Source organism: Gallinula chloropus (genome assembly GCF_964237585.1).
Source record: "Gallinula chloropus genome assembly, chromosome: 4".
Taxonomy (NCBI): domain Eukaryota; kingdom Metazoa; phylum Chordata; class Aves; order Gruiformes; family Rallidae; genus Gallinula; species Gallinula chloropus.
This window is the reverse complement of record NC_140088.1, coordinates 71,288,914-71,577,271: the sequence shown is the minus strand read 5'-3', so window position 1 is coordinate 71,577,271 and position 288,358 is coordinate 71,288,914. Positions and strand designations below refer to the sequence as shown.

The window sequence follows — 288,358 nt, the reverse complement described above, 5'->3', positions numbered from 1 at the left end:
AAAAGTAGGCAGCAAGGACTACAAACAATATGTAATCCACACCATGAACATTTGTACCCAGTGTCCTTACAGGTTTCCACCATTTTGTCTGACTGCTCATCTTTCTGAAACATTTTTTGTGAACCAGCCACATTCCAATGGAAGATTCCCTCTCCTGTTCCTTGTGAAGACTTGAGCTGCAGATGACAATGACAACATTTCAGTTCACCTGGAATTTTGATAGTGCATGTTTACCATTTTATCAAGCTTGAGGAAAATGCATTTAAGACTACATTTAAAAGCCGTGTAGATGAAGTGCTTAAAGACATGATCTAGAGGTGGACTAGGCAGGTTTAGGCTGTGATTGTACTCAATGATCTTAAGGGTCTCGTCCAACCCAGGTGATTCTATGATCTTTTGGTGTTTATTTTGGTAATAGTCACCCCCCAAAAAGTGTGTTTCAGGTCAGCTGACATTTGTGACAGAACAGTATTTGCTTCAAAGAAAAAAAAAAAGGCACGGGCTTTGCATCACCACACAGGACTTAAATGAATGACTTCTAAAAAATATCTTCTTGTTTTGTATGGAACATCTGAACTTCAACAAGTAAAGTCCAGTTTGAGTCTTGCACCTAGTTCACACTGAGGCAGTTACGTTTTTCTGGAATTATTCCACCTTTCAGTCTTTTTCAATTAGGAGTTCAGTATCAGAACATGGAGAAATAAAAACTGTCTGGATATTTGTGGTTCATATAATTAAAATCCATGTTAATTTATTAATTCCTTATTTTAAAAGTTACTCCACCTAGATTAGATCACAGATGGTGTCTCTGTCTTAAACTGAGTGTGCATTTTGTAAGCAAAACATCTAATACTGCGGCTAAGGCAGGATTATATTGGAGACACAGTTAATTTAAGCTCAAAAGCTTCTAAGAGTTGAAAGTGTTCACTTGTAACTGTTATGAATTCAGCACATGTTATAAATTATGTGCATATAATGTAAAAAACATTAATTCTGTGCAATATCTTTTTTCAATTAAGAGATTAATTGGCCAACATGTTAAAAATTTAAGATTAGGATAGGTGAGGCTGCCCTCAGGTTAAAAATAAAAAAAATATTTAAAGGAATCTACCAATTATTACCGTGGTAAAACAAATAACTGTACTGGGAGAGATAGGGGGTGTCTGTTGCTTGTTGCATCAAAGTAATTTATAAGCTACACTTGCACTGGATTTTTTTAATTTGTTTTTACAAACACATACATTTTTACATTCTTGATGTAGTAGCTAAAAATCTCAAGTTTGGATGGAAAGCCACAATATTTCCTTCATGGAAGGGCTGGACAGCAACTGGGTATTTTGTCTTTTTACTATCCTGATATTTTAACACTCTTTTACTATCCCGTGTGGACAATAAAGCATTCAAAGCCCATATAAAAGGGCAATGAATTTATAAAGGCCTCAATTCTGCACCCATTTCTTACTGGAAAAAAAGTTCAAATAATTAGCTAAGAATATTGGCTCTATCAGTGTTAAATGTTTTTAGTTCCCAGACAGAACAATCAAAAAACCCAACAAATAAACCCTGTGCAAACAAAAAAATCAAAATAAAAAGCCCCAAAAACTTACAAAACAAGCAACAACAACAACAACAAAAAAAACCAAAAAACCCCACCATCAAATACACACAACAGAAACCCCACACAAGATTATACTAGAGACCCCTTCCCCACCATTAAAAAGACATTGAGGTCCTTGAGCAAGTGCAGAGAAGGGCAGCCAGGCTGGTGAAGGGGCTGGAGGGCAAATCAAATGAGGAACAGCTGAGGGAGCTGGGGATGTTTAGCCTGGAGAAGAGGAGGCTGAGGGGAGACCTTATCACCACCTACAACTACCTGAAGGGAGGTTGTAGAGAGGTGAGCGATGGTCTCTTCAGCCAGGTGACAGAAGATAGAACAAGGGGAAATGGCATGAAGCTGTGCCAGGGCAGGTTTAGATTGGATATCAGAAAAAAATTTTTTACTGAAAGAGTTGTCAGGGCCTGGAACAGGCTGCCCAGGGAGGTGGTTGAGTCACCTTCCCTGGATGTGTTCAAAAAAAGGTTAGATGAGGTATTTAGGGATATGTTTTAGCATAGGATGGGAATGGTTGGACTTGATCTTCAAAGGTGTCTTCCAACCTTGTGATTCTGTGACTCTGTAACTGACCCAAGCAGCTTCTCTGCAGCTACCAGGGTTTAGCAAAGACCATTAAGCAACTATGTTTCCTGGGGAAAAAAAAAAAAAAAAAAAAAAAAAACCACACACACAAAAACAAAACAAAAAAAACCACAAACAAGCAAGAAGAACTGAACAGTGATAAGTATTACTTTGTGATTCAGACTAAGATAAATTGAATTACAAGTCTGGAAAAATAAATAACAAGGAGCTGTAAATAAAGTCCTAAATGTTTTGCATCAAGATATACACAAAGGGGTTATAAGGCATTGCCACGTATGCACTCAGTGCACATCCAATGTATGCTTGAATAAAGTCTTGTCACAGTGATATCCAAGGTGTTAAAAATAGTAGACTTATAGACCATTCAGCCAAACAAGCAACTAGGATAAAGACTTTTCATCTAGTGACCAAATGAAACCCAAGACATCTCCTTTTTCATAGTCCAACCCTCCAAAACATCAAAGTAGCTTGTTCATAATTTCTGGCTGTTTTCAAGTGCTTGTAAATTAGTGTTTTCCCCAACTCCTTGTGTTACTGTTTACTTTATGGAAACCAGAAAATGCTGAAATATTCACACTATGGCTCAGACTCTTAAGATCTGGAGCCCTGCAAAACAACTAAAACTAATACCTTTTTCTGTGGTCTGAATCTCCCCATGAATGCACACTCCTAACAACCATCAGCATTGAAACACCATCCTGTAGCTGAGATCAGGTCTTCAAGTCTTTATAAGGATTTGAACTTTGAAACAGCCAAATGCCCTTTCACACTAAGGAAATCACGACAAAAATAATCACTCACAACATTTACAGGAAAGAAAACAAACTGAAGTTAGTTCTCTACAGGACTAAAAGAAGCAGCAAAACTCTAAAGACAAAGCTCAAGTCTAATAATTCTCACTCCAAGCCACTAGGTCTCAGTTACTTTATTTAGATGCCTCAAGGAAAGGTCAAAGTATGGACTGCCTTTCGATTTAATATAATCTAGAAAAGAGCTGAAGCAAATGTTAGCCTTAGCGCAAACAGCATAACCAACTGATGAATGAACACTGAGGTTTTTGGACCCACATTTAATTGAAGACACAAAAAATCTCTTTCAATGGACTTTGAGTGAAATCCTTAGGGAGAAATCCTGGTTCTGCTGGAGCGAGAAGGAGCTTTGAGTTCCTTAAGCAATGAAGACAACAGTTAAGCAATGAAGCAAACAGTCCAAAGTTTACCGCAGAAAATATTCAGGGCTTCTCACCTCCAAGTTCAGTTTCACATTGAAATTCTACTGAGGATAACTACAGTAGTCTGCCAATTTCAATCTGCAAAAAGGCAAGTGGAGCCAGCCAGACTCCTTCTGTGCAATCTACTGGAGACAGCATTGGAAACCTTGTGCCTCATTTCACATCCTCTGAAGTGGCAGACCACCACATCTGACTCACAGTCACAGCACAGGCATCACTCCAGTCACATTGATGGAGGTGCTCAGACTACTATGGTAAATACCACAAAGAAACCTTATGAACAGTAATGAGAAAAAAAACAACCCAATTCCACGCTTCACATAAACAGGAGACACTGTCCTGCTCCCAGGGAAGCCAATGATAAAAGACTTACTGACGTCAAAGGGGGAACATTCAAGCCTCAATTTAGCTTAAATTTGAGAAGTGTTAAAGCAGTAGTCTTCCCCTTTATCCTCTCTATAAAAATTGAACAACTCCATCCTCACTAAATCATTCTTGTGTTTGTCAGCTTCCTGCCTCTCCCTGCATAGTGGAATCCAAGCAGCCAAGCTGTTTATAGATACACACAGACTTCTGCATGATTTTAATTTTATTTGACTCTAGAGAAGAGTAAGGCTTGCCAGAGGTGGTTTCTGACCCCACAGGATTCACTCATTTTCTTCATTCCCCTCATATTTGCAAAAGCAGTGGTAACACATTTAGACTGTAAGCCTCCCGTGGGTGTGGCAGAAGATACAGTCCATAAATATTTGTGAGAGTTCCTATAAGCACTCTTTACAGATTTAAGAACTTCAAATCAAGACTTTCTAAGACTCTACGATACCTGTAGATACAGGCAGGGATATCATAAGGTCCTCAACAAGTATTAAAGGATCTGGATACACAATCCCACCCTAGATTTCAGAAGTAATTATCTTTATCAATGATCTGGATGAGGGGATCAAGTAAGTTTGCAGTTGGGTGAGAATGTTGCAAGTAGAAAAGATCTGCAGAGCTGGACTGAAGGGCTAAATTCAGATATATCCAATTCATCAAGGCTCAGTGCTGGGTCCTGCCCTTGCGTCACAACCAACCTACAGGCTTGGGGCAGGGTGGCTGGAAAGCTGCCTGACAGAAAAGGACCTGGAAGTGTTGGTTGACAGCCGGCTGAACATGAGCCAGCAGTGTACCCAGGTGGCCAAGAATACCCTGGCTTACATCAGAAATAGTGTGGTCAGCAGGATTGGGGAAGCAATCCTCACCCCAGTACTGGGCACTGATGAGGTCACACCTCAAGTGCTGTGTTCAGTTTTGGGCCCCTCACTACAAGAAGGACATTGGTGTGCTGGAGCGTGTCCAGAGAAGGGCAGCAAAGCTCGGGGACAGTCTAGAGCACAAGCCTGATGAGGAGCGGCTGAGGGAGCTGGGGTTGTTTAGCCTGGAGAAAAGGAGGCTGAGCAGAGACCTTATGGCTCTCTACAACCCCCTGAAAGGAGGTTTCAGTCAGGTAGGTGTTGGTCTCTTCTCCCAAGTAACAAGCAAGAGGACAAAAACTATGGGAAATTCTTTGGGTAGAACTACAGAACTCCGTAAATCCTGCTAGAATGTATTTTCATCAATACCTATTAATTGGACTGAAAATGTGGATTAGAGATCTTTGCTCCCACTGACTTTTGGTGAAGCACAGGTGGGCTCTTAGAGGTTTGTATCAGTGGTGCCTAAAGGCCCAAAAAGGATGATTTGGAATGGAGTGATGCTACTGAGGTACTGAACACTGGCATCAGAGTTAAGCATGACTGCTCACTTCCAACATTCAAGTTCAGTTCAACAATCATAGCTTCAAAAACTTGTTTCCCAAATGCCTCAGTCCCACATGCATTCACCTAGAGATTTCCAACCTCTCAGCAAGGCTCCACTGAGCGTTTTACTTCCTTTGATTTATGAGTCTCTCCAACAGAAGAGAGTTGAGGCAAAGCCTGAACATCTTGGAGAAAGTCAGAGGGATATCATAAATATGTTTGACTTTGTTTCAGTATGTGGCATTTGCTGCTTGTTGAGTGAGTGACAGTCTCAAGGACTACAGTAACTGGAAAAGGAAAAAAGGAGCAAGACTACTATGCACATAATGACCAAATGTCCTTTCTTCTTTCTCTCACATATGAACCTTTGAGAACAATCAAAGAAAAAGATAAGTTTAATGCATTAAAGGGAATTGAGTCTCTCTACCCAGTTTGTCTTTGTTGTATAGTTATCTTTCTGCTCAGAGTGATGTGTCTCTTTCAGTAGTCGCTTATTGAAAAGTTCAGTATTGCTTGAGCTTATTAGGGACCAAGTTGTCTAAAATATATGACTTCCTGAATAGCTTCACATAGTTATTTGACAGCATTTTTGCCTCACAGAGATGTTACAGGGATGGGCTCTTCCCCCCCTTCTCCAAATATTTCCTTTATTGTGATCTGAACTTCAGAGAAAGATCCAGGAGAGTAGCTGTGCATCATTCAGGCCCCACGCTGGCTCTCCTCAGGGGTGGGAGCAGGCACTCCAAAGCTATCCTGCATGGCAAGTGGGGTCTGTCCTAATTACTAACAGGCTGACATAGCAGTCACCAAGCTACACGGGGATCTGAAGATGATTAAGTCTCCCCTGACATCACTCTAAAAGATGGTTACTTACCCTCCTCCAGCCTTTTATAGAAGAAAGGCCACAGCTAACATCATTGCTTCTGCAGTAAGGCCAAAAAATTAGAGGAGAAAGTGATGCCCAACCACAGAAGCTTCATGGTATAAACTTTATTCATGAATATAAAGCATTCCTAAAGTACAATTAACAGCTGCTGCTCCTGAAATCACCAACATAAGATGATTTACATAGCACCATTTCAAAGCCTTATCTTCAAGAAAGTGGGGCAGATAAGCACATCATCTGTTGTCTTGGTGAAGTACATAGCTTTGGATGCTTTTAGCTTATTCTCTATTAAAATAAGATGTGCTATGTAAAATAACACTGAATTCAATTGATGCTTTGGGCAAGCTGGCTTGGTTTACCAAGGTTCCCTATGCAGACGATATTGCAGAGAAAGAACAAGCAGGAAGTCTCCAAGTACTTTAGTATTCTCACATATATTAGTATGGCTTTGTTCATAGTTCAATGAAATAGACCTGTCTGATATGGGCAAACCATCAGCGAGATGTCCAGAAGACACCTGTTCAGCAGAGAAAACTAGCAAAAGCTGAGCACAGGGAAGGCTTTGGCACACCGAATAAATTCTGTACAGTCACATCAAAGAATATTCAACAAGCAACACAAAGGAAGTCAGCAGAAACTCCAGTAACCTAAAGAGTGGGAGACCACAATATAAGCTATTGGCATTTACGGAAATTGCAAGCATAAATCAAGTACAGAAAATAGCACTTTAAAAAGAATTTTCTTTACTTATTAATAAACCGTAGTTCTATAATCTAGACCATATACTGGCACAGGCAGAAACCTATCAGTTTTCACCTTCCCATTCAGAACAATTTACGGTGCCCTGAACATGATACTAAGATAAGCGTTTAGCAAGTGGAGCATTTTCTTCAAAGAAATTAATACCCATAGATAAGTCTTAATAAAAATAGTTAAGCAGAAGGCAACTCAGAAAGGTTTTTCAGAGGTCCATAACATTGTCAGTGAATTGCTGGTTCTCAAAGTTTACTGAACATTTTCCAGCAATGTACTTAGCATGTGACCTTTCTGTGGCTCCACAGTTTCCCCAACTGTTTTCATAGCTCATAAAACATTTAGGAAGTGTTTATAAAAACTGCTTGAGGAAACCGTGCCACAAAGAACTTGAGCTTCACGTCTCAGCAGTCCAGCTTTGATTTAGTTCTCTTCGATGGGATTTCATTTTGCAAATGCCCCACTAACATCTGCATGCAGGTCCTCTTGGGATAGCACTGAGACATAGTCCAGTTTTATGTATATTACTTGGCCAAGTTCCTCCAGCATGTGATGGTTGACTTGCCTCCCTCATGAAATCACACATGCAAACGTTCCCCACACATACACTTACCGATGGCCACTTTCAGTGATCTGACCGCATTGGGAAGAAATATTATGTCATAAACACCATTGCAACATCTGGGACAGATCCTTTTGGAAACCAAGACATGAACCGACAAACCCAGAGAGTACTTGTGCATCAAAAGTCCATGACTGACGGAGCTTGACCTACTGCCCTCCAAGCTTGCCCTGGCTTTTTTGTGCACGCCTAAGCCGCCTCTTTGGAAACACACAGCCAGAGAAGTGTCACAGATGAGCTCTCATTATATAGGTCTCTGGAGAATGTTTGGAGAGTGCAACAATGAAACATGATCATGCAAGAACAATGAGATTTAAAACCAACATTTTACTATGCTTAATTAACTAAAACCAACATTCACAAAGTTCTGGTGGAACTCTAGTCTTCAGTCAGTCTCATGACTTCCTGAGTCTTTGTTATTAATTAGAAATTATCAGTAGCTTGCAAATATGCTCAGGATAAGGAGCCTTGCCCCAAAGAAAGACCTTCCACTGATTTTGTATTCTGTAACTTTCAAGTTACACATCACTAAGACATTCCACAAAACAAACTAAGAAGCTGTTCAGTTAAAATGTATTTTACTTATAGATTAAGACGGCAATTCTACTGATAAACAATAAATGCTGTAGTACACACATTTTAAATGTAGCCACCTTTAACCTCTTGCGAGTACAAAGGGAACATCACCCAGAAAACTGATGGCCTTGTGCACTTGGCTAAAAAGTCATATGTTTCACTAAGATAATCTTCTAAAAGATACTTAAATAAAAGACACTTAAAGCCTATTTATTTACCTAACTCCATGCACCTAAACTAGTTATAAAGCTTATGAAAAAACACTAATATTACACAATAAAGTGCCACCCATATAAACGTGGCAAAGATTTTATTCTATTTTAATAGCAGTGATTCAGTATCCTTCTTAGCAGTAAGAGAAGCACTATTTGTAATAAAAATAAATTACAGCATACGCATAAAACTTTTAGCACATACTTTTGACAATAGAACTTTTCCAGTTTAAGGCTGTTTTATGACACTAAAAAAAAATAATGTTATTCAATCCCAGGAATCACCTATGTGATTTTTGAGTGTCTAGTCAAGCGTGCACATTCTCACCCCTGTTAATTAATTATCCACTCCTAAGCAGTAAATAAGAAGCAGTCATTACCCTCGAGGAAAAAGCATGACATACATATCAGGTGTTAGACATAAAAAACAGCTTTAACTGGTTACTTGGTTCCCAGGCTTAGCTCGGCAATTAAAATGAAGCAGTCGGTGAAAAACAGCTACCCCTTCCCTAGCTCCGAGAACCACAGGGTTCTAAGATTGCCAGGCAACATAACGCATCTTTCTTTAAACTTCAAGTTACCATTAAGCTTGAGCCATTTGGGTTTTGACTCTATCTTGACAGCTGCAGAAGTGACAGGGGAAAAGCAAGTGCCCCTTCTACACAATCTTGATGTCATTTCAGAGTAGCAACCAACCTGTGCTCATGACGTTGAGAAGAAATCATAGCATGCCCCTGCAAATCTCTTTTTAAAGTCAGTTCCACTAAGTTTTTCAGAAACTGGTTATTAGCTACCTTTTATCAACAAAGGCCTCTCTGTAGTGCACACACACCACATTACTTCATCTCCTTTACCTCATTTTTCTTCCCCGCAGAAAAAATAAAGCCAGCAATAGTGTTCTCTCTCTCACTCCCCCTCCATCTTAACTGGATGACCCAACCCAAGCATTTCTTATCATCTTGATGGCTAAACAGAGACATAAAAAGCACAAGAAGCACTGCAGACCTGAGAAACAAGGTCAAATGAAAGAGGTCTGGATTGCAGCAAAGTGTGACTTTTATTACTTACGATAGTTGGAAACTTCATTCTCTAAGCAATTAGCCAGGTACTGTGCTACAGGTGGTTACAGTCTATGTATTTGAGTACATCCCACAAATAACTTTAGATCAAGGGCTATGGCTCTTGTACTTGAAAGGATAGCCAGCACACCTGTAACAGCTGCAACACTCAGGTCATATGTTCTAAAAAATCAGGTTTTGTGTGTGCTTTGCAGCTGATAAGGTTAATCATAAAAGCATAACTGAGAAGGCTTATTTTGCAAGCACAGAGGACAGCAAAAAAATATCATTTACAATGATGAAAGAAGGCTTCAGGATGTTATCAAATGCTTATGGAAACCATGGAAAGAATATAAGAGCTGACACATTAATATGTAAAAATGCACATAGCTCATGCTCCCCATGCCTTAAATCCCTACTTCACAACAACCCAGTCTCAAGAGTCTTATTTCCTAGTGGATGAAAACCAGGCAAGAATCACATCTGCCTTGTTCATTGGAATAGACTGGAAAGGCCCAATATTTTCCAATAATTGGAAGCTTCAGACACAATTCCACTGGAGCAGAAGTTAACCTAGAAACTTAAAGACAAAAAAAAAAAGCTAAACCCCCAAACACCCCCTCTCCCCAGTGTTCCATAACTTTAAACAGGTACGGACAAACCATTCAACAGACTCCTGTGTTTATAGTAACAGTACAAACAGCACGAGCAATGTTTCCTATTAAAAAGGACAGTCTCATTGGAGGTGGTTACCCCGTCAGCTCAGGATTCATTGCACAGCTATTTCCTTTATTGCTGCCCTCTTTCCAGAGGATGGTGTAGTGGAGGTGTGCACATGCCCATGCTCTGTGCTCACCACTTGTCTTGAGAATGAATGTATTTTTTGCTATTTCAAAAGTCATGTAATTAGATCATAGGTGAAAACAATATAGTACTAAAGAGGACATTTACCAAAGTTGCATAACATGATTCTTCATTTCCACTAATTAAGAAAACATATACTGACATCACTAGCCTTATCCACCTCTGTGCTTGGCTATCACTGAAGCAGGCTGAACATTAATTCTACATTATCATAACATCACTGTGAACTATAAAGCTAGAATATAGAAATAAACATCTTCAAAGACCTTCCATTCATAGAGTCACAGAATAGTTTGGGTTGGAAGGGACCTCAAAGACCCTTCCAACCCCCTGTGGGCAGGGACACCTTCCACTAGACCAGGCTGCCCAAAGACCTATTCAGCCTGGCCTTGAACACCGCCAGGTAGGGTGCAGCCACAGCTCCTCTGGGCACGCTGTGCCACTGCCTCACCACCCTCACAGTGCAGAATTTCTTCCTTGTATCTAATCTAAATCTACCCTCCTTTAGCTTAAATGTTCAGTATGCAAACATACTTGCTTGCAGTAGTTTTTCTAGATACTTGAAATTTATCTTTGTGCTTCCTCAAAATACACATGGCTTCATCAAAACATAAGCCAACTTAAAACTACTGGAAGAAAGATACACGAAGTATAAAGTTTAAATTTATTGTGCTCAAGGCAAGTATTTCCCTTTTTGCTGAGTTAAATTGCAGTCCTTCAGTCATTGTCAAGCAGGAGTGAAAGACGCAGTAGCAAATGACACTAGATCTGGAGAACAATCCACAAGAGGAGATGTTTTGGGAAGGCTTTTTGATCTAAGACATGACCCCTTTATGGTAATGCTTCATGCTTCTCTGAAAGTTCCTCACAACACTAGGTTAGACTGCAGGTATTTTCTTAGTTATTATTTTTTTGCTTGTATGAGAAAACTCCAGTCTACTTAAGAAAAACCCTCCTTTAGTGATCTTCACAACACATTTGCTTTATTACTCTGCAGTTAATGTTGTAAAAATGCACTCACACACTTACAAAATTAATCCAGTGTCATGCTGTAGCTACACTAATGAGCTGTAGATGAATAGCCTTCTTTTAGAGTAAAACAGATGGAAGAGTATTTAGTCAAAGCAAAAGTAGATTATAAGTAAAAGCTCCTAAATGGATTTTCTTTTCCAGGAGATTAAAATCGTATGGTTAAAGAAAGATTAAATAATTAATACTTGGCCAGAACCAGGGCTGTCTATGGTACCACTCACCAATCAACATTACAGAATCACAAGGTTAGAAGAGACCTTTGAAGATCATCAAGTTCAACCATTCCCATCCTATGCTAAACCATATCCCTAAGTACCTCATCAACTCTTTTTTTGAACACATTCGGGGAAGGTGACTCAACTACCTCCCTGGGCAGCCTGTTCCAGGCCCTGACAACTCTTTCAGTAATTTTTTTTTCTAATATCCAATCTAAACCTGCCCTGGCACAGCTTCATGCCATTTCCCCTTGTTCTATCTTCTGTCACCTGGCTGAAGAGACCATTGCCCACCTCTCTACAACCTCCCTTCAGGTAGTTGTAGGTGGTGATAAGGTCTCCCCTCAGCCTCCTCTTCTCCAGGCTAAACATCCCCAGCTCCCTCAGCTGTTCCTCATATGATTTGCCCTCCAGATCTCCAGAGCAAGTTGGATGACCATGAACTCTGCTCACAAGAGCACATCTAGTCCTGCAATCCTTCCACTCCACCTGCATCACCCCTTCACAACTCCTCCAGACCTCATAAAATTTCCTCCATATAGAACCATCTAAGTTATTTGCTTGTGATGTGCCCAATCTGTAAGCCTATGGCAGTGATTGCAAGAGAGGTGGTTGGTGTCTTAACAAGACCCGAACCAAAACACCTTCCCACCACCTGAGCTGACAAGAGGACTAATATTGCCCTTCTGAGCATAATTCAAAGAATATTTTTTTAACATGACATTTCTCATCTGTGATGCACTTCTACCCTTAACTTGAGAATTGTCTTACAATTTTCTATCCCATAAAAGTATGGCATTTCAATCGATGTAGAAAAGGGTTACGTCTTTAACTGGATGGCAGCCCACTACTTAAAAGGTACCTTGCTGGGTTGACGCAGTTATGTTTCTGCCAGCCTTGGAGCACACATAGCCTGGTCTCATGTGGTTTTACTTGTGCATTTGTTTCCCCCTTTATTGCAGATTCCACACCTGAATATGTAATCTTCAATGGTGTTGTGCGTGCTTGGCCAGAACTAAAAAATTTTATGCTCCAGCCTTGCTTTTCCCTATACGTAGATGAATATGAAGGATTTACACACGCAGAGTATTTCTGACCTCCTGCTGTGAGTGGTATTTCAGCAGGACGTCCTTTTTGGCTGGAGTAGGGGAGAAAGGAAAGTGGGAATTCCCACCTTTTTGCAATAAGTCTAGGGCCTCAAAAATTTAGGTAAGGTGGTCAAACAACCACCAGAAGCATCCCATGCCTAATACTTTTGTAAGGCTAGATCATTTTATCTCAAGCACTTCTTGTTAGGGCTTCCAAGCTTTTCATTGTATAATACTATCATAAAAGGATATCCTGTTGTTTTTTTTTTTTAGAATGACCACACGTTTGTTTCCTAGGCTTAAAAATTACCTACATGTACTTAAGAGAAACAACCTAAAATGTTGGTGAAACTAGATGTGCTCTGCATACCATCAAATCTAATACATGGTCTAGTATCTCATTGTCTGTTTTCACCAGAACACATTTTTTCCCAAATTATTATTGGTCCAATTTTTTTTTAACAAATATAAAGTTAATCATAAGAAAAGTCTGATTCCTGTTGAAGATAACCAAAAGTATCAAAAGAGTTCAAACCTGACTTCAGTGAATACTCAGTAATTATACTAACAAAGCAAAATGCCACTCATTTATCCTCTCTCTACATTCCTCTGACCTACTAAAATTCCTGATCTTTTTATGACAAAATTGTGTAATCAAAGAAACAGTATTAAACCAATTTCAGTATTGTCAGTCCTAATTATCAGTTATTTTTTTTTCTGAGGGAATATAGGCCAAGACAACACTACTTACACTTACTTGTTTCTCTATCACTCTATGTAGAAACTCTAAAAGCAAAACTTGACAGGATTTTGTGACCTAACTGTAACACAAAGAAAATTTAAAGTCATCTTTTATGATACTTCTGACCATAGAGGAGAAATGCTGAAGTGATTTATCATGGCTTGACCAAAAGTAATTGACTCAAATCAAAAGCAAAAAAGGCTAGAACAAGTTACAAGAGCTTTGAGAGAAGCTTCTCCCCAGTACAACGAAAAGTTTACTGATAAATTCCTCCTTTGTCCCAAATAATAGAACAGTGCTACGCCCACAGTGATTTACAGCATGAGCTTCAGTGTGAATACGGACAAGAAGTCCCAGTCCTGCAGTTACTAGTAAGCCTTCAAAAACATGATCCCACAGAGCAAACTTGTTCAGGTACAGCCAGAAATTTGAGTGGTACACAACAGCCAATGCTTTGAACACCTGATCTCAGCATATTTATGCATTCCAAACGTAGCAAGTTATTGCTTCCTGGCTGATCGCTAATACATCTGTACGTTTGCATTATGCCTGGGGGCAGTTATAGGTCTCCAGCAGCATTTTAATAAGATATTTTATATGTATTTTCTGAATTCTATTAAGAAATTTACCACTCAAGATGCTCCCAGGAAATTACAGTGGGGGGATTAAAAAAAAACAACCCATCAAACCGCAAAGCTCAAACCAAACCAAAATCTCCCACAGGTGCACTCCAGTCTCCAAACATCACTTTAGCATTAAGGTTCAATTTGATTGTCACACTCAGGAAGGTTGAAACCTGCACCCAGGATAAAGCTGCACACTGACGACAATTTGGTCACCTTAACGAGTTTTCTGGAAGAATAAAAGCCACAATTAGAGTTTGGCTGTTGCTCAAAATGGCATAGTTCATTATTTTCTAGGACCAGACATACTATATAGCATCAGTATACTCACTAGTGCTCCACTGCTTCTGAATATTAGAGTCCTACTAGCCCAAAAGGTTCCCATAGGTTACAGCCAGGAGATCCTCACTTGCGAGGAAGAATTGTTCTTCTGTGTTAACATGTGCTCACAGTGTCTATACTGACACAAGCACATGATTTCCTCCATGAAAGGAAGAAAGCTAATAACCCCAAGGACTTACTAAGTTATGATTATTCTTTTATATTTTAATATCTCTAACAGCCCCCACTCTACTACAAGAGATAAGAAACCCATTTATTTCCAAAGAAATGACAGTCCACCAAATGGTTAAAAACAAAAAGTCGTGCAAAAAAGGCTGTCACATCTGTCAGTGTTGATATTCAGGTACTGCTTACCACCTTGAGATAACTGTCTTTGGAGTCAAAAACTGCCTATATTTCATATGAACCAATAGCAGGTTTTCAGTTGGAGGAAAATGCAAACCAGACATTTCTGAAACATTCTGGAAGACCACAGATGGCTCTTCACTTCTATCTGTACCCTGAGCTCACCTACAGTATGCCAGACACGCGGACACATTCAACTTATTACAGATGTCAAGCCTGTCTCCAGAGTTATAACCTCACCTGCGTAACAGTAGATAAGCAACTGGACATCCACAAACTGAACACAACCTTCTCGCCTAAAGACATGCTGGTTTCCATGTGCATACAAGACTTACCAGAGAAGCAGGGAGGTAATACAGAACTGGTGTCTGGGGTTTTTCATTCCAGGTTCCCCCTACCTTTCTCAACAGAAACTTGGTGGCTGGAGTAAGGAATTAATTTGAGGCTTCAGCGCAAACCTTGTTTATTGACCAAACTGCTAAATGTCTTCTTCATCTACGAAGAGCCATTCAGTTGCAGTGACACATATAGAAGTACACTGTATAGTTAAGTAAATGTGACTTCCCTGATGAGGAGCAGTGCTCTTATCAGGGAGACACAGCAGTGTTTCTAAATATACCATTAGTGTACATTTCAGAGCTAGGACAACCTGTAAGTCACATACTAATGAAGAAAACAGCGTGATTGTTACTGGGGAGGGGTTTCAAGTCCTTAAACTCTGAATTGAGTTTTTCCTCTTTAGAAAAAAAAAATATTAAGGAAGATAAAAGCCAACAACAGAGTTTCAAGTTATTGAAGAGAGAGTTATGAACATAAAGAAAGAGGCTATAAGTGATTCTAGGAATCAATCTGATAAGACTGTAGTATTTTGAATACAACACAAAAACCCCTCTAAATGAGAATTTGTTAACTCATTTCTTTCAGGATCATGTTGAGCACAAAAGACTTCTGAATAGCTCCCAATTATTGAACACCAGCCTTTAAGATAAGCAATTTTTAGCCCTTTCCTTTGCACATAGGCTACAAAGAACCCAACCCACAACTTTCATTTCTTCTCTACGTAGCTCACCTTTCCTCTAGTCCTCACCCTTTTTCAGGTCTTCTGTTATAGCATTTTGTTCATGAAAGAATGAAAGTAAAAACTAAGTGGGTAACTGGACAGTTTGATGGGTAAGATATTTTGATTTCAGTTACACAGTGTGGTTTCAGGCCCATCCAAGGGTCTGAAGCAAAGGAGACCTGATGGTTTAGCCTAAGTCCTGTGGTGGAGATATACTCTATCGCCAAAGCAAAATACATGGTCCCACAGAATCAGAAATGTATCTACTGCCTCCCTGCAAAGAAATGAATGTTGAGATGAATGGAAATTAAATTATCTTGTTCCCTCAGAGACAGTCATCTTCCTAGGTCAGAGGTGTGCAAAGAACAAATGAGAGTTCACATTTCAGGGCTTATACCATAGCTGTGATTACACAGAAAATATCTCTCATTTTCTCCCTGTCCCTCCCACTACCACCTTAGATTTTTTCAAAAAATTCCTCATAATAGAACTATTAGAATGGGGGGGGGGGGGGGGGGAGGTGGAATATGCAGATTTAAGCAAAGCATTAGTTGTGGAAATGTGCTGAAATTGAAAATTGTGTGGTTTTGTATAAAGGAAGAGAATAGTGTCGCATAACTTCACTGAAACAGATGGTTTGCTTTGATTCTCAAAAAACCATAAACAAACACTAGAAAAATCATTATGAATTTTTAAAGAAATTGTTACTGGGAACTGGAAAAGAAAAGACATGACAAAAGAAAACAGGTTGTCAGATTTATAATTGCAAGCCAGCTGAGAAAAAAATACTTTTAAAACCAAGCTTATGTTTCACAAATATTTACAGTAGATGAAAACCCTGAGGACATTTAAGAAAAAAAGTAGAAAGACAGCACAGTTACATCATTAAGGCCACCGTGAAAATTTCTGGACTTCAACGACCTAGCAAGCCCTACATAGGCCCCTTTCAGTGATTTAATCAGAATTCATGCTCGCTATTAACATAGATGAGTTCTGCCACACATGTAATCTGTAAGCACACATATAAACCAACAAAGGTAGCCCCAAACATTTTAATGCTCATGATATTTGAAGTAGCTGATTTTTTTCCAAGGCTGTGAACAAATTATCTTCCAGATGACCAGCAATTTGTCTTAGAAATTTATTCTGTTTCATAAGCATTCAGAAGCAGGAAAGGTTCCAAGATGTATCACGTTACTGCTTTAAGTTACACATTTCAATTCACTGAAATTGCAGAATTAAATATGATGGTGTAGGATAACATTAATCCATTAATTAATATTGATTTTTTTCATATTAATCAAAAGACAGCTAAACACAGTGAAAAATATCTGCTGAGTAGTATTAACTCACGAAGGGATAGTAACAGAATCACTTTTGCTTGTTTATACATACCCTCCAACCCTCAACCAGCCTACAGTATAACTAAATGTTTTTATCAATAGAGATATGGCCAAGTTCATTAAATCATGTGTTTTGCTCACTTGACCAAGGCAGGTTTATCCAGATAAAATAAGACACCAATAATAAAACGGCATAAAGTAATTTAATTCCTCATCTTTCACAAAACTTTATAAAAGTCATGTATTTAACCCATTCAGATGTATTTTGTATAGCTGCAGCACTGAGACCCATTTCCTTTCCTCCTTATTGCTTCAAATCTTGCCGCCAGTTTTAAAACTACAGGAGTCCAAGGGCCCTGGAGTAACCTTCACTGAACTTGCTAATAGTAAGCAATATTGCTTGCACTGTGAAGAACTAACACCACGCTCTCCAGATCTGTTCTGTGAATTCATATTTCCATCCCATTCTTCAGGAGGTAAGTTTTGTTTATTCTTATCCAAGATAATGTCCTGAAACTTTGTTACAGGTCAGTCAATATTTGGCTGTAGAGTTAGGAATATGTAAGCACATTTTCACAGGAATGAGTATTAAAGACTTCCAAATAAACAGGAAAACAACAATGTGAGTATGTTAAAAGAAACACATTTTAAAAAGCTTGTTTCTCTGGATCCTGGAAGTATATTTGATAGCAGCCGTTAAATGGCATTTGGTGTTACTTTCACTTTTCCTAAGGAGTGCTGGGGTGAGAAGACGGCTGTGCCACTCATAACACTGAGCTTAGTTGCATGATGAGCTGCAGTAGGTTTCTGATCATATATGCAAACTAGAGCCTGTCTGACAACATCTGTCTTGTCTTTGGGGTCTTCTAGGGAGAGCAGCTGATGACAGCTCAGACAAACATATGCCATTTCACTATGGACACGCCCCTTTGTGACATACGCTTCTGCTGCCAGGAAACTAGCAACAACAACAATGCTCCATCCAACTGGAGCTTTCCTACTGAAACTAAATACGTAAACTGGGTCCTCCCTCCCCAGCTAACCCCCAAACATGTCCAGAAATTACCTAGATCATCCACTGCTGCAGCAGTATAGCTGTTGGCCATCATGATAGGTGGAGTTTATCCATTTTATCCTGAGTTTACTCTCTGGCATGGGATTGCTGATCCCGTGAGACTGGTTTTATGTTCAAAGCATTCTGAAAGCTTTGTTTCCTTTGTGGCACATTCTGTATCCATCAACATCAAGCCACAATTCCATTTTTTTTCTTTTTAATTATGCCTATGCTGCTCTGCTCTGGCTTTGTTCATTGCAGAGCTTTGATAAATTAGCTTTCTGCCCTCATCCTTCTGAGGACACAGAGAGAAGTACCATCCAGTTCCAAATTAAATGATGAAAATAAGGAAATGGTTTGGTTTTTATATTGGAAATTGATGAAGTGTGTTGATGGGGGAGAAAAAAAAAAAGAGAAAATAAATTCCAGAATTAACCAGACTGGACCAGCAGCTCTGATTTCCTGGAGCCACTGGGTCATCCAGTGCCAGACACATTTCCAACCATAAAACAACTTCTCACTTGATTTTTGCATGTGTGCAGCTTTCCAGTTTATAAAACATCTCTTACTCTGGTAGATTTTTTGGGGAGTACACCTTGTTTCCTCTGTTTAAGAACTGCATAACTGCTGCATAAGGGCCACAAGACTACTAGGAGAAAAAAACCCACCTCAATCCTAAGAGGACAAGCCTTTGGCTGCTCAGTTATAAATGCAACAAGGTCTCTCTAATGGTGCCAGCACCTTCTTTCAGAGGGAAACTGTGGCATACTGGTTACAACTAGTAAAAATACTGTGGCATGGATTGATTAGAGGATAGGAAAGCAAGCATAAAGAAATTTATTTCAAATTGCTTTACATAATCAGGTAAGATTTCTGGCTTAGGCAGGCATAACGCTATGACAAAACATATTTAAGCAGCAGTAGCCGCTCTTCAGACCCTGTCCTCTCTCAGGGAGGCAGTAGTTCCCACCTAAACTCCAGGCCCAAAGGTCAGCTGTAGGACAGCTCACTTCAAGACCATGCACAATAGCCCACTCCAGCTCTCTGCTCACCAGAAGTGGCATTTGTGAAGCAGTGGTTTGCTGTGCTCCAAACATCATGGGCTGCGACAGCCACATTCACAGTGCGGTTGCCCAGTACCATGGCTAAGACACAGCACATTTCTTTCACTTCTGTTGATTCCCTTTTTGTCTGTTTTCTATCAAACAAAACATCTTTCACTTTTTAGTAATAAATTACACTGAAAAGTATCCAGTGGTACCTAGGGGGATAACCAGTTGTAGTTAAGTTCATTTAATTTCTTTGTTCTCATGAAAACTTGTGAGTTTCAGGCATGAATAAGCAAACAAGAGAGACTTGATTCAGAACCAGAATCTCTGTGTTCCCACCATCTGTTTTCCTCTGTTGTCCTCCTGTTACTCTCTCTGTAACTGATTTTTCTGAAGCTCCCAGCAGCAGGATGGCACAACTTTTTTTTTTTTTTTTTTAATTTGCTAACTGCAAGTCATCAGTGGAAGAAATGCAGCTTTCCTCTGTATTCTAGATTGCCAAGCACTTTTACCAGCTGGCTTCAGACTCGGATATCTATTGCAAACAGGGAAGTAACATCTTAAAACTCTGAAATACATATATTAAAAATAAACCTCATTGGACATGTTCTGCACTGAAATAAACATCGTGCAGTGTCCCAGGAATAAATACACTCACCTGTAGATGTGCAGAGCTTGAAATATGTCGCAGTTTGTTTTGAAATAACTAAGAGGAAGATGCAGATTTCTGGGGTGACCCAGAAACTGTTCCATCTACAAGTGTCACCCCTGCCTGACCAGGTCACACAGTCCTTCTGTGAGTGCATACTTCATTAGCTTATTAGACGTGCCTACCAGATGCCTAAAACAGTTATGTAAGCATCTGCGCACGCAACCAAAAGGATCTTCTTTTTTCAGAGCCAAGTCCTCCCCCTGTACTAATGCGAAGGTCTTCAATTTACTATTTTTAGAGGCAGTGTAGAACTTTGATTAAATTTTTTACTTTTTTTGAAAAGCAGATAAGTATATGAAAAATCCAGATATTTTGAGCTATGCCATTTCACCAATTTTGACTTTACTATATTGGAGAACTTAAGTGATGAACTGTCCCTTACAGAAATGCCATTTGTATCTCTCCAGAGTATAAAATCAGCTAACCAGTCAGTGCACCTAATCCCAGAAACATGTGAAGACATACATAAAGTCAGGGTTTTCAGATGTCTTTTTTGGTGTCTGTGCCTTCTTTTTATGCGGTTACCTCAGGAAAAGGTCTGGATTTACCCTATGCCTAAGAAAAGAGAGTGGAAAGAGTTGAAGTGAGAAGCATTCCAAAATAAAAATAGTTGCAAAGTGTGGTGACTTGTGTAACTTGCCTTCTGCTTCACTGGCGTGCAACCCCGGCACATCTGATATTCAGCTGGGTTCCCTACCACCCCACACAAGATAGTGGGATTATATCAAACGCTGTGCGGCTCATCACAGCAGAAAGGGAGATGTGCCATCTTTCATTTGACCAACGTGAATAATCATGTCACTAAAACCTTTCTTAGGAATCATAGTCTTCTTGAAAGAAAAAACATGTTTTGAAAGACAGCCTACTACAGAAGTCATAGAATCTTTTGTCTTTGCGTAGTATGGAACATTTTCTGAGATAACCATCATGGTGTGACAGTCCTCAGGACTGCCTGGTTATTGGCCTTCAAGTAATAACATACACAGGTCCCAGATACTTTGCATTTGGCAGCTGGAATAAGGCATCTTGAAGTATCAAGGAAACTGAAGTCCAGATACAGTGACTAGTGATTAGTTTTTGTGCTGTCAGTGTGCCAAATTGCGTTCATTTTACTCACAGGAGCCATCCAGCTGAGGTCAATGTGATGACTCAGATGAGCAGAGCACACAGGACTTGGCACAACGCAATGCAGAAGTACAGATGTGGAAACTACAGCCAGAGACAAACGATGAGATCCGCAAAGCAAGAAAGGTTTTGAAGTTGTTTCTGCTGACCTGTTCATGCACTGAGATCCAACCAGACAATCACAACTCCCTTACGGTAGAGTTTACTGCTAGTATGTTATTTATGGTTTCAATAACTTTTATCTCAAGAACAACAGGACCCACTGACACATTTCTGAGTGCCTACTGCAAGCTAGATCCAACTATTTAGGCCTTGAATAGAGAATGTAATTGAAGATTCACAGTTCACACAAGAGCTTCTTAAGATATCAGCATTTTCCTACACTCAGAGTACAAGAAAATAATTTTCCCAGGACATTACATAGAATCTCAGTTCTGTTACTCAATAACCTTCCAATGTTATTCCTGGTACGTTCCTTCCATACTATAAATTGTATCTTAGACTTTTATTTTTTTAACTTTTACTTACTTAAGAAATAAAATTGTGGAAACATTGAGCAGCTGTGTTATTTTCCAGTACATTTTTTTCAAATTCATGAATCTGTTCTCTTTGAGTTGATACTCTCAGGTGGTTCAGTTTCATCTGTAGCATAAAGGACCTGGAATAACTGTGCGTGAAAAAAATCTGAGCAACTACAATCTTATGAATTTGCATTCCATTTGGAATAACTCACAGACAGCAGGTTGGAAACTCCACTGGTTTTGACTTGTGGAGTGTTCCTGTGATTTTTCTCTCTCTGAGGGCATATTTGACTCTCCCCAAAGAGACCAGGAGTTCCATCCTATAACTTCAGATGCATCACTGGATCCAAAGGTCACCTGCACTAAAGCTTGCTACATCTGCTACCCCCACAAGCATGCACTTTGCTTAAGTACTCATTCCAGGGTACTCCTTGATTGTGTTTTTTCCAGAACATCCCTTCCAGGGATGTCCAAAACACAGAAAGGGAAAACATTACAAGCTACTGCTTAGTGGAGTGCATTATCTGTCTGAGAAAAAGAATGGAAGAGAAAGAGGAAGGAAAGAGAGAAAAAGAATTGGGCAGAGGCCCATTCCTGATTTCTACACTAACCAAATTCTGGATATAAAATACAGAAAAAGAACGTGGGAATAGAGCAGAGGAGATAGAGTAAGGCATTTTTGGCACAAGGGTGTCCTGTTTTCACCTGGGATAGGATTAATTCTCTTACTAGCAACTGCTATAGTGCTGTGTTTTGGACTTAGGATGATAATCATGTTGATAACACTAATGTGTTCAGTTGTTGCCAAGTGGTCAAGGGCTTTAAAGCTTCTCCTACTGTCCTGCTAACAAGAAGGCAGGTGTGACCAAGAAGCTGAAGATCACCATCAGGGTAGCTGACCCAAACTGGCCAAAGGGATATTCCATATCATATGCCATGATGCTCGGTATATAACTTGGGGAGTCACCTGGGAGACGGTATAGCCAAGAAACTGGCTGTTCCTCGTGATGACTCACAGCACAGAGTTCCTTGTTTTGTAAGTTCTTTTATCAACATATTCTCTTCCTTTTCTATCCTATTAAAAAGTCTTTATCTCAACTTATGAGTTCACCTTTTTCCTTTAGATTGTCCCCATCCTCGGGGGTGGGGGGGTGGGGGGGGAGCGGGGCGGAGGGGAAGCGGGCGACACGGACACACACTACCCGGACATGACAGGCAGAGGGAGCAAGCAAACAGCTGTGTGGTTGTCATTGCTGCCTGCCAGGTTAAAACCACGTCTAGGAGAAAGCCTGTTAACTAGATGAGAAGAGTCTGTTGTAAATTAGAGAGACCACATCTCATCAACATATTCGGATTTACCACAGGAGTGATATTTTATTCTGTGTAGGGTTGCTGCTACATTTCATCCCGACAGACATAATATTGTCCTTCCTTTAGCAGAGGTGGGATTATCAGCATCAAGATAACAAAACAAAGGTTTGGTAAATGTGTTAGAATTTCCTTAAAACTAAGTTACCTCAGGGTAAGTTCCAGGCCTTTTTCCCTGTAGTTCTAGACCATTTGGGGAAAGAGATTGGGTGCATTGCTGACTGCACACGCATCCTGGAATTTGTTGGTTTGCTCTGTGCAGTCATAGCCGGTTTATACCATTACTCACACCACAGTGATGGGTTTGTTATCCAAGGCACTGACACTTAAATGTTTTACTGTAAACCAGTAAATGCTTGTTCAACGAAGTGGAAGGAATAATGTTTTCAGCAATCCAGGATACACGTGCAATATGAATACATGCTTTTGAGTATGTTTCTATTCTCATTTCCTCTTGCCCCTCCTTTCGCCTTTCAACTCTCAATGGCTGCTTTCCCCCAGCTTCAGCAGAAACAAAACCAGGTTCCCAGCGTCCCTGCTCCGCTCTTCAAACAGACCAGTTCTCAGTCTGTGGATGTTCCATGTAAAGGAACAGTCAGCTTCTACACAGTTCTCTCACATGTACATGCACATATATCTCCATCTTGCTCTTTTAACTCAAAATTAGCAGCACTATAGATGGACATGAACCTCTTGAGACTGCTGCTGGCATGCCAGACCCAGCTTGTCCTTCCCAGGCTATCAGTGGACAGTTTGTCACTGTGTCAAGGCTGTTCGTCAGCTAAACTGAAGTGCCCTGGAGTTTCCCATTAGCACCAAGCAATGCTGATAATTCTTTCACATCATATCTTACAATAGTGCAGTCCTGTCCCTAGACCACTGGGGTTGCATTCATACGTGGCACAGGCCACCTGCTTCAACATATAACAAGGGGCTACTTTGTGTGCTATTCAAAGTTAGAGACAAGAATTCACACACTGAGCATGGGTGGAAGCATTTAAAATTGACCACGTTGAATGTAGATCACAGGTTTCCCACCTTGCTCAGCTTAACATTAGGTTCAGATATATAAAATCAAAGGAAAACACAGTTACATGACATTCCTAAAGAGAGAATAAAATTCTCCCTGTACACCACAGAAATATCTATGCATGTACAAAACACTCTATTTTAAGTAGATAGTAATCCAAAATAATTTTCAATAGCAAAGCAGAGACTCCCTTCTCTACCCATACACATGCATGGAGAAATTCAGCATGTCAACGAAGAAAAAAAATGGTAGAAGTTGCTTGAATTTGGCCACATTAAAAGTATCTGAGAAAACGTTTTGCATGTATGCAGCATTATCAAGACTGAGCTATCAACATTCCCCATTAATTTACGTTACTTGAAGTTGACTACTACAGACTATTTGCAGAATGCATTTGCATGACCTGGGTAACTCCAAGAAAACCTAATAAGCCCACTCGCTATTGAATTCAAGAGAATTTCTCAGAGGCATGGTGAAGGAGTTCTGCACATGCCAAATTATTTGGGGCTTTGCATCAGTGAGTGTAGGCTGATTACAGGGTAATAGAACATTACAACTCTAGCATCAAACATCTTGCTTGTTTGATGGTTCAGCTCTTTTTTTGCAGCTGTAAAATAACCAAAGCACATCCTACTAGATTTGTTACAGGCCTCCCACTTGCCATGAGAAGTCTGAGGAGCAACCTTGAGCTAATTCCAAAGAACACGCTCATAACCTAGCCCTAAGCAAAACAGAGCGATTCTTCACACTGCAATCAATCCTTGTTTAGTTTTGTAGTCAAAGTACAACAGTGTCTGCCTTCTGTCAGCTGCAGAAAGCCACATGTGACTTTGGGCACTGGAAAGCAGGCAAGTTGTGTTTCCATAAGAAGTTACACCAAGTACAGGACAGACATCACAGCTAAAAAGACAGGTTTGTTGCTCAGTGTTAATCAGGGCAGAAAGTGGCATTCAGTTACACCAAAGGTTTGAAGACTTGATTTAAGCCAGTCATCATAAAACCATCTGAAGGACTGACAACTGCAGTAACAGCTCTTCTAATCAAGTGCTAATGACAAATATATTTTGAATATATGCAAGAATCTACCAAGAGCAACCATATGCTTATATACTGTTCTGTTTCAGGCTTAACTGTGACCCTGGGGCTCCTAAATCTTTCCTTTTATGTATCTATGAAAGATAACAGCAAACATTTCTGTTACAACAGCAACATTACTAGCCATTCGATGACATCTGCAGAGCTGGCAAACAGTTCATACAGAAGTAAAATATTTTAGAGGGTCTGCAGCATCAAAGTCCTGCCAGTGACCACGCTAACATAAGTGGTCCCCTGCGAGCACTCAGGTAATCCTGCTTAGCATTGCTGTTGCCTCCTTTCATCCAGAAAAGTGCACGTTTGGTAACTGACCTCATTAGCTCATGCAAGCTAATTCAAAAGTAGTTTAGGGAGAGCTTTTCCAGCCAAGTTCAAATCAACTCTATATCTTGACATAATTAGCTCACACAGACAAGTCTCCCACCTTCATGCAGTTTCAGTGACATCATTTCCAATAACCATGCAAGTCTATATGGGCACAATACCTCCTTACGTGATACTGCCCTTCCCAGTGCAGTCATACATGTAACACATTTTTCTGATCCCAAATGTGACCAGGCTTGCTGCTTTTTATATGCATGTAAAAAATCATCACTGCTTCTTCCATGAACTGTTAGTTAGGTTTTTTCCAGGCATCTATGTTCTCTAAGATAATTTATAAGAAAAAAGCATTGCAAATTGTGCCTTTCATATTTATTGGGCTGTTCTAATTATCACAAATATTTTTGTCACTATTTCAGACACTCTGTATACCTTGCATAACAGCTACGTGCTTTTGCTGACATCAGCATAAATCATCTTTCTTGGTGTGAAATGAATGCTATTAGAAATGGAAAGCAACAATAATAAATTCAATGGAAAAAATGCAAAAATTCTTCGTGACCTTCCTGGCAAACTGCTGTAATGGCCCAAAAACTGCAGATGTTTTTCCACTAAGTTTTTACAATGTTTATTTTGAAATGTTTGGGGTTTTTTTTAAAAAAAAATTATGTTGTTTTCCTGTTGTAATTTCTGTAAAGCAGATGTGACTTCTTGTGCTTACAGGCCTTAAGCTGATTTTGATGGCTCAGCCTTCATGCTATTCATGCAGCACAGAAAGGCCTCTTGCAGCAGAAAAGTATCTGCTGTGTAAAGAACAAAGAATCACCTGGGAAGAAAGGACTTGTCCTCACCATGTCAATAATGGGATTTGGCCCTTGGATTTAGGAAAGGCGTCCATCTACTGCTTAATACCACGTGTCTCATTCTCATCAACTGGAAGAATATGATGGGCCACATCAACCAGCCCCACACATCTCTATTTTGAGGAGACTAAGGCCACACACACACACACACACACACACACACACACACACACACACACTAGTGTTCCAGCAAAACTGGGTCTACGAACAGCAGGAACACGGATTCCATCCTTGGAAGCACTTAAGAGCTAATGCTTTCCCCTAAAATTAAAAAGTCCACAGAAGAGTTATGAACTGGACCAGACAAATTAACCTCTTACATGGCAAAATTACAGTCAATGCCAAACTACAGCTTTTCCCCCTCAGAGCAGGATGAGAAAAGCTATTGTCTGAATGTCCAGCTGGTAAGAGTGATCAATGATCTTAACTGCCTTGTCTGCCTGCCAGATAAGCTGCAAACGGTTTCAGTGAGGCGCTGAACAAACTCTGGTAATTTTTTTTCCATTCTGCTTTCCCAGGTTTCACGGATGTCTACAAAACAGGCATGTGGGTCTAAGACCAAGAGGGTCTTAGGCAGTGCTATGAGAATAATAAAGTACTCAATTTTTCTCCCTTCTTCATGGCCCTGCTCCCCTCCTCTTCATCAGGGCCTTCTCACAGTTGCACCCTCCAGAATATCTCTCCTGGGACAGAGAAGTCTACTTGTGGCTGCTGTTCAAAACCATTTTTGATGAGAAGGGGTCTTATTCTAGAGTTACCCACCGAGGTTCTAGCTACTATCTAAAAAGAAAATGAAAAACATTTACCCACATCTTCCTGCCACCTCACTGGCCTCATGTGTGTCCCTTCAGATTGCACAACAGCACCATGCAAACCCAGCCTCAATGAGACCCTTACTCATTTCAAGGGTATTCAATAGCTACACGCTGTTGACTTACTCAAGTGCTGGAAAATTCCTCATTTATCTGCAGTCAAGCGCGGAACGCTCTTTGTCTTCTCAAGAACCTGGATCCCTGGACAAATACTGCTCAAGTATTTCTCTCCCGATTTTCAATAATGTCAGACCTTTTTGGAAAGTCACCTTCCACGCTTAATGATTCTCTCCAAGCCAATACACCCACAGAAAGTTTGCATTCAGAAGTCCCAAGGGGGAAACCCGTGCTGTCTGCTACGCATTTATGTATTCAAATTACTATGCAGATAGATGGGAGAAAAAAAGGTAAACGCTTCAGAGATTGGGAGTAAATGCTGTGAGATCTTTTAAGTGAAAGACAACAGCCATTTAGTGCCAGTCAGATGAAACACTTATTAATCATTCCCAACATACTGGGAATCTTGAAACAGATGTTCATTGCAGGCCAGATCATGTGGTTCAGATGTCCCTCTAACAGTCATCTGCCTAGGCCTCTTAAGAGACAACATGATGTTTTATAGCATTACCTCAGAGAACTGGGGAAAGTGGAGTGAACATTGCACATACTAAACACAGTTCCAGAAACAGAACAACATACCTGATGTAGGCAAATTGAAATATCTGAATCTGTATTAGGCCCTCAGGCTTTCATCACTACAGCATCCTATCACAACTAAGATAATGACTAGTGCAGAAACATTAAGAAAGGGAAATTCAGAGCTGCCTGAATCATCAGATACACATAAATTTTCAAATATATTTGACAGGTTAGATGCTGCCCATAAATCCCTAGTAATCAAGGGCCATACAGCTAAGACCTACAGCAAACTGCTGTCATAAGCAGTCTGTAGGAACTGAAAAAGTATGTTAACCTAGGGTGGCAGGTTATACACCAGAATGAATGCTTATTTGACTTTTTCAGTATAAAACTAGTTTTCCTCCTCTTACACATGCTCATAAGGAAGTTGCACAACATGGAATGGTGAGATCAGCCTTCTGCTGCAGACATGGCTGAACACTACACATCAAATCCACTACTCAACAAAATACTCCTACTGGTGTTCAGCTACTAACTCAAATCTTTGTCAGTATTTTATTTCCTCTGCACCTTAAATCAAACAGAAAGAAGCCAGCAAACAATGTAGTCCCATAAGGTATAAATAAGGCAGCTCTATAATCAAACTGAGCCCTTTACCTCCCTGAAGATTGTTCTTTCCAAGCTGTTCAAATAGTGAATATAATTGCGCCCTGTATTCGATCTTTTGCCAAAGTTAAACTAACCAAGCATTGTAATATAATATAGTTCCTTAAACCAGCTAAACTTTCATGTTGTTTCTCTCTCTGCCACATGTAGAAGGACCACCCAAACAGAATACCAGGTAAAGGTTTATGTCCCTGCTTAGCGAAAAGGAAGGTTCTAGAGAAGATACTATAGATGATGGTAGTTCAGTGGTTTAGCAACACACACAAAGGAGTTGGGAGATTTGTGTGTTCATCCTGATTTTAGCCTCTGACAGCTGTAAGAGAAGCAGTCAGTACATATTTTGTAAAATGGAAGGCAACTCTGTTGAAATATATCTGTTGCTTAAGATTTTCTGAGCCAGAAAAGAAGCACAACCCTTTACTAAAAACCACTAGATTTTACTTTCAGAAACTGTCCGGGGTTTTTTTACCCCTCCTTATCTTTATACATAAGAAAACTACTTCCAAATAATCACAGAAACTTCATTTGTCCAAAGTGTAATATTGTATAAATGTAATGCTATTTGAAGAGTAATATTTACATTTAAAAAGTTAAATTTTTACATTTGTAAAATGTAACATCATTTAAACATGAACATGTTTAAAGTTTGAAAAGGAAACATTCCACTCGCAAAATCTGACCCTAGTAAGTACCCTTCCATTTCATATCACTGAATAAAGTTTCAAATCAAAAGATGTTATTTGAACCTGCAAATACCATCCATTTAAAAATATAAAACAACCCACAAGATTTTTTCCTTTCCTGATAAACATTTAACTGTGAGACATGTAAAAGTAAGAAAACACTAAATAATCTGTTCAAATAATAAAAAAAAAAGTTACATTCATAGATACCTTTTTGGAAAGTGTTTTAAGACCATGTGGGGAACAGCTGATGAATTTAACAGGATATTTTTTTAATATGGGTCATATTAAGGACTAAGGGTCTCTTAAAAAAATGTCAGCCCCCACTAAGCTTACAATATGGTATTTCCTGGCTGTTTCAGTTCAGATCTGTATCAGAGTCCAATTTCCCTGCATTTTCCACGCTGAAGTCTTTCCCAGCCATTGTCTGGAATAGGAGGTAAGACAAAATGTGAAATGGGTTTTCCTTGTGGAGTGTAAAAGACACCACCACTATTCATCTTTAGGAGGGGAGAGATGTTATTTACTGTTGATAGACAAAAGTGAATGAGAACCTCCCAACTTCTGATCCTAATGTTGTAGCAACACCATCTTACACCAGGTCACTCGCATTGCTAGCTCCAAAAGGTGGCCATGTACCACACCTTCAGTGGAGGTTCATATCCCAATCCAGAGAAGTACTTTATATTATTATGTGGTCTGATAAACTGGGACTTGAACTTACCTGCTTTACATTCAGGATCTGAAACTCGGACAAAAATCATATACTAAGAGGGCAAAAAAACCCTCTCAAGCAGCAAAAAATCACCTGTAGAAGATGGGGGTGATGGAGTCTCTGCTCTTGGCTCTAAGAAGGCCTGTACACTTCACACTCCTGTGCTGTTCATGTCAGCAGATCATGCATTTGAAAAGCCTGTAAAGTGGTATGACAAAATTGAGAGAGAAGTGAGGAGAATTCAGGTGCAGGTGCATACACTCAAATGGCTTATCACATTGGTACTACCAGGTAAGCCTCAAAAAGATCCTACAAATTCTTATGACTACAGCCTTCTTGATGGAAAAGTAAAGATGAAAAATAAGATACGTTTATCAGAACACACCTCAAGCTATCTACAAGCCTGAATACCTCCACAGTGGAGAAGACATACTACTACAATAAGGAGCTTTACCACTAGGACAGATGGTGAAGGGATACTGGACTGAGTTAAAGACAGGGAAGGATTATCCTACACTTTGTGGGCTTTTAAGTCACTAAAAGCACTTTATAAATTCCTCTGGCACCAGGAGCTACATAAGGAAAACATAAGTTGCTCTTTAAAAAACCTTATGTTCATATAGCTTTCAAGGAAAGCTCAAACTCAGTGCTTATAATACGTTTTCAATAAAGGAAGAGATAAAAAGAGGAAAGGAGATTTTTTGTATGCAACAGCCCATACAGCAATCCCCTCTAACAGCTCACTTGAAGCCAGCTGTACCCTCTGAAAGGATTTACTATATTTACACAGACTATTTTTCACATGCCACGTAACCAAGTTGCAGGTAATGTCACTGTGGTAGCAATTTCACATCAGTGTATTTTTAAAAGCCCAGCAAACCAGAGAGAGACCCACACTTAATGTTTGTCCACATACTTTGTAGTACTGAACTCAATCATATGCAACAAAGAACCTGGTTTGGACACTGTTTTCTATATATCCTTCTCAGTTGACTGCACAACCTTGACTATCACATGCCATCAGAAAGCCAATATACTCATTTCTAAAGAGTTTATAAAGAAAATAACCAAATAAAAATAAACTTATTCTTTTGGTTTCTACAGGACAGTTCTAATCTGACATTTGGTTTGCCTGGTTTTCGTCATACAAGAAAACCTCAGCTGCCACCACTTGCTGCAAGTAACAAAGAGAGGCTGCGTTTTGCTTTGTTTAAACACAGTTACACCAAACTGCTTTAAGCCACTGTAGAATTTAACGGCATTTGTTCTCTCTGTGCCTCTTGGAAACACATTAATGCCATAATTAGGGTTGGCAAATCATTTGCTACTCATTAGCTAAGAGAAACAGAAGCAAATTTGAATTGTATTTAAATTGACTACTTGCTGTGTATTGAAGGTAAGCCAGCTATTCTCACCAGTGGGAGACAACCAAAGTCTACAGATGCAAACAAACAAGCATAGAGAGGCTTATGAACAAATATATGGTCATTGACACAAAGATACCTCAAAGAACATTGCTGACAGGCACTACTATCCTTCAAACCCTGGAAGAATCAAACACAGTGCCTACAATGCTATTCTTTAGTCTTAAAATCCATCTCCAACATTGACCCCAATTAAGACCTGTGTGTATAGATATGACCAAGTTTAAAATTTAAGAAAATCAGTACCATCAGTATGAAAGCCCAAAATACTCTTAAATGAGAATTGAAGGTGACCTCAGACAATATGGCTGTTCAAAACAATGGAAAAGTATATATAAACAGCAGTAACTAAGTAGCAGTGCTGGACAAATAAGTCACAATTGTTTTAATATAAACGTATTTTACCTACTTAAAGAGCTATTTGACTTTTGCTTAGAAAAGAGCTATTTGTGGTATAAAGAGCTTGTGATTAAATTAACTACTAAACTGGAACATCTTGACTAAATACTCAGAAAAAAAAATTAAAATGCAACTAGGTCATCCTTCACTCCTACAGATTTCACAAGCTGTCATTGAAACAACACATAATCAGGAATGCTCCATTTCAGAAAAAGAGATTCCAAGATGGAGGACATTCTAGCATTTAACGAACTGGCCAAGACTTGCAAAAATATGGGTTTGATTTTTTGCTCTCACAAAGGTTTCCAGTGCATCTTGGTTAACATAACCAAAGGGATTCCAAAAATCTAAAACTCAAACTTGGTAACAAATTTAGAATCAAATTTTCACCAAAGAGTAGTTGCTTAACTTGAAACCATCTAAGTCCACACAGTTCATGAAATAAGAAACTCTGGTTTGGAGTACAACAGCATCTTAGCCTTACTACTAATGAACCACTCTTTTTTAGTGAGGTCCCCAAGGGACACCCTCAGGGAGGCTGGCCAGCAGGCTTCAGCTGCAGACTTCCCTTACCCACTTCAAATAGTGTGCAGGAACCAGACCTGCTCAACTTCCATACAACAGGGATAGTATGGACAGAGACAACCCTTGCTGTAGACATGCAATGAAAGGGAACAGGAGCTATGTTTAGATTACAGATACCACACCAGCTTTTTCACGCTGCTTTCTTTGACCAAGCAGAAATGGTCCAGGTGAGATGCTTTGGCACTGCATCCACAGGGCCATGCTACACCAATAGAAAATATCCCCATTTGGGAACATATATAGGTCTGAAAAAGAATGGAGTGGCAGGTCTCATGCAGCAAGTGTTTAAAAACTTTTCTAAGTCATGGTCCAAAGGGAGAACAAGCCCAAGGGGTTGCAGCATATTTTAGGAAAGGAAAAATTGATCAGCTGTATGAAAATGTCATGACATTGTGGCACACCTGTACTCAAGGTCTTTAGTGAATAACACCACCACACAGTAAAATGTGTTTTCTATTGTGATACATGAGACCAACACTTAGATTAATTTTACTTGACGTTTTCCACTTCATATCATTACTTTTTCATCAAAATGGAAAAAAGTAATAAGATAGATTCCCCCGAGAAACATTTTTCCAGTGTGAAGAATTTGTATCAGGGATTCCAGCCAATGTACAAATTTAGTATAAAACAATCAAATGCAACATTACCTGTAGCTTTCTACCCTCCCCACCTTCAGTGTGAAGGTAGACCTGGTTTTCCTTTTTCTTCTCCTCTGCCCTATTGCAGGTACTAATGTGACCCACTGGCTTATTTGGGTTTCCTTCATCTATTCTTCAAATCTTGTGGAGGTTTTGACTGCAGCTGACATGAAGAGAGAGCATAAATCCCTATCCCTGCCATATTTCAGTTTTACACAGTTGAAACAAGAATAAACAAGAAGCTGCAGATTATAATGAAAAAACCAAAGATTCTTGTCTTCAATTTCTATCTCTAATTTTCAGACTCCCTAATTTTATTGTAGTGTCTCCCTGCTTCATTGCCAGATGAGCTGTTGGAGACTCTGTAGGACAACAGTAGCAAACTGATTTTACTTTAATGGAAATGGCCCTTTCTAATCTACCCCTCCTACCAGACAACCATACAAGGAAGAACCAGTTTTACTAGGCTATTTTGAAGGTGCTAACTTGATGTGTAATAATAGTTGAGGACTCTAAACATTGTACACTTTGGCAAGGTAGTTTGAAAGCACTCCAAAGACCTGCCATTCAGACACAGCTTTAGCACTGCAGAAGAAAAAAAATTCATCGAGGAAGAAACTGCAACCATAACCAGACACATTCAGGAGTGGCTGTGTGTCCTGTGTTCATTTTACAGTTGGTATGGGACACAGACACAACAGGTGACCCAGTCTAACAAAAGAGGGTATTCCATACCATAGGATGTCACGTTCAGTATAAAAGCAGGTTATTTGGGAGTGGTGAGGCAGTTCCACTATGTGAGGCTCAGGAACACTCCAGCTTTGTCCAAGGTGTATACTCCAAGTTGTGCAATGTTTTTTGGTGAGAAAATACATTGTGTATCACCAGTTTTGCATATTCTGTTATAAATACTGATGTTATCTCCCTCTCCCATCCCTTTACCTCCCCATTCTTTTCCCCACCCTGCTGAGGGGAGGTGGGAGCATGGGATGTGCAAGCGAGCAGCCTCATGGTGCTCAGCTGCTGGCTGGGCCTAAACTACACCACTAGGGATGCTACAGGTACAGTCCTTCCTCAGCAGTTCATCCAGAGAGATGAAAGAACTTATATAAAACTGATAAAATTTTCAACTCAATGCTTTGACATGTCAACTGAAGCACAGCCACTTGCACGTTCAATTCTTGCTGGTTTTAATCTAAGAAGCCTTGTTCCTTAAAACAAGTTGGTTTAATTTTTCCTTATAAAATAGGGACACATCCTTGTGCTAAACATCAGTAGCACATCTGAAAATAACATCATATATTTAGAATACATATTGAGAAAAGTACTTACAACTATTACAGGAATTGGAAACTGTCCTACTTTTACACACGCTACCATTTTGAATATCTCCCCCTTACTCTGATATTATTCACAAATGAAGACAGGATACCAGGCTAAAGAGATCTATTTCTAAGTCGGGTGGCCATTTCTAAGCACTTCTGTGTGACAACGTTTGACAGCGGAAAAGGCATTTGGTCTTAGCTTTGTACATACACAAACCATTAAGATTTTTACTTGCACTTTATACATACTAATCAGCCACAAACAGTCCCACACAAGCCATGATGAAGAACAGAATACTCACGCTTTTAAAACAAAAGCTTCTCCTTTGAGCTATCAGCAACTCAAGGACATACCAGGAAGTGGTTATTTAAAGAGTTTTCTGATCTCCACAAGAAGTTCGCTGCTAAATGAAAAAGAATGTACAAGCACAAAAGCAACAGTGCTCTGTGTTATGGTTGCTGAGGAAGAACAGATTTTCCCATCCTTTCCTTTTCAGTGAAGCATCGTCTACACTATGAGCAGTCCAGGAACATTTCTAGCACTGACATTTTAATAATCCTTTCCCACAAATTATTCCCTTACCTAATTAACCTTATTGTTGCAACACTATTTATGCTGGTCTAATTTCACTTCTAATTCAGGGAAATTTTTCTGCCTGTCAAGAGCACTCACTACTTTGTAGCACTATTTGAAATTCAGCCCCAACAATACCAAGAGGGTTCCTAAAATAGTCCATGAGCTGTTGCAAGTTAACGCCAGAATGAAATCAGATATTTGCCTTTGCTCTTGCAAGCTACTCTTGCAGCTACTCTTTTTGATCTCTGCTGAGTAGAGCCCAAAAGCTATATTTTTATTTACTTTGTGTAATGTCTAGCTATAGAGAGATGGGCTTGATGTATGCATCTGTGCTAATCTTACCCCTGAATTCACAGAGGACCAGACCATGTGTGTTCATTCATTTGCATGCTACTTTTATGAATTGCTAACGAACAGATTAGCTCACAGGAAACAATGCTGCATAAAGTAAGAAAGTAAATACACACTTAAGTGAAAATGAATGAAAAAAATCTGATGATTTAAAGCACAATATCCACAGTTGCAGAGAACATGTACAGAGACCAGTTCTTTTTTGAAAGAGATGCTGGATTGGGTTCTGCTGTCGTGAGCGTAGGCCAGCAGGTACCTAGCACAGGAGAATTCTTGCGGTTGTGCACCCCCACAGGGAACAAAAGTTATTCCCTTTTAAGTGAATTACATCAGAAGGGTGGGTAGTTTATTTTGGTTGGGTGGTTTTTTTAACCTGTGAAGTTGTTCTGAAGCAGAGGACTTGGAAAGCAACCTGAATTAGCTATGTAGCAATTCATATTTCATTCAGTCTGTGTTTCAAATAAATTTACATGAACAAAGCTTTAGTGCAGTACATTTTTACAGTGTTGCTAAAATTGGGAAATACTGTATGATGAACAAATACAATGTAAGCAAAGAAACATCTGATGAGGAATCCGTGATTTATGATCAGTAGGTATGACACTAATCACAATGTTTAAAACAACACAGGCAACCACAAAAACCCTCAGAAAGTGTGGGTTTTTGAAAGATGTAACATCTGGTATAACTTTTGGAGTCACAACACTTTTCCCCCCAACCTCTAGAATACTATGTAGAACAAATAAAACTAAAAAATGTAAAAGTTGGGGCAAATATTTATAAAAGCTGCGGCAAACATTTGTTTTTAGAAAAAAAAAGTAACACTACATGAAGAGATGAGTTCAGCTATTCATTGTTGTTAGATGTTACGTATGGACAACTCTTATTTCTTCAAATAATTTTTTTTTTAATTTTTGCTAAAGATACGTTTTGGTAAAATGAAAATATCTATCACTACATCGTTACATTACTGAATTAAAATAAGCTGCAGGATGTCAAGTTTCTGTTCACTTATTTGCAAAACTACCTTTTAAAACTAACGAGGAATTCCTTTTAAGGTCTTCACTTGAACCCTTGATGCCTTTTTGTTTCTCAAAAAAATTAAGAAAGGGGGATTAGGGGTAGAAGCTGGAGGCAAAACTAATAGTGATGCAGTAACACGTTTTCTCCCAGCTAGGAATGCTGCCTGGTGAATCTTTCAACAATATAGAAATCTTGGCAGAAGTCCTTCCTATCCCCTGAAAGAGTCATCTGGATTACATCCTCTCTAGCAGTGGGATTAAACCACTTGTAAAGAAAGAGATCCCTTTTCATTAGGGTTTATTATTTATTTAAAGAAAACAACTTTAAAACTAACCCCATAAAAGAAGAACATTTGTGTGGGTTTCTCAAGGCCCAGACTGAACTTTACAAGTTCTTTAGAAAGAGTAACTGGTTTGGTTTATATTTCCAATGTGTTGCAAGAGCCCTACTTATCCATGGGTCGGGTCTGATCATGCTGTTCCTGCAGGGTGAAATTACTATAGGGTGACAGCACTGAATTTTGCAAGTAGGAGGATGGAAATAGGGGACCAAACAACTACAGACAGAAATTGGTGGTCTCCCAGAAAGTTCATCAGTTGAATGCACTGCAAAAGGATCTTAGCTGCAATCAATACTTTCCCAGCACAAGAATTCTGAAGAAAGATGCTAAACCAAGTATGTAAATCACTACACTGTAGATTTCTTCAACACCAATCCATTAATAATATCAAGGGAAAGGACTTTTTCCCACCTCTGAAACTCTAACTGAAAAGCAAAGATTTTGGCTACAGTTTAAGCACGCCTTCGAGTAGGCTTTGAGATGTCCATAATCATGGAAGACAGAAGTTTATTGCTCCTGCTCTGGTCTTAATGTTGGCTATCACAGGGCCTGTGGGAGATCTTCTGACAGCAGACAGGTTTGAAAGCAGCTGCAATTACAGTCACTCTGAGGCTGCCAAATACTGCATGTGGGGTGAGACAATGCCCCATTCAAATTTTCGCATGTTTTCTCCCACCAGAGGTTTTACATTTTGATAAAGAAAGAGCACAGGATTAAGACATCAGACCATATAAGCATGGGGGTAGGGAGCACATCAAGAAAGAAAAACAACCCAAGGTTTTTTCCATCAGCAGCATAGTGTGAACCAAGGGCACACAAACTAAAGAGAGATATGAAGTGGTAACAAGGCATTTCAGGTATGCAAAATGGACCAGTTAGGGTGATGGCTGGGAACACAACAGTAATACAGAGATTCAAATTTGCAAAGTATTTTAACTCTGAGTTTTACAGCAAACTGAACCTCTCCATAAAAAATATCCACACTTTCCAAACTGACTGTTCACATCACTGCTTTCTCTGGTAGATACATCATTGCTCACCCTCTCTGCCAGCATGTCATTCACAGCTAGTAGTGCTTTGAAAGTAGTATACTATCTTACACCAGGATTGTCCACTCAGCAACTTCCATAGACCTGACACACATCACTTGCAATGGAGCCATTGGGGCACTCTGAAATCAGCTCAGCCCTTTGTCCTCCACAGAGACATTTGTAAACTACATTTGGCACAGTTCTCTGACTACATGCAAACCATCTTTCCCATCACTCCAGACTCTATCCCAACACTAGATTAATTCATAACACAACTGTTTCATGAATCTCTTCTGTTATTATTTTACAGTCATCACATATCTGCATGTCAGATAATTCAACACCTTTTTTTTTTTTTTATGAGTTCCTCATGGACTTTACTCCAAAATTATTTCCTCTTGTTTGAGTACATTCTGTTTACTCATATTAGCGGTCACTGAAACATTTTACATCATTGCCAATGAGTTAACAGAGGATGTTCAAACAGAAGGGCAGTTGCTCGATTTGCTGCTTATTTATCAAGACCGCATTTTGTTTTTGTCAAAGGATGTTGAGTCAGTTTGGAAATCCCAAAGTAGCACTGCACATGCAAAATGTTGCAAGAACAACAAATTTGTCCTCATTGTTTAGTATTATTTTAATTCACCTTAAAGTTTTAGAAAGGAATTTACAGTAAATTGTGAAAAACTATCTGCAAGAAAGAACACTATCAAAACAAGGAATTAATCTAAAGACTCTATCCTGAAAATCAGATGGACCCAGATTTAGATGTACCCTAAGTCCATATCAGATACATTAAATCCTTTGACTATTAGATATTAGTTACCCAGCAGTCTCTTGTCAAAGCAATTGTATTGTAAGTCCTGTAGAGGTATGGGCAAAAGCAGAGAGGAGGAAGACATGGCTCACTCGGTTCCAGCAAAGGCTGTCTTAGATGACAAGTTCTCTTATTACAGGTAACCACAAACTTTTATCATAATTTTTTCAACAAACTTGTGAAATGCAGAGGAAATAAATTCTACATTCCACATGGACATCAAGCTTGCCTGCTTGACAATGTAACATGAGAAAAGAGGAAAAAGAGCTATCGGGCCATATAATTGCCTTATCTCCTTCATGAAAAAGACCTCAGCACTCTGCTCACCATACACAATTCACTAAACTTAAAACTTGAGGACTTCATGTGAAGAATTAATTGTGATATTTTTTAGAAGCAGTAAAAAGGAGCTGTGTTTTTGTTGGAATAGTACAGCTACTATTCTCCACCCAAACAGAGATCACTTCTTGTATTTGTCACAGAGGACAAAACTAGATTTTCAATTGGCAAGCCAGTGGTCTCAAGTTATGGGTTTAGAAAGGAAGAGGGCCTCTTTCCTCAAACAGGAAAAATTCTTCTTTGGCCAAGGCCTGACCTCTGCTTTCTCACATATCAGACTCCAGCCTTTGTACATCTGACTACATTTTTACCTTTACATTATTCTACCCTACCTTTGCTATAAATTTAGGAGTACACATAAAATGGCCTAGTCCACAAGAAAGCTCTTTGCTTATCTTGACATCTCTCAGCATCTCTTCCCGCTATCAGTATAGAATGAAGGATCATAATGAATCTTTCCCTTAAAGCAAGGGGGCTGGAAGCTACATTCAACATTTTATGTACTCGTCTCAAATTATCATATGCTGTTTCTTAAACAACAAACATAGCATGTGACCAGCTAAAAGAGCTGTATTATAAATTCAAACATAATTTGAATAAAGAAAACAAAATTAAAGTTTAGGTGTGCTACCTAAATGTCTTTAACCATCTTAATATGGAACAACAATGAACATGGATAGTCTTTAATTTTTTACTATGTTTGACAACATCCTTCATTCTTCTACCTTAGCCATGAATGCTTTTGACAACAGATACTTGGATGAGAAGCTGGAAATCAAACTATAAGTAACGCTGTAAGAGGTAACAGATGGCATCTTAATCTTTCAGCAAAAGAGGATTCCAGCTTTACAGTGCAAGAGCAGACCTACCTCTGACATCACATCTCATTCTTTGTGCTGGTCACTGTATTGTACTGTTTCAGGACAATGCATTCCCTCCTGAAGCCAAATTGTCTACAGATTAAACAGAACAGTAGCCTATAAAGTAAAGCCAATGGAGATGTTGATCCTATATCTTTCAATATAATAGGAGCATCTACTTAAGTCATCGGGACAGACTTTACTTTTTGTCTATTATTAAAAGGTGACACTCTACTTGACCATTAGGTCACAAACACCCATAAGTAAGACACACATAAGTAACAAAGTGAAAAAGAAGCTACAGGAATCCCAGATCAGATTTCTAACATTGCCCAATATAGTCTTATTTTCTACGGGCCAAGTTAAGATGCATTCAGAAAGAGTGGTCATCCACCTTATAATGCAAATAAAAATTCTGCTTGTCAAATTATTGCCTTTCTTCTTCTTCCAAAGTTGCTCCCAGAATTTGTCCTGTTGCACAAAATGAGCAAGCAGATTCTGTAACAACTGCCACCAGTAGATAGTCAAGGAGCTGCTCCTTGCCATCTTAGAAATGCCAGTTTTCTTGTGTTTGCAAGCATTGTTGGTTTTTTGGGTTTTTTGAAGTAGTTAACACACCAACATTATTGTCACTGAAGGAATCAGGTCTAAGTACAAATGAAAAACAAATTCTCCATGGTGTGCCAGGATTGTTATTAAAATAGCTGAATCTTAGAAGCCCTCAACTGAACTCAGAGGAGGAAACAGTGACGCTTTTGTCTGCGCTCCCCTCTTCAGGCAAGTTGCAAAGAAATCTTTCCAAGCACTTTCATGACTAGCCCAGCTTTGCCAGTGACAACAAATAGTCTCTGATGCACAATGTCCACAGACATTAGTTGGTTAAATAATGAATTCAAAGTTCATTACTACTGCCCACTCGTGTTCAACTTCATTAGCAAAACACTGGTTGAGGCACCCATCACAGCAAGGTATGCCTGAAAGAAACTCTTGAAGTAGAAGTAAATCACTTGTTTAACATTTGTTTCATCACAATTTCACTTTTTTCATATAGCAAGATACATTACAGCTGGCTACTCTTCTCCCTGTAATAGTTAGGGTGTCTAACAATCTCTGTTGATTGCATGTTTGTCTAGCAAGGTCTCCAGTTAGTCTTAGATCTAATTACAAATTGCAGATACAGGGTTCATACATGAAAGTAATAAATTTCCCAAGCCTGGCAAGTAAGGCATGTTATTTCAGAAGGCACAGGAACACCTGGGCAGGTGTACACATGCTACACTGAAAAGCAACATAACCCTTATTTATTCTTAGCTACAATCTGAGAGTTAAAGTGCTGTAATTCTTTCTAGATAGCACAGGGACTTAATGCTTTCTTCATAAATAAAGCACAAGTAAATTCATAACTACAGAGCCACAATCAGCACTTTCATAACAACTTTGCTTGAACTTTGCAGTTACTCCTGACATCTTTATTTCACTTTTCTCTTGATATGCAATACATACTTCTGTTTCAGGCTGTCACACTGTGTTGGCTCTCTGAGTCTTGTATATAGTGTATACTGCCAGCTATGAAGTCATGCTAAGATTGTGAAATACATCAAAGCAAGGATATTCAAAGTTTCTTCAGGCATTCTCATTTCATTTCCTCCTTCTCTGCCTTCGCTGCAGTTTATGCTGCACTAAATTCAGACACGAGCCTGAAATTCTGGTAATCCATCAAAAGATTCAGATGCAGACTTTAACGACTTCTTTCAGAAGTACTGTTAGTGGGTGAGCCTCAAAGGCATTGCTGAAAACACCCAGTACATCCACGAAACCTCAAGTCTTTGTGACAGCCTTTCTGGACTGGCATCTTGCTGCTTCTTCTCCCAAGTAATACTAAATATTTCACGATTTTTGAAATTAAAATACAGTTTAGTGGTGGGTTTGTTCTATTGTTTTGGGGGTTTGTTTAAGTCAGTTGAAACTCCGAATGGCTACATCTCCTTTAATTAACATTCTCATGAAACTTGGATGTGCGTAGATACGCCAATGTAGTTAACAGTAAATTTCAGAACTGGTAACACCTTAACATTTAGGTGACTGTTACAACTTTTTTCACTTACAGGTCAAATACTGAACAGCCCAAGAAAGAGCTGTGGTTAAAGCTGTCCACCCACCACTTAGATTCTGCATTATTTTTTAAACCCATCTTGTTATCCATATAAAATAAAAATGTTATTCCCAGTGATGACAATTTTCGACAATTAATATTTCAGCTGACATCAAATTGTATTCAATTGCATTACAAGTCAGCTTGTCTTAGCATCAGAGGAAGATGAGATGTCCCAGAGATTTCCTATTTACTGAAGAGTTCATCTGCCTGCTCCTGCTTGACTGGTTTGCCAAAACAGCACTTTTCATTGTCTCTATTTCTACAGTAACTCCAAACATCCCTCCTCCACAGCCTGCTAGCCTCTTCTTCTAGAAGATATTCAATAACAGCTTGGATACACAGATTTTGAAGTATTTTCTTTCTTTCTAATGGAGCATATCTATTCCTTGAACACACAAATCCTTGACAACAGCACACCTGTGGCCAGGACAGAGCCTGTGTGGATTAACAGGGTGAATCAGCACTGAAGCTTTGACTGTTCTGATTTTGACCTCACTAATGGCACAAGCAAGGCTTCTGTCCAGCACACATGCAATGACATTAAGGGTTTGCTAGACCAAGAACATAGTGAAAGCTCAGGAATTATTCCTGTCATATAGCAGCACAACACTCCTCTTTTAGATAGATTGAGCATCCACTCACTGTTCCACTGCAGCTCATAACGTTTCCACACAAGGCAATGGCACTAGGAGACCTCATCCATTTGTTTTTTTTTTGAGGTTTTCAGGTGAAGGAAACATTAAAATACTAAGCCATATCCGTATGGATGCTGTGGGATGGGAAACTGATGCCTATTTCAACTTCACTGTAAAATATACAGTCTAAATGACCCCTACCTCTATGGGATGCTGCTTTCTACCACTTGCAACTTCCCTGGTCAGTTTGCTCCAACAAAAACATTGGCCCATCAGCTGATACTGCTTTCACTCATTGCTGAGCCAACAAACATTGGTAAAAGCCATCTCAATGACTTCATATAATTAAAATGCCACTGCAAAGCAATTTCAATTCTGATAGAGATCCAATTTATTGTGTTCACTAAGCAGCCATCAATGTACACCAGAGTTAACAGAAAAAAATCAGACAAATGTCCCGCAGAAATGCTGGCCAAGAGCACAATGGAATCACACTAAAAACGCTCTCACAAGACTCTTCGTTGCTTTAAAAATATATATGCAGTTACTTGAGATATTACAGGTTAGCAGCCATACTGGCAAGGCAATTTTATACTGCATCTGGCATAGTTTAAAGGCTCATTTTATGTTTAAAATTCAGTGAGTCAAAAGAGTGTAGCAGTGGCCAGACTTAATAGACCTAATTGCTTATCAAATTTAAGAATGACAAGCCTATTACTTTTATTTTTTTTTTTACACTTAAATTTTTCAGGAGCTCACCTTTCAGATGCATGGAAGTCACTGGCAGTGGGGTTTGGCTGGTTTAATGATTCCACAAATATGATACAAAAGAAAAAAAAAGAGATAACCATGCATATTATTTTTTTTTTCCACAATATTATTGTCTTCTCTGCCTTTCTGTTCCCCAAGGAACCAGGGGGTCAGAAGCGTTTCCAGGGCTCTGCACACAGCTCATACATACAGCCAACACCAAACTGTCTTCAGGGTTCATTGTTGGTTTCTACAACCCACTTAACTGGGTGATTCTCATCATTGTTCTTCTGGATAGTCAAAATGACCAGACAATATTATGCCTCTTGCTCATAGCAGTATCAGCTTTATAACGTTTGGTCTCACATTATATTTAGGACACTGAGGGAGTGCTACTCCCTTTCCCAACTACATGGTCCCCTGTTCATTAGTGAATCCAGAATTTACAACCACCATATCTCTCCCTTGTTCAGCAACTGACTGCATTGATTCTCTGTAGCAAGAGGGGACAGATTTTTCGTTTGCTTTCCAAGATTAACATTGTACCTCACCTATATTTAGGACATTTCTCAACACAAGCAAAGAAATTTATTATATCATGCATTGATTTGCACTCTTTATTTTCTATAAAAAGCCAACATTTTGTTTCAATTATGCAATTGAAACAAAGGCATGAGTATGTCAGAAGAGCGTGGGGGGCGATTTTGGATTCTTTTACTTTCTTCTCCCCTCCCACCTACTTTTTTAAAAAACTAGATAGATTTGTTCTGAATTTCCCTGCATATATTTCTACATTAAAGAAATCTATTAGAATTTGATACTCTAAGGGACAGAAGGTCATAAGGAAAGTGCTGTTGTACAGTCCACTGGAATGCAGAAAAATCTTTGCAGAGTTGGGACAAATGTTTAATCTCATTTTTTCTGACTACTGAAGTCATGTTAACTTTTCTCATTGTTTTTTCCCCCCTCTGTAAACACCAATCTATTTATTTGCAAAGCCATACAACAACTTAAAACAAGATCAAAAGGAAAAGAAAGACAATCCAGTTAACATAAGATTTTGACGTGTTTTTCCAGCATTCTTTAATCCAATTTAGAGAGCCACTGAAGTTCTTTGAACTATTCATGGAGCAGGGAACTGCATGAACCAAGCAACTGTAAGTACTTACATGAACCAAGCATTAGCAAACAGCTCGCAAGCTATTTCTGATTTGAGCTACTCTGCTACTGTGTACCCAAGCAGCAGGTAAATACAGCAGCAGCCATTACATTCCCTACCTTTTTAAAGGCTGTAAAAGTTACCCTAGGTGTCAATGTGTTGCAACTTGCATTTACTTCTGTAAGTGCCAGACAGACAAAACTAGGATCTAACAGCACATTCTTTGTGGAGGTTCACAAGCAATATATTCTCTACTGATAAAGGCGCCCTTCAGCTTGTACCCTAACCATGAATTATCCATATAGACATCTTGTTAATAGAGATTCAGAAGACATTTTTGGTTTTACTGTGAAGAAGCCTCCAATACAAGCAAAAATAATCTTCTATTTTGTATTTAACCCTTCAGGTAAACCAACCCTTTTTCCACAAGTGCCAACAATAGGATTATTTAATGTCTCACCAAGTCAAAAGGATCTAGAGCAAAACTTGGATTTGGAAACAAAAAGAAAAGAAGACAGACAGGTTTTGGAGGTTAGTACTAGATCCATACACAGAGCTGACCAGCAGTCAAGAAATGCTTCTTATAAATACACTTCAGTAAGTGCTCAAGAACCTGGAAATTACAGGCTCTATGATTTTTATCATGCCCACACCTTCTCTGAAGCCTTGAAAGGATCCAGTTATGTGATGCTTTTTATTTTTCAATTGAAAAAGTCCTCAACAGTGTCAGTTTTGGATATGCATCATGTCTATTGTCAGAGATATTTTTTTTTTAAGCTGCCTGTCAAATTACTCTGAAACCAGTAGCTTCAGTAGCACAAACTGAGGACTGAAGCTCATCGGTTGTCGCCAATGCTACAAGAAAAGGGGAGTGCCCAGCAGAAAAGAATGCATTTTTGCAACTTTGATTCTCATTTCAAAGAAATTTAATGTAATCAATTCACAGGCAGAAGGTTCCCATAAAAATCTATGAGCTCCTACCTCAACTGTAAGCCTACTTGTTTGCAGTCACAGTCAACAATCAAAATGAAGAATGCAGAACATAACGGGAGGGGGTGGGAGGGGCAGAATCTGTAACAAAGCAAGCCTGAATAAGACGTAAGTTGGTCATCTCAGAAATCCTTACATACAAAACCAAATAGTATCATAGTCTACTTGAAACTTCTAGAAACTAAATTTTCAAAAATATATTAACATATTTCTGGTTTAATAACTGGAGAGGAAGAAAAGAATGCATAGATCACACACTGAGAGAAGTTGAAAAAATTGCTTCACCGCTTGCAAGATGACAAATCTTGGAAGCCCAGTCACAGGCATGCACAAATAGTGAACTCACTTCCAAAACCAGAGTGAAAATGTGGAATTTATTCATAAAAACATCCCCAAAGCCACACAAACATGCAGAAATTCTTTTTTGTCCTACAGTTTGAATTCAGGTTCATGTATTAAGAGGACTTTCCCCACTCCCATTTGTTCTTTATTCCTTGCAGAATGACAAAGGGCTTGTCAGAATTGGACAGCCAAATTGATCCATGGTAATTGTGAACTCAGTCACACTAAGACAGTTGCTTAAACTTAAATCTCAAGAGAAAGGTGAAGGGAAACACAGTCACATTAGTATAAACATGCTTTCAGAACACAGATGTTTTCCTAACAAGGTGCAAGGGGCTTGTCATCGCTGAGAACCAGAGAGAACAGTCCTTGGTCTGCTCTACTGGCATCATAGCCAAAGCCTCCATATGCCTGCTCTGGCTAGGGGCTACAAGCAGTTGCATAATGCACCAGTGGTCCCAGCACAAGAGGAGGCCTGTGCTATTAGCAGTGTGAGGTCATGGGGTGAAAGGAAGCAGAACTATCAGTATCTCAGGCACATGTGGGACCCAGCAAGCTTTTGAGGACTGAGTTTAGATGGTACAGGGTAAACAAGGGGAATACCAAAAGATGGAACAGTTGTTGATAGCAACCCTAAAAGGTAGCTGAAATAATGGAAAGGCCTATTAAATATGGTTGTTACATAAAAAAAGTTTCTTTCACCCACTGCCAAAAAAGCCTTATGGGGTTCCACTTAGAAGAACAAGGTCTCCAAAGAGGCAAATTGCCCAACAACCCTCTGACCAAACAACAGGATTTTGCCCAGTCAATTCTTCCTGAAGCCATACTGCAATTGACTTTATTAAATCCTTCTCTGCAGTTATGCACAAAAAGCCAATAAGCTTCCTGGTTCTTTAGGCTGAATTTCCTTCAACATGTACTTGAATATTCATAGGGATCTCATAAATGCATGATGCTGGATTAGAAATATATATTACATTTTTTTAGTCTTATTTCGATCTGTACCAACAAAACCACACAAATGAAGAAACCATAAGCATCTCAGAGAAAGGTATTTAAATCCCACATTTCATGGTATTAACAGCATTAGACAATTCGCTTACTCCCATCCTTCAGCATCAAGAGATTATCAAGCAAGTTGTATTAGAATTTGCACTAAAGATAGCCCTGAAAGACAGGAAGAGAAAATAGCACAGTTTTTGCATAATTCAAAAAGTGAGTAGAAGAAGAAAAAGACGAAATTATCACATTTTCACAATCACAGCATCATCGGATGCACATAATCCCCAGACCTTAAATTATTTGTTAATTGCATTTCTACTTCACTGGATGATGATCATATGCTAGTGTTGCTACAGGGTACAAGTGTGTAGTTCATATAGCATTCTATATATGTATTATATATTCATAGTATAGCATTATATATATTAGCATATAGAATAACTAGTATTTCACTATTAGCCTGTTTTGAGCCTAAGTCTGTATGCAGATTAATCAAGCTGTTATTTATTTACCATTCAGTAAAAGCACGTCTCCTTTCCTGATCATTTTTGGTGAGTCATGCCATATTCAAATAAAAGCCCATAGTAAATATATAGAGAATCCCAGAGTGCAGCATCTCCCAAAATAAGAATCATCTGCTTCCACAAACTACTGTGTCCCAGAAGGTTTCACACCCAAGATCTAGCTTCATGGCCCTATTTCACTTTAAGATCAGACAAGATCTCTATACTATCATTAAGTATATTTCTGTAGAATAGCATCTATCACACTCACTGGCCAAATCAGGCGGTCTTAACAAAATCCATGCCAGCATATTTGAAAGATTACATGTATGATTCATTCATTTAATGCAATTACTATGATGTTTTTATTGGAAAACTCTTGCATTCCTCAGATTCTCAGAGCTATTCCTTACAAAGAGACCGACAAGCATGGAACATTATTTCTTGTGTTTCACATCACCAAAATAAGTACAATCAACCCAGTGAGATTTTCAAGACATTTATCAAGAGTCAATCCAGGGCCATACAAGTCATCTGGTAAAAAGCAATAGTCACTGTGTTTATCATACATTTAATGGAGAAAAAAAAAAAGACAATGTTGTTCCCCCTGTAGTAATGCTTTCTCTAAAACCTACCAGCTGAGCCGAGGAGAAAGTCACTTTATTAAACCGCTGATTTATATTGTCCAAGCATACACACTTGGCTAAAACATTCTATTCAACCACCATTCACCACCAACTCAGTTATAAGTGATATAGGTCTATCTATTGCCAGGGTTGCTGCAGAAACAGTATCTCCACCCCAGTGAGGGGAAAGGCAGATTGAGGGAGGAAGGGGGGAAATGACACTCAGATATTTAATAGCAGTCCAAAAATTTGTTGAGTGTGATTAGTACATTCCAGGTAATAGATTAAAATGACTTCATACTTCAGGCATTTCAGAATGTTTAAAGGATTACAATAGGTAAGTATTACTTTAAGGAAGCACCACATGGGATCACTTATTATGAAGTCAGACCTCAAATTAAACACATGGAAAAGAGAAATGCCTTGGTAATTTACTCTACGCCTACCTCTAAAACTCCCTGTTTCATCTTCTGAGCTGCCTGCTCAGTTCTGTGTCAAATTGTCTCCTAATGTACTCTTAAGTTCTGCCTGTCTCTTGTTACTGCACAGGCGTGTGCCAGGCAGCAAGCCAGCTGGAGACATACATCTTGATGGCTAACCGACACCGGCTGATTCTCTGCCTCCTAGTGTGATCCACTGAGGCAGCAGAACCACACTTCACATCCATACCCTAACCAGGAGCACACCTGCCTTGCACCAGCATCAGGCACTGGTCTTCAAGCTGGTGGAATTTCATCTAGAACGAAGACTGTTTCAGCAGTAGGGCTAATTCATTCCAACCCAAAGTTTTCCATACAAACTTCTCTGCTTCTTTTAAACTTGGTGAAATTCCTTCTTCTTGGTGAGGAGGAGCAAAAAAAAAAAAAAAAAAAAAACAACCTACTTCTGGGACTGAAGTATTTTTTATAATTACATAATAGTAAACAAAATTAATTTCAGAGTTAAAAAAATACTGTACTGAAGATATTAAGTATAAACGGGAAGTGACTTAAGACTGGCATAACAGATAAGGAGAAACTCTGAAAAGCACTAACCTCCAACACACACCTGTACAAGTTATTTTTTTGGGTTTTAGTTCTATCACCTCCATCCCCCAGACACCCATGACAGACTGAGATGATTAACTGTAGCAGTAGACAGGAACTACCTTTCTCTAAACAACTCTGCCACAGCACCACCAGCTTTCTCCTCCCTACACACCAGCAGATACAAGGCACAGCGCAGAGCTGCATATCCTTGTGACCACAGAGCCCCCTCCATTCAGTACCTCCGGGACTGTATTTATCTCTGGGTTACTAAAACTGAAGACGATCCTTTTAACTGTATTGGAAGGGTCATCTGACAGCCCACATACTAAAATGCATGTACGACTTCAAGCCACACAGCACCTACAACTCACTTCAGAGAAGTACAGAACTTGACTAATAAATCACCACTTCTCATGCAAACCCAAACCTGTTTCTCTGCCAGGTCTCAGTTTGATATTATGGCAATCAGGCTTTTTAGACAGACTAGCCTTTCCAGAAAGCATCAAGCTCCCTGCTTCTTGTGCCTTTCCTCTCCTCTAGCTTTCCCCCAGAAGGCTGCTTGCATGCACATCAGATCCAGATCCAAAAGAATTTCACCTCTCCATAGCAGCTGAACTGAAAACCAAGTTGATAATTGCTTCCCCAGAAAGCTTACAACTGAGGAGAGATCTCTAGAAACTTCATCAACAATAGCAAGAGAGTGGATTAATTTTCTAGCTAGATGTGCACAGAAATAACTTAATCAAAGTGGTCCCAAGCCTAGATGAGGCCTGACTTTGCTAATCAGATTTAGAGCCTTGGGCACTCCTGAAAAATGCAGCAAGCTCTCTAAGTCTCAGCAAATCCAACAGCGGAGCAAAAGGGCACAGACATATTAAGATAAACAGAGACAAACAAGTACCAGGAAATACCAAGATAGGCACAGGGATACAGAGCTGCCCAGATCCTTCTGTGCACTGATAAGCAGAGAACAGGACTGCGTCTGCATATCCTCCACTTAACCTATGAAGCACCCCTACTTCACTATCCCAACCCACCTCCTCTTTTTCCCCCACCCATTCAGAAAACTTCTTTCTGTACCTTAATAACTATTAACCTCCACACTCACTTCAGCAGCCACTCAATTCCATTGTTCAATCCAGAAAGCCAGAAGCGGAGAGACCAACATCTCTTTTGGTCTTGCAGCAGAAGAGGATTAATATAACTAACTGCAAATCAACAGCTGCTCCATCACCCCCAAGGAGAAGGAGAAAAAACCCCAAAACCCCACACAAAACACACCCACTCTCAAATAAGGGAGCAAAGCCTTCCCATGGCATACCCACTGCACTCTGTTTCAATGCCATCACCTGTGTAGCACAGGTGGCAGGAATCAGAACCTAATCACCATTTAGCCACAGCTTTACTGCCTCAGAAAGCTAACAGCATCTATCAACAATGTTTTACAGCTGTAATAAATGTCTCTCTGCATGTCTCAAAACAAACCACAGTTTCCTTCTACTGTTTTAGTTGCAAGAGTAACGAAACTTTTATTTTTTAAAGGAGGGGAGGTGGAACTTCCCTCCCTGAGCTCTAAAACTCTCCAAAGTTTCCTTGAGTCCTCTTGGTGTATGATCTAAAGGAAAAGATTACAAAAAGGCTATATTTTTCTTTGTGGGAAATAGGTTCTCTTCACTGTCAAATCTTTTATTGTCTCTCCAAAGTTTGGTCTTAATAATTAGCCCAAGTGAACAAAGTTTATTTGCCCTCTTCTTCCCACATTCATAATTCTTACCCAACTTATTCTGCACCACTTTCCTTATCCTTTTCCATTTTTTCTGATATGGAAAACTATGGTAAATTAAGAAATGACATTTTATTAAAATGCATGTTTTGTTGTCTGGGCACTTCTCCTTGCTTACTGGTACAGAGGTGTGTACACTGTGTTAAGCCTGATGGATTTTTTGCTGGAAATTGTCTCCTGGAGTGACGGAGAAAGGGCAACTTTAAGGTGGTTAGGAACAGTCAGTCTTTTACAGCTCCAAGAGAAATGAGTACAGTCTATAAGGAGTCAGCAGAGGTATTTCTATTGGCAATCAGGAATGCCATTAATAACATTTTGAAAAGTATGAGTAGAATCCCATCTTCATTACCTCAGTAATCCCAGAAGGAGAAGCCAAGAAACTTGTATGTTTAAAATTTCAGTTACATAATTTCCTTCATGTTTCACAAGAGATAATTCTGCTTGCCTTTTTATGTGTACTATGAGAGCCAAAGGTTTCCTATGTATTGCATTCCAAGTTTGTTCTCTATTTTATACCTTCATTATAACCTTAGTATATAACTTATGTAGTTATATGTGCTTGTACACCACGGTCCATTGCACTGAACTATGTATTCTCACTTTTAAGACTACCATATGAAAAAAAAGGTCATGGACTGGTGTGGTGGTTTGACCCCAGCTGGAGTCCAGACACAGCCACCAAAGTTGCTCTATCACTCCCCTTTTCAGCTGGACAGGGGAGAAAATATGTATTTAGAGGCTTAGAAGTGGAGATAAGGACAGGGAGAGATTATTCCACAATTCATGTCATGGGCAAAACAGACACACACAGAATAAAGGAAAGAAAATCTCTAATTTATTACACTGCACTGCACACCCAGAGACACCAGAGTTGGAAAATGAGAAACACAACCAGATCTTAAAGCACCTCCCCCCACCACTCCCTTCTTAGCAGACTTCACTTTAGACATGATTTCACTCCCTGCTTACCCCCTGTTGTGGCACAGGGAAGGACAGGGGCTGGGGGGTTTTGGTCAGTTCCTCACAAGCTGTTTTCCTTCTTAGCTGGTGGGGGGAGGGGGGGTGGCATTCCTCACACCCTTCCCCTGCTCCAGCGTGGGGTCCCACCCATGGGACACAGTCCTTCACAAACATCTCCAATGTGAGTCCTTTTCCATGGGACTTCAGCTCTTCACCAGCTGCCCCAGTGTGGGTCACTTCTATGGGGTGCATAGAATGTCTCTCAGTCTCAGGCCCAGACTGCTCCAGCCTGGTCCCCCACGGAGTCACAAGCCCCACCCCACCACCCTGCCCAGCAAACCTGCCCCTGCGCAGGTCTTTCTCTCTCATCTCTATGTCTGTCTCTCTCCACAGGCAGAAGAGGCTTGCTCCAACATGGGTCACAGCATCTCCTGCATGTCTCCACCTGCTCCAGTGTGGGATCTCTGCTCCCCATCCTCTTCCATGGGCTGTGGGGCGACACCCACTCCACCACAGAATTCTCCATGGGCTGCAGGGGAAACTTTCTGGCACCTGGAGCACCATCTCCCCTCCATCTTCACTGACCTTGGTGTCTGCACAGTTTCTTACATCTTCTCACTCCTTTCTCTGGTGGCAAAAAGCAGCTGCTTGTGTTTTTTTCTTCTTAAATGTGATTCACAGAGGCGCTACAACCATCGCTGATTGGCTTGGCCTTGGTCAACAACGACTGCGGCCTTGAGCCGGCTGGTGTTTACTCTGTCAGTCCTAGGGGAAGCTTCTAGTTGCTTCTTGCAGAAGTCACCCCTGCAGCCCACTGCCCTCCACCAGAACCCAGCCACACAAAACTACAACAGGTTTTAAAATAAATTGTACAGTGAGCTGCAGACACAGACACATGATACACAGCTTGAATAGCAGTTATCCTATGCTTTGTTAGCAAAACTTATCTTCAGTTGCAGCTCTGCTCCTTCAAACAAACAAGAAGTTTCTAAAGTTACCTCTTAACATCTATTTCTCTTTTGCTATCATGTGCTTATCTCATGAATATATAGCTTGTATGGTTGTACATGCATTCTGCTGTTTGTACCGTTTTTTGAAAATAAGTTTTTGATACATGATCTAGTAGAAAACACAGTGAAATGTACCTGTGGTTAGGCTGAAAAACGAAAGTATTCAGAATGGCGTCATTTTTATGGAGAGCACCATGGAAGGAGATAAAGCCCCTCAAGGCCACTCCTCTCCATTGACTGAACTCCCCTTGCAGTGTTAGTCCTTATCTAAAAGGAATAGGTCTACATCTGAAATATAGCCACCTGCAGAGGGAACAAGGGCAGCAGCTAGAATAGAGCAGTTTCTGATAGGAAAAAAGTGTTGCAGCAGACCTTTCTGTATTAGTGGTTTGTACATGTTAAAGTTCAGCAAAGTAGTTGATTTCATGTAGACAACTTTCAATTGTACTTGATAAAATCATTACATAGACTTTAATTAGCATACACAAGTATTTTGTCCTTCATCATCTTTATCATCGAGGGGGAATGGTTTTAAACTAGAACAGGGTAGGTTTAGATTAGACACTAGGAAGTTCTTCGCTATGAGGGTGGTGAGACATTGGAACAGGTTGCCCAGAGCGGTGGTGGAAGCCCCATCCCTGGAGACATTCAAGGTCAGGCTTGATGAAGCTCTGAGCAACCTCATCTAGTTAAAGGTGTCCCTGCTTAGTGCAGGGGGGTTGGACTAGATGATCTTGAAAGGTCCCTTCCAACCTAATGCATTCTGTGATTCTATGATACTGGCTCACACTTTTCCGCTTTACCTCATTTTCTCTATTGATTTCTACTATCACTGTTTTGCTCAACCAACACCTCACTTGCCAACAGAGCACGGCATCTGTTTGCTTCTCCTGTGTATCCTTTTGTTCTACACGCCGATCCCTATAAACTACAGCCATGTTCCTTCAACAAGTAATCTGTTGCTCACCATCGCTTGGTTTTAAATTCTGAAATTTTACCTTTTACTTCAGCAGACCGGAGAGAGATGAGTTTTGTCATGCCTGTACGACTTTCTTTTTTTCCAAATTTGCCTCACTCTTGAGGAATTCCTTTTAATCTGGGAGCAGAAACAGAAACTTGTTCAATTACAAGAAATTTCTCTACCATCAAATTAAATGCAAGTCTTCTACTACCACGAATATAAGTATTTACATTCTTTTAAAACCACCACTTTATAAAGAGGTATGTCCATCCCATTAGTGGTTTCCAGTAGTCCTTGAATTATGGTTTGACCTAATGCATTTTCTTGACTTTTTTTAAACACTGCACCAGAACAGGATGTTCTACTAGAACTGGCAGTGAAACCTGTGATCATTAAAAATCCAGTACTACATTTTGCAATGTTTCTGATGAATCACTAGATAAATATTTGGCCTGAGCATGATTTCTGCAAGCTTGAGTTGACATTTCTCACCTTATTTTCTTGTCCCTTGATGCTTTGATCTTTTGTAAAAGGAAGAATGGACCATAAAAACACTTAGATATTCTGGCTTCATAGAACATGTTTTTTCCATTTTGACAGTTTTTAATAAGGTTTCTGATTTCTTGAAGAACTGTAAAAAGAGAAACTGTGATTTCCAAAAAAAAAAAAAAAAAAGAAAAAGATATCCAAAAGAGTTATAAAAGAGATTTGAGGATATTCCAGTTAAAGTTCACCAAAACAAGTATCTCAAGATGTGTTATGAAATGGCTCTATAAAGAATAGCTATAATTGTACACTGAGAGCAAATGCTTTTTATGCTGTCATAAAATTACGCTCAGTAAAAAAGAACTACAATGAATGCAGAAAAAATTTGCTGAGGGTGGGGAGGGAAGATATGAAATACATTAAAGAGATAAAATAAGATAAACCCAGAAATTAATTTTGAAGTTAAAAAAAATGTAGACAGTTAAAGCTGAAAGGGAAAGCACTGAGCTGCTTACAAATCATAGAACGAATAGCTTTCTGCTAATAGCATTTTTATTCTTATGTTTCTCATGCCAAAATTGTCACTAGTTTTTACTGCTGACTAAGCTATCAAGGACTATATAGCCACATCACAACTACCTAATCCATTTTGCACTGGGAAGAAAAAAGAAAAACACCAAGATGAGAAAGATAAATATCCATGGTACACATAAGAAATTTACATCTATTTTTTTAACTCCCCCCAACTTCCCTGTAGATATTCCAAGTTTTCTGATTGTCAAGGTAATAGTTTTGATAAGGACCAGCAAGGCAGTGAAGAAAACATAGTTTAAGGTTTCCTCAGTTACTTCTTTTCTTACCAAGATACTTTAAAAGGCACATTTCCACACCAACATCTTACAGACTACGCACACATTTGTTCCACTTCTCTGTAATGTAATTTGGTTTAGTCAAGTAGTCGTTATAGTCTCAGAAAAAGTCCATACCCAACACTTGCACGTAGTTCTAGTTTTCATTTTCCCAGTTTACCTTTGTCAGGAATTTTTTAGTTTATTAATGAATTAGTTCGGCCTCCATGCCTGAGTGTCCTGCTTTTAATACATACCTTTATAACAAAGAATCTTCAGAGAGAAGACTCAGATGTGCACACTGACCCACATTTTTTAAAAAAGCAGCAACTTTTCTCTTGGTATCTACACATAACTAAAATGTCGTGCCTCTTAAAAACTGTATAGATGCAATCCCAAAAAGAAAGCCATCAGGATAACTGTTCATATCAAGCAACTGCTGCCCCCCATCCTGGCAGGTAAGAATTCATTTGATAGTTGGAACTCTTTGCCAAGCAACACAGCAAGGCCAGCACCTTTCCCCATGGTATAGCCAAGACGAAGTTTCTGTGATGTGAACAATTTCCTTTGGGTCTCAAGGTGCAACATCAGAAGTTATTCCAACAAAGATTGAATGATCATTTATAGCAAAGAGTTAGTTGACTTCATAAATTTCACTGGTCCTAATGAGATACAAGGTAGGGATTAGAGAGGTCAGTATAAGACAGCAGCAACTTAGATTTGCAGTGAGAAAAGCAGCAGTATTCACCAAACCACAGAGATCTCGTGACGTGAACACCAACACTTTTTTTTGAACGTTGACGGTAACTCTCAGATAAATAAAATAGGAACATGGGAGAATCCCTTACCTTGGGACTACCAACCAAAATTAAACCCCTGACTGGAAGCAGTGGAATGAGAACTTAATAAGAAAGAGGAAAAATGTTCTTTCATCAGCTCGAAAAAGCTGTGAAATGTATCCATCTTGTCTGCTATTCTTGGTTACAGAATACCAACACTTCTTGGTCTTTTGTAGACGGAATATATGACCTAAGAGAAATGAGTATCAGGGTGAGAGGGGGAGGCAGTTAAAGATGATGCCTTTTTATCAGTGACAAAATATTTGTCTCCCCTTTCTTGAGAAGTTTAGCAAAGTGAAGCTTTTTATCCTTTCTATAAATATTTTTCTCTCTCAATTCAAACTATTAAAAATAATAAGAGGAATATAATACAACTTTAAATGAGAGTTTATATATCACATGCTTTATGACAGCTGCTTTTATTTCACTTTAGATTAACAAAGCCTTTATGTTGAGGCATTGGAGCTGACCTTACAAAGCAGCAATACCATTAGCCCTGAAGCACATGTTTCCCATTTAGTGTTTCTGAGGTAACGTTCTTTGTGAAAGTGAGAGAAATGAGAATGCAAACTTGCAGTAAAAATAAAAGTCTGGTGTCCTCCTTTTGAACAGAATTAAAGTCAGTTTGGACATTTGAAAATATGAAGTGAGAGACCATGGCCTTACAAAGAGTTTCTCAATGTGATCCCAAGAGTTAGAATGCTCAGCTTTCCTTTAGTATGCCATAGCTCACTGTCACTTCCTCTCAAGAGGCTGAACATATTTTGCCATCTCAATTTGAAGTGAAAGGTCTCGCTTACATCAATGTTATTTCAGTTTTAACCAGCATTACTCAAATGATTTATAAGTATACCCAAAAAAGAGCACTGTTACAGCAAATGAACCCAACAGTTATTCTGGGGTACAGCAGAAAGGAATTTGATCTACCATATTTGCAAGAGTCATGAGTTACTATAATGCACAGAAATCAAACTAATCTTAATGCCCTTTTACTGTTGTCATGTTCGGCTTAATACAAGAGCCACATACTTGCTTTTTTCTCAGTTAAGTTTAACAGTGCCTATACACAAGTCCTCCATCCTGCTCTTGTTCAACACCTCCATGCATTAAAGCCTATCCTGAAGTTACTGTTACAGTCACAAGTTCATGCTAGAAACTTTCTACACTCTTTGCAGCTGGTGAATCTGAAAAGCTGCAGACTAGAGAGAAACTACAAGGTCCAAGGTGAACTGACAAACACAGGAAAGAGCTGGACAGGGGCACAGTTTGGAAGCCAGTGGATGCTCTTTGTATTTGGGACCTTGCTAAAGAAAAGAAAAACTGACTGCAGAAGAAAAGGACAAAAACTGTATGATTTGGAGAAGTTGACAAATTCAGTGCTAAAATTCCCATCTATGCCAGTGGAAGTTGGATCAAGTTTCCTGTAAACATATGGCTGTTCACTCAAAGCAAGTGTCCCTTTGAAACACATTTCTGCAAAACTCTCCAACAGTAATGATGATGCAGGATTTGCTGGAGCTGCAGACAAGTTCCAAAGCCTGCCCCTGCACTGTTATCTGGGACAAGCTTAGAAGAAAGACATGAGACTATTTTCCTTTTTTTCTTTCCTAAAGGAGGAGATAAAAGGTTTGTTACATCCATATTTCAGTACTTCAATTCATAATTCTAACTCAAAACTCTAACATTTGTCCCTTCATAATGACTCAAATGAGAATTACTGAATGCTGAGCACTTCTGATGCTATTCAGGGGACAAGACCACACTACTTGGAGCATCCTTTTGTGACACTCTGGTCCTGTGGCAAAAAGCAGCTGAAACTGCTGTGGTTTAGGACCAATGCCAATTTTCAGAGACCCATCACCAGCTGCACAACCCCTTTTTCTAGACTTGCAGATAGTCTGAATTTATATTCCTGTTGTCAGATGCACATAGGGGTTTCCTAATGCCTCACCCCCCCTAAAAATAGTATGATTATTTTAACTTACAGCATGTAAGCTGTACAGTCTTCCTATTTGTTTCACAACTCTGTTTTCTCACACTTATATCTTCTTCAGACTCAGGTTTAACTCCACCATCAATAAAGCAACCAAGGAACAAACTCCAGTCCTTCTCTTGCACCACCCTGTGTACCCGTGTCTTTCGCTTCACGGCTCTGCTCTGGTTTGCGGTGCCTTTTCCTCAACGCTTTGTCCTTGTCTGCTGCACCTGCAGCACTCCCTCATATAAAAGGACGAGATATGCCTGCTCTCTTCCCTTTCAGATTGGGCAGGATCCCTCCTCCCCCCCCCCCCCCCCCCCCCCCGCCCTCCCCCCAGCTTTTTTCTTTCATTCATTTTGCTTTACATTGTGCAAACCCAGCACTGGGGAAGAAGGAATAAGAAAAGCATGCCTCTGTGACAGTTTTGCCAACAGAGAGCTGGCATTCCTTAGCGATATTCCGTGTAAGAAATTACCCTCTGCTGCCTGTAAAATGCACTGGTTTCCTCTAATATATTTAATTTCTTACTTCAAACTGTTGGTTTGCTGCACTTCACTGTTAACATAACTACAGTTAAGCAACTCCAATGTCTACATTTGTGTTTCAGTAAGGTTGGTCATGTTCAGATCCAAGAAAGCCAAAAGGTAAAACACTACGGGTAAAAGTCACCCATGTACAAGACTAAACTACCCAATATATCTTATCCAAATTACGGTTTGAATTACCACATCATCCTTGCACTAAGGTACACATAGGCTATTTTCACCACATCACAGTCCAAACTGCAGTTTTTCTACCAACTTTTTGTCCATGATTAAATACAAACTGCAGGCAAATCCCCTCTTCCCTTTCCTTTTCTTGTCTTTCTTTAACAGCTGGCCATGTTATCATTAAATGGCATGAAACAGGCCAATATTTAGATTTCTGTTGAGTTTTCTGTAGTTGAATTGGTCGGGTTTTTTTCAGTCTCTTTGAAGTCTAAAAACTTTTCTGCTTTTTGTATTCAAATGCTAAAAAAAAAAGCTGTGATTCTTTTGGTGTGCTATGAATAAGCACAGGCATGTTGGGACAGGAACGCATACATGCTACTACAATTAAAAACCCTAATTTGTTAGCAATTCCGTAATATTCCCCAAATGCAGAATTTCTAAACAGTGTGAAGTCATCTGCATAACTCCTCTCCTCTTTTCAATTGCCAGGGTCCACAAACTGAGCCTTCAGCAACAGTGATTACCATGGGAAGTGAGACAGTGTGCCAGATTTTGTGGGCTAATATTGAACAACGCAGCGCCAGTCAGTACGGTACAGTGCATGTGTCATACAGCCACTCGATCTCCCACCTACTAAAGCACAATCCTTTTTTCTTTTGTAAACTGCTTCCACTCTTCCAGAAGACAACCTGTGTTATATCCAAATAGCTTAAGTGATGGTGTCAAAGACACACCAAATCGCTACACACAGGCTTACTGCTTTCTTCCTAATTAAAAGGGAGGTTCTACTCTACCATGTGTTTAAGGTAACCTATTTAACACACATTTCATAGGACTTCACTACAGGCCTACAGAGCACCCTTGAGAAGCACCAAACTTCAGCTCTTGCATTTTGTCACTAGTTCATCTTTCCTATGGAAGCAGATCGTTTAGCCACTGAATCCTAATTGCATACATGCTAAAGAAAGAGTACTTTCTTGAATCAGGATGGGTTTATCCTTTTGCTAGAATAAAACTGGTTTTGAAAATTCTAAACTCCCCAACTTGCCAGGAACTAACACCCAAAAATTATCATGGGAAGGAATTTAAGATGCAGCTCTCTGACAGATGTTAAAACCAGCACATCTTCTGCACAAATGCAGTAAATTTATATATAATCATCCAGTTATTCAAATTTGAAACAGGAAAAACAAAAACATGTTTTCTCTTTACACCAAGATAATAAATTAAGACATGAAAACTGGGTCTTGTGAGGTTACGGAAATGTTGACAGCCGAAAGCTTTTGTTCCCACATTACAGTTCCCCCCCCCCCCCTTTTTTTTAAACAAATCTGTATTTTGAGACAAATACCATTTCTAAAGAAAGAGTCATGGCTGTAGACTGAAAAAATTATTACTCATTTGTTCTTCACATCCCATCAATGATTTTGTTCTGACTCTAAAAAAAGGGTTTATGTCACCTTAGCTGATGACAATAGGCCAGCACTCTTTGAGCTATAAGGAAGCTGATGTAAAAAACAAACTCAGCTACATAAGTTTATTTTTTCTGATTCAAAACTAAATTTCACTTGAAGCCCTGAATTATTTCTGCTGGTTCACTTAGCTGGAAGAAAGCAAACTTTAACTTACTGGGAGTCACCATTTGGTCTCTGTAATAGGGCTGTCTCCTGCACACCCCCATTCTGAGAAAAGTCCAATTGAACACTGCATGACAATAATTTATAGCTGCATTTCCATCAGTAGCATTGCACTTGCATTGTGCTACAGGTGGAACACTCTCATCTCTCCCAGAGTTTTTCACATGATACCACATTTTAAACATGTCTCATGGTTTAGTGCACTGAATTGTGCACTACAATCAGGGAATAAAGTATTTGGATTAAAACCACAGTTGACTACATGAAGGAGAGACAATACTTTGACTTTATCAGAGTCCAAGAACTCAATAGTAGATTAGTGAGGTCACAGTCATCAGCTTTGCTGCTGACCCATTATGCCTCTCCTGCCCACATTTGCATCAGAACTGGAAGCACTGGCAAGAAACATTTTCCCATATGATGGATGTCTTCCTTTGGGCCACAGTCTGCTGTCAACTGAGGAATTTGATGGGTGAAAGTTGCACCCAGCTCTTCCTGACTGGAAAGACAGTCACACGGAGAAGAAAACAAGCAAAGCCCAGAGAGGGAGTGAGGCAGGTGGAAGGAGGAGGTCTCATCAAGACTATGAGGACCTGAAGGAGCAGAGTGTATTCATTGAATGTGTAGTAGCAAAGTGGGTTGCAGACCTCAATAAAAAAAAATACTAATGTAACATGACTTCTGAAAAATTTCTTCTGGTTCCTATATTTGTGTTTATGTATCATCAATACCCTTAACATTTTCAGCCTTTTAAGTTTTGGTGACTTAGTTAAGGTGTATAACATCAGAAGGAACTGGGTTCACATTTTTTGTGTACTATATGGTGTGCTTGACCTGGGGCTGCTTTATCTGAAGATACTTGACAGAAGGCTTCTAGCCCTGAAAGATCCTAGAAACATACAATTTATAGAAGTACCTCATTCCTGAGCTCAGCACATTATGGATGCCACAACGCACAGAGCACTGAAGAAAGGAAGCATTCCCATTTCTTAAATCCTTTCCACTGTGAGAGGCAGGCAGGGATTTTCACCCATTTTGACCCCTCACACAGAAAGGACACTGATTAAAAAAGTTCCAACTTCACAGTATTTTACGACAGCTGATATTGGAAAGTTACAAGCACTAGGGCTAATTACCAAGTCTGGGGCTCACAGTCCCAAACCACACACCAGCTTTGTAACCATATACTTTGCACACTTTCCTTATACAAACTGTTCAGAATTTTAATAAGCCATCTACAGCGATCCCGCTTTTCTAAACAACTGCATTGCCAAAGCAAGCCACACTGGCTTGTAAGACATCTTTTACAGGGTAATTCTGATATTACATGTTCAGTGGCTCAACAGCATGAAATATATTGGAAGATGTCCTCTGATTCAGCTTGTTTGGAATGCTTTAAAATACAAAAAGCATCTGTTCAGGATTGATGTCTACAAGATACATGATTATCACAACCATGACAGTGGACTATTTCTAATTAGTATTCCAGTTCCCTAAACTTGTATTTTTAAGAAATGCTCTTTGCAACTGAGCACGTTGCCTCTAAAAAGTAGATATACAAAGAGGAGGCAAGAAATATTCATAACCCGAATTAAATATGAAAAATATAAAGTTGCTAGTTATTGGGTATTTTAAGAGATGAACTCAACATGTATTGTATCCATAGATACACAAACACCCTGCAAAACCTGGAAAATAAGAAAGTGAAGGAACCAAGTGCTAAATCTGTTCTGAATACACACAAATACCCATGTTATTGAGTAGAAAGGTGTAATTTTTATACACCCTTGAATTGAAACTTTGTATGCTTTGTCTTACTGACATTCTATGAAACATCTCTTAAAAATTAGAGTGGATAAGAGTAGCAGTGTGATCAGTCCAAGACTGTGTATCAGTGCAACTTCTGTGGTTATTAGTGTTATAATGGTTACACCCTTTCCAGGCATCACAGGAAGTTTTTGGGAAGTCTCAAGTCATTTGGGTCCCTACGGAGCACTTAACAAAAATGCTTTTTTTTTCTTTTTGTTTTTTAAATGCAATCAAGTGCTGTTACTGCCATACAGAAACACATTTCCTTCAGCTAAATCAGTCCCACCACACATCTTCAAAAGTAGCGAACACTCCCCCTAATATTTAGATGAAGAAACTGAGAAATTGTGCAGCTTCTCAGAATGAGGGAATGAGTGTTACAGAAACAGCAGACAAACCTGGGTTTCCTGAGTTTACAGAATATGTTCTCCATTCACAAGACTTTTGCCCCAGAGGAAAAGTGGTTTTACATACATGGATGAATTTTGATGCTAATCTCAAGGTGAATGAGCATGGTAGCCTGACTCATGTTGTCACAACTGAAGTTGTATGGGGCCAGTCAGAGAGTACATCCAGCTAAGCATGTGTAAGGGAAAAAGTATTCTTCCTTAAGTCATACTTTCTGATTACTGTTTCCCAAATATTTGCCTTTGAAATTAGCAGTTTGTAAGTCCATTGTTTAGTTATTTATTTATATATCTATAGTCTTACTTGCATTTCAGCTTTATTTCTTTTGATATTTTTTCATGTTTCACGTGAAATAGTGATCAGACACAAATATATCACCACAAATATTGTGGCACAGTCCTATGGCCAAAAGTGTTCAGTAGTGTCTACTGTCCAAGCTTTATACATATCCTGGACACATGGATGAACACAACACAGTTTAAATAACTACTCAAGAGACAGCATAGCTCAATATGGTCTATTAAAAACTTTCCTTGTATAGTAAAAAAATGATATGGTGTTGGAGGAAAATCATTACTAAAATTTGAGGCAGGGGTTAGTATGAGAAACTGGCAGCCTGTGACAGTGTGACACACCCTACCCTACAATGCATCCCTCAGCATTTTGAAAAAACATGTCACATCAAACCCTACTAACCGCAAACAAGAAGACACTGTGCTCCTGTGGCTTGTTACAGTCCTGTTTTCTCAGCACACTGAGAAAAACATCATTCTGGCCAACTGAAGAGACACAATACTTCCACAGAAGACTTAATAGGTGAGCATGACAAAGGTAATGGCTTCTAATTTGGAGTTTTCTATTATCTGCAGACGATGAAGGATACGGACATCTTGTGGGTCTTGGTGATTCAGTGGAAGAGTAGAGAACAAAGAAAAGTCTGGCTGACGTTCTCACCATGCTGACAGTTACGCTCAACCTCCTTTTACATGCAAGGCAGGTCCCTGACCTGCTTTTCTGCTAGTGGTATTTGCCCTGAACCTGGAATCTGCTGTAAGAAGTACAGTGGGAACCTGAGGAGCTGGTTCCACAATTGTCCCAAAGCTGGTGCAATTGCAGCATAAATCTGCCAGCTATATTCCCACCTACTTTCTCCTCAGCAATCCCAACGTAGCAGCTGCTGTACCATACAACACAGCCACCTATAGTGCAGTGAGAAACATGACCTTGTAGATTGCTAGTAATTGATTACTTTTGTTCAAAACCACTAAATAATAGATTAAACAAAGAAAAAATAATAATGTTTGAAAGAAACATTTATTTAGTATCCTTTAGTATCAGCACAGAAGTTTTTGTTGTGAATGCCACAGGAAAGGAGTAGAGCACCCTGTCTCTCCCAGCAGTGAAGTGCCTGGTGTTTCTTAGAAATTCAAAGCCGCACTGACTACACGCACTGCATACCTTCCTGGGTTTCTCACGTTTGGGAAGGCTGAGACCACCTCTGTGTGTGGCAATCCATAAAATGGCCTCACTGGGTTTTCTGAGTAAGAGAAACTCATCAAAGCACATCTTAAATTACTTATTATGGCATCATCTTGGGCTAAAATGAGAGCCCACATCAGGAAAGAAGCTGTAAGGGATGGGAAGGCGTGGGAACCGAAAGATGACACATGGTAAGAGATGCCATGTGCCTGAAGAGAAACTATGCTATTTCAGTTTACAAAATTGAGCCTGCTTGGTATACCCAAACAAGCATCATGAAGAGCTTGTTTAGGGTGTGTGCAAACTGGCTGGGTGATCACAGGGACTACAGTAGACCAGCAGCTGATACAGTGATGTAGCTAAGATGCTGTGAAACTCTAGTTAACTGTGTTGATACATACGAACCCAATGGTTACCCGTAAATTATTTTAGCCTTGTTTTTTCAACAGCAACTAAACAAGCTGAATACCTCTGCACCACACTTTTTATTAGATTAGGAGACTTACTTACTTAGATTCTTGACAATTCCTTGCTAGACTTGTTTGGTATTTCTATGTGAAAAGTACTTCACCAGTTACAGGGAGCCTTCCTGCCTGCCAATCTGTGATAGGCCCAGTTTCGATTTTCTCTTTCCCATTTCAAAAATAGTTACTTAAAAGCAAAGAAAACCCCAAATAAACATAGCTTTCCCACTGGCAGTGAGCAGTGCTAAAAAGCATCCAAGAAAACGGAGCTGTACATTGTACTTGTTCTTGGCAAATTCATACTCTGACAGTAGATTTTTAAGATCTCATATCCAAAACCTTATAATAAATATCACCACCTCAACTTAAAAGCTAGTGAAAACAAAAGGCCTTGGTAAGAAAAGGAATTATTAAGGGAGAGTAAATAACAGTTCCAGTTTCCTAACTGCTACCTTTTCACTACTGCTGTGCAAATTCATTAAGGTGATACTCTGTGTGCACTTTTACACCTAGAGGAAAAATTGCTTCTTGTGACAAAAGAGAGACAAATGCTTTTTTACATTTCAGGAGATGCTTGAAGACTCCTGTAGTTACTCTGTATTTTCTAATGCTGTAGCTCATTTCTGACCTGGCATTTTATTTCAGCCTAGGACACCAGAGCAAGAGAACCCCAGCTGAGTTTTAAGGTACCTGTGGAGCAGGCTGATGCTGCCACCTTGGGGAGGACTCTTTCCATGTGCTTTGAGGAGCCTAAGCAAGTGTCTCATAAATCAGTTTGATTTTTTTTCCTTGTCATATCCTCCCAGGAAGACAACTTCTTAAAATCCTCTGCCTGGGCTGTTGTAAGACCTTCCAGATGTGTCCCAACTCGGACTGTATTACATTCATAATAATGCTGGAAAGAAATGCCATTTTGTGGGGATGTTTGCGTAGACGAGTTTTAAATATCATTTAAGCAGTGCCTCATTTACGCTATTCTCAATTTTACAGCCATCTTCCCAGCATAAAAGCCCAGTTCTGCATCCAGCTGGGCAAGCTGTACTTAGCTAGAATCCCAGAAGTAGAGGAATGCTGTATGCTTTCTTGGTAGTCTAAACTGTCCGTGCACAGTTTAAGTTATCTCCTTGGCATGCTACTGGCTCAGTTGGATGTGACTGCTAGGACAAATACTGCCTCAGATGTGAGGAGAGGCTCTACTGTGCACAGGACCAGTCTGATGAAAAGTACAGAGCTAGACTGGCAATTTAAACAAAGTCAGGACTTTCCAGCAACATCAAAGGAAGCATCTGGATTTTATCTTCCCAATATCAATAGTTTTATGAGACTGAACTACCCTTTTGCCTTGCAAGTGAGTCATCCCCCATCTAGCAAATGAAGGGACCTCGCTATACCCTTGATATATAAATATGCTGTGAGACATAGAGGCTGTGCACAGCATTGAGCTGCGAGGCCTTTCACTGCGGAAGCCATCAGTAGTTGCCTCAGCTACACACACAATACAGGAAAAGATTTAATGTCTCACCAGAATAGGCAGAGCTGAGAGCAGGGAGCAGGCCGAAAGCAACTGACTTGTCTGTGTGCTTTCTTAAAAACACACAGCAACAAAGATACTACACAGACTTGTACAGCCAGTTAACACAAATGAAGAACACCTTCATGATGAATTATGTGAATTTATACAAGGAGGCTGTGAAGGTATCATTAGCTCCTACCTTCTGCTTGTGGCACCACAGAGACAACAGGCTTCCAGGGGACCCAAGGTCTCATTCCGCTGCTGTGACAGGCAGGAACAGACCCAGTACTACCGTAAACCAGCATTTACCAGCTCCCATGTAAAGCTATGTTTTGAGTGACAGTGTCCCCAGCAAGACTGCACCTTCTTAATTTCCTCCCGACAGCCTACACACCAGATTCTTCTCCTCACTGTAATGATGCACGTCCTAATACTGCTGGAGGAAATACACACCGCCACCCAGCTGGGATTTAGTCAGAGAGGTGGCTTATCTCAACCTTTCCTTGTGAACAGACATGGGCTTCCTCCATTCTTTTATTCTATTACTCGAACCTGTCATTAAAGCACAAAATTGTATTTATTTTCCATTAAGGTCTAGGAGTTCAAATCAGTTACTTTCACACTTGTGGGAAATTGTCTAAAAGGCAAGGGATAGGTCCTTTCCGAACAACCTTTTTACCCCTAGTTCTAATGAATGGCAAAGAATAATACTTCCAGGAGAAAGGTATCCAGCTATCAAGCCAACAGTTAATACACAACTGGCAACAGTGCAAGTTTTCTTCCTGATTCACAAATAATTTCTGTATTTTAATCCACTTAGTCATTATTTTAATCCATCTTTGTTAGGCAATCAGCTTTACATGTGGTTTACACTGTGCTTCAAAAACACTGGAATTCATTGCAATAATAAGTGAAAGTGCATATGCTCTTCACATGCATATATCCACACACATCCAAGCATATGCAACACAAAATAAGCCCAGTACCTCTGTTATCGCTCTCACATTTAACTGCTGGTATTACTCAAGTAACTTTCAAAAATATCAGCTTCATACAACAACTAGAGATCGCAAAAAAATTGTATCTACAGCTAAATTGCAAAAATTCAGCAGTGCCAATTACTGATCAAACATATCCAATTGAATGAGGATGTATCAGTAGTTGATTAACCAGGGTAATGTGTACGTAGCAGTCTCAGCATGGTACGTCGCTGCTGCTAGTTTCAAAGTTCACATAACAACTTGTTTTTACACTGCAGAAATGGTTTATGAACGAAATCTGAATGAAAAGGGATTTTAAGGGAAAACAAGGTAAGTGACATAATATGAAATTAAGATAAGTAATTAAGCATAGACTGCTTACAGGGGAAAAAAAACCCTAACAAATCCTTTATCATGATTTTTAAAAGGAATGCAGAAATGCATGTCCACCATGCCATATTGTGCTACAGAAAAAGAACACAAAGCACATTTAGACTGATAACTGATGACTGATCGTGTCTTTTAAAAAGGTATTCTTAAAAAAAAAGGAAATTAATAATTGAAAAAGCCACATAAACCTCACTGTGAATTCGGTGAAGAAAATCATCACGTACAGTATTCAATGTTGCTTGTAACAAAATTCATATGTTAATAGCTCTTGCATACATGGCTTTGTACTGAAGTTATTTCAAAAGACTGATCTAGGCATGAATTTAATATGAGGGAGAAAGCTTGAACTGCACGTGCAACAGTCTAACTAAATTATCACAGGAAATCCCATTCTAAAGTTATCCACGATCTCTCTGTGAGTACCTAAAGACAGTATCTTAAGTCTTTCTTAAGTTCAGATGTCACTGATAACTTAAAATCAGCTACTTATTTGCCCATATGGCTCTATCTGAAGCACCTCTGATTTTTATTTAATCAGCCAGTATTCCTCTTAGATGATTAAAATGCACCAAAACCCTTTCAGATACTGGATTACAGAAAAGTACAAAGAGAACGAGAGGGCTTATTTATGAACAATTATAGTAACCAGAAACGATACTCACCCATCTCCCCTCTCCATCCACTAGTCTAGGCTTTTCTCTTCCACTGTGCTCCATGTCTAAAAGTTTGTGCAGTATATATTTCCAGTCTCAATTTCATACAGTTAAACCTGTAGCATTTCTTTATTTCAGTAGGACACACTCAATATCCATATCAGAAAGCTCTTCTGTATTACTGTCTATTTCAACTTCAGTGGTTGCTGGTGAAAGATACATTCTCAGCTGTTCCCTGCTGTGAAAAATTTCTCCTTTAAAAGCTACTTCTCCCTAAACATTTTTCCTACAACCAGGAAAATATTTACTCCCTGAAACATGGTGACTGCACATCTTTGTCACTCACCATTCTCTTCTTCCTCTCCTAGCTTTTCATAACCTACTCCCCCTGCACTTCAAAGCTCTTTTCCCTTGTTGTTTCCCAACTCCTTCCTTCTCTGTTTCTTCTCCTTAGCCTTGCTTTGCTTGTACCTAAAACTGTTCTCACATCTGATTCTTTCCCAGGTCTTCAGCTTCTGCCAGTGTAGAATAACCGTTTAGGTTGTTCTTGTACCTGTGCCACCTTCCATCAGGTCTTGTTATTTCTAAGCAGCAGACTGGAAAGAAAGAACAGCAAAGAACCATCTTTGGAGCAGAAAGAGGTGTAAGTGCTGTACTGGATGACTGCCTGCACCACACAATCAAAAAAACATTTCAGGCAGGGGTGGACATTCAAGATAGGGAATTTTGCAATTTTTGCTGGATTTATGTTATCTGAAATAGCTCTTGTTATCTGTTCTTCATTTAAGTGACAGGGTTGTGGTTGAAAGCATAGACAATGGCAGACTGCAGTGAGATGACCATCAACCTTGTTGTCCTTGGAAGAAGTCAGACTGGCAAAAGCGCTGCTGGGAACAGCCTGCTGGGCAGCTCAGACTTTGAGAGTCGTCGTTCCCCGAGCTCTGTGACTACACGCTGCAGCCTCGGCCGCAGCTGCCGCATTTCACGGATTATACGCAGAAACGGCTGTGAGGTAGCTCTCCGCGTTCGAGTACTGGACACGCCAAGCTACCCTCACACTGCTCTGAGCAAAGAGCAGGTGAAAGACACAGTGAGATCAGCCCTGGCTCACCACTTTGGGGAGGGAGGCCTGCATCTAGCTCTCTTGGTCCTGAGGGCTGACCTGCCTCTGTGTCCGGATGAAAGCGATCACACAACTCAGTTCGTGCAGGTAACAATAAATAGAAGTCTCTACCTTAACAGCAACTCCTTTGTCTTCGGGTGACAATAACTGTGGAAGAATTGACTAGAAGTGAAATAAGAGAAGTGCAGCTGAAAACCCAGGCCAGCAGCTGAAACACCATTCACAAGTCCAACACCACAGCTACACTTAGCGCACTAAACCTGCGGAGAGCTAAGAATGCTCTCTTCTGTACAGTGGATCAGCACAAAGGAATTTAAGAACCAAATTTACCTACCAAAGCAAGCTTTTATCTCAGAAATTAGTTAATGCTTTATCATAATGGATCTAGCTTGAAGAGAAAGGTTAGCTAAAGCTAAAGTCATGTTACCTTGCTCACCTGCACTGTTTAAAACCAGAAGCAGAGAGCAAAATGTTCAGAGTCATGCAGAAAATCTAACTGGCCTAGGACAAGGATGCTCAGCACTGTCACTACTGCTGTATCTGTTCAAGAGAAAGTAATTAGAATGTTACCACAAAATTTACTCTAGCCAAGGGAAATTTCTAGCATAACAACTGACTTGAAGCAAATAATCAGAAGCTCCCAGAGAAAAGAAATATTTTGGAATTAGTTAAGCTACGTGGGGAGAGACACTAAAAAGGAATGGCTTTCTTCTCAGTTGGAGGTATCTCATTGCCACGCACATGTATCTCTGGAGAAGAAAAAAAAATGGAAAACAACAAATAATAAATGAGATACCACTCAGTTTATCTGTCTAATCAAGTCTTATCACCTGATGTAACTAATGTTAATTAAGTATATAATACATATGTAGATAAAAATATACTAATATGTGTAGACAGAAAAATAGCTGTGAAACTGCATTAGATTTGCTCTCCCGGTTTTTTCTCATTACACTCCACTGGTAGGCTACTCCTCACTTTTCCAGTACTTTGAGAATGGTCTCCAATTTCAACACATTCTTACTCATTATTAAGTTACCTGTATCTGTTTTCAGTGTTATTGTCTTTCCTCACAAATTCCTCTACTTCATGATATTTAAGAGAAAGCAGTATTTACTCAAAATATTTTTCTCTAAGCCAATGAAAAAGTCATCACACTCCTAGTTTGAGGTTGTTTTGGATCAAGTCCATGTGGGCATTAAATGCATAAAAGATGCCACCATGCCTTTTCTCTTTAAAAAGAAGCTTTAAAAACCCTGCAGGAAAGGAAATAATCATGTTTTAAAGTAACGAGAAAGCAACACTTCTGTTTAATGATCACAACTGGCTCCCAGCCTATGTAACGTTTGGCTTTTTAGTTACTTTCCCCTGAGAAGACCAGATGCTGTGATTTCATCAGACACAAATAATGCAGGATAGCTACCTGGGTGCTGGGAATATGAACAGTAACAGCTATATTTAAGTATGTCATTCCAAAAAGACACTAGCATGAAGACTACCTTTAGCGAGTGGGAGCTTTCACAATGACTCTCTGCAAATTAGGGATGGCATATTAAATGAAGAAGGGAAGAAGTAAACTACTGGCATATAAATCTCACTGGTATTCTTTTTCAGTAACATAGCCTAATGAATTGTGTGAGCAGCAGGGCACTATCCTCTCTCTCCAAAACTGATAACCTTAGTTTATGTCAAAACTTTGTATAGGTGCAATTTTTTTTTCCCCTCTCTAGTTTTTTAAACAGAGTAAACACTACCAATACATCAGGTTTTCCTAACTCCATGCTTACCTTGGAATTAGAAAGATAGCCTTTAAAGCAGTTTTAGAGAGCAGGTTTTGGTATTTAGGTAACTCTGGATCATAGACTTATTGCCAAAGTAGGTTTCTCATCATACACAAGGCCTGATTATTAATGCATTAAAGTTGTAACTTCATCTGTAAACAAAAAGCCCAATCTCTTACTAATACTATTTATTTTCTGTACTCTGCAGCTTGTTTTCTCCATTCTCCTTCATCAGATGAACCACAGCAGTTAAAGACAAACTCTAGTCCATCACTTCGGTTGATATATTTCATTTGTGTTTTTCCTGAACTACTGAAAACAGTTCAGTTTTATTGTTCACACCTGAAACTGCAGTTGGCTTTACCTAGAAATTAATCACTTTTTTCCCCACACACAGGGTGATTCTGTCTTTTTTTAAAAGATTTCAAAGAACTGTAAGTGTAGAAATGCCTATGTGGAAACTACTGATGTAAACTAATGCACAATACAGCTGAACAACCATTTTTCCTTATTTACATCGACGTTTTTTAACTGGAGAAATTCTATTAGCATCTGTAGTAAGAGAACAGAGAATTGCTAGTACCACACAACCACATCATTTCCACTGAAGGTGGATGTCAAGTGTCTTGGTAAGGTAAAAAACCCCATAAATTTCAGCAACTCAGATAACATGAACTGGCTTACCACCAGGAAAAGAACGTATCACTGGTCTGTTAACGCACAAAAATGAGGTGGGAGTGGGGAAAAGGAACAAGAAAAGATAACTAAGATTTTTTTTTTCATCACAGGAACTTCTGGGTCCCACATGGAAGAATTTCACTGCAGTTCTACTTACTCACGCAGACAAGACAGAAGAGGCTGGATTCAGTGAGGAAGAATATTTGCAGAGTGCCTCAAGTACCTTGTTGTCACTTTTGAGCTCAGTAGAGCATAAATACATTTTTCTAGACAACCAGAAAAGCATAATTAAAGAGGAAAGAGCTATTGTCTTAAGAAAGCTCTTGAATTTTGTCAGACAAAATAATTATCAAGTGCTTCAACTTAAACACAGAAAGGAATAAGGAATAAAATTAGCTTTCAGGTGCTCATTTGTTTATTTTCTATGGTAGGTAACATTTCATAGAAAGAAAAGAGTAGAAGCCATCAACTGGAAAATTCCACATCCATACAAATGCCTCCAAACACAGTTGGAACTAGTGCTTTAGATTACCATGCTACTTGACTTTCAAGTATCTCACACTACTGCATTCAGAATCCCAGCTTCCACCACAAAAATCGCAAGAAGCTTGTTCTCTAAGCCACGTTCTTAATATGTATGCAGTCACAAATGAGATTTTATGCTGCACCAGATTGTATATTGAAAGTCATACAGAAGACAGATCTGGAAGGGAGGAAAAAAAAATAAAGGTGAAAGGCACAGGAGTTCAGACTGAAAGAGCATCTTTGCTCCCTTTTAGCTTTCCAGTATTTAAAACTAAGATTTATATACTGTAAAATGTTTCCTTACCTTGATTCAGGATTAGTTAGAATTGAGATTTCGAACCTCAAGAATTTTATTTAATGTAACATTACTGGATATGAAGTTTACATGGCAGATAATATAGCTCCCATGTGCTTAATGCTATTTGGCACACTTAAAAGAACTAATTTATTGTTTATTCCCAGATGCACAAAAATTTAACAGTTTATAGGCACATACAAAACTAATTCAGAAAAGAAATCTGTTCAACTCTTGCGCCTGTTCCTTTTAATTTTATCATTATCATTTTGTTTTCCCTCCCAATTTACTGAATGTAGTTCAAAGCCTGCTTGAGAGAGGCTTAGTTTTTTTTATTCCAGTTGTTAAATAAGCACTTACTGTTGCAGTTGTTAAAGTAACCAGTTAATTAAATATTATATGCCAAAATATCTGAAGTACCTCTAAATAGTCACTTAAAAAGCTTATTGTAAACTGAACTAAAATATTTTCAGACTATTAAAAGACAGGAATTTATAGTAGCAATTTGAGGCTATTGCCATAGCAACCACAACTATTTGTACTAAATTATTATGAAATAATTCTATATGTAAAAAATGAAGAAGCTATTTCTGTTAGAAGCAAAGTATCTTTTGTATAACATATCACTGCATAAAGAAACATTAAAAAACTGTTTCATCATACATGTTTTGGCTTTTTTTAAATATTTAACTAGCTCTGCCAATCTATTTGCTATTCATTCTTCTTTAGTACTATCATCTATCATTTGGAAAGAAATCTAAGTGGACTAGAAAAAGAACTATTTTAGCAATGATCTCATTGACAACCGCTTAACTGTGGGACATGGAGGCATGTCCATTTGTACATCTTAGGGCATAAAGGGTTATAGTTTAATCTTCTCATTACAGTTGTCAGCAGACTACTGAGATAACAGAGCCAAGAACAAAGGTGCAGAGGCTTATAATGTACCTGAAAAGTGCTTGGGAGAAAAAAAAACGTCTAAAAGGTGACTAGAAGAGTGAAGACAATTTATGGTCTTTGCTGACCAACTCCTACTCCTATTACTTCACTGACCAACTGCTCCTAAAGAGCAGTTAGTACATAAGGAACGTGGCAGACATTTCCTTATCGAGATGCATTTGCTCCACAGGTTCTCCAAATCCTTTAGGTGTCTGGAAAATAGGACTGTAATCCTAGCAGGAATTGGCAATGAAATCTTGAGCTCTGAATGGCTAATGACTGTTGACAACACCGCACCTCAAGGACAGTATGCATTGTGAATGAGTGAACTGTGAACATTTTGCAGGTATAACACATTCTGTATCTCTGAAACAGGAGTCAAACAAAACAAAAAAGGTACCAGCCATGCATTTCAGAGGAGTATGCTTTCGTGTTTTTTATTGTGCTTCCATTACTTTCCATTTCAACATCTGAAAAAAGCTTCTAACAACCATTTATTTAATTCCACTGTTTGCCATGGTCTCTGCCCTGCAGACTCCTTTCCCTTTCACTTCAAACGGAACTCCTTTGTACGTAGCAACACACTGGTCATTGGTTTGAAGATCAGGTTGAATTTGCTCCCAAATCTTCTTCTTGGGATTAAGTTCCTTCTCAGGATCTCCTGTTTTAAAACAAAGAATAACCTAATAGCACACAACACAGAAGGCAGAGCAAGAGCTCTATGTATGTACACATCTGTGATAGCCCCCATCACTGCACACACTTCTGAAGGGGAAAAAAACCCACTACCTGTGACTCTCAAAATGAAAACTTTAATCAGAATCAGGGATTGTCTAGGAAATGTCTTCAAGGCCCCTCTCAAAATCCTGATCTTTCAGGGGGAAAAGGTTGTAACAGACCACAAATGCGGTCAAAAGGAAGAAATCAAACCACTGCTAGTTGTTGGTTTACAAATTTAAGAGACCAAAAAGATTCCTAAGAATTTACTAAATACAGACCACAGAAACACAGTACTTGCCAAGACACAGGTTTGTCAGCATCTTAAGTTTAGGAACTAATGAATTTTTATACGCAATTAATATTAAATGAATTTGGCAGGTGTCCTTATAGTTAAGAAATACTGAGCTCAGACAAGAATAGTCCAGAATTAGGACACTGACACATAATTTTAGCCCCAAGTTTCTGTTCTATTTTTTATACTTGTTGACAAGCTCTGGTGCTTTCAGTAACAGCAGCATTAGAGGTCAACTTTTTTTTCAACAGTTACAGACTTGGTCTATAGGTCTCAGTTCCCCATTTTCTGTGTGTACACCATGATAAAGCTACTTATGCCCCACAGGTATTGACAATCTAACTACATGAGCAAATCTGGCTATTGAAGCACCTGTAATGACCACAAAAATGCATGTTTCTACTACTAATATTTTGAAATACTGTTAAAAATTACATAAAACACTGAAACATATTCAGTCACATTTTTTCTTATTTTTAAATCGGCATGAAATATGAAGTACAGGAACAAACCACCTTCAATAAGCCATAAACATACTGAATAAACTGCTCCTTGTTGACATAATCTAGATAAAGCAGGACAACCAACTCACTGTACAATTATTTTCTGTTCAAAAGTCAAGTAAATTTAATCTCTTAATTCTAACACAATGGAGATTATCTTAAAGAAAAAAGATTTCATTAAAGAAGTTATTTAATCATAGCTCTCTTGACCTTTTGTGTGGAATAGGCAGGACAAAAAAATCCCCCAAAATACTAATTTCACATACGTTACGAGAATATTTAAGTGTTGAGAGGGATCCCATACTATTTCATTGTTGATTCTCTCTCTCTGTATGCATGTATGTATATTTACTTGCTTGGAGTGCCATATTGACACCATTCTGCTCAAACTATTAAAATCTTAAGTTCCAGAAAAAACAAGAATCACAAAACAAATCCTAGTAAACAGATCCTCCCAGAGGAGCCAGGAGTTCCTATAGAAAAACAAGTAGTTCTCTAAGTGAGCACAATATCAAGTATTCTAATCTTCTATTATTCAGTGTCCCCAAAGGTTCAGGAAGAAAAACTATAAGGCTACAGGGCTTTAAAGATACATGTTTCTAGTAGCTGGTTCAAATTCATGACTGCAGTGAGTGTAAGAAGTAGACCAGGCCAGATTTCTCTGTTAGGTGGGCCAGCTTTGCCAGAAAAAAGATTCAGTAATGCAGTACAGTTATTTCACAATCACAGTGTACTTCATATTTAAAAGAAAAACTATTAATAGCATTAATAAACATTTAGAGCTGTGTATTTTCACAAAAATAAAAATCCTGCTCAGTGCTCAAGTTCAGAGACAGACTCCATTTAGACCAAAGTGAATGCATACGAATAAAATCATTAAACAGAATGTTAAACAATCCATTGTGTATTTCCTTCCCCCTCCTCAAATATAAAAAGCAAGTGAATTTTTTTAGTAAGAAAAAAGCCTGACTTATTATAAAAAACACACTTTGGATGTTAGTAAGTTTCTTCAGAATCTGCATCAAGCTCCCTTGGGATCTGTGGTAAACTCAGATTAGATTAGCATAGGCACTGATTTTAAATACTACCAGAACTTTAGGCTGTGCATTTTCCTATGTATTTTCCTCACTGCATTCCTCCTTCCCAGAAAATATTTTTAGAAGGGTTTCTATAAATAAAATAAATATAAACTTGTAATGGTTTAAGGAGCTTCTCACTCTCTTTATACAAAAAGAGGCAAATAAGTGGCCCCAAATTTTGTGAAAGATGTCAGAGTCTAGCAGTTTAAATATTATAAAAAGACTATCTTCATAATAAGCATAAAACCCTCCACTCTTTAAAACAGCTCGGTAACTATTTAAAGAGTGTACTTCAGTGCAAGAAGAGGCAAAAAGATGCTGTGATGAGCGTGACCTTATGAAAAGATAATACCACTTAGTCCTGTAGACTATAACTATGTAGCTGAAGGAAAGCATCCATACACCAAGGCTTTGAATAAAGCAACCTATTAAATACAGACCAAACACTGTACTCCAGTTTTAGCACCTTTTTTCTTTAAAGAGACAGTTATTAACTAAATTGCCAGGGATTCTTAGACCAGAATGATTATTTAATTATGTAACTTAAATAACAGATTTGTGATTCTAGTGGCATTTTCCCATTGAAGAATTTCATGAAAGTGTGACTAGTACTACTATTGGAAAGAAGATTTCAGTTAGCTGTGAAAACTCCAAGAACTATTGTTGTCTTACAGGTATTACCATGTAGGATGGTATAGCATTTACAGACACACAATGGAATAAATTTTCTATGGCTTATAAATCTGCTCCATTGAAGGTAGATACAAATTTGGTAAAGTTTTGTTGGGCCTTTTTTGTATTAAGATCTTGATAATTCATGTATTGGGAGTACTGAACAGTGTTAAAGTTCCCCTCAGGGCAATGTTATCAAACAAACAAGAAATAAACACTCCTCTGAACCATATTCCTTATCATAACTCTCCTCTAGGACACTCAAGATAGTTATAGGAAAATCTCAAGTGTCTGCAGAAAAGTCTAGTTGGTTTCAATAAAGATACCACTTACTTAGACTAAAATGAACATGGAAAAATAGACAGTTTCTCATGATTACTTTGTATGGTGGAAAGAGTAGGCTTAAAAATAACTTTATCCAGAGCTGCATGATAGGCAGCTGTGCATGTTTTACAGTTGCTTTACTTCTGCTGCTGCTTCTGCTGCTTCATAGGCTTTCATATTTCAAGCTAAAATAAGACCCAGCTGTCCTTTCTATTTTAGTTTCAAGGACTCATGCTGAATCTTTACACTTCAAAATTACTGTCTAAGAAGGTTTTGATCAGAATATCAATGGCTATAGTTAAGCACTGAAATTCAACTACATCTGAACGTAGCAAAGATTCTACCCGTCTGATAATGTGAAGATGCAGATTGGCTTTAGGGAGACAGCAGCTAAGAAGAACATGAGATTTTATCACCAAAAAAAAAAAAAAGGTGAGAAGATGATAGAGACATGCAACCCCATTAAAAATTGAGAAAGTCTTTCAGTCTCCCAGTATGCTTACCCCCATAAAGGATAAAAGAAAAAACCAAACAGCTATTTAAAAAGGAGAAAAAGAAAAAAACAGAGAAAGGAATTGAGGGGTGGGAAGGAGGAAACCAAACCAAAAGTTGGACAAGGTGGTGATGACAACCTTAGTCTCTAGCTAAGAGAAAAAACCCACAAACAAACAAAAAACTAAAGCAACCCAAAACCTACCAATGAACAGTATGAACATCTTTGTGACAAAAGCAGTATGCAAAAGCAAAGTTATAGAAGCAACTATCAGAATTTTTTTTTAAGTACCCATGCATCAAATGTGATTTTATGATCATGAAGTGAGTAGGAACAAGCAAGGAAAAAAAGCAAGTCTTAAAACCCCATAAAGTAAGTTTTATGTTACTAGGAGATACCACACTTCTTTGCACTATTAAGCATTAAGTACATTTTCAAAAGTTAATGATCAACTTCAATCCTATACCTATTGATTTTTCTGAGCAACTACTTAAGAAGCAACTGCCATGTTTCAGACTACAATCTATAGCTCTGGATATACAAGTTTTTCAACAGGGTTGTAAATGTCTTTGTTTGGCACTTATCAGCGCTCCCTGTCTTTGGCTGCCTGTCAGAAGGAAACCGATATAAAAGGGCACAAAACTCTGTATCACACACAGGCTGCAGGTCATAACTTTAGAACTAGTAAAGCTTCAGCTTATCTTATCTTTTAAGACTCCAAATGAACAGAATATCTGTATACTTTAAGACCTAGGAACAACTTTAGAACAAATCAGTTTCTATAACTGATTTGCTCTAGGAAAAGCTTTTTGCAACTGCAAAACAATCCTGGAGTCAAATAGCTTTAATTATTTTGATAAAACTTACCTAATTAGTCATGTGCAAGAATAGATAGATATGCTGGCTAACAAGAGAACAGCACTACTACCAGCTTTCACATTACTTTCAAATGCCAAAGATACTTGAGAGAGAAGTTTGGAGTAAGGTTATGCCTCAGACAAAAACAAACAAAAAAGACCCTCCAGCCTTTCAAAACAGCCACAAGCCCAGGCTGACTTGTTCATCGTTTTTCAGGGCCCATGCCCCAGAAGGGTTTACTCTTAAGCTCGATGCTCTCTTGCACATTCATTTCCACAGTAACAGCAAGCAATACAAGTGTATCCTTGCATGTAACAGAGCTCACAAATCCAACATTTTATCTATCTTGACTCACAGATTTGGTAACTACTAGAAGTTATGAATGAGTATTCCTGCAATTTAGTCAATGCTATTGCTGAAGCCTTTCAGATTTCAGTATAGCTTACCAATTCTGCATCTCCAATAACAAGCTTGGTATATTTTTTATTACAGAAAACTAAAATTTATAATAATTCTGCAAGACTGATTTCCTTCTTAAACATGGTGTTATTTTAAAATGTTTTCAAAACAGAGCATTAAGTCACAGCAGAGAGCGCTATCTTTGTGTTTCAAAAATACCTAGGTAGACCACTGCATCATATACCAATGGAAAAATATTTTTAGATCATCATAGTTTCAACAATTAAAAGTATACAAAGTTCTATATACATACTTATGTGTATAGATTTATGAAAGGTATTTCATTCAAGCACATTTAATCATAGAGCTTGCCAGGAGTTTCAGAAAGAAACACTGCTCTACAGCTAGAAATTGTCAGAGGTGCAATAGCTTTAAAAAATTGTGTTCCTATGTAGAAAACAGAAAGTAACCCTATTTTCTCCATGTGAAAGCCAACTTTTCAGCAACAAATTCATCCTGAAGATGAATACTCTGATGATCAACACACAAGCATTTCCCAATATGGGAAATGCTGGGAGTTAGACCACTTTTTTTTCCTTAAGATAAAGTGATACAGTGATCCTGACCAGAAGACCACTGCTCATCTGTATCTCAGTGATCCACCTAACAGTAAACCTAAGTAGTTCTGGGTTTCTACTACTCAAGTTTGTAGGGCAAAGGATAAACATAGCCAGCTGACTGTAACAGAGGAGTCTGCAAGGTGCTCCCACCTGGCACCAGCAACTGAGCCCCCTGGGTTGATTGAATGATACTGGATAGATTGACCTTCAATATAAGGAGAATAAAAAGTATTTGCCGGCTGTGGATTTTAGTGGAGTGTGGCTACAGCAGTTTGAGCTGTTTTGCTAAAGCAGCTACAAAATTTAAACATAACAGAGGGATGGCCTTGAAGATAAAGAAAGTGAAGATAGGGAAGCAATAAATAGTAAGACCAACAACCAATTAAGAGACAGAGTATATCTAGTGTTCAGCTAAAAGGGGTTTCTAACTAGTTTGTGCAGGAGTGTGTTTTTGAGAGCAGGAATGCGTTTTTGAGACTGTAGAAAACTGTAAAGCACATATGCTGAAGGAAAAGGTAAAAAGTTCACTGAGAGGAAGACGTCCAGCCTTCATCCCTGAAGACCACCATAAGACCCCCGAGTGTCACTGAGCATGCTTTAGCTAGGAGTTAGCGTAAATTGCTTCTTGGAAATAATTTGCATAACCCTTCTTCTTAGAAATATGCAGCGTTAATCTGTACAAATATGAGAAATTTTGTTGTAAACGGTGCACACTTTAGGAGTGATCCCCTGTGTGCCCAGTGCTGCAATAAAGAATACCTGCTTAATAGTTACCAAGGCTGTTGAGCTTTGCTTCTGGCTTTGAGGCTTCAGCATGTCCTCACCTTTATGCAACAGTGCAGCATCAAGTCCTCACATGAACTTCCCTGCTGTTTGACATTCAAAATTAGTAAGAAAATACAACAATAGCTTGAATGCCACTTCTCTTTGGGGAATCTCTTCCATAGACAGGGAATGCTCAGCATGCTGCATGCACATGGATCAAAAGGCTGTCTGATGCTGCATCAACTCGGGCTTCCCATTACCTATGCGATGTTAGATTATTTATACTGTTCCCACTTTTCAGTGCCAGTTCTAACAAACGGCATTTTAAATGCTACTTTACACAGTTTATTTATAGAGTGTATTTCTTTGTGAGATCACGATGCAACAGCACTTCCTGATGAAAAAACACCTAAAAACATGATAGAGAGAAAATAACAATGCTAAAAATGCCAGCAACTGGAGAAACTAAATCCAACCATATCTCTTCCTGCCTATGAGGACAATGAACTGCTATTTGGGTAGAAGGGAAGCATTCACCAACACACTGCATCTGTTATGCTCGAGTTCCCAATATGCAGGGTCAGGAAGCAATTATTATTATCACTGATTAGGAGGTAAAGGAAGTGGGAAAATGGATGGGGAAAAAATGTGTCTTCTGAGAAAGTTTAGATTATTTTATTTGTATTCTGAAAAATATATGTGGATTTATTGATTTAATTAAGTGGGAAGAAGTCCAATGTCTTTGGAGACACAAAAAGCATGGTGTTTTCAATACTGTAGGTTCCTCTCATATTCTTCTCCTCCAATACTCTCCAGCTCCTATAACTCCACACACAAAAAAAAGCCTATCTCAAGTTATGACACTAGTTAAGGGGAAGAGCTGGAAACAGGAGCTTATTTCTTACACTGAGACACTGGGAAAGATACTTTACAATTACTTACTGTAACTTACAAGGCACAAATACGCTTGTCCATACATTTCAAAAGCAGATGTACTTATTGAGACTTATAGAGTGGGTGATTTTATATCTAAGTACTTTGCAACTTTTTCAAGTTATAGTTATTTACCTGTATTTTCCAATTTTTGGCAGGTATTTCCAATCCTTTATCTACATAATCTTAGCACGCCAATAATAAAAAAGTTTGAATATAACTAACTCAGAAAATGTCAACCAAAAATATAACCAACTTTAAAATACTATTTTATCTGTTTCAACCCTGAGGTCATTTTGACATACCTATTTTCTCCAATTTCCCAAACTCCTACTTACCAGGAAAACCTTCAAAAGTGATTCTATCTCCAGGTACTGCCCCAGGAGGGGGAGCCAGAATTTCCACTTTTTCTGGGGAGCTGGCACACATCACCATTGCTTGAGATACTACCCCTCTCATCTTTGCAGGCTTCAAGTTACAGAGTAGTATAGCCATCCGATTCTGCATCTTGGGGGAGAGAAAACAGAAGGATGTGAATACTTAAAGTCTACATTCTTTTGGGGGTTTTATTTCATTCTAATAAAACAATTACAATGAAGAGACTTTAACATGAACAAAAGAAGCAAACAGCAACAAATGCCCAATTGTAATGCCTGCATACCAGTAACAAATGGCACTTAAACCACTTCAGAGTAGGCCACAGAATGATGGAGTAAATGCTGAATTGTGATGCGCTTATCATGGAAAGACAAAACATGCAATTCAGAAAATCAAAAAGCTGGTGATGCAGTTGTCCCACATTCCATCTTTACTCATTCTAGATGACCACTTCGTCCCACTTTGCATAGAGCAGTGTTAACTAATTTCCATTTAACAGCAACAGCAAAAACACTACAAATTACACTCGCTCACAGATAAATATTTCCAACTGTGTACTATCAGGATACAAGCGTTTAACATAATGAGCTTACTTCAATCTTCAATTTACCTTAATATAAAATCAAAGCATTTGGGTGGGGTTTTTTTATAACCACTAAAAATGACTGTGTATACTGCACACTGAAATTTGTTAAAGCAAAACTGTAAAACTAGATTTCTTCCTTTCTTGTTTTAGTTTAATAAAAGTTACAAGAGTAAGCCAGAGAAAGGATACTCTGTTATGGGACACCAACACACTCTAGCCCAGAAAACAAACCACACTTTGAAACTGAATAAAAACTAAAGCTAGAAGTTTCTTCGTAGACAGACAGAAAGTAAGGAAGCCTTAATTCCCATACTCCTCATGCACAATAAATTATCTAGCACTGAATAACAGTGAGCAGATGGATGGATATACAGAAGAAAAATATTTCTGCACATTGATTGTTTTAAAACCAGAGTGTTGCAATGTCAACAGCAACAAAAACCCCTCCTCAATTTATTACGTTTGCCTGGATCTTAAGTTTTCCTTAAATTTATCTTAATCAAACATAATGTACAAATTACGAGCTTGGTTACACAGATATTTCTATTTGTTTCATGTCTGAAAAGAAACACAGTAGCATTTCATACAGGCTTGAAGCAAAATGGTACAAAAGCAGAGGAAAAAAATTAGTTTGTTTTAAGAAAGGTCTTGTATTACACAGCAGGTGTTAATATGTTTGCAGTCATGTTGTAGTCAGTGTTCCTTATGATTTATAGAAATATGTTTTCCCTGACAACTACACAAGAAAAATTATTAGATCAAGATCATGTATAAAGAATATAATTTCCAGTCTAAGAAATATAAATTCCAGGACCATTTGCTAATTCCTGGACGGACAATACTAACTCTTAACCAATAACAGGAAAAGAGATGAAGCCATATAAGTAGAAAAAAAATGTTTCTGCTATAGAAATGAAATTATACAGTTCATAACAGATCTAGCTGTAATGCATCTTCTCACAAAAGAAGGTTGTAGGACGGTGTTCCTGGAGGTTGATGGCTGCCATGAGGATCATGAGGATCTCTTAGGCTAAAGGGGACTTCAGGAGGTTGAAAAGGTGACACTTGAGAATTGTCCTAATCTCAAGAATGATTGCTCGAGACAGGTATTGATGCTAAGACTACACAGAGTTCCACTTCAAAAAGCCATGTGCAGTGCCAGAAAAGCTGTCAATTCCTGTAACATTTGAAAAAGTTCTCCAGTTGCTGATGAAAGCCATCAGCATTGGTATGGTCCACCTCATATATCACCACCTTCAATATCCCTGTTACTGACATATCTATCTATACATAATACTTGAGGGTGCAGCTTCTGACTTGGGTTCACCATCAGTGGAGCACAAAATCAATAAACCACACACACAAAGTGGGCATGCAAGATGTTTTCACACTCATAAATAACTTGCACTGCATACTGAAGATACACATTGTGTGCTTCCTAACTAAAGTAAAATCAGATGATACAAATACTACAGCCTCAAACACTGCTAAACAGCCACATCAAACACTGCAATCATAATGGCTTAACTTTTGGTGAATTAGGTCTACAGCAATTGAGCCAATATATAAGTTTTTATTTATTTAAATATACAGCAGTAGTCCCATACCAGGCTTTCACATTTCCCAAGACTTTAAAAATAACAAAGATGGAAGCTTGTCCCTAAGAATTTGCTATCTAATAAGAAACCTGCCAAAAGCAAAACCAGGCAGACAAATTAACTGTTCCCAAAGAACATGCAAGAATGCTTCCTAAGTCTCTGTAAATGAGTACTTTAGGCTACGTTTTCCAGAGAGAAAACAGGTTAAAGAGAACAGACTATTTCTGCTGCTGCATTCTATAACTTTATGGTTGTAAGTGTATTTAGAAAGGCTTTTAAGATGTTTTTCCTACACGCATTCTTGAGCGTGGACTGCTAAAAAACGAGTAATTTGAGATTTTGCCCGCTGCAAATCCAGTAACTAACAGAATAGTTTCTGTATTCAGTCATTTTATATTTTAGTTGAATAACTTTATGTATCATAAAACTGTGATTGTTGTTTTTAATTGCCTACTACATTTGCAGTCTTACCACAGGGACAGGGTGTGAATAGGGATTGAAAAGGCATTGGAAAAAATATAGCTTTTCCACACTAAGATCAATTCCTTCCCAACTGCAGTTGCTCTACACAACGTTGCTTTAATTGCCAAGCTTGCATTTGAATTTAGAAGTACCCTTTTGTCAATTCCTCCCTTCCACTAACTCCTTAGAAGAGGTGTGAAAGGAAAATGTAATCTTGAAGTCTTATGTTGTTCCCAGGACATACACAAACCATGCATATCAAACACAGATGTTTCTCAACTAAAAGAAGTATAGAGCCAGACTCTATTCCCAAGTAAAAATATTCATTTTGTATTCCACTGTTGTTTAAGCTGCTCACTGCCAGCTAAGGTAAATTTACATGGTCTTTGCTTTACTGCATGTCAAACACTTCAACTAAATAGAGTTGGAAGGCAAAGCTTTCAAAAGTTTGGATGATAGGAAAAAAGTTAATACATGTTCTCTACTACCTACTAGGAAACTCCAAAGGGAGAGTAACACCTGTTTGGTTTAGGAGTCCACTGTGTGCCAATAGCATCACAGAAGTCAGAATGAGATCCCAGGATAGAAGCACTGCAAACAGAAAGGAACTGTTCTGGAGCAAGGGTACTTGTCTGTTTTCTGGTGAAAGTTGTTAGGCACTACTCCGATTTTATTTTTGTTTTCGTAACTGCAACAATCTTTTAGCAGAATGAAAGCGCACCCAATAAGCGGATGAAGGTCTTAAGAAAGTGTAGGAAAAAAGTTATCAGTTAAAAATTCTGTAAATACCTTATCCAGAGGAACATATTTCACTAAACCGCTGACAACAGTCCTTGGGCTTGCCTCACCAACATCAACTTGCTCAACATACAGGCTGTCTGCATCCGGATGCTTTTCCGCAGTAATAATGCAGCCAACACGAAGATCCAGACGAGAAACATCTACAGGTTTTGCATCACTACTTCCAGCAGCTGTCTGCTGTTTCTTCTCCTTTTCACCTATTAAAGAGAGTTTAGCTCATGAACTAAAACATTTTAAAAGCATAAATAATGTCTATGACTATTGCCAGGGAAAAGCTAGTTTACAATCTCAGAAATAAGTAAATCCAGCATAAAACACAAGTGAAGAGTAAAGAGCTGCACCGCCATTACTAGCTGCCAGTGGCAAATCATCATGTGATTGACAATTTACATTGTTACAAATAATTACCGCTTTAAGAAATATGTATTTTCTTGCTTGTAAATTGAAGTCATCCTGAACTTCAAGTGTAGCAAACATGTGACATACACACTCTACTCATGGTTTGCAGAGGCTTTATCCCACGGTGATACAAGAGTTTATCATCACTCATAGATTCTGTATTGTATAAAGCAGCACTGAAGCAACACTCCCCATACTCAGCTGCCTATTTAGATATTCCTTTCAAGATAAGTAATATACATCCAATTTATATAGAAGACATCCAATTTGTATATAAGACTGTCCTGCTTAAAAGACAGTCAAGATTTGTTTAACAACTACAATCTCCAGTGGATTACGGCATGTCCAAGAAGTGCTTAGCCAGAATAATATTTTGTTATTATTTTACCCAAGAGTGCTTACATAAGTAAACTAAACTGCCTTCTTTAGGGAAGAAAAAAAAGGAAAAGTGGACATAGTACAGAATTTGATTAATTTATCATTGCTTTAGAACAGGGCTGAAATAATTCATTTAATAATAGAAAAGCAGTATTATTTAACATAAGTAATCACTCTTCAAAAATATTTCAAGTGTATATATGATGAATAAAAAGCTTTAGTGTTTATGAATAACTAGATTACAATTCAGATTAATAAAACCAATCATATATGTAATAACTGAAAAGAAATTGGAAAAAAATACTGTTAAAACAGTTAATATTTAATACCTAAGAATCTCAAACATCTGCCATCTTTATTCTTGGTATCATTTCTTGCTGTTCTCCACTTCATACCACTTCTCTACACTAGTTTGGAGCCAAAAACATCAGCTTCTAGCACCTTCTTTTTTTTACTTTAGAGAAATGAACTCTGTCCCGAAATGCAGAAAATAGAACACAGCAAAGCACATCTGTACACAGCACATATACAGATGCACAGAAAACATCAATTTCAATGCAGCCGGCTAAAGAGAGAACTGTACTCCTCTGGCTGAGTCAACCCAGAATCAATACCCAAAGAAGGCCCACAGATGAGGTTTGCAGGATTATAAGAGTAACTAGAGAAGAAACAGATGAGATCGGGTTGCTTTCTGTCCCCTATTTGAGACACTCCACAATTTGGTTAATTTCAAATTTTATATACTGGTTACTTCGATTGTTAAATACTGTATCTACAAGAGATGTTGTATTTCACAGAAATAGCCTGTTCAGGGTTTCTATTTAATATTCATGCTATATTTCACCTTTTTCTAAATACAGTCACTGGCATGAAAAAGTCAAATAGATTCCAAATGTATGTTGCTTACACAAGATTAGGGGAAATAGAATAAGTTGGGTTTTTTTTCCTTACCAACTGAATACTTGTTCTGTAATCGGTGCATACCTGAAGAAAACAGCCAATTGCCTGATATGACATATTACAGCTCTGTGGAATATTGATATGTCAAAGGTTACAGTACTTCAAAAAAAAAATTAAGTCTTTTACAAGCCTGACCACAGCTCACTAGTCACTGAGATACAGTGCCTATCAGGATAAAATCCAAACTCTGAAAAACTGTAAAAAACAATAGCAAATTAATAACAATTTATATAAGAGAATGATTGTAAAACGTAAGTTTACATTATAAAAGATTGACACCTGTACTTTTGTGCAAGCATGATAGATGTTTTTTCTTCTGTTACAAGTTAGTTAAATAGAAGTCACCACAGACAGTTAAAGAAAAACAGGAGGAAAAGTGTTAGGAAGCCTACATACCCTACCCCTGTATTTGCTCCCTATTGCAAAACCCTATCACACTCTCTGCCTATGTCCTTTACTCAGTTCTTCCTCTGAACCACACAATTTCACCCATGTTAATGTGGACTTAACTGATCAGTTCTGATAGAACTTCACTGCCTGTGAGAACTTTCCAGAAAAAAACCCATAACAAAACCCAAAAAAACAGCATACTTAGAGGATGCAGATAAGAGTGCTGAACTGCAGTTCCTTTCATATTATGCTACGCTATTATTGCTTGCAAGGTACTTCACAGCGCTGCCTCTGCCTTTTGCTTGTGCTGTTTCCCTAGGAGGGGGAGAAGGGGGGAAAGAAATAAAATCTAACCAAGCCTCAGAACAGAAAGCCATCTAGTCTGCCAAAAATGTTTCTAAACTTCATGTCCCTTTCTTCCTTCCTCACAACTTTTTTTTCTCCTTTGTTTGCACACATTTTGGGTTTGCCTTTTTCTGCTGTAAGGTTTTTGGGGCTTGGGTTTTGTTTGATTAAATAAGGGAGTTCAGTCACATTAAGAGAAATTTGTCATGCATCCCATTTAAGTAAGAATCTGTAGGTCACTTAACGACCTTCATTAGTTTCAAGTACATCCAAGGCTTAAGAACTAGCACATGAAACTTCCTACTGTGGCTGTATTAACTGGTTTTTTTCTGTGCCCAAAATTATGTAAATCACTTGCATGAAACGAGTCACACGGCTACAAAAACTGAAGTACCTTTTTTTTCTACTTTTTCTTTCTTTTTCTTTTCTTCATCTTCACCTTTAATGTGATCTTTGGAAACAGGAGATGATGTCACTGCTGTAGGTTGCGGAACATTATCTGAAAACGACGCTGTAGAAACAGTTGTACTGGGAGGAACTGCGATCTGTTTTACTGAAATTGAAACAATAGAAGTTATTACTCACAGTTTTGGTACCCTTTCTATGACATTTCAAGTTTCCAACACAAACGAAAATAGAGAGAGACCTGAAAATTTTGCTTAAAATACCTAAACCACAATTGCTGAGTAGCAAACCGGAACTCGACCTAGATATGAATATTCAGATCAGTTAAGAACAATGCCTTTGACGACACTTTTTTCAGATGTGAAAAAGTACTATATACAAGAAAAAACATAAGCAAACATGACCTCTTTTTTCAGTCTGTGTCAACATCTATTTATCTTTGCTCCTAAATGCTTATTTCCAATTTATGTTGGTCTAGTTTCATTTCTAGCCATTAGGGTCTTGTCATAATTTGCTACAAAACATCATTTCTATATTATAGTCAGATCATTCCTCAACTCATTTTTCTGAGCCTAAGAAATTCACATTCCAAGAAATTACCTACAGCCCTGAAGTGATCTGTCAATTCCTCACTTCCCTTTACTAAATTCTCCACATTACCTTAATGGTCCTTTTTAAACTGCTGAAACACAGTTCTGGACATCATCTCACTAGCAATCTTACCAGATGAAAGCGTAAGAGAAAGCGTAAGAATCACCTCCCTACTAACTTTATAAAAAATGATTTTTTAAATCATCTGAATCAGAGATTTGTTAAACCAACAACCACTTGCTTGCTGTTCTGCTTGCTAGTTGTGGAAAGATCTTTTGGTTCTTAGATTTTGGAAAAAATATCTCGAGTGATTTTTTTTATGTTCTGTGTCCATTTAATCTCTGTGCTCAACTACTTAAGACTGCCAAAGCTAACACACACTAACACACACTAACTTACTTAATAAGATGTGAACATAGACCCAATACCTTTTAGATAAACTAGCTAAATAAAAGAAGATATATAGCAAGCTAAATATTAGTGTCCTAGTCCTTTTCCATCTTAGAAAAGCATCATATAATCTTAAGACTTCTCTCAAGAGTAACAGGTTCTGTGAAATACAGTTTTGTTTCTCCTTTTTAATATAAATTTTAGAATGATAGTGTGAGTGAACAGAGCCACACAGAGCAGCACAAAGAAAAAGAGTTCAATGAAAGGCTAGTCTTACTAAAGCATGGAATCAAAAATTCAAAACACATTGTTTCTAACTTTACATTAACAGAGATCTTCTAGTAAGTCACTGCCCAGCCGTACTTTGAACTATGGCCTGGTTTTCCATATGGATTTTTCAGTTATTCTAGATGAAATAGAGTATCAGGAAGTGTTAGAAATTCAGCAATTTCTAAGGTATTATAGGGAGCCATCATCAGTCAAATTTGAGGCACTGCACAAAAAACAACAAACCAGTTCCATGGCTGATTAACATTTGGCATATGCACCTTTTAGGTTTGCAGCTTACTAAAATGTTGGAATTAAATAGGCATGGAACCTAGGAAAATCCAGAATTTATAAGAAACGCCACCAAGTCACATACAGAAAGATAAAAATCAAGAACAACTAAGAGTACACAAAATAATGATGAAAACTAACTAGACCTATATTGTAAGAGGTTATTACCCCCCACCTCCATTTCGAATTTCTGCCTGAATCAGCTCCTGTTTCAGCCCTTCAATTTCTTTCTTCAGTTTAGCATTTTCCACACGGAGCTTCTTCTCTTCTCGGAGAGATGCCTGCAAGACTAGAGTTGACACTATATTAAAAAGAGCATGTTTCAATAATTAGCAGTAATCTTTTTGCAACAGAAGTCTTGTGTTTTACATGAAATGTGGTCAGCCAATCATGGAAAAAAAACCAAGGAAACTTTCAAGGACTATACCAGCAAAAATATGTTTTTTTTTTTTTGTTGAAATAGCCATTTTTTTACAATACTTATGTACTTAAATTGCCTCTGAATATATTAGCTTCTCAGTCCTCTAAAGAGACAAGAGACCTGTAAGAAAAAGTTTGAACGTGTTTATAATACAGAGCACCATAATTTGCTGATAGTGGTATGCATAAAATAGCCAAATTGAAGATATGATACTCGAGAGAATGCTATAGGGGTGAAAAAGCAGTAACACGTTCAGGCCAATTCAGTCTCATGTTCTTCCAGCATTATTTTCTCCCCCCGAATGGAATCGTGTCCTATCAAATTTCCGTAATCTGTATGCATTATTAATCCTTCCCCATTCAAGCCTTTTCTATTTCAGAATAAGCAGCTCCGAAAAAACCCCACAAACCACAAGACAGCAAAGCAGTGCTGCTATTACAAGCTTTATCTTGGAGAACTTGAAACATACTTAAAAGGCTGACAGCACCAATGAAGTTGTCCATGTTCCCATTTTTTCGTATGAGAATTTAATGTTAACCATCTGGTTAACAAATTTATCATAAGATAGATGATTCCTTACTAGCTTTCTCCTTGAGCAGAGCAACTTGCTGCTTGAGGTATTCAATAACTTGATCGGCCTCTGCACCCTTCTGTTCCAGTCGGTTCAGCACTGCGTTGTTGGCTGCCATGTTTACCAAGAAATGGGATAAAAACCTAGACAAAGAACAGTCTAAAAATAATGACTTCTTAATAACGCTCCCATCTCTTACCACAAGCAGCAGTTCTAAAATCAGTGGCTGAAGAAGAAAATTTGCTACGTGAACAAGCTGAACTTCCACCTCCTAATACAAACTCCAAACAAAAAGCAATGTTAAACAGAATCTGATGTTTGACAGCTGCTTTCAAGCATTTTGGAAGAAAAGTTAGTTTTCTTCCCAGCTGCAGAAAACATGTTCTTCCTTCATGAAACAGAAAAAAATCCCACCTTCTCAGAAAGGAACGTCTGAATAAACAAAGAAAAAAAACCAAAAAACAAATGACAAATAAAAGGGGAAGGTTTGGACAGGAGAACATTGTATCCTGGTTTTAACTGAAACAATTATTAACAATATGCAGAATTTTATTGAGACTAAGAAAATAGAAACATCCCATGAAAAAATCCAAACTTTTCTAAAAAAAAAAAATCAGAATATACTGAATACATACATCATGGCTGTAGATAAATTAAGAATTCACTGTTTCACTTTTAAGTAGAATTCATCAGTATTTTACTCATCTGAGATTAATACAACTTTCATGGCAAGTTTACACCTACAATTACTTTAGGAGTGACTTTGATTCTTTGTTTACACTGAAACAGGCCAGGTACCCAGGTATCAAACTAAAGCAGCAGGAAGCACAGAAGACCAGTAAAAGCAAGAGCACAAATAAATACTAACTTTTTTTTTAGGATGTACATCAATCTCCTTTGACTGGATTTTTCCTAATGTTCCAGAAACTATCTACACCTTGTGTACAGCCTTTATTTCTTGAAAGCGGCCAAATTTGACCTACTTTTCTCTGCAAGATTTCTGTCTGACCATAAAAGCTCAAAGCTACAGGATAATGAAACAGTCACTGGTATCTGCCGCAGACAGTGCTTGTACCATTCCACTCGGTATCTAGATGTAGAAAGAATCTGTACTGACAGCTGCCTCATCAGGAAATCAAGAAAACTTTATAGGTGGGAAGAAAAGATGCCTTGCAGATCTTCACAAGCAACAGTGATGTAATTCTCGTGGTTTTGCCCATCAATTGCAACAAAGGGAAGAATTGGTAAGAAAATGGCAATCCAGATGCATGCATCAGCTTCTCAACTTTATCAGAGCCCAAAAATGCCTTTTATCATGTCAAATTGGCAGAAAACTTCCCATTTTATTGCAAGATTATTATGACCCCAATCTGCTTTTAACATACAAATATTCTGTTGGGATTTGCAAGAAAAGCCACACAGAAAACAAAACAGGTTTAGAAGTAAGAAAAGGTGAACAATCACACTCATGCCAGCATCGACATCACTGCTACACTCAGTATCACCTTACACTTCATATCCTATTACAAAGAACTCAATTCTTGACAGCTATATATCTTTTTAAATAAATAAAAAGGCAAATAACAGTGAATAAGGATAGTGTAATTAAGAGTTCCCAAAGTAAAATTCACAAAGCCAGAGAAAGGTAGTCAGATGATGCATGGAGCATCCTTCTCTTGCAAAAGCGATAAATGAATCAATGTCTTGCCTTTTTGCAATCTAATGCAATCAAAGTCTGCTTTACACACACTGTTTCACTTAAAGATGCAAGAGTGTTACTGCCATCACACCTTCCACTCATGCAGAACACATTTTTCTTTCAAAAGGAATAAACTGTCATGGAGAGGAGAGCAGCAAAATCATCTCTCCAGGACAGCTAAAACAATCAAAATTCAAATGAATCTCTGCTAATGAGAAAATATTTTTGTTTTGCTGTGCAGTCTGAAAACAGAGGGTTTTAAAAGGAAAACAGTGATTGCAGTAGGTTACTGATTTAGATGTCAAATGGAAATAGACATAAAACTATTATGGCACAACACAGCAGAATACAAAGCCAGGGGTATTACTGTCTGCATACCAGTAAGACTTCTTGCAAGCTACATATTCTCTCATGGGACCACAATACTAACAGTGGAAACTTTGCCAACAACAACAGAAATGCTACTAAAAGTTCAAAGTGAATAGAATTGGTACATTTTGTAAGTTTTAGCCAAGTTGGCTAATGAACTGAAGATCTGGAAGTGAAGTTATGTGATTACAATGGGTAGATATTTTCCCACTTGTCAAATAAAATTCTGTAAATTTTGGATTATGACAGTAACACAAAGGAATAGGTATTTCCGATAGAAATATAAAGAGCCAGAGGCCGAAATGAACTCCTGCACAGGAATCCATACAGCAGAGTGATAACACTATCTAAAACAGGGCATTCCCCACCCCCCAGACCTCCCCCATTTTAAGATCCAGCCTTCATTATAGAGCATAAACCCCATCAAAAACATTGGTACTGCAAGAAAAATAAGTTAAAGTCAATTACCCTTCTGGAAATATTTTCTAACATTTCCCTGTTTCCTTTGCCCTCTATTACTCTGATACCCCCAACTCCACACAAAGAACCACCCCAACCCTCAAACAACCAACTCCTATCAGTGATACACAAACTAAAAACAGGAAAGCAAATGAGGAATAATACAGCTATGTAACAAGAATCCTATCTTATAACTGACACATTATGACTGGTTTGCAGAAAATTTTACGGAGGCCAACAAAAGTGAAGTCATTTCATACAACTGTGCCTAATAAGCTGCTTTTCCTTTGAAAAAGTAGTTCTGAAAAACAAGGAGTAGCTATGTTCAGCCTTACTTGAAAGGGTAACCTCCTGAAGTCACCTGGTTGCTCAGCTACAGGAAACTGTTCAATCTCAGACCTCTGAGGACTATACTTTGTTACCTGCAAGACACACTTGCTCCACTGCAATGGAACTCAATTTCCAAACTAAAGACTGAAGTCCTGCACTTATTCATGAAGTGAAGTATCAACATATACAAGTTGTTCTTTTTGTTCTCATCATTTTACTTGCAGATTAAAAGAGTTGCCTGTCTTGATTTAAACTGCCTCTTGCAGCCTTCTAAGAAGCTGCAGTACACTCAGAGGAGAAAACAGGCATTATTATACTTTGCTTCTCAAGAACACCTAATTTGGAAGGGGCCCCAATGTGGTGAACTATATAATAAAGCAAGGTTTCTCATGTAGTACAAATTACCATAAAATGTCAAAATGTTTTACAAGTACTAGTTTATCAACATTGGCTTAACCTTAGAATATATCCAGATCAAAAAAATTAACACACCAAGAAGACGTTAAAAACGTAATATTAATATTGAAGTTACAACAAAGTTTCTCTGCTTTTAATAGCAAAAAAATGCCAAAACCCACATAAAATTAACAACAAGATTTAAAACTTAAACTCTAAAAATTGTTTTTGGAATCCATCCATAGTTCAAACATGGAACAAATTACTTTTCCCTATCGGAAAAGCAATCTTTTAACAAAAAACAAAACAAAACAACAAAAAACCTCAGGCGTTATAAACCAACTGATTCCCAAAACCTAAAATAATTAGCTCTAAGCATTCCTTTTTCCAGTTGGAGGTTTAAAAACCTGAGTACTATAAAGTTCTCAGCTTTTTCTTGCAATGCTTTGCTAATGTTAATACACAAAGTAAGATTACCAACTTTGCAAGTTCTAACCCGCAAACCGCTTAGTAGGACTTCCTGCCTACAATCAACGTTCTCCATGTATGCACTCAGCACATGGCTGACAAGAATGTGCCCTTATTTCAGCTTTCTCAATTCAGCAAAGTTTTATGCTGCTCCTTTATGTGACAGGCCTCTTATTTCTTGTTTTCACTCTCTCTCACAGGCCTTAATTCAACACAACCAAATGCCATTTGTGTTTGAGCTGGTCAATCTGAGTATACATTGAGATAAAAAGTTACTAAACTTTGCCTCAACTGATGTAAAATAAAATCACAACTGCTTCTCTCTTCCTCTCCCACATGTACAATAACTTCTCCACGAAAAGAGGGTAAGCTTTCACAGCCCAGCACACCTAGGCAGCATTCTTCTTTGCACAGCTGCTTCACTCGAACCCGTCACTGCTCTTTGATTTGCACTAGATATGTAGGAATCAAGTACTTCCACAGCAAAGCCAAACCTTCTGATCTTTAGCAGACAGCCATCATGGGATGGTCCGGACAGCATAGACATATGCCTTACAGAGAATGCCATATTTATGAATAGCTGCCCACCAAGACCCAAGAACAGGCAAGGAGCCACTACAGGAGAGAAGTCTGCAAAAAGATATGTTCAATATTCAACCAATATGCTTTGTTCAAATTAAAAGTTTGTCACTACAAAGCAGAGCCAGTGTGATCAGTTATTGATAGCTAAGTCATTATCTCCAAAGCTAAATAAAGTTTGTTAATGAAACTGTAGGAAAATATTTAAGGGCAATTCCTCTTAAGCTTTTGGTCTTAAGCCTCAAGCAGCTCTCAAACTCCTTTTCTTCTTCCATGAGACATCTCACAGATGCTTCACAGTGGCCAACCTGTATAGCAAAGCGTTATACTTCTCACAAAAGACAGAAAATATCAACAGTCACTCAGTTTCTGCAAGAAGTGTGTTCTATCTGAGCATCTTCTTTGCGTATGGTCATTTCTGGTAGTGAATCTTACAAAACCCCATAAATATAACAGAACATGCCAGCTGTTTGCCAGATTGTGCTTTCCAATGCTTTGCATTTCTATGAACTGTCAGGACACAGTGAATCAGATTTAAAAATCTCACATCACACCTTTTTAGACTGCAAAGTAAGGAACAGTAGTGAGCAGATCAAAAAAGAAAACCAGAGTGGAACTGTGTTCCCAAGTATCAATGCAACCAGGAAACTATTATAACTTGTTCCATTTTCTGCCTCGGATAATTGGGATACAGGCTTTTAAAAATCAAATCTCGCTTCAATGTTTCTCCTAACTTCTGGTAAAACATTCCAGACCTGATACCGTCAACATCTTTCGCTGATATTTACAATACCACATTTTTGGTGAAAAAAATTAAGGTTGGGTTTTCAAAACTATGGAAAATTAAAACTATAAAAATAAAACTAAGGAGAGCTACAACTGATTAGTTTGGAGAACAAAGCTTACCTTTAAGTTGATCACCTCCCTACTTCAGTCCAAAGCACTAGAGGCAGCTCTCAACTTATGATTTAAGGAGGCAACAGGCTATAACACTTAGTTACTACTTAGTTACTGATTTGCAGCAATACAATTCTATTCCTAGGACATTTTGGAAGTCAGCTGTATTTAGTAAGTTTTATGCAGTTTTCTATCACTAAATATTGGGCATTTCACTGTTTTTATACCTGTTATACATTGTAAAATGCAATCATGGCTTTTACATGCAGATATTCCCTCTCAGGAAATGCAATTCTAAAAGATTAAATGTCTCTAGGCTTCAAAAGACAAAGAATAGTAAGGTTTACTTGTTGGAAACACAGGTTTTCAATAGGTTTATCTGTGGAAAGATAAAATTCCTTAATTGCAAAACAAAAACCCTGCCTCCTGCTCCTATTTATAGGTTATCCTGTATCCATACAAGATATCAGGAAGCAACAATGGAACGCTGAGAATGAAAACAGAAGCATCGTCAATATTAGTTACCGCTTTTGCCTCCCTTGAGACTAATTACAATTAAAGTGCTAGTTTCTTTGTTATAATTGAGCAAAAAGACACAGTGAACGCCATTACATTCCAATTCTATCCTCACCATTCTCCCCAAACAAGTGATTGCAGTAATTGGGGCTTTAAACAATTGAACACTGACTATTTTTTTCTGGAGCACTTAAACACTATTGCTCAAGTATTCATAAACTACAAATTCCTGAGTAGTCCGTATTGAAAGCTATTTGCCAAGCAGCAAATGATTAGGCAAAGGTATACATTTCTGCCATGTGTTATTTAAACTCACATCTTTTGCACCAAGAGAGTAGAAATAATGGCTCTACAGATTTCCAACCAACTAACACGTCTAACACAGTCCATCCAAGAAGCAATGCCAGCTCTAAGGAATGATTTGCTAGCTCTGGAGACTACAATCCAACCCTTCTGGCTGCCAGATAAATCAGGCTCAATCCCAGCTGCAGACAGGTCTTTTAGTGGTCCTAAGTGCCTACCCCTCCCTATTTTAAAGGGCTGTAAATAGTAAAAACACACACACAATCAAACTTTTTCATATTGAAAAACACGGCAGCATGAAAGAGATTTTTTTTAACCACTACAATGGAACATTGCACACACACAAAAAAAGCCCATCCACCAGTACCAATTTTGAAGCAATAAGTTACTCAGTAATAATTATTTTTAAACATGGAGTCTGTCTCTAAATGGAACAACGTACCATAATCACATGTAAGTCACAACATTAAGGAGACAGGCAAAAATCAAACCTATGAGAAGCATAAAACAGCCATATGTTAGAACAAATGAAGGTAACAAAAATTTTTACTTTAAGAGTATTATGACAGGCTTAATTTGAATTAAAATGGATCTCTTGGATCTGTATGGAAAAGATCATTAGAAACTGATCCATATGGTAGAAGTCATTAGAAATTGAAAAGTCAGAAGTACAAATTATTTTAGTATTTTCTCCAAGTTTTAAGACTTAGTAGATGCCACAAGACATTCATTACTTCATCATATCTTAACACACTACAGTCACAACATTCAAAATGTTAAAGTAAATTAAGAGTACCTGCAATTTAATTGACATCCTCACTGTAAGGTTATGTTCCATTTGTATTTAGGGAGAAGTTTCTACTAATGTTTTTCTCAGTCCAATTCTCAGTTAACTTTGTATTCTTTCCCACCTATGAGCAGACACCCCAAAAACTAGACAAAGGAGACATGACCACAAGGAGTTCTGTCCAAGTTAAGACAGAAGTCAAGCAATTTATGTGTGGTTTGTAGGATTTTTTTTGCCTTCAGAGATATCAAAATTTTTTCAGTAACAACAACTGTATACAAAGTTGTGTGCAAAAATTTATTAATCTGAGAAAACTGTCCAGTAGTTCAATAGGGATGGATGCCTCACATAACAGCTCAAGAAAAGCAGCTTCTTCACACTGTTTGGCTTAAACTCCAACAGGTTACACACCCGCTACCTCTGCCCAGGTCCCCAGGAAGCTCAGCAGAGACTCATCTGGTTGTGCTTTACAGCACAGCCTGAAATTTAAGTAGCAGCTCATATGCCAAAGCAGTTGGACAGCCTTATTTGTTTTCTCAGCAGAGGGTATCTTTTGGATCCTGCAGCATTAGTATTTTAATAGTATTATCTGAAACTTCAGGCAAACCATCACCACATGCAGCAGGAATTCTCACATAAATCCCACCGTAGAAAAGATGTAACACCAAGAACATGCTACCTTGTTTCTTGGACCTTAAGCACAAGTCTTTGGAACAGAAAGCTAACATCAAAAATTGACCAGTTTATTTTGGTGGGTTGCTTTTGTTATTTTTTGAACGGGTTTGGTTTTGTTCCACTTCCAAACGGCTATCACTGAATATAAAATATTTTTTTCAAAAAGGTAGCCTCTACTCATGCCTCAAAGTATCCTCATAAAACTTCCTGGACAGGTGATGGACTTCACAGTTACATATGCCTGTAAATTCAGAAATATAAGCAGACTCTACTGCATCTGGACAAGTCTGCAAGGTCAGCACATGGCACATGGACTTGAAGAATCTTTACTGCAGTTCACCCTCTAGTGTTTTACTGAGCAGTGAAAGCTTTAGGTTACTGTCGTAACCATAAACTACCTATAAATCACAAAGCAGAAGAATCATCAGAACTGCAGCAAAATCTACCTGTTCTACCAAGCAGAACACTGTTTAAGTAGCTTATTGATTTTTGTAACTGTCAGAGCAGTAAAGATAATAACTCTTATCAAAAACCCTAGCTGCTAAAAAAATATTTCAAGACACTTCCTCCTCAAACTTGAAAAAGTTTGGATGTAAGAATATCACTAAGCACAGTATTTATGTCAGCAATAGTCTGAAAAATAATTGTATTGGTTAGGAAGTTCACAGGAACATCCCTACTAATTTTTAATTTTAATTGACAATATCTTTAATGTCTGAAACCTGTCTACTAGTTATCTTACACAGCTCAACTGTGGTAAAAAAAGAATCTTGGAATTTAGTTACATCAGCTTTTCTACATGTAAAAGTAGTACCTTGTAGCACAGCTAAATGTAAACAGTATTTAACCATTCAGTTAAAGCAAGTGCTAAGGTTAAAAACCATTATTTATTCACAAAAGCATTCAGCAGACATGATGCAGATGTATAGCAAAAGAACACATGTTCTCTAACTACAAGTTATTAACAAATGCTGATATTTACTGAGGCAGAAACTTTAGGTATTGTTTTATGTAGGCCAAACAAAAGTTGAAGAAAATTAAACACAAAACCATGCATATTTCTGTGTGTAATCACTGCAAGAATAATGGCAAACATCTCTTAATGGAGAGCAACAAAGCCATTAAAACAAAGCTTTAAGAAAAGCAGTCCTTACTGAACTTTGAGCCAGCAATTCAAGTGTTATTTGTATAGGTAAAACCCTCCCACACATATTCAACAACCCAGTTTCATCATCACGCACATATTTGTACTTTCCAGTATTGAACTTGCCCACATAATACAGCAGGATAATATTTTAATTAAAGTCTTCTATGAAGATACTAACTTACGCTGGACAGAGAAAATTTACTAATCTGTGGAGCGAAGAGTCTGAATTAACTTTTAAATTTAAAGTGGGCTGACAACAACTAATCCTCAGCAGCCAGAAGCAACTACACGTCACTTTAAAATTATGTGCCAGCAGTACCTTCCACCACATATTTCTGCCATCAGCCCCAATACACTGGTCTTTCAACAAGTACAGAATAATGACAGGTAAAATTCCTAGCAAGCATCTCAGCTACTTAGAAAAATCTCCACATATAACTATTATCACAGAATCTTCAAGGTTGGAAGAAAAACCTCTAAGACCATCAAGTCCAACCGTCAAACCATATTGCAACTACCTGCCTTTTGGATAATGATTTTAACTTGTGTGGTAGAAACATACAGATTATTTTTCCTTGCTTTCTAGGTCTAAAAGGGGAAACTCAAAAGAAGCGTTCAGTAAATTTCTGCAGATGAAGACTTCACTATTCTCAACGGGAAAACAGACCAAACAACTTCTGAAGTAAAGACTGTACAGCAACGTCACTCATTTCTAAATGAAGTGCACAAAATAACAACTCAAAGGATAGTTAAAATCAACAGGCCAGCTTTCCTTCTGCTCAGACATGAATATCCATCAAGGGGTTATATTATTACGTAGCTATTTCAAATCTTCAACTGTTGGGCTTCTGTAGTTACTGTAGCAGACACACAGAAATGCCCTTCCCAAGCCAAAGAGGGCAATCTTGAAATGGTCATTTTTGGCCTGAGTTGTTCTCCACATTCTAAACTACAGGGGAACATCGCAAGTTGGTTTTTTTGTTACTTTTTAGCATTCCTTGAAAACCTCTGTTACAGGACAGTGCTCCTATGCTCTTCTTCCATCTGTTAATTTAACATTACAAACTTTCATGAGTAAGCTCTCAGAAGTTCACACACCTGTACAGAAAAGAACTAAGGTAGGAACATCACAGTTACTAAATATCTGGTTTTATGAGCACTTGGTAACCTAATTTGAAAGTATACCCAGCAGCCCTTTGCACAGAGTCCAGGAAAGAACGATGGTTTGTTGAGTTAATAGCATGTTAACCTAGGCAAACCTCTGGACCACATCTTATATAAATACTTAAGCACTGCTTGAAAGCACAGCAATATTATATCTTTAATGGTAACAAAAAGTAAGTTGTGATTGCCTTTCAGAACCTTCTTTGTAACTGCAGGTAGTGAGAAGCATTCACAGCTTCAGTTGGCAGAAAAATTATCCAAGGAGCTCTTGGGGAATAGTCGTATTTCATTTATAGATACAAAGCTTCTTTTGTGTCCACAATTTAAGACAATTTGAGATAAAGTACAGTTTTGCTGTGTTCCAAGATACTCTATTAAAAATCCAACCATTTTATAACAACTATTTTCAATTAGAATATCTTGACTTAGCATCTTCAAAAAGTGTGAATTTGCAGGTAAGTTCTCAGTAGAATTATAAGCTATATGTAAGGTGAAACAAAAGTCTGTGCCTAGTTCTTATCACTAACATTATTTCATAGATGGTCATATGGACGTGAAATTACTTACCCACTGTAATGCAGCAGGGTAATTCAACCCTTAAGAAAAGATTAGTTTCCCTCGTGTACAATTCAGTGTCATATCCTAGTTGGCAACAGTGACTTCCTTAGTGTGTGACTGTTACCAATTACTAGAGCACTTCACACAGAGGGCTCCAAACCTTACAGTAGGACAAGCATGAACATGAACTTAAGTCCTTCACTCCAGAGCAGCTGCTACCAAGCCAAACGTAGTGTCTCTTGCGTGCCAAGTCCAAGCCTGTGCACTCTAGTGGGAGTAGCAGTCCCTTGCTGCCCCGGCCAACTGAGCTGCCAAAGTGATCTGCTCACTTATCTTCAGAGTCTGAAACAAGATGCCACTACAAAGCTGTATATTAAACTGTAATTGAGAAACACTCGGGGATAGAAAACAGATCCAACAGCCATGGATCATTTCCTAGAGAAAATCCTGAAGTCAGAGACTAATATTTAAACTATTAATTCATACTCAGTGTAAGTTATGTTGGGAAAGCTCCTGATGAGAAGGAAATGGAAATAAAAGTCATCGGTAATGGGTAGTTTTATGCCAAAAGATTGTACCAAATGATCTCAAGAAGAGATCTGCTAACTTGAAGCAGTTTTTGAAGATGTTTTATGCATTGCCAGCCACTTTCAAATGTAAAAAGCATCTAAATCTGTCTGCTTTCAGATAATTAGAGTGTGAGACAACACACCAGGGAAGCTGTTATGAGAGGAATTCAATTTTCCTCTAATCCAGCACAGAATCTCTGTCAGTTTTTTCCAGCATTCTGAGGAAAGAAGAATGGGTTCTTCCACATGAATGGTGTTTAAAGAATGATGGTCAAACACAACATAAACTGCTTACTAATATGAATGCTAGTTTAAGCTTCCCTCTCTATAGTTCAAGTTAAGAAACAATTTCTAGGCTGTTCACTTATACAATAAGTGGCATAAAAGTTTGAAGTTGTGGAGTGTAAGAAAAATTGTAAAAGCTAGATCAGCAGAAGGTATCTGTTTTCTGGATTTCTTCTCTAAAATTGTACACAGCAAAGAGGAATTTATTTGATTCTCATTTTGGTAAAGTATCAAAGTAATTTTTTTTAGAAACAGTAAGTGTCAACACATGATTACAGTTGCTATTACAGACTCCCACTGATTCATTTAATTCATCAAAATAGATCCATTTCAGACTCTCACAGCTGTAGGTTGTAAGTGTAACTTAAAGAGAAACCTTATTTTTCATCTCAGTAGGAAGAGATGCTTCCCTCACTCACCTCTTTAAAAACAACTCATACCTTTATATTAGTAAGGTTAACAATACACATGGACAATGAAGGTTTATTTTCAAACCCTCCCTCCTCAGTTTCTGTGGACACAGTGGGTGACCTACCCTTACCAGAAGGCCACTGACCAACTGACAATAGCCTGACAAAACAGAATGACACAAAACAAGCCACAAACATGTAAGTGAACACCTAGAAAGTCTCTGTTCCAAGATTTCAAAGACTATATTATTTAGATGCAGACTTATTTTCCTACTTACATTTATCCTCCAATTCCTGCACTAACGCCATGGTAGGAGACAAGATTTGTTGAGTAACAGAAGAACAGAGCTAAGGGTATTCAAAAGGAAGAATATGTATGATGATCCAGAAACAATTCTTTGGTGATCACATACTACTGCTAATGCAGCTCAATGTTAGCCTGCAAGCAGCAGTATTAAAATCACTGAAACACATTAATCAACACAGCAAAATAAATAGCATACAAAGGAATACATGAATGATTGAACTGCTTCTCTTCTTTTCCATTTGAACCACTGAGTTATTTAGAGCTGAAATTGCAAACTATTTTACAAGTTAGCAACAAGAAAGTAAGAGGACACTAAGATCTGAAACAGACACCATCTGTCAGTCCTGAAAGTCACGGCATTTTTAAGATAGTTTGGGGGTGGGGGAAGAATATATGTCAAAACCAACATTTAGGAAATTATAATCCTATAAATTAAACTGATTTCTTTTTGCATTGGCCAATTACCTATCAATATAGAATATTACCCAATAGAGCAGGCTAAGACTTGCATCATCAACTTGACCGTGGATCTGACACACTGAATTTTATCACCAGGAATGTTGACAATTGCCATGCCTAAAACCATACTGAATTTATAATCATTTGTCAGAAGCACAGAGCATGTTTGGGAAAGTAACTTCTCTTATTTAAATATAAACATGTATGCTTGGACAGTGTAGGAATACACAAATGAATATGGTGACAATCTCAAAACATTTGGAGCCATCACACTACACAGGCAAACCAGCATGTTTCTATTATGCTCAAAAAGTGCTTTTCCTTGTTCTGTATATCATATCTATTCCACTGACTGGAACCACAGGGGCTACATGTTCAGGAGGGAATTATCTGCTTACAAAATATTTTATGCTTCTTATGAACTTCATATTAGAAGACTTTACAACTCAAAAAATGTAAAGGTAGCTAATGAATTGACACAGCACCACATGCCAAACATTATAAAGAACAACTTCTCACCTGGGAATATATTCCCTTTCCATGCTTCTCTCCTCCAGTTTAAAAGGAACACACATAACCCCCCTCAAAAATAAAAAAAAAAAAACAAAAAAACACACAACACAACCAAAAACCCCTGACATTTGTAATTTCTCTAGAAAAAAGTGTAAGAAAGGAGGAAATTAAGGAGAGACAAGTCAGGAAAGGCCTGATTAGCCACATTTTATTACAGGCAAATTGTCTCAGCTGCTCCAAAGGCTTCCCAAGCAATATTCAGATTGCACTCATATACACTCAAGATCCCCCACAACAGCCACAGAGATTTGCTTTTGTTCAGCTTCTTCTTTCCTGTCTCTCTACTTTTTAAAGACACTTCAAAGAAGATCAAAAAGCTTGAAAGAAGTGTAGTTGTTTAGTCTATGGAAGAGAAGATGATAAATGGGAGACTCAGTCTCGTTCTTCAAACGCAAAGGATGTTGGTATGAGAATGGGACTAAACTGTTCACCAGGTCTACTACAGACAGGAAAAAGTAAGGAGTACTTAAGTTAGACATCTGGAAAACTTTCAAGTAAGAATAAAGGACAGAACAGGCTGTCTAAAGGGATTGTGGAATATCTATCATTGGAAGGTTTTAAAAGCAGGTTAGGCAAACATCTGTCCAAAGTGATTAGGGTAAAATAGATGAGAACAAATCTGAGGTCTTTTGCTCCTCTTCTGCTAAGGCCTTTTCATTACACCTAGTGTTACAAACCCAGTAATATCCCATTCTTTTATAACCTTGTGGTTTATTCAACTTCAAAAAACATGTAGAAAAACCTACTTAATTTTGATATTTCCACATACTCAAGTGTGATTATTTTGGAGAACAAAACACATCAAAGACCCGCTAACTGTAAAAAGCAGGATAAATAAACCACCAGTGAAGTAAAACACCATTCTATTAATTTTACACTCACACTGAAGAAACTGACCTCTAACTTCATAACACAGTACTGTATTTTTTCTGTTCTCCAAGAGAAAACTGCAAAAATCTTCAACTGATGACTTACTCATCTGTGGTCATCAAGCCTTGCAGCAAATCATTTTTCAGTTTTTGCTTAAAGGAACTTATTTTTTTTTAAAGGAAAACACTTTTTCCCAAGCACATGTATATAGATAGATACAAAAATCAAAGCAATGAAAACAGAAGGCTGCTTTGAGAAGTATCCAAATATTTTTGAAACCATATTAAATGGCTTCTACCACACCAGGGGAAAATAAAAAGCCATGAGACTTTTTTTTCCCCTTTTCCCATACTGTTAAATACTAACATAACCATGGAAATGATTGTCCCCCCTACTAATGTAACCATGGAAATGAAAACTAAACATTGATTTCCCTCTCAACCACCATATGACAGGAAATCTAAGAATGGAACCGTTTCTTGGTGATGGTAATAAGAACCATACAGGTAACTGTATAGAAAGAGAATAAACAGGGGTTTCTGGGGGTCTCCGCTGAACCCAAGAGATGCTACTGACTTTGCTCACATCTGATGTTCCTAGCAGCCCTCTGTCTGGATCCCTCAGTTTTATCGGTGTTGTCTGGTATTTGACATTCTTTATGTTTTATGAAATGCTTGCTTAGAAGAAACAATGTGAATTGAGTCATTCACACAGCAGCTTGACATACAGCAATCAAACCATGATCAGAAATATTCAAAAATATTATGGTAGATATCTAACTTGTCTTCCTGCACACTTGATAAACCCTTCTTATGATAACTGCTTTACATTCTTTCTATTATACAGGTATTTCCCCTGTATGCTTACAGGGACTTACAAGTAGGATTCGTAAGCACCCAAGAGCTTGATTTTTCTTCACTTTTTTTCTTTTGATTCTTGGTCTATACAGGTCTCAGATAACACTTATCTCCTATTTTGCATCTCAATACTTCATTTTTCTTGCCAATTCAAGATTCGTTCTTCATTCTGAAGGCATTATTATACGTATGCCCTCCAAAATGTAAAAGCTACTGCTGCTGCTTCTTAGGGATTTTTTCAAAAATTAATAGATTATTATGATATGCCTAAAAGTATATACTCTAATGTTTGAGTGGCAGGGAGAAGAAGGGAAAAAAGCTGAGAAACCATTAGTTTTCTGATGTGATTCTACTACTAACCTCACACAAAACAGCAATTTTAGAAGTGGACTCTTGATTCAGTAAGAAAACACAAATCACTACAGCTCATGTTATCACTTCCTATCTCATAACACAGACTAGTACAATTCTATAACATAAGATGTGCTGTATAATAAAAGTTTAGAAATATTTTGAGGCATTTTAAAAATATTTCCAGAAACTGTTTTTAAAGCTTCATGCCAACTAATTGTACTGTACGATACAGACCAATTAAAAACTAAAGCTTTTCACTTTCTACTTTAGTCCTAATGTAAGAAACAGCACCACCCACAAACTCGTTAAGTCAGAAACCACCTGGTCTGTATGAGATTTATGGAAGGAAGATAAACAAAAGATTAAGATATAATGCAGAAACATCAAATTATTGTGATGATTTGTTATTTCAATTAGAAATTCAGTGAGTCAAGCATATAGCATGACATTTTGGTGATAAACTTTACAGTTCAATACATATTTTTCAACATCCTCTAAATTAGGACTCTGTTCTTCAAAAATGTGATTCTACCAAGGATATTAAGTAGGCAACTTTAGAAAGAAAAAGAGCAGGAAGAGGGAGGAATACCAGCAATAGGCCTTGCATGATGAAGCAAGCAACTCTGTAGGACTTCTTATGCTTTGCAAAAATCAATTCATGGTTCTTCCTTAAAATTCTAAAATGACTATATTAACAACAAACAAAAAAATCTGAGTTAAAGAAACAGAATGAGTAGGAAATACAATTATTACTTATTTTGCAGCAATATTTTCTTCATTTTGCCAGCTGCTAAACCCAGCACAAAACCACTGAATGATTAGCTCAAGACACACAGTAACACAGCCATATGCTGGTTAGCTGTGGACCTGTAACATAACCTAATAGGCAACAAATGATAAACTCATCCCCGTTATCCAACCCATGTGTCCCTCTACAGACTATGTGCTGTACATTAAGTCTTGTAAGCATCTCTACTGAGGGTGGATCACATACTTTGTTACACTCCATTTTTCCTACATGAAAGCCTAGGCAAAAGCTTAACAAACATATCAAATCAGAGTTTTCAATTAGTAGTGGCAGTTCCTACGCAAAGCTCAATAAATGCCGCATGCCCGTACCCTCCAGGCTTTGAGGCATTTTCTTCAGCGGCACACCACTCTGCTCCTTCCAAACACTCACTGCAGCCCATGAGTTGAAGGAACGCAACTGACTTTCACACGCACCCCTTCTCCCCACAAAGCGCAGTGTCGGTATCTGCAACGACACCCTACAGCTGCAGCGCACGTTAAGCCCCGTGACTTAAACAACAGTAACACAATAACGCCGTGTCTCCGAATTCGAGACACTCAGCCTGCCCCTCTGCCGCAGAGGAACGGCAGCGGCCTCCCTACGACCACCGCCGCTGCGGCCACACACAGCCCGCACATCCCCCCCAGGAAGCAAACTACCAGGGCCCTGGCAGGCTCCCACCTGCCTGCCCCTGAGAGCTCGGCCTGGCGCTGCCCACGGGGGAGCCTCGGGGCGTCAGACCACCACCACTCAGGCCCCCAGCGGCGACAAAACGAACCGCCCTACGAGTGCACCAGGAGGGGCAGAGCCGCCGCGGTCACCCCCCCGCCGGGACGCAGCCGGGTCCCCGCAGGCCCCACCGAGAGACACTCACATGAACCGAGCGGCCGCCACACACCTTCCTCCGCGGAGGAAAAGGACCCTCTTTCCCGGCTCGCCAAGCAAGCGCCTGAGGGCTATAGAAGGCCGTCTAGGAAAGCTTCGCTAACCCCAGCGAGCACGGCTTTTACGATCAAGGCGCTCTTAAGACGTGGCGCACGGAGGGGAGAACCGTGATAAGCTTTTGTATGTTTGTTTTTTCAAGGCTCGAACAAAAATAAAGCTCAGGCATCGCGCGCGACGCCTCTACGCGAGGGTCCTTCTGGTAGCCGGCGGGGTGGAGTGACGCCACGGAGCGGCAAAGGGGTGGGTGGACGGGCGGGGAAGCGCCGGCACCGCGCTCGGGGGCGGGGCGCGTAGCGGGGACGGCGGCGCTCGCGCAAGGTACCCGCGGCCCCGGCTGCAGCCTCCCCTGGCCCTCCCCTTCTCCCGCCAGGCCGCGCCTGGCCTGCGGTCCCGCAGGGGTGGCCCCGCTGAGGGAGAAGCCGAGGTAGAACCCGGCCCGGCCGGAGCGAGGCGGGGCGGGGGCGCAGAAGGAAAGCGTCGCGCTCGGTCTGGGCTGCGGCCGCCGGCCTGGTTTTAGTGCCTCAGGGCGGGAGGGTGTGTGTGTGTGTGTGTGTGTGTGTGTTTCTCTTGTCTGCGTTCTTAGAGGGCCTTGGAAGTTATCAGGGCGGCCTGGGGTGGGCAGCATTTCCAGCAGTCGTTTAGCAAGCTGGTCAAAGCCGATTTCTCTTTTACTAGGTTTAGCCGCTGAACAGCCGTGTGTAGCGCGTAAATCAAGTAGTGGTAAGCGCCATCCTCGCGTGCACAGAGGCACTGACGTAAAAGACAGGTTATAACCACAAGACACTGATACACAGGTAAAAAATACCAGGCTTACAAACTAGATGTGACCACAAGTCTATGCTGATCTATTGAGTTTAGGATATATATGTTTTCTTCATGCTGTCCAAGCACTGCTACACAGCTTGAACTGCTAGCTAAACGTTCAGGCTGCAGGTAGGAAACCTGAGGTGCCCATCAGCCCCGCTAACTGATACTCCTGGCTTTCAAAGCGGCCACATCTTCACCTATCTAGTAATACATTAAATGCTCCAAACAGTGGCAGCTCTTATGCAAATACCTATATAGAGTATAAAGGCTTTCGTGTATATATGCCAAAACTCTCTAAATCTTGCAGAGTTTTGATATTTGCTGGTTCTTTTATTTCATTTGAGTCAAGTGAGAAGCAAGCCACACCTTTTGGGGATTTTTGTAGCAACACTGTAGCTACAATTGCATCTTTTATTTCAGTTACTTTATCGATTTAGTAATTACCATGGTTGGAACAGGAATGTTTTAAGACTTACAAGCAGAGGAAAAGATATTTTTGTAAATAATTTATTCTTACAAAAGGCCTACTGTTGAAAACACTGCAGTTTATAGAGAAACAGTGTAAGCATAGGATGTTCAGGCCACTGGCTCTCCTGAAGTTGTTTCGTTTCTTTAAAAATAATTCAGTAGCAGTACTGATTAAAATTTAAAAACTCTGAAAAACTGCCTTTGTTAGGCAAGGGACATTTACACCTGGGTACACAGGAGGCATTTGAATAGCCATTTCCAATTACTAGCAAGTGTTAGCATATGGCTAGTTGTCTTTATTTCAGTGTGTGGAATGTTATAGAAACCATAGATATGTTTCACAGGATGGATTTGTTTAGGTTGGTTTGTTTCTATGTGTAATATTTGTTTCTGAGAGTCAAATTTATGTTTTGATTCTGTTGCTGTTTTTAAAAGGTGAACTTTTTAGTGTCTTTTGACTCAGTTCTGTGGTGAAAAAATTGTAAATGATGGCTAGAAAAATACTAAATTCAGAAGAAAAATACTTGGTTTTTAAGAGCAGTAGATATTGAAAGGAGCAAGTAAGTTGCTCAGTAGATAAGGACCTTTTTTATTTCTCACTGTTGAGTATTGAAAAGCTATTGAGATTATCAAAACAGTGTTTAACTGAATATTAAATAGGAGTTTATAGTGGTCTTCTGTTTGTGGTAGATATTGCTAAGAAAGTTGGTTGGTATTTTTGTGTATTGTCAGGTTTCCACAGGGGGACTTGGATGGAGGCAGTGAGCTAGGAGAGGTCATTCAGAGGTGGGATGCAAAACAGGCCACTCCTGGACTTCTAATCTTTATGCCAGACCGATTTTGCAGATGTGATACACTGTTTCTCATGTACAGGATAAACCATGCCTTGGAAACTAGAACTCAGTAACTTTAGATGACACTAAAAAAGTGTCATCTAAAGTTGAGGACTGGGACTGAGAGACACTGTGACAAAAAGACTCACGTTGGAGAAGTTCATGGAGGACTGTCTCCTGTGGGTGAGACCCCACGGTGCAGCAGGGGGAGGGCGTGGAACGAATGACCAACCCCAGCCGAGAAGGAAACCAACTTGCAAGGGATTGACCAAAGCCCCCATCTCCCGGTCCCTGCCCCCCTGTACTGCGAGCAGGGGGAAGAAGGGAGTGAAATCATGGCTAGAGTGAAGTCTGCTAAGAAGGAAATGGGGCGGGAAGGTTAGAGGTGTTTTAAGATCTGGAAAAGGAAAACAGCTCATGTAGAAGTAACAGATAACCCCATTTTCTCCCAGTCCCTGCCCCCTCCTGTACTGCGAGTGGGGGGAAGAAGGGAGCAAAATTCTGACTAAAGTCTGCTAAGAAGGGAGTGGTGGGGGGAAAGTGTTTTAAGATCTGGTTGCGTTTATTTAAAGATCTGGTTGTGTTCCCAACTCCGATTTTTTCACTGTTCTTTGCAGTGTAGTGTAATAAAGTAGGTAGTTTCTCTCTTCTTCACTCTGTGTTGAGTCTGTTTTGCCCATGTTGTTGATGACTGAATGATCTCTCCCTGTCCTTATTTTGATTCCTGAGCCTCTTAATATATATTTTCTCCACTGTCCAACTAAGAAGGGGAGTAATAGACTGATTTTGGTGGACGTCTGGCCTCCAGCCAGGGCTAAACCAACACAATTGCTTTAGTGGATTCCACAGGATTTATTCTATAATATGAGAACATGTTTTAATGCATGCCTTTTCAAATCCTTTAGTGATTCCTTTAGGTGGCTGACAGAAAAGATTGTTTGCTTTTCTCATGTCTTCCTTTTTGTCTGTGTGCTCCTTAGTGAGTGATAAATCTACAGTTATCTAGTTGAAAGCATTGCAGGTGGTCTAAGTTGTCCTTGTAGGCCAACTGTTCTGGAGTACAAGAAAAGTTTCATTTCTTGATTTGATTATACTTGACCATTCTTTTTTTTCCTAAAATTAATTTTGAAATGTCAGTTAAATGCAGACACAATGTATGAGAAGTACTACCTAGTAGATTATTTTTCTATAATAAAAATAAAAACATTTCTTACCTGAGTAAATATACTGTATGCTATGTGTTAGAGACATAACGTATCTCAATCTTTGGTATAATTTTACTCTGCCTTTCCTCAATTCTGATAATACTAACTTTTTAAAAAAAATATTTTAAAGCAATTTTTAGAGGAATGTTGTGCCAAGCAATTTTATAATTAACTTTCTAAATATTTTTTTCTTTCTACTTGGTTAATACATATTTTTATTTCTGAAGCCAGGTAGTTAGTTTGGTAGACATGATATTTTTACAAGAATGTGGGTCTCATTATAAGTACATAGTTAAAGTTTTCCAATTGGAACTTTCTGCATGCCAATAAATTTCTGCACGCAGACCTTGTGTCTTTCTAAAGGAATATTCTAACTGTAAATTATATTGTCAGCATCCTAAAATAAATAACCATTATGAAGAAGACTTACAATACAAAAAAAATACTACTACAAAATCTCTAGTGCTCAGTGCTATTATGGATTACTTTTTTCCTTTTTTTTAAAGTTGAATTCCTTAACGCTGTGCTTTTCTGTATAATATGATGATGTATATTAAAATTTAAATGTACATATCTCATGTCTGTTTTTATTCAAGGAGGAAAAAAATAAGCACAAATGAGAGTGTAATGCTTGCCTTGTATTTTAAATTGGACTGCGTTATTTAATATAATGTATATTTCATAACTTCCATTTGTATGGACTTAGTAAATATGTTTGGTATATAAGGAACTCTGTGCAACCTGCTATAGGTTCCTCTCTCATTTCACAAAGGAAATAGGCTTTTGCTGGGAACAGGGCTGTTCCCTTGGAGAAAAAAATATTTTGAGACAATAAAGCATTAAACACTGTTTCTCTTATGTGACTTTCTCATGAGAGAACAGCTCTTTCTGAAAACAGCAGGTCAGTGTTGTCTGAAGGAATAATTGAAAAGTAGCACTTAGCTTTGTCAGTGCTCTCCATAATCTTGTTCTGCATGTTGGGTTTTTTTGTGGAGCACCTAAGATGATAAAAAAATGATCACACTTGGTTTGAAAGAATAATGTGGATTTATACTTGAAATTTTTGTGTTTTCTCTTATGGTCTTCAAATCCTGAGGGTTCTTCCTTCTCTTTTCCTTTAGCGACTGCGTATCTGTTTCTACTCTTTGGAGTTTATAATTACTGTTCTGTAGCTGACAAGTTGGATGTGTTTTCTGCATCAGTGGACCATTTCTGTTGATTGTATGTACAGATGCCTCCAGACTCTGTGCCTTAGTGTCTCTGAAGTTGAAGTGAGCTGGATGCTGCTCTTCTGATTTTTTGTTCAATGGCCTCTTGTCCCATGTTGCATGGAAGTGCCATCTACTTCACTAGCACAGCTTCCAGACACAGCTCACTTCAGAGCGTATAAGCTTGACCATTTTACCTCTGGTTTTGTATGTACCCTGATTCACAAGTATATGTGTTCTATGGGAGTCAATGTGTGCGGAGGGGTGATCCGGCCTAAAGGCAGCTTGTGGTGTCTGGAGTCTCCATCAGGGTAATCCAGAAATGAGCTGAGCAGAGGCTTGATTCAGTTCTTTGGATTTTGGTACTTGTTGCCTCATATTAAATTCTTAGTTTGCTAGTAAAAAGGCAGTTTTATCTGAGACCTAGCGGACTGCAGAAAAGTTTGATACTTGTGCATGTTTTAGATTTTTCATATGCTTGAATGGCTTAATGGTTGGTTATTGAACAGTGCAGAGAAAATGTTTAGCTCACACTAGTTGAAATATGTAGTTCAGGGTAAAGGACTTGTTCCTGCTGGAGAGAAAAGTTGTCATGAAACTAAGTGTTCCTGGAACTAATTGCAAGCTGATTTATTTTGCTTGACTCTCCCACAGAAACGTTTTGCTTAGATTGCTTCTTTAAGTTGTTACTGAGTCAGTGTGGGAGCTAGCAATTTACCTATGGGTAGGGGAAGAAATGAGGGTAGGACAGAACACTGTTACTTCAAAGCTTTAAATATTAGGAATACTGTAGTATCTTAGATGCTGGATTATCAGTAAAGATATGGTAGCCTGGATCTGTGGCCTGCTGATGCAATGTGGTATTTTAAAAGATTTTTTTACTGTTTGGTGCATTTAATGATTTTTGAATCAATAACCTACTATATTGCAGTGGTCATCTGAATATTGCTTCTATTAAAACATTGATCTGCTCAAAAATAGTTTAATTTGATTCCTAAATCTGTATTTATAACTATCACTATGTTTTAATCTTCAAGTGTGGTCTTTATGATGCAGCAGCACTGCATCATAGTATTATTAACAGCACATTATTATTACTATTATGTTCATTGTGCACAAATGTCCTGTTCCCCCATAACAGAGGAAATAATTTTAATTTTTAGCATTTTTAATCACATTATTTAGTAAACAACTAGTAAGATGTGTCACAATAATCTGTATCTTTTGCAGGTAAATTTTTACTCTGTTTTCTTTTTAAGGAACACAAATTGCTTCGAAGGGCTTAAGATAAAATGTTTCCTTTAAAAGACACTGAGATGGGTGCTTCCACCTTCTTCGCCTCAGCTCTGCCACATGATGTTTGTGGAAGTAATGGCCTTCCTCTGACACCTAACTCCATCAAAATTTTGGGGAGATTTCAAATCCTGAAAACAATCACCCATCCCAGGCTTTGCCAGTATGTTGACATTACCAGAGGTAAACATGGTGAGTATCTCCTTAAAAAAGAGATTTTATGTGTGGTTACAGTTCTATTTTTGCAACAATATATCTTAAGGTGTCTTATAGCACCAGAAGGTGTCTGGTTTTCAGTCTCAGAGGCACAATGTGCCTTTGCTGTGACTGGCTGTATTGGTGCTTTTGCTGCTTCTCTACAATATCAAGGCAGAGATTAGTTGTCTGTCCTATTCTATAACGTTATGTGAGTAGATAAGAGCTCTATTTTCAGAGCCAGCACATCAATCATCAGAACACACAGGACCCCTCTAAGTCCTACAGTTATTTGTTGGGCAAGAGGTACTGGAACTATGAAGTGCTAATTGGTCCATCGGGGCTGAAATTCTTGTGCTCCCTCCCTTTGAGTCCGTCTCTCATCAACCCATCCACAGATTTCTGCAAATTTGTAGATGCTTATCTTGAGACCTGTATTCTTATATCCAATCTGACTGACATCGAGGGCTTCAGCATTTGTTAGGAGGTTACTGGATGGATGGATGGATTGTCAGTGTTTTGCATGAGGAAACAGGAAAGTTATTCTGCTTTATTTCATAAATTAAACTGTTTGTGACATCCAGAAGTTGTACATCTTTAATGTTTAATTATGTGTAATTTTTCATACAGTGAATAACAAAATACTTTAACATCCGCCAAATAGGTAGCCTGAAAAGTCTGTATTGCAATTATCACATTTAGATTCTAGTCCTCTCAGAGGTTTTTTTATTGTTGTTTTTGTTTAATTAGAGAGGCTGGTTGTGGCAGCTGAACACTGTGAAAAGAGTCTGGAAGATTTGCTACGAGAAAGAAAGCCAGTCAGGTGAAGTATAAAGCTAAACTCTAGTCCACTCACTGTAATTTCATCTGTGGCAAAGTCCCAGACCTTTTTTTAACTTTTACTGGTTTGCTTAACCAGTAGTTTAAGCTAAGCCGTTGTTTATCAGATCAATTGTGTCTCAAAAAGGGAGTACATAGAATCATAGAATTGTAGGGGTTGGAAGGGACCTCGAGAGATCATCGGGTCCAATCCCCCTGCCAAAGCAGGCTCCCTAGGACATACTTACTTCTGTATGATTCTGAAAGCTAGAAGAGTTTTGGGGAACCTGCTTACAACTGAAATATTTTGTAATTCAAAAGCCTGTCTGTCATGTTATACTAGTTTTAGGTTATCTTTTTAAAAGTAAAATCAGACCTGTGACAGTATAAGTATTTTCATAAAAATTAATTTGAAGATTGTGTGTCTGCCAGATGATGACATACAACTTTCACTAGAAAGGACAGAATTCGGTGTGTGTTTTTCATATGCCAAAATGTCTTAGTTTATTAACTATTAACTAGAAAGTGGACAGGATGACAGGCACATATGTCAGGGTGCTAGTAAGTGATTTGGCTTTGGGTTAGCATAGTCATTTCAGCAAGGCTTTGGTCAAAACCAAAGCCAAAGGCTGAATATCAAGAATATTTCCTTTCATGCTAGGATGTATTGAATATTTAATCTGTATCTTTAAAGCAGCAAGCAAACAAACTCCCTATCAGACTTGTTGCTAAATGTGTTAGCTTTAAGTCTATCACTATTAAATTTGAAGCAAAGAAGTGGTATCTTGTCCTAAAGAATATTTAACACAGAAAAGTGAAGAGTGGAAGAAGAGAAGCATTATTTCCGTTTGGGATAGAACGCTCAAATACATAAGCATAAAATAAGTTGAGATCTCCAAAAGCTCTCCATCTTACTTTCTGAAAAAAATATAGCAAGCATTAGATTTCATCTCAAGTCATGCGAGCGTAAAGATTATGATTACTCGGTAAAATAGTAGACCAATTTATATGGGTCTTCCTGGTTAACTACAGTTACATAGGGCATTTCACATGGGCTGTGTTTGATAAGGTGCTATCCAGAGAGCCTTTCTATGATAATTTGTACAAGTTAGGTTTGTACAAAGGCAGTAATGCTGGGTTTGTAGCCCCGTGAGCCTTGCAGCCCTTAATCAGGATAACTATATTGTCTAGCAGAGGGAAATCTAAATGCAAAATGCCCTGAACCTGTGTGTTAGCTTCTTGTCAAGTCAAGCTTGTAGTAGCTTGAGGAATGGTAGCCAAATATGGCTTTTTTCTTAAGATGGAGAGGCATTTAGATGTAAAGAGCTTTTCACTGTCATTGAAGTTACAGCCCTTCATATAGATTTGCATCAGGTTCTTATTGTGCAAAGTTCCAGAAATAGTTTAAGCATCAGAAGCTCTTTCTTTCCGTTTTCATTCAGTTCTCGCACTGTTCTTTGAACATGTGTATCTTGGTGTCAGATGAGAAGCAGCCCAGACTGTCTGCTGCCTCATGACTGTTTTTGAAAAAGCATGCATGTTGCTATTTTAATTTACTTTGAATTGCTTGGTACACTATGCTTAGGTAGGTTCTCTGACAACTTCTATGCAATTTAGGCCTGCAGCCTTAGGACATCAAGGGGTAAGATGGCCTTTTATGTGGGGAAACAAAATGTCTATCTCTATCACAACTCTGTAAACAACTTTCTCAAATAACAATTGTGGTCTGTCTGCACTTCCATTCTGGTTCTCTCTACTATGTTTTGTGACATCCAGAAAGATTTTTGAGACCTTTTTAGATAGTTTGCTAAGGTATATGACTTTGTTTTTTTGCTGAGAGAAGTTAGTTTGTGACAGTTACCTTGGCTATTTGGGCTGTGGTTTTGTTGAGAGTAGATGGATAGTCTGGCTTAATTTTTTCCTCTTGGCTTGAGAGAGATTTTACTGTAATAAGTTACTCTACTATCTGATCTTCCTTTTGAGCCAATGGGGATTTCTTCAGGAAGTCGTGATGCCTAAAGTATAGGGTTAAAATACAGCCTGTATGTGTGTTCATAGCTTTAAGAGATATTAGTGACTCACCAACTGTAAATTACAGCTTTTTCTGTAGTGGCTAAAATATAGTAGCTAAAAGATAAATTCTCTTTGCTTCAGATGAGTTTCTTGCAGACTAGCATTTTTCCTCTACTTCTGTCTTTGTCATTTTTTTATTTTCTGAGAGACCCATAAATTTCCAGAAGTAACATGGATGGACAGATTCCCAGGTACTGGGTATATGATCAGTCTGTATGAGTTAGCTTTGGAGGGAAGTGTTTTTCCATGTATGCTAGTTGTATTGGTCTGTGATAGCATAGCTGGTTACACATCCAGAGTTGATATGTATGCTATTGCAATTAATTTTATAAACTGTTTATGGAATGCGAGAAGCTGCACCTCTGGCTTTGAGATGAATTTTCCTTATGCTTGCCAGTAACCTAAGTCCTTTGCACCTGTACCACAAGCTGATGTAAAATCAGCAGGAAATCTTCAATTATGGTAGTGATGAAATTCAAGATGTTTTGTTATGGGCTGTCTGTCTTTCCATACATACTGGAAAACAGGCCATACAGCTGTTTGGTACTTACTTACAGTTAATCTTTCCTGAAATCATGTATCAAGTGTAGCATGCATTCCTTAATAGATGAATTACACTTGAAAATCAAACCAGACATGCAGTGGCGTTCTTTGTTCAATTAACCTGAAAGGTTCACTAAGTTTTCCAATTGTAATAAATCAAGTACATAGGGGCCACATACTGGAAATCAGTGCTTTGTTTACCTTATCTGTTCTGTCACAGTGCAGTAAGTCATTTGAGTAAGCATACCACCAAAAAATTTGTCAGTAGGATTTGTGATATAGTCAAGAATTCGTTTGTTACCTAATAATACTGTGACTGCAGTTTCCAGGAGTTTACAAGGATGATTTGTCATTGTTCTCAATGTTAACATGCTCAACTTCACTTTCCAAGGGCGTTTGAAAATAAGTGGTAATTTCTGGACAGATTATTTTCTTATTTGAATGATGCATATTTGGGATCCAAGAAGGACCCTGTGCTGCTGTTAGAACTCAGGTGAATTTCAAGAACTTTTAAATCGATGAAATGAGTCAGCTCTTTGCAATTCACATCATAAGTAACCAGATGCAGAAAAGGAATTTGTTATGTCCCTTTAGTGTTTTCTGTGTTTTATTCAGGGCATGGTAATGTAGATATCATAACTACAATTAGTACTTCTGAAAGTGACACTAATTACAATTTTATTTAGCGTGCCTCCACAAGGCGTCGCAAGAACAGCAGGAGAGTTCTGTTGGAGTTGTGTGCAGGAGAACTCAGGGTGCAACCATGGATAAGAGTTTTAGGCACTGTAACCATTTTTATCAGACTAGTCATTTTTGTTGTCTGTGTGAGAGATTGTAATCTGGGTCATCATTTAATGTTTGTTTATTCCTGATTTATTGTCCTGCTGGTTGTTACTCTTGAGTCAGAGAAAGTAGGTGCTTAATTTTAGTTTGTAACAGTCACATTAGTGAATAATCAGTGCTCTCAAGTATGTTCAGCAGTCAGTTAAATTTTTAAAGGGCCAAGAATTTATGTAAGTAGTCAAGCAAAAATAGCAAATAGCTGATTTAAATTCATAATAGTTTACTGCTGTTCAGAGATTTGAAAACGTGTCTAGGTCTGGCTGGCTTCCTCTGTGTCTTCTTGCACACGCAAGGATTTTCTTTCTTGTGAATGAATTGAAAATAAGTCACAAAAAATTAAGGTGGGTAGAAGTTTTGTACTTCAACAGTCTCACTAAGGGTAGTTTTCGTGTTTGTGGCAGTCAAAATTTTACTAGATTTTCAAAGTTGCTGGTTAGTTTCTTACTGTTGATACAACAGGCCAGAATGCAAGACATGAATTTATTTTTACAGTTCTCCATCTTTTAAACACATTTACTACTATTCCTTAGGGATACCTTTTCCAGACAGTGTTAAAGGAGTTATTTTCTCTGCTCCTGTGTGTTGGTATAATAGGAGTTGCGAGCTTTTCCTTTTCTGTCACGCTTGAAGTGTGTTTCTTCTTTGAAGAAGTTGGTCTGTACTTGTATTCATAACAATAAAAATGCCAGCAAATACTGACATTCAACAGACTTTTGGCACCTATAAAAGAGATTCTGGACTGGTCTACAATTTGTGGCATGGGCAGTCTAAGCCTATTCCTTTCTTCAATAAAATATAACTGTCATATGTTTTGAAAGTCATGGTTTTGAAAAATTACTAGTGAACCATCAGAGATACAAGGTACAGTTTGTTATACACGGAACATTTGATGGGAAGCAGACTGTGTCTGCAGCTGTTTTACTAGTTTGGAGAAAACATGATCTGACTGATTCGGATGAGTACGTTTTATTTGGCTTTATTAAACAGTTGTGTACGCATCGGTTGGATTAGATTTCTTTATGCTGTCCTTGCTGTTAATGTGCTTTTGTTAAACTTGAAGTGCAACTGCCTTACAAAAGAGATTAGTAGAAGGGGTGGGGGAAGCAATTTCTTACTAGCCAGGGATTCTTCAGAAATATTGTTAAGGCAGGTGCAAGTCATCAAAAGGCTGAAGGTTTTACATGATTTGACTTGAAGAACTGCATATGAGTAGAACTTCAAGGGCTGAGTGTATTCTGCTTTGAATCAAGTCTGTGTTGGAATTTCACATGAGAAATCCATATGTCATAATGGGGCTGTATTTAACAAGTATAAATAATGAAGTAGCATTAATAAACAAATTTCTAATTATTTTTTTCCTAAGCATGTGTGAGAGTCTGTTATTTGGGCAGCCAGTGTCTATAGAATTTTCCAATAGTATCTTGCCAATGCAGTATTTCCAAAGCTGTGATGAAAGATTAGCCAATCTAGTCCAGGCTTGTTTGTACACTAGCCAATGATGCTACTTTTTTCATATGGGGGTGGGGGTGTTTTATTTCTGTAAGTAATTTTTAGTGTGACTGCGAATCTTTCAGTGTAGTCTGGGCTCCTGTGACTGCCTTTTCCCGCATAACAAGGCGATGATTGTTTGGAATGGAAAAAGGGGTATAGCTTTTGTGAAGTTGTTGAAGTGAACGTTTTTGCTCTTGATGTCTGAGTGACCTTTTTAGGTATGGAACCAAATTCTTTGCTTGTATAGTTGCCTGCAGTGTTTGATAAGAGCACAAAGACATCCCAGAACACATGTCCGTGTCTCACATGTGAAACGTAACAGTGAGTGCACATTTGTTTCTTATCTTCCTCACTTCTGGGGGAAAAAAGAAAACTGGAAGGTCCTTCTTTTTGAGACTACGACAGTCTGCTTCTTGCTGTTAAAAAGTAGACGTGATGGTTGTATACAACATAAAGTCTGTAGATGTTGAGAAAGTGTGTAGTTACATTTCAGCCTTTCGTTCTGCTTTGCTTCTTCTGTAGTTGCTTGTGGACACTTCATAGAGATTTCTGTACTAAAAGCAGTATTAAAGATCTTGAGCTGAAGATGAGTTAATTGACAACAAAAATAGTAGAGGATTTTGAGTCTTCAGTATCTTCTGAAAGAATATGTTCAGTTTCTTTCAAACAGACCAAACACCATCCTCAGTGTGAGGGTGGTTTATTCCTGCATGTCTAGAAGGAATTGCCTAAGGATCAGTGTTAAAATTCCATTCTGTATAAATGAGCAAGCCACCACTAACAGCTGAAGAACCTAATTTCAAATTTGTACTATGCAAATCTTACCTGATTTAAGCCACACTACTAATCTTTGTGTTGATAGTCATATTTAGAATAAAAATTGCCTGTAGACTTATGAGAACAAGATTTAGTTATTCTAACTTACTACAGTGTTTGATGCTTCATCCTGCTTTTAGAGGAGGGGAAAAAGGAAGAGCTAACACTCATTGAACTCGCTGTACACTGCATACTTCTCAAAGGAGCTTATATTTTTAAAGTGTCACTTCTCGCATTTGGAACTACTGAGCAATGTCTTCAGGGGATCATTTGTGTCACTGATTAGGGATCAGGCGGTTGGTTTATTTTGATGGTTTGATATGCATTTAAACACCTCTTAACATCATTGTGTTGTGTGATAATTTCTTCTGCACGTATGAACATTCTTTCCCTGGGTTCAAACAACTCTGTTTTATAAGTGAAAATAGACCCAGTGTTGTGCCTTTGCTCCCAGCCAGATGCTTTACTGCCTAGAAGCTGTATTAGTCCCATACCATCCCTACAAAAGCGTTGTGCTAGACTTGAAATGATAGATTTACACAACAAAATATTTCATGAAACATTGTATAGTCCCTCTTTCCCTGTCCTTCAATTTTTTTTTAGGGACTCTATCATGGGCACAGCACTAACTCAACTCAGCTGTTTGACTCCTGAGCCGACCAGACCTTGAGATGGACGGATACATTTGCGGAACTTGTATTGGGATTGAATATGTGCACTTGCTTGTGTGTTTATAGCTAGAGGGAACTGGAGTGATAGGAGTGTTGTGGTTTAATCTGGCCAGCAGCTAAACCAACCAAACAACTGTTTGCTCACTGCCTTCCCCACCCTGGTGGGATGGGGGAGAGAATTGAAAAGAAAGAATTAAGGAAAGGTTAAACTTGTGGGTTGAGATAAAGACAATTTAATAGGACAGAAAAGGAAGACAATAATAATGATAAAAAAATATACAGAAGTGATACACAGCAGAATTGCTCACCAGCTAAAGCTGCTGCTCAGCTAGTTTGCAAACTGAACTGTCTCCTTGCCTACATCCCCGTTATAGATGAAGCTGTGAACATCACAGCATCAGTCTACGCCTTGACCTTACCCAGCTGAGGAGGGAAGGGCTGAGCTGCCAGTGGGCCACAAAGATGATCAGGGGGCTGGAGCACCTTTCCTATGAAGACAGGCTGAGAGAGTTGGGGTTGTTCAGCCTGGAGAAGAGAAAGCTCCAGGGAGATCTTATAGCACTTTCCAGTACTTGAAGGGACCTACAGGAAAGCTGGGGAAGGAGTTATTAGAAGGGCATGGAGTTGACAGGACAAGGGGGAATGGTCTTAAATTGGAATGGGGTAGATTTTGTTTGAATATTGGGAAGAAATTCTTCACTATGAGGGTGGTCAGATTAGATGGAGCGTAGAGCGGCCTAGTCTTGAGAAGTGTCCCTGCCCATGGCAGGGGCTTGGAACTTGATGACCTTTCATGTCCTTTCTAGCTCAAAGCATTCTGTGATCGTACGGTATAGAATATCCCTTTGACCAGTTTGGATCAGCTGTCCTGGTTGTGTCCCCTCCCAGCATGTTGGGCACCTAGCACCGCCTTTTTGGCAGAGTCTGAGAAGCTGAAAAGTCCTTTGACTGTCAACAACTAAAGACATCAGGGTGTTACGAGTGTTATTGCCATTCTAGATCCAAAACACAGCATTGTACCAGCTCCTAGAAAGAAAATTAGCTATGTCTCAGCTGAAACCAGGACACGTGTTTAGAAGGCTGGCAGATGAGGCTAGTTTTAAGGTTTAAATCTATTAATTTCACACATTAACAGCACTCCTCTTGATAAAGGTTAACTTATGCATGTTATCAGTCATCACTTTGTGTGCAAAACTCTGAAGTATTTAATGCATATTATAAATTAGCTGGGAGCATTCAGTAACCATGGAGTTGATGCTGTAGCATTAATGGGGGCAGCTGTCACCCTTGGTAGTTCTTAGAAGCCAAGGTCATCAGGCTTGAGAGCTTTTTGAGTGAAGTCAGAACCTGTGTGGACTGGTCTGTCACTACTATTTCATGCCTGATATTTTTATGTTATCACCACTCACTAGTCCCTGGAAAGCTGATCTCCTGTGCTCCCAGTACTGCTTGGTTTATTTCATTTCTTGTGCATTTGTGAGAATATCCTGCATATTTAGAGTCTGTTGTGCTTCTCTTTTCTGGCAACTTTTGTTGTGTGGAGTTCTCCTAATTGCAACTATACCCATCTATATTTGCTCCTTTGGTGATCAGACTTCTGTCACTTTTAAGGAAATTTAATATTAATTATATGATGATTATTTTAATTTATACTCATGGGCATCTGCTTTTACTACACTAAAGTTTATTGTTATCTCTCTAGGTAAGTGTTTCCTGCTTGTTGTGAAGACATGTACTGTGATATAGATCAAAGTGTTGCACTTTGAATGCCTTCAAATTCCTAACCACACCATGGCTTATTGGCCTAGTTGCAAAGTCCCTTTGATCACCTGTATTTGCAGATTGTTCTTCTCTTGGAACTTTCCATTTTGTTTCACTTCTGAGCAGCATCTGTGCCATTGATATAGGGATCCAGACTTGAGCTAACTACCGAAACGTGTGGCTTGTAGCTGTAGATATTTAATTTTTTTTCAGAAAAATATGGTGTAGTCAAATTGTTTGTTAAAAGAACACTGTTGCATGGTCTACTGATTTATTGGAAATCCCTGGCTTTAGAAGAGCTGTGCACTGTTGCAGTTTTCGCTCATAGCTTTATAAAATGGGGGGAAGGTTGGGGGCTAATTAAACATGCTGCTTGGTGCTAATGTATAATTCTTATGCAGAGATGCCTAAAGTGCAGTCTTTCTCTGAAAGACTGAGGAATGTGAAAAGAGATTGCTTTACTGCAGTTTTGGATAGTTCTAGGTGCTTTTCCTGCTATCCAGTAACTGAAAAAGAAAGCATGCTCAGTTATCATTCCTACTAATACCTGTATTTTCTAAAGTCAGTGGTTTTGTTTGTTTCTTTGAAACTACTTTCCCTTTTTTAATGTATTTTATATTTTAAAAAGTAAATTATCTTTTAGAGTGTTAGATCTACAGCTATTCTGCCAAGAAGTACCCAACAGGCCTGCTGTGCTCCTTTCTTTCTTTCTTTTTTCTTTTTTCCTGCTTTCCTTCTTTTTCTAACTGGCAGTGCTTCACAGAACTGCAAAAATGAGTAACAAAAAAATCAATCCTGTCTGGCTGCAAGAACAGTATTATTTATTGCTACCTAGTCACGGTTTCTAGAACAGTCAGGTCAGTTAATGCTGCCACACAGGTGCAATAATGTTAACTGCATTAATAATGACACTTTATTTTCAATTTTTCTTTTTAAAACGTTCATTGATCAGATTCGTAATGAGATTCCACGTGGGCACCACAGAAAGAATGAGAGAATCCATCTCCTTGTATAATGAAGTTAGGGATCCTGTGCTTCTGTTGCAGGGGGAAGGAGAAAGTCAGCATGGCTAACATTAAGCAAAACTCCATTCTCATGCCATAGATAAACATCTTCCTTAAAGTAAAACATGCAGTTGTCCATTGTAACCTTAAACGTGAGAGAGCCTTGGATGACACATGCTAAGAAAAAGGACCTTTTTCAAAAAGGCTATGTCTTTGTTAGCAAGTAATGTGATCCATTTAGAACAGATGTGTAAAGCAAAGTGTGCTGTACATCTTTTAGGGGTGCTGATTCCATGTAGCTCCAGTCTGCCCTGGACCAAATTCCCATTAGCAGCTGCAGGTCTGGATCCTACCTTTTAGTTCATCTTAAAGGAATCCAGTTTGTGTGCTTGAAATCACTCTGTGTATCAAGCATGGTAGGAGGGGCTGATCAGGAGGGTACACTTTAAAAGTGTGCTCTGATCCAAACTCAAATCTTAACACAGAATTCCTTAAATTGCCTTGAGCTCTGTGCTACAAACAGAAAACTGAGGCTTGCTGCTCTCATTTATTTAACATAAAGCTCAGTTTTGAATAAGCTGTGGAAAAGATGTGATGGGGAGGAGACTTGGGAAAAAATGTAAAACTCGTGGTTGGGATAGACAGTTTAATAGGACAGCAAAGGAAGAAAATAATAATAATAAAAGAATATACAAAACAGCTGATGCACAATGCAGTTGTCTGTAGACCAGTATCCAATCCATACCTGAGCAGCCATCACACCCCTGGCCTGTTCGTTAAATATTGCTTAGCAACAAACCAAACATCAGCCTATTATCAACAACTTTCTCATCCCTAAAACATGTCACTAAACCATCTATTAGGAAGAAAGTTAACTGTATTGCAGCTGAAACCAGGACAATGTCCTCAGTAATCTCTACCCATTCTGTAGTTTTAAATTTAATACCTGTGATGTGGCTCGCTTTTGAGCAACTCAGCCACTGTAGTGAGATGGCATAACACTTAGAGCCCTCATGGAAGTTCTTAAAATTCTGAACGTTTGTATTTGTGTTATAATCCTGACCATTTGCTACCATAGCAAACCTTTGGGGGGAGGGTTTAACACAATGGTAATGCCTATTTTCAATGCAGTCTTCCTACGTGATAGTCAGGAGATGATCTTTAATCTCTGCAGGAGGTTATTCCTTGGCTGTTTCTTGCACTAAATTATGTGTGCAAGAAGACTGTTCTGATCGGAGAAGATAAATTCTTAAAAAGAGAGTCTTTAAGCTTTTAGGCCTTTGAAGAGAAGAAGCTGTCTGTTTTATCATGGTCTGAGTATTTTGAGAATTCCTTTAGCTTTTTGTTCACTGAAGAGTGATTTTTGGACCTCACTTAGTCCTAAATAAAGGGAAAAAACCCAGTTGGGTTTCTTCAGGAGTGGAAGATACGTGGTCTTGAGAATTCCATTGTTACTAACTTTTTCTTTCTTAATCACATTATACAGTAATTCACAGTACATGATTTTTGAATTCAGGCAGTATTTCAGTATTTGGGAGCATCTTGCTTTGAGTTGCCCAAGTATGAAAGTTGGATTTCCAGGAGCTCATCTGTTCTGTTCTCTTCCAGCATTATGAGGAGTGGTACATCTGTCCAAACTGGGAAAGGTTCAAAGATAAAGAAAATATTGGATTGTGTAGTACCTGTTTGCTTTGTGATTAATTTGTGTTTGGTTTCCAGGCATAACTGAAGTTTGTGCAATGTTATGGTAAAATTTAAAGGCAGACATGTGAATTCTTTCCTGTCTGCTATCAGTAATATTCTGTGGTTTCCAGAAGTTGTTTGGGTTTAAAAGTCACTAAGGGAAGCCTAGGCGTTTTGGTTTTGGTGGGGTGGGTTTTCTGGGGGTTTAGTTGGTTTTGGGTCATTTTTTAAATCTTCAGACACTTTGAACTTCAGAGATTTGCAGACTTAATGTGATAACAATTAAAAATGAGATGAGCATTGGAGATGTGTGCTTTTCCTACACTTAGGTTGTTGCTAGCCACTTGGTGCCTTTCTGTACAAAAATTCTATCAAATCCTGAGCAGACAACTTAATCTTAGGTTTTTTCCCTAATTATTTCTGAAATATCATTTTTCTTCTGCTCTTGTAATTTTATCAAAGATGATAAACAGCAAGTGCAAGTCAGCGTTAGCTGTTATGCTGGTGTGACATTTACAAAATTAATAAAAAGCTGGAAAAGCAAAAGGTTTAGCGCTTTAAATCCACTGTTACAGTACTCTGCTGTTTTCGTAAGCAAACTAATACATAAACTGATTAAGGAAAAAAATTGATTTTTTTCTTTTTTAAGAAAGAGTGCTTAAAAGCAGACTTGGAATTCTGTGGATTTTCTTAATTCATTTATTTCAATGCATCCATTTGCTATAAACCAAGAAGATGTAATACAGGCATGAAAGCACCTGCTCGAAAGATTCCACCAAAAAAAGTCTTTTTTCCCTTGTGAGTAAATTCACTCTAAGTACAAAATTCTTAGAGTGCTTCCTCTCAATAATGATATTGCAAAATAATTCCTCTGCTTGCAGTTCAAAACTCCAGTGTTGTAATGATGCACTTGCAGAGTTTTTCGGAAGAGCAAATGTGGATTATGACCTATTACCCATCAAAATAAAAGCTTCAGAATGTTGCTGTCTTGGTGCGAGTTTCTGAAGAAATCTTTCTGTGACACTGAGCTTTGTAGCAGAGAAACCTCAACCCTAGAAAAACCACAGTTATCTTTTTATAAAGTGGATATAAGGTTACAGCTCCCAGTTTATGAAGTTTAAGTTCTACCATGCTACCTTTACCCAGACAGGAGAAGAATCTTCTGTTACCAGGTTGAGCTAAGCCTGAATGGTATAGCAGTTCAGGGTGGAAAGAGTCTACTTTAGTATCTGTAAATGATGTACCTCTAGCTTATGAACATTTGTTTTCTTAAGATTGTGCTTCTAACACACAATCTAAGATGTCCCACTGATACTGTTTTTTTCCTGTGTACATGACTGTGGCTTTGATTCCTTGTGGCCTAAATGGAAGCTGCACTCAGTTAACTGTACCACAGGTAAGGCAGTTCTGATAATATTCTCCCACTCACCACACTTAGCCTTTTCCTGGCAAAGACCATGGGTAGAGGCAGAAAGGCAGTGATGAAATTAGTCAGCAGTACCCTGTCAGCAAACCTTTGAAAAGCAGTGATTTCTGAGTGTCTAATGCAAATAGTATTGAGACTTGCTGACTTTACAGAATTGCTGCTGAGCAAGCATGTTAGTGTCAATTTTAAGCATGGTATTGAGAGCTTTGAGCAACTCTTCAATGTTCATTGTGTGGACTAAAAGCAGAGAATGGACAGTTTTGGTTAATTACTATAATTTCTGACAAATCTGTTGGGTAGAAATTAAACTCTGGGCATTAAACACTTTCTGTTCTCTTACTTGCTTTTTAAATGTTGTCTGGTTGGCTTCCTGAGTCTGTCAGGATTGTGATAAACCTTGCCAGGATTGTTGATCACAAACTATGTGGCCTTTCTTAAAGGTGCATGTATTCATTCAAATGCAGTCCAAAAGACAACTAAATAAACACTTTTGGAGCTCTGATTTAAATTTAGCTGAGCTGTACCCCTACATTCTACCAGCTCATTACTCCTGAAAGAGAGAAGAATGTGAGATGTGTTGCTTCCTTTAATGAAATCTTTGCAATGTGACACGATACTTGTGTATGCTATTGAAGTTAAGTTCTTCATTGTATGTTTTGTGGTCATTGTCTTGGTTTTCATCCTGTTAGTTCTTATTCTCTTATTGTCATTTGTGCATCTAGATCTATTGTGTTAGTTGTCTTGGAATGTATCATCTGCAATAAGAATGCAGAGTCTGTAGTCTGGTTTTAAATAAGGGCCACTTTACCTAATCTTTACATGTGGTGATTGAAATTCTGTTTATTTCACTGCATTTTTTGCTCCAATTAAAAACATCATTGTTACACCTTTTACATGAGAGCCAGCTGAGGCTAATATGTGGAAAATGTCTTTTCAGAAGTTAATCAGTTGCCAAGATCAAAAACTGGGAATGTGGACATGTCTTTCTTTTTCTCTGCATTAAACCAGATGGCACTAGAAGTTTCACTAACACCTGTTTAAGGTGTGCTTACTTTTCAGAAGGACTTTATTCATTTGCTCCCCTAATTTCTGGGATGAATGCTGGATGTCTTAAGAGATGTGATGTTTTAAAATAGTTGGTTTATGAGCAGATAGACAAAGCATTCACGGTGATAGCCATCTGAAAAATCACCTGTCCTCTAAAAAAAAAATAATCTTTGAGTGAGATCTCTATATATGAACTTGTTCTTTATGCCTTCATCCATTGTTTTATGGACGTTTTTATTGTACATTACAAGGTGAGACCTTCATAAAAACAAAATGTCATTTGTGTTGCTTTTAAAGTCATGCTTGCATCTTAGAACTTTAAAAAAAGGACTGAAAGGGCTTTTTTAGTATCCTCAGATGAGCAATATGAACTTGTTGAAGCTACCCTGTGTGAAATATCTCTGTGCATGACTTAGAGACTTCCTGAGGACTCTGCCTATAAAATTCATTTTTTGTCTTGTATTCTCTGCTTGTTGCATTCCCTTCCAGTTCATTTCATTTTGATAATGTGAATGCTTTTCCAAGTAAATTGGCAGTGTTTACAATGTCAGTCCCCAGTGCCATTTTTTAATCAAACACATAATAAAGTGCCAAATAAACCATTCCCACCTGCATCAAGTGCTTTATGTTCTGTACAGGGTATTTTGTAATTTATTTACCCAGGAAGACCCAATTTATCTCCACATCTGTTTTTCAACCCGGGCCTGCTTTTTATCCAGTTTTCCAGCTGGTTGATTGAGGCATAAGGAGGTCAGATGGCTTTCTTGAGGTCAGTGTAGTGATTGTCTCAGCTGGGATTGTACCCAAACTTTATCCTTTGCTGTAACCACTTGGCCACACCACTCCTAACCAGTCTATCCTCATTGTTGGCAATAATGGAACTAACTGCAAATGTCATTTTCTTTGTTTTATAGTTTTGCTTGTACTGAAATATTTGTCACTTTTATGAGTTCAGAAATATTACATCTGTTCACAACCTGGTTCCATTCTACTTTGAACAGACACAATTTTTTGTGATGAATCTCCTTCCTGAATTCCAAATGTGTGTTAGTTTCACAAGTTCTGGGGTAATGATTGATGACATTGCTGGTTTGTGTTGCTCTGGTGTGCTTCCTCAGGGCAGACCCTGTCTGACACTCCTCTTTGGAAGAGGAACCATGTTTTTGCTCCTGTGTGTTAGTGCCATAAGCTTCTTAAGACTCCTGGTTGCTGAGATTGTCTTCCTCTAGGGTTTACAGCAGTGATACAATGTTGGAACAGGACACACAGATTTGATAAAGGACTTCCTTAGGCATGCTTTTCTGTGTACGCAGGCTTGAGTTGTAAGTGAGGAAGGAAACTCTGGAACATAGTATAATCAGCATAATCTTACCCTGTTTGGTCTTGCTCTGCCTTCCTGAAGGAAGTCAAAATAGTTCTAGTTCCAGTTCTTGTTGCCAACTTCCTCTTGCCTCGAGTTGTCACCACATTGAATCAATATGACTTAACCCTAATCCATATACACGTCTCCAATTGCTTCCAAAATTACAGGACTCTCTACAGGTAAGGTAGACAAGAAGCTTGCTAGGTGCTAGTCCTGTGTTGCTTCAGATTCCAATGGAGCCTCTGTTCATTTCACTAGATGAAGCACTCTTACTCAAAATAGTCTATTATGTGTTGATTGCACTGTCAGTACTTTCCAGGCCCAGCTTTCTTCATTCTCCAACAGGGATTATGTACTCCACGTTGACTGTTACAACAGGATAAAAGCAAGTGAAATTTGCAACTTGCCATAACCAGTTAAAAATACCACAAATGCATTTGTAACAACCAGAAATACTTCTCCTCTATCCAAGATTTTGCTGCTGTCTCCGCTTTGCCTCCAGTCCATTATCTTTGCTTCTCCATTGCTGTCCAGGTCTAGGTGTTCTGGTTAATTACACTGTAACAGCTAAAGCAGACTGGGTCTAAGCACCAAAAGAGATTGGTTTCTCTAGGAGACAGTAAACAGGCAGGAAGATCTCATGAGACACACAATTGCTTTCATGTTAAACTCTTTTGTAGCCGCAGCAAAAAACGGCAGAGAGGATGTATTTTCAGTTAATGCCATGAATGCACTTCTAGTAAAGATGAATACAGTGAATTCATGTGCAGATTAGCATTAATTTTCCTTTAAACTGTAGGAAAAGAAACGTGCGTGAACGTATAGCTTCCGTGACACTGACGTGAATCCTGAAATTTTATCGCTTATTGTCTGTTTTCTAATGTTGGAATTCCTTTATTCCAACAGTTTAAATGTCAGGTGTCCTGATTCCACCCATCTCTGATTTCCAGCTATATGATCTACAGTCCATTTGTTCTTAGGTATTCAAGATGTCATCCATTAAGGAGTTCTTATTTTCCCTTCAGCAACCTGTGGTATGTGTAGGGACTGCTGCTGCTGGCTGCCAAATGCATTTTCTCAAAATCACTTTTCCAGCTCTGGAGTTAAGCAATTTTCTTGTTTTTCTTTGCTTGATGCTGAAATTTAAAATTGGTGATCTGGAAGTTAGACAAACAGAGCACTGTGAAGAGAACCTCATGATAAAATAGACAGCAAGGAGATCTTGCCAGCAGAACACTTAGTGGCTGCAATAACTGGTGAGCAATATTCTGTGAACATGGATGAAAGACTTGGAATAATGGGTATTATGTTATGAGAGCTGTTGAGGCTTTCTGGGGTTATTTTATGTTCTGATCTTATCAAATGTGATGCTTGGGAGGCAAACTTTTTTTTTATTATCCAGAAGCAACCTTGAATTTAAGAGGTTGGAAGCCAGGAAAACAGCAGGGAACACTTCATATATGCTTGTTACGTATTCCCTTTCACCTAGGCATCTGCCTGTCATCTTTTCTGGAAACAGGATAGTAGTCCCAAATAGTTTTTCATCTAAAATATTATAACCATTTGTAGGGCTGAGAAGACAATTAATTTTACCTCAAGTGGAAATAATGAGTTGCAGGAAGTTGTTTGTTCCTAGAGCATCTTCTCTGCCTGCCTCTTCAAGCAACTGCATTACCATTCCCATTAATAATCACAAAAATAAATAGCCATTCAAAATTAATAATATGTTTTTTCTGTCATAAACTATGTAATTTCTAAATATGTTTCCAACCTTTTTGAGTTTGATCTTGTGCTTATGTTAACCTATGGCTTGGGCAATTCTCCCTAAGTTTTTTGTTCCCAGGTACTGCTCTGTCACTACTAGGTGAGTTCACATTAGCTCTCCTTTCCACTAGTTATTTTAGGGGCTTATTGTCTTTATTCAATTCCTGAAAAATCTCTCTCTCCCACTCCGTCTTTATGATTGATGTATCTTTTTTGAAGAAAGGTTAGACTCAGTATGTGACATTCATCTAGTACAACTCTTCCCCTTCACCCTGCCCTGGAAACTGTTCTCAGTTAGATAGAAGAATGTAGTGGGCACACTTAGAACAACCTTCCCTACACTCCCCAAATCCAAATAGTGACAGAAGTGTCCTAAGCAATCAGATTGTTTCGTCGGTGGTTTTACAGAACTAAGAGATTGAAATTCTGCTAAAACATCTGTGTCTTCACAGGTTAGGTTCACTATGCCTGAACTAAACTTCCAGAAGACAGCTTTGTGTCCTTAACAGTAAGATCAGGCTGACTACTAAGTGGAAAAGTTCATGTTTTTTGTGAAGGCACAGTACAGCCACCTGTGTACTATTACAGTGTGGAAATTAGTCATTTGTCTGGTATAGCTTTTGGTCTGACAAATTCTGGAGGTAATAAGCAATCCTCGTTTTTGTGGGTTTTTAAGTCATCTTCTCTCTCCATCCACAAATGCCACGCACATGCCTCTCTTAACCATACTGGGTTTGTACTATTCGCTGAATTTACTCATACCAACTTGTAGAGATTTGGGGGGGTTTCCCTACTTACAAGATTAATTTCTGAGGGAGGAGTTCAGATGCCCTTTGTCCTTCCGCTGCTGTGTTTCTGCATGTTCTAATCACAGCCTTAAGCCTTGCATTGATTTTAATCCTTATGTTCTCTAGAATGAAGGAACATAAAATGGCCCCTTTTTATGGCTATTGTTCTCCAAACCAGGAAAAAAGAAGACAAAGAATAAATCTCAGCAGTTTGATTTTTACATCACACTGCAGTGTTTTTGCTTGAAGACAACCCTTTTCCAAAGGCTTAGCTGAGTAGGGTACAGCTGAGTAAATTTGTTGGCACCCACACTGAGGATTGCAATGAAGCCTGCTCCTTGGAAATGTGCTCGTAGTTGTAGAGAGGTCTGTGACGTGTTCCTTTTGTAGAGAAACTCCTGTTACTTCTCTCTCTCTTTCCTGTTGGTGGAGACTCGAAGAACCTTATAACAGCCCTTGTTAGGAGACCTAAGAAACTGAAGATGACTAGTACCCCTTCAGATCTGCCAGTTGAAGTGCATGTCATCCATTCATACTTTGACTTACTGCCTCCTACCCTATCTGCCTTGAACAGTGAAAGTATTTGCTTCACAATAGTTTTAAGTCACAACCATCATCATCAGCTGCTGAGATGAACAGGGTATTTCATGTCATGCAATTGTTGTTATGGCCCTTATTAGGCCAGTGATAGGGCAGTTGGTGTTGAACCTTCTATGCCCCTATTTTGCCATCTTTTCTTCTTTGTTGCTTTGAGTGCTTTTGCTGTTTTTCCCCCCACCTCTTGTCAAAGGAGAGTGCCCATACCTCGGCAGTTCAAGAGCCCCAGTGGCTAAATTCTGCTTGATCTATCATAGTTCAGCACTAGCTAGTCTATTGAAAAACAGGCTTCCAGGTAGTTGTGGGAAACGTTTCTGAATCTGCTCAGACCTCAGCGCCAGCACTGGGTATTGTAAATGTCTCCCCATTTAGGACTGTGTTTTCATTTTCCTTTTTTTTTTATTTTTTTTTTTTTTTTTTGGTGGTGGTTTGTTGTTTGGGGGTTTTGTGGGTTTTTTTAAAGGCCAACTTAACCTGAAGCCTGGAAGCATCTTCCTGAGTGCACTTTTTGCACTTGCAGAAGCCTATTTCAATGCTTGCCACATTGACAGGGGCTGTAGAAACTGAGTTAGAGCTGAGCCCCACTGAATAGGAGGGTAGCCATGGTAGTCTTCTCCAGTGAAGCAAGGGACTGCTGTTGAACTTTGCCTTGGGGAGTATAAAGCAGAGAGATCTCTTGTGCACAATAACAGTGATGAGTGTTGTCAGGCCCTTTGCAATTAAATGCAAACCTCATGGTCATAACCACAGTGTGGTTTACCTAATAAATGAACTAGATAATGTACAACAGCACTCTGAAGAGTTATTCAGAGTTCCCTCTCTCCTGGGAAAGTACCTTGTTGTACGTGCTTCACCTTGAGGGCCACAAACTTGTCCACCAAGGCATCAAGAGCCAAAGAACACTAAGAATTATATGCTGTAAAAAACCCTGTGTCATTCAGCTGTTGCTGGTCGCTGTAGCGCCATGGAGGATTTTTCTTAAAGAGCAAAGAATCCCAAAGCACTGTTTTCAGGCATTTTCATGAATTGCAAGAGAACTTGGAGAATAAATGGGTGGCTGAGGCCCCCTAGTGCCACCAGAGCACGCAGCAATCCTCAGCCACCACAGCCACAAAATTGCACTTCATGTGATAGATGAGCCTCTGTTCAGTAAATATTTTGATAAGAAAAGACATTTATTTAGGGTAAAATACCTCATGACATACTGCCTGTTGATGTGCAGTTGCTTCTTGAACAGAGTTCTCTATAGTTTATTTTTCATGTCTTGTTTTGCAAAGCTGTGCAGAAACTGAGAGAGAGCATACTGTTTGCAACCATTACTGTTAATATTTGCAAGGCCTGAGAGAAAGTATACAGGGAAGCTGATGGATTGTATGGCAATTTTTTTACCACAGTGTTATCTCTGCCCAAGAATGACTGGGAGGAAGCCCTATACAACTAGCGGTGCCTGATGCTGTGGTGTTATTGAACATGGGTGTGGGAGGGATGGGGAAGAAAAAGTGCCAGTGAGGGAGGAGTGAGATAATTGTGGGCTTTCATTTTGGTTTTGTGGTTGTTAGCCATGTGGTTTTGGTTGAATTGCTAAGACCTTGAGAATCACTTCCAAATGCTGTGATCTATGATGCAGCAGTGTGGATGTATATTAGATTCTATTCCCTTTGAGATAAAAATTTACCTTCAAAGTGTCCATTCACAGGTAGTGTATAGTACAGAGCTGCTCTTCTAGGAAAAGGTCTAGAGAGTAGTTTAGCGTAAGGTAACTTAATGATGGCCTTAGGCTATTGTTAAACCATCTCTTTTCTGTATTTCTCTGTTGTCCGAATCTCAAAATTTCTTGGAGTTGTGACTTTTGTCAAAACGTAGCTATTGACTCTTGTGAAAAAGTTTTGGTATTCCATCAAGTATGAATAGCAGCTAATAAAGCTTCAATGAAGAAATTAATTCTGGTGCTGTCAGCTAGTTGACTTGTCACTCTCGCCAATCTGTAACACTCCCCCTCATTCTGCTGTTGCACAGATTTTTTTATAAGCAAGGAAAAGTGATGAACTAGTCCAGAATGCTATTGTATGTTATTATTTAACAATTAAATAAAAATTGGAGATGTAGAGTTAGGCCTTTCTAAGTAAATATCCTTTGTTTTCTGGGTATTTTGTAAGCTAGTGTCTTCAGAGGTAAAGTACCTAAACAGACATGAAATATGCTCTGAGGGGGGGTGGGTGATAAATTATGAGGCTACAGGGTTAAAAGAAGTCTTTCTGTATGACATAAGATCTGTGCCTTTTTTTTCTTATTTTATGTGTGCTTTAGAAGGCTAATACCAATGGTCTATGTACAAATTACTGTTCACTTATTCACAGAAGCTGCTCTTTAAAGGTACCAGTTCTTGTAGTAAATTATAGCTTTTCTCAAAATACGTAGTTATGTCAGAATGATTTACACTGCAAACTTCACTATTTCTTTCCACAGAAGGTAAAGTTGAAACTTCCAAGGTTTTAAAAGAAAAAGTGCTGAAAATGAAGTTTTCTGCCCTTACTTTTGTTTCTTGTTGCAGATGTTTTAGATGACTGAAGACTATAGCAGTGGTACAATCTAGCTGTGCCTCTGCACTGTGGGCTAGAAAAGCTGTAGCTAACATCCGAGTTTAAAAACCTTTGTTCAGTTGAACTTTTCTATGAACATCCATCATTTACAGACTTAAGAACAACAAATAAGAATAAAGGGGGGTTGGGATTTCCTTCACTCTCCTCCCCAGTTATTTGATGTATATCTCAGTTTTTAACATAGAGAATATTTTATACTTTGTTACAATTTTCAGATGGTTTTAAGGACAAGGTCAAGGAGAAGAAAACTAGTTGAGCTGTATATGGCATTGAACATATCCTGCCACATCCAGTGTTGATTTGTTAAACTGTTCTGGAATGGTACACATCTCCTTGTGTTTAGAATAGCTATGGAATACTCTGCAGGTTACAAATTTTAAAAGGAAGCATCAATATAACATGTTCTTTTATCTCTTTTTTTTTTTTTTTTTTTTTCTCTTTTGCAGTTCCTCAAGGATCTTATGCATAGCATATGAGGTTTTGCAAGGTTTGCAGTATATGAACAAACATGGAATGGTCCACCGAGCACTCTCCCCTTGCAATATTCTTCTGGATCGAAAGGTACAGCTACAGGAATAAATCCATATTTTTGTTTGTTTTTTCTTATTTGCTCTTGCTGCCAGCAAGTAGTTGTGTCATGCATGGAGACTGGACAGTCACAGCCCTTCTGGTGGGGAAGAAAATGCGTTTCTGGAAAGGTGTTGCTTTTGTTGGGTTTTTTTGTTGTTTTTTTTTTTTTAAACTACTTTTCCTCTGCTTCCTAAATGCCAAATATATTTCAGATTTTATTTTTCTCTTTACCCATTTTCCTAAACCACTCTTTTCACCATTTTCTTCTTAAGGTGATAACTAAGTCTGCTTGCGGCCATTGTAGTTAGTTACAAGACCTTCCTGGTTGTTTAAATAAGCTAATTAGCTGTTAATAATATTTCCTGTGTTTCATGCTGATCTGATACTTGGCTTTTGCTTTTGAGATACTGACGGATTTATTTGTTCCTTGTTTTTGAAATTCTGGTGTCTGTCAATTCTACTGTCACAGACTATTGTGTTGGCAGTTTGGAATACAGGTTGTGCCCATAAAAGCTGAGAGAAATTAATAGCTGCTTCAGTTGAACTGTCAGCTAAAGAGCTTATCCTGTCTGTGCAACCCCTCTCTCCTCCTTACGCGGTTCAGGTAGAATAGCTAGATTCTCCCCTTGGAAGGCAGAAAGAAAAGAGAAGGAAGGAATGGGGGTTTTTATATATATACTTGTATACAAATGAAAATCATAATAATGTTCTAACAAGCTAAAATAATTTGGATTTTAAGATACTCCTAAAATCAATAAAGGAACAAAAGAACTGTGAAATGATAAACTTCTATGCTCTTCTTCTTGCTGATTTTTTTCCTTGGTTTCGTGTTAACTTTCTGCCTTCACAAAATAAAAGCAAGCACCTGGAAGAAGTGCAAGAGTGTGACTTTTTATATGTATCTGTCTTCTGACAGCTGACACAATCTGAAATGATCTTTTAAATTATTATTTTTAACTTAAACACAGATTCTTCCAATGTTGGATTCTACTGTTCTTGATCATTTATTTTTTTTCTTTTTCAGGGACATGTGAAGTTGGCTAAGTTTGGACTCTACCATATGACTGCTCAAGGTGTTGATGTTGATTTCCCTATAGGGTAAGGATGTAGCTGCAGAATAAAAATATATTGGGGTTGTATGTTTTCAGGAAATATATTTCTTTGGAGGAATCATATCCAGTGTTGTATGCACAGGCTATAGGTTGCTGTTTTAATTCTTGTCTGTTGTGTATACTGCTTGCACAATAGCTTCTGATGATGTCGCTGAGGAGGTTATCATCTGACTAGGTGAAATTAATAAAAGACAGAGAATGGGTACCATGTAAGTGTGTTACTTCAACTATGTGGTGTCAGTCCTTGTTGCCTAGATTTGCCTTCAAATGCTAACAGTTCCCTATGACTTGGATTCTGGAAGTGCAGTGTAATTTCAAACTTAGGAAAAAGCACAGTGCTTTGCTATTGCACACCTTTATTGTGCATCTATAAGCTTCTTGTCTGTTTATCATTCTGTTGTTTATCTTTAAGGGATCTTACGGTCTCACCGAAGTGACGTGTTTTATTGCCGTGCATCCTTGCCACTTTTTGCTTTTTTGAGGTGGCATGTTGTTTACAATGGAAATACTGACCTGATTCTTAAAGACATGTCCAAAAAACAATGATATTTCCCTTCAAAAGATGATTTCAGGATTATTTTTTTTAAAGTATTATAATGAATTGTTGTCAGAAAAAGCAATAATGAGCTGTGCTTGGGACATGACAGCTCCATGCAGCACTATAGATTTGGACAAGAGTGGCTAGAAAGCTGCCTGGCAGAAAAGGACCTGGGCGTATTGATTGACTACCAACTGACTATAAGCCAGCAGTGAGCCAGATGGCCAAGAAGGCCAACTGCATCTTAGCTTGTATCAGAAACAGCATGGCCAGCAGGTCTGGGGAAGTGATTGTGCCCCTGTACTGGGCACTGGTAAGGCCACACCTCAATACTGTGTTCAATTCTGGGCCCCTTGCTACAAGAAAGACATCGAAGTCCTTGAGCATGTCCAGAGAAGGGCAACCAGGCAGGTGAAAGGGTTGGAGAGCACATTTTGTGAGGAGCCACTGAGGGAACTGGGGTTGTTTAGCCTGAAGAAGAGGAGGCTGAGGAGAGACCTTATCACCGCCTACAGTTACCTGAAAGGAGGTTGTGGAGAGGTGGGTATTGGTCAAAAGTTATTGATGGGAACTCACTTGTTGAAGGACAATACTGCCACCTGCCTCAGCTATGGATCTAGGATACATTTATTTAAGGCACTTTGTGCTGAAACTCAATAAACATTCATTTTCTTTGAGATATGCTGGCATATGATTTTGAAAGCTGGTGCTACTTGCTTTCACAGAAAATAGTTACTGATTAAGATTTGTTTTTTTTATGTAGAAGTCACTGTATTTTTTTTAATTGCAGTGAAACTTTGCTGCAATGTGTAGATTTTGACTGAATAAAATAGAACAATCTGCATTGATATGAATTCTGATTTTTTAGAATGCAAGTTTTGGTTTATTACTGAAACTAAAAGGATTTTCTAACGAGCAGGATATTACTTAACATTACTGAATCTTTCCAGGTACCCATCATATCTGGCACCTGAAGTAATTGCTCAGGGAATGGTCAAGCCAAGTGATCATACACAGTGTGAGAAGCCTCTGCCTTCTGGCCCTAAATCAGATTTGTGGTCTCTTGGTATCATACTGTTTGAGCTTTGCATGGTATGTAAGGTGACAATTCTCTTGATTGTGACTTGTTGGGAATAGTTACATTAACTTGATTACGGCATTAGTGATGCCCATCACCTGAATGGCAGAATACGTGAGCATTCCCACCTGGATAGTATTGGTGGTGGTCCAATCAGTAAGATGTGTCTTGGCTTAATGTGAGTGTATGTGTTAATAACGATGGGCAGCTGCCTGTTAAGCCACAATGATGTGGTTGCATGGTTGAATTCTTAGCAAGGAACAGCTTCCAAATAAAGAAGTCTTTCTATGTAATTTCTCATTCTAACTGTGCTTTAAAGCATGAAAAAGCAATTTCTGTGGAGCCCTCGTTCTCCTTGGAAAGGATGAGAAACTAATAAAGTTTCACAGAGAAAGACAAGCAAGAACTGCCTTATCGCCAGAGTTTAAAAAGCTTCTGTACAGAGTTAAGGGAAATGCTTATTTGATTCTAGAGGTTGAAATACATTATGACAGCACAATCTTTGCTATTTATATATGTGAAACTGGACTTCTTTCATTCAAAGCAGCATTCTGTAGGGGAGGTGGGATCTAGCAAATACCTCAATATTGATATTTAAATATCATTATGTAAGATAACTAAATTTTCAGATGATTGTGTGGTAAAGAACCTGTTTTACTTAGTGGTTAGATCAGGATATTGGAAATGGTTGTCTCTTGCATATTCTACTCTTCTGTAAATTTGTGTAGTGTTCATAAATTATTATTTGTTCTTTTGAATAAGTAAATTTTCTTAATGCAGTAATGATATTTTTTGAAATGCCTTTAAAGGGATCTTCAGATGACTTTTCAAAAGTACTGTGCAATAATACACGTGTCATGCTTATCAAGTTTAATAATTAATTACCTTTATGCTGACAGAAAAAATAACTTTTCAGACTTGTTTCTGAAATAATAAACCTACAGGATTGCTAAGGAAGCTTGGGGCTTTGTTTTGCTCTTTTTTTTGTTTGTTTGTTTGTGTCTGTTCCAGTTAAAATGTATCATTTATAACATCGCTTTTCTTTATGATGACATGATGATCTTCCTGCTGTAGTGGGGTAAATGGTTTCTGTTCTAATGGATGGTTTACCTAAATCTAAAATTCATGTGTAGAAGCTTAGATTAATGTCTTTGTGTGTATGCTAGCTAAATGTTTTTATGTGGTTTGATTTTGTTATTCGTTTAGGGAAGAAAATTATTCCAGAGTTTGGAGATAGCAGAAAGATTGAAATTTATAATTATGTTAGGTAAGTACCAAGTTTTCTAAGTTTCAAAGCATTTCTATAATGAGAGCTTTACAGGCTAGTCAGTTTGAGATGCTCAGACCTAAGGCACTTTACTTCTGTCAGCTTTCATCTCCAGAATCACATAAGCATTTGAAGCATGGTTGCTTGTCCCTGCCCTAGCAGTGCTTGTGTACCAAATCTCAAGCAGGGAGAAGCAGGACTCAAATAGGAGGACAAAATAAAAAAGGGTGAGAAGTGTATTTATTACTGAATGAAGGCTTTTGTTTCTGGCTTCTCTGCCAAACTATAAAGCATTGCTATAGACGTGGAATTTCTGCTTAATGAAAATCAGTCTGAAAGTGGGACGATTTTAGGGCTTTTGAAACTTGATTTCTTGTGGGATTTATGTATAAACCACGAGGAGGAGGAGTTTAGGAATTTGCAGTTTGAAGCTATGTAAGTAAGCTGTACTATCCAATGCAAATAGTAATGCTGTTAGTTACTCTCAGTGGAAATATCTTTTTCATTCAGCAGTTAGTGCTTAGGTGTTGAAATTCTGAATGTTTTGCTAACTGTTTTGTTAACTGATTTGTTCCTGAAGCATTTCAGTCCCCTGTAAGTTTAATGCAAGTTATTGGTAACCTTTATCCACTGAAAAACATTCATGTCCTGACTTGGGAATTGTTTTCTCAACAATGTGCTGAAAACAAGTAATAAAATACTGCTAGTATTATCTGAAAGTAGCAAGAAAATTAAAATTACTTTGAGCCTCCATATGCAGGTATGTCTTAAGTTCAAGCAGGTTTTATTTTGATAAATGGAAAGAATGTTTTAATTTATTTTGGCAGAGATTGATGCTCTGCATTAAGGCTGCTAAAACAGTTTCACTGGTAAATTATATGTGCTACTTAACTTTTTTAGACTTCATATTTTTTGTCTGCATACATTAGAGTAATAATTTTTATTTCTGATTTAATTTTGAGAATTTGCTTTCAGGTGATGTTGCAGTGTCAATACAAAGCCAAAGTTAATATCTTCTTTCATCATAGTCTTTAACTTACTCTATTTGTTTTTCATAGGCTGTGTAGATGATATTGTAACTGTGTTGGCTGAAGAACATGGTTGCCTTGATATTATTAAGGTCTGTGGAACTAGTTTGCTCTTCCATGCTGTTTTACCCGTAACAATTTGTTATTGTTGCATAATATTTCATATATAGGAAATAAATGTTACAGTATAAGGAAAAATTTTGAAGGTATGAGAGATATTTTCAAATAGCCAGTACTGGTGGTAATCTTTCTTCCCTAGAATTATTGACAGTCTCAGTAAATGTAAATACTTTCTGGATAGTTTAATAAGCTATAAGTTTTCTTTAAAGTGTTGGGGCTTAATTTTTTTTCTTTTAGAAATGTAGTTTTCTATCTGGTCCACTTTACACCTTCTGATAGTGTGGGTTTATACAGTTCAACTCCTCCCCACACCCAAAATTAATCACTGAATTTTAGTGTCTGTATATTTTGAGACATTGTGTAAATGATTCTGACTGTTAGCAGAAGGAAGCTCCCAGATACTGCATCGTTTCAAGCTATGTACAGGAAACCTAAATTAAAAAATAAAAATAAAAAACTGTATACATTGCAAATTTTTTAGTTTCCTTCTGCCCCAAAGCCAAGGCAGGGAATGGGGTAAGTAGAATCACTTCCCCAACATTTTGGACTGACACCACTAATCTCAGATGTGTAGGGGTGAAATTTTCTTGCCCTCAAAGGAATAGCCTGTATGTTAAAAATTAAGTATAAGCTAAGTGGCTTGCTGAATTAAGACAGTAATAAACAGACCTCCTCCATATTTTTCTTATGTTCCAGGACCTTTCTGAAGATATTCTAACTCTACTGAAGAAATGCCTCACATTCCAGCCTTCTAAGAGGCAAGTGTTTAGTTCAAACACATAGTAAACTTTGCTGGGATACCATGAAATTAGAAGCTCTGTTACTGAACCTTTTATAGAAAACTGATGATATGTGCTACCTATAAAAAGTTTCAGTGTTTAAAGGAAGAGAAGTGTGTGTGTGTGTGTGTGTGTGTGTGTGTGTGTGTGTGTGTGTGTAAATTAAGTGTGCAAAGCCTTGAGATTGAATCTGAGGGGTTTTTTGGGAAAACTATTCAGGCATTTGTAGTAGTTCACAGCATTTATTGATTCCTCGTTTGGAAGTTGGTGGTTTTATAGCTCTATTGTAGCCCGAATTTAGGGCTGCTTTTTTTTCCAAGTATTTTTGTATTCTGACAGTCCACAACTTTCTGCTGAAAACTGAAGTATGCTTTTATTCTTCAATGAAGGCTTTGCATGGCATTTTTCCATCTCTGTTTAGAGGAATTCATAAAATAATTGCTATCTACATTAAATGAAGATGAGATTTAAACTTGGTCTGTAAACAGGCTGCATGGTGTGTTATGTGTCATAAATTGAACAAAATTGGTAGACATTTTTTGCTATTAAAATCTCTAAAATCCAATATAATTTAAAATAACTTACTAATATTTATTATTGGGGACCTTTCTTACTGAAACGTAGCATTTTTGAAAGCAGTTCACTCTTAATGTTTTATTCTCTTTCTCCATTCAAGGCCAACTCCAGAGGAATTGCTGCATGACAGTTTGTTCAGTGAAGTAACCTCAGTATATCCTCCCTTCCAGAAACCTGCTGGTTTGTTTTCATCTTCTCCAAGGTGTGCTAATTTAACGCTTCCTGAAGACATAAGTCAATTATGTAAAGGTAAAAGCAGGTAGTGGGATAAATGTCATTGGAGGGGGAAGGAAAAATGTTTTCAGGTTTTCTTTGAATACTTTATTTGAGAGAAAATGTTAAATGTTGCAATACTACATTCTTGTAATGAGTTGGTGGAGATAGGAGCAAATGTGCTTTGAGGAACATGTGCAAGTCAAAGGAGAGTATCTGATTTTGTGCTTCAATCTCAGGGAATAAATAGTGATCACTAGTATTCAAGTCCAGCTTGAAATATCAGTATTATCTTTTGCCTTTAGAATGTGGATGTGTGCATGTGCAAGGTAGTTTGTTTTCACTAAATTGTGTTGTGAATTGGTAATTGGATTCTGCTGGACCATAACAAGTGATGAATTTTGGAAATACCGGAAAACTAAATGGCTGTGAAGGAAGTCACGTTCTAGAATAAAAGATTACATTTCTAAGTTTAAAACTGCAATATACTGGAAGTGTTACCGCTCTTAAGTCCTCATTACCTTTTTCTGATTAACTGAGAGATTTCTACATATTTAGAAAATTGCATTATACAATTTTTGGAGACTAAGATTTCATACCTTGTAAGTATGGGTATGGTATGTGAAGGGGAAGATAATTATAACTACTCAGTATGTATCACTAGTTTCTTATTTTTACTCTTAGTGCTGTGTACAAAATAGTGCTTGAGTTACTTCATTTTTTAAGACACACAGGAAGCAAAAGCCTGCGCTACAATATATTTGTTGGATATATTTGGTTCTGGTTTCTGGCACAAATGCAAGCAGCCAAAATGCTTGGGTGTTTTTCTGGCTGCTGCGCACCTGCTCATTCCTTAAATATTCCTAAAGGGCACTTGCAAAGGGAAGATTGCTTTTCCTTTAACTTCACATTAAGGTCTAGGATCTTTTGAGCATAATAATTTATTTTTTTTTCAGCAATAGGTGGTTAGACTGGTAAGAAGAAATGCAAGCTGCCTGAAAAGCTATAACTCCTTTTTTTAATGTGGTTTCTCCTAATAGATGAAGATGGTGATTACCTAGCAGAAAGATCAATTGAAGAGGTTTATTATCTCTGGTGTTTGGCTGGAGGAGACTTGGAGAAAGAACTTGTCAACAAGGAAATCATTCGATCAAAGCCACCTGTCTGCACGCTTCCCAAGTAAGGAAGGAGAAGCACTTTAAGGGAAATGGGGATGGATGGAGAAGTCCAGTGATTCTGAGAGAACATTTTGGTTTGGTTTTTAGTTTCAAGACCTGGGTGTATGAAGAATATTGGAAATAGTGTTTGTGAACTGTGGGTAATTTTGTCACTTCCCCTCTTTAGCATGCTTTCCAATAGCATTAATTTTAGTAAAAAATCTCTCATTGTGTTTCAATGATGCATTAGTAGCTGTAATTTAATTTACTGCATTCTACAGCAAATTCACAATGTGAATAGACGGTCAACCCAGTTATTCAGCAGATCAGCTTTTGCATTTTTTTTAAAATGCTTAGTTTTATGACTTGTAACTCTGTAACAGCATTTTAGTTATTACTGCTTTGATCTTACTGCTGCATTACAATTTTATGTAGTCTATTCACATTTAATCCCACAGTCTGATCTTAATAAGCATAATTATGTGTCCACATAGACGAGTTTGCTGGTTCTCAGTTTTAAAAATACATGAGGTCAAGGTACAGCCAAAATGCAGTGTATTGAAGAAAAAGGTCAAGCAAGCTTTTAAGTGATATTTTTGGGGTAAAATTAGTAGTAAATTTTGAGGGATTGGCTATTTCTGTACACATAGGTGAATGCATGTGCTTTTGAGTTATGAGGGGGGAAATACTTTTGTGTCATATCTTGAAGATGACATGTTAATTTTAGAAATGCAATCTAACCCCATCTTCCAAGTGATACTGAGAATGTTAGCTTAATTTTAATTTGGAATTCAATTTTGTGTTTTCTCCTTTAAAAATATCACCAAAAACACAGTAAGACAATTTGTGTATACTTTTTCTTGAAACCATTTGTATCCTTAGATGGACTGCAACAAAAAAGGTCTGGGTCAGACTTTTCCTTTCCTTTTTTTTCTCCTTTTTTTTTTTTGTCATGAGGAGAAATTACTTTCATATGACAATAATGGTTTATTTTTGTTTTTCATGATAAATGGCGGTCCTAGTCAAAGAATAAAAGGGAATATTAATCCCATATCCTCATATACTATTGCTCTTTGTGTGCAAATCCAAGTTATAGGAAACATGAAATATTTTACAGCAAAAATTGTTTGAATAATTTAAGGTGATTGTACATTCCCTTGACAGCAGGTTTCATGCCATGCCTAGTCAATACAGAATACTTCTAAGAGCTACTATTTTGTTTTAAAGAAGAAACCAATTGATGTTAAGAATATCCTGGTTTTTTCTAACTCGTCTTATATTGCAAAATGAACTGATTTTTTTTTTCTGCCTTTTGAAGCTTTTTATTAGAAGATGGTGAGAGCTTCGGGCAAGGACGAGATAGAAGTTCCCTCCTAGATGACACAACTGTGACTTTGTCTTTGTGCCAGCTCCGAAATGTAAGAAAAATATTGTGCACTTCTTTGTATGTCTTCACTGCAGAAACATCTGTGTAAAGGGAATATGGCACAGCAGCTCATACTGCTGTTCCTATAAATGGCAGTGTTATTGATTCCAGGAGAATGCTTCTTGACATCTGAGTCAGATTCTCATTTATACTGTTAAATTGCTTTGTGTGCAGAAGGTTACTCAATTTGATCTGCATTCTTTTCTTCTATCATCTATATTTTTGTCCCACCCTTGCCTTATTTTCATTACCTGCTTTCTTCTGATGTAGCCCAAACAGTTCTGTAGTACATGATACTCTCCACAATTGCTAAACTTAATTGGACAGTGTCTTCCATCAGAAGAGGGGTGGCCAGCAGGGACAGGGAGGTGATTGTCCCTCTCTACTCTGCCCTCGTGAGGCCCCATCTGGTGTACTGTGTCCAGGTCTGGGGCCCACAATACAAGAAAGATGTGGAACTGTTGGAAAGGCTTCAGAGGAGGCCACAAATATGATTAGAGGGCTGGAGCACCTCCCCTACAAAGAGAGGCTGAGGGAGCTGGGCTTGTTCAGCCTGGGAAAGAGAAGGCTGCAAGGGGACCTCATTGCAGCCTTCCAGTAGCTGAAGGGAACATACAAACAGGAGGGGAATCAACTTTTTAAAAGGGTAGATAATGGCAGGACAAGGGGGAATGGATTAAAGCTAAAGGAATGAAGGTTTAGATTAGATATTAGGGGGAAGTCTTTTACAGAGAGAGTGGTGAGGTGCTGGAACAGGCTGCCCAGAGAAGTAGTGGATGCCCCGCCCCTGGAGGTATTGAAGGCCAGGTTGGATGGGGCCCTGGGTAACCTTGTGTGGATCCAGGCTGGAGGTTGGTGTCCCTGCCTGTGGCAGGGGGGTTGGAGCTCTATGATCCTTGGGGTCCCTTCGAACCCATGCCATTCTATGATTCTATGATTCCTGCATTCTTTAGGGCCTGTCTGTAGGTGGCTTACAATATTCAGAAGAAAGATCAACTCAATTCAATTGCAGCTCCATGAGGACTTTATAATTGAAGTTGGATACCAAATATCCAGTAGTTAATCACTAAACTTTGGGATACATAACCACTAAACAAGTGGTTCAAAAAATCATTTAAAACCATTTTACCAAAATGCAGAAATGCAGGCAGGTTTCTTCCATCTTCAGTGGAAAAATCAACTTATTTTGTCTGATGTAACAAGATTTACTGCCTGCATACTTGAAATGTTGTAATTGTTCCCATCTCTGCTTTATTGCTATAGTACAAGAAATTTATGCTGCGCTGTTTTCAGCTTGCTTTTCATAGTAGCGTATTCATTTCTGTCACAGTCTTTGCATTAAAAAAAAAAGCCAGAAAAAAAATATCAACAAAAAGCCCAATAAGCTTCCTATGTGCTTACAGGGGTTAATATGGAAAGGAAGGTGACTCCTGAAATTTTGATCTCTGCCACCGTTACCTTAATTTGGGGCAATGAGGCAAATAGCTTCAATAGCACTTTGCATTTCTTTACACAAATGCATGAAAACAGACCAAAAAACTGGGATATTCTGTTTGTTTGGTTGGTGGTATACAGGGGGAGGTAAAGACTATGTAACAGGTATTTTAAAAGCAATACACACTGTACCTTCTACTGTTGGCCCTACAAAAGGGCGAATTTAAGGCTCTTAAACTTTTCCATCTGTAATTTTGTACATTGCTGCCTGCTTCTATAAATACTGCAGCAAATAAGAATATACTGCATTTTCATTTTGGAGAATATACATGATTGAACCTTGCAGTGCTAGTTGAAATACATTTTTGAACTTATGCAACTCTTCAAACACCTTTCTTAGAGCAGACCACTATGCTTATAATCAAAAGAAGATCAGTACTGAATGACTTGTTCTGTCAGTCCCAGGAGAAGCAGGCTGTGTGCTGCATGACTTCAAGCTAGGGATTGAACCGCAAAACAGAGCACTGCAGGGAGGATGGTATTAAACATTAATCATGATGCACCAAAGGTGTCTGAAATCTACAGTCAAAAGTCCAGGCATGCTTGTCTGTCACCTTTCCAGAGTGTGTCTGTATTTCTGTGCAGGTTTCAGATGCTGCTACTAAAAGGATCTCAAATTTGCGTAACTCTTGAACTGACTGAAAACATAAAACCAAGTTGTGCAGCTCCTTTGCAGCTACTTGGATAGGAAGTTCATGTAGAAAAGTGGGGAAGAAAAAAAACCAAACCAACTTTGTAATGCTATTAATCCATGGCCTATGGAAGCTATTTTTTGTGATGAAGTATGTTTGTGAATGAGATGATCTTCAGGCAAAAGATCTGCCAACAGCTCAAGAAGCCTGTATTAGCAAAAGCTTTTAGTCTTAAAGGCTGTATGTTTGTTTGCTGATGGAGAACTGAACTAATGCTTAGGTCTCAAAGCAAGCTACTAAATTTGACAAATTAATTGCTAATTAATAGTTTTTGTATCCGCTAAATATTTCCACTTGAATTCTGAGCAGAATTCTGATAACAAATTACTTTTATTCTTTATTTCAGAGACTGAAAGATGTTGGTGGGGAAGCATTTTATCCGTTGCTTGAAGATGAGTAAGTGTGTGTGTGTAAGCTTGTATGTCTAAGACTGATACGGAGTTTTGAGTTACTAGTTTTGAGTGACACACTGCACAGCTAGACCCTACTGCCTTCCAAAAGGAAACCTAACATGTCCTTTTGTGGCTCTTAAAATCAACAAAACCTGGTAGGTGCACTGCACTGGTGGGTTTAGGGCCCTGATACTGAACTAAGGATCCTAGCCCATGTACATACTCTAGAAATCAACTATACGTGCTGAATATTCAGAATTGTTTCTGGCTCAGAAATGCACTTTCCACAGTGATTTGTATTCCTTGCTGTTTACTGCTACTATCCTGACTCTTTTTCCAGCCAGTCAACTTTACCTCATTCAAATAGTAGTAATGAGCTGTCTGCAGCTGCTAGTCTGCCTCTGATCATCCGGGAGAGGGACACAGAGTACCAGCTAAATAGAATTGTCCTGTTTGACAGGCTGTTGAAGGTATGGAATCTTTCTGATGCGGGATAATTGGATTTGGTCTGTTAATTAGAGGATTTTAAAATGACCAAGTAATTGAAAAAGGAAGCAGAAATACAAGAGACCACAGTGGGAAAGGGAAAAGAAAGAACCCTACAGAAGTATAAGATGGGGGGCACACACAAAATAGCTCTTTGCAGTAGTTAAAATTATAAAAGTAGATCTTAAAGTATGCACATGAAAATAGAACTGCTGTTAATACCTGTTATTTACTGAAGAAAATATTTCTGGGTAATCTTACTTCATAACCAACTAAGCTATTATAGGTATAAATATGCCTGTAATCTTTCTGCATTTCCAAGCAGTAAGGTACATGAAAACAATACCAGTCTTTACTGTAGTAGTGCCGTGTTAGAAATACAGGTTTTATACAGAGGGGAGAAAATACCAGTCCTTCATTTACATATATGCAGGGAGATGGATTCTTGCATAAGAATTAGAGTGCTGATGCGCATCAAGTGCTGTGCTTAAGTATAAACTACAAATCTTTAATAAAACAAAGTTGGTTACATAGTGTAAAAAGAAATGTATAATGAAAAAATACTTCTTAATAAAAATTTGGATTATTAAATTTATATATTCATATATGAAAGCCCAGGAATACATTTATGAGAAAGAGAGGGTATTTTAACATCAAACTGGAGTCCTCCACCCAGGCCTTTCAGTTATGAATGAAATTTATTGTTGTAAAACTTGCATTCACTGTTCAAGCTTGACAGCATTTGTCCTTTGGGGGAAAGGCTCTCCCAGGAATGGCATTTTAACTGTTTCAGTTACATGGTAACATTTTTTGCTGTTAATACCTTCTCTTTGAAGGCATACCCATATAAGAAAAACCAAATCTGGAAAGAAGCGAGGGTTGACATCCCTCCTCTTCTGAGAGGCGTAACTTGGGCTGCCCTGTTGGGAGTTGAGGTAAGGGTAAGGAGAGGGTATTTGTAGAAGTTACAATACTGACTGGGGAGGGAATGGGATAGGAATGGGATTGACAGGGAGGTTGGATTGGATTTTAAGATGTGGCAGGTAGAACTACTGGAATTTCAAACATTAAAAATTAGTCATGAAATTGTTAGAACAAAACCAGTGTTCAGACAAGCTTGCATCTTGTCTCTAATATTTCATTTCAGAAAAATGTATGTAAACTTGCCATTAATTTTGGTTATGGGATGGAAAAATACTATCCGTACAACTAGATTGTTTAAATACAGTTGGTGGCTAGCAGGGTTTTTTGCTTTGATTTTTAATATTTTTGACAAATATAGTTAGAGTCTTCCTGCTTCAGTCACCAGTAGTTGGGCAAAACAAGCTGTATCAGATGTATTTTTCTCACTTTCCAATCAACGCACTTCCTCCAAAGTCCTCCTGAGGACTTATCACAGGGACTGCTTGACGACCCAGCTCTTGCATTGACCCTGCTTGCAATCTGCAATAGTGCAGCGAAGATGTTTATTAGATAGCACATCCCAGATTTTTTAGAATACTTAGCTTAGGACATGGTCTGCTGAGTGCTGTATAGTATCAAAAAAAAAACCCCTCCAAAGGTAAAGAACAGCTTTGGTGAGGGTTGTAGCCTGGATCATGGAAGATGAGTCAATTCTCATGTACAGACTGTAAGATGATGAAACAATGCGGGTAGTGTTTCCCTGTCCCATAACTTCAGATGGACTTATTAGCATCCCATGTCTTGGGATTCAGGCAAGGATTGGCTACTTAACTGAAGTTTATATTTGTACTATCAATATTAATTAATAGACAGTTGGATTCAGTGCCTTTGCAGAGATGATGCCGAAAGCCACTTGCCAGTAGCTGAGGTAAGCACTGAATTTAAATTGAGAGCATTTCTTGACTTGAAAATGGGAAACTATATTGAGTACATAGCTTTCTGCATAACTAACTGAAAATCACTGAAGATCATACTGAGGAGGTCACAGCAAGGTCTGTATGTCCTGAATTATAACAGGATATGGATGACTTTGTTTAAATTCAGCTGACAGTTTTCTGTACTTTGAAAATTTTTTAGTAAAGAAGACGTTGCTAACTAAAGTACCTAAGAAAAAGAGTCAACTTCCATACATCAGTGTGTACAATGACACATACATTTGTTCAGTAAGGGCTTTCTAAATTCAAGTATCTTTCTTGCACATTTAGGGTGCCATACAAGCAAAATATGATGCCATCGATAAAGACACACCGATTCCGACCGACAGACAAGTAAGACCTCAGGTGTTATCAAATATTGTCACTTCAAGTACTGCAAAGATCTTTTCCACCGCTCATTTGCCTATTACAACAGATGTGGGTGATAACACTAAAAGGGCTCTCATGTCCTCTGACCTTATTCACGCTGAAGCAAGAATCTTGCAGACATGATAGGAACAAGTAGTTTAACTCAAATTATGGTACAACCTGTGGAAAATGAAATCCTCTTTTATGTCATTCACTGTTTCTGTAGCAACAGCAAAGCATGTGAAACAACTTCACTTTGTGAAGTGAACAATATTACTGAAATATTCTTAGAAGTCCTGTTTTTATCAAACGTTTGTTGTGCCTGTTGGAGCTTGTATGAGATGCTGTAGGGCGAGCTGTGCTTGACAGACATGGGTTCTTCAGCAATTAGGTTCTCCAAGAAGCCTTGCCAGACATAGAGACATCACAAGCAACAGCTGTTCTTTTTGGCTGGGTGAAGGAATATTTTCCATCAGATTGGGTACAATGTTTTGAGAACTCTTGATTTGATTATCCTTTAGAGCAAAGTAATATTAGCACCTGAAATGAGTCCAAAAGTCGGGTCAGAAGAAAACCGTAATCGAGCTTTCTGCCTTTTTCAAGGGTTAGAACCCTTCTAAAAACATAAATCTGGTGGGGAAAAAAAAAATAAAAAGAAATAACTGTCGTGAATCTTTGACAGGGCTGTTAGTCCACTGTCCCCTTTCTATTTTGGTTTTGAGAGTAATTGGGGAAGCAGGCTGTGTTTATGATAGCGGTCAGTCCTACATTCTTTGGCTGACTTCCACCTGTAGTATTGCAAGATTTCTGTAGTACTACCCCACTTACCCTGATTTCTTTTGGCTGTGGTGCAGATTGAAGTTGATATTCCTCGTTGTCATCAGTATGATGAATTGCTGTCATCACCAGAGGGTCATGCAAAGTTTAGACGTGTATTGAAGGCCTGGGTTGTTTCCCATCCTGATTTGGTGTACTGGCAAGGTGAGTTTGACTAGTTGGCAGCACCAGATACATAACTAGAAAGCTGTGACTGACTTCAAAGTATTGCCCCTTCTTTCTTCCCCCAACCCAGTGTAAACTTTGAATACTAATAATTCTAATTCTAATAATTTAATATTTAATGCAAATTAGCCCCACTTTCTTACACATTTACTCTCCTTAAGTTCAGTCACTTTGTTTCTTTTTTGCTTTGTGTTTTTAATAAAAAGCCTAATCAAAAGCCAAACAAACAAATCACCAGTCTGTTGCTTACTGTTCAGTTCCAACCTAAAACTGCAGAAGTTACTGAGTAAGTTCTTGGGGTGGTAAATTGCATTTCTTGGAAGCCTTGGCAGAATAGTCAATTCAGTGTTATAGTTCAACAGTTCTAAATCCTCTCTGTTTTCATGCATTGATTTCACAGTTCTCAGCATTACACATGAAGCCTGACATTGCAGAATTATATTCATTATCAAGTATGCACATTTTCATGATTAATGAATTTATCTTGTGCCTTACAATGAAAAAGCTCTTTATGCCATTTCTTTATGGCTCTTCTCTCTTTAGGTCTTGACTCCCTTTGTGCACCATTTCTGTACTTGAATTTTAACAATGAAGGTGAGTACCTTTTTCTGCTGGGGGTGAAGGGGAAACAGTCTGTCATCTGTTTCTACTTGTAGACAGATGTGGGTGGGCTTGCTTGTAGATGAAAACTTCTGTAGCTAGAAAGGAATTTTAAAGCTGTTGTTGCCATGGGTCAAAATAAATGGTTGTTTTTCAAAAAGACTGTGTGGTGTACTGCTCTTCAAGCAGGAGTTCAAACCCTGTGTTTATTGTCAGGTACAATAATGTATAATAAAAAGTACAAATAACCTCAGTTATAGGTAAAGTAAGAAATGCTTCTCTAGAACTTTTTCACTGAAGCTGTAGTTCAGCATTGTTTGTTAACCTAACTGGTAACCTGTCAGACTAGCTTTGTTCAGGAAAGTTGATGACGCTTTTAAACGCTTAAAAGCTTCTCTGACCAGCTTTGAATATGTGGCCTTTATCTTCTTAGAATGTGAGTTGTTCAGAATAGGTATAGTCCAGTCTTCTCTTCTCTTGCACCTGGATTTCTTTATGCAAAGTCTCTGTGTGGGAAAACTCATTTCTTAGGACAGTGCTTCCCATTATGTGTACTGTGCGTGCTAATTTAAATATTTGAACAGATTTTTTTTCCTCTTAAGTATGTTCCTATACAGTTTGATTGTAGAATCTGATTTCTTTCCACTTGAAGGAAATACAGTAGTAGTGAATTATGTAAGATTTTGTGTTCCAGCTTACAACCTTAATAGTACACCTTTGGCTCAGGTATTTAAAAAGTGGTTTTGACGCTAGAAAAATGGTCACATGGAACTCATTTATAACATAATACTATGTCATATTTGCTATAGATCTTACGTTTTGCTTAGAAACTTCCAAAATTATATTTATGGTCTTTGAACAATTTACGACAAACACCGTGGCTAAGAATTACGTTATATAATAGGCTGTCTCTCAGCCAGGTTCCAGGAATTAATCAAGAGGATAAACACTCACAGTTTTTACCCTCTAATTTCTATTTGGCATGTATTTGAGGAGCAGTTGAGAAATTTAAGATGGTTTTGTCCATCTTTTTGACAGTATTATTGATTATATTACACTCGATGTTTTTTCTTGTGTCTTCTTTAGTTTTTGAGCTGAAATAGGAGACAAGATGCAAGTCTGAGGTGTAAACTGGGTATAAGTTCTATAGGAGAAAATCCAGATGACTGTAACAATGCAATTTTGTGTAACTGTCTTCTAAAATTGTATCCATCAAGGGACTTTCACTTTTTGATGCAAATATCACCATGACTTTCCAAACATCATCTCTGTCTTTGAGAAGTATGGAGATAAACTGGGAGCAGATCAGGTCCAGCCCGCTTTATATTGATTACTCAGTGACAGAAGGAGACTTTTTTTAGGAACTTTTAAAATTCTTTAATGGAATGTGCCCTTGTTATGTGTTTTGCAGTCATTTGTACCTCTGTAGTTGCATTCATTTCTCTAATTTTTCCAGCTCTAGCATATGCCTGCATGTCTGCTTTTATCCCCAAGTATTTGTATAACTTCTTTCTGAAGGATAACTCTCATGTTATTCAAGGTAAGTAATTATTAATATCTTTTTTTAGTCCTAAAAAAAGTAGAATTATTTCTGGTGGTAAATTCAAAACACAATTAGAAGAACATTTTAGAAATACCTACATTTTTATTTCAAAACCTTTATTTTAGATAAACAAGAACAACAGCTGTGCAAGTAAAATAGGAAAAAATAAGTGAATAAAGATTCAGGCAAGAGAAAACCCAACTGTGTGCACACAGATATTACAACTCTCTGTAATATCCAAGGTAAGAGTCAGTTGATCATTCAAGGCTATAAAAAGAAGTAGTAGTCTCTCCAGTGTTAGATTGTAAAGACTACCCTTCAGATGATCAAAATCATGCTGCTGGAGGAGCTGTTTTGACAGTGAGGGAAAATTAAGAGCAACATTACAAATTAGGGACTCCTCAGAAAATTCAGGGAAGTTTCTTATCAAACACAAGATAATGTCACTCACAATGCAGGAGAGTTGGAGAACACTGAGGAATATGTTGCATAGTTCAGTCTTCAACAACTGTATAGGTAATGCAGAGAAATTAAAACAATAGCTAGGAGGTAAATGTCTGTTCTCCTTGAAAAATACTTGTAAATTTCATGGAAACACAAGGAAGGAATTACCTACTCCTAGAAAGCCACCTTGGGGCAGTCTCTTGGAGAGATAATTTGTCTTGCAGGCAGTTTTTAAAAACAAAAGAAGCTGGTTGAAGAGCCACCAATATTTTTTTAAAAAAGGTGATAATGAATGGGTTTTAATTGTGAGCAGTTATGAGTGTTTATTGCATACTGGATTCCAGCATGGCTTGCTATCCTTGTAAATTTTTTAAGAAATTATTTTGCATATAACTAGTGAAACGCTTCAACTTGCAAATAGTGTCCATCTTTTTTTGAAGGCAGAAAATTAAAGGAAATTAAGAACTGGTGGACAAAAAATATTTAGACATAAAAGCAGTTCCATATTGGATAATAGGGAGAAAGCCAATATAAAGCGAGAACACGCTGGTTAGTAGAGTTTACCTATGAAAGACAAGGTAAGAGGTGTTATGAACTGAACATACACAGTTATGGTCTGGGAGAAACTACTCAAGAGAACTTGTTTGCATCCTCTTGTCTGTAAAGAAAGTGCTTTCTGGGAAGAAGAGGGTAAAAAGATAAAACCCACCACAGTAAAGGTCTAAAGATGAAAAGAGTAACTCTATTGTATCAGATGCTCCTGTGGAGCCAACTGCTTTAGACTTATTAATAGCTTGGTGAAGACTTTTCTCAAGGGGATACGTTCTTTCTTGAAATAATAGTTTTGGTCTCTAGAGTCCCCTGCTGTTATTCCTAAGGGACATTGCAAAAATATGTATTAGCCAAAGTTAGAAATATATGTCAGTAGGATTCTGTGAACCAAAATAGGGTAGGCATTCTTAAGTTCCTGTGCAACATCTGGCATCGTCAAGGAGACTGGATCTTTCAGTATCCTTTCAGTATTCTGATTTAATCCATTCTGGTGTCCTATGTCAAACACCATTGTGTAAATACAGTTCTAAAGGAAAATCCTGTGTAATTTCTGTGCTTTATTCGGTTAGAAGAAGGTGATGTGACAGATGTATCATTTAACTACCTGCTGCAATTTTAGCATCTCTTTATCTTCTGTGCAGGGGTGGATAGGAGGAATCTTTCAAACGGCAGAGTTCAGTATACCTCATTTTTGAGCTTGTACTCCACAATGAAGACTGGTCTTTTTTCTCAGCTTATCAGATATATTTCCTTACATCAAATAGGAATCAAGAGCAGTTAAAGGGGGTTGGGTACTTCTAACACAATTGTGTAAACCAGAAATTCGTATAATAAAATTCCAACCAACAGCAATTGGCTGGACTGATGCGTTCACAAAAATGTGTTTTCAATGGACTCATAATTAACCATGTCATCTCCCACAGTAATTAGATTTCATGAGACTGGCTAGTCAAATAAAGATGATATTTATCAACCTGTAGAATATCTGTAGAGAACTATCATGGGCACAAAACTTCATTTTTAAAATAAATGTGGTTCAGGGAAGCTAATTGTGAAATGGTTTTCATCAGCATACATCTGAATGTGTAGGATTATTGGTTGCATGTACCTAAGCTGTGATGATTGGCTGTTTTATGAAATAAAACAGATCTAAGATGCACTTCTTAAAAATCATTATCATGTAGCGTGGTATGAATTTAAGTCATGGATTCAGTTATCTCCTTTATTTGTATGCATGTGGGTAAGAATAACTTTGGTTTGAAACTGAGAAAGCATGAGACGTGAGTAACTCCAAAGCAGTCTGGCCTTGGTGACACAGAACTCGGCATGGGTCTGTTTACCTACCCAGCCAAGTGCTGCCAGGGCATCTGTGGTGTATAATAGAGATGCAGTATCAAAGGGGAGAGGCTGGCACTCCTAAGATGCCAGAAACCACCTAAGAGGTTTAGTGTGTTGTGGCTTTGTCGTTGCAGCTTGAGGCAAAAGTTGTAAAATTCTGAAGTAAGCTCAAGAGGTCTTAATTTTTATTGCAAATTAACTACCTTGGAGAAATAGGTGTCTTTTCAAGTATAATTTGTAGTAGGGCTGTGGCTTGTTTCCGTTGTGTTCTTGCATTGTTTATCAGTCCTCCTGAAGCAAAATTGACTTTGAAAATTTCTAGTCTAAATAGAATTGTTTTACGGAGAGATGGTTCCAACTTGCCTGCGAGGAGCTAATGAGTGCAGATAATCATGATTCAACCAAGATAGGAGTCTATAAGCAATTGAATGTTTAGGCCCACTTCTATTCTTAAATAAAAGCATCTATGTGTGGAATTATCCCAGCAGAGCCACTTCTGTGCTGCTTAGCAGTTGAATTGAAATTTGATTTTTCTGCCTCAGGGATGAAGACAAATAGAATGATTTTCTTTCCCCAAGTGAGACAGTAGGCATCTAGTCCTTCCAACAGACTTTAATGGAAGCAGTGGTAACAGTGGGTGGTGAAGTTATGGAGCTGTGTGTTTTGGGGGCTTATATTTAGGGACAGTAGTCTGTGGTGCTGTGAGTTGTCAGGATGTTCTCATCTGGGAGCAAGGTTCACATTCTCTGTCTTTCTTCAGTGAGCTGTCTGAGCCCTAATTACTCTCTTCTTGGGAGCACGAAGGAAGAATTGCCATCTGTTACAAAACTGCAATGTTATTGCCACTTCATCTTCCTTCTAACAAAGCATATGACAGTGTGGACAAAATTGGGATAGAGAGAAGTCTGTCAGTGTCTGTGTTCTGCTATCTGCTTCTCTTCCAATTAAAAGCAAGTGTTATTGAGACAACTTGATAAAATTTTATTCATCAACGTAATGTGCCATTCTGAAGATGTAATACATTTTATCTTTTACTATATGTATTTCTCCTTATCTGTTCAAAAAAATACAAATTAAGATGTTACTAATTATAGAAATAGTAATCTTAAAGCCCCATGGCCTCACCAAAGAAATCACACAGAATATAATTTTAAAAGTATAAACTTAGTGTGTCACTGAACACAGTTTGGGTCTTAAAAATCCTTGGAACTGGCTTGTTCTAATTTACTCATCCTGAAAAGTCTTTAACTTTGCGTGTCAAGCATATATCACCACTGAAGTATGAACCAAGTAAACCATTTTTGAAAATTCAAATCGAGAAGTACTGAGGAAGAGAAATGAAACCCTTCTTACTCTGTGTTGAATGTAATGGTGAGAAGGAAGACAGTAGTGGTATTATTCACTTGATGTTTTGTTGTAGATTTAAGGAAAAAAATGTAGTGTTCTTCCTTTTCTTCCACTCTATGGTGAGCTAGTGGCATGTGACAGCTTGTGTTTTTGACAATGGTCTTGAATTTGCTTGTCATTTCAGAATACCTGACGGTGTTTTCCCAGATGATTGCATTCCATGATCCAGAGCTGAGTAACCATCTTAATGAAATTGGTTTTATTCCAGATGTAAGTGCTAAGGTTTCTTATAAGTATTGAAAGAAATTGAAAATGTGGGCACCTAGGATGACATGCTTTTCCAGAGTGCTTCAGTAGCAGTCTGATATAAGTAAAACTTGCATATCAATAGACCTTTCTGAGTTGGCTGGTAAAATCGCAAAGTTTTGATCATTGTTTTACACACCTCAGTCCTTCCCATCCTGTTGGAATGATAAAGACGATAAAAATTACTAACCAGTTATAGCTTAAAAATTAATCTTAAAAATGTATGTAATTTTATTTTTGAAGTGTGGATTAATATAGAAAAAATAATGTTGCTAATAGCAAAATTTCTGCAAACTAATTAAATGCCTTTGGTTAACACAAAGCAATTTGCAAGTATACAAAATGCACATGCAAGTGATTGTTGATCTGTGTATATGTCAGGTCTTGAAAAATGGTTAGCAGTCATTTGTCTATCAGACACATTGGGCAAGTGCATACCTTGTGTCTAAGGTTTATGCTTTCATTGGAGCATGTCTGTAAGATGGAGGGAGATAACAGACAAAATGTAGTAGAGAGGAAGGGGTATGTTAGAAAAAGCAAGTCAAGGCCGCCTTTACAGCCTCACATTTAGCTATCGGTGTAAATAATGAAGTTTTCCGCCTCTGTTTAGAGGCCTGTGTAATCCAGAAAGCTGAGATAATACTCTATAAAAATGTTTGTCTGCCTACTATAGCATTATTGAAGTTTATGGTTGAGGTTTCTGAACAGTAGATTTAAGGAAGGCTATAAAGACAATGCAGTTAATTGATGCAGTCTAATATTTCACATTTAGAAATTTGTTAATTGCAAGTTGGTTGTAAGAACAGATGATGACTTGAGAGATCAAAATGGAGCAAGGACACTGGAGTCAGGAGATTATGGAGAAATAAAAATTTCATTTCTGAGAAATGTATATGCATTTCTTCTGAAAGCAATATAAAGTGCTTTTTAAAATATTTTTTCCCCAAAAAAGCCTTATGCGTAATAGAAAATGTTTTCAGTTGGAGCAGCAAGGCCAAGCCTCTGAAAGTCATTTGTTGTACGCAGTTCCTGGGTGAATTTTTATGTCTTTGCAAATGGCAGATATATTTTATCACTGTTTACAAAGATGGTGATAGAAAAGCAAATAGAGACTTTAATTTGTAAGGTGTGTTTAATCTTCTTTGAATTGCACAAATTTAAAAGATACTCTGGCATTAAAATCATCAGAAGAGAAAGCCAGTGTAATGCATTATAAACAGAGATACAGAGATGTTTCAGAAGGCCGCACGTATTGCTGATGACCCGTGCTTTAAGAGGGGGTGGGGGTAGATAAAGGGAAGGTGGTAGGAAGGGAGAATATTCATCTATAGAAAGCCTAAGTATTGGGGGTAAGACCATGTGTGACAGCAGCATTTAAGTTCCCAAGGGAAAATCAATTCTGCAGAATCACTATGTTAATGCTCTTGATGTTTATTTGCTAAAGGCTGTGTTCATGACATTCCTCATGTATTTTATCTGAGATACTAGTTCCCACTGGAGAGGTAGAGACGTAATTTACCTGACCATCTTTAGAGGTCCCTGTTTCTGCTACTACCTTATGAGAGAGCTCTTCAACAACCTATCCTGGGTGTTAGCTGATCTTTCAGCAGCTCCTAGTGTCTGCTTATGCAGTTATAATTCTCCACTGAAAACTTGCAAGACAAAATAGTTTGAAAACACCTGTTTTGTTATATTTTTTGTGTTGTGCTAGTTATTAGACAGCACATAGTGAAGTGCAAGCCTTGTCTCTAGGTGTTATGGTCAAGAGATGATTAGGTAATACAGTAAATAATTACAGCACAGAGGTGTGTTTGTTTTGTGGGTTCTTTTTTTAAACACTGCTAGCAGTTACTAGTTTTCAAATTAGCGCTAACCTCTGAAAAGAGGTTGTCCTTTCTAATTTTTATTTTTTTTTACTATAAATAAAAATTATTCTGCCTTTTAGATTAGTGAGAGCAGTGATTTATTTTTTTTTTTGTACCTGTAAGACGACAGCACAGGATCCATCAAGGTGAAGGATACGCACTGTAGTAATGAGATCTGAACCATAGTTTCGTGCTTGAGTACTAATCCTATCAAAGTAAACCCTGATTAATCTTTCATCATTGAAACACAGGCTCCACTGCAGAAAAGATTGTGTTTCCTGGCACCCTTCCCATTTGCTTTGGGTCACATAGCTCTCAGAATATTGAATACTGCTTAAGCTTGAATAGTTGTGAATATTGTTCGCTGATGTGGTGCCTGGATTAAGTACATTGCTGTGGCTATGTGATTTACATAGAGGGACATATATATATATATATATATGTATATGTCCACATACATATGTATATGTCCACATACATATGTATATGTCCACATATATATATGTGGAATCTTACAGTTCTTTGCTCACTATCCCAAAGTTCATAAGCTCCCCCACCCTGTATGAGGCTTTATAACACGTTCTGTATTTTACTGAACAACTCAGACATCAGTGGCAGACCATTCTGAACTGAAGAACAAGGAAGTGTGCTACATTACTAAAAGGATAACTATAGCCATGAATTCTTTCGAAGAGCTTTCAGCTGCAAATTATGAAATCTGGACACAGTTGTCAGCTGGCCATTAACAGCAATGACAAAGTCCGCCTGCAATTGCTTGCTGTCATTGTGCTGGAGTTGCTGTGATAGGTAGATACCTTGGCTAGGTTTTGGCAGTATGCAGGGATTGTCAATAATAAGGCTTTATCTAACTGAGAATTAAAAATTCTACGATTGAAGTATTTTATCTCTGTTGCACAATTACCCAGTGGAATCTGGGGGAGCGAGGTTTCCTGCAGGTGTTTTTATCTTGTGAGGAAAGTGATCATTCTTCAAACTTTGTGCACGTGTGTATAGGCAAGTAGAATCTAATATTGAAAATTGGGCTTGATATGTATTCTCTTTGAATCCTCAGTCATCAAAATATTTTTGCATATTTCTGTATAATGTAGCTATATCACTATTTGTCTAGGCACTATATAGGCTTGAAGCCAAGTATGTGTGTATTTCAAAACCAGAACACGAATGTGTAAGATGCATGAATGTGGAGGGTTGGACTAGATGACCTTTAAAGATCCCTTCCAACCCAACGAATTCTGTAATTCTACAGTCAGGTTATATATAGACTATTTCAGTTGGAAGGGACAATCATCTAGTCCAACTGCCTGAGCACCTCAGGGATGACCAAAAGTTTAAGTGTGTTAAGGACCTTATCCAAATGTGTCTTAAATATCAACAGGTCCGGGGCCTCTAGGAAGCCTGTCCCCATGTTTGACCACTAGAATGCTCAGAAGATGATTGTAATTATTTATTTTTTATTTAATTTTGATGGGGTTTTAATTTTTTTTTTTACAAGTTTTTGTTTTACTCTCTTCTGAGATAATGATTTGGGGCTTGTCAAAGCACAAGTAAAGTCGAGAAAGCAAACAAGAGAGACAGTTCAAAGCCTCCCTTTTGGTTAATCCAAGAACATTTAACAATGGTAGTCTCCAGGAAAGGGGGTGTTTGTCCTGAACTAAATGAGCTACTCACTCTTGGAAAGAAAATACTTGTCCATGTTGCCATCAGTTATGGTAGTTCCTATATTCCTGTAAGTGTGACTTCAAATTTAAAAAGGCAAAACTCCACCATAAAAAAGTCTCAAACATGTAAAATAGTGTGAACTACATGCTATATCTCAGGGTTTTTTTTGTTATACATCTATAAATTGTTTCCATAATGGCAAAGGCATGACAGTTTGCCAGTTTAAAATAACACCTTGCACTCAATCACAGATGGTTAGGTGAGGATTATTCTAGAAAAGATTGCAAGAATAATGATTAGTCCTACTCTGTTATCTTTAAAGCTGTAGGGTATTTAACCTTGATATCAACTCTGTAATTCTATGAGGTGTGGAGGGTGAAGTTTCTTGGAGATTTTTTGATTTATTTAGAGGTTTTTTTGTAAACTTGTGTTATGTACATGCATAGTGAACAAGAACTTGTGAAGATTGTTGGCACTTTGTGGGGTTTTGAATACTCACACCTTCAATTTTAAATAGTTTAATTTCATTATCCTGCAGCCAGGTGCATTGTTTCACTGTAGCTGCCTTGGGATGCTCCTACTGGGCAGCTGAACAGCCATTTTATTCTTGCGGGTGTTTCACAGAGCAAGCAGCTTGTGTGGGGGGTTTAGTACTCTCTACATTCCGCACCAAAAAACATTAACACTCATTTTCATCTTGCTATTCCTTCAAAAATATTTTTAGGATAAAAATCCCCTAAACCTAAGTATCATTAAAACTGTTTACTACTGAAATCTCAGCCTTCTGTAGACACAAGTGTGTAACACACTCAGCTTCTGGAGGAACAGGGCAATAACAGAAGAATCCATTCAGTAATAACAGGCTATAACAAAATTCTCATGGAAAAGCCTTTCATCAAGGTTTGAGCTAGTATCTCCAGAAACTTTAATGTCTAATGGGAGATGCAGTCTTCTCAAAATATGCCCACTGAACTGTGGTCAAGTAAGCATCTTCACCCTGTTGAAAAGCAATTAACTGCATCTCCAAGCTTAGATACTGAGCAGAATTTGTCACAGCAGAGCACTGTGGGAGAGAAACTTTCAGTTAAGGATAATGGAAAGATGGAGAATGAAGTAAAATCAAAGTCCTTACTTAAAAGCACAAAAGAGCTTGTATTTTACTAACAAAGCAAAATTATAACTGTGGCTTGCTGATCTCAAGCTCACTCTGAAAAATGAAGTTTTGGGTTTACGGGCTGTTATTTTTATGTGACTTATTCTAAAGCTGTTCCAGAAGTTCAAACACTGCTTTGATGAAACAGTAGGTATGCTTCCCGGCTACGGAGAGTGAAGTGTTAGCAAAAAAGCACAATCCCGTTGTGGTTTAGGGCTCAGTAGTGCGCGGCTGAAACCTTGTGTAACACCAGTTTGCCAGTGCAGAAGCTGGGCACTGCGCTGTTCCGGACGGCGGCTGCTAGAGGGCGGTATTTACTAATAGGATGTCCAAAATGCAAGCATTTCACCGAATTTGGTAGTGTGTTTATTTGAGGACTTCTGGTCAGTGCAGTTCTTGTCCGTGTTTTGCAGTTTGTCTTGCGTGGTGGATTAACACCACCCGTGTTGTGGCTCTTCTGTACTTGCTCCTTATTAGTAATCTAAATCTTGTCAGGTTTACTGAGATTTCCTTGTCTTAGAACATTCAATTTATGAAAATCAGTGTGATTTTTATAAAAACTTGTCTGATACTTTCTACTTAAATAGTTTGACCTGTTTTTCACATCACTGTTGATAGGTTTGCTGGGAATGGTTCAGACCAAAGTGTTGCTTTGCCTTGTGATTACCTCTTAATCTGTTTAATGTTTTAAATTTTCTTGTATATTTTTCTGTAGATGCATACAAGGTAGAGGTGTTTGAAATCAGGAGGAAGTGTGGGTCAGCTTTGGCAAAACATATTAATAAAATTTATGAAAAGGAGGAAATAATTGCTTTAAATACCAAGGAAGTAATGTAGCTCAAAATGTTGTCTGTATAATAATGTACCTCCAAGCAAAGAGGAGCCTCAGGCTATTAGGAATGCTTTTTTTCCTGTTGCATGGAAAGCAGGATATTGCATAGAAGCAAGCAGGTAAACAGGGATTGCAACCACTGTAGGGGATATTTCAAGGAGCGGTATTCAGTAGAGAGCCATCTATTGAAGGCACGACAAAGATATAGTCAAGGAAATAACATGAATATATTCTAAGATGAAAATGGTGATATAAATTGATTTGGGTTGGTTTTGGGGAGGTGTTTTTGAATTCTTAAAATGAATTGAAAAGCGAACTGTTGTCATCATGGCTTTTTTGAGTTCAGTGGACAGTATGGTTCAGATACTTAGATGAAGATGTAGGAATAAAATTGTAAAACTGTGGAGAGCTGTGCTAAAGAGCTTTTCAGTTAATGTGTGAATCATTTAATCAGTGCTATAACCCAGTTAACAAATTCATGGAATAAGTAGTAATTTATTAACATAATATAGATTATGCTTTCTGCTGCTCATTTGCTTACTTCCAGGGAATGCTTAATAGGAGCACTTATTTGCACTTTTTGTGAGCTAAAAAGTAATATATTAAGCTTTATGTCTAACTGTAAACCTTCAGAAGTGGAAAACAGAGCATGTGATCTATGCAACTGAGTAAAATCTAATAATGGCCATCTCACTCTCACATTCCCAATTTGTGGGGACCTTCTGTGTGGTTCAGTGTTTCATGAAAATAGATTCTATTGCCTTCAATGTGCCAAATATTTCAGTAAAAACTGCGAAACTTAAGGTGTCAAAAATGCTTTGCTCTTCTAATGCATACTGAATTCTCTGATGATGTCATGAATATGAATGCTTGCAGAAACTAAAGGTTTTCTATAGCCATTGCAGCAGCACAAGGTTTTAGTTTCACAGCTGTGTAAGTGTTGAAGCAGCCTCAAATTCTTCGGATAGTGTCTGCTGTTAAAGGTCGCAATAGAACTGCAGAATTACTTACAGTGTTAATAATTGACACTATGCTTTTGAGAATGAAGCTGTTCTTACTGCCTTTCATTGTATATTCAGATGTACTGTATATAACATACGTTTTAATAAACACCAACATAGGATAAAAAGGCAGATATAGTTAATTTTTCTATTGTAGATTTTGTTTGTGCTTTTAACTATGGAAAAACCACCTGATTTTATATAAATAGTCATAAAGATATGTGGAATCGAGTTGGTTTCTGCTTGTTCAGGCATTCTTTGCTGATTTTCACTTACAGTATGCATGTGAAAGGTGAGAACGGTCTAACAAAGCAGGTTTTTTAGCTCTTAAAGAGTTTGGGGGTTATTTTTTACAAATGTAATCCTACTGAGGGTGGTGGTTGTTTTTGTTGTTTTTTTGATACAGTAACAGAAGCCAATAATTTGAAAGAGGTAAGAATGGAGACCTCAGAGAAAAAAACTTCTCTGAGGCGCTAAAAGCTGAGTGATTATGTTTTTGCTGCTGCAGTTTTCTCATGTTAAATGCATTCATGTCAAGCTAGGCAATTTTTAAAATCATAGGCAATTGTCACAAATAACTTGAACTCTTAATAAAAGATTTTTTGTTCTCTTCCTCCCCACCACCACCTTTTGCAGCTTTACGCTATTCCTTGGTTTCTTACAATGTTTACACGTGAGTATGCATTCTGTTTCTCTCATTTTAAATTAATGTACTTGCATTTCTTAGGAATGATTTTTCTCACTTTTATCAGCAAATGCCTTCCAAACTGAAATGTGTCTATCATTTAGTAGGTCGCTTGTAATTTGTAGTGATGTGCATTGTGATTTGAGTCTCAACAGTGCCAGTCAGTTTTTGCCCTGATTTGAGAATAATTAGCATTCTCTTTTCAAAAAAAAAAAAAAACCCAAAACAAAAAACCAAAAGAGTATTAAATTTGCCTGGCATTATTTTGTGCGTGCAGTATTTAGGGAGTGCATAAAGGAAGCTATATCTACTGGAAAAAGATATAAAAAAACCCACCAAACCTAAACCTTACCATCTTCCCCTGTCCTCACTCAGATAATGTAAGACAGTAACTGTTGTTGAAGACCAACAGAGCAATTTTTTTTATCCTAGTTTGTCACCCTGTTATTCTGCTAGCACTACTTTGCAACACTTGTACATGGAGGCTACGAGCAAGAAGAGCTATATAAGTTGGTTAGCTTTTAATGAAAGAGGACAGAATTAATAAAGGAACTCTAGAAACCTTTCCTCCAAGATCTCTGTGGTTTTGTTTGGGGTTTTTTTTTTTTACATTTCATGTCAATGTAGGTGGACTTTTGAATTAGAAAAAAAAAAAAGCAGGGTGAAAGGAATGGATGGGTTATTTCTCTGATGAAATATCAAAGAATTTAATGTGAGATTCTTGGTTGCGATTTCTGAAGATCTTGACTGTAAAGCACTGGTTCTTGCAATTGTCAGATCTTCCCTAAGAATTGCCATCTGTGGAAAACCAAGAAGATGGTTTCCTTGGCAGTGAATTGCAATAAAATGTTTGAAATACTTTATTTAAAAGTGGCATGTTTTAGAAGACCCACCTTCAGCTTGACACGCAAAATGTTATTTTTAACTGGCCTTTACCCTTGTCTTTCCTTTATTCTGCCAGGTTTTAGTCTATTCTACTAATTTTCTTGTGTAATGTTAAATAGTTGAATTATTGATTAACTCAATAATGTCCTCATACTATTGGAAAAACTGATATGGATGTCCTAATGTCGCACCATACCAAAAGAAAAATAAATTGCCCGATTTTGTGTGGGTTTGAAATCTGAAAACCTGCACACTTCTAAGTAATAATGATGAAAAGACACTGATTATTTCCAGAGTAATCAAATCACATATGAAGACAAAAAAGTTGAGTCCTTTTTGCTGCCAAATAAAAAATAAGTAACCCTAAGACTGGAGAGGAAAGAAGTATGTCGACAACTCCTTAAGAATGTGTGCATGTGTATGTTTTATTTGTATGCTTACAGCTTTTTTTTTGTTGTGCTTGTTCATCGTGCAGATGTTTTTCCTTTGCACAAAATATTTCACTTGTGGGATACATTGCTGCTTGGAAATTCCTCCTTCCCCTTCTGTATTGGAGTCGCAATACTTCAACAACTGAGGGATCGTCTTCTGGCAAATGGCTTCAATGAGTGCATTCTCCTTTTCTCAGACTTGCCAGGTACAGAAATAACTATTCTGTCCTCTATCTTCTCTAGTGTCTTGCTGAAGAAAGTATGTGCTACAAGCACGTACCACAACACATGCAAATACATATTACAAATCTTACTAATGTTTCAAAATCATGGTCCATTTAGGCAAATTCACTGTCAAAGCTTGTAGGTCTTAACTGGAGTTTGATGAACTTAGAAGTCGTCTTTTTGCTGTCATCAGCAAGAATTGAGCTGCTTGTTTCCAAGTGAAGGTTGGAGTACTTGTGAATCATAGAATGATTAAATTAACTCATAAGCAACTGTTTGTACACATGCCACGTGTAGGAAACAATCCAGTTGTGGTTCTTAGTGAAAAAACTTTGTGCTGTTCTAACAGTGCTTTTACGCTTTTGATGCTGTACTAGCCTGTTCTCCTTTCAAAAATAAACTTTTGTTATGGAGGTAATTAACATAGAAGGTGTAGGGATAGCAATGTAGTTGGAATTGTTCTGTGCTAAATCAGTTTCCATATGAAATATAATGCTTTCAAAAGAAACCTCAAAATCTGACTGGAGGCTGCCTGAGTGTGCACAAATTTTGTTTTTTTCACTGGGAGGTGGTCGACCTATCCATACAAGTGTGGCAATTAAAAAGGTAAATAAATAAATGCAGTTAACCATGAAGCTTGGGGGTTTTCTTTTTCTGAGCCAGTTTCTAGTGAGGCAGTAGAATGCATTTGAACTGAGGAAGTCCTGTTAGCTGAAAGATGTGTTTCCATTTATGAGGGACTAATATTTACCTAACACATGAATTGGAAGGCTACTGCACCCAGAACATACCTATGTTCTTGCATTCATTCCCTCTCTGCAACCCAGGATTCTACAACCATAATCTAGATGTTGATTAAGAGATTACACTGTTTTTCAACTATGTGGCCTTTCTTAACATAACTTTAACTTTTGGATAATTCCTGAGCTAATTACAGTTTGAATGGGCTCTGTTAAACACCATGTGAGCGATTCAATAATTTATATTTCATTTAAACAGTATTCATTCTTTTTCAGAAGAACTGAATGAGAGAACCAAGTTTGGAAGAGCATTTAAGCTTAAAAAGCTCTTAGTGTGGAAGTCTCCACAACTGCGAAGTTTACAGAGATTTAAGAGTAGCTTGGATATGGCAGCAGGCAGGCTGAGGCTAAGTTCATATTTGCATAAATTGCTCTCTCAGAAGTTCAGTGAATTCTCACAGATGAAGCTCTGACTTCTCTAAGTATAGTTGTCCAAATTCTGCCTCTCACTGTGTACCTTTGAGCATGTGTCCAGACTTCAAAATTTTTTCTGTTGCATTTCATTTTAGTATATACTGTGCAACTGCAACTGTGTTTCTCAATTTATAAGAAATTTAATTAGGCCATTCCTTATGGTGTGGGTATTTTCATTTTCAATCTCTATGCTTAGGCATTTCAAATGCCCTTATTAAATTTAAATTGGTGTCTTCAGGTGGTCTAAATGGTAAGTGCTAAACTAAAAGATTGTGTTTCTTTCCTTCCCCATCTATTAGCTGTATGTCTTAGTTAAATATATATTCATTAACTTACTTTCTTGCCTAAGGTCATTTCACCCTATTTTTTTTTACCCCCTTGAATTGTTCTAAATTATATACTCAAATTTATCTTGACCCAGCTGATTTACTGGCAGTTTAAGTACTTAATGCTGTCAGGTGTAAAAACACACGAGTTCTCATGATATGTCTGGTTTTATGTAATAAAATTAAATTACTAAAATTTGTAGTGTTACAATGTACGTACTTTTGCTGATTATAGTTTATGTCAACTTCACTGGTACTTTGGTGGGAAAAGGTTTGTTAGAATGGTGTTTCTGAAAAGATTTATTATTTTTTTACCGTTGGTGGTCTGCAATATTTTGTATGTCAACCATAGCACAATTGAATAATGTGAGACTAATCCAAAGTGTATCATAAATTGACTACTACAGGGGAAAAAGAATGAGGATGGAAGATGATCCTAGCGTGAAATGTTAAATGTTATTGGTCTAGCTCAGACTTCTGTAATCAGTAACTTCTTTGAACATACAGTTATCACACCCTTGTGCCTTCTCTTTCTGACCTGAGTCTTATTGCTGGTTAAGAAATACTGACTGCTTATGCTTTTTTCACCTGTGTCTTCCAACATGACTTCTGTTCTTTGGGTTAAAAGTGTGCCATGCCTGAAAATTTTTCAAAAATAATTTACGAGCAAACTTCCCCTGAAACTGAGTCACCCCAAGAAAGAGATTATGTTCAAAACATCTGCAGTAATTTCAACCTAAAAGCAGATGTTGTTCAACAGTTTTAAACTCCTGTGGTCTTTAAGCTTTCTGTGCACCAGAATGGCTTCACTGGCAGCCTGAGATAAAGCAACTTGCTTTCCAGACTGATAAAGCTCTTTTACTGCAATCTCACAACTTTGTGGAGTTTTTTAAATATTTATTGGTTTTACAGCAGCTATTTCTAAAAACATATAAAAAATTAAACAACCAAGCAAACAAAAAACCACCACTGCTCCATTTCCAGTTCACTGCAGATAACAGGGGTTCAATTACTGTTTAGGAAAGTTAATGATGTGAGGAAAAAGAAGGGGCACGGTGCCATTATTTATTACCTGATTTTGAAAACACTTTCCAATCTTTATCTCAAGGCTTTGGCCATATTTTATCTATAAACCGAATAGGATTGGATGTTACGTGCTTTTTTCAGGAGCTCTATTGGAAATTTTAATTTGTTTTTGTATAGTTTTAGCACCATTCCAGCATATTAGGAAATCTATTTGAAGTAAGAATATTGAAAAATCCCTTTGCTGTAGCAGCAAATGTCCTAGTTTGTTGTTCCCCATGGAGCTGTATGAAGGGGACATAAGCAACTGTTAAAATGTAAATGGCAATAAATTAAGAAATTACTACCCCATGGTGGGGTTTTTATTTGTTTCTTTGTATTTTTTCCTTGTTTTTAAGGAGTTCCTTTAGTATAAACTTTTTTCAAACTATATAAATACCAGAGAAGAATTAGGAGGTGCTGTTTAGGCAGACAACACCAACCCCCCATACTGTCCCAAACCCTGGGTAATCTCAAAACTCCACATAAAGAATTAGAAATTTAGCACAGTTCAACCTATTTGGGTGATGCAGAGAGAGCAAACCTTTGCTTTTCCTTTATCTCAGTCTGACACATAGCAGGAAAATGTGGCAAGAAAATGAGGATGGTAAAGGTTGGTCCCATTATGATGTGATTCCTGAGGTTCCAACAACAGGCCTTGTAGGTTAGTTCACACAGTAACCTCATCTTCTCTAATTTTGGAACAACAGAAGGGTATTTTCTTGTAATGCTTAGGAAGGTGGGTGTGATTTTGCTGACTCTGGACTAGTCAGTACTTCCAAAGGAAGAACTTTGGACTCAGATAGGAAGTCCAGAAAGACTAAATGTGGAAAGGCAGTCCGCAATGAGGAGCTACAGTAAAACTGTTGAAGTGGAAAAATGTAGAGGGATTCTACTTTGTGAGACACAAAAGCTCCAAGATGCAACATGTAGTTAAAGATCCAGCTATCACCAAAACCACAAAAATGATTCTCCGTGGAACAGACTTTCTGTAATGTGGGAGAAAGCATTATATCTGGTGCTGTTAGTCATGAGCCAAAATGCAGAATCCCATGATGGTAAAAGCCATATAAATACTTAAAAGAATTACATACAGCTTAGAAATGGACTAAAAAAATTAGAAATAGTGGATATTCTACACTAAGATTGTATGGTGCAGTTTTGAATTATGTGTTTCTGCTGACAGGAGCAGAATTAGATGCACATCAGAGAATTCTCCTTAGATACCTATCTGACCCTTGGTAGCTACTACTTTTGTGTTGTTTTTTCTCCCTGAAAACCTCTTTGTCTGCCCACATCTGTGATTCATACGCTTTTACTGTGCCAGAACTTCTGGTGGTTCAGCATTTTAGATTTAAGATTTGGTAGGAGGAAGAAATGGCAGTTAGCTGCCAAGCCCATGCTGAGTTTGTAAGTGTTTGGTGCCAGTTTCCATTTGTTTCACTACTTCCTGAATAAAAATGTAAACTCTGAGATCAAAACACCAACTTTGAAGAGACAGAAGGAGATACAGTGAGGTCTTCTGTGTGCCAGAAGAAAAACAAAGGTAATATACTGTTTTGATTAGGGTTTCCTTTTTATCATAACAGTTTTGAAAATGTCCTATTTCTGCAAGTAAGGCTCTGAGGAATAGACACTATAATAGCTCTTCTAAAAGGAATCATTTTTCATAACTACAACTATGAAATTTTGACTTGTGGCTTTGTTGTGGCTTGCCTGAGTTCAAAACTGTGGTCCCACATGGAAAATGACACTGCAAGGTGATGTAGTGTGGAGCTAGTGAAGCTGGACTGCTTTTTCAAATTACAGTACATCCAAAGAAAAATAGCAACTTAGTTTCTGTCACATGTATGCATGATAATGGTGCTATAACATTAAAAAAATGGATTGGAATTATCAAAAGATATCAGAAGCAAAAAGGAAATCACATTTCTGGTATTTATGGAAACATGTTTTTCTGAACATATTCCTAATCTTTGCTGTTAGATGGCTTTTTAGATGCTAGTGGCAGATGTGTTTTATAATGCAATTCCTGAAGATTATTGTTGCTAAATAATGGCAGGTATGCAGTAGAAGCAGTGCATAGCTGCTAGTAAGTGCTTTTTTTGATTGTGGTTTGTTTTCGTGTGTTTTTTAAATGGCTTAGGGCCAACTGTGAGTTGGGAGCTGGCTTTGGTACAGAAGCCGAGCAATTTGTTAGGACACACCTGCTCACCAAGGCTGTTCAGTATTGTCAGTCTCTGTAAGATTGATGTCATATTACCTGAAGCTGTGAATTCTTTAATTATTCACATTTTCCACTTGTAGTGACATGAACAAAATGCAGTTCTGTTTATAGATTCTACCTTCTTGACACTAAAAAGAAATGCAGTGGTGGGTGACACTCAGGAAAAAAAAATCCTTTATTCATATTAGTGTTCATGCTACTCCATAGTTTCGCTGTCAGAAGAAAATCAAAAATATATCCTTTAACAAGGAACTATTTCCCAAGAGTTGGAATTTCACAAAAAGGGTGAAAAGTTAGTTTGTCAGTAAAACTTCCCTAGTTCATGTCTTAAATGTCTGTTTCTTGATAGAACCTCTGTATACCCTTCATAGAAAAAGGGGACTTCAGAGATTACAGTAATCCACTCATTAGTCATGTAGGGTTTTGTGCACATTTACCCTGAAATAAAATCCAAGTACATGAAGGTAGCCTGCCAAACATAGTAGCATTATTCGGCATGGAAAGACAAAATTCAGGCTACTCTTATCTTTGCTTTGGTTCTAAATGTGGCAGATTATCATTTTGTCTCTTTACAGAGGTGTCTTGGGAAAATATTTTCCTCATCTTTTTGGTGTTTTGTTTCATTAAAATTATCAGCATAATGAGCTGATGTTTTTTCCTTTGCTATGGAAAATGTTGTTAACAGAGCAAGTTGCCTAGTAGGGCAACTGTCTGTATCTTTGTTATACTGGGTGTGTGTGTTTGCTTGTACGGGATAAACAGTCTTCCCCGTAATCTTTACTTCTGTAACTGTTAATTGGAGAAGATTTATAAATGAGCTCCACAAATACCACAGTGTTAAAATTCCTTGATTAAAATGTTCATTAGCAGCACATCTCTGATTGTAGGTGTATTTTGGATTGTGTATATCCAGTGTTGTGAAGAGACACGTGTAACTACTAAAATACAGAATTGGAATGGCAGTGCAGGCTGAGGCGCGGAAAAATATTTCTGAGTGAATTCTTAGCAGTCTCATACTTTGGGAAAGCTGTCAGCTCCCTTTGGTCTTTGGTCTGCTTTCCCATATTCAGAGAATTTGAACTCTTGCCTCTATAAATTTGTGTGAGGCGTTTGATTTTGTCTGAGAGCTGGAATTCAGTAGAAATCAGCAGAAAGACCAAAACAAACATGGAGAACTAAAGCAGGGTTTGTACCTAAAGATATGACTTTGTTGATATTGCAAGCTCAGTATACATTTCAGGATTGGATTGCTAGGATTGAAGGGCAAAACTTGTTCAGGAAAGACAGGTATCCCAGCTGGGAAAAGCTTGCAGTGTATGTGAAGAATGTTGTTTGTATTCTGAAAACAGTGATACATGCGCTAAGTACTCATCAGGGGGTTGTCAGGTGAAACCTCTGTCACTACAAAAATTTAGGAAGTCTAGACAAGCATCTGTAGGGGATAGACTAGTCACATATCATTTGGCTTCCAGGCAAGGCAAGGAACTAGGAAAACTTTTGCTGGTTCTTCAATCCTTATGCTTAGAAAAAAAACCCTAAATTTTTAGGTTTTTTACTCACCAGCATAACATAGTTCTAAAGAAACAACTTCAGCAATTAATGTACGCTGATAGAGTATAAACCAGAAACTTGTCTGCTGGGAATGTAACCCTGAAATAACACAAACTTTAAAATGTCTTAAAGATGGGTTTTGGTCGGGTTTTGTTATAAAAATATAATTAGGAATGTACTTAAATACTTTCATGTGTAAATTCAGATGCTGGGGGGAGGTTGTTGGGGTGTTAGAAAGCTTTTTCACGGAATTGGGGAACTTTTTTCCTTGACTTCAGAGTAGGTTAATTATGCAGCAAGCTTTAAATCTTTGAAATGTATATTGATGAGCTTTACTTGATGTGAGATACTTAAAGCTACTAGTTTTGCAGGGTGAAACACTAACATATGCTTGACTAATGGTAAACTCTGAAAGTTCTGCTTTTCCATAATTTATGTACTGTACTGCCAAATGACAAAAGCATTTGTTTTAAAAATGAAAGCAGTTTTAAGCATGGGTACATAAGCAAGGTGGCCAAGATGTTTATTGTCTGTCCTGGTTATAGTTGCTGTATTTGTGGGAAATTGTAACATTTCAGTCTTGAAGAATATGTTTCTTGCTCTGTGGTAGTTTGTGGGTGTTACATAGTTCAGCCATGCTCTTTAATCAAATCTAGATATCTATATTAATCTTTACCCAAAATATTTTCCATTGTAGGCCAGATTAGAGGCTTTGAGCCTTTTCCCATAGCAACAGGCACTCCTTTACAAGGTTACTTGAATTTTTGTATTATTTCTAAAACAGAAATTCTAAGTTACATCTTTTTATTTCTTGAAAAATATCCCAAAGGCTAACAAGAGGAGACCTATGCTAATACAAAGGTCTTCTGCTTACGGGTTTTTAGAGATTGATCAGTTTTATAAGCATTTGGTCTGGTCAGAGTTGATCATTGTAGAATTTTTTAAAATTTTATACCTGTTGTGTCTAGGAAAACGCTGAAGTAGCCTGTATCTACCACCCAGATCTAACCTTAGACGGCACGATCATTACTAATGCATAATGAGCTTCAGTATTTCACAGAACCACATAACAGCAGGGGTTGGGAGGGATCTCTGGAGGTCATCTAGTTCAATCCCTTACTAAAGCAGGATCACCTAAGGCAGGTTGCATAGGACAGAATCCAGGTGTGTTTTGAATATCTGTAGAGAAGGACAACCCACAAACTCTCTGGGCAACAATTGCCCTTCTTGAATTTCATTAGGTTCCTCTCTGCCCAACTCTCCAGCCTGTCCAGATCTCTCTTGGCAGCTCAGCCCTTTGGTGTATCAGCTACTCCTCCCACTTTTGCATCTTGCTGAGGGTATGCTCTGTCCTCTTGTCACAGTCATTGATAAATATGTTTTAAAGAGACTGAACCCAATACTGACCCCTGGGTTACATCACTAGCTACAGGCCTACAACTAGACCTTGTCCTGCTTATCACAACCCTCTGGCTCTGCCATGCAGCCAGTTCTCAATGAATATTGTTGGAGGTTACATAGGTGGCACAAGTTCCTTATCTCCATGTATTTCTAACAAGTTTCTTCTCTTAGCTGATCCCTGCAGTTTTGTAAACATGCCCTTTTTATACATCTTCAGTAGATGGTTATCATCCAGCTGTGAAATTATGTTCATCTGTTCATCCTGCTTTATTTCCCCATATGCTCATGTACCTCTCAGGTTTTGCATAGTAGCTGCCATTCAACTATTTCCATTATACAGTGTGAATTCGTGTCCTTCTATCATTGGCTAGTTTCCTAACTTGACATTAAGGCAGCACCAGGTGTCTTAATTTTGTTGGTTTGTAGAAATATTTGCTATGGCAGGCCTCATAAAACTGTTTAAAACACCTTCTTGTCAGAGCTTACCTGACATTACAGTCTTCATGTAATCTATTTTGGTCATCTTTCTCAGTAGGACATAGCATGTCGTATTTGGCTGTTCACCTACAGTAAACTTTTACTCTTTGAACCTCATCATTCTGTGTCTTCCCTGCTCACCTGTATGAGTGCAGGACAAAACATCACATTTCCACCCTGACAGGCATTCTTCATGAAACCTTTTCATGTAACTGCTGAGTCAGAACAATCTGTACAATTACAAGTAAGAAAAGGATTCTTGTTTGTCTTTTTCAGTCTCATATCTCAGGGAATAAATTGCAGCATTTATTCCTGCTTTCTCTCTGTTGCTCACTACTTTGGCAGGTGTTGCATATGACTGCATAAAAGCAGGTGCTGTAAGAGTTGTACTTCCTAACTCTCCTCTCAGCTTGTCTCGTTTATACTTAGGCTGCAAACATCCCTACTGTTTGGTTTCACCAAAAGTGTCCATATCTCACATAGGTCATTTCTTTTTGTATTATTATCTTCATAACATTCTGCACTATAGAACTCCTTATCTGGATACTTTCCAAATTTCTCAGTCCTCAGACATCTCATTTACGGATAAAGACAAGAGACCAACAAATTATTTTTCTATTCTTTGGACACTGCATGTGATTTTATTACATAAAAACAAAAGTCCTCCTTTTCTCAGTGTTTCTGAGCCCTGATGCACATGGTTGGTATGCTTTTACCAAGCAGGAGCCTGGACTGTTGCATTTTTGATACACTAACGGCTGCTTGTGAGGATTCAGGTTGAAGAATAGTTTAAATTGTTCTCTTTGCTTTCTAATGGCAAGATAACTGTTGCATGAAGGCTAAAAAGAGCAATATCATCCAGAGATAGTAAAAAATATTGACTTTGTAGAACTGTCTAGAGATTTCTTTTTATTCCAAGTTACTGAAAGCATTGTACAGCAATGTGCTGTCAGAGGAGGTAGCCTCCCAATGCAGCATTGGAATCATTGATCCAGCTGTGCAACATGAAATCTGTCTGAAGACATAGTGCTGCAGTTCATTCCTTTGCTTCTGCATCCAATCATTTTTTCTAGCTGAGTGCAACTTCTGTACAGCTCCTGTATTACATTAAAAGTATAATGGCTTCTTGATTGTCAGCTCTTCCCCTCCTGGCAGATCTTGAAAGAGGAACACCTTGCATCCATGTAGAAAAAAGAGTAGAGACATCTGTGTCATTAGCTGAAGAGTTTTAAAACTGATATTTATATTGCCTTTGAAATTTTTTCCCAAGATGCACTGAAAGGGATACTGATGTATGTAAGAGCAAATTACTGTCCTTAAATCAATGAAATAACACAACTGTCCTGCAACGTATGAAGTAAATTATATCAAAATGGTCATTTTGCATTGATCTTATCGTTTATGGAAACCTTCTAGAAGTAATAGATCGAGAGGTGTTGGCTCAAAATACTGATTCTTTTTCTAGATTTGTCCCTTAAAATATCTAGGCTTAGTGTATCTTTTTGGATGTCATCAGAAAAGTTTATGGCCTTTTACCTCTATTTCTTCTGAGAACACAATGATGAGATGGAACTGCCTGACCTGTTCAGCTTCCCTGCTTTTACAGCACACAGGTTTTGTGGCTGGGTGGTGAAAGCTGATGTCGCCTAGCAGGGTAGTAATAAACTGTTTGTGATGGAGAGGTCAGACAAAGCCCATAAGTCTAAGCTGTTTCCAAAATGCGGAAGCAGTTTATTTTGGCCAAATTTCTTAACTGGTGTCCTGTTACCCAAGGAAAGGGCTCTGGAATTGATTAACTGCGCACAAAGACTTGGCCTGTGCACGTTTTTGTGAAGAAAGAATCATTCGTGTTATGTTTTTCTCCATTACTTGCTTTCACTCGCTGTGAACATGGTATGCGTGTCTGGGTTTGCTGTAAAAATAAAAAAGTCTTTGTGGTTTTGTCACAGGTGTGCTGCCTTTAAACCAATGCTTTCTTTTTAACATCTGGTTCACATGCAATCTACTTCTCTCCCGTATCTATAATAATAAATGCTAAATACACGAAACTTAATAAGCAGCTCTGTGAGGCTGAGCCATCCTTTACAGTTGAAGGCTGTTGTCAGAGGGAGGCAGCGTGAACAGAGCAAAATGAGTAACATCTTCGAGCAGCCCGGAAGTTCACTTCAGAAAAGGTATTTCAGTGGGCTTAATATTAGGATGGGGCTATGGCAAGAACATGATATTGGTGTTGAGTTACTTTTCGTTTATTATCCCACCTCTGCCTCTTTCAATTCCCATATTATTTGCATATTTAGAAAGCATCAGAAGACTTTTTCTGAGATAAGTAATGGAATAATTAGTGGATGACATAGGATTGTTTCCTGTAAAGTTTCATTGCTGCTTGACTGTGAGATACTTAAGCTCAGTTAAGCCAGAACTCCTAAAGCCAGTATTTTTAAATGAAACTTGAGATTTTTAGTTGCTAGGTATTTGTATGCCAACTTTGACTTCTTGAAATGCAGGTGTTCTGCACTTTTTGCAAACCAGACTGCTTGAAGATACACTAAATTTTGAAATGAGAACTTATTTTTTTAGTACTTGTGTTTAAAATTATGCTTAAATTTTTTCAGTGCAAACTTCGGTTAATGACAGCAGGTGTTTTTGTTACGGATTTTCCAGCAAAATAATTTGTATGAAACAAACAAAAGGCACATGATTTTTAAACCACAAAACACCCTGGCACTGGGACCTTGGAGAGCAAAGACATGTTATGTGTCCGTGAGTGAGCAGACCCTCCCTGGCCTTTCTAAATGGTTCTGTTTGCTTCTTACTGACTCCTTGAGGTTTATGTGGAATCTGCTCTCAGAATAACATTCTTCTAAGTTGTTTGTACATGATAAGTAGTGGCCCATCCTAGTGAGGTGTTCCCTTGGTTTGTTCTACCCAGGAATATAGGCACTGACTTGATGTATTCACACTTCTGGCATACCAACAGCATGTTTTTAATAATGTTTAAGCTTTAATGTTTTCTGTCTTGCAACAGAGTCACTTGGGAGCAGGAAGAGTGTAAGTAGGATGAATACTGCGTGAATGCAGTCTTCTTGCAACAACAAAAGATAGGCATTTAATCACAGAATGACTCATTTGTCATATATTTTAAAGGGCATGGGAAGAAGTCGGAATTGAAGTAGCACAGCAGACCCTTACTTATTAGCCAAAAGGAGGAGAAAAGCTCTTATCCTGCAAGGCTGCAAAAGATTGCATTGCATTTTCATTACCGATAGGAAGTGATTTTTCTTAAACTGAAATATCAAGCAAAGGCTGAAGACTGACTTGAAGGTTACTCAACTCTGAAGCTTGCTCATGCAATGTTACTAATAAATGGTCTGTAAATATTTACTCCAGTTTAATGCTGCCTTAAACTCTGGTATCCTGAAACTAAGTCCTTTTTTTTTTAAAAAAAGGATGTCAGTAAATTCTTTCACTACCAATAGTCCTGTCTCCCTTGTGCATGATAAATGCTGACCAGTCCCTTATATGCATACATGTGACTATGTGCATACATATATATATATATTACTTGTGAAAACTACAATCTCTGTGTTTATTTTTATTTTGTGTTACTCAGAAGGAGATAATTAATCAGCAGACTGTAAATTGAGGTTAGGCTTTTAATGACCTTCCTCCCAACCCATTTAAAATTCCCTCCTCTTCCATGGAATTTCATTTTTCAAGCACAGTCACTGCCCTCCTGAAATGAGAAACCAAAAACACTCATTAATTTTTTACTTAGACCCTGATGTGTGAGAATTGTTTATCATTTTTAGGGAAACCCATTGCAGCATTTTCTAGTTCTCTAAATGGATTCCTTTTGGAATTGCAGAGCTTGTTTCTAGGAAAAATATTTTGATCATCTGTCTCAATGCTTAACTCTGATCTCAGTTTTTGCTTTCAGCTTTTTCATAACTTTCTACAGCACATAGTGTTCTTATTCCATCTTCCATCTCTGTTTTCAATTTCAGGTATTTGTAGACTATTATGTTCTCTCAAAGCTGAATGCTTCTTGTGTTGCTAATTATTGTTGTTTAAATTACTACTTTTTTTCACTGGCCAAGTTCTCCTTTCATTGTGCTTATTTAAAAAGTACCGCTAATGTCTCCTTAGCTAGGAATCTCAGGAGACAAGGCTGTAACACTGTTATAGTGGTCTCTAGGGGGTAGGGACAGGGGAAGAAAAAAAAAGAAAAAAAATCCAAACTTCATCACTATCCTACAGCCTTGAACTGAAATGCTCCACTTTTTATAAATGATCTTCAGAAACATAAAATATGACTGTAATGACCATGCTTCGGCGTGTATTCTGAGCTCTAGGAATAATAACCAGTGAAACATATCTGCTGTCTTTTCCTGAGTTTAGAAACTGTATCAAATTCTTCAGTTGTCTGGATTTTCCTTGGGAATGATACTAATTAACAACTTCCCATTACAGTTTCTTCAAAATTAAATATCTAATACATTTTCATCACAGAATGAAAAATTGTTAGTTACTGCTGAGACACCACATTGTCCATTTCTCTCTGGCAACCATTGTTCCAGGGAGCTGGGGAACTTGAGATGTTTAAGGGAAATGGTGATTTACTTTCATAAAAGTTTTAGTTTCTAAAAAGTTTTAGAGCTAGGGTTAAAAAAACACAAGTCTTAGTACTGGCTTTTTCAGGATTTTGGAAGCAAGCTAGCACATACACGTTGTCTTCAATGGAATTCAGGTATGTGCTGCAGGTTGTATCCTATGTCAGTGCATAGGAAAGCTTTTTGAACATGATTTTAATAGGTCATACCATTCATTCAGATTTTAAACAAAGTTAATTACCTCATCCAACTGGAATATTTTAACCCAAGCTTCAATTTCATCTTCTTTCACTTACCACCCTGCAAATGACTGAAGTTTCTGGAGTAAATAAATCCCTGACTAATTGCAGTACATGAAATCTATCAATGCCAATGAATGACTGATGGCAATGCATCAAATCTCTTTGAGATATACTGGTAAAGCTCGGGTACAGTGCCTCTGGTTTCTTCACAGAAGCTTGATGCCTCAGTCTTCTAAACTGTGAGTGCTGTGATGATGCAGTCAGGTTGCTTGGGGCAGACACACGTGCTAATATACCTGTTGTTTCTCTGACATACTACACTAGGTTTGTCATAAAATGCAAGCTATGATAACTTTTTTCTTGAAGAAGCAGGAGATATGAAACTAAGTGGTATTTTTATAGTACTTCAGAAGTAGATGGCTTTTATGTTACATCTGTGATTCTGTGATTCTGATCTTGTAAGAAGATACGTGCTAGATGCTTAGTGTTGCAAAAACTGGTATTTGTAATACATTTACTTTTTTCTCTTGCAAATGTTTGGGGGGGGGGGGGGGAGGGAGGGGTTGTGCTTTGATAATTTTTACTTGACCACAACTTATTTTAGGATGCTTCTCATTTGATGGGTATCTGCCTTCCTCACAAGTTGAGTAATTTTTTGTCACACATGGCACTTCACTCCTTCAGCCAGAATATTTCAATGTGAATGTCTGATTGTGTTACAGACTGTATTATTTTGGCAGGGGTGGGGGAGAGAAAGCTCTAAACCAAATCCATCTTGTCCATCAAGCACAAATTAGTGTTGAGAACTCCTGTTTTCTACCAAGCAAGTAACATGTAGCTTTGTCAAAAAAGGTAGGCCACACAAAGTTTGGCAACTGAAAGCTTTTGGTCTGGCTTGTAGCAGTATTTAACTGACAAGACACTCAGTTGATCCAAAAACCCTGATGTCCATACACTGTATGAAGTGAACTTTTGATGTACCATGTGTACGTACACTTAAGTGTCAAAAGTCTGACTTGCAAAGACATCTAATGAAGATGCCTTATAATGACTAGGCTTCAATTACATGCCTGTCTTTGCATTGTTTGAAGTTCTGTTACGCTGCTCTTAACCAGATTTCCATATGTAACTAGGATAAAATCAATGTGTTTACTCATTTTTCATAAAAAAACTTCTAAGTGTGTTTTGTAATAGGAAAGTGGTTTTTTTGAAAACTATATGGCCTTTAAGAGGGAGGCAGAGGTACAGATATGTATATTTAGCAGTGTCATACCAAGGTTAATTGGTTTTGCTGTGTTTTTTTTTTCATGCTTGCATTTCTTGTTGTTTCTTTTCATCCCTGATCAGAGATTGATATTGAGCGTTGTGTTCGTGAGTCAATCAACCTGTTTCGCTGGACTCCGAAGAGCGCTACATACAGGCAGTACGCACAGCCTCCACGGCAGCCCAGTGAGAGCAACGGCGCCAGAAGCTCAATGTCCTGCTTTTCAGCAGACTATCAGGAAGCACCTCGAAGTGACCTAGTAAGTTACCTGTGAATTGGCAGGGGAGAATTGTTCAGATCATTGTGTTTCTCCCTCACCAAACCTCAGTTACTGGCATTTATGTTGTCACTCCCAAGCGTAGGGGTTTGAAACATTCATCAGATACTCTGATTTGCTTTTCAGTAAGTGCACAGTGTTAGACCTGATGCCATATTGTTGTTTTTCATGAACAGTCCAATGGAGTGAATGAGAATTAACTGAAAGGTAGTTGGGTTTTGGTTTTTGTTGTTTTAATTTCACTGCTTTGAACTTAAGCTTCTTTGATGTACATGCCAGTACAATTATTTCTTTTTATGCCATATTTCTGCCTCTCCCAACTCCTGTTCCTTTTGTTGTATAGTGTTTGTTACAACAGACAAATGTCCACAACTCACCTGCAGAACTACAAACAGGCTCTATGTTAAGAGAAAAGCAATAAAAAAGAACAGAAATAGGTAACTGGAAAGTGATGCAGGCAGCTCTGGCTGCTTTTTCCATCTTGGCATGTCAGCTTAAAGGTATGGCTCAAGTTATTTTCAGAGGTAGTATGTGAGTTATGCCTATGTTTGTCTTGGCAAAGAGTAAGTAGTGGCTAAGAGTATTACTGCACTATATACATTCTCTGTTTAGCAAAAATATTTTCCCTTCTCTCTCTCTCTCTGTCTCTCTCTCCCCAGTAAAATGTGGTGATTGTTTCTCTTCGCCGTTTGAAGAATGGTGATTTGAAGTGATACCTTCCTCTCAGTAGTGTAAATGTAGACAGTCTCTTTAAAATTAGTCTTATTTTGATGGGGTTTTTTCCTTCCACATTCTCCTACAACCAGAATTCATCCATGAGTATGTTACAATAATAGGGGGAGGATATTTAGACCTGCTATATCTATTTAGTCAACTGTAATGGTTTAGACTTTCCATCTATTTTTCCTAACTACCAAGAAGTTAAGAAGTGTATTGTCACTCAAATGCATCTTCCTTTTTAAGTAGTCATTAAACCTGAGTCTGGTATTAAGTAATTTTCTTATTTTTTACTTTAGTTTTTATATTATTCCTATTGTTGTAATTTCTGGAAGCCTTAGCCAGAAACCCAGGAGTCCAAGTGCAAGATACACAAATACAGAACAAAAGGAAACTCTTAAGAGTTTACAGGATTGAAGAAATAATAGGTGGATATAAAAAGGGAATTGGAAAGAAAAATTAAATGATAGGAGAGTGCTGGTGGTTGTCATCTAGGAATTGTAGCCAACACAACTGCTGCTGTGCTGCTTTGGATACACATAGAGGAGAGACCTTCTGAAGAAACTGAGGACACAAGCAAAATAATTCAGATAGGACCTTAGGAAGTCATGTGGTACAACTTCCTGCAGAAAATAGGCCCAACACTGAAAACAGATGGAGTTGCACAGGGCTTTTTTCTGTCAGTCCATGAAAAGTTCCAAGGGAAGAGATTATGCAGTCTCTCTTGGCAGCCTGGTCTGATGCCTGGCAGTGCTAACAGTGACAGTGGTTTTGTGCATGTGCTAACTTTTCTTAATGTTGTGACAACAAGAGAGTAAAAAGAGAAGTCTCCTCAGTCCTAAAGATGTCCTTGTGCCTTTCTGTGTCCAAAAAAGAGTGATGGGACTTGGAAATAGTAAGGAGGGAGTTGAGAGAAAGTGGTCATGATCTACTGAACTCATAATAGAACACAGGTTTATCTTTATAGCAGGCATAAAAATCCATTATGTTGGGTTAAGGAAAGTATCTTTCAGTATTCTTCAACTTCCTTTAAAATTTTTGTGGTTTTTACCAGTAGTAATTTTGTTTTCATACCAGAAGTTGTATTTGTTTATAATGCTAGTAATTAGGCTTGTGCATCACACAATTTCCAAGAAGTAAAGCTAATGTTTTTCATATGTTAGAGAAGAAAAAAATTAGTGCTGTAACTTTTTTTGCTTTGTCTTTCATTTCTATTTTTTTCTACTTAATAGCAAAGCACTTTTCATTTACTGCAGCATAACGAATGGTTCACCTTCTTTTGAGGCTCAGGCGTGTATGGATCTTTTGAGGGGTGTTTTTCCCTCACCATATGGAGCAGCACTATGTGATTTATACAGAAATATGGGCTTTTTATATAGCAAAGAGGAAACTAATCTCATGGACACCTGAATGACAAGGAAGCTGATTCATACGATAAGTTCCAGTATACAAATGTTTTTACTTGTGCTGTTTTTCTGTGTGTCAGATTTTGAGACAGATACGTATCAGCCAAATATGTTGTTGCTCTGTCAGGGGCCATAGTTCAGGCTATGAAAATCCAGTGTAACTCGATCCACTAATGAGCCAGCTCTCACTTGTGATCAGTTCTGCACTTCTGGGTATTTGTCTTTATAAAATGACACTTCTCAGGAATTTGAGCTACTTCACTAAAAAATTTTGAAAAATATTCATGAACTATGATATTTACACTGAAAGATGTTCAATTCTTTGTTTTTAACCTTAATACTGGAACTATCTGTTTCTTCAGACACATCTTCTACTGGTGTTTGCTGCCATGTGGAAACTTTTTTTTCTGCTTGAATGCAGTGCAATCTGAGTTCAATCTTTATCATGATTTAAGGGATTTTCTAAGACACCATTGTGCATTTGCTAGTCAGTCTGGCTCTTAGCAAATTTTCTTTGCAATTTCCTCACCTATTTAGTTGGCTATTATTTGGACCAGCCCTTTGCACAACATTTGTACCTCCAGCTTGGTATTCCTGGGTCACCTCTGCATTTGAGGGTAGGTAAGGTAGGAAACAATCCCTTTGTATACAAAGCAGTGCATTTGCTTCTTAGGACTTCTTGAAACATGAAGTGTTTAGTATATTTAATTCTAAACACCCAGTGTCTCCTCCTGTATTTGTATTTTCTTTCTAAGTTGATTCAATTTGTTTCTTAAGTGCTTTTTATTGGTTACTCAAATATTTGTATGCATCTGCATGTTACAGTGCTTTGGTTAATAATAACATGAGAAGTATTTGCCCCTGGGTGAGCACTTTTCTCCCTTAATCAGCAGCCAATGAAACAAGACTGTTTTGATTTTTTTTGCTTAGTTTTTGGTTTAGTGACATCTGTTTGCAACTTCATAGATAGACTTGTGTACTCTCTTCCCTCCTGGACTTGTGTGTTGCTTAATCTTTTACTCTTTCTGCCAGTAAGCATATCTCTACAGAGATAAAAATCTCAAGGAGGAAATAGTTTAAGAGAGAATGAATATACATCTTAAGTGGTCTTGCATGTTTATTTTGAGAGAGATAAAATATCAAAAATAAGAACAGGAAAAAACCCTTTAATTTCATTACTGAACTTTAGTAGCAGTCTACTCAAATTTATTTGTGATTTTTTTCTTGACCAACAAGCTGATTTTTCATTTTTTTTCCTTTTGAAATTTACCTTCATCCCCTAGAAGCTCCCTAAGTATTTTTCTTGAATGTTCAGGAATCAGAGCAACACTTAGCAAAATTTATACATGCTATGCCTGCTACCTCCCTAATTATGTAGATGGTAGGCATGCACTCTGTACAGCTACCATGCCTCTAAATAAAAACGAGGCAGTGATGCAGTTTCTTTATGAATGGCTGCTCAGGTGTGGCAGGTGAACTCCCAGAAATCCCGAGACTGAGACACTTACAGCTTCATCTTGGTCTTGTGCCACCAATCCTCTTTTCCTGGTGAATGTTGGGGAATGAAAGCACTTACCTGAAGAAAACTTAACCAGATGATTATTGATCCTTGGACTGATTTAAATTTCCCCAGTCTGGTTCAGCTGTTTGGTTTTGATACTGTAGGAGAAATAATTGAGTGAGAAGGTAACTAAATGGCTTGATGAAATAGTACAAACATGAAAAACATTTGGTTTTATCAAAAATAGTATCAGCAAAGTTTCCTGATGGTAACTTTTCTTTGCAGATAATCAAGGATAGCTTGTGTGACAGACTTCTTACAGATGGGAATTCAGGCCCACTTGCAATAAATATGTCAACGCTCAGTTCCTTCTAGTTTCCTATGTGCACCTAGGATATATTTGTCCATAAAAATGTATCGGCTGGGTTTATATTAAGCCCTCATATAACTGGTGTGTAAAGCCCATCTATTCTTGGAAAGGAAGCATGATGAGTAATGTATACCAATGTTGGTTTCAGTCTACAAGCTGGGAAATGTCCAAGTGCAGTGGTGCAATGTCTGTGCTGTTCCTAAGGGCTGTTACATATATTTTGCCTCAAGGGTCTTGTGACTGCCTTGACCCAGTTCAGTTTTGTTTTCTGTTGTTTTCATAGGCAACTTGTTCTTATGATGTTCTTTCATCCTTCTACTATTGGTAAGCCAGCAACCGGAGTAGGGTGTGTAAGGAAACCTCTGCTTCCAGTGCTTTGGTTCTGAAGATTAAATTAGCTAAAGGAAACCTTTTTTAGTACTTTCTTTACTCTATATTCTTTATATGAATAAAATATGTTTTAGGACTTTTTCTAGTAGAAGATAAGGCATTATATCAATTCTCAGAGTGGATAAAACAAGAAATATGTGGCTTAGGAAATAACTGATGATGTGTTAATTGAAAAGTCTCTGATGAATGCTGTGGGGTTTTTAAGTCGTAATATAAATAGCAGTTATTTTAATTGAATGTAAACTCATTGGAACAAATGTGCTGTGCTTTTTCTTGTTTGAGACAGAATTAAAGGAGTATGTTTATAATAATCTAAATATTATTTATATGAGACTATAATAGTTTGTTGGACACTCACTTAGATCATATTTAAGGATTGTAAACACTGTCTGCAGTACTAGTTTCGAGTCTCCATGGGACCTGTTTGTCTGCTGTGAACGTAAATGGGGCAGTGGGAGCAGGCGGAGCACTCTGTGCTGCAGCCTTAGGCTCAGGTTCTGGATTCACTGGTTGCCCATCTTGTCCTTCCTCCTGATCATACCCACTTTGAAGTTGAAAGCTGGGTGTGTTTGACCTTTCTGACCTCCCACAATTAGGATTCCATGACTGATTAACAAGTGCACTGGGGGAGGGGGTAATTATAGCTGTAAAATTATTTTTTTAAAAATAATCTAGTTGGTTCTCTCTCCATCTTGTTGGAATGTTCTTTTTATTTTTTTTCTGATTTGGAAATTATTTTAAAATAAAACTCTTGGTTTGATAGCCTTTGATCAATAAAATGTTAGAGTGGGGTTGTTTGGGGTTTTTTTTCCAGTTTTACCATAACACTGGGGAAAGAAATTTACTTTGAAAATCATAAGCAGTAGTCAATGTATGACATAATAAGGAGTATGGCAGCTATCTTTACTACCCCTGTAAGGTGTTGATGTTATTGATAAAATGATAAAAAGGATGGGGCCCGTAATAAAGTGGGAATCATGACAGAACAGTGCATTCAAGAGATTGATTTGACTCAACTGTTTTACCTTTCTGTGCCGAAACTTACCCTCTGTGGAGTGTATCCTGTGAGAAGACATTGTCTGATATAGATGCAGTAGCACAGGAAACGTGGTCTGAGGTCAGTCCTTCACAAAGTAAAAGGTTGGAGTATTGAAACAAAAAATGAAGGGAAACAAGAATTTCAGTAGTCTTTCTGGCCAGGGTTACATCTGCCCAGCCCAACTCACTACTCAGCTGTAGCTGGCAATCCAAAGCTGAGCTCTGCAAAGGGCCATTGTGTTCTTTACCTGTGGTTTCTCCATCTGCATTGGTTGATTGTTTCCTCACCAGTTACTGGTGGATGTTCTCCGATGTGTGATCTGGTGTGGTTCCATTCTTGAAAACTTGGGTTTGTGCAAATGTTTCTCTCAACAAGTACACCTGGAGCAAAGCCTACTGTTAAAACTAGTTTTAACAAGAGGAATTTGCTGTCTCACTGGAGAATAGTAGCTCTGAGCTATTTTTCAACCAATTCCTTTTTTTTTTTCAATGTACATCCAGTGCATGGAAGATGCTAGGAAATTATTGCACACCTCAGTGTTTTAATAATTTCACTGGTAATTTTTTATTGGGTTGCTGACAATACGATGAACAGTTAACCGTTTGAGAGGTATGCTTTAGAATTTTGCCTTGAAAAATATGCAAGATGAGCTTGTGAGCTCACAAGTAAAGCACAATTGCAGGCTGTAGTCCTAATTGCAGGCTGCTGGCTGGCTGGCTGGCAATGCAGTTGTTACTTTGTTTTCAGGTGTTCCAGCACTAACTTTCGCTCTCCTTGTGACATAAAACTATAGTGGAAATAAGTCTTTTTGTGTGTCCTTGAGGCATTAGAAGGCAATGGATTTGGCAAGAAAATTTTGAAGGCAGGTTTTAGAGAAGTAAATTCTGGTTTATCTCACACACAGGTATGTATGCTCTGGTGCACAGAGGCAGCTACCTCCTGCAACTCACAGCAGGCTTTAATTCCAGCACATGCTGACTCTTTTCTTGCATACATTGCAGCTGTGAAAGTTGTGTCTTAGAGCTCAGTGTTGTGTAGCAATGCTATTGAGAAAATGTAGTAGGAATTAATTTTCCTGATATCATGAGGGGTTATATTATGACAGAGATAATTTATTTCTGTCAAAGGCCCAAGGAGACTTTTTTCTCTATTCCCCAGCTCTCTGTCCTGCCCTATTCTTTTTCTCTATGTAGATGTGTGTAGAAGCTTGCCTTGAACCTGGAATCCAGGATTCCATCGTATCCCTCAGGCCAGGCGAAGTGCTGTGTGTTTTCTCCATTGGGTCAGGACGTTTGTCATTTTGATCTAATCTTACTAAGAAGTTCAGTAACAGGATGAAACAGACTCCCCTGGATGCAGCTCTCTTGCCTGGTGCTGTTGCTGCATCCCTGAAGTCGATAGCCTAGTAGCAATTGGCTGTTGGCCTATGTGATCATGTCAACATTGTCTTTATCTAGTAGTAAAATTTTTACAGCTGTGCATCTATATTTTCTCTTCTCCCATTGTTACCTGGGGGAAATCTGAGTTTCAAATGAGTGTGACAGCATAACTAGAAGAACAAGAGTATACTGATTGCAAAGTTGAACTTGCAGCAGAAGTTAGGCACAGAGCCCATCCTGCAAACTGTACTGGTTTCAGATGAGATGGAATTTTTTTCTTCTGAGTAGCCAGAATAGTGCTGTGTTCTGGATTTAGTGTGAGAACAATATTGGTAACATGCTGATGTTTTCAGTTGTTGCTAGGCACTTGTTGTGTCTACACTAAGTCAGGGACTTTTCAGCCTCCCATGCCCTGCCAGGTGCACAGGAAGCTGGGAGAGCACAGCCAGGACAGCTGACCCAGACTGGCCAAAGGGATATTCTCTAGTACATAATGTCATGTTCCCTATATATGTAACTGGGGAGGCTAGATAGGAGGCAGATTCACTTCTTGGAAACTGACTGGGTATTGGATTGTTATATTTTCCTTTCGAATGTGGTGAGCAATTGTATTTCTGCATCACTTGTGGTGGTGATGTTGTTATAACTGTTATTATTCTCATCCTTTGTTATCCTATTAAACTGTCCATCTTGACCCCCAAATTTGGGATTTTTACCCATTTTGTTCATTCCCATGTGACAGGACAAGAGGCAATGGGCGTAAAGTTGAATATAGGAAGTTCTACCTGAGTATGAGGAGAACTTCTTCACTGTGAGGGTTGCAGAGCACTGGAACAGGCTGCCCAGAGAGGTTGTCTTTGTCTCTGGAGATATTCCAAACCAGTCTGGATACTTTCCTATGCATCCTGCTCTAGATAAGCCTCCTCTTGCGTGAGTGTTGGACTAGATGATCTCCAGAGGTCCCTTTCAACCCCTATCATTCAGTGTGATTCTTACATGGAGGGAAAAGTGTGCAACTGGCTGTGTTCGGTGCTCAGCTGCTGTCTGGGACAAAACCATGACACAATTAATGTATTTTAAGTTGATAGGTATCGATGTTTCAGTTTAATAATGACTTATCTCAACAAAATTTGGACCCAGGTTTCTAAAATGAGCAGTGGTACAGAAGACAAAGTAGATTGATGCAAAAAGCACATATAGGTTACAGGGTGACTGTCTGGCTAAGCATAATTCAAACTTTTTGACAGTTATTCGAATTCAACATTCCTCTTAACAGTCACCAGTTAAGGTAGAGGCGTAACAGTATGTTTTATTCTCTGTCAGGCTTCACTGTGGTAAATAACTGAAAATAACCCAGAGCTGTGCTGCTGTTAATGCTGGTTCAAAAAAAAAAAAGAAATTGTGGATAAATAGCAGCTAAAGTTGAATGCTCTTGCAGGTTTTTTTGAGATGTGTGTGGTGGTTTGGCCCTGGCTGGAGTCCAGATGCAGCCGCCAAAGTCACAGAATCACAGCGTCACAAGGTTGGAAGAGACCTTTGAAGATCATCAAGTCCAACCATTCCCATCCTATGCTAAACCATATCCCTAAGTACCTCATCAACCCTTTTTTTGAACACATCCAGAGAAGGTGACTCAACCACCTCCCTGGGCAGCCTGTTCCAGGCCCTGACAACTCTTTCAGTAAAAGTTTTTTTTCTAATATCCAATCTAAACCTTCCCTGGCACAGCTTCTTGCCATTTCCCCTTGTTCTATCTGCTGTCACCTGGCTGAAGAGACCATCACCCACCTCTCTACAACCTCCCTTCAGGTAGTTGTAGGTGGTGATAAGGTCTCCCCTCAGCCTCCTCTTCTCCAAGCTAAACAATCCCAGCTCCCTCAACTGTTCCTCATATCATTTGCCCTCCAGCCCCTTCACCAGCCTGGTTACCCTTCTCTGCACTTGCTAAAGGACCTCAATATACTTTTTATGGTGGGGAGCCCAGAACTGCACACAGTACTCGAGGTGTGGCCTCACCAATGCCAAGTACAGGGGCACAATTACCTCCCTAGACCTACTGGCCACACCGTTTTTGATACAAGCCAAGATGCCATTGGCCGCCTTGGCCGCCTGGGCACACTGCTGGCTCATTCAGCCTGCAGTCAACCAACACCCCCAGGTCCTTCTCTTCCTGACAGCTCTCCAGCCAACCTCCCCCAAGCCTGTAGCGCTGCATGGAGTGGTGATGTCCCATGTGCAGCACTGTACACTTGGCCATGTTAAACTTCATCCCGTTGGTCTCAGCCCATCGGTCCAGTTTGTTCAGATCCTTATGAAGAACCTCCCTACCCTCAGGCAGATCAACACTTCCTCCTAGTTTAGTGTCATCTGCAAACTTACTGAGGGAACATTCAATCCCTTCATCGAGGTCATTGATAAAGATGTTGAATAAGACTGGAAACAGGACTGAGCCATGGGGGATGCCACTCATGACCGGCCTCCAGCTGGATTTGGTTCTATTCACCACCACCCTTTGGGCCCGTCCATCCAGCCAGTTTTTAACCAAGCTGAGGGTCCACCTGTCAACGCCAGTGGCAGCCAGTTTCTTAGCCAGAATGCTGTGAGAAACTGTGTAAAAGGCTTTACTGAAGTCCAGGTAGACCACATCCACAGCCTTCCCCTTGTCCATTAAGCGGGTCACCTTGTCATAGAAGGTGATCAGGTTAGTTTGACAGGATCTGCCTTTTGTAAACCCATGTTGACTAGGCCTGATCCCCTGGCCATCACACATGTGCTCCGTGATAGCTCCCAAGATGACCCTCTCCATGATCTTCCCCAGGACTGAGGTCAGACCGACAGGCCTGTAGTTCCCCAGATCCTCCTTCCTGCTGTTCTTATATATGGGTGTCATATCTGCCAGCTTCCAGTCGAGTGGAGCTTCCCCAGTCTGCCAGGATTGCTGATAGATGATGGAAAGGGGTTTGGCAAGCACATGTGTCAGTTCTCTCAGCACTCTCGGGTGAATCCCATCTGGCCCCATTGACTTGTTAGTATCTAACTGTAGGGCACTAATCATTTCCTCCTTAACCATGGGAATTTTGCTATTCCTCCCCTCTCTGTCAGCCAGTTCCTGAGGATGAGTACTCAGGGAATACCCATCTTTACTGATGTAGACTGAGGTAAAGAAGGAATTAAGGACCTCAGCCTTGTCCTTATCCCTTGTCACTAATGTTCCCTCAGCATCCAATACGGGCTGGAGATTCTCCATGACCCTCTTATTACTGTTAATGTACCTATAGAAGGATTTTTTTATTATCTTTTACAGAACTGGCCAGTCTGAGTTCCAGTTCAGCTTTGGCCCTTAAAGTCACTCTATCACTCCCCTTTTCAGCTGGACAAGGGAGAAAATATATATTGAGAGGCTTAGGAGTCGAGATAAAGACAGGGAGAAATCATTCCACAATTCATGTCATGGGCGAAACAGACACAACACAGAATAATAAACTAGAGATCTTCTTTCCTTTACACTGCACTGCACACCCAGAGACATCAGAGTCGGATGACAAGTGCAACCAGACCTCAAAGCACCTCTCCCCACCCTTCCCTTCTTAGCAGACTTCACTTTAGACATGATTTCACTCCGTCCTTCCCCCTGATTGTGGCACAGGGAGGGGCAGGGATTGGGGGAATAGGGTTTCAGTCAGGTCCTCATGAGCTGTTTTCCTTCTTAGCTGGCGGGGGAGGACACGACATTCCTCGCACCCTTCCCCTGCTCCAGCGTGGGGTCCCACCCATGGGAGACAGTCCTCCATGAACTTCTCCAATGTGAGTCCTTTCCCACAGGGCTTCAGCTCTTCACCAGCAACCCCAGTGTGGGTCACGTCTATGGAGTCCAGTCATAAAATCATAGAATGTCTCAGTCTCTCAGGCCCAGACTGCTCCAGCCTGGTTCTCCACTGAGTCACAAGCCCTCTCATCCCAGCAAACCTGCTCCACTGCGGATCTCTCCCTCGATCATCTCTGTGTCTCAGTCTCTGTCCATGGGCTGCAAGTGCTGGCAGGGGCTTGCTCCAACACAGGTCACAGCATCTTCTATATGTCTCCACCTGCTCCAGCGTGGGGCCTCTCCATGGGCTGCAGATGGGATCTGAGCCTTTTCCATGGTATGCAAGGGGACACCCACTCCACCATGGGTTTCTCCATGGGCTGCAGGGGCATGTTTCTCTCTGACACCGGGACGACTCCTCCACCCCCCTTTACAATGGCCTTGCTGTCTGCACGGTTTCTTACATCGTCTCACTCCCTTCTCTGGTGTCAAAAAGCGGCTGCTTGCAGGTTTTTTTCCTCCTAAATGTGATTCCCAGAGGCACTGTGGCTGTTGCAGATTGGCTTGGCCTTGGTGAATGGCGGGTCTGGCCTTGAGTCAGCTGGCGTTTGCTCTCTCGGGCCTACAGAAGGCTTCTAGCGGCTTCTTGCAGAAGCCACCACTGCAACCCCCCTTCTCCACCAGAACCCAGCCACACAAAACTACAACAATGTATTATTAAATTCCTGTTGGTTTTGTTTTTAAAGAGTGCAAGGGAATCTGATACTTTGTGTTCTTAATATTCACTAATACTTTTCTCTGAAAGCAAAGTAATACAATTACTCAAGGGGAAAATGTCTGTCAAGGGAAAAAAGAGGCACTGATGGAAAGTGGAGAAAGGTTGCAAGATTATTCTTGCTGCTGCTCCTACTTCAAGTTTTATTTCATGTTAAAGCATCTTGTAGGTTTTTTGAGGCATGACTGGATTATGGCTCAGCTTTGTATTTTAAAATGGTTCCCTGTATTGGTAAGAAGTGTTTATCTGTTTTATCAGAGACAATAACTAATGAGACTTTACAGCATGTCTTCCTAGCTGCATGCAGGAAATAACTTGTCTTTCTGCTCTGCTGACTCAGCTTATTCACTCAATTATGTTATTTCAGGGAAAAGGAGAGAGGTTTCTGTAGTAATGAGCTACATCAGCAAGCAGAGCTCCCTAACATTTTTGCAGGCAGCCTACAACGGTATGAAGACAGAGGCAGTTTTTAACTGACACTCGGTTAACGGTGTGGGTTCTGGAGCAGGGGCCTTTGTGTAGGAGTTCAGGGTGGAAGACGAAATATTGAAGAAATAGGAAGTAGAGGCAGATAGGGAACATGGAGAAAGAAGGCACCAATGTCTTGACTGGGAAATTAGAGAAGCAGAATATGATGGCAAGGGAGGACTACATCTGAAGTGTAAGAATGAGTTTGCTAGAGAGGTGCCATGGAGAACAGTGGACTCAAGTGTTTTAAAAATTTTAGAAAACAGTTCTTAAAATGGGAGGTTTGGCTCCTTCTTTATAAGTCATCCTGCTTGCAATTAAAAAAAAACTTTGAAGCCTTTTTTAGTGACACTTTACTAATAATGATCATAAAAAATGGCAGGAAGGAGGAAAGGTGAGGAAGAATAGGGAGTGTGTCAAGACATGTATTATTCTTTATTTATTTGTGATCATTAGAATACTTCCCTGTCTGTATAGGCCTCTTTGTCAGCAACAGTTGGTTTAAGTATCATTCTTTCTCAGTTGGTACAGGTGGTAAGTACTTTTCGCTTATCAGTCCATCAGAATTCAAGGGAGCAATCAGATTAATTCTGTTTGTTTAAAATCAAAAACACCCCACCAAAAATAAATATGCAAAGTACAATGTTCCTAGGGGATTAAGTTCTGCCTTCATCTACTTACTCATGAAGGATATTAAAAAAAAAAATTGCATAGAAAATACGAAATGCAAACATACTGGTAATGATAGCTTTCAGTCATGAAATCCTTTTTCGTGATGCAGCTAAAATCCAGTGGTCTTATTTGGTCTTGCTTTCAGATACTTCCTGAAAACTAACTCTGCCTCTCATGAAAATTGCTTTTTTGATAAAAACGTGACAGCAGGTGCTTTGCCTACAAATCTGTCCTGAAGTGTCCTGTTCATGTTTATTCTCTCTCTTCTTTTCTACCAGTTGTTTTCATTTGTTTGCTGCATTTTAGTTGGTATAAAATAATGCTACCCTGTACAAGTAGATTTAGCCCAAAACTTGTGTGATGGTCACTTTAGAAGTGACCACATTCTTCCACTGTGGTTGCTTAAAGTAAAAAAAAAAAAGCATAAATAGTATTGGTCTTTTCTACAAACTAGCATGACCCTTGGTTTGGAGTTGCATCTTTTGTGGTTGCTGTGTGAAACTGCTTTTGTCTATTTCTCTGTCTGATAATTCTTCAGAAATTTTTAACAATGTTACCTTCTAAGCTGTTTTTAAAACGGTTTTGTTGTCATATTCCTTGGTATACATGCATACATCCGATCTCTGAAACAAAACATTATGTTCCAAAACTATGGAATGACATCTTCCATGAAGCATGTTTCTTTATGAAGGACTTTTGATACCTTGAATAGGTTATTTTGTTCCTCCAACTTCAAAGACAAAATGGGGAAACCCTGCTTCTACTTAGATATAGTTGTCCTTCCATGCAAAAAAAGTTGTTTTACAGCTCCTATGTTTATCAGATGGGATGGTTAAGTTCAGGTTCAGCAGAACTAAAGATACTTGCTCCTTTTTTTTAAAAAAAATGTTTATCTTCATTTAATAGTCAAGATGAAATGCCTGTAAGAGATTAGAGGCTAATGGAAAAATAGATAGGAACTATGATTGTGCCAGCCTTATGTTCTGGAGTGCTTTAATCTTTCTGAAGCTTGACTTCTAATTTGAGAATACTTTAAGCAGCTTTAATTCCTAATATTAAAAAAAAAAAATTCTTAATGCCTATTTCTTCTTATTAAGAAGAGTAAATGCATGTGTCTTAGCAATTCCCAGGCATATTTGAAAATTAATGGGGTGAGACGAATAAGTACTTTGAAAGTAAAAAAATTAGGTTGTTAGGGAAACTTTTGGGAGGCACATAGGCCTCAGACTTCAGCTTAAGTATTTTTTTTTCTATTACTTGCCTACTGATTAAGCAGTCTTCCCTGATGAACAACTTCTTATAACTGACTAGTCTAAAGCAGTCATACTTGAAGTTAGGATATGCAAAATTAAGTGTCTCTTTAGGAAAAAAGGTGAAGAAACTTTAGTACTAAGCTTTGTATCTTAGCCCAAGTAGACTTGTGTGTACATGTATGTGAAAATGTGTGTATCATTCTGATAATTCTTAACTTTTCTAAATAATGACATACAGTTCATCTTGATACAGGAACGTGGTTCTCAATTTCAAAGCTGTAATCAGTATACAACTACTTACACTACCTGTAAAATGAGTATATGGGCTGAACTGTGGAGCACTACACAAGTGTGCAACTGGACTTTAAACTACCCTCTGGCACCCTGCTTAAAGTAGAGCTTTTGCAGCTCTTAGAGTGATGTTTCTTTAGAAGTTATGTACCATGTCTGCCTTGGGGGGAAAAAAAAAGATCACAGCAGAAGGATAATTGAAAGGAAGAAACACATATCATATTTGTGATAAGCTGTTTGGACTTGGGCTTTTCCCAGTGGTTATCCTGGCTTTTTTTTTTTTTTTTAAATTGTCCTGTTTGTACCCCTGATAGAGCACTAACTATTGCTAGCATGGAAATTTTGGGTTGTGAGATAATCCTTATGCTCCCTTCATTGTTTAATGCAAACAAAAATTTGCATATGACAAATTCAAGAAGATATTGTAAGCAGCTGTCCTGAGATGTTACTACCTGCAACTTAATTTAGCTGGAGTCAAAATCTCAGTTGGATACTATTTCCTGTTCACAATTTGTTGGATAATTGTAAATAATTATAAAGAGACTATCAGTGCCATGAATATTTTTTTTTTAAGAGCAACTAATCTTACTCAAAGGATTTGGTTTAAAGTGGGCCCTCTTTCTTTCTTCACCTACTGTTGTTTCTGGTTCTTCACAGTTGGAATGGAAACCAATGCCTGCAGTGATGTAATAAAACCTAAACAGGGAGCTGAAGCCAGTAGTCAGGACAAGTGTTAAGCCTCCTGTCTAAAAGGTCAGCCTGCATCTCATGCATCTCCTCTCACTTTGCCGGGCTGAGGAAGAGTAGTCACTAAGGTGGTAAACAACAGCTAGAACACCATTGTGGAGAGGAGTAGGAAAGGTGTTAAAAGTTCAGAAAAATCTGCAAAATTTGACTGGGTAGGGCTTGCGACAGCCTCAAGAGCTGTCTGAACTAAAGTCTGGTGCTGAACTACAGGGATCCATAGCAGAACGGTGGTATGAAAAGGAGGTGTGAGGAGGACTGGGTAGAAAAATTGACAGCTCGGTGCTAGCGGTGTTTAGCTTGTGCTGAACTGAATTCCTATGAGAGAATGCCTGCCATGAACTATAGTTGTTACCAGATACAGCAGATGAAGTCCAATTTTTAAATGTAATTAGGAAATATGATCTTATAAGTGCATGCACATATTTCACTTTGCAATTTGACGGAAATAAAATAGTTGTTAAAAAAAAGAATTGATTCAGCACTTCTATTTCCCACAGGTCTGTCAAGGTGCTTTAGGCTGCAGCTTTATTCAAAACTTATATAGAGACACTGTATCACTATATGTACCATTTAGGCAGATCAGGACACTCTACAGCAAAGCAAAAAAGGCTGTAAAATTTGCAGTTAAATGGGTTGCTCCTTATTTTCAACCCAGTTAAAGAAAAAAAAAACCCAAAAAACTTGGTTCTGGTTATTAAAAACTGACAGGTTAAAACCTGTTAAAACGTATTAAAACCTATTGATGGTGTCTATCTGTGGAGCAGTACTTCTGGCTTTATACTTTTAAATAAGGAGAGAGTGTGAAACCCCTAGACATGGGCTGCTGAATTAGTTTGGGAAGTCTGGAGCTTGTCAGAAGAGTCTGACTTTGTTGTTCCTTCTCCTATTCCCCTTTGAGGCAATTCATATCCTTGGACTCCTCTTGAGGAAATCCAACTACTCCACTGAGAGGTGGCTTTAGACAGTAACTGGGAGCCATGACCTCCATCACTCACTCTGTCATTTTTATTAAACAGGTTTTCCTTGAGTATTGGCTATTGTGATTAAACAGATAAAATTGATAAAATCTTATCCACAAAATCAAGCATTTTTCTAATTTTGTTATCACCTCTATTACTCTGAAATTGGGAGGAAATTACCTGCTGAGACTAGCAATTTGTAAGTTCCTTTGAATGCATAATGGAAAAGGTAGTTTGGTGGGCTAATATTAGCCTGAAGTACAATTACTGATTTTGTTTGTAATTTGTTGAGTGCTTTATGATAACCTGCTTTACAGTGAAGGCATTTGTAACTCTTGAAGGACTGTCTAAGAAATCTTGTTTTCTACGACGTATCTTGGGAAAATATGTGTATGCCTCCCTGTTCTCTCTAGCATGTTCTCTAAACTTGGATTAGTCCTCAGATGAAGTGAGAAACTAAGACGTTTAGAAACCATAACAAAAGCTAGAACTAATGGCAGTCAGTTTAGTAACGTCTGTTTCCTTCAATGGGTTACTCCTGTTATCCTGAATATTTTCACGGGCTATAATTTTCACGGGCTATAAGCACATAGTGTCTTGAATCTGTGTGATTGCTGCAATGTAAAACAAGGTGACAGAAATGTAATGGTTTTTCAAAGCAGAAGATTTGCTACTGTGATACTTTTAAAGATGTATTTTCTTAGTGTACTGTATAGACTCATTCTTTAAAGAAATACACAGTACTGTTCTATTTGTTCTTTTTATTTTCCCACTTTCTGTAGTCCATCTCTGTATGCCTGTGCTACTGTTCTGAACAAATGCAGAGCGAGCGCTCAAGCACATCTTCATGACGAAATGGTTGACTCTTTCATTAATACAGGTCGTCTTCCTCATGAAAATACATCAAAGCAGCCTGAAGATCTTTCAGAAGATGTTCTTTGTAATGAGTTCTAGTAATTTTGTTTGTTCCTTTCTCCTGATAAGCCAGAATAACTCACTAGAATCAGCTGTGGACTTAGTTATAAACAACTTTTGCCTCTATTTGACCTCCTGCTCAACTGGAGCACAGTGGTTGCACAAGACAAACGAGTTCTGTAGTAAGAGAACTAAGTTCCATGAGTGTATCTTTGATGTACATAATTTATGGAGTAAATTGAGTTCTGCAATGGGGGGGTGGTGTTCAGTTTGGAAGGTGGGGAGGGATGTTGCATATTAACCAACCTATTAACTTGGTGTCTGCTGGATTAAGTATAATGAAAACAAGCTGCTTTAAAATTTATCTGTGATTTTTCAGATTCAGGCAATGGCACCAACAGAAAAAAGTTCTTGAGGCAGAAGGCTAAGCGTAATTCAGTAATACCTTACCACTCTGGTGCCTGCTGATGTATTTTTAATTACACAGTGTATGAAAGCATTAAAAAATAAGCACTTTCAACATTTGAGTGATATGAGGACCTTTTAGTTCATATGTAGTTCTGGAACTTCAACCAGGGTAACTGAGAGAAAGAATTAAGAAGTGTTATATTTTCATGTGTGATGGACTGCTATAGTCACTTTTTCTATTAATTTCTAGACATTTCTCATAGGCTTTGCAAACCCAGTGTTCTTAAGGACAAAAGCCTGTGTGCTGCAGAACTTTGTGCCTCTTGCTTGTTAAGAATCTGACTTAATTTTTTTCTTTTTTGCTTAATTTAACTATGTACAAGCTTTTAAGAATATTACGAATAGTTCTGAGAGAATTCACAATGAAGGCCCTCTTCTGAAAAACGATTTAAGTACTACCAAACTAGTTGCTTGAGTAGTACCTGGTGTGGTGTGTGTTGTATCGTCATCTGTCCTGTCCCACAGTTTCCTTCTCTCCCAAAACTAAGGAAAAAAATTTCTGGGTTATAATACAGGATTATTTCTTCCATTTCTGGTGCCCTGGTTTGTGCCTAGTCTTTGGGCTGGGGTAATATTTGGCACTGGGATAGCTCTGTGTCTTACAGAGGCATCCCTGAAATATGTGTTGAGTCCAGTTGCTACCCTTCTTGCTCCAAGTATAAAGCCTTTCAGCTTCTCCTTTCAGAGGGTTCTCTCTAACAATGTACGCCTGATGCTGGGAAAGATTCTATAAGCTAACTAAAGCAGTTAGTGCAGGTTGTCTAAATCTATTTATTTAAGAACTTAATAGAAAATAGGGCTATAATTGGCAGATAAGTATTTGGCACTGCTCTGGAGCCTTCCTGTATGGATACTTAAACTCAGACTACATCAGGGTTACAAAGAAAAGACCTGTTCACCCAATTGGGTTGTTACACTTTGAAACTGGCAGATATGTTGAAGTATCAATGAACGCTATGTCTCTAATTCTATCATCTCTGATAATCATTTTCTTCTTTTAAAGTCTAGGGATTCCATCAAGTTGGATGACCTGAAGTCAGAGGTGTCACCAAGAATTTCAGCAGAAGATCTGATTGATTTGTGTGAGTTGACAGGACCTAGTCATTCCAAAACACCTGTAAAGAAAACAAAGTCTAGTAAGCCAAAACTACTGGTGGTGGACATTCGTAACAGTGAAGAGTATCCTTCAGATCTGAGTGTCAGCCTTGCCTAATCACACGTGTATTGATTACTCCCATATTGTTTGCCGGCAGTGAAATGTTAGAATGGTGAATAATGGAAAGGCTAGTGGTACAATGGAAGGACCAGACAGATCTGTTTTGTAATGGAGAGGCCTGGTTGGCAGAGAAGGGGATAAATGTTTTTTTTGTCTTCCCATTTTAGGAAGAGTTGATAGCACATGTGCTTTGCCAATCCCTTAGTGCAAAATCAGTTCCTATTGTCAGATAATTCAGATATGGCTGCCCTAACTTATGTCCTCTAATTAGCTTATAATCAGAAATGTGTTAAATATCTCCTGAAGCTATATTTTATCAGGGTTGCTACCCTATGTACACCTTACTCGTTTGTTCTTTTTCAAATACACACTTCTTTGTGTGTGGAATTTCTTTTAAATTGTTTTTTTTCTGAAGTACTATGGTTAGAGGCCTAGGTTTCTTTGAGTTTTGAAAGAGGAGGATCATTCTTATCGACGTGCTTTGCCTGGAACATGCAATTTCATCAACACAAATCTAAAAGTAGGAATAATTACAAGATTTTACTAGGCATAACTTGTAATGGTATACTGTGTATTTGGGAACATATTAGTTACTGAATCTATTTTTTTTTAAGTATTGCTCCTTAATAGCAAATGTGATATAGAGATTTGTATTTGCAGTAGATGTACTTTTAGCTTGCTTTGTCACAAGGTGATAATTCCAATGGGCAAACAATAGTCAATAGATAAATAACAAAAGAATCAGGAGTTCTAGTCCACCTTTGCTTTGAGAAAAGAGGATCATTCCTTTCATGTATGTCTGGCTGGTTCTCCAATGACAGAGATTAAACAGGTTTCCACCATTTCTAGCATTAGAAAAGATCTTCCAGTGTAACAAATGGTACTGACATACTGCATGCATATTAGAAAGGTGTAGATTCTAGACATTGAAGTGAATAGTGGATCAATGTGAATATTTGGGCTAAAATATTTCTTTTGCATGTTTTAATTTCAGGCATCAGTTAACAATTCCAATTAAATACAGATTCATGTGTCTGAGTAATTTGACACCATTTTCTGGACTCCAGCAGCTTCTTTACTGCTGGATCAAGATTGTTGAAAATGTGGTTCCTTATTCAAAAAACAGAAAAAATGCAGGCTATTTCTGAGAGAGAAATTTCTTCATCAGGAGATAATACTGATGCCAGAGAAGTCCCTGGAATTAAAAAATTATAAAAGGTTTTTGTTACACTGTCCCACACAATATCCTGTTACCAGACTAGAGCTGATTTGAAGTAAAATCCTGGAAAACAGGTATACTGTGGATATTTGGTTGGTAGTGCTGAGTGTTTCATTTAGTAGATCAGTTTCTGTAGTGCTGCTCTTTGTAAAACAAACAGCTCTTCATTATGCCCCTCTTTTATATTTAGTGTCAGAGGTTGTTTTCTCTGTATGAGTAAATAGTGAATGAGGCTTTTCAAAGTATATTAGCACAAAAGACTGACACTGTTTCTCGACAACCAGGAAGAAGAGCAGGTTCATCTTACAACTGCATGTGTACCACAGATTTGTGTGCTTTTCAGGTGTCCTTAACTGATCTTTCTAAGCTTTAACCGTGGCCACATTTCTGGCAGCATCAACGTCCCATTTGCATCAGCATTTACCGCAGAAGGGGATCTTGTCCAGTGCCCAGCAACTGCCACGCTCCAGAGCTTTAAAGGAAGAGTTGTGGTGATTGTTGGAAATGCAGTGAAAAACACAGCTACTGTAAGTATATTGCTATAACATACATGTTTATACTTAGAAATACATCAATGGCATGAATACATATAGTAGTAAATAAATAGTCAAATCTGGGTAATTCAGATTAGTAACTTTGGATACGACAACAGGATTGGTGGGGGGGACTTCTTTGTTGCTGCTTGTTTCTGCTTCTAGACAAAAATATTACAGATTATCAATAGCTGCAGAAGTTGATGTTAAAGAATTTCATTTCAAAACATTTCCTTTTTCAGCTTTAAAATCCTTATTTTGGAATGTTATAGAAGTTTCATCAGCACTTCTAATGTGCATCAGTATGATCTAATCTTCAAAACTGATGTGTTTACTTTCTGTTGTATAAGGAAGCACACACAAAGTAAATAGGGTAGGGAGAGGTACATTTTGAAGTCCAAAGGAAATAAGATATTGGGGTTTTATTAGCAGGGATATGAATTATGTATTGATTAGTTATCTTAGAATCATTTAGCTCATGGTTGTGGTCAGCAAAGAAGAGAAAGGTTCCAATGGAGAATGATAACTTTTGTATGATACTTTTACTGTCAATGCATTTAACTGGACAGAATATTCAAGACTTCAGACTCAGCCTGTTCCATTTTGTAACTAAGTATTTGGAGGTGGTGTGAACCAGAGGAAAATGCTCCTATGTATGTTATAACTTTAGTTCACCCCAGTTTCTTAAGCCTATTTACTCAAAGAGCAGTAAGTGTAACTCTAATACAACAAGGAGGGCCGTGGACCATTAAAAGTTTTTCATGTGATGGACAGCATAAAGCATCTGCCAGACAAATGTTGGGTGTTTTTTTATACATATACGGAGGTTTAAGTAGCGCGAGAAGTTCCTTTCATTAACCACCATTTCATTACTTAGAAAATTAACTTGTGGTCTAGATGAAGTCTCTTAAATAGTAGCAGAGTCTCTCTTATGCCATCTAGTATATCTCAGATAATTTCAGTCAGTGAGTGCCTAGCTTTGTACATGAGAGCTGGCTAAGTCCATGATAAATATTTCAACAGGAAACGAATCAACTAGAATAATCCCCATAGCTCACTAAATGTTGAATTCATAAATCCCCATTCCCCATACAAAAGAACAAATGCAAAAATGCACAAAATGCAACTTCTTTCAGCAATTAAATTTTAAATCACTGAACGTCTTAATTTATCTCAGTAAGAGCCCAGTTGTTCACTAGGGTACCAAGGAACATAAAAAGGAAAAAGAAAGTGCTGTGGCATTCACTGATGAGTGTCTTTGAGAGATATCTCACATACTGCCAAATTATCTTCTTGGAGTTGTTTTCCAGAACCAGGGAGAAATGGTTTATCTGAAGCAAATGAACACAAAGTATTCTGTGGAAAACAAACAGCCTGAAATGAGTATCAGAAGGAATTAAAGGACAGAGGCTTTACAGTGTGGCTTGTGGGTTACACCATAACTAAGAAGATAGAATTTTGTCCTGTAATGTAGTGACACTTCTAAGGCAAACTTAGACTTGTTTTGGCTTTTAAATGTTATGTTAAATGAAATTGAATGTTTCCTTTGCAGTTCAGCTAAAGAAATACTTACAGCATGCAAGTATTTCAGTCACATGAGGGTGCTGCCTTGTACTCAGACCCAGACTTTCTACAGCTGAGAGAGTCTTTACCTTGTTTACCTGGAGCTGTCAATATTACAGCTTTCCATAAAAGAGAATATTGCTTAGCCTTGTCATTTGCTTTTAGAGTTTTGAAAAATCTAGCTAAAGAGTGTAGAGTTTTAAATAGCAACCAAATATTGGCTTGACCTGTTTGACCACAAATGAAATACTGGAGCCTAAATACTGGTAGGGACTCACCACCTATATTGCACCCTCAGAGTACATATAAAACTAGGTTCAATTTGACTGTTGCTAAAACTTAGAACTCCTTTTTTGTATTGTTTGTTAAAACAAATGTCAGTTTTACTCTGCATGGTGCATAGAGCTGCCTGCCACTGTTCATGAATTTAACCAATCCAATGCTGTGTAGCTTGAGGCTTGGCAAAAACAATAGCTATTATTTTTTTACTAGGTAAACCAATCAAATGAAAAATTGCAAAAGTGAATACATGGAAACAAATTTTGTCCAAAGAAATATTATAAGAAGTTTGGCTTAAAATGTATTTTTTCTAAACAGAATTGTCTATTTCCAGCTGAAAAGGAATGAGGCACAAACTGTACCCTCCTACCATAACGAAGACAGAGGTGTGCACTGATATTTACTCTATTAAAAATATGGAGATTTGCACTATTAGATTTTTGGTTTAAATTTATTCAGGACTGAGGGAGGGGTAAGTGTCAGAAAACACTGATTATTTATGGTGCTATTTATAATTGGAAGGTTGAGTCATTCAATTGAGTTTTGTATTAGTAGCCTACTTGGCATCATTTAAAGACTTTATTTAAAAAAAAAAAAGCACAGTTGAGTGTACTGATCAGACATGTAGAAAAAGCCTTTTTCCCCTTCTCACACTTCTCTTCTATCTTTTGTACTTGATTTGGTGCCAGATGATAAAGCATTTAAACTGGAAAGAAAATGCTGTCTGGAACTTGATAGGCAAGAGGGGAAACTGAAAACTTGGCCACAGCACAGTTCCAGCAGAAGGCAAAGGAAGCAGAAGTGTGGCAGGCTCCAGTATAGCTCTGGCTCTAGTTGAACACTCCTTTCGGACAGGAAGGGTAATCCTGCTTGTTAAACCATTTAATTTACCCTAAAAGTTAAATGGATAGATTGGCTGATGCACAAGAGCTTTACTGAGTGTGCCATTACCAGTGTAATGGTATTGTGAAGAGGAGCTTGCACTGGGTGTCATGCATTGGTGCTCGGCTCAAGCTTCTTCTCCAGGCTAGTTCTCACTTTGTGCCAGACTTTCTTCTCCTAGAAGATGCTGGGCACTTGCCAACAGAGCAGATACTTTTTTGTCTCTGAAAACAGCAAGAAATACCTATGTAAAAAGCATCATGCTGAAGTTAATATCCCAGAATCTGTTTTGATTTTTAACTTTATGTTAAATGGTAGCATCTCTTAAGTGAACTAAATTCTCCTTTCCTGCAGCCATTGATAGATATGTACCTTGCACATTCTAGTGTGGGCAAGAGATCATTGCAGTTGGGAACATAATAGTTAAATAGGCAGGGAGTTCTCACTGCAGCTTTTTTTTTTTTTTTTTTGGTGCATAGTAAATAGCATGTCTCCTGATTTTTGTCACCTCCAAAGTCTGAAATGCAGCACATGCAAAGGCAGATCACAGTTATGCTTATGTAGGAGGGGGATTGGTTTGGGTGGTTGTTTTTGGAAGGGTGACATTACTTCATTCCTCTTTCTTCTGTCAGCTTTGAGGTGCCAAGCTATTATCTGTTTCCAACCTTTTGTCTCTTACTGCAACATTGGCTGAAATTAGAACAGAAGAAATACCTTTCTTGATATTAAATCATGCGCCAGAAATTCAATTTTGGCGGTGATGCACTTCTACCTGTGTGGTGTGGTTGTTTAATATATATGTGTTTCTTCAGTGTTTTAATATGTGTGGTTGGTTTATTGCCAGTTAAATGCTGTAACAATAAAGTATAAAGGAACTTTTAATCAGTCTAATAATTAGCAACTCGTTTTTTGCCTTGGAACAGCACAGTAGATAAGCTGTAAGTCAAAGCTTTAAAAGCATCTGTCTTTATAGCAGGGAAATAAATTCTAAATTGTAACTTCTGATTTGTTACATTGATTATTTTTTTAATCTAGATAAGTTATGTTGCTTTAAATACACTGTCTAGACAACTTCTACAAGTTACTGAGGCAAAGCAGTCATTCTTATTGTATCACAGTAGCTAATAGATAAAATATATGAATTATCTCCAAAGCAAAGACAAGTAGTCCTGATTTTCCCTGAGATCTTTCCAACCCTTTTCACTACAAGGCAGAGACAGTCAAGTTCAAGATTCTTTTAGTATAACATATTCCTAGACTGATTTTTTTTCCTATATGAAAGCAACATTTTCTCTCAGCACGCTATCAAAGATTCATTTATTTTTATATGAAGGCTGAGACACAGAGGTAAAAGTGTCCAGTTATTACTGGATTTGTGTGGTTTTTTTATTTTATTTTATTTTATTTGGTTGTTTTCATCTTCCTCAGGCCTTTTAAGCATGCAATGCCAGAGAAGCAAGTCCCAGCATGCTAAAGCTGTTTTCGTGTTACGAATCTGTTTTAAGAACTGAAATGGTTACCTATGAAACTTCATAGGGTGATCTGAAGATTAGGTAGTGCATAGAATACTAAAGGGCAGATAGATTCGTGTTCCTGAACATAGACACATTTAGTTAGAAGGACCAAATGAAAGTTCCAGAGTGAAAGTAAGCAGAAGTTAGGCAATAAATTTCCATTACACATCCTTTAGATTCTGTATTTTCTTGAAAATATTCTCTGCAGAAAAGTGATTGAACAAGTGGAACAAAAACTGAAGATATTTTTGCTTTGCAAGGATGGAGGGGCTCCTTCAGATTTCCAGAATGGATTTTTTCATGTTTGTTTTATTAAAGCTTCACTCTCCCGCATTCAGTAGAACATCCTGCTGGAATCATCAGGTGCTACTTTGTTGCCTTTAAAAAGGAAGGGATTAAGTTTGTGTTTTGAAGAGATTGAAAGGCTGTGTCTCTAACCAAGACACAGGAAAGTTTTCATTATTCTATAAAGAGATATTATTTTATTTGGTACTGGTATACCTGGTTTCTTCCGTTGACAGAAAGATAGCCTAGCTGCTGTTGCTAGTATTTTGCTCTTCATACAACCCAAGACAGACACTTGGGCTGCCAGCCAGAAGTTGTGTTACACTGTTGTAATTCTGCCTGTCTGTGGCTTTCATTAGTTTGCACTGAATTCCTCAGGTACAGCAAAGATTACCTAAATATTTCCCTGTTCCAGCTAGGTGCAAAAGAAGAAATGGGTGGAATGAAAGGTTCAGGAGTAGAATTTGGGTATCCTTTTCCTCTTCTGAAATAGGTGCCAAAGAAAGCAGGCTATTTCTAGAACTCCAGATAGGTTCTGTTCTTTGACTGTTGAGACAAATAGTTACAGTTATTGGAAATTACAGTTAGCTGTTTGATGTGGACACTGTTTGTCCTATCTGTGTATCTTACTACACAGAGGTTTGAATGTTTCTGAGATGAGAGATTGTGGGGTCGTCAGCTTTACCTATCAAAATATATCTGATTTATCAGAGGTGCAGGCAAGCAGGATCTCAAGTTGTCTTAGCTGTTTGGGAGGACAGGAAAGATGGGACATGGTGAATCTGAACCATGGAATGGTGCTGTCAGGCTCCAGATTTTTCCTCAGGCATGTTCAGGCTGTGGTTGTTCTTTGTGGGCTGGGCATCTGAAAGAGCACACTTCTCCTTTCATAGATCAGACTGTATCTGTATCACTCAATGCTGCTGCACTATAACACAGAACGACCACTTTTGGGGGTTCTTTTTCAGCTCTGAGACAAGCTTCTGTATTTCCTGCTTATTCCAGTTGAGAGAATGTGAAATAAATAGTGATAATCAAAATAGAGATGGTAATGAGCTAATAAATGTGTTACAGGTCCAGGAGATTTGTGTCAAGATCTTGCCAGCTAGAATGGGATTTGTCAAATTTGGCAGTTCCGGTACCCATACTGATACTGTTTTGCTCTTCTCTAAGCTCTATCTGAATCAGCTTTTGAAGAGGACAGACTGACTGCTGCAGGAGGGAGTGTGTCCGTTATCTGGGAGGTCTAAGGGTTGTCTGGGAGATCTATGGGTTGTTTGGGAGGTCTAAGGACTGTTATCCTGTATTTTAAGAAGAAATGGAACAAAACTATGAGTGTAGGCTTGCCCTCAGTAATATCTAAGAGCTGGTAGTTTCTATATGAACCTGCCACACGCTTACGAACCAGCTGTTGCTGTGGTTATGAAAAAAAGACTCCATTTGGGTACTGTTAATAAAAAGTATTGCTAATCACAAAGACAGGTTTTTCACTACCAAGGATTTCTTCCAGCATTTTTTCCAACATCTAGGACAATCTTTAGACTTGGAGGGGGATGGAATCTCTCAGAAAGACTTGTGCTTTCTTTTTTATATTCAAACCAACTGTTATGCATCTTCTTAAAAATACGTATTTCTGTTCTCTAACAACTGTTTTTATTTTCTGTTGAATCTGAAATAGAATAGATTTGCTTTCTGCATTTAATGTTACAATCTATTCACCTGTATTGGGTGTGCTGGGTATGTTTAGGTTAATATAAATTAGCTGTGTTACAACAGCTCAATCTCTGCAACTGCATTTTCCTTTTCAAGTGCTCACTCTCAGCTGGGTATTATTTTTTTAATATATCGGTTCTAAGTGGAACATTTTAAATGCAGGTGTTTAAAGGTTATTACTTGGAGAAATTTGAGGTTTTGCTCTTGTTTTCGTTCCCAGTAAAATCTACTCTGAAACTAGATATTAACTACCTGTTTGCGTAGGCTTATTTTCAAATCTTTGCACGTAAGTCCCTTAAGTTACTGTTGTATTTCTGTACTGCTGGAATGGAAAGTGCTCCTTTTGGCCGGGTCTGCATTTGAAGAATTTTTCCTTGATATTGTTAGAGCAGTAAGTGCTTCTTGTTAGCTTCTTCCGCTCTCATCTTTTGTCCCTTCTCTTGTTCTCACTTCCCCATTGGTTTTTCTCTCTTCTTTCCCTTTTTACCAGCACTCTTCCCCCCCCCCCCCTTTTTTTTTTTACTTAGTACATATTCACACATTTTGCTGCTTGTGGTTTGTACTTCCATTTAGTTTTTGCTAATATTGTAGTGTAGCTAGGCACTGTTTTGTTGATGTAGGAGACAGTAGGGGGCTGGTTTTCCCTTGGTGTTACAGTGCCATTTCATTTGTCTGGAGCCCTTTAATATAAGTAACAACTGACTAAAAATAATCTCGTGTTTTGGGTCTGCTTTGTTGCGTATGGAAACTGTTGTCTAAAAAGCTCTAGGCTTACCACCTTGACTGTGTGCTCTGAGTAGTGAACTCTTGACTGTGAACATAGAGAAAACAAAATGCAGTCCCTGAGAGGTTTGTGTAGCATGTGTTTACAAATGAAAAACTAATAATCTTGTGAAAATGAATAAGTACTACAAAATTTGGTTAGTTTCTTCTCCAGCTTCTGAAGTCTTTCTTCTGACTCCTTTAGAGTATGATATTTACTTTTATACCCTGGTAATATTTGTCAGAGCAGTCTTTTTTGGGTGTTCTGGTACAGTATGTTACTCCTCCTTTCCTCCCAGCCTGTCCTTTAATTACAGCCCGTCACAAGAATGTCTGTGAAAGTGAATAATGTGTACATAGCAACCCTGATGGCTAGCCCCAAGGGTGCTGGGAACCGATGCTGCTCAAGCTGTGTGTTGTGTTATTAGACTCTTTGCTGTTAGTCTGGAAATGTGATGTGCCTAGTGTAATACATTCAGCACACTTGAAAGCTGTGATTTTACTGCTTGCAACAAGCTAATAGAAACATTTTGATAAATGCTGCAGTGTGCAGATTGAGGTCCTTGATGGTACTTAAAGGAGCAGTCCTGTTAATGTTGTTTGTATTGAGCACAGCACCAATACAGGGTAAAATGTTTAATATTTGTACAAATTTTGGTACAAATTTGCTGTAATCTTATCTGTATCTGAAAGCCTACTTCTTGTATCTTCATGACAGTGTCTTAGCTGACTGCTTTCAAATGCAAATTACAATTTTCTGGTTCTGTTATACTCACCAGAAAGGGTGTTTTATGTAGAATTGATTGATAGATTTTAAAATTACTTAATAGAGTTTCCAAAGTCTCCACTAAAGCCATCACACAGTAGTCATTAAACAAGGTGTTCATGTATTCATGCTTTCATAATTAATATTTGCTGTGAAAGTAGCAAAATGAAGTTGAATTTAAACAGATGCAGCCAGGAGGAACACATGGGAAGCACATGTTAAGGAAAGGCCACCTGAGGCAGAAAGGAATAAGCTTAAAATCTTTTAGCATCTCTTTAATCTGCCACCTCCGATAGACTCAACTCCATTTCCCCCAAGTAGTGCTGTTGTCTAAATGAAAGCAGAAGCGTTACGGAGGGCTGTGATCCATAGGCGGTGTGGGGAAACAGATATATCTCAGAGTGAATGTCAGCACAGGCGTCTGATAAACTTGAGAAAGTATAATCACCTAATCAATGACAAAGGTTCATTTCTATTTAAAATCAACCTGTGTAATGAAGATTAAATTGTGCACTACCTTTATATGTTTCAGTAAGCCTCCCTTTAAAAGGTAGGTGGTTTACAGGTTATAGTTTATTAAGGGTGATGTAACCCATTTGCTTATGTCCTCATCATGTTATCTTCTGTCTTTAGAGTACCTGTGTAAATTAGATTATCTAGTGAACTAGAAAGTACACGTTCAGGTGCCTGTTATTACACTTTTAGTTGACACTTTGTGATAGCATTTATAAAGGAAATAAAGCCCATGTGTGAAGTCCAAGGTGGCAGCTTCTTTTGTAGAAAAATCTGTGATATTGATTCAGAAGAGTGTCTTGGATTTTAAGACATAAAATTTTGCTGTTTTTTGAATCGTTGATTTTTTCAGCTTTTTAGGAAACTCTTTTAAACTTTAATTTCTTGGAATTATGTTACTGATATTTGAACATAAATGAAGTTCACATTGTGGGAGAAGTCAGTGTAGCTATTTCAAATAGTCCTTCCTCTCATGCCGGTCTATCAGTGCACGTGCCAGAAATAACACTTTCATGTGTTTTGTAAATACTAGCTTGGTACAGTGGATTTTGGCAGGGAAAGATACCAGGTGGAGTTGGAACATTTCAGAAACATGGTGAACAAGTTCCCTTTCTTGTCTGTCTCCTCTGTCTGGGAGAGGAAGGCACGAGCGTGTACTGACGAGCAGAATGATACCAAGTCAGAGCTTTAATTAGGAAAACAGCAATGCTAATAAGATGACTATTTCTAAATCTACAAGTTACCAAAAGTTACTGCTTCTGCTTTCAGTGACACAGTATGGGAAGGCAGAAAGTAAAACTAGGAATGTCTAACTGGATCAAATCCTAGTACCCTATGAGATAAACCTTGACTCTTGTTTCCTTTGCTGTGTAGAGAGAGGTGTATGTGCAAGCTCGTGGAAGCTGATAGAGTTCATCTTGTGGGATGTCATCTTCTTGTGTGCTCTCTCTGCCTGTCGTTTGCCACCACCCAATGATGCTGCAGTGCTTGCTTTGCCAAAGTCCTGCAAGATGCGTGAGGGTCTTCACCATAGGATTATGCAGGAACCTCTTGTCATGTGCAGTAAAGAAAACTTATTTCCAGCCATACCTTGGTTACTAAAGCAGTTCTAAAACACAGTGGGACACAGGCCTTAATGCTCAGACCCTAAATAAAAATCATTCCTTTGCATATCTTCTTTTCAGATTATATGGAATGATAAATTATGGGTAGGGCATCTGAAACCTTTCTGCAGACAGGACATTGCACACAGCAAATAACATGCTGCTTCCTGTCAGTCTGCAAGCTTGTTGCCATTTTTGATTTCTGCCAGCTATGAACAGCATTGGTGTCCAAGAGAGAGCACTGTCCATTAGTCACAAGTGGAGAGCACTGTGAGGTGACAGATATGTACATCTGAAGTGGAGATGTCTGGTAGGAGTATTTCACTAGGAATATATACTATTCTTGTAGCTCATGGTATGCACAGCTGAGTGCTATTTTTGACAAAGAGAATTATCTTTTTCTTTTACTACACACTACATCTTTATAGACTGTGATTGGTAGTGAGAGATAGTTGGACTCTTCTAGTGATATCTCTGTGTCAGAGGCTATCTATAAAAGCATAGCATTTACTTTTCTCATGAAAACTGGCGTCTGTATGTGGTCTAACGTTACTGTTAGCTGTTTTGATTGTTGGATCTTTCAAATCTTGCACTGACTGACCCAGACTAATGGGAGACAATCAAAGTTATTTTTGGTCTTCCTTAAGCAAGTATCTGAAAAAAGATGACAGTCAAAAAATGTCCTGACTCATTCACCATGACCTCCTCTTAGTCTGTCTCAAGTCCTTGGTGGTTACAGATCATGTACTAGTTGCTCATTCCCTGGTTAAGTCCATCCTGAAACACAGAGAAAGGAATACAGTAGTTGTGTTTGACACATAAGTGGACAGAAATTAGTTCCTTACATATTTTAAAAACCTTCAGTGTGAAGCAAAAGTTCTGAAGTTCTGGCTGTGGAAGGAGTTTAAAACTCTGCTGCTATGAGCTGTTACCTGTTAGAGTATTTCAGGACTTGCCCTTGATCCAGGTAATGATATAGTAACATCTTGTTCGGCTTTAGTATCTGTTCATACTATTAAAGGTAATTAGGAGAAATGTAAATATAAAAAGAAATGTACTAAATTTAGATGGGGTGTCTACTGCTGTTCCTGAGTTGGTAGTTTATTTGCTTGTGCATTGTGAGTTATTTGGACATTATGCTCACACTGGGTTCTGGAATAATAGCCCAAATAACTTTAAAGAATCATAAAGATAATTACAGATATTTTGTGTAGGCCATTTTGGTACTAATTTGTCAACCATGTGTAAAGCATCAATCTGAAGGACTAGGATGATAGGGCAGTCTTTCTCAGCTTTTGGAAATAAGGTAGAAGTATTGTAGTTTCTTTTGGAATAATCCGTTTTGGTGGCTTGCTTTTTAATGTAATGCACGTGTGATGTGATACACAAAATATAGTTCCTTTGGGTTTGGATTTTTACATTGTGATACATAATTTTGGGGTGGTTTTTTTATCATTGTGAGTTTGATACATAAAATATTGTTTCTTCATCAGTGTAGCAACTTTTAATGATGTTTCTACACAGAAACCAACAGCTCCTGTGTTTGGGTTATGGGATGAATTAACTGGGCTTTCAAGGACTGTGGTATGTGTGATGTGTTCACACTGGGTAATTGCCTATGGACAGACTGGGGGAGGCTGGGGAGGGTACAGCTGCTAGACCCCAAATTCATATCTGATATCTGTGAAATCGAGTCATTTTGGGCAAGTTTGACAGGTAAGCAAATGATTGTGCCATCAGACTCTGATCCTTGTACACTTGGAAACATACAGAGAACAGCTGGCAGTTAGATCAGTGTTATTTCATGCTTTGTGAAGCGTTCCAGTGATTACTCTGAGATTAAACAATCCTGTTACAATAAGGTAAAATCCTGCTGAAGCAGAGATAAATAAAGTTCAGGGTTATCAGTGGGACACTTTGACAACCATCAAATTCACCCCAGCTGTTTCAACAGATAGGGCTGAATTCCTGTTTTGGACTAGTTGGTGGGGAAAAAAACCCAACGTTCTAAGGTCTGATTATTTTTTTATTTTGTCTTACGTAGCACAGACTTATATTGATTTTGATGCAGTGTGTTAATGATACATCTGCTTCAGTTTGCAGCTCATCTAGTGAAAAACAAGTACCCAAGGGTCTGCATCCTAGATGGAGGAATCAACAAGATCAAGCCAACTGGTCTCCTCACTGTTCCTTCTCCACAAATTTAATTGACTGTAGACCTTCAGGACAGTCTGCCTGAATAGGGAAGTCTTACTGTACAACATGGATATCCCAAACCCAAAGGGCATTATGGTGTCTTCACTATACGAGCTATCCTGATGATCAGTGTCTTATCCCTCACATCTGAAGCACCAGGAGCGTTGCGTTTATTCTTTGATGTAGAGCTTCAGTTGGAAGAGACAAAACTGTGAAGCTTCAAACTTTCCAAGAAACCTCTTTCAGCATGGATGTAGTACACAACTGGTTGAGCACGTCTGAATACAAGAAGAGTAACTCAGCTGGCATTTGGTATCTTATAAATATTTCTGCAGAACAAAATATACTGGCACTTGATGGCTCTAAGCTGCACTTAAGTAGATTATTTTTCAAAGGTATTTTACTGTGAATATTGAAAGTAAACGGAAACTGTGTACCCTGTGTGTATCCTGTGAAAATTATGTTCTCTAATATTTTGAAAAGTAATTGCTGTATCTCGTAACCTCTTTTTTTGAGAAAGCATTTTTTTCATCTGGATTGGAAATAAAGATGTGTGCAAGATTGGAAGTCACTGTAAGAGCTGCTGCTGAGTCAGTCCAAACTGTATCATACCCTGTGGAAGTGGAAAAGGCCTACTTCTCTGTGGAGAAGTTGATATTCTGTTTCTGTAAACACAGAAAATCCAACAATTATATTTACCAGAAAGGTAGGCTTTTGTAATACCGTGTTTTATGATTATAGATGAGTTATTCCACAAATAATAGTGCTTTTCCATTTTAGAAACTCATGCCTTAATGTAATTGTAATTTTCATATGAAAACATTCTGGAGTAATCACTCTTGTATGAATTGGGGGTGCAGAGTAGCCGTTGTTTCTCTACTATTTCAGCTAGTGCTGTCAAGTTGTTTTAAGTCCTGTTTCTTAAACCTGAACTTTAAATCTGACAGATTGAGACAGCAAACCTATTTCTAAACTAAACTGGATGCAAGTGCTGTAGATGAGTGAAAGCAGGCTTCCACAAAGGGCATAAGGTGACTGAGTACTAAAGATGTAGAAATTCCTTTGCAATAAGAAACCAAAGTATTGAAACAGGAATTGTCATCTCTCTGTTGCCAAGAAGCTAAAAATAAATTTGATTCAGACAAGTACCACCTTTCAGGAAGGTGGAGAAGAAAAATAAAAAAAAACCAAACCACCCTAGTTTCTTTCCCTCAAAATCCCATGTTAGCTTTGCTAGCATGTCAGGTCCATTGTTCTAAAAATAGGTTTGGGGAGACAAAAAAGACTAGGAAAAGAGAAGAATCTGTCTTCAAGAATCCTACTTGAACTAGTACCATTAATTCAGGAAAAGCAGTTGTGATAAGGTAAGATTGACAAGTATGGCTCTGAAATTAAATGGGAATTTGGAATCATTTATTTTAGAAGATGAGAAAATTTTTTTAGATTTCTTTTTCTGCATTTTAAAGGTTAGAAAACCCTGGTGTGACACGAGGCTTAGGAATCGCTGAAGTGTGGGGACTCAAATGTATATTGGAAAATGACCAAAATGACACTAAAGATCTGTTCCCCTAGTTACAGCTGCATTTTAGCTTGCATTGTGAATTTGACATCATGCTCTTTATTAGAGCATCTTCTGGGACATGGCAGTTTACATGGTACAAGCTTGCTGTTAGGCTAATGAGGTTTTGCTCTGGAAGATGCGGTTGCCATACGCCTTATTTGAGGATTTTATATCATGAATAGTTTTTTAGTCTGGCAGACAGAAAATTGCAGCAGCTAACTCTATTTCATTTTTCTTTTGTCACAAGAGACTTCCAAATCTGAGACAGTTGCGAGAGGAGAGCGGGGTCAGTGAGAAGGCTGTGAACAGTCCATAAATCACAGGCAAAATGATTTCTTGCTCTCTGAGGTTTTGTGGTGGTGGGTTTTGGGTTTCATTGTTTTGTGAGGGTGGGTTTTTTAACTGAAACCATTCAAGATGCGATCTTGTGGAAGGTGCTGAAAGAGAAAGTCTTTGTTCTTGCCTGGGCAATGACCAGAAGATTTTTAGCCTGGATCTTCAGAAGCTAGTTGCTTGCACTATCTGCTGTCTGTAGGAAGGTTTAGTCTTGCCACAGTTGTAGTTTTGAGAACCCTATTGTAGAAGTATGGCAGATGAAAGGAATAGTGGGGAAGAAAGGCACCTTTTAGCTCCCTTTATCTCAGCTGTGATTTGTCTAAAAAACAAAAAAAAAAAGCCCTGTGGAATTTACAACATGCTGATATATATATTTATATATATTTATTTACATGGACTTTCTTTGGTCAAAGGTCAGCATAATGTACTGAAGTTTTCAAGAAGGTTTTGACTTCACAAATCCATAACCGAGTCCTGGATCAGAAATGAAACACAGTGACAGATCATCAGGTTCCTCTCTTAGGAGAGGATTTCTACAACAATCTCTGGTTGGCCCATGGTGCTCAGTTTACTTGAAAAATGACCTGGAAATCAAGAGGAGCTGTGAGGTTAATGAGATTCCCCATACTACACAATCATCCACCATGATCAAACTTTTGCCTTCTGGCTGCATGAAGAATGATAAAGACCTTGTGATTCCCGGTGTTAGAGATTCACTACAAAGGGGTGCACATGGGGCCCTGGAGAACGAGTTCTGGCTATGTTTCAACAGTGAATTTATTTGATAGGTAAGACATCCTTGCAAATACCTAAGAGCAGCCAGAAATCCACACAGGATACGGGTGACTGTAAAGAAGGAAGTGAACAAAACAAGTTATTCCATCAGAGAACTACCCCATATGGTGCATTTTGAAAACAGCACAGATTCTTTGAAGAAAAAATAAACACCAAACCAAAACCGACTTACACAGGATTAAAATGGACACAAACCAGAATAAGGTGTTAGGTATGTTGACTGAAACTCTTCACTTTGGAAAAAAGGCAAGCAAAAGAGAATGTCCAACTTTTTGCCAAAATTACATCCTTAAAATATAGAATTTGTCACCAGAAGAGGCCAACAGTTCCTAAAACTACTCATTATGAAGGATTAGACAGCTTTGTGGAAAAGTGCGCTGTCTGAATGTTTGCCATGATGGTTGAGAAACAGAATGCAGGTTAGGGCTTTCCTGATCTGTTGATTAAGACAGGCTTGGAGAATACACCAGAGAAATATTTTACAGTTTCTTTCACTCACTTTTCAAGCATTCACATTTCATAAGTGGAACTTGGACTATACCCAGCGCAGGTCAGGTGATGTATTTTTAATCCCAGTTTGATTTTTCCTTCTCATCTATACAAGTCCTCAGGAAAGGACTGTAAGCACAAAGAATAGAATGTATCTGAGAAAACAGGATTTAACGTGTACCCAGCTACCTGTTCCTATGGTAGGAAGGGTAGGAAGCATTCTGTATCTCATACAGATAGTTTTCATTCTTAGAGAATGAAAATAGTCTTTCGAGTAAAAAATAGCTAATATTTAATGGTTTCAACAAATTATTTTTTACAAATACAAGTCTTTTTAGTATTTACATGTTGACTATAGATTTCAGCTAAAAGACAGTTCAGTCTTAGCTTTCAGTTTAGCAGAGTAAGATTCAAAGCCTATGTATTCCATTTGTGCATGGATATGCTTTTGACAGAAGACTTAAAAACTGCTACTAAGTAAAAGTTTATATTGCATAGTAATATTTATATGTATTTTCCAGGACACATCGTGAGTGAGGGTGTGTATAAGCGCTGGAAATGTCCAGAAATGCTGAACAGTAATGAATATTTTTCCCCATGTAAGTAGAGCTACCTGGGAAGTTGCGTGGCCAGCAGCTGTTCATGGCTGCTAGTTGCACTTTAGTCAGCATTTTTGAAACTGTGCCTATAAATAAGCTTTCTATGTCTACTTATTTTAATTCAGATATGTAGGAGAGGCACTCAGTGACAAAATTAGCTTCTGACATCCTTTTCTATAGACAAGGGAAACTCTTGTAATTCAGTAATTTCTCATTGAAGAATTGTATCTAGTTTTTGCAGCATTTGCCCAGTTCAGGAGCATCAAAATGTATTTTACTCAGTTATCCCACAAATTTTGGCACCACTGTGGTGGAGCAGGCACCTGTCAGGTTTCATAGAGCTCTTGAAAGATTTCTGAAGGCCGCATTTTCCAAACACATAAATTTCTAGCTCTGTGGTTTGTCCGGCATTCTCTCTTAATTAATCTTCCAAGATGACACCTTCTACTCCCTGCAGAAAAATGTCCCAACTATGTAATTCCCACTGTTTGACCTGGAAAAGCCAACCTCTTCCAATTTATTTTTTCCCACCATAGCTTCCTTTCAGGGCAGCTAAGGAAAACAGAGCAAAGGAGTTAAAGCCTCTTTTGGCCTCTTTGACCTATCGAGCAATGGAGACTGTGAAACAGTTGCTGTTAAATAGGAGTGCCTTTCCTTGGACCAGATGTAGTCCTTTGAGATTTTTAGTGCACTTTGTGTCTGTGTTGTTTGTTGGGGTTTTTTTTACAAGTAGGCTTTTTCCTACTTTGTCCACTATTTTTAAACAATGACTAAGACTAATTGTCCTTATCCTTGGAACCTTCTTTCTTGGACCCATCTTGTTCTTCCTGTGTCATCCTGGTTTCTCTTAAGTCATCTGCAACTTTTTGATGGTACCTTGCCAGTTCAAGATGGAGCAACTTAACCTTATGTGGCAGAAAGTAGGAAAACTGTGGTGTTTACTTCATTTTAGCTTTCATTAATCTGATTCACTTCAGGTTTGCTATTTTTAAAATTTAGCATGAGTTTTCCCTTCAGATTTATCTTCTTTCCACAAGTAGTTTAGGGTATCTGGTAGGCGGTTTTTTCTGATATTTCTGAAGCAGAAATGGGAACCACAGAGCTCAGCACATGTATTCTTTTACTTAGATCATTAATTTTTCTGATCTCCCAAGTAATCTCCTGAAGCATAAAGGACAAAATAATTTGTCAGTGAATAAGGGGCTAAATTTCAATGCCATTCTTTCCTTGTTTCTTTCTCTAGGCTTTCAGCTATCCTTAGGCTAACTGAAAAAAACATAATATTTCAATTTGTTGCCGTCCCTCTGTGTAGAGATAATCTGTGTAGGTGTAATACATCAGTGCGGTGTTATTGCTGTGACCGCTGGCTATCAGTATCTAGACGTGCCTTGTTGTTCCAGCCAACTGAGGAAGATGCTTATTGGAGCTGCATCTCACACACACACACGCACACACAATATGAGCTCTTTCACAGAGCCTGAGATATGCTCACACTTCCTGTTTGCAGGGCATGAATGATGTCCAGAATATCCATTCCAGAGATTTAATTTACATTTTCAGTTTGGGTATCTTATTAAACTCTTAAGATAAACTGTATGTCTTTATTTAGCTTTCACAGTATTCAGATTGAGTTACTAGGAGGGAGGTCTGGGAATTGTGTGGGAATGAGTGTGGCCTTTTAATCTCCCATTTCCAGTTATCTCTGCTGATGAGTCAGACTGGCCTCTCCCACTGTTATGTTGGAAACTTAACTACTGTCATCAGTCTTATCTTGCTATTTTTAATTCCTTCTTCTGGGCCCAATTTACAAACATTGCTTGAGGAATTATTATTCTTCCAGAAAGAGAGTTTCTTTCCGGGATAAGTAGTGCAACTTAATGTGTACTGCCTGAGCTAACATCAGATTTGTGTACTTGACTAGCAAAACTGCAGAATTTCCTCCCTCTTTGAACCCCAAACTAACAGCTGTCATTCTTTTAGATTTCCAGCCTCAGTAGAGAGCTGATGCCAGAAAGTGCATCCTGTTCCAGAAACAGTGTTTCGTTTGCTTTTCAAGTAATCATGAGTCTTGAAGTTTGCTGCTAGTGGTGTATTTTAAGTAGTAACACCAAATACTTGTTAGACAACAGTTTGTGTTCTATGACAACAGAAGCTGTATTCTATCAGTTTAAATTGGCAAATCCATCTTGTACTATCATAAGCATGTGGTCGAGCATAATTCAGTATTGCAGTGTGGCTGTCTTACTGTAAGAGGAATCAATACACGTTATGCAGAGTTTAAAGACACTAGTCAAAAATTAGGATCAGCAGAGTATTATTACCACTGAATCAATGCATGGGTATTTCTTGTAAAGCCTTTTCCCCAAGTATATTTAACTTTAGAGTAAATCTATGTTCAGATTAACTACTGGTTGTGGTCTTGCACATGACAGTAGAATGACACTAGTGCATGCACTATTGTAATTCATGTGCTTTACTTCCCTAGTGATAAGTCCTTATCTGCTTTAGGAGCCATATTCTGAAATGCACAGACACCAAGTGAGTTTACAGACACAGTAATCTGTGTGAAAGAACAGATACAGTGGAGCAAATCAGAGATCAATGTGGTAATCATTGCATTCAGTGGGAATGTTAGAGAGAAAAGTTGTAGACTGCCATTTTAATTACTGTTTTATAACTGAAGCAGTATTAAATTTGTCTCTCCTTGTCTGTCTAGGGTTACCTGGCATTATGTCATTTTAGAGCATAGCATCTGATGGTATCAGCTTTTCACAGCTGAGTTGGCCAAAGGAGTAAAAGTCCCGTGAGCACAGAACAGGTACATGGAATAGTTATGGATTTATAAGAGATCCAGTGATTATGGCAGTAGTTGTGTTATCAGGCTATTACTGCTTGCCCTGCTGCAAACTTCTGATGTATCTTGCATAATCAGGGAGGCTCAGTTCCTGTCGTTAAAATGAAGCTAATAACACCTCCTGATTTGATTTGGTTTAGTAAAAAGAAATTGTGAGTACTGTGACCACCTAAAATGTGTGAGTATGAGGACAATACAGACACTAAAGACTAAATAATTACTTCTGTTTCTCTGAGAAACCAATGATAGATCACAACATGAGTTCTCCATCACATTTTGTAAACAATTCTTTCACTATTAAGAACTGTTAATGAATGAATTTCAGCATTCCCACAAACAATGTACAGCATCTAACAAGAATATAGTATTAGCCATGAAGAAGCCCTTGTGTTACAAAGCTTGGTCTAAAGTTCTGTTAGCTGCATCTAGCGATCACATTAATAGTGTACAATAAATGCTCTTGATGTATTTTCAATTACTGCAATACTTAGGATTTCTCTTTTTGTGTTGATCAAGATTCACACATTCTGTAAAATTAACCAAAAGCCAGGCTTTACAACCCTAGAATACTGGAAATTAAATCAGACCCTCCCTTATAATACAGAGGTCAGAGCATAAAAAGAAAATATTTTTTATTTTCAGTTCTTTTTTTCTCCTAGCAATTCAAGTGAGTTTGTGTAGTGTGTGTGTGTAAGTTACATGCAGAAGAGAAGCAGTTTGCATAGCCCTTTTTTGTCCTGCTATGTCTTGTTAAGGATAAAATCTCTGCCTGTCTCAGCAGTAGTAAAATGCCAAATTCTTTTTGCTTACAGTTTTCTCACAGCTTTGCAACAGAGAAATATAGATACTGAGGCCTGCACAAATGGATAGTGGGGGGGGGGTGTCCTCATCTCACTGACGTGTTTCTGTGCTCTGCTAAAATACCATAAGCTATGAAGTTTCAAGCTTTTTGGATAGATCTCTTTCTTCCTATCCAACCTATTGTTTCTCCATGTCTTGTGAAGGAACAGATTATTTGTATTAACAGAGGTACTAGAACTAGATGTCATGTAGTAGATCATATGATATTTAGCCTTTGCTAATAGTCACTGCTTTAGATAAATCAGTATGTGATATCCTGCTGTTCCTCAGTTTTCTATAATTTCAGGCTGTTAGTGTTCTTATACAGATTTCTCCTCTGAGTGTTCCTGCCATGTTCTACAGCTGTTGAAGGACAGGGTTTTTTCTCAAACCCTTCAAAACATGAATAAGCAGGTGTCTCCAATTTTAGGTCTTTATTTCAAGTAAAGCAGTTTTTCTCAAGCAATGTTGTTTCTTGGCCTCAAAGATGTGACATCAGCTGTAGGATGGTGTCCAGGAGAGAGGAAGCTAACGACTGATTATGATGTCCTTAGCATAGAACCAGTTCACTACGCTCCGATGGCAGCTCTTGAGCAACTGGAACACTCTTACCCCAGGTCTGGAAAGATGCCCCATTTACAGTATATATCTGGAAGAATGACCATGGAGAGTTTAGTGTATACCCTATATGCTCTACATATGTGCAATATATGTATGACTATAACAATAGAGTTAGCAAACAGCTTTCTTTAAACTGACAGGGTTGTTAAAAACTTCCAGCTCTTTTTGGAGGATCCTCTGACCCTAGCTGGGATAGCTCAGAGGAATTTGATTAATGAAGCTATTGTGTGCACAGCACAGTGCTTTACTAGTAGGTAAGTCCTCTTGCCATTTCAGGCAAAGAAATTTTACAATTATTTTTGAAGGAGAAACCAGCAAAATGGGCAGGAATAGAACCCAGTGCTGTTGCAGTATGTCTGAGTCAGTTGTTCCAAATACTCTCCCTACATTTGAAATGCTTTAGTGGTTCTGTGTGTGCAAATATATATTTGCCCTATAGTTCTTCTTAAAGTACTTTTGGTAAACCAGTATTTGCCAATGCTTCTTTACTCTCTTTCATCTGGCCTGATAGTGGTTTTACTATGTACTTTACAGGCCCTCCCTCCCTACCTCCAGGTTTTCAGTCAGCTTTTCACAAGCCCTTACCTTTTGCTCACCTCCCTATCAGAAACATGATTGGTTTTCTTTCTCAGAACTGTTTTTAATGCACTCGTGTCTCCTTTTCCTGGAAACTGCTTGTTCCTTATTAGCAGCTGCCTGAAGCCGCTGACATTAGGATCCTGCACTTGTAATGAAATGAGATTGCTGCAGCACAGAGGAGGAGGGAAAGTGGAAAATTCCTCTCAATGCCTCCCTTGGAAAGGCAGCCCTCTCTTAATGAATCACTGAGAAAAGTCTTCATGATGATGGATGAGGACCAGGGGGATGGCAGGAGAGAGTTGAAGGCAACAGGGAGTTATTCTCTAATTACTCTTTCCTGACAAGGTAGAATAACTGACACCTAGGGCTGTGCTTCAAACTAATGCCTCTTGCTCGCTGCTCGTTACAGGAGCGCCAGCGTCCCTCACACTCTCGGGTTATCACATCCTGAGACAGTGGCATGAGCTGCCACCTCCCATTGTGGCAAAGACAAGGTGGCTGCCTTTATTTTTCTTTTTTGTTTGTTTGGTTTTGGTTTTTTGTTTTTGGTGAAGTAGTGGGGGAAAATGCACAGTGAGAAAAGCCAAGCAGCCCCACTGTGTGCACTGCACACAGAAGTTGTACAACTACCAGTCACAGTAGCAAATAATCTAAACATATGAGTATTAGGAATTGATAATACTGAACCTGAAGATGCCCTGTGTTGATCATCTGGTGAATAACAAAAGGAAAAAGGAACCTCAGCTTTCCTTCACTTTCCCATTTGCTCATGCTACTTCTTATTTTGTCCCTTCTCTGTGATACCCCCTCCATGTGAACAGAGATCTTGGTGAATCCTCTTAAAGGTGCAGTACTACAGCCTTGTGTGCTTGGCAAATTTGATGAGAATTTGAAGTACTTGCTGTGACAAACTGGTCACCATGATGCCACGTTACTAAATGGAATTTTAGTGTTTGGCAAAAGGAGATTTTGTCAGTTACAGAGCCCTATAAGTTTTTTGCCTTTGTGCAGACACAAATAGGCAACTCAGGCAAACGGAGTACTACTCCTTTTTATACCTTACTGACACATAGCTACATGTTTGCGACAAGGGAGAGTACTTACCGAAGTGCAGGGGAAGCATTTGTCCATGAAAACTCGCCACATCCCCTCTGCCAGTCTCAGAAATCCAGGACTGCCTTTTCTCCCAAGGATGGAGAGGCCTTCCTAGAAGCAGCATTGGGTATATCTGGTCCCCTGAGGAAGTGGGGTTTGGGGGTTGGGGCAGGGGGGCAGGCCTGGCTCTCCTGGAGCCTTTTTGAAGCCAGCTTTTCATTGCAATTCCAACACTTCTCCAGTTTTCATGACGAATGGGCCCCAACAAGGCTTCTCATCTTCCAAGGTGACAGGATTAAATTTGCCAAGAGCACTGAGAAACCTTTAGCTGGTACATGTAGTGCAGCATGTGTATCTGTCTGTCTCTAGAAAATAATGTTACATGCATGCACGTAGTCAAGGGGAAGTCCCTAAAAATGAGGTGGGGCAGTCTAAGAAAATGGGAAGAGGCATTAGTCCTTTAGATTGCGGCTCTCTTGTTTGTTTGTTTGTTTTAAGTGTTTATAAGGAAGTGAGGACCAACCAACAATAAATGGGACACTGGAGCTTAAACCCATTGTTAAACATGCTGTAAAAGGTAAGCGTTTCTGAACTTCTCAGATCTATTCTTAACTTCAGTCAGGACTTGGATTGCTGCAGCAGCACAATGGAGAAGGTGATAAACTGCTAAGAAGCTCTTATCTACAAATAGCATTGTACTCTCCCTTCCCTTTTGCCACCAGTATATTGGACCCTAATTTTTTTTTGTGACCTTCAACTATTACTGTAGTTGAAGCAATAAAAGCATTTAATAGCTCTGAGTTATAAATTACAAAAGAACATGCCTTGCAATTTTTCTCGGATTTTGTCCTGTTCTTTTCAGGATTTTGGGTTTTTAGCACAGGCAAATGCATTGTGAGAACAAAATTATGCTGCAGAGGGCCCTAAGCATTGTATCCCACACAGTTTTTGAGAGTGGTTGGGCATCCATAGCAAGCAACTTGGATGAAAGTGCAAGAGGGACTGGCCATCAGTTTGGATGGCAAGCCATACAGGAGGGACCTGGAGTTTAGATGGGGTGTGGGGAAGTTTAGTTTTATTCACATCTAAAACCTGAGTCAAGTAGACCAGCCCAGGGATCAGAAAGTAGTGATTCCTGGGCTCTTACACTGAGCTAACCTTAAACCTAAAAGTACATGGAGGACTTGCATAGCTGGCTGCCATGACCGATGTAGGGAGCAGAAGAACAGAACTGAATGCTTGCCCCAACCTGTTGATGGGCATAATTGCACATTTACTCCATTGTTCTGCCACATTAAGGGCTAGGGTAATCTACACTGTATTTGCTGTGATGTTGTGTTGTCCTGTGGTGGTGCCTCACATGTTCATAGTGTATAACATCTTGAGAGATTATTACAGCACTGGATTCTTGCTATTTTGTGCAGAAAGGTTATCAGACTTATGTCTGTGCTACAAGTTATGAACCAAGTTATGGTTATTTTGTGCAACGGAAACTGCTTCATCACACATAGCTGATTTTCAGAAGTATTCAGTTACTTACACAAAGGATTTGCAAAAATCAGAACCTTTTGTTAGATGTCTAAATGGGACCCAAGTTACTGAAAATTTGACCTCCACACTCACTGCCAAGCACTTAAAAATATGGTCTTGAGCTTGGAAAATTTTTCCAGGGTTTACATACAGTCTGTAAATGCTTTCAGTGGGAAATGCTGGCAGAGCCATCCCTCTAACCTAATTATTAACCTGTTCTGCAGACCACCCATTCTGCCTGTGCAATAGAACAAGCCTAAATGGGGCATTCATTGCCAAGATTCATCCTTACTGATTTAATTTAGTTAATTTATATATTTAAAAAATAAATAAATAAAATACTCCTGAATCTGCTTTCTTTGTGAGATCTTGGGCTGGCTACAAAATCCTCTTAAAGTCTCTGCTGACCCCGTTTCAGATTTCATTTTCAGGAGAGTGCTTTTTAATAACAAACCTGAAGAGTATTAACATGAGGGTTGTTTTCCTGCACTGTTTTACTGATGCAGCAAGATACACAGATGATCAGAGGCATGGTCAGGTTGAAGATAGTGTCATGACTCCTAGCTTTACATTAGGCAGAGGCTTAAATACCTCAAATACTTTATTTCTGATCTGGCTCGAAACAATTAGCAGGGATGATCAAAACATCAAGCTTTGCCTGAATCCACTCAAAGGCCTCAGGGCTCTCTGCTGCGGTGTTGTTTTGTTTCACTAAACCAAAATTAAAAATACCTCCTATAGCCAGAGCACCCTTATCAGGGTAAGGAATAGCAGTTATAATAATAATGATGATGATTCTTTGAGGGAAAGAGGAGGAGGTAGAAACAGAGAAAAAAGCAAAACAGGGAAAGGCCACCCACCAAAGGTGTGTTGAAGGGATAAAAACAGCCTTGAGAGTATGCACGCAGACCCTGGAGCTTCTCACGTTCGAATAACACATCCCACTTGCAAGCAGTTACTGTCAGAGAGAGGAGGAGCCTTTCTTGGCTGTGGTTGAGTTGCAGCCTGCAATTAGGTAATGTTTTGTTTCAAGGGCCTGCTAGATGGGAGGTACTGCTTGTGCTAAGGCTGCCTTCACTCAGGAGTTTAGCAGTGGTGAAGCCTCCAAGGAGAAAAATTATCTCATTAATTCTTGGCGAGGAGTCGGTGTGCAGCCAGAACCTTCCACATGTGCACAGCATGGTCTTCGTCACACAATGCAGTTTGTAATTGCTGATTACTTTTTGGCTGATGTTGAAAGCCTGCCTGTCAATCCCTCACCTAGAGTGCAAAACAGTAAGTAATCATCATCCTCCCCCACCTCCAGTCTAGTTCAGTGTGAGCTTCACAGCAGAGGCAGGAGAGCCTTGCTGCAAGAGAGCCTCATAACCTTTAGCCTTATACAGCTCTCCAAAACTGTAATTACATTCCTGAAGGATCATACCACAGGTAGGTTTTGTATATGAGTGCACAGGTACTTAATGCATTTCAGAAGTGTTTTTCCCTCCCTCTTTCATTTTTTTACCACCTATTTGAGTGGCTGGGGATTTTATTGGTTTGGTTTTTTAATGATAACCATGCAGCTTGGGAAACCGTGGGATTTCTCATACAGATGTACATCCAGCATAGGGGTGTCCTTGCTCGCAGCAAGCAGTAAGGATTATCCCAGCACAGTTTGGAATATTTAGAGGAAACCAGTATCTAGACCAAAAGTCTTTTTTTATTGTAGCAAAAGTATATGCAGAGGATAAGGTTATTGAGTATAGCAGATGTTCTACCCAGATTTGTCAGTTGGTCAGTCAAAATCTTGAGACTTGGAAATTAATTATTCACCAAGTGCTCAGCCTCTAACCCTGGTTGCTTCTCAAGCCTGCCCTGCACCCTCACGATTTTCTGCTCATATATGACTGTGGGCTCTCTTTTCCTGCCTGCTCCCCCTGCTGCGCTCCCCAGATGTACACATGTTCCTGAAAGCAGGGATGGTGCTTTTAGTAAGTCTGCATAGTACATTGTGTTATTCCTAGCAGAGAACTAATTTATTTTTTAAGTGGATACTTCCAGACATAATGACAGAACAATTAATTATAAATGGCAAATTCTCTGAAATCAAAGGACAATTTGAAATGCTCATGCTCCCTCCTGCGTTTCTTCAGGATTGTTCCTGCGATGCTGGAACTCAGTTTCCTGGAGGAACTGAAGAGTGAACCTGCTGATGCCCGATACTCTGGCCAGACATGGTGGGTAAGACTGTTTCTATACATGTCCTAACACAGCTGTCCCTGTGTTACAGCAGCATGGTTGAGGGTGGTGGGCTGCTGCCCTTCTCTTAAAGCAGTGAGCCTTACACACACAGTCCTGCCAAAAGGTGCTCTCACCTGGACAAGTGGTAACTAGTAAGAGTAAATACTGACCAAATTGACAGCAATTCCTATGCTTTTTTTAGAAATTGCTACAGGGAATAGTTATTTCATTATGTCTCTGCGTCCTATAAGATAGACCACATTTATTTTGTGGGAAGATGATGTCTCATTATCCAGAACTTGTGACTGGTTGGACAAGAGCAAAGAAGCATTTCAGCACAAACCAAAGTTCATTTCTGTTTATCCAAGAAGGCCATCTTTCTGGAGGTGTCTGACCAGTCTACAGCTCATGTTAATTAGCTGCTGGAGAAACATTGCTTGTGACAATGTGCAAGCCTGTAACTGCATCTCATGTGCATGTGCCCAGTTTGACTGCATGGTAGAGATGACCTAAAAAAGTACAAATATATGGTGCCCATCATGGGCTCAAGGTCTGAGATGCCTTTTTCCTTTCCATTTTAAGTATTCCCTTCTCATTTGTCATTTCTGTCTGATGCAGTTGTTCTCGACACGGCAGCAGGACCAGGAGGGCTATTGTGGTTGTTTAGCTCCAGCCAACAACTAAGCACCACCAGCTGCTCATTTGCTCCTCACCAGTGAGATGGGGAAGAAACTTGGAAGAGTGAGAGAACTTGTGGGTTGAGATAAAACCAGTTTAATAGGATACACACAAAAAGGAAGATGATAATAATAGTAGTAAATAGTAACAACATGTACACAATACAAGTAATGAATGGCACAAGTCACCCAAAGTTGATGCTGCTTCTTAGGTGCCCCCACCTTCTTGTTAGCAGGGCAGAAAGCGAAACTGAGAAATCCTTGGCTGCTTGGCGACAGCTAAAAATATCAGTGTGTTATCAACATGATTCTCATCCTAAAACTAAACCACAGCACTATGCCAGCTACTAGAAAGAATATTAACACTGTCCCTGCTGAAACCAGGACAGTGTGCATCTCTGCACACACTGCACTGCACGTTTTCAAGTACACCAGGCAAAATCCTGTGCAGTCTGAATACAAGTGAAAGACACCCTTGACTTTATAAGATAACACCAGGACTTGGGGGGACAGTTTTCCAAATGGGGTGAGTCTGGGAAACTAGACTGCCTAGTCACTGGGGTTGTGGTTGAGTTGGCTCCTGCTGAAGATTCCTCAGTTGCTGACAGATGTGAAACACCAGAGCCGTGAATGAGGCGAGCCCTGGTGATGCTGACAGATTGGCTCTACAGAATGTCTTGTGGCAGGGTTTGTTTTGCTGAAGGCTGGAATTCATGTGCACGCTGTCTAGGGCAGCATTTCTGTTTTGATTAGAATGAGTGCGTGGGAAGCGCTTTGTACTTGCAGGCTGCGTTATTAAGGTACGATGATTTGTAACGATAGATGTGGGGATCATCTGAACTGTAAAGTTTTTCTCTGGGGAAATCTGAGATAGCAAGGTAAATTAATGCTTTCTGTGCAGATTAATTATACGAAATGATGCTTAATTAAGTGGAATATTTTACTGCAGCTTAATCCAAAAGATCCAGAGTCTTTAGGCTCCCAGAGGGCCTCTTGAGATATCAGTAGGGCTGGAGAATATTGGCAGTGCAGTTGGGAGTTGCAGTCAGGTGTTACAGGAAGAGTTTGAACTTCAGACCCATTCAGAGGTGAAAGAAGGGCTACGGGAAACCTGGGAGACCTGCGAAGTCAAATAAAATATTTGTGTAGGCATTCAGAATATACTGTCTGCACGGGAGGGGTTTTTGCTATTGAGAACCAGTAGAAATTGTGCTCTTTCTGCAGCATTTGGAGTACTTGCAGGTAACAGACAGGTCCCCATAGTCTATTTGGTAACTACAGAAAACACATGGGAGCAACTTAATATGTACAGAGAACAAAGGGATTAACCTCAAGTGTTGCTGAACAAATTTGTTATCCAGAAACTCTCAACTGAGTGCAAGTCTGGAATGCATCCGTTCTCCCAGTGTTGTGCTAGTGTAATTATTTGTTTAAGAGGTACTCGCGTGTTTACTGCCTTTCCTGGGGCTGGTGTTTGCTTTGCAGAGACACACAGGTAGGTCTGGCCTCTTTGGGAAATCTCAGGCGCAGTGGTGCGTGGTGGAGGTGTGCATTTCGCTCAGGGAGCCAGCAGCTCAGGTTCTCAGAAGACATTCCAAACAATATGCGCAGAACCTTTCGTGCAGAAGAGTATCAGATACACACTTACATCCTCTGGCAGTGGTTCAGCAGGACAAGTGTACCGTAGCGCACACGTGACATATGGAAATCATGAGAAATAAGCAATTTGTTTGATACAATTCAGCAGATTCTCTCTCCCGATTCACTTGGACCTCCCTCCCGCCCCCCTTTCTGCAGCCATCAGCTATTTCAGTTGCTGTTTACCAGATGTATTGTTGATGGCAGCACTGTGTTGTTTTTTCTCACCTAGGGTATCTGGTTTTAGACAGCTTTCTATCCTGCTGTTTCCCTTTTGTCTTTGGGATTTGTATACAACCATGGAGCAAGACTTCAGGATCCTCCAGTGGCAGTGCATTCAGCTTGGAGCTGAAAAGCAGGGTGCCACTTAGAAACTGGGGGAACACAAGTCTCCAGTTTTTCCCTGCAACACAGATTCTCTTTCATGCCAGCTATTGTCTCTCTTCTCTTGACCACCCCTGAGGATATGCATTATTCTCAGTCAGCCTGTGGTCAGGTCTGGTGATTTCTTTACTGTTTGAGCACAGGAAATTTTCTGACATCAGTGCCACAAGCTCTAAAGCTGCGAAAAACAAATCTCTATTCAGCGAGCATTATTCGGCATTTTTAGCTGAGAACTGGGCTGGTCACTGTCTCCTGTTGGTAAATGCATTTGCCAAGAACAGCGATACAGGTAAAGTAGGAGAAAGGTAAAATGAAGCAATTCTGACTGGTTTGGGTTTTTTTTCTGTGCCTCTTGTTGGGAATCATGGTGAAGAAAAAAAATGTCAGTTAGCAAGAAAACTGTTTGAATCTGATCTATCTCTCACCTCAACACTGAGGTGAGATACTGGTGAGGTTAATAACACTGTTTTGGCCAGAAACTTTCATATTGAACTGTAGGAGGAAACTTGACTATGTGTTTTGTCTGTCTTTCCTCTCTGTAATACAATGACAGCAGTCATGTTTGTGCCACGTGACTTCTGTATGGTGTTAGACTTGATTTTCTGTCACTGTTCTGATACACTGCTGCTCCTGCAATGAATTCTGCCATTGTTACATCCTTTTTTGTTTCCTGGGATGATTATTTTTGCAGCACTGGGATGTGTGCATTTCAGGGAGTGAATTCCCATGCAAGTCAATGGGATGATACAATAATTTGTCACTTGATACCATGATTTTGGCAGAGCTATCCAGGCATGAATACACTGGGCATTAAAGAGCAGTGTTGAAGTTTTCTCATGTGCTCTGAGCAGTGAGAACCGCATTTCTCAAGGGGTGCTGAGCTGGGGCAGTATCCTTCACCAACGTTTTTTTAACCACCAGTGAGAAAACGTGAACGTAAGGAAACAAAATGGGTTTGGGAAGACTGAAAGTTTGTTTCTGTCTCTGCCACTGAGTTGAGGCTGTTCATGTGTTTTCCTCCATGCTTACATGAGGTGCCCCGGCAGTTGACATTTTGAATGCTTTTGCAGTTCAACTGATGAATATATAACTGGTTCAAGGTATTTAATACCAATATTTGAAAAGCCTTCATTGAATTAATTTCTCTGGGATAAACCTTTACCTATCTCCAGTAAATGGAGACTGTGAGGAGTGTCTTCCTTACTACTGCATCAGTATCATGATTTATATGTATTGCTAATTAAATCATGGCATGGTTTGTATGCAACTAAACATTTACCTGTTTGTTACAATACTTAAGAAGATAAACCCAGTAGCCACCAGAGTAACTGTCACAGCATTAGATCTTGTATATGTCTCTTGCATTGGAGCTGTTAAACCCTGTTGGTACTCTTCAACCTAAAGCATATGCAGTAGTTCCCTGAGGTGGGGCTTTTAAAAGTGACTCTAGAGTCACTTTGCAGATCACTGGTTCCAGTGTGACATTTGGCATGTCTGGCTTGAGGAATGTTTCTCAACTCTCAGATGTCCACATGCAGGTTTACTAAGCTGCTGCTAATAGGTATCTCCTACAGCAGTGATCTCCCTGGAGCACCTTCCCTTCAAGGCTCAGGCATGAAAGGTGCAGACAAAGCATAACTCTTCTTCTCACAGTGCTAAGCCCTGCTAACCTGGATTTCTGGGAGGAAAATTTTACTTGCATTCATCAAGCGTCCATGTTTTTAACCCTCTTTTATCTTCATGCTACAGAAGGAATCCTGTAGGACTTACTATTTAAAAGACCTACATCCACAGTTTAGCCTGGTTTTTGGTAGTCTAAGAACCTTATGAGATGCTTCCAAAAAAGAACTACCTTTTTTAAGTAGTTTGAGGATGAGGAGATGCTGCCACTGAGCTGAGTAAATGTATGGAGAGGTTGTTTATTGTGTGCTCAATAGAGGTACTGTACAGTTGAGAGAGCTGATGCATGTTTTATCAAGTGGCAGATTTGTGATGAATGAGCTGTACACAATGACTTACAGACTTTTTAGTTGCGTTTTGCATGATTTTAAATATTCTTAATTAAATAAACATCTTCTGAACATGAGACTGCGGTGCCAGGCAGACAGAGCAGCGTTCAGCCAGCAGCCATGCTTTCCGCTGGCAAGCGCTAGCAATGTCAAATGATGTTCAGGTGGGAGAGAGCTGGTGCTGACCACCTGATTTCCCAGCCATGAAAACAGCTCATTTATTCAGCTTTGGCTTTAATTGGGCGTTAGGGTGGAAGTGTGGTGGTAAGTGCACTTCCTTTGCAGTTGTGCCAGTACTTTCTCTTGGAAAAATACACCCTGCTCGCATTGTAAGAAGGAGGCATTGTAAAGCAGGATTGTGGTTAAAGAAAAACTGAGTTTAATTTGGCTGAGAGACAGAACACAGTGGTTTTAATCAAATGGAGAGCTTTCCTGTGAGACATTGTGTTTCTCAAACATTTATTATTTATTTTTTAATTTTTGATGTGGAGGGTCAAGAAATGGAGCTCAATCCACCTGTGCCACTGTTGTGTCAGATCTGTGGATTTAGTTTCCTTTAAGAATCATCTCTTTCTCCCTTAAAACATGCTTGTTTTCTGCTCTGTTGTTTTCTCTTGAAAAGGGAATTATCAAAGGTGACAGGTTTTCATCATTTGTGAGATGTTTTCTATGCAGGGTTTAACTTCCCTGTGAAATGTTTTTGCTAAGAAAGCCTTCATCAGATATGGCAGCACCAGAAAAAACCGCATCTCTTTAAAATCGAAAGAGGTAATGTGGACACCCAAGTCCGTGAACTCAGGGAAGGAGTCTCTCAAAACTAAAAAATATATCTGGTTTATATTTTGCCAGAAACCTATGGTCAGAAGACTGACAAATGGGCAGCGGGAAGGGAACGCTGTAACCTCCTTGGTGATGTTCGATTAGCAAAGCCCTGCCATTGCATCGCCCTTGTCTGCTGGAGGTGTGGAATAACTGTCTGAGTAGAAGAATGGAAATTAATAGGTGATAAATTTATTTTGACACGGATGAGTTGTGTGATTCAGAGGGGGGAACTGCAGGCGTAATGCATTCAGGAAATACAGGCAAGCAGTCAAAACTCACAAGTTCGTGAAGCGTATTTAGATGTCAGCATCTCTGACAAGTCTCAATAGCACAGACTGTTGCTGAAAATGAAAATGGGTGAGTTTTTCCTTAGCTGTCTGGAAGTTTGTTGGACACACTGGGGGCAGGATTCAGAGTTAACTAGACTTAATAAGTCTGTTCTAACCTGGTAGTGCAGACAGTGGCAGCTGTACTGACAGTGAGACCATGCAGATTGACACAAACTCTGTTGATAGAGTCCAACCAGAGAAACTCCTATCATCTTTTCATGCATGTGTTGGGGTGTGTCCTCATGTATTAATTTTCTGCTCTGGGCTTAACAGATTATTTCTGTTAATGGCTTCTCTGTCGTTATGAATTTAATTGAGTAACCAAGACATTTTGAGGAGTGTGTAGAGTTCCAAATTACAAACAATTTCCAGAAGGAGATGCCACATTTTTGCCAAATAAAATCTACAGTAGTTACATATCAGCAAAATGTCATTGTGCTCTATCAGGGCACATATTCATTCCAGGCCAACCTCTGAAAACTTGTGGGTGGGTTTGGAGAAAAAAGCCGAAGTAGCCCAGAGTTTCACTGCAAAGTGATAACAACAATAAATACCGAGCATGTTGTAAACATACACCTATTTTTAAGAGGGAAAAAATTGTTCTTAGGGAAGATATTCTGAGGGGAAAAATTCTTAAAATGGATCTGTTTCTGGTTTGGGGGTGTGTGGGTGGTTGTGTTGCCTCCCCCACCTTCCCCAGTTCCTGATACTTAACTGTTCACAGAGGAGGTTGATGTGACAGCTGTTGTTCAGCTAAAGCTCTGATCACAGCAATCCCTGTAAGAAATATGGTTTCTTTTTTTCTAGTGTCATGAGGCAAGGTATCTCAGATTTACAGAGGATCACTTATTTTTGGTGTCAGAGGAGAAGCGGGGAAGCTGAGACAAAATCCTGCTTGCATTTTGGAGTTCAACATAATTTAGCATAGAAAATGTTGATTGTCATGTTTCCCTAGGTATTACATAGCAAACTTGAGGTGCTTAGGAGAGCTCCCACAAGGCCATGAGCAAGGAGAGTATTTATCCTGCATATTAAACTTGGCAGGACCTGAAATGAAACACTCGAGAGACAAACGATTTTATAATGCTGAGTAAGAGAGCAATGTCTTAAGTGCTGTCAGCAGCTATGCTGAATTCACCTGGGAGGCAAGTTTCTCTGGGATGATGGCACTGTACCACTATCAGGAGGTTACTGCAAAGGTTACATCATTTTTTTATAGAACTCTTTTTTTAAAGGAATCTGCTCGGATCAAAAATATCCTAAAGAGATGAAAGCACTGGTTTGGGGGGTTTGTCTGTTTAAACAAATGACACAATAAGTGGGATTCCTCTGAATAGAAATCTCCCTCTTTGTACAGCATCTAATGTAAGATCTCTTGTGGATCCCTACAGCACAGTATAAAAGTTTATTCATTATTACAGCATCGCCTGTTTGGGCACTCTTGACTTTCCAAAAGCCATTTTCCCTTTTCCACAGCACGGATTTTCTCCATCAGTTCTTCAGATGTTTTCTCATCTGAGAGACTGATGCCGCCTCTCCCACTGCTTTGTGACATCACCTTTGCATCAGCACGAAGGAAGCATGAAACACACCCTGACCAAAAACTTGGCTCTGGGCATTCAGAGGTGCTGATGCTAACAGTAGGACAGCGACGAACTGTGTGGTGGGAAGAGCAGCCTGGAGGCATGGCTAAGAGGCAGTAACTCAGGGCTGCTGTCAAGCTTCAGCACAGTGTCAAAATATGAAAGAGCTGTCATGCAGGAAACCTCGTTGCCTGGCCACTTGCTGCACAACCTGTAACCTTCTGTTATTTCATAGGTAGGGTTGGTGATACAGTTTACATCATTTTTTAATATGAAATGTCACTGTGTAACCGTTCAGTGTCAGGGGAAATTTGGGACCTGTGGAATTTGCCCAGCAAAGAGCCAAAATACTGGTGGTGGTTTGCTTGCATTACCTGGTGGTTGTTACTTGCTCTTTGTTTCTTAATTATTTTTATTTCTCTCTGTAGCAGTCCTGGCCTCTGATTCCCCCAGGCTGCCAGAAATAGATTGATCATGGTCTGAAAGAGGAGCAAGGGCTGTAACCACACAGCTGGCTGTGGGCTTTGGATGTGCTTAAGCCTTAAGCCTGTGTTTTAAATTGCCGTAGAAGCAGTTTCAGGGAGATGTTGTCTGTGCCATGAACAAATCAGGCAAATGCTGCTGACCTGATGTTTGGGAATGGATTTGGTAATAAACCAGTTCATCCATGCTTCACCATGGCGCAGCCAGACCTTAACTTTTTCCACTTTCAAAAGCAGCCTGGCAGTCTTGGTAGGGAGCTTGGCACGAGCTCCTGTGCTGTGCTGGTGAGCCCTGTCTGAGCCTTGCACTGGTGTGGTGAGTGTCAGCTGTGGGAACACACTATGATCCACAGTTACCATCTGTCTGGTGCTCTGCAGCTGTCTCAAGTCAGAGATCACCAAATGTGAGAGGAGTCCCAAGAGCAGCATCAAAAATGTCAAAGTGACCAAGGAGTTTGACTCACACAGGATGATCAAAAGAGCTGAGACACAACTTTGGCTGGATGATTAAGATGGGCCTGAACTATACAAAGATGTTTTGGGTGGTCTCCCAAGAAGAGGAGTTTCACATTAGCTGAAGCAAAAATTCTGGCTGAAGGTCAGGCCGAGTACTGCAGTGTGAGCTCTGGGCATCTGTTTACATCAGGTACCACCTGGAGGTGCCCAGCTCAGCTCTGAGCTCTTTGTGCCAGGCACAGTGTACACAGGGGTACATACAAGCTGTCCACGTGCCAAGAGGTGGGGTTCACCTGGGGCTTTCCACACACACCAGGCAAGGCGATGCAGCAGGTAGTGTTCTGGGGGAGTCCTGCAGGGGTGTGGAAAAGGCTACTGGGCTGTGTTTTGCTGCCTGTGATTTTGGCTTAGAGCGGGATGGGTGTGTGTATAAACTCCACGTGGTGTTTGTAACTCACTTGTGTTGTTTCTTGGAATGTTTTTTAACTGTTAGGAGGCTCAAGGCGTTTGTTACAACAAGCAGAAACTGACAAACAGCTGAAGATTTGCACCAGTGAAATGGGGAAAAGCTGCAACTAGCAGAGGTTGTTCCTTGTCAGGTAACACCCATTCCCCAGCAAGCCCCAGGGAGGGGTTTGGGAGGTCCTGCCTTCCTAGCACTGACCAGCCTTGGCAGCACTTCTCAAGCAGCCCTTGTTATGTGTTTTACCTGAGTGCATAAATAAGCACAGATTTTTAATATAGATATGAGATATATACATTATATATATATATATTAAATATATTCATGCACTTGTTGTTCCTCATGTATAAATAAAGGTGTGGTACTGTAGTTGGCTGCCTGCTAGAGGCATGTTCATCTGTTGTACTTCACTGTAGCTTGTTTGGGTTGGGGGGGGGGGAGGGCAAAAGTTTATTTTTAGCTTTTGTTTCTGGTGTCTGGAATGACAAATGAAGAATCTAGAAGCGTAGATAAACCACTGGAATTACTGTAAGCACTATTGACTGGAGGAAAGAACGCTGCTGCTGCTTAGGATTTGGATCCTTTTTTTGCTAAGTAATGGCTTTCCTTTTGCCTTCTGGAATTAGCAAGAAGTTGTTGATAGCTATTTAGACAGCCCTGTAGCCCATCACCTATTTTTTTCCCTAGGTTTGATGTGGAAGAAGCATAGTAAATTTTTTAATTCTGACACACTTGAGAATTAAATGTTATTTCTGAGTAAATGGATGATGCTGGAATTCGTGGACCAGAAAATCAGCTGATTTCAAGACAGTATAGCACCATTTAAACTGAGCCCTTTATTATGACTTTGCTATTGGTGTAATTTACTCTCCTAGTAAAGCTTAGTCCTGCCGTCTCTAAAGTCAGTGGCTGAGCTACAGGAGGGAAGTGGCACAGGTGGGCTGTGCCAATGGGTGGTGCTCCAAACTGCATGTATCTCACTGGATCTTATTTTCAACACCTCTCTAGAACAGAGTTTAAAGATGGATTCATCAAGAAGGGGAAAGGGAGCAGTGACATGGATGGGAAATGTATTAAATTTCGAATTCCACCATTTCCAGTTGCTGGACTCTTTGTGTGCCAGTAAGTTGGGTTTTGACTTGAAGGAGGCTTTTGGCTCGGGGTGCATCTGCAGTAGTGGGGTGGGGGATGGATGTGACAAGATACAAACCAGAGCCACAAGGGATGGCTCCAGAGCTCATCACGTCTTGTGGCCTTACAAGGGTTGCTGAGGCCGGCAGCGACAGAGCAGGTTAGGGCAAGGAGGGCAGATGGGTGCAGACCTGCTCTGGCAAGTAGAAAACATGGAAAGAGGCAATTTCTTCTTCATAAGAGCGTGTTGCCACTGCCTCTTCTCTTGGCTCAGACTGTGGAAAGCTGATTTTGCCCTTAGGAGGTGGCCAGAAGGATGGAAAATGTAAGAGGACGGCAGCAAATGAGTGGGGTCAAGAGTTGGGAGTGAAAGGTTGATTGCTTGGGAGTGCCCTCCCCAGGCACGAACCGTGGGCAGGCAAAAATAAATTGTGTGTATGAACAGAAAATCGATGGGGTCTGACCTTGCTTACCGAGGAGTTTACTGAGGGTTCAGACAATCAAATCCGAGGATATTTGCCATAATTTTAATCTTTGTTTATCTTTACATAGTCTTAGGGAAAAAAAATTGTTCTCTATTTTAAACCAGGAACCAGTACAAAGGAGAGAGAACAGCTAACTGCTCCCTGTCTCTGAATGCTATTTTAACAGGAGGTTCCCAAGCTGATCTGGGTCTGTATCATGAGTTGCTGTGGACTTCGTGCTTTTATTAGTATTTCTAGCGAAGTCACAAACTCAATTTTCCTGTCATCTGAGATGAAGGGAACCGTATGATTGTTGGTGGTGCCCCTGGGTTGTAGTAATTCACTACTGTTATTTTTCAGGTATAGAGAGTGTCATTATTACATAGATGGGCAGCAATCCATGGGGGTTTGGTTCACTGCTTTTGCTTGTGGAAACACTGGCAAGAGGTCCGAGTTTCTCTTTTCTTTTTTTAGCATGCACAAGGTCCAAGTTGCAACACTCAGGCAGGACTCGGACATTTCCAAGATGTGATGGAGTCTTAGGGCGGGAACTAAAAGGTGGTTCCCTGCCAGGTCTGAGCTGCTGCTCAAGGAAAACAAGCAATAGAAGGGATGCTATAAAGAGAATTGTTTTGGATTTGGGGGGTTTTTTGACAGCTGACTAATCTTTCTGAATTTGGAAGGTCACAGTCACGAGGCGCAGGCAGAGTAATAATAGCAACATGCATCTGACAGAATGCCCTGTTGCTTTGTGGCTATTAGGAAAATACCACAGGAATTAATTTTTTAAAAATAGCTCGATGTTGTAGGCACAACAGGGGTGTAATTGTGGCTGGAGGAAAGAGGTCTAGTTCCTAAAGTTAAAAAAAAAAATCCTGTTTGCTTAATATTTATCCTGAGGAGTAAATTGGGCTCTCTTGCCAAAGAAAACAGTCTTTGGGTTCAGCAGGTCCTGAGGCAAAGAAACTTTATTATTGTTTGGGCAGGATCTGGCAAACACTGCCAGGTGCAGCACTTTATACCTACTGTGAATCTGCCTGGTAGGTGGGGTGCCTAAACGTAAAACTATGCAGCTGAGGAAGAAAGGCTTTGATAGCCTGTTTTTCACCCAAAGCTCAAGACCACAGTAGCAGCACAGAGCTGGAAGAGGGAGAGAAAAAAGTTGGGCTCCTGCAAAAAACTGGAGGGTAAGTGTAGTTCGGGAAGTGAGAGATGGGGAAGGAGGAAAAGGCAGAGGGGAGAGAAGCAACCTGTGCAGAGGATGGGGAGCTGTACCCCAACACAGTGTGCTGCAGTGAGCGCATCTGTCATGGCTTAGCTCCAGCCAGCAGCTGGGCACCATGCAGCCACCTGCTTGCTCCTCCCTCCTCAGTGGGATGGAGGGGAGAATCAGAAGAAAAAGGCAACACTCATGGATTGGGATAAGGATGGTTTACTGGGGCAGCAAAGGGAGCAGGAAAGAACAGTAGCAGGATAGTGTTCAACTCCAAAGCACCTGCATACGCTTACTGTGGGCAAGATAAATATTCCAGTTCTGAATTCAAAGCCTTAGCTACTTGCTGCTTATTCAAAGTCTTGGTAAAGCTTAGAAGCAACTCCAGCTCCCACTCCCCTGCTGTATATATACCTGTTTGATTTGTAGAGACCTTTTTGAATCTGTTCACACCAGGGGCTCAGTCCAGCCCTAGCTGACACACTGTCATGCTGTGCAGACACACCCGAGCAAGCCAGCGTGCGTACACGGGGCAGCACAGCTGCGTTAATGCAGTCTGTGCCTGTGATGGTTTATCCCACTGGAGAGCTCGGCTCCCACTGGGAAATAATGGCACACTTGGGGCCGGTCTGGAGTGGCACTGGCTTGGCACTGGGGCCCCTGGCACTGGAGCTGTGGTGGCCACAGCTGGGTGGTGGGCATTTGCCTTTGCTTCCTACCCTGTGATTAGAGAACCCCAGCTGGCACTAACTGGGGCTGCACAACCTTTCTAGCAACCAGAGGAGGTGGCATGAGAGTTTGCATTGTGCAGGTAAAGGTGCCAGAGCTTATGAAATTGCTGGTAGGTCTGGTGAAGAGCTTTTGACAAGCTGGTGGCTTTGCTCTGGACTAGACGGGAAGCTCTGCAGCAAAGCTGTAATGTGCTGAAACATGACAGCTGCAGGAGCTCTGCTTTTATCTCACCCCGATGCTGCCCTGGGTTAGTGCTGGTGCAAAGGCTCAATGTTGGTAGTTGTTTAATTAAAGAATCTCCTTTGGAGCCTTGTAGAGCACTCTGTGTAGGAGATAGGAACAGCAGGTAGGTAGGAATTACAAATGCTGCAGCACAAAGCAGAAGGGAGGGATGTTGCATTTCAGTTGTTTGTAGGCAAAAAAGTTTGGTTTCAGGTACAGGAGAAATAAGATCTTAACAACAGCTTTGCCTTGGAGTAAGAGTCCTTTACATCTGCTCTGAAAGTCTGCTTGGAGGTTTGTTACTGGAGTGTGTGTGGCTCATACGCAGTGAGTTTTCCAATGCCAGGGGAAAGGCCTGTTAAAAGTTAACTAGCAATCGAGATGAATCACACATGGATAGCTCAGGGAGCACGTGATTTCATCAGCAGCTGATCTACTTGCTTGTCTCGTAGCTGCCCAAGTTTCTTTGTAACATGGTTTTAGCTTTCTCTTGACTCTGTACAGCAGCCTTCTAGCTGCCCTGTTCAGCGGTTCCTTCAGGAGAGAAAGTCAGATGTGTTTCTTTGAGCAGCCAGGAGGATTAATTTTAATCAGAAAGAAGAAGCCTTGTATGTATTACCTACTCCTGGGTGAGTGTTATAAACATTTGCCCACTTACTGCCATGTGGGTGAGTTCATTCACCTTACGTACAGCAGTGTAAGCAGGGGTGCGGAGAGGAGCGCAGAGAAGATTCCTACCAGTCCCTTGAACATCAGCAGGGAGCTCCTGGGCAGCCTCACCTCTTGGCTAAAAGGCCAGTGAAGGAAGCCTGAGACCACTGGAGTCGGCTGTGGCTGTTCTGCTGCAGCTCCATACAGTTTCCTTATGGGTGCAAGATGTTTGCACCCCAAAAGCATGATCATGAAAGGATAGAGATTATTTGTACAGTCCATTCATATGCCCTGAGGGAGTTGGTTGTTGCTCCATCCTTGAGACATGAAGCAGTGGCTGTCCACATTGAGTCTTGGGCTACAGCCATCATTCCAAGGATGTTCTATTAGCAAGGTTTGAAAAAAACCCTTGCATATTGTTTTGCATGCTGCACGATTACCTTATGGTCACTGTTGGCAGCCTTGCATGGTGTGGCAATGCCATGTCGCCAGGCTGTCCCAGGCAGGCTGGCCATTGGAAAACTCACTAGTTGAAGTGTGTGTCAGTGCATTTTGGGACTAGAAATGCAGTCCAGGTGCTTTACAGTCCCATACCAGTGAGTGCAGTTGCAGGATTGCTGGCATTCCCCATCTGTGTCTCCTGTGGTTTCACCCATAGTTGCCTGTAGCTCTCTAACTGCCTAAGTAAGCCGATCAGAAGCCCCACAGTGATGAAGGCATCCCTTGGGGCACTGTGTACTTTCTCTGTCTATTTTTCATCTTAATGAAGGTTTTTTTTGGAAGCCCCGGTCACATGTCTTTATTTGGCAAACAGGCTGGGGTTTGGCAAATCCCAGTTGGGGCTTTATTAGTATGGATGCATGGGCATAGATTTAAGAGTATGGATGCAGGTGTTACGCGCTGTCTAACCTCAGGGCCCGAGATGTAGAGTGACCAGGTTTCTGAGTGACAGCCACAAGGCTTGATCCAAAGCCTCTGATCTTAGCTTGATCTTAGCATTCCTTTTGATTCCAAAGCTTGATCTTTCTTAGCATTCCTAGTGATGATTTCTGTGCCTTGTCTTGCACAAAGGAACAGCCTGAGATGGGGCAGAGAGTCCTGGCATGAGGAGTGGAGTCGGGTGCTGCTGTGGTGTCTTTTCTTCATGAGAATGGATGATGGAGGCTGTTCTGCTCCTGAGACTTCACTTCTCATGACTGATGTGACATAGTAGGGTGGTTATTGCAACCTCCAGCTGTATTAAAACCATCACTTTGACCTCCAAGTCTATGACACTTTTTGGAAGGAAACCTAGGGAAGCTTTTCCCCAGTGTGGAATGGGTTTCTTGCTGGTGGTCACTAGGGACTTAATGGCATGGCTCCGATAAGGAGCGAGGTGGTGGCATAAAGGGAACCTGGCAACAAAATCTTGCATCATCCCTTCTGTTGTACTGGCTTTGATGGCAGTGGATGGCATAAACGCATGCTGCCACTGCTCATGGTGCCTGTCATTTGTGAAGAACCCATTTTTAATCTTTTTGGGAGGGAAAACAGTTGAACATGCCTTTTAAAAAGCATTAAATTATAAGCTGGCAAGAGGTTATACAGGAGCTGCGATAAATGTTTTCATGTTAATTTAATGCAATTCTTCCGCTTGCCCAGGTACGTGAGCAGGAATTTCTTCTGGCACTGTTATATTCAGCAGGAAGGGTGGTTACAGCCTAGCTGACAGGAAGACCTCAGGCCACATTCCCACGGCCTCCTCGACACCCACATGCACGTGGCATTACCTGCTCGGTCCTGGCCAAGCATGGGGCTGTATGGAGCTGCCTGACAGGGCAAACACAGCGAGAGCTGGAGAGAGATCATCACAATGGAACCATGGATGGAGAAGGTGACATGTACAGCATCATGGCATAACCGGCTGCAGGGTTGAGTGACACATCCACAGCAGCTCTTCAGGGCCAGACTGGCAAAGACAACTCCAGTATCCACTGCCAGCTGAGGCATCAGGTGATAAGAAGGCTTTATGGTGTTACCACTTTGATATTAAGGATGAAATGCATTGGTAGAACACAAATACCCCAAATCCTCCTCGTGTCACCCAAGTACTTATTTCTGTTTGCCTTCTGCACTCAGTCAGTCCTGGGCTCTGAGGGTCAAAAACCTCTTTCAGGCTTGCACAGCTGGGAGGGAGATTTCTGTTCTAGCCAGGGCGTCTGGGTCTCAAGAGCGCTGTAGCACGATGTGGTAAAGGTCGTCTGCATCCCCTGTAGCTGAACCAGAGCAAGAGGTGTTAATCTCATTCAGTGCCAAATAACAGAAGTTTGTGCACGTTGAGTCGCGTCTGGAACTACGGGAACTGCTTTTATATTGCAGAAGCTCTTAAAATGCCTGTGAAACTGTTGAAAATCTTCATTCTTCCTTCTGAACAAAGCATGCAATACTCTTGCGTTACAGTGGACTGCAGCCTTGCTTTTAGGTCTGGGAACAAGAGCTACCTCACTGTGGGTGAATTGTCATCTTTTGGCTCGTTTCATCGCAACAAAACAAGACTTTGATCCAGGAATAGGAACAAGATTGCCAGTTCGTAGTAAGTAACAGCTTCCTTTACTGATTACTTCAAAATAAGCACAAAGTATTTCAACTATCCACAGATATTTCTGACATATTACAAAGTAACATAAGAAAAAAGATCACGGTCAAAATAGTTTAAAAATGTCTACAAACACATTGTTATTTCCTTCTCAAAAGGTCTGTTGATGCAGTTTTGCAGGTGACTGTCGGTTTGGTCATTGGCTGCTCTGCGACCTGGGCTTTGTCCTAGGGCCAAACTGGAAAACATTTTCAGTGACTATGTCATCAGAAACAGGGGTTCAGAAAATGACCTTTCATTGTCCTGCAGCTTTGTCTCTGATGGTTTTATAACGTGATATGATGCTGATGCTCATTTTACGTTGCATTTAAGTATTTAAAAGACCTGAGACCTATTTTCTTCTATTTTTAAGCTTGAAGGCTGCACTGCTAACAACATGGTATCAATCTCTTGCCATTTCCTTAAAGAGATTGTACCTTTTGTCACATTTAGAATTGTTAGCAGTGATAATGATGATGATGATGATGTTCCTTATTTAAAAATCCCAAACCAAACAGAAGAATTCCCTCAGAAACTACAGGCCACATGTGTGGTACCTAACTCAAACATTAGTCCAAGGTTCTGATAACCACTTAGTTCCACCTAGAGCTACGAGTTGTTCTAGTTCTAAAGAATAAAATGTTTATTATGTACAGACAGGTCGGATGGAATATGGACAACTGACCAAGATCACCCAAGGCATTTCATGGTCTGAACTGTTGATACAGTGTTAATGCAGCCGCCCTTTCCACCTCTGCAGAAGCTTGTACTACCTGTGGGAAGGGAATGTTCGTGGTTGTGCCAACGGGCTCCATCTTAAAAGATGCAAGTTCTCTTCTCCAGGCTGATCAGTCTTCAGCTGAAGCAGGAGTTTCCTGCAGGACGAGAGCCCTTTAGGGCTTGCTCCTGAGCCGACTGCAAAGCTGCACAGCATTAACAGTTGCCAGTTTACATCAGGTAAGGGTTTGGTCTTTTGTCTTCAGCATATTACAAGAGGAAAAACTGCACCAGCGTTTTTCCACGAGCACCATTAACTGACTTTGGTAATGTGTCTATTGGCACGACCAGCAGGATCAAAGCAGACGCTGAACTCCTGCCTCGTACAGTAAGGAGGCACAGCTGCTGACTGCTTTGCAACTAGTGTCTGTAAATAGTCAAACCATAAATACCTCACTACCCACACACACAGACACAGAACACAGCAGTAGCAATATTTCCAGACGCGGTGCCTACTCTAATTAACTGCTTTTTGTTAATACGGATGCAACACCTAAATAAATGCTACTTAATGGGAAGCAAACCCTTCTTCAGAGGTCAGTGCAGTAAGCCAGAGTTCCGGTCCAGGCTTCCGCTATGTGAGGAGATTCCACAGCCTCATCTATCCCACTGTCTACCAAACAGAAGGAGTAGGACTATGAGAAGATACTGACCATCAGTTAACACAAACTTTGAGCTGGAGCTTCCTTTTGCCACCGTTTGTAATTAATTCTCCCTTTTTCACAAGCGCTCCTCACATGAGCACTTGCCAGGCTTAACGGGGCACAACGTTACTACTTACAAAATACAATCTAGGGGTAAGGATTAATAGAAACAACCAGCACTGGTGGGAGTGCAGTTCCTGGGTCCTGGGAGGTGCTCTCCGTGGTTTTGAGTGGAGTTTCAGTGTGATTGCACTTAGCAGACCACTAAGAAGTTGCTGGTCTCTGATGATGACAACTTTTTTTCCATGCAGTTCTGTTCCAGAGCTTGGTAGGAATAGCAGGAGAAGGGCTGGAGGCAATGACTCCACTGGTCCACTGTCTTTGCTAATGCTCCTCGGAGCAGTATCCTCTCCTCAAGATGACATCATCTAGTCCAATATCTCCAGTTCTTCCTTTCCCTTTCTCCCCTTTGAAAATGACCTGGGAAGAGAAATAGAACAATTTGAGTGCAAATATAAAGTGAAATGAAAGCAGTTCTGGTTGAGAGACATTTTACCAATAGGAAAGCAAAGCCCAGGAAAGCTCAGGCGATCGTATCTGACTCTCAAAAGCCTGTTTATTGACCCTGCTCAGAATTACGGCTGCTTTTCTGATCCGACCCCTCCTTCACTTTGGCAGGATCTTTCTGCAGTTCCACACAGAGTCCCTCCAGTTGCACCATCTGCTGAGGTGAGATGAACATCCAGGTAAGAGAATCTCAGGTACTTTCTACCTATCACCTCTGCACTGTTTTCCTTGTCCCTCGTGGCAAACACATCAAATCCTCTGTATTCTGAAAAATGCTGTCCACAGCCTGTGTTATAGCCTGCTCCCACCAGGACTGGTATGATGTTGGATGTTACACAAGTCAGAGCGAAGCAGGCCAGGAAGCACCAAAGCCCCTTCTACAGATCTGACACAGAAACTGCCTTTGCAGCTAAGCAGTAGTTGAAGAAAAATGCTGAGCTTTCGCTCTATCAGTTTATCACCCCCATTCCTAAGATTTCCAGGTATGAGAGACTTTCCAGGGCACTTTCAGACAGCTGCTTCTGTTGCACTAAACTGTTTTGTGTTATTGGTGTACATCCTTGCCCAGGTCAGCTACAGGTACTTTGAAGAGCACAAAAACATGTGTGACTCTGTGTGCAACCTCCCTGCATTATCAAATATTAGTTATTTTCAATATCTTTACCCTGGTTTAGCCAGTTATTAAGCCACAGGGGATGATTCTTCCTATTTCAAGGCACTGTACAATTTATAGCATTGGTCATGAGGAACCTTGACAGAGGCTTTTTGGACATCTGCGTGCAGCACACCATTGTCTACCAGACTGCTCCTTCCTACACAGCAATCCCTCAGAACAGGCTCTACAAGGCAGCCCAGGCCAGGCCAGTGTGTCTCCTGTCTGTACACGAGGTGTTGTGGTGTAAAACTAATTTGAAAACCACAGGATGTGCCTCTCATCCCTAACGTGCTTCCACGGGCAGGGATCAAAGTACTAAAACCCAGGCTGAAATCGCACCCAGAAGACAAGCAGCCCAGTGCTACACCTTCTCAGCATCTTCAGCTTCTCATGCAAAAACCCAAAAGGCAGCACATGGGGTGTATCAGTACTCACACTCTTGATGCCCAGTCCTCGCAAAGTGATGTGTGTCTGTCTCCAACCGTGGCCACCATTCCTTCCCCAAATGGCAGGTCCATGAGCACCATTTTTCCTTACAAAGACCTGGAGGGCACCGGAATGCACCTTGTGCCTAAATGACAGGCACAGGTCACCTGCCTGAGCCATGTGACCCAGTGGCAGGATAAGATGCGCTGCTCTTCCTTCTTTGCCCTTGGGGTCTGAGACAGACAGATACTTCCCCCCTGCAAAAGAAAAAGCAGTTATAGGTGTTTAAATTCTATGTTGCAAGACTAAATGCATATGAGTCAGTAATAAAAAAATAAAATCAAAAACCATAAACGGGCTCCTCAAGGTCCCATGGGTCTCAACTAGAGCACAGACTTGCTGAAACATGCACCAGAACCGCTGCATCTGCCTCCTGCAAGGTAAGAGTTACAGTGCTGCTCATCTATTTGCACTAGTGCCAGGTTAGGTCTTTCTTATCTAATTTCTTCCTTACAAAGCAAATAACCTGTCTTTGGAAAAGTTTATGTATTTGTGTCTGACAGCCCCTTGGTGCCTACGTGATTTTAAATCCACGCTGACATTAAGGCTACCATGTATGTTTACGCACCTCTTAAGCTATTTTTGCTGCTAGATGATGAATGAAAAGGCCAGCAGAGATGTTATCACATAACTGAGCTACGGTTCTGTCCTTTCTCTTTTGTGTGGGGACTCTGCTACCAGGTGACATCTCAAAGCATATCCATTTGCAAACACGGGCAGCCTTTTTGTTTACCTGTAATTTAAACTCCACCTGGAGTAGATAAAGCTAGAAATAGTAAGGATTTCCAAATGGCTGTAAGCTTGATACAAGGGCTGGAGAAGGCCTCAGGGAGCGCGAGTTGTCAGTCAGCACACAACATTCAAACCCCCGGTGTTATCGCTGATCATGCGTGAAGTGAAGGGGCCTTCATAAAACCACCTAGTACATGAAGAGCAGAGAACCCCCCCTCCTAGGTATGGCGCTGTCCACTAAGCCTAAACAACAGCAGAGAGGCAAACTCTTCGGGAGTCCCACATTCCCTTGCACACCGGCACTCAGAGCTGCCAGAAATGAGGCTTCTCAGCTTGCAGAAAACCCGTCCCTGCCGCCTGTTATGTTTGTACTTTTCATTGAAACGCCTACAAGGTGGGTGATAACTCTGAGATCGGAACTCACCACGGGGGTGTCACCTAAGAATTATTTAAACTTTTTTAAAATTTCACTCTGTTAGTAAAAATTATTATTTCAAAAATCAGATCAGATTTTTTTTAAATTAAAAAACTTCAAGTTTAATGAACTTAAGGTAAAGGTGGTGTGGAGGGTCCTTAGTTGAGGCCAGTGATGTAGAAATACTGTGGGTTGTGGTTTGTTTTTCAATATTGTTGATATCCCCAGTCTTTACTTAATTATAGAGAAGTATTTTACATTTAAATTGTCCCCTGCTACAGCTCAACCAGAGCTTTATTTTCTGAAAGTTTCTTTTTGAACACCACAATTATTTCCCTGTAAAGCTGTGACATCTAATGACAATGCACCAGGGCTTGTCACACGCTCAAAAGGAAAAGCAACCTTGTCTCCAATTCACTACTTCCACTTAGTTTTGCAGCTTCCTTTGGTCTCAGTGAGATTTAACAAAACAAAGTATTATGCTGCTGTCTGGGGCCCCAGATCTGCGCTTGGGCATGAAACGGGATCCATCTGTCCAAGGATCTGTTCGGGTTTTGGTGGTGGTGTTTGTTTAAAAATAAGCCCCACAGTTTAAATAAGGGCAGCTGTTCGCTGTCGATAGGACTGGATCGCTGCAAAAGTACTGGCCTGACTCAGGAACTGCATCTGTGTCAGACAGTTGCAGTGACCGACCCTGAGCAATAGGAAAGAGAGGTAGGTAGCTCAAAGCTATTGCAGCTGTAGGCAAGTCCCTGCAGGAAAAGGTCCCTCCTCGTCAGCGTTTTCTGCTTGCAGGATAAGCTTTTGGAAGGCTTCAGCACGGCACCCGTCAAAACCCACGTTCTGATAAACCAATAAATAGCAAACTTTGAAAGGTGAAAGCAAACACTCAGGAGCAAGCTGTGAAAATAAATCTCTGCTACAAGGTATTCCAGACAGCAGGGAGTGGGTGGCTGACTTCAAGGGACTAGTTTTAACAGGTTATGTCAACAGCAGCAGAACATACACAGGAAACAAAATCTGAGATTGTCCCTGACAGGGAAGCAGCACAGGAGGAAAAAATTACACTAAAAGGCAATTAAAAATCCTAGTTCTGGGACTTCAGATGTAATAACAACAGTTCTCAAGTAAAGACAATGCATATGCTTCCAGTGACTGACCTTCTCAGAAACAAAGCAGTTTTAAAGCCATTGTTTCAAAAAGGCGCTTGAATTACACGTGATCTTTTTTACACACCAGTCTGCAAGCAGGAGACACTACGTGTTTTCTCAGGAGGAAGGAGCTCTGCTCTCCGAGTCACTTGTGGGAACTTCTAAGGAGCACAGGCTGCACAAGAGCATTCCTGTGGGTGGGGAGGGGGCCTGCCCAGTATGTGAAGAAACAGCCTGGAAACGGTGCCAGGTCACCTGCTGTGGTGGCAAACGGCTGTCGCGTTGATGGCATCTGCAGTGAGGTGGTGTGTGAGGAAAATGGCTCTGGGTGCCCTCACCCTCCCTTAACCTGTAACATCTTACCGCCTGACAGCGCCTTTGCTTCCCAAGTCTGCCATCCGCTCACATAATATAAGCATTGTGCACTTCAAAGGCTGCTCCTCCAGGTCTGAAGTAATCCCATCATTACGGGGAGCCAGGGACGTGTGTCTAATCCCCTGCACTGTGGGGCGAACTCTGCTGGGGGAAGGGTACTCAGGCAAGGACAGCCAAACCTCTCAGTGCCTCAACAGAGGACAACATACAACTGACTTCCAACTTTGTAGATGTGCAGTTCTGCTGGGGCTGCCCCAGGAGAGGCGTGCGAGCAGCACCCGTGCCAGCCTTCTCCCACACTGCAAGTGGTTACGGGACACTCCTCTGCGAGGGCACTATTTACGATCCCAAACACACCCCATTTCAGAAGTCTCTGCAGCGTGTCTTCCTTCCAGTTACTTAACAGCTCCGCTCTACAGAGGTTGTGGTAACCTGGAGTAGGATTCAATGAAGTCAAATGGAGAGGTTAAACCAGAACACTGTATCTGGCAGCAGAACAAAGGCTACTGCCCGCCCTTTCCCTCATTCTGCTGGTAATATGGAAATTACTGTGTTTGCAGCATGGTTTGAAAAATAAGCCTTGTATCCTTATAAATAACAGTTGTTCTCTAGTCTACATTTTTGTTCTGATTCCTTTAAGACCCATAATCTTCTACTCAATATATTTACTTCTCCTTCAGAGACATTCCTATTGTAAGATACCAGCTATGATAAAAGTGCAGAGTCTCAACTGCTCTTTCGTGTTGGGAGTCCTCAGTTTTGATTTTTGTAAACAAAAGAGCTGTGGGGGTAAAACAGATCCTGGAACTAAAGGGAACAGCAGCTGTGTGTCAATTCCTCATCATGTCACGAGCCTCAGGCCTGGGTGGTTCCTCACTTACAGGGCGTGATCGTACACATGTATCCTACCTGACAGGTCTCTCACTGGTTCCCAATGCAAGTCATCATCTTTGTCCTTGATCCATCCGCACAGACCGCTATCAAAATCACAGCTGTGTACCAGCACACCTAGGCAGGGCAGAGCAGAGCAGAAAGTCAAAAGAAAAAGCAGCCAACCAAGGAAAAGGTGCTTTGGATTGTTTGCGCTGGGGTGGCCGACGTTGCAAGCCAATATGAAGATTAAATGCAGCAGAAGGAGCACTAGAAAAAGTATCACAAAAACACTAAATAAAAGGGATGCTACCATTATTATTAACAACTGACACCATTCTTGAGCAATATCAGGAAACAAAACTAGCAAGGTTCACTTACGTGAGGTTTTTTCCTTTTCACAAAGCTTAGTTGAAACAAGGAACATAAAATACAGGAGTCCTGTAACAATGTATGAAACCCCAAGAAATCTCAAAAAAGCCTAAGCCCTCAGCCCTGAACAGGAGATGTGATCTTTACCTGGGTCATCATTTGCTTCAAATTCATCAGCGGTAATCCCTCTTTCAATTTCCAGTATTTCAAACAGATTATTGCTCACTCCAGGCTGGCGGGGAACTGTGAGAGAAGTAGATTTTCAGAAAGGAATGAGATAAAGGTAGTTAGTGACCTACTTCTTTATCGTTAATAAAACCCAGCAGAGTGGCTCTGGGCATTGTGCTTTTCTTGGAGAATTCAGTATTTTTAATTATATTTAACATGAAGATTCACAAACTTTATGGCTGTGATTCATGGTTTACGTTGTAACGTTTATCTGAGCTCTGTAAAAGGTGACTCCAAAGCTCTTCCGCTGGATGTTCCTTTTAACCAGAAAAAGGAAAAAAAAAAAAGGCCAAAAAATGCTTTCACCTTGAGGCACACCCCTCCCCTGCAAATGCCCTTTTTAAAGGTAGTGGTTTCTCAATAAAATAAAGCCACATTGAAGTCCTTGCTCATCTTCCACAGATGGTCATTTATGGGAGAACCTGGAAAGGCAGCAGCAGTACTTGGAAGAGGCCCCGCAGCCACGGAAGCTTCGAAACACGGCTGGAGGTGCTGCTGCTGAAAGTGCCAAGGATTAGTGCTCCCCAGGCAATGGTTAGGATTGTCTGAGAGTGGGGAAGGAGCTGGGATTCACTGTAATTCTGCTTTCTGCTTTCCACCACAGTCTGTCCTTCAGCTGCTGCTCTGAGCTGTGAGGAGATTAACGGGCCCAGAGGTTATTAGACATTCAGCAGCCAGGAGAACCTGAAGTTTAAGAGGTTGCTGTGGGAAGGGGATGGCTGCCAGAATCAGGTGGATACAAAGACTTCCACTTATTTCTGAAGATGCAGGGCCAGTCATCTCCAGAAATTACATGCCAATGTCACACCTGATGGACAGCTGTCAACTAGAGATAGAGCTGTGGTGGAAATTCCTCAGTTAGAGACAGGTCTAGCACGTAATTAATGACAGTAGTAATGCATTTTGAACATGTCCTTAGATGCTTTAGCCACCTCTGACCCTTCTGGCATTTGCAAGGGCTGTACCTATTTAAAATGATGTGCTTTCCATTTGCAGCACTAAAATAAGTACCTTGATGTCTCTGGCAGAATTGAGACGATTTACACAAACTGAAGGATTCCTTCCAGGAAATCGAATGAAAGGTAAGAAGGAACTTCTGCACTAGGACATCATGTAGATGGCACTGCTGCAAGGGCTCCTCTAAAGCCAGTAGACAGAGGAAAGCAAAAAGCAAGAACGAAGGAGATTCCTGCTTTTTGGAATTACAACAAAATAAGCAGCCTGATAAAAGGTTGAAATGGTAATATATATTTTAAAGTAATACCACAGGCTACCTATCTTGGATGGAAATTTTGTATAATAGAAATAAATAAAAAACTTAAAATCTGTAGAAAAATTAACAACTCCTTAATATTTTGGGTTTTTTTTAATAATTCTGTCTTTTTGTTGGTTTTGGTTGGGGTTTTTTTGTCCTTTATATATTTTGGGTTATGTGTGTTTGCAGTCTAAGATATTAATGCCCAAACAGCCTAACGGACTTACCTTGGGTAGTAAAGGCCTCTTTGTTTTCAAGGATACATCATTTGTAGTAGTATTTTTGCTGCTTTGTTTAATCTGGTATTTTGCTTATGTGATTAGAATGTTGAGATTCAACACGAAGGAAGCCCAGCCCACAAATGTGCCCAGCCCACACCACCCAGGCCAGTCATCACCTTGCAGTACAAATACTAAAGGCAATTTACCGCAAGGAGCAAAAAAATCAAACCAGGGATGCCCTGGAACCATCGCCTTCCCTTAATCCCTCCCAGCAGTACACATGTCCCTCCTAAGAGCTCTGACCTCTCTCTAGGTGTGACAGCAGAAGAGGCACAGCGTAGCGCTACCATCACACCTGACAGGACACGCTGTTCTGACACGTGAGAGTATACATGCTCTACACTGCTCTAACTGCATTACAGCCATGGACAACCAGGAGCAGTAGCTCATGGTGCAGACCTGCTTGGGCCCCCACACACTCACCAGCAATGGGATGCCCGTATCCTCTTCTCAGGAAGTTTACACTGAACTTGACACTCAGCGTCTCCATATCGTCCTGGTCTTCCCCTGCACCTTAATTTTAGTTTTTCTTGGGGACCAAAGGCTGAGACCACAGAGAGGTAGGTAAAAGGCTCTGAACAAACACTACAGAAGAGAGCACTGAGGAAACCTGCTGTTGTGCTCTGCGATTTGTAGGAAAGTCAGGGGTTAAAGTCTCTGTGGATCCCCTCCCTGATCCCCCATAGCTCCTTGTTTATAGAACATAGAATCACAGGGTTGGAGGAAACCTCAAAGCCCATCTAGTTCCAACCCCATGGGCAGGGACACCCTCCACTAGACCAGGTTGCCCAAAGCCCCATCCAACTTGGCCTCAAACACTGTCAGGAATGCAGTCAATACCACAGGAAATAAGAATAGTTTATTTTCCAAACTACTGCAGTTTCCTTTACTAAAATACCATTTCTGATGCTGTGCTACTTTATACAAACACGAGTTACGTTTGTGCACACGTACAGGCATTCTACAATTTATAGGTTATATATTTGCTTATAATTAAAGCTCTACAATAAAATATTTCTTCAAAACTTTTCTCTAAACACTGTTGTTATGAACGTGTGGCAGAGCTCTAAACCAGTCGCTTCAGTGCCCAGACCTAATTAGAGGACTGCGGGCTGGATATGAAACGAGAGATGCAGGACTAGATGTGATCCCTGTGTACACTGTTTTACCTAATAAGTTGAGTGGTGATCGTGGGAGAAAGCATTTGGCACAATTATTTTTGCAAGCTTTCCAAGCCCTCCCTGTGTACTTTATATCGCGTATCAGCGTGCGTTTCACTCCACTCCAGTGGTTTGATAAAGCTTGTTAAATATAAACTTGGCTTCTTTTTCTTGGAGAATTTAAGCTTCGTGTGAGCCAATGCATCAACAGTACCATATTCTCAAAGTGCATGAGCTAAATTCTTCATAGATGTGTGCATGGGGGCGGGGAACATTCAATAACCATGTAAGGTTGATTTCTTTTCAGGTTTCTTTATCCTTTGGCAATACAGTAGGCCTTGTTTCCATTTACTTTCTAACTCCTGAGTTTGGGACTATAAGGGGTAAGTGTATTTGGGAGTATAAGGGCTCGTGTGTATATGTCATGTTACTTGTAATTACAGATTAATCACTGTTTTGGTGTTACAGTGTTACAAAACCAAAACAAGGAGTTATTAGTAATTATTATTACTATTACTAATGCAATGTTCTGCCTTATGACAAACATTGCATTCTTGTGTGATTCCAATCTACACAATAATTGTGGCCAAGCTTCCCACCTGTTAAAAACAGGGGCAAAAAGGGGGAAAAAAAATGACAAAGATTTTTTTGACTGAATAACTACAATTGAAGGTTGTTCAATTCCACCTCGAAAAAATCCCCACAAGTGCTGAGATTTCACACAGAACTAGTAGAAAAAAGCTAAAAGGAGGGGTAGTGCAGAGGGCAGTGACACTCCATGAACAGGAATACATCCTGTTTTCCTCCAGGGAGGACTTTATATGTGCTGGGCTAAAAAGAAGGGGCAACAGAGAAGTACGCTTCACCCTTTTACCTCACCGTCTCCAGCATACATTGCCTAAAACCCACAGATTCCAACTCTGCAGTGCGATTTCAGGAGGGGCTTCCATGGACTGTCCTACCCTCTACAGTACCACTTGCATAAGAGGGGAGAGAAGGTGCAGTGGGTGACCACCCTGAAGTGCAATCTTGCATTCCTCGGGCTGTTAGAGGACTCGTTAACTTTCACCAAAATCAAGTATCATATACTTGTCAGACAGCCTTGTGGAAATGCAACCTGCCAGCTCTCCTGCGAGCAGCAGCTCGGGAGGGGAGGTGCAGAGTGCTAACTCAGCTGCCCGGAAACACAGCTAAAATAAACAGCCTGCAGAAGCTTGCACATCACAGCTGGGGATAAAACGAGCTGGAGGATCGATGGGCGGTGTGATCTGTGGGACTCCTAGATCTTATGACTTAGCTCCAGAGTGCAAACAGGAACAAAGTGCCCATCTTAAATGCCCATCTTAACATTAAGACAAATACATTTTAGTAGGTGCCAGAAGAGCACAGACAAATGAAATGCGATTGTAAAATGACACTGTTCTCGTGGTGTCAAGGAATTTAAAAAAACCCTCCACATTCTCTACTTTTAGCTTATCCCTTTTCTCAACAGTTCCAAGGATCACATAACTGCATTGACTGCACTAAGGACTTACCAGTCATTGAAAGGGGGAGCAGAAAGAGTCAAGTTTTAATCCAATTTTTAAACTGCTTGAATAGCTGTTATGAGAAAAGTCTCCTAATTCCAATCTTTTCAGCTCCACTACAGCCTAAGAAGGAAAATCACTGAACTATCTTTTCATACAGATAAGGGGGGTTGTTCTTGCTCTGCCATCTAGTATTATGCTTGCTCTTTAGGTTTGTGGTTTTAATGCTTATCACCCAGATCCTGATGGTAGCAGACATACACAATGTTACTGAGGAGTTCATTCTCTTTGTTAGACACTTAATCCATTTGAGTAACCAGAAGAGATTCCTCTGCACTTCACTGTAGCTTGTATCAGTCCCAAAACAGTTAAATATTAAGCCCTCACTGCATTCCTCCCTCACTGCCTTCCCCCATATCCATATCAGGAGAAGATTATCCTTGGTGCCAGATTCCACTGTCTGCATCTAAGCAGTTCAAAGGCCAAGTGTAGGAATCCATTTTAAAAACTATTCAGATTCTGTTCTCCAAAAAACCAGCTCCCCAAAGCGAGCTGCCTTTTCAGAAGAGGTGCAAAGCATCTAAAGCAAAGCAACAGCCCAACACCTTTCAAAAACCGCAAAGGCATTTAAATAACATTATCAGCTTTATTATCATCTGTATCACCACTGAACAGGCCAACGTGACTGGTCCTCATCTGATTTCAAGCTGAGCAGCACATTCAAGAATCCTCTGCAGTGAAAGCTTAGGACAGGTTTAATCAGCCTGTGGGAAACAGGTCAAATAACAACAGAGGGAGAAAACAAGGAGCAACGAGTCACCACGGGTAAGCTCAGGAAAAGGTTATATAGTGAAAAATTGCAACTTGAGAGGCCTTCAGAAAACACCTACACTTGCCCAGGCATGTTTCCTCTCCTGACCTGGACTCATCCTAGACCACAAGGATGTTTGCAGGATTTGGCCTAGCAAACCAGGACATGTGTCAGCATACAGCACACTAACTACCCTTTTGCCACGGACTGCCTAACAGGAGTACCACCTATTCAGCAAAGCAGTGCCTACTGACATGTTAGTTTGTAATACGGTAGGTAATATGTGGCTACAACTTTTCTATCTGCTTTTCTAGATGTCCCACATGATGAAATATAACTTCTCCCCTACACCACAGACTTCTACAGTAACAGGATTCAAAAGGTGAAGTAACACCTTACTCTACTAGCAATGCTTTTCTTGACAAGGTAGCACATTCTTCTGGAAGAGAACTGGTTGCACCCAACTGCAGCTTTCAAATCCTAAACAAATGCCTGCGGACAGAGAGAAGGTCAGAGGGGAAACCAGTGACCACTTCCTAGACAGCCAGAAGAGAGAAAGAAAGAATGGAGAGGAAAAAGAGAGAGAATAAAAGACACTAGCTTTTTAAGGATCGCGCTACTAGCGCCATGCAAATCCCTGCCATTCCTATGCAGCATAGGGTGGAATATGCCTTCAGACACACGTATGTGTATCAAGTCTATCTTTAGTAGGGGATAGAAGAAATAATATGGGATTAAGACACATATCACTGACTTGATCTGAGGAGACATCTGTCCTGTATTGCCTACTGAGGCCAGTAGCAGTTGAGGTGCTGGGCCCATTGGAATCCTGCCGTATGGCGCACTGAAGCCTTTGAAGCTATATATGTGCATCACAGACTCACAGGTGGCAGCTCACCTAAACAAATGGTTGATAAACACTTTGCAGAGATCATTTTTTCCTGTGGCTGTTGCATGTACTATAATGTAAGCTTACACAAACTTCAAACGCTTTTGCTGTCCTCCCTTCCAAACCCCTATACCTGAAGAACACATATTGAAAAGCATTAGCTTCGAACTCTAGCCTCCAGGGAGAACACAGAGTGACTAATTGTAAATAATAAGATTTATACAGATAATTGTTAATGACTTCATGAATATAGCTGAAAACTACCCTTCTGCTTTAGAATTCCAGAGAACACTTGCGATGCGAGACACCTGGGAAGTGTAACACTACAGTCTAGAATAACTTCCACAGAAGTCTCTATTTTTAACAGAGAACATTGAGTCTGGGCAGTCTTACTATATTTCTTTTGAGAATTTTACATTAAAATGTTTTTATATACTGAACTGAATATCAGTTGTTTAAAAAACAACCTTGAAAAACAAAAGCACACTTCTCTGAGCAGTACCAGGACTTATCTTCCCAAATTTCAAGTCAGCTTTTGACTCCATTTTAAATTTATCAAACTGTCTGCAATAGATAAACGTCACCAGGGAAAACAAACAATATTTTACAAGGAACAAAGTATTTCACTGTGTAACTATCTAAGAGAACATAGCTCAAGAAATTACCCCACAGATGCAAGGGCAACTGGAAAAAAAAAACAACCCCAAAAAAACCCCAACATGCACATTGCTTGTACACCTGCTCTGAGACAGCAAACTTTTCCTTCTACTACATTGCTTCAGCAGCTGTATTCTACATCAAGCTGAAGGATACAGGCTGAAGCAGCACACCCTCCCTGTCTCTAAAATTAGCAGCAGAACTAAAGATGAAATTGGGTGTTGAGTTTTTCTTGGCAGACACGTGTAACTCGCTCGGCATGTGGCAGTGGTGTCTGCTGTGGAATGCACTACAGCGGGCACAGGAACAGAGCTGCAGATTTCAGAGCAGCTCTTAAAATGGCATGTGTTCGTGCTGTGAGAATCTTTATGATCTTCTGCTTTCCATGTATCCACTTGCATAGATGCAGTCCATTAAGTTAGCCTCTATGTTATTTTTATGCATTTTTCCCATTGCTTAGTCATAAACATCCAAGTCTATTTGAATTCATACAATATAGGTGATGTCACAGTCTTTAGGTAGTCAGACACAGTTTGCAAAGCTATGGAAATAGGTCAGGAGTGACTCTCAACTCCCTGAATGTTAATCTGTTCACCATTCATGAGTTAAGTTGCATTTCAGTACTTTTCAATAAAATAACTTCCATTTCTCCAAACCTGTCATCTGGAAGCATCGTTAGGTTAAGCAATTACACAGGATGTTACACACATAAATAGTTTTAAGAAGAAAAATAATGAAATTTTTGATTGAATCAACTCAGAACTTTTTGTTCAGTAATGAAATTAATTATTTGTGAAGATTCACCACATGATGATTTTCAGTGTCATGTCTCTCTTCTCATTCATAAAATGTTCCAAAAAACCCAAGCAATACAGTGCATGCTTTCACCTCACTGCATCTACAGTTCTGATAAATGAAAGGGTATGTAAAATTACTTACTGAACACATCTCCTCGGGGTTTCTGAGGGTCTGGCTGGATCCTGTTGTCATCTGTAATTCCTTGGGAAGGTGTAGTTTCAGTGGTAACATATGAAGGCTCTTCAGTTGTTATCAGTGGAGTTCTCTGTGGTGGTAGCGTAGGTCTTAAAATTGTAGGTAGAGGTGGTGTTGGAGGCAAAGGCCTCGTCACTGGCTTTGTTACTGTCCTTGTTGTCACTGGCACATACCTCGTGGTTGGCTTTGGTGTCAGTCGAGTTGTTGGCCTGGGCATAGGACGAGTCGTTGGCGTGGGCGTAGGACGAGTCGTTGGCGCGGGCGTAGGACGAGTCGTTGGCGCGGGCGTAGGACGAGTCGTTGGCGCGGGCGTAGGACGAGTCGTTGGCGCGGGCGTAGGACGAGTCGTTGGTCTGGTCACTGGCCTTTCTGTAACAACAGCGGGTACATACGGTGGTCTGAGGGGTTGCCTCGTGCCTCCAACATCAGGAATCCTATCGGTTATACCACTGCCTCCCCCAGGAAGCGTGCTGTTGCCCTTGAATATATCATATGGACCAGGTGGTTCAATCATAACATTAGGAATAACTGCAAAGAGAATCAAAATGGACCAAAATGGACATCCAAGTATTTCGCTCCAGAAACTAAATATATTTCATTATGACACAGAGAGCCTTTGCTGAAATAATTTCTCTTCTTCTGAATGTTTCCACTAATTAGAAACCTATTTTAGCATCAGCAGTGCTGAATTATTGCACTCCTTTAAAGAGTACTTCTTATTACAGCAGTTTAGAGAGGATTCAGAATGACTGAAGGGCAAGAGACTTTCATCACCACCTCTTTCCAAGCATCAACGCCTTTCAGAGTTGGCAAAACTGACCCAAAAGCACTGCTAGTAAAAGAGCATGGTCAGGGAGATGTGTGTTAACCAGCCTTCTAAACTGGACAAGTTGGTATGGAGGAGCAGAGGCAAGTTTTAGCAAGACCCCATTGTTACAAGCGTTTTGGTCATGGATGGGCAGATGCCTTTGGCTTAAGGAACTTCTCTTTCAGCCCTCTCCACTTCTAAACTTTTCTTTGTCAATAAACATTAATCATTTTATAGAGACTGAACCTAAGCCAGTAGCCTTCATGTAGATCTTTACCTTTGCTAAACACCAGAAAACTAAATAAATGGCCTTTATTCAGCCCCCACAAAAAGGTGAACTGAGCACTGTGTACACCTCAGTGACACAGCCTACAGTACCATCTCCCCCAGCGTTTCAATAAGAAAGGACAGCAAATGGGAAACTTGGTTTCACAAGGGGTGTTCCTGCAGACATGAAATGCAAGAACATCTGGGTTTTTATTTATAGTTTTCTATTTGTTAATAAGCCTTTTATGTCTCACTGAAGGTCTTAAAAGCCCCAGTAAGAACTCTGGTCACATATTTTGTGTACAAGTGCTTCAAATATAACACACAGTTAAAATGAAGAACTACTGTTTGTTAAACAACGAACTGCTTGAGGAGGTTTTCTCTTTGGCCACCTATTTATTACTATTCTTTTGAATACCCTGTGGTTTTCACATCTTGTTATATCAAAATATATATATCAAATGCACCTTAGGACTGTGTTCCAGCAACACACGTTAAGTGTGTCCACCTTGGCCAGATCACATTACCATGACAGCTACAGCCAAAGGAAACAAGTCTGCAGTGGCACTGCTCGTTAAAGGGGTCAGCGAGTCACCAAAGACCAGAATGATTCTATGGACGCAGGGTCCTCAGAAAGATTCAGCAGATGTCAGAGAGCTGCACAGTCCCAAGGGATGTCAAACATGGGGGAGCTCCAGTGGCCTGTTCTGTACCAAAGGGGTGGCAGCTTCTCCTGAGAGAAAGGTGAAGAAGGGAATTATCCTTTTTCTCCTCAGCTCTGCTCACATCTGAGGAGCAGTGGACAGGGTGAGCTGCTGAAACAGGTCAGTAGCAGAGCATACATAACAACAGGGTATGAGTAATATGTACCGTTTGACCAGACCTACCCTGCTTACTCAGTTGTTCTCATCCTGAAGCAATTTCTAAATCAAAGTGTGAATAGGGAGAGGTGAATTTCTTTCTAATTATGAAAATGTCTCAGGGAAAGGTATTTTTAACATGGCATGCTAAGACTCAGAAAACTCTGACTACATTCCCTGTCCCCTTATTATGTATTAAAAATAGTTAAGAGAAACTGAGCCTGACAGCGCTGTCTCTCAAAATTCACAACACGGGACACATGTACTTTGGGAATTCCTTTTTTAAAAGGAGCGTTACATACGTATGCAGCTTGTTCCATTGTCTCTGTACCCTTCTTTACACTTGCACTTGTAGGATCCTGGTGTATTGTAACATCGTGAAAAACTACCACACTGATGGTGGCCAAGGGAACATTCATCTATATCTGCAACAGAAAGTTACAGGGAAAAAAAATCATTTACATCGAAGAGACTTGACTTTCCCTTGTGAAACCATAAATAGTAGTATGGTCATTATGAAAACATCACTAATTTTTAAAAATTTAATAAAACTGAATTGCCAGTGGGAAAAAGAAGAGAGTCACAAATCAAAATGGTGACAGGACATCTGGGTAAAAGTTCATACCTCAGCACCAGCTTCAGTGATGGACTGTGGGTAGACTGCAGTTGAGATCACGAAGATCACAATTTTAATTACCACTTCTTAAAGGTGACATGGTAAGGAAAGGAAAACTGATTGTCTGAATACATGTGTTCTTAGTCACAAAGGTATTAAACTGTTTCCATAAAATGCTTACTCTGTTATAGATCTCTGTAGATGTTTCTATGTCAAGTAGAAACTGCTTGAAACATCTTATAGGGCATTTCCATGTTTGTTGTTAGTAACGCAAGCAAAAGTCTCCAAACTCCAGTACTCTACATAGAGATTTCTCTCCAAAATGTAAACAAACCTAAAGCAATGCCTCATTATCTCCACAAGGTCCTTTCTTCAGTGAAAGGCTTATAACCACTTGAGGCCCTGGGACACTAAGACAGTAAGACCTGGGAACATCTTTGTGGAAGGCCATACACCAGCTGCATTCCAGACTCCTGTCCAGACAAAGACAGGTTATTTCCCAACCTGTTTCAGGGAAAGCTGGGCAGCCTGGGTTGGAAGGAGTGAAGCTGTGCTCTAGCCACATTTCATCATCTTGAATCTTAGAGTATGCTATGGAGCACACCTGCATTACAGCTCAAATATACTAAGCTCATGCACTGCTCCAAACCTAAAACTGCCTGTGTACAGCGAAACCTGTGGGGAAAAAGGCTTTGGAAAGGGATTCCTGGGGCCATCAGCTCTGGTCTCCCATTAGCTTCCACAGGAGAACCAGTTACAAGAATGGGGGAAAAATATAATCTTTCTTATTCGTAGTGTCTTTCTATAATCCACCCTTTCCTAAAACAACCTGCTTCAACATTTCAGCCATAATAATCAATGTTCCTCTTTAAACCACTAATTTCAGTTTGGAATGTACAGCTCTATTACATGCTCATCAGAAATAAATTGTTATTACCATGGCATTGGTATTTGCCTCCGATGTACATTAGATCAAAGCCTTTATGGCACCTGCAAACGTAGCTTCCAAAAGTATTCACACAGTGCCTAAATCGTGGACAGATAACTCTCCCCACAGCACATTCATCAATATCTGTGGAAACAAAGGAACTGAATTATTTTTAACAGCAGTTAAAATACAATCTATACTATCTAATTTAAACTGGTTTCACATAATGAAAAACTTAAGGACAAACAGACACTTGTCCTTAAAATTGTAACAGTATTTTTCTGAAGAAAAGCTATTTTGTATTATTTGTGCAATGTTCTTTTGTCCCACACCAAGCCCTGCCTGGTATAAAGACAGCACCTGGCTTTACAGGCAAGGAATAATAATCAAAACTATCCCAGTAATTATTTTTCTGAAACATGCCTGCAGTACTGTTCCCGTAGCACAGGTCATACATGCACATGCACAGTACCTCACCCCACAGTAGGACATGTTTGGTTTGTTTTTTTTAAAGTATCAGGTGTCCCTAATCCAAGACCTGCTCATTGAGCCTATCAGGAAATCATCATCTCTTCAGGACTTGCTCTAAACAAATGCAGCTCAAGCTAGTGGCAGGGGTGCAGTATTTCTCAGTCCCCTAACCAGTTAGTTATCACAGGCTAAATATTTTTTGGGCACCTCCTCTTTGCAATGTCTTACCCTTCACAATGCCTGTAGCTCACCCATCTTTCACAGAGAAGTTGGTTACCTAAGTGACTTTAAAATAGCCTAAGGTGCTGAGATACGTGGCTCCTATTTGGCCTGTCAGGGGCTTGTTACAGGACCTGAAGCCGTGCTTCAGCAAACTATATCCAGGCAAGGACAGAGGAGTGGGGAGATGTGAGTGATGCTCAGTAAATGTCTGATGCTCCTCATCTCCCGGGAGATGCCGTTGTTCACTCTAACAAGCCAGGCTGAGGCAGAGGGAGCAGCCAATGCTCACCCAGCGCTGCTTTCCCTCTCTGGGAAGCTCTCAGAAGTCAAGCTGACACATTAAAGCTGCTTGAGCTGCCACTGACTTCGTAACCCTTGGAAACCGAGCTGAAGTCTGCTGAGTGCCTGAACCCTAATTCCTCACTGAGGTAGAGACCTGGCATGCACGGCTGCCTCTGGCACACACAGCTTCTGATGGCTGTTGGTTATCTGCAGAGCACAGTTCAAGCCTTTGCTCTGCAGCTCTATCAGGCCCTTGATCTCTGAGAAAGCAAGATTTTGCTCTCCACGCAATTCTTTTCCCAAAAGGAGCACTTCAGCTACAGGTGTCAAGAGTGCAAAACAAAGCCAAGTGATTGATGCCCTGCTGCTTGTGAAAGAGGTCTGCACAGGGCAGAGAGAACCTGAGTTTCTCGCACAGCACAGAAAAAGCATTACCACAAACCTGCTGGTTGGTTAGGGCAGCTACCCCAGGCAGGGGAGATGTAGCTTCAACTTCTCCAAGCTGCGTTTCCTACAGTGCACAAATAACTGTCTGGATGGGCTCTCCCAAGCTGCTCCTGCTGGCACTGTCCCACACTGCATGTGAAGAATTGCTGGGGACAGCAAGGAGTCAGCCCCTGAGCTGACTCCTGGCCCGTCAGACCACACCAAAATACCAGCTTTCCTTTCCTCTCAGATGGGACTGCTTCCACAGTGCCCAACTGCCTGGATCTCCCTATAAATCTGCCTCTTGGATTGAATATATCATTAATGTTTTGGGCTTCAGGCACATTATTAACAGTTTTACAAATCCTACTGTGTTCCCTACAGTCATTTAATTTGCAAGCCACAATTTTCTAGTCTTTATCAAAATATTACTTCAAGGATGCATATTTCAGACTCTTAATTACTATGAATTAGTTTTTGGGGTTTTGTTTGGGTTGGGGTTTTTTTAATCTTGAAACCACAACTTCAAATAGCAATTCAGTAAGAAAAAGATTAGCCACTAAATATACCTCATCATGGCATGGGTTATGTTCTTTAAAACCTAACATAGGTTGTCCTGCTTTCCCCTCTGTGCATACCCATGTTTTGCAAATTCCCATACAGCAAGAAGTGTGTTAGATGATGGGAGCACTGTAGTGGCATTGTTTAATTTTCTAGGCAGTTACACATCCTAAATAGACAGGACTGAACTGCTAATCAATGTGCTGTTGAAAACTGGCACAATTTAATGGAAAAAAGTAACAGTCAGCTGCTTGCATTTAATATGAGAGGTGGGTAGATGCTTGTTACTGGTGGGAAAACCACTTTCCGATCATTAGCTAGAAGATGGTATGCAAGTGCTTACAATTGGTTAGTTTCCTACAGCTCTCAAATAGTACAGTGACTGTGGCTACTTTCCAGTCCATGGACCCATGCCGATTCACTCCTGGGCCCAAAAGGTTTGAAGCTGTTTCCCTTTGCCTGCTGCAACATGCTGCTTCCTATGGAAGCCAGGGCAGGACGGGGTGATTTGTATTCTGGTCTCAGCCTGGTCTGCAACAGAGGTGCATGCCCAGATTCAGTGCCAGGGAGCTGCTCCAAAGGCACATAAAAAGCAAAATGCACCAATAAGTGTGACAACCAGTATTCAACTGAATACTGAATTGATTTTCAATACTTTAACTGTATTAAGTAATGCTAATTTTTATTTAGTTTATATTATGTACCTTGGTAAAACTTTGGTGGCTCTTTAATGATTGTCTGGAAGAACATTTTAATGAGAGAATGATCAGCATAAGCTAAACAAAGAATAGAATAATAACTTGAGGAATTTCCACCTGTGCTAAAACTAAGTATCACATTCCCTGCTCTCTTTCAAACTCTCCTCAAATAAGGATTTCATGAGCAGCAGCCAATACACACTTCAATGTTCTTAGCATCATCTACACCTCTATTTGTACTGTGGCAATATCCAGACCCTCACTGGAGCTGGCAACCCCAGCAATGATGAGCCTTTACACATGTGAGGAATCCATGTCCACAGTGTGATTAATCACAATTCAATCCCCTCAGTATGTGACAACGGTGGGGAGTTTTCTCCTCTTCTTTCCCATACATAGATGTGCCAACTGTGTACTTCAGAAACCGTTTGACTTAAGAGCCGAGCCTGCTCCTCACACCAGAAGATCTAGAATCTGTTCCTTGCTGTGCAAACACATTCTTAGTCAGCATGGGTCAAGCACCTGGAGAACCACCTCCCCTGTGGACAGCCACAAAACCCAAATGGATAATGAGTGCATCCACATTCTCTTGCATTCTTTCAGTGCAAGTGTTTTTACTGGTTATGGAACTGGAGCACTGCATAGAATATAAATAATAAAATCACTAGAGCATCATATCCTCTCAGGATGTATAGTTAATGACTAATGAATTCACATGTCACGCTGCTCTTCAGGCCATGGTAGAGCGTGACACAATGCAGCCTGATTAACCATAAGCTTTTCCATGTTCAGAAACATGGGAATGAAGTATTTCACTTTCATACAGTCCAAATTCCCAGGTTTATTTTAACCTGGAGTTTTCACAGCACAGAAGGCAGACAGTAGTTTCACTGCCATTAATACTGGGAGCGTGCAGACCTTCACTTCATCCCAGTATAATCTCAATGATTGGCACAAATTATCCCTGTTTTCCCTGAGCCTAGGCACCACCTTCCTTGTTGGGTATGAGGGAGACCTGACCTCTCCATCCCTGCCTTTTTTCTGTAGGAAGGCACTTTGACGCTCCGTTATCGATGGTTTAACAGACCAAAGTAACAGGAGCGGGAAGGGCCAAGGGCTCGGATACAGCACCCTGTGCAGGCTTTATGCAGCCAATGAAAGCTGCAGGACTGGAGGAAAACACTGAGCAACATGCCTACCCCAATTCTCATCAGTAACATCTTTAAACTGCACATATAGTGCATTCTAAATACATGTGATAAACTCTCTTGAACTGCATTCAGTGTAAAGGTCAAACATTTGGGGTGGGGGAAATCAAATCCACATTCAATCACATACCTACGCAAGTCCTGCCGTCAGGGCCTAGCTGCAGCCCTGGAGAAGGACAGCGGCAGCGCACTTCCCCTTTCAGCACATCACAGCCATACTGACAGTTTGCCATCGAGCAGGAAAGGGCATCTAGGGAAAAATAATTGAGCATATTTAGTTAAGGCCTCTGATTAGTACTGGAAAATGCCTAAAAGCTTTGGTGAATTAAGATGTTGTATAGTTATGATAGAAGTGGAATAATCCTTGAATTTGACAGGTATCCATTCTGGCTTTAAAAAGCAAATGTATATACAGTAAAGTTTTTCTTTCCACAAATTACATCTTTAAGGAAACAAAAAAGAAAAAAAAAAGAAACCCACCACAAGCATAGCAGGTTGTGCCATCGAATGCAGCCCCCACGAGGAATACAAAGCCCAGTATGCACCATAAACCCTCCTGGACAGTCCTGCCATCTTAAAATAGGAGCATCTCTAATTAAAGGTAATTTCTCTCCCCTTCTCCCTGCCCAGTCACTCAAAATATCTACTTTTATGAAAGCAAGTAGGAACCTGATCTCCAGAGAGATGACAGTCAACCAACCAATATCTGCAGCTTCAAGGATTTTACATTCCTAAGGACATAATACAGCAGAACTGCAGGCTTCTTGCTGCAATGAACACTGCAAGCACTTGTCCTTGAAGGCCAATTAAACGGTGATTTACCACATTGAAGAATGCAACTGGGGAAACTTGTAATAAAACTAATAAAACCAAAATATCTGCTCTTGTTTTGTTCAGCTTAATTTCATTAGAAAAAAAGAAGCTCATCTTGTACAAGTGCCTAATTTCCAGCACAATTAATCTTTTATTTTGGGATCAGTTTCATACAAGTTTCCAAAGAAAACCCAGGCAGGGATACTGAGGAGCTTGAAAAAAACAAGCAACAAGCCTTGCCGTACTCGAGCACGTTCCATCTGGCATGAGCATGTAGCCGTTCAGACAGTAGCACTTGTAGCTGCCGTAAGTATTCATACACCGGTGTTTGCACGGCCGTGGCTTTAGTCCACACTCATTCAGATCTGAAATGAAAAGTACAAGGGAAGGGGTGGGGTGGGAAAAGAAAACATACAAAGTACGTGTGAAAAAACTACTAGCTTGAGTTCCTTGAGAAAGAAAGAAAATGGTAATTAGCTTTTTGTATGCAGTCCAGCTGATAGCGAGTGTCTGGAATATCCTGCATGAGAGCACTGTTCAACCCCGCTGCTAAGTGGCATATTTTGTTGTTTCACAGAAACCCCTTCAGAAATGGCAGTACTAGCATTAGATTAAGTGCCAACAGAAGTTTCATTAGGGAAGGCACAAGCTCAGGCTGCCCACATCTTTCCACTGTTCATGTTGATGCCATGTCCAGGACCAGCCAGAACTCTGGAGGAGGAGGAAGAAAGCAAACATCACTGCTGCAATCACTATCAGTGATTCTGATAGCAATTCAGTGATTCACTATCATGCTTCAAAATTAGTCGCAGAGGAAGGTAGGAAAGTTGATGCTAACCTGCTTTAAACAACCTCACAGAGCTTGTTTAAATACAGAGAAAATGTATTCCTTATCATCTAAAATATACTGGGGAAAAAACCATCTGACATCAGTGATATTTGTCAAGTACTATCTGTGAAGACTAGGATTTTAGATTTACAGTACAATACAGAATTAAAGATTTAAACTGAAAATATTCAGCCTACAATTTTCATTTTAGTAGATAAGGCCTCTAAGAAGTAGTAAAATTTCTTCAGAATTCTCTCCCAAGAATATACGTTGGCTTTTTCTGGGTAAACCAGAATAATTTCTTACTTAGCTATTTGTGTACTGTTGAGTAAAGATGACAATAAAGATGAAAATAATAAATTTATTTACAAATCTAGCCAGCAAAGACTTGACAACTAGGTTACCAACCCTCATCTCTAATACTGCACAATGCTGTCTGGAGGTCTGTTACTGCAAGAGTGTCACTGATACTTTCAGGAACATTTTGAAGAGCCATCTCCACTACTAAGGACATTCTTGTCAAAAGCCACTCCCTAATTCACATAGCAGAAAGGGGCTCCCTACCACATGGCAGACACACAACACAGCAGTCACTTCATAAAGTGCCAGCTGAGAAGGCAATGTGCTACCTATACGGACTAGATGCAAAGGTTTATAGCGTTACGATGTTAGGAAGACAAATATAGTTCTGGTACATCCTAATTTGTTTTCACCTCCATGGGGTCAAGGAAGCGGGAGTGTCAGGCAGACAGGTACTGCTCCACAAACCTTCTCCCAAGGGATATGACTTTTTTCACCCCATTCTACTAGACAGCAGGCTTAGGGCTAAGAATACTTCCTGCTCCCACCTGCTGCAAGAGGGTAGTGGTAAAAGGACCTCATTTCCCTTTTCTTCCTGTAGGAGGCTGAACAAGACATTTCTGGGAAGCCTAAAGGGAAACATTTGCTCCTAGAGCATCAAGGAGGGCCAGGTATGGAAGGAAGAGTTGCCAGGTGAGGCCCAGCCCTGTACCTGACAAAAAAACAGTGATTACCACCTCCACAGACTTCCTGCAGATCATGAATTGGAGAAAGAGCATCCCTTTTCAACTCTCACTCTCTGGGAGCTTAAAAACATTTCTGGAGTTGGTCTGAGAACATACTTCTCCCAGCAGGCACTGATGCCACCATCACAGGAGTGTACCTGCCAGGTTTGAGAGAAACTGCTGGAGAAGAGATTTTCTATCGTGGAAGCGGGATCTTCAGCTAAGAGTTGTGACTGTTGATAGACTACGTGCATAAGTGAAATGGAAAAGCAACAGATGATCACGCTAAAGGGCAAGGGGCAAGTTTTCATTGTGAAAATCTTTGTGTAAAAAAACTTTACATAAAAATGCTCAATAATAAACAGGTGAAAGTTCACATTTTGAGAGGCTAACTTCCCTGGGCAGCACAAAAAGCTGTTTGTTTTTTTTTTTTCTTCATTCTGTAAAACTTACTACAATTAGGCAGTTCCTGACAGGCACTATAGCTGCATTAACATATTTATTACACGTGCAACACCTGTGTTTAAAAAAGTAATAGTTAAATTCAAAAACTCTGTTAGAGTTTGTCTTCAATTCATAAAAGCACCCCCACAGAGCCCACATTATTGACTATCCTGAGATTCACAGACAACAATTTTGCAGGAAGAGAAACAAAAGTTCTGTAAGTCTAAACCAGATAATTCTTCCTGGTCTGTACAAAAAGCACCACTTTACAAAACAACTGCCTAACAGAGCTAAGTATAAAATACTGAACTATTAGGGATGGAATGAGGAAAGGCAATGCTGAAATTAAGCTGACAGGGTTGGATTTCAACAGTACCCATGTTAACTTCTAATGCTTACTACATCCCACTGGTCTTCAGCTCCGAAATTCAGATATTCCTGAAGTCTTTGCCCTGAAGAACCATCCTGCATTTATTTCTAGGACTGTTCTCCGTTTACCATCCTGCGTAAGTATAGAATACGTTATGAGCCTTAAATAATTGGATCTTTCTATGGGGCTCTGAACATTACACCACCATTTGGTACAAAATATTCTTAGTACAGAAAGGAAAGCTCCAGTACTGGCAAATAGACAGCTATAAGTAACATACTCTGAAAATAGCCTGATCTTTAAAAGGAGGTGCAATCAACTGGATTAGGATACCACATCACATGCTTTTCGTTAGTGGAATTTTGACTAAATTCTTACTGTCTTTGCTTTATTCTCTTTCTGCCTGTGAACAAATGCTGCCAACATCAGCTTTTGATTCACATCTTAAAAAACATGCTGAAAGTAAAATGCCTGTGCCTTGAAAAAGTTCAATTTTTTTACCCTTGGCTGAGGTAACAGAAAGCTAAGGTCACAAGGCAGCAGAAACAGGCCGTTAGCACAACTCCGCTCCAATCTAAACCTCATGCGTGACCGGTTTCCACTTCTGCCTTTGAAATCAGCTATTGAGAGAAAGACGTTTTTCACCTTATGGAGTCAGAATGAATGCTGCTGTTTTGGAAAACAAGCCCTGGCAGCTTGTGGCTGCTTAAAAGTGAAGCCAACCTGCAAATAGGTTAAGGTGTGTTAGAGCATACTGCTCAAACCACCTTACTTTCCCCAAACTTCTCTTTTTCTCCTGTTCACCAGCACAGACGGGCACACACAGAAAACGCATGACTAGCACCGCTCCGTTTCCTAGGAGGCACCCTGCACAATCACTGGCAGGTCCTACTGGTTCTTCACAAAGACCTGTATGAATATGCTGACAGTTTTCTTGATGAACCTGCTTATAATGTCTAACAGCATGCTGCCCAAAGATGAGTCTGGATGTACTGCACATGGACCGGGGGTGCACTGAAACATTCCTGCTGCTTATATACTCTGTCTGCCTCCGTGTTTCTCGTTTCTTAAGCAAGGTCTGTTTTTCAAGAACAAGTTCAAGCTAATGTTAGCAGTCAAAAAGTCAGCTATGGCCACATACCTCTTGAACAAATGCTGGTTTAAAGAAGGTCAAGTTATGTATTGTGTTACTCCAAGCAATATCTATACAGCAATCTCAGTAGAAATGTCTATGGGTCAAATGAGGAAATAAGAAAACAGCTGAAGCTTCCTCTAAAAACCATGAAAGCTAAAATGCATAAACTCAAAGGGTAATAAAAATAACATTTTTTCATCCTTTTTCTTTTTAAGAAAATACCATCATTTCTTTCAGTCACATAATCTTGCACTGGACTTTTAAAAATAAAGCCCACCACTATTAATAAATTCAACAAGTCCCTTTAATTTCTTTGTGGGAATGTCCACTCACTGTCCCACACTTGAGCTCAGCCACTTAAACCCCCATGTTGCCTACAACTGCACAGTCAACACAAAACCAGCATTCCTGATTTCAAAATAAGGCAGCAATGTACATAAAAAAGCAGACTGACAAATTTGGGTACTATGGCAAGCAGGGCTATAAGCCCAGGCCACTGAGCTGAACTATTTAATTTTTAAAGAAATGAAAAGGTGAATGGCAGGAAAGGATTACTGTGCTATGCTGGCAAATCCGGATGGGACTTCTTTGACTACTGCACAGGATCACACATGATTGTGGATAATGACTGACTTCGGTGCAGACCTAACAATGGGGTGCTTATTCCTAGGAAGATGTGATACACTCTGGTATTTTCTTTAATTAGCTTCTGCAGAAGACTCCAGCACTCAAGCTTCTTCTGCCTTTTTCTGCCTATTAACTAACTTGGGTCAGGCAACAAAGAGATCAAATATGCAGTACCAAATTTACTCAGACTGAAAACAGAGAGCCAGGGACCAGAAACCAAGTATAAAATTAAACTGTTATCACGGTACTATAAACAGTGTATCAGCTTTCATTGCCAGCAACTATCATCACACTACCGTGTCAAACTTCATTATGAGAGATTTGTATCACCCTAAGAGAGTTTTGTTCACATCACTTAGTCTAATTAATCAACAGCTGCCAAATGGAAAAGTTAACAATCCTCTTCATCTTCCAGCTTTATGTAAATCACAGCTTTGTCTGTGAAAATTTGAAACAATTTCCATCCTTCTCACTTTACAAAGGAACTTAGAAACAAAAAATGCAGGCCCTGAAAGAAAAGCAGAGGAAAGAAACAAAAGCAAGTTACAACTGTAAGTATAGTAGAGTGTCAAGCCTTTTCAGAATACAGGCACACAGCATCAAGGAAATACAGCTCTGCATGCTAACGACACTGCAGGTTCAGCGTTTGCATCGCAGCCATCGCTGTATCAGCCTCCAACCCCCTGTGCAAGAAGATGTATTACTGTTTCAAGCCGTGCAGGTAGAAGGCTCACGCCACCTGAAACACAGGACCATCTCACCCCTTGACAGTTCATGTCTTGCATGATGATCCAGGGGGCGGAATAGAAGTGCTTCACTGCTCTGACCAGGTGGACTTGTGTATAGCTGCTCATCTTCACAGGGTGGGAAGAAGGTATAATAAAAATGAAATGACCAGATCTTTGTAATATGCATTGCTTCATCATATAATTTCTTTTTTTTTTAATTTAAATATCAAGTGCTGACAAGAATTGCATTGCAGAAAGAGAAAGTAGCAAACTTTACATCACATTCCTGGAACAAACAGGTAACAGGATAATAAGTTACAGAGAAGTGGCCTCATATTCTTTGCATAAAGACAGTCTTTCCCAACCACATGAAGTTAACTTGCATATGCTTAAGACTGCTAGCAAAAGTCACAAGTTTTCAACTATTCCTATTTATCTGTGAACATAGATCTTACTGAAGGTATCCGTTTTGAAAGAAATACCAGTTCCGTTACTATCGCTATAAATTAGAGAGCTGGCATGGGGTATTTTCTTTTAAGTTGCTCAGCTTTTTCTTGTAACTGGTTACAGCTGTAAACCCGGGATAAAAAAAGCTAGAAGGGAAACATTCAAGCTGCTCAGATTTGAATGGAGCAAGGAGAGCGCATGGTTAGCTTCTGGGCAGTGTCACTGCATTTTAGTTGCCTGTGATAACAACATCATGTAAGGTAAACTTCTATATAATAAAAACTTCAGGTAACTAACTTCTGAGTGACCTAAAAGGAGGGCTAGATTGCCACAGCCATGGCAGTGCCACTGGAAAATGACAAACATCTTGTCACCATCACATAGCCAAGGTTCAACAGTTCTGCTGTGAGGCTGGGTTCTTCTCTTGGACTGGTTCCTGGAATATTTGATCCACAAGGCCCATGAACCTGTTTATCAGTGTTTGAACTCTAACAACACCTTTCACCAAGAACCTGAGCATACTTTACAGCCCAGCACCATTCACACATCATAGAAAGATTTCCATCTCTGCAGGGGTGATTCAACATTTCTTCTGCCAACACTGTTACTTCTCTTATTGCTAATTATTATTCTAGAATAAGAAGGGAGAAAGACGGCCCATGGACCGAATAGGACAGGTGCTATACAAGTTCTAACAACATAGGTCACACTTATCCTGTGCAATTTGAATTTCCTCCCAGAAAAGCAGACTCTACATCCACTAGGCACATTCAGATCTCGTCCTAGTGTGGAACCAGCAGAAAGCGTACCCTGACCCCAGGAACAGCTCACAGGTCTCACAGGACAGGTTAGATACAGGCTGCAGTCACCTGAACTGGCATACATTTGGAACACTGCAGGCAGCAGGCATCTCAGGAACCTCAGGCACATCTGCCATGGCAACTTTGCCCTCAATACCATGCAAGAATATTTGATGGATACTGCCTTTAATATTATCACCGCATTCTTTTCCTTCCTTAGCATTTAGTGGGAAGAGTTTAGGTCAAGACTGCAGCCTCCAGCAATGTGCACCACATTCTTTTGATACTGTTAAAATAAGTAGTATATATAAAACCTGTTTCATATACATAAAATAACAGCTCATTCACTACACAGTTTTCTAAAAAAAAAAAGTTCCAGACTGACCAAAACAGGTGTAGAATGATAAAATTGTAACAACCCATCCTTTAAAATGCCAGCCCACAGTAAAGGAAAGAGGAGACAGAATAATTTGAGAGATGACAGAATAAAGGGGACTTAAAACAAAACAAAAATACAACATTCATTTCCACAGAAGTCTGGGAAGGACAAGTAAATCTGAAAATAAATATGCATCTATTTTTAAAGAAAATAATTCACTCTAAAATCAACTTGTCAAAAGAAAGTTAGCAAACATGGGGGTACATATTTGAACAACGTGGTTCCAAATGTCACACTTCTCCATCAAACTACCTCAGTGCTCTCAGAAAACATGAACTTTTTCTATGGGCTGAGACAAGTGGAGAAGAACAGTTGCACTGAGATAACTTTGTATGAGAGCATGTGTTGGGCATCAAAATCTAACAAATCATGTATTACAATTCTATTTATACACTATGATCTTTATATGGAAGAAAATACATAATGAAATAATATTGATAATTCAGTAAGAGAACACTTCATCTTTTCAACTCTTAAATACACACCGCAGTTTATTGCTACCTAGCTAGTTCAGGATTAGAGACACAAAAGCAAGAATGCATAAAAGAAATTCTTTTTAATCTAACAAATATTATTTCTCTATCCAAACCTGAAAATTGTGACTTTATAGGAATCCTGACCACAAGGTTTAAATAAATTGATTCAGATTCAGGAGAGCACATAAATACTTCACATTAATTTCACTGATTTCATGTGAATTATAGCCTTTTTCCCCTCTGTGTTATCCCACTGTAGATGTCATTCTCTACAATCGTCAGTCCCTATGTCAGAAAGGCTGTAGCAGTAACAGACATGGTATGTGAGTTCACAGGCAACATACAACTTTTGTGGGGGTGGGCTGGGAGGAAGAAGGATCAACAATACTTCTGTGATTTCAAGAAGAAATTCTCTTTCTTGGACTTCACTTTCTTACCTTGGTTGCAGGTTTTTCCAGTGTATCCTGGGTGGCACTTACACTTGTTTGGCCCAATGCATTCACCATGCTTGCATCCTGGCTGGCATATAGCTGCAAATAGAGGAATGCTCATTATTCTTCCTCTCCAGTCACAGCTGACAGCACTTTACTTTGAAACAAATGGCAATGACCTAACAAACAGTACCATTTATGTACCTCCCTTCAGCATCACTACCTGCTTCAAATATCACTGTTCAAACATCAAATGCTCTTTCAAAAATAACTACAACCCAAACGCACGTGGGAAGAGCAAGAAGCCTGGTAGTAGTCTGGTTTTGTCCAGCATTACATTGTGCTGTTTCTGGGATATTGAACCCTTTTGATATCTAATCAGCAGGCAAGCCCCGTGCCTTCACTTGCTCTATGTATGTATGTATGTATGTATATATGTATGTATGCACTATCTTTCATGCCATTAAATCTGATGAACCTGGAACATGTCCCAGCTATATAGAAAATGCGTAAAGCAATTTCATAGGTGACATACAACCAAAGCTGTAGTTCAGTCACTGACAGGCAGGAGCAGAGATCCCAGCATTCACTACTTTATGACTATAAGGCAACACTCTTTACCCTTTATTACAAAATATTTTACCTGACTCCCTCACTTTTGGGTCTTTGTATTCTGGCATGGAAATTACTTTTTTTTTGAGGAAAAAAGGACTGGGTAAAAGGATTGGGTAAAAGCAAAAGCAACACTTACTGTAAAATGCTGCTTTATCACTGAACATTTCAACTATTTCTTACCCCATTTGCTATACAGACTCTCCTCCCAGAGTCAAATCTGCTGGGTAATTTCTAACTACCCAAATGGAGCATAATACAGCACTCCAAGAAATAATAGTCAGGAAGCCATTTTTGGTACCTCTCTCAATAGAACATAAATAAAATTCATTTTTTAAAAAACAACAACAAAACCACCTTTTAACATTTCAATAATGAAATAAACATTGCTTTTGAAGAAATATAAGAATTCATCCATAAATGTATTTCTACTGATGTAGGATTAGATAACAGGAATATTTTCAAAGTGCAACAGATCTTACATAACTCTGGAAATCATTTTACATCTGAAAATTTTAAACATTTCAAAGTCTTTTTTATTATAAATGTATTTCTATTACTAAGCATACTGGTTTTAACCTGCTGGAAAACTAAAATATTTACTATGCTCTAAAACATTATTTAGCATTATATAATGAGATACAGATGCAAAATTCTGGTGGGCAATTCTGCTTACATTTAAGCAAGATGGATACAATTAGGCAGAAATCACAGGACAGCACAACTTGAATCACCTGTAATCAGAATTTACTATTTATTCTGGCTTTAAGTCCATTTTCTAAACAGTATCACTTGGAATTTGTAAAGTGACTAAATAGATTCAGCTGTACTATTAATTAATTTGATAACAAGCTATATCCTAAAATTGGACGTATTAAGGATGCAATTTAACAGAAATCTGTCAGAAGGCACTCAAAAGTTTAGCTTGCATTCTAACCAAGCTGTTCAACAGGGTTGAATTAAACAAAATTGAAACAGAAACAATAGATTAGTTTTGGTTGTGGAAGAACAATGCAAGTATCATTTCTGCTGTTCTAAAATCTCTTCCACAAGATTCAAAGCATCCAGAATCAGCAATTCCCATGACTGCATCCACAGATGCAACTGTTAGCGTAAGTAGAGTTTGCGCCATCTTTAGGACTTCATTTGCCCTGTATTATCAGGGCAATTTTATTTTTTTTAAATATATATATATAGCCAATGATACTCTCTGAGAACATAAAAACTTTGTTTTAAATCTACAGCACAGCTCTTGATGGATCTTCCTTATGCAATGGTGTGGTCTCTTTCCTAAAACCCTCTTAAGGAGTATCTTACAAAGCAAGAGGGGGATGTTTCTAGTTAATCCAAGATTATTTTTTTCCCCAATAAACACTGTCCAGAAACAAAGAAATGTGATTCAGATTCATAAACACATCTCAATCGAAGTGTTATGGAAAGTGGGCTGCTTAGACTACAAAAAGATATCTTTCAAACAGCATGCCATTGGTAGTGTTAGATTTGACTGAAGAACAACTGATACATCACAAAAAACAATTCTGGAATATTGTACTTGGAAATAAACCACCCTATCTTCTTTTTGTAAGAGCTCATTTAGACACTGAGACTGTTATCTTCCCGACATCACAGACCCAAGCCTAACCAGAGGTGATGATGGCAAAAGGAAGGCTATGAAGACCAACTTCATGATGTTGAAGACACTGGCGAAAAAGAAAAAGATTTGATCTGAACTACAGCAGAAAAATAGAAATGACTATAAGCACATTTTTGAAAGCCTTCAAAAAATTTCAACTGCACTTTAGAGGAAATCCACGTCATGGGGTATGATGCATTTTGATAATAATTGCTCTTTAAAAAACACAAAGCACCATGGGATCAGCATGGTGTCAAGAGTTACAGTTCAGTAGCTGAGACTGTGGTAACTTTCATTTAACTGACTTTAAAAGTCGTGGCTGCTAGCTCAATTGCACAGATTGCAAATTAGCAGCAGCTCAGAGAAAAAAAAAGATCTTATACAGGAAGACAAAAAGCTTATGAAATGCAGTAATGAAATAAATGAGATTCTTATTTCATATAGAAATGAAAAATGCTCATTGAATCAGGTCAAATACATTCATATTAGGAATGTACCAGATGTTTTGCTTAACTCGCTCAGGTAAGGAAGCAGGTCAGGCATCATACTAGAACAAAATTACATATTCACATTTGTTTAAAACAAACTACATACAGCTGCCTACAGATGTGAAACATGTAACATAGGCCATGTGATTAAATCAAGCAGTGGGAGCTGGGGGATCTTCAAGAGACCATCTAGTCCAATGCTTCTCAACAAACTTAGCTCCACACTACACCCCCACTACACCTGCAATACTTAATGCAATACTTAATGATTGTATGACACAGAGGTGGGTAAGTCCTGATCTAGGGTACCTCATATAACAGATTACCTCAAGATATAATTAAGAAATGCACTTAAATCACAACAGATGTATCTCTCCTGTTTTTAAGAGTCTCAGTCAAAAAAGGAGATCTCATTGCCCCAGCAGTCTACCACTCAAAAGTCTCTACTACCAAAAGGAAAGTTTCCTAATGATTAACAAATGAACTTGAATAAAACCTGTTTATTAGAGTACATTCTGTGCACCTTTGCTACTTAAGTATTAGGCATCTTATTTATAAATGGCTGATGAAATTCAATACAATGCTACAACCGAAGAATTTCTGTACACAAGAGGAAAGGGCTCTGCAGCAAGCTTAGTAGCATCCGTAGCTCAGCCAACACCACAGATACATCCCACAGTATTTCCTCTGATCAAGTGTCATATCCACCAACTGAAACAAACCCTGTCCATGGACTCCTCTCTGCTACACAGCACTCACTTCCCTACTAGGCAAGAAGTAAAAGTAGCCAGTGGAGAGTTACCCCAGGCAGATAAAGTTACTCTCTAACAGACTTAGATGTCCAGATGGTCAGACTATGAAACAAAAAACTCTTTTTGTGCCACTAAAACTGATTGCTAATTTATTGTTGAATCGGTAGCAACAAAGACCTACCATTTCTCAAAAAATTCCTCTCTGAAAGCATTTAACTGGCACATCCATCAGGTAGCAGTACTCTGCACTGAGAAATCCTAAGCACAGCTGTTTCCATCCTTAATTAACTGTTGTTTATTTATCTAGGCCATAGAATAAGTCACAACTAAACTTTACATTTCATTTTGTTGTCCAATTCATTCAAGAGATATCAACAATTCTAGTCTCATGACTACAGATTTCAGTTTGATCATTCTAAACTCTTTTTTTGGGCTAGGTGTGAAGACTTGCTCTGATGCAGTTCCCACCAACATCAGTGGAGGCAAGGAGTTACCCTAAAGTCTTTTATTTGGCCATAAATCTAACAGAGTACCTAATTTGAAGTTTGTCAAGAACTACCTTTTCCTCCAAAAGGACAAATTAAACTTCCTGTAAAAATAACAGAAGGAATTGACAGGTGAATGAGTGGTTTGGGTTTACATTTGGGTTGGGGTTTTTTTCAGCGTGGGAGAGAGGAAGGTAGATTTTCTGGTGAAATTCATGTGCCTTTGGCACACGCTATGCTTGTGTAAAAGCCAGAAGCCACCAATCTTCCCAGCCACTACTAGCTGCTGGTAGTGTCTGAGCATGACTGAAGTAATGCTCTTAATTGTTGCATAAATAAAATAAATGGAAAGGACATTCAAATCAATTCATTGGAGGTATATAATGTTGGGGGGTTTAAATTTCATTTGTATTTTCTCCCTGCACATAGTTCCCTCAGAACTGCTTTGGAAGTCCCCCCTCAGGTTTTGTCAGTTGCTCTGCAGTAAGCTGCCCACCCATTTGAGGGCACAGCTGTCCCTCAAATTTTAATGTTAATGACTTACTTCTTGATTACCAAACACTGTTTGGTAGAGTCCTAACCAGACAGTTGCACTGCCTGGTTCCTGCCTAACTCCTCTTCGTTTGTGGCCAACGATGGAAATCCTTGAGCTTTCTTAGTGGAAAATGTCAATTTAACTCTTCTTTGGTTTTTCAACACTCCCTAGCTACATCTCTCATCAAAACAGTTTTGAGTATAATTCTGTGCACAATTCTTACATTCTTTTTCTCTGCTTTGCCTCTTAATTTCTGTTACTTAATAGTTATTTCTTATTCCTTGCATCCTCTTTCTTGTGTGACACCCACAAGAGGGTTTCATTGATAGAGAAGTTGCCCTCAGAGTCTTTAATTGCTCTTTCTGCATCACTCCATTCAAATCTGTCTCAAAATGCCAGACTGCAGATGTTCACTCTGTCCTTGCACTTCTATTTTCACCTCTCTGAAGTGTGAAAAGATGAATAACAAAACCCACATTTGAAACAAACTATGCCAACCATCTGCCCAAATAGCCTTGCTTCTGTCCTCTCTTCCCAAGTAACACATAGCCTCTTACTCATTCCAACTCTAAATTGCAATTCCTCAAAATTGTTTGTCCAAACACAAAAATCAATTTGTGCATCAACCCAGAGATGATTACATACTGTTCAGCTTCACATGATCCTTATGGGTCCCTTCCAGCTCAGTATATTGTATTCTACAAGAGGATCTATTTACTAGAATACTGAATGCAGACAGATATCTTAAGGTTGATACTTAAGTTGCCCCAGTGCCAATTTCATAAGATGACTTGCATGTTGGTGAAGCAAGTTTTCCTCTGCACCTCCTCCTCCACCTGAAATTGGCTCTTTTTCCTGTGGTGCTAACAGACCACAATGTCATGTTTTATACTTCTTTTCCTCAGAGCTTTGGCTCACTTCTGTCTATTTCTATTTACTTTTTGCAATTCTTTGCAAATTGTGTAATTACATAAACACAGTCAGGGAAATAAATCTGCCTTATTCACAGTCATTTTGATCTAAGATCCCAAAGGTATGAACTGATTTATAAAATAATTCATTGCAGCTCTTTCAGAGTTACGTATTTATTTTTTGTTCAACTACATATAAACGCATAAGCCTTAACCTAGCACAGTTACCAGTAGGTGGTAAAAACACGTCATACCCATAACTCACTTTACAGAAAATATAACTTTGCTTCCCAAGTGAGTTAACAGTCACAACATCTATTTCTGCAGAGCTTAATAAGCCTGACTAGGGCAAATGGGTATTAATTTTCAGAGAATTCCATATAAAAAACATTCTTTATTCTACTTTTTAAAAGATAATAAATGTCCTTGACCAACTTCTTTAACTAGAGACTGATAAGGTCATCAGATAAAATGGTAGTATCTAAAGCCTGAATGTTTTTTCACAAATTACTTGCACTTACTCATAACATTCATGATAACAAATTTTGTCAAAACACATGCTTAAGCCTCCATCTAAAACATACAGTTCCATTAAGCAAGTGACTCCTAATTCTTCATGCACAACTCCTATATTTGCCTGGGTACATCAGTTACTCAGTCTGCACATACGATTCTGGTAACAGCACATTAACATGACAAACTGCAACCAGTGTGGGGTATTCATTGCAGTGAATTCTTTACTTGCCTACTGCTGCCAAATGTCTTTCTAAACTGCATACACAAATCCAGAGCCTGGCTCATGAATGCCTTGCTGTTCAGAAAAGCACTTAAAAGCATGCATAACTTAAGGAAGGGTAACACTGAAATCAATAGGATTTAAGTAAATCAGTGGAAGCTAATTATTGTTTATGCACTTAAATACTCTTTAAAAATGAGTGAAAAGTTGATTTAATGCAGTGCAAAATTTTAAAAGTGAGAAATATTTCAATGCTCTGTCAATTTTTTCACATGTGCATTTCAAGTGGCCTGTGGCAACTACTTAAAGGAGAGTGCTTTATCATCTCAAACCCCTGTCTGTTACCTGAATCTTTCCATGCGTGTACTGAATTCTAGCAGGTAAAAGCAGGCTAGCAGGAGCACGTCTCTGTGTGCTAGCAGAGAACAAACTGGGCCCTATTATTACTTTATTAGAACGTAACACCCACTGGCTTCAGCAGAGTAACTTCTGTATCACAGTAACAAAGCTGGCGCTGGGTGACAGATGAACCAACAGCTGACTGCCTTGCTCCCCTTTATAAAGACTGTGACTCCTGCCCCAGGCTAAGTAAACAAGACACAGCAATTCCTAAGCTGCAGCAGACTATGGCCCTGGGTACCAATGTGGAACTAGTGCCGATTTCAATTTTGCTCCTAACATGCCAGGTGGTATGCTGCTGTAAGCCAGGGGCTGTCAAGTTTCCCTGTTGTGGGAATGACAACTTGTAGGGGGGGTGCAAAGCAAGAGAACAGGGCAATAAGAGCTTCAGTCATCCCACACTAACCTCCCACTGCACGTGATTCAATACTGTGAAAGCAAAATCAGGCCTCCGAAGTCTGACAGCTTGTAAATATGATGCTGGGAGAATAAACAATTGGGAGAAAGCAAAAAAATATTGCCTGGGACTCAAGGATAAAATAAAGAAAAAGAGTGAAAGGGTTAAAGTGCAACAGTTTAGAAAATAAGTATTTAATCAGGGAGGTAACTGGGATAAACCAGCCCCGTTCCTTTCCTTCCCCCCTCCCTCACCTTCCCCAAATCAAATGTTTGAAAAAGGTAAAAAGGAAAAAAAGATAACATCTACATCTTTTTGTCATGTATTATAGTTTTCATGTAAACTTATGACTTAGAAGCCATAACTCCAAGTCATGACCTTGCCAAAATTATTTCAAGAAATATGTTCAGCTAACCTTTGGGCTGGCACCTGAGGCTGGCTATTCTCTGCCTTAAGACGTAGAAAGCTGCAAAACAAATATCCAAAAAAAGAAATTCCAGCTTTTTTTTTTTTTTTTTTCCTGTAAGGAGGATGGACTTGGCTGGGGTTTTTTATCAACTTGTTACATTCCTGGAGACTTACACACATTCAACATTCTGAGCTTTTCTGAAACAAAAAAAAAAACCTGGTGCATTTCAAAATGGAAATACCTTACAGCAGTATTTCATGATACAAACAAGAGTAATTAAACATAATGACGTGATGCTATTCTTATTCAATCAATTAAGGAGCTATGCTTTGTCCTGTTTTATATGGTATACAGTCTTAAAAATTCTCCTGTTTCACAGTTTAGATTCAATGTTTCCATAACAGAACATAAATGCTTTTCTTAAAGAGACAGTATCCTTTTGTTTACATATGGGTATATATTTTAATGCTGCTTCTCCACACAGCAAATATTAAAGGTTGCCATCTGGATGCTAATTTGAGAGCAATTAAAATTACATCCTTTTTTAAGGTATCTGAACATCTGCAACCAATAAACATGCTGGCCAATAAATCTACTGGTCATTTTTATAACGTTTAAATTTTAAATGTCATCTAAATTAAAACTAATGCTTAGAGACCTTTTCAGCTCTTACTACCATATGAAACCAGATATGCTACAAAATTTAAAGACAGAATCACAGACTTATGTTTTGGGCTTATTTTAAATCGATTTATTTGCCCATAAAATTAATGTTAGCAGCACAGCTTGTTAGACTACTTAGCCTTATTATAAAAGACTGGGACTTAACTGCAACAGCAGCTCTTTCTATTTTAAGTAGCATGGGACTGACACTTATGGGTTTGCTATGATTGCAACTTATATTGGTTTAAATGAGTTTAACCAGAAAGCCCCTTAGTGCTTGTCACAGTGGAAGGAGGCTCACCAAGCTGTGCTGGGCTCCGCGAGAAGCTCCAAATAAAAACACACTAGAGTTGTAAATGGTTAAATAACATTACTGTTGAGCTTTCTTTGGGAAAAAAATGGACTGCAAAACAATCATTCTACCTATGAAGTGCAGGAGGGATGCAGTGAGGAAGTAGAAAAGGATACTGTATCTTTAATGTAGCAAAGTTATTACTGCTTTAAAAGCATAAAGCTTCTAAACTGGAAAAAACCCCAACACATCACCAGAACTGAATAAAAATAGCAAAACCTCATTTTCTTGCATGACAGTATTGAAGCAGTATTGTGATTCTGTATAAAATGTCTTTTCTTTGAAAAGTACCTCAGGATGCACAAAAATATTGGTCATTTTATAAGCAGCAGACATGCTGCATATCACTATTAATTACACATTGCCAACACAATGTGTTAATACAGACTATTCTTGCAAAATTTTTATTGAGTTTAAGGAAGTTTCTGCTACTGGGTCGGTCTCCCAGAGGCCAGTATTTTCATGGGTCATTATTGACATGATTATGGTTTTAATTTTTGTGCATCTTGGACTATACAGAATCACCATCTCCGCTGAAAGCATTGTTATGTGCTAGAAACAGAAGTCCTAGGCAGCTCATGGCCTCTTCTCCCACTGATGTATGAGATGATTTATATGGGTAAACTCCCAGCAACATTACCATCAGTTACACAAAAATCTCCTTCTAGGCATCAGTGAGAGCACAACCACCCCTTCCCACCCTCCCACCACCTTGCATCTCTGTAGACAGGTTGCACAGCACAGATACAGAGTCTTTAAGTTCATGAGGACAGCAGCAGCAGCACAGATAGCTTAAGTTTCTTCACAACTGTTGTAAGAAGGCAGCAGCATGCACGGTTTCCAGCAAAGCATTTGGTTATGCCTGCCTCTGCTCTAACAACTTGTACAAGATCCTCCCTCTCTCTGGCATGCCCTCCTAAGAATCTCCTGAAATATTGTGGTTTCATTAAATCTAATTGCTAACCTGACATCCTTCAATTAACATTTTTTAACAGTACAATGCTAAGACAATGTGTAAACTGATGGCTTGATTTGTACTTTCACTAATGGGCTATTGTACTGTACAGCTGTCTCTGTTCCTAGGCTGTTAAAGGTAACTGCCATGGGTTTAGCGTAAAGGTGGTAGGAAATTACTGTGCTGACCTATTCTGATTTTGCTTTCTATGTATAACCAAATAACCAGAAGGAGTTACAACAGATGGACACTCTGAAAGAGCACACTCATCTTCACAACCCCTTCTCATGACAGACTTTATAGACTTAGTTATCATTTAAGAAGAATTCAACATTGAAATGAGCAGAGTAATCAGACATCACTACTTCACTACTACTACATCAGACAATCCACATTCAGTGGGATTTTATTTCTCTTAACCATCTTTTGTTGGTCAAGATTTCTGCCCACTGGATAAAAGCTCAAAGTACCTCTACTGACTCCAACAGCCACACAGACTGTTGCCAACAGAGGATGTGACAGTAAATCTGCATGTTTATAGAAGCTGCAGACCCAGCCTTCTATTCTGCACACATACAAAAGGAACCACTTTTGACATCACCTCTAGCAAAGGAGTTGTCCAAACTGTAATCCAGAATGAGAACTGAAGTATTTTTTAATTGCTTTTCTTAAAAAAAAAATCTTACTGAACCTTTTAAATCTATGTTAAAGTAGCATCTGTTTCTACAGTGCTTGGCCATTAAACTACAGCTCAAATTTCCAAGCAAAAGGCACCCTACATCTTTAGTGTACCTTGACCACATATAACTAGCACACAAATCAATTACTAACAGACATGCAGCCAAGTACAAAGCAGGTGTATTTTGTCCATGAAAGGCACACGCATGTGGAAACCATTTGTACAGCTTTTGAAAGAACTACAGAGATATTTTTAAGCCAGCTAGAAGCAAGGCAGGTAGACTATTAGTTCTAAGAATAACTTTCAGAGAACCAAGGTGGATTAGTGGCAAAAACATCCACAAAGAACCACTATTTTTCAAATAACCCCTAGCATGGCCTGTTGGAAACTGAAGGGAAGAACTTTCATATTGAGGAATAAAAAGCATCACACTATGTCTCACTAAGCTTCTGCATGGAGTGCACTGCTTATCCCATAATTTAGTTTTCTGATAGGCTAACCAGGTTCCAGAGTTCAGTATGTGATTATCTATTCACAGATGATTTCTGCACACCAGGTTATCAGCAAGGGTCAGTAAGCAGAGGCTCCAAGGACTTTCCTGCTGCTTGGCCCACCTCTGGCCCAGCAGAGACATTTGGACAAGGCCCAGATTATCCTTTCCTTGGGAAACAACTCCAATTTCTAAGGCTATTTTTTGGGAGGCAGGGAAAGTGTATTGGTGCAAGATGCATGCAACAATGTGTGCCCCGATTTGGTTTTCACTGTGTATTTTAAAACCTACTGAATGGGTTGTGGGTTAGGGCAGTACACCCTTTACCACAGGTACAGATGGCTTACAGCACAAAAGGAGTTATGCATTAAGAACGTACCATCCGCATCTGCTCTCACCAAAAACAGGCTCTGTCACAGGAATTCCAAACTCCCTACTCTGAAAGAAGAAATCCAGAAGAACTCTTGTAACCCTTACTTTTGCTGTGGGTTACAATTTTGCTGTGTGCACAACAATAACTCATAAAAAAGCAAGCCAACACCCCTATTTTTACACACATCTATCCCACTGGGTACTTTATCAATGTACCATTTTGAACAGAAGTAGGCTTTTGTTTGACCACTCCCTCTTCCAGCTACTACTCCCACTGACAGGCTGGGCAATAGCATGGGATCAGCTCTATTAATTATGAGGTTACCTCACATGACGTAAGAATTGTTGCTTAAGCAACATTTCTGCTGCTTCCAAATTAGCCTTTCTACACACCAGGTTTAACCAATAAACCTGCTTTACATACCAGATCAGAATAGCATAAAGGCTACTTCGTTATCTTAGTGATGAAATACATCCATCATTCTAACTCTAGATTAGGCCACTAAGTAAGTGTGGATGGATATTCGATTTGCAGGGATTTAGAAATACCAGTGAATTTGGTTCTGTTCAGCCCCTTTGAAAATAGGGCCATACTTTTATCAACTGCAGAATGTATCTAGCTGCCTAAACATGAATCTCACTTCGGTGTTCACAACCTGTGAGGAGGAAAGAAACAAAATAAAATCCAACTTTTATCAAAGCTTTGACTCTTTCAGCTGGTGGGGGGACCTTCTAAGTGCATTTGCTGGAATTAGAGCATTTGGGAAAGCAATTTCATGTCACTGTAGAGAATATTTCTGCTAGCTGACATGTTACAGCTGACAGGCTTTGGAAGCAAGTTTACATACAGATCAGATCTACGTGCACTTGCTTATGGGCACAAGTCTTGACTGATGTAATTTATTAACAGGAGAGAGAGGATGTTTTAAAGGGAGAGTGCAAATTAAAGGAGGAGCCTGTTTTCAACTTCTTCCTATATGTTTGTAAGAGTAAGACAAGTGAGTTATGCTAACTTGTGTTACTAAGCAGCAGTAGGCACAATTATGTTCTGTGTGCACTCCTTTGTCAGTCAAAAGGACATAAAAGGAATTACTCCACACTTCACTAAAGCAAGTTTACCCAACCCAGTTAAGTTTCCATTTGCAAATGTATGGGTGGAAGATTGGGAGCACTGAGTTACCAAGGCATAGCAAGTTACAACTTGTCAGCTGTGCCACACTCCTTCCCTGTTAAAGCTGGCACATACAGGCTTAAACCTCCATCACAATTAAACCATTACTTTAAATCACATAGCTGGTCTAAACTACCACTGGGGTTTATTTTCTCAATAGTGGTGGGCAGAAGGCATGCCCACACGTGTTTGGTGAAGCAGCTCAGCTGGACAGAAGAAAATGTATCCAGGTACATCAGCAATCCAACAGCTCATCATGGTTCAGAGGTCTCCATAACCTGGGACAACCATGGCACCTATCGCAGCCTGTATTCCTGCTGCACCCTGGCTCCGGCACGGCTCTCACCTTAGGTTTGTGTCAGGAAGGCAAATGCAGAGCTGACCAGTGCCTGCATAGGAAAGTATGCATGAGTAGGCAGGTGAGAGTCCAAAGGTGCCCTAGCACTTGCAGGATGGCTCAAACTCATTTGAGAACTGCAGTTCAAGCTCACTAATGAAGGGCTCAGCATTATTGCCTGAATATTTACAGCTTCTTTTTAGGACTCATTTATAAATTGGGTCTCGCTCCTAATTTTTAAGCCTGACCCTTGCTTTCACCATGCAAATACAGCTGATTCTGGAACAGCAAAGAAAACACACATCTAGTAGAGAAAGTCTGACATGTATTTATGCCATCCATTTCAGGGACAGGTCTGAGAGGTTTGCCTTCCTCCACAGAGAAAGTAGGAGAAATAACTGTGTATTCGGCTTTTTTGGAATTTTTTTCAGTGATACCCCCTTGCATAGTAAAACACTCAAGTTTTCCTCTGAGGCCAGGAATGCCGCCTTCTGTGCCAGGTTAATCCTTCACACCAAACACCACATTCCCAAGGTAGAGAGCTGACTATAGATTTTCTATTTGGCTGCAAACACAGAAAGATTCACTTTCATTTACTGTAATCTCCCACTCTGTGATATGACTGGAATTTTCACCACCCACAAGTGGGGCAGATTTTCTTGCTTTATTTTACTAAGAGCGTGGCTCCCATTTGAAAACTAGAAGGAGCTGCAAAGTTTTTAAGGTCTTCATCTAAGTGTCCGAGACTCTTCTGAACCAACAGGTCAAAAGTTATCAGCACCCAGTGTGTGGGAAAAAAAAATGGGGGAGAAGTGTGTTTAGACACCTAATTGTATTCTTTTGAAAATCTGGTCCCAACTACTAGAGACAACCACATAAAATCCATCTCTGCAGTGCATGCAAGTGTCCATTAAGAACAAATCTGTGAATAACAGACTAAAATGCAGTGGAAGGAGGTGAAAGCTCACCTAATTTTAGCCTTAAAGAAGAGCATTTGTTGTATCTGGAAAAGTAAGCACTACCTTACTGACAAAATTCAGAATAAAAAAAAATACTTTCTGAGTATTATTGCTTTGGTTTCATTTTCAACTTTTAGTTATAAATCTCTTGATAATACCACTTTATCCTATTTCTGTCTTCCAGATCTTGAAAATTCAACCCCAAATCAGACTTGGGAATCGTGAGAAACTGACTTCCACCTAAACATGAGCTGCAATTTATTGTCACAGCAAAGGACACAATTTGCCTAAATAAGGGGCCACAGCAAAACTCTTTCAGCGTTTTGGGTTTGAGTTTGTGCTTGGTTTTGTTTTGCTGGGGGTTTTAACAGTGGAAATTATTGATACTTGCCGGTTAAATCTTTGTAGCTTCAAACATTTAAATGTTCATTGATTTTCAGAGAAAACCGAAAGATGAACGTAGATTCTCCATGTGAAAGATAGACATAGATTCTATCATCTCTGGAGTAGCCTCAATCAACATACTTGACATTCTCCTTCCTTCTCTATAAATATGCACTACTTGTTACCAGTTACAGCCCTAAAAATCGGCATGAATTGATCTATTGCCTGAGAGAGATCACTCCAAGAACTTTGCATCAAAAAACAGTATCAGAGATGTTGTTTTTCAGAAGTACTTTACATATTTTTTTTACCATTCATCTTCTATACCTATTAAACATTGTGGGGTTTTAACACACTTGGGGAAGAAGCACCCAGTCTTGCTGTTTACAGATTTGAACAAAACCTTTGCTGAGAATCTACAGTTGTATTGTCAATGTTAATTCTATCTGTTGCCTAATACTTGCCAACTACAGTTATTGCCCTGCAGACTAAACAACTTAACAGTTACTTTTAAAAATGACTTTGCAGAAAATTATCTGGTTTGCAGGCATTTGCATCTGCATTTGAAAAAAAATCAAAAAACAAAATGAAACCAGTATTTATACGTCCAGTCCTGCAAAAAAAGCTTAGGGGATATTTTTTGCTCATGTATACACTATTAAACACATGAGCGAGTGCTTCCAGTATCAAAGGCTGTAATTTTAACAAGCTGAGGTCTCTATGACACTCCTAACAGTTTTAACATCTACACAGTGCTAGCTGCCACCACAGAATACCTTCTGAAGATGCAGTTAATGAAGATGACTTATCTACTTGGTTATCCTGCAATTGTATCAAAGATACTAGAGAGATGCGAGAATCTCAGAGATGTTTCTTTACGCATATGACTCAATAAAAGGATGCTGTCAGGCACATTTATTCCCTTAGTTTAGGGTTACCAAAAGAAAGTTTGAACTTCATACTAATTGGAATGTTTCCATGAACTAAGTGAAATGTCAATAATTTGGGTTTCCTTCTTGGACGCAAATATTCTTGCCCTGCAGTGCTTGTAACATGACACAGTATAGTGTTATGTCAGGCTATTAGACCACAGCATGAAAATTCTCATTGCCCTAACTGAAGTTGACATTACTTGACTGTGATCGTTTTTAGTAACATTAATAGCAGACAGAATTTTAACATGACAACATCCTTCTAAGTAAGTCAGACTCACATGTGCAAAAGCCTAAGCCCTGCACCGTAAGAACATGTGTGAAGATGGGAAAGACGTGACTAGGTGTGTACAAGCCTTTTCTACGAGTGACTAGAAGCCCCAGCAGCGATGATACTCACGTTGGCACTGTCCCCAGGACAATCGCGCCCAGCCCCAGCAGCAGTCAATCCTACTTCCAAACCGACACAGTCCTGCAGAGGAGACTATTTGTCTGGGCCACCTGAACAAGACAGTTCCAAAAAATCTAGTGAAACATTTTAAAAGCGGCTAAAGTTATTCTAGATTAATAATAATAATAATAATAATAATAATAATAATAATAATAATAATAATAATAATAATAATAATAATAATAATGTTTTTAAATCTTCTCCTGCATGGATATATACACCCTTTTCTGTTGTTGGTGAAAAACGTAACTGCGTTTAGCTGAGTCTATATTTTTATCATTATTAGGTCAGAAAATGTAAATGACTAATAGGCAAGCAGAAGAAAAGGTAACAAAAGTAACTTTAACTTTGTAACAGCTGAAATTATATATACTTTGCAATATGCTCGCTGCTGCCACTCCCAGGATGGTATTGAATCGTTTCAGAAGTCTGAAATACAGAACTTATAATGCAGAATACACCTCCATCATAAAGCTTCAGCACTGGTTTATTCCACAACACGTGCCCAAATTTTCTCACTGAACACTAAAGGGGGGGGGAAACCCCAAACCAACCCCCGAAGCAACGCCAAAGCGTGCTGTACCGTTAAACAGAAATTACATACGGAAGGAGAGCTGTAGTCTTCCAAGGAAAAGATACCACGGTCTCAAGCGACTTCAAAGCACCGAGAGCAATCGTTAACGTTTTTTAACCTCAAGGGGAAATACCGCGAACGCTGCATCTGGACAAGCCCTGCGACGAAACCCTCGGAGCGGGCAGCGGGCTCCCTGCAGCGCCCAGGGAGCGCCCCCCGAGGCGCCCCGCAGCCGCCTCTACACCTGACGCGGCCCGTGAGGCTCACGCTCGCCAGTCATTTTCACCTCGCGTCATGTTAAAACTTGAGCGGCAATCTTCCCCGCGTTCTGCCTCAAGTGCCTCGAGGCGTCAATAAGCTAATTTTACTTTTACGGCACGCGAAGCGCTTTGTTTCCAACCCTTGCGGGGAGCAACCCTGCCAGAGCAGCCAACTGCTGATAGATACCTCAGCCCGTGTTTAGGTTGCCGAGCAATGCGGGAGCCAGGGGCGGGGGTACGGGGCCGAGCGCGTCCGTCCCGGGGAACCCCGGGAGCGACACCGGGTTGCACGGGGTCCCGCCCACGCCGCGCCTCCACCTGCGGCCGCCGACGGGGCCGGGGCGCTCGGTCCGCCTGGCCCCTCAGCCAGCTGTCCGTGCCCGCAGGCACTGCTTCCCGGCTGGGGACGAGTACTGTCGAGGGCTTCGGGCGCCGCCGTCTCACCGGGAGGCAGCCCAAACACCACCACCCCCCCACCCCCGCTCCCCGCCGCCATTTCACGCCCCGTCAGTGTAGTGGCAGTCAGGAGCCCCCCGGAGCGTTGGAGCCGCAGGCTCCGAACCTCCCCGGCCCGCCCGGGAAGAGCTCGGGCTCCCTCCGCTCTCTTCGGGAGGGCTCCGACCTGCCCGGCGCACCACAAAGTTCTCTACCGGGCCGGCCCCTGACCACCGCCCCCCGGGAGCCTCGCGGGAGCCGGCGCCTACCTTCTGTCAAACTCTCCGGCCACCCCCAGGGAGAGGCAGGACGCCAGAAGCAGCCGCAAGGAGAGCTCCATGGCCGACGGGGCTCTCCCGCCGAGTGGGCTGGCCGCCCAGGCGGCCCGGAGTGGGGAGCAGTAGCGGAGCCGCTTCCCACCGCCGCGCTGCACGGCGTACTGCGGGGCAGGGGGGCCGGCTGCCACCGACGCCGGCTGCGCTACGACGGCGAGCCCCTCTCACACTGCCCGCCCGCCGCGCTGCCGGGCGGAGGAGGCGCTGCACGGGGAACGGCAGCGCCGCCCGTCCCCGGCAGAGGCGCCCGCGGTCGGTCCGCCCGCCTCCCCGCTGAGGGGCACCTGACGGCCTGCGGCGCGATCCCCGTCGGCAGGGCCCGGCCCGTGCCTGTATATCAGCCCATCCGGTACCGTACGGGTACCGGCG

The 288,358-nt window shown here is 39.3% G+C and overlaps 4 protein-coding genes across 8 annotated transcripts; 2 read left to right on the top strand and 2 right to left on the bottom strand.

The window, feature by feature from the left end:
- The first annotated feature begins 68,245 nt into the window (after positions 1 to 68,245).
- Positions 68,246 to 72,874, top strand: GIMD1 (GIMAP family P-loop NTPase domain containing 1). Its single transcript, XM_084263662.1, has 2 exons — positions 68,246 to 68,640; positions 71,123 to 72,874. Exons 1-2 carry the CDS (start codon positions 68,248 to 68,250, stop codon positions 71,393 to 71,395), a joined length of 666 nt encoding a protein of 221 aa, XP_084119788.1. The 5' UTR covers positions 68,246 to 68,247; the 3' UTR covers positions 71,396 to 72,874.
- Positions 72,875 to 73,104: 230 nt separating this feature from the next.
- AIMP1 (aminoacyl tRNA synthetase complex interacting multifunctional protein 1) lies at positions 73,105 to 106,394 on the bottom strand. 3 transcript variants are annotated; one of them, XM_084263449.1, is made up of 7 exons: positions 106,358 to 106,394; positions 89,672 to 89,805; positions 88,846 to 88,971; positions 87,121 to 87,279; positions 84,243 to 84,451; positions 80,768 to 80,936; positions 73,105 to 73,432 (listed from the first exon to the last, which is right to left on the bottom strand). In XM_084263449.1, coding segments are annotated over exons 1-7 (966 nt in total). In that variant the 5' UTR covers positions 106,360 to 106,394; the 3' UTR covers positions 73,105 to 73,265. The 3 variants fall into 3 exon arrangements, with proteins under 3 accessions (XP_084119575.1, XP_084119576.1, XP_084119577.1); XM_084263450.1 differs by having other exon boundaries at positions 73,163 to 73,432; positions 88,846 to 88,959; XM_084263451.1 differs by lacking the exon at positions 106,358 to 106,394 and having other exon boundaries at positions 73,163 to 73,432; positions 88,846 to 88,959; positions 89,672 to 89,821.
- Positions 106,395 to 112,241: 5,847 nt separating this feature from the next.
- TBCK (TBC1 domain containing kinase) lies at positions 112,242 to 211,619 on the top strand (the record flags this gene model as incomplete). 3 transcript variants are annotated; one of them, XM_084262758.1, is made up of 25 exons in its annotated part: positions 112,242 to 112,434; positions 113,188 to 113,260; positions 134,173 to 134,287; positions 135,321 to 135,394; positions 136,897 to 136,921; positions 138,231 to 138,291; positions 139,350 to 139,411; positions 140,136 to 140,197; positions 140,895 to 141,043; positions 142,048 to 142,186; positions 143,483 to 143,582; positions 146,123 to 146,172; positions 146,509 to 146,638; positions 147,491 to 147,589; positions 148,823 to 148,885; positions 149,755 to 149,881; positions 150,446 to 150,496; positions 151,959 to 152,042; positions 155,911 to 155,996; positions 163,200 to 163,236; positions 164,609 to 164,770; positions 179,247 to 179,422; positions 197,599 to 197,774; positions 199,398 to 199,557; positions 211,040 to 211,619. In XM_084262758.1, 25 exons carry the CDS (start codon positions 112,242 to 112,244, stop codon positions 211,148 to 211,150), a joined length of 2,565 nt encoding a protein of 854 aa, XP_084118884.1. In that variant the 3' UTR covers positions 211,151 to 211,619. The 3 variants fall into 3 exon arrangements, with proteins under 3 accessions (XP_084118884.1, XP_084118883.1, XP_084118885.1); XM_084262757.1 differs by having other exon boundaries at positions 136,897 to 137,038; XM_084262759.1 differs by lacking the exons at positions 134,173 to 134,287; positions 135,321 to 135,394 and having other exon boundaries at positions 136,897 to 137,038.
- A 30,596-nt stretch (positions 211,620 to 242,215) lies between these two features.
- NPNT (nephronectin) lies at positions 242,216 to 287,994 on the bottom strand (the record flags this gene model as incomplete). The annotated part of the gene is made up of 13 exons (XM_084262811.1): positions 242,216 to 242,429; positions 243,607 to 243,854; positions 247,240 to 247,338; positions 247,720 to 247,815; positions 255,319 to 255,741; positions 257,610 to 257,732; positions 258,861 to 258,995; positions 262,850 to 262,969; positions 263,778 to 263,897; positions 271,290 to 271,382; positions 278,647 to 278,697; positions 286,335 to 286,435; positions 287,924 to 287,994. The coding sequence occupies 13 exons, from the start codon at positions 287,992 to 287,994 to the stop codon at positions 242,334 to 242,336; spliced, it is 1,776 nt and encodes a 591-aa protein (XP_084118937.1). The 3' UTR covers positions 242,216 to 242,333.
- Between the last annotated feature and the right edge of the window lie 364 nt (positions 287,995 to 288,358).

Coding starts and splice junctions, on each gene's coding strand:
- GIMD1 (XM_084263662.1), top strand. CDS start 68,248: ATGGCAGACTGCAGTGAGATGACCATCAACCTTGTTGTCCTTGGAAGA. Junction 68,641..71,122: donor ACACAACTCAGTTCGTGCAG/GTAACAATAAAT, acceptor TTTTCATCACAG/GAACTTCTGGGTCCCACATG.
- AIMP1 (XM_084263449.1), bottom strand. Junction 80,937..84,242: donor AATATGTTCCTCTGGATAAG/GTATTTACAGAA, acceptor CTCTCCCCCAAG/ATGCAGAATCGGATGGCTAT. Junction 73,433..80,767: donor CACTTTTGAAGGTTTTCCTG/GTAAGTAGGAGT, acceptor GTTTTAAAACAG/GAGATCCTGAGAAGGAACTT.